This window comes from Agelaius phoeniceus, chromosome Z (genome assembly GCF_051311805.1).
Source record: "Agelaius phoeniceus isolate bAgePho1 chromosome Z, bAgePho1.hap1, whole genome shotgun sequence".
Lineage (NCBI taxonomy): Eukaryota > Metazoa > Chordata > Aves > Passeriformes > Icteridae > Agelaius > Agelaius phoeniceus.
This window is the reverse complement of record NC_135303.1, coordinates 31,508,919-31,725,712: the sequence shown is the minus strand read 5'-3', so window position 1 is coordinate 31,725,712 and position 216,794 is coordinate 31,508,919. Positions and strand designations below refer to the sequence as shown.

The following is a 216,794-nucleotide window of genomic DNA, read 5'->3' as shown; positions in this document are numbered from 1 at the left end:
TCCCTCCCCCCGGCCTGTGGGATGGAGATGGGGGGACGTGAGCTGGGTGGTGGGGGGCAGCGCAGGGAGGCACCCATTAACAACTCGGCTGCTGTGAGAAGAGCTTTGCTTTCCCCGTGGTTTAGCCCACACAGAGTGATTTGATGCAGAGAGCTGTGCCTCACCTACCTCATGCTTTATTAGGCTCTTTTCCAGCTTGGCTGTGCATGGTTAAACAGACTTTGAACCCCATTACATGACCTTTCAGGTCCTTGCCTGTCAATTGAGTTGCTTCCCACACGCTGCTCTCCCCATTTACAGCTAGGGCCAGACCTTGCCCTCTCTGTAAAGTATCATGTGAGTGTGACCTCCTGCCATTGTAAGTGGAGCTTGGCTGTTCCAGCTATCCCTACTCATATTCCTCCTTTACTGAGAAAGCAGGCAAAACCAGATGTGTTTGCAATTTGTTTTTTGTGTTCCTTCCCCAAAACGGCCTAAAACCCAAACCTTGGATTTTTCTCCTCAACTATAGATATACTGATAAAGAGAGGTTATTGTTTGCAAATTGGTCCTACTGTGCTTAATTTGCCTTGCATCAGTGTATAGCACTCTGTCTACATTCGAGGCTGTCTGTGTGGGCTGGCTGGGGCCAGAAAGCTGTAGTGCCTTATATCCCTCATATCTGTCCCTGGATTAATCAGGTTATAGATATTTGCTCCCATTGTGAAAAGGCATGGAAAGAAAAAAGGAACCAGCTAGAAGACTGCTAGGGTCCCATCCTCCTCTGCCTGGGTAGCCTTTTCTTCTCTGTGGCATTCCCTAGTGTTCATGTGCTATGAATCATCCATGGTTTGTATGCTTTGCATTTCTTAAGGGCTGAAGTTTGTGTTATTAGGTCCTTCATGCCTTGCTGCAATGTGAAGTAATAATAGGATAATTATTTGGTGATGCTTATTCTTCCTATTACAAGTGTTGAGGTTTAACCCCAGTCAGCAGCCAAGCACCACACAGCTGCTCATTCACGCCCCCACCAGCAGGATCAGGAAGAGAATCAGAAGGCTAAAAGCTTAGAAAACTCATGGGTTTGGAAAAACAGTTTGATAGGGAAAGCAAATGCTGTGCACAAAAACAAAGCAAAGCAAGGAATTAATTGACTACTTCCCAAAGGGCAGGGAAGTGTTCAGCCAGCTGCAGGAGAGCAGTGCTCCATCACAGTATCAGTGACATGGGAATACAAACACCATCACTTCAAATGTCCTCCCCCTTCCTCCTCATTCCCCCCACTTTATGTGCTGACCATGATGTCAGATGCTCTGGAATATCCTTTTGGTCAGCTGGGCCACCTGTCCTGGCTGTGTCTCGCCCCAGCCTCCCTGGCACCCCCAGCTCCCTCACCAGGGTGGAAGTGCAAAAGCAGGAAAGGCCTTGGCTCTGTGTAAGCCCTGCTGAGCAATAACAAAACATCTCTGTGTTATCAACCCTGTGTTCAGCACAAATCCAAAACACAGGCCTGCACCAGCCACTTGTGAAGAAAATTACCTCTACCCCAACCACAACCAGTGCAGCATGAACACAATCATTCAAAAAAGACCTAAGCAAACAAAGTCCTTTAATGTGAGAAAATTATATCAAAATTGGCATAAATTGTACTGTTTTCAGCGAGTCTGGAAAAGGAATCAAAGTATATTTTAGATATTTATGGGTTTTACCTCTGAAAAGTGAAAGAAACAAGCCCACAATCAAAAATATATTTTTTTTTCTGCACATCTACAAGATGTTAATTGTAAGTGAAAATACTGTTGATTTGAGAACAAGTAGGAATGTTTTCTCTGTTCTGATAACTAGTTTATTTGAGATGCACAACAAATGCCAAAAGAAAGCAATTTTTCATAAGGAGAAGTCCTGTTTAGAGATCTGCAGTATTTATTCTTTTGATCATGATCACTCTTTATACTCATGCACGTTACAAGATAAAGTCAAGAACACTTGCTAACTGCTCTGACATATATCGATGCTTATCCACCCCACAAAATGTTTGAATGTTTGGTGTGTCAGAAGGGCACATCTGTCCCACTCTGGGATCCTCTTGGCATGGTTTACTGTGGCATAAACAATTTTTCTATGTGATGAAAGCAGAGAAAACTGGTGTTTGCATTAGTGGGCCATTAATGCCTTGGTGGTTTTTTTTTTTTTTTGGTTTTTTTTTTTTTTTTTTTGGTTTTTTTTTTTTTTTTTCCTTCAGCTGCATTGCTTCAGCTGTTATGGGAAGGGGGAACATGAATAACATGATTCCTTTGGGTCTGACATTACCTGGTACACTCCTGACCCTTTTGGCAGGCACTGCTGCCAGAGCTGAGGACTGGAGCTGCAGCTTTCTGGTTTTTTGAGGAGCCCTCCTACCCAAAGAAGAAGGCCGAGTCTCTGCCTTGTTTTACATAAGCTGACAAAATTAGCCTGTGTGGTTGAAGAAGCTTCAAGTTCTCCATAAATAAATCACAAGAAAAAAATAAAATATCAACAACAACCCTTTTAATGGCAAAGTTAATTCTGACTTGTAAATGAAGAATTGTTTTATAAGTTGCTGAAAGTTATATTTAAAAAAACAACTTGATTGCGTAAACTTCTTTAAAAGCTGGTTTTCTGTTTGGTGCCTGAGGCTGCAAAGACTGAGCTTGGGGGCAAGGCTGAGGGCAGAGAAAGCAGGTGCTGCTATTGACTTGGCTGCTAACAGAATAGCATTAAACTAGATCACTAATAGCATTGAACTAAATCACTTATCTCTGTTTTGCCTTCCACCTCCTTGGATTTCTGACCTTGGTGGGTGAAGCTTTGATATATGTTACAGCATCTCAGCAGAGCCCTGCACATTTTAATTCTTGATCATTGGGTGATCTCAGCATGGCCCCTGGTAAATCACAGACTATTAAGTTGTCTGATGGCCTCCTTTCTCATCCTTCAGATGAAGGAAGGTGCTAGGGAGGCTGAGCCACCTCACACCCCTAAGGCCACATCCCAGCAGCCAAATAAAAAGCATGCAGCCCAGGCTTTGCTTGGTGCAGAGCTGTTGGGACACTGCTGATAGCTGGACTGTGTCCTTCAACAAGGTCACAAGCCACCCCACTTCCTCTTCTGCATGCACTGACCATGACCACCAGCTCTGTGTTTTTCCACAGAGACATAGGTCTCTCTATCTCCCTTCAAGGTGAGGTGCAACTGAGCCCATATGGCTCGTGGGAGCCAACCTATCCTTAATCCCACCTGAATTACCCAGTTAAGGTGGTAGGTCCCTGCAAACCCAAAAAACCACTGAGATGTGGCATTCAGCTCAGTTCATTTGGCAGCCACAAGCGTGTCCTGCTCACTGCTGTGCGACCAGTACAGCATTTTCAGGCATCTTGTTGAAGATTTTATGTAATTTGGAATATTGATTGAAAACATATTAAATAAGGTTGGCCCAAGACACAGTCCTGTGAAAACCCTACTGGATCTGGCCTCATTATTAAGCGTGCTCTAGGATCTACCAGAGTTCCAGTTTGTAATTCGTCTTCATGCACAATTAATGCAATATTGTTTTGGAATCAAACCATCCATGCCTAGAATTTACTGGTGTTTGAAAATCATTGAATGGCAGAATGGCATGGGTCGGAAGGACCTTAAAGGTGGGAACCTTAGCATAAACCACAACTTGGTCTCAAGGCAAGACTTCTTTCCATGCTCTTAAGGCTCTCAGAAAGACATGTGAAGAGAAATATGGCAAGTGGTTGTACTAGGTCTGCTAAAAGTCACAATGGTCTGCACTGGGAGCCTGCAGATGGTGTGAGAGCAGTGCAGGAAGAGCAGTGTGAGCCCTCCTTGTCTGTCTTATACTTACAGCATAATTAGGATCACATAAATGCCACTGCTGTTAACAACCATGGTGATGACTGTAGTATCAGAAAAGTCCCCCTGCCGTCTGCCTCCCAGGTGTTTGCGCTTACATTTCACTTCCCATTAAAATGGTCTGCAGCAAGTGCCGGGGGTGTCAGAGCTGGGTGATGAAATTGAATTAGTTTGAATAACTGAATAAGTTTTAGATCTTGAACTGACAGCTTGTTCATATAGATCTTAAATGCCCAGCAGCAGCAGCATAATTTGCATTACCCAGGCAGGGCTGTTCAGAGCGGGAGGGCAGGGCTGCACATGGCTGGTGCTTGCTCTTAACCTCACTGCCTTCAGGAACCCTGCCTTGCAGGGAGAGACACAGACTCAAATGGAGTAATTGCAAATAATCCTCTCCCTCTCCCGGAAATGTGCAATTCCTTGCAGAAAACAGCATATATTCTGATTCTGCCTGATCCTGCACAGCACAGGCAGTGCTGAGGAGGGCAAAGTTTCATCAAGGCCTTTTGTATAGCTCATTCTGAAATCTGGCATCACCCAATGAAATGCAGACTGAGCAAGAAGATTTTGAAGAAATATTTAAAAATTTATGTTGTACTTGGCACTTGCATAGCACCTTTCATCCGTGGCTCTTAAAAGACTTCAGAGATGTCAATAGATGATACAAACAGAATAATGTTTTATTATAATAAAGCCATTTTGCATGTTCATAAAGAGGCAGAAATTGCATTCCTAAAAGAATGAATTGTTTTATCTATAATCAATAAAAAGAGAGTATGTAAGAAAGTGGGACATAAAAGTAGAAATCTTAGTTTCCAACTCTTCCTCGTGAAGTTTTTGAGGAAATAGAAAGCTTTAGGCAGAATAATAATTTTATACTTTTAAAAAAGTACCTACTTGACTAGCATTTTTTATCCACAGTGCTTTTAAGGTCTCCCACGCATGGTGGATATTTGCCCTCCTGCTCAGTATCCTGCTAGCTGAAGGGGTGTTACTTCTGTATAAAGCAGCAATTTGTAGCCTCTGTGATTAAGTTCACCTGCAAATATTTTTCTTTTATATGTTACCAATAAATAAGAAGTTGTCTGTAAAGCCTTTTCCCCCAAATGCAAAACAAGTAATGGATGTCCACAAAAATCAGAGACATCATAACCTCAAGTCACCCTTGGAGTTTCATTTTTTTTAATAGATTACATTATTTCTCCCTATCATCCAAAGTATACTTTTAGATTAGATTAGATTAGATTAGGAAATGTATGAGGTTTTACAGCTAAAATTTCCAAAAACCCTTTCAATTTATGACAGTTTAGGCTTTAATAAGGTGTAAAGAACAACTGAGAGAAGTCTGAGACTCAGAGCATGGTACTGTACAGCAGTCCCCACTACCCAGAAGGGCTGGTCACACTTTGTGTTGCTATATCCTATAGAAATGCTCTTTAGCTGATGGTAAATACACCAGAGGTTGATCAAGTGGTAATGTGGTGGATGTAGCTCTGAAGATGGGTTCAAAGAAGGTCCAAAAAATTCCAAATGGCATTCAGTGAGATTTTGTGATTATTTTACTGTACTCCTTTACCCAGAGGATAAAAAAAACACCTTATTCTGGCTTGTGCATGCTACTACTTCACACTGAATTAAAAGAAAACTAAGAAATTAAATGGAGTTATTTAGAAGGAAAATACCTTAATGTACAAAGCCCTTCAAAATAGAATGCTACATGAGGTACTTAACCATTAAAAACATTATTATTCCCCAGTACTTACCACACAGATATTGTTCTGATATGCTATTCTAAACAGTGGGGTTACCACACTGTGGTTTCTTGGAAAATGCATGGGTTTTAATTGCAGTAACATTACCTGCCTTAATGGCGTGGTAGGATGTGGGTAAATGTGCCCTTGTGCTCAGGGCTGTCCAGTATTTTCCTGTGCAAGAGGAAAGTTTGCTGCTGTCTGTGTGCCAGCAGGCTTTGTCCTGCAGGATGGCAGTGGCCTTAGCCAGGTGGGTGTTGTGAGGTGATGCTGCTGGGGCAGTGCCACGAGTAGGGGGCTGTGCAGCTCCTCCCTGCCCCACCTGACAGCCTCTCACACCTTCTCACTGAAACTTCAGATGTGCTTTGCAGCAGCACAAGATTTGGGAATGTAGTGGGAGACAAAGGTGGTGTTGGGCCAGTGAAAGGCCTTTTCACACTGACTGAAACACACACTTTAGGACATATGCAAATACATAATCTGAGTAAGTATGGTGCATCTGACAACAAAACTTGATGCTCTTATATGCAGACAGATAAGCTTATTACTATGTATTTTACCGTGTAGCTTTTCATTCCACTTTTACTTTCCTGGCAGTTTGCCTCTCTTTCTTTAGGTGTTATTTGGCTCAATTCTTGTTTCAGTTACATAAGTCTGCTTTCATTTTTCCCTTTAAACACATAGGGTATTGAAAAAACCACATAAAAATATACAAATACTTGATGGTAGGGAGCCAGGCTCTTTTCAATGGTGTGCAGTGACAGGACAAGCACACACTGAAATATGGGAAATTCAGCTTAAACATAAGAAAAACCATTTTTTGCTGTAGAGGCAATCTAATGCTGGAATAGGTTGCTGAAACAATCTGTGGTGTCTCCACCCATGGAAATACTAAAAACACAAGTGCATGTGGTCCTGGGCAGCCGGCTCTAGCTGAGACTGCTTGAGCAGGGGAGCTGGATGGGATGGCATCTGCAGGTGCCTCCCATCCTCAGCTGTCCTGAGAGCATGTGGGTACATCTGGTTTCTGTAACATACACAAATATATATTAAAAATGAAGGCTGCAATATGTGAGTTTATCTCTGTCAGTCCACGCTGCTGCTCAGAAGAGTTTGGCTAACCTGTGTTGGGGGGTGTTTCAGCTCTCCAGTGCTTCCTCTCTGGCACAGCCACAGTCGCAGAAGGGACTGAAAACATCCTGAGACAAGAGGAAGGAGGAAAAGGATGTGGTTCAACTCCAAGTTGCTTGGATTGAAGACCTTCCAGGCCCTCTTGGCAGAGCTGCTGCTCAGGGATGGCAAGTACCCTCATGCTCAGTGCTGAGGGGCACACACAACAGGAAAGAAGAGCAGGAAAAGAAAGGCATCGCCACGTGCATCATGCCAGTGATGCTGTCGACTTCAGGGTCCCATTCTGCCAGACCTCCCCTGTGCTCTGTAGCCAGGAGCACAGAACAGACCTGGGAAAGGGACAGCAGCTGAAAAAGCTGTAGGTGGTAGCCCGCACTACCTTCCACCTAAAATAAAAATAAACACATACAAACCCTCCACAAATAAATGAAGAGGAAGGCTAAGTGAAGGAGATCAAGCTGCTTCGACAGCCTCAGTACAGCTGATGACTGATTAGAGATGTATCTTCACTGAGGCCCAATTACAACTGAGTGTTTAATTGCTTCTGGCCAGCATCAGCCCCCTGGGCAGGAGGCAGCTGGTTGCCTGCAGCCCTCATTCCCCAGAGAAGTAGGGGAAAAAACTTTTCTGGCTCTGTGGATTGTTTGTCTTTGGCACAATTTGGAAGCAAATCAGTTATCATTTTTATTGCTCTAAAAATTACACTATTATTTTTCCTTTAAGTGAGGTAACCTTTAATTAGCTGCATGAGTGAAACCACGCAATCTCTCTTAAATTACTTAAATTTAGTCTCATAAGGTTTCTGGGTTTTTTGTGGGAAGGTAGCAGATTTTTTAACACCATCTATTCCTACCCTCCTCATTTAAGAGTCTGCTGCTGCAAGTCCTCCAACCCCTGATGTTGTTTCCTCCCATGACTGTGCGTTTCATACTTCATTTCTGAAGGACAGGTGAGGTCTCAGACTCCTGGATGCCTTGCTGTGCCTCATCCCAGCAGCAGTGCTTCTGGAGAAGGGAGATCCCTCCTCACATCCACCACAGCCAGGATGCAGTGTACTGGGGTAGCTTTGCAAGCCTCCACTGCTGTGAACAAGATAAAAGTTACTCTACCAAAACCTGAAAATTAGCAGTTAATTTGGCACATAATCCCAAGAGGAGTCTTTTTAATAGACTGCGGTGGTTTGACAGGAAATGTGTTTTTTGGGATGCTGTGTTTTTGGCCAATGGATATTCAGGCTTTAATATTGGCATTTAACCTGGCCATTTAGGATATGGACACGCCTCTGAGAACACGGGGTTAAAAGCAGAGCTCTCCCCTGGGAGGGTCCTTTTGGGTTTCCGGCGGGAAGGAGTTCGGGTCTCTCCCCCGGCCCAGCTGCTGGCTGGGCAGGGGGAGGGGAAAAGCCATGTGGCCGGGAGAGGTAGGCCTGAGCCCCGGGGTGGAAGGGTGGAAGAGAGAGAGAGGGAGACACCGGGAGCCATCGGGCAGCCCCCCCTGAGAGACAGACAGAGAGAGAGAGAAAGAGCCGCTGCCTGGGACTGTAACCTTGAAGCTTGATAAACATGGGCCTGTGCCGGCAGCACGGCTGGGAAGGAGAAGAAGGGGGGGTTCAGCCGGCCGCTTGCAGGAGCTTTTAACCCCTTTTTGGAAAATGAGAACTTTACAGAACATTGACCTTTCCTAGAAGACAGAGTGGAAGATGAGGAAGGAAATGTGCAAGTGTGAGAGAGGTTTGGGCGAGCGAGAGATAGTGGAAGAATAGAGAAGAATCCTAGTGGGAAGAGATGATGGAGTGGCTTTTGCTGGACTCTTTTTGTACAGCCATGGACAGAACCATGTTCCTTGTGATACCAAGACTGCATCTAGGGGGAGGCAATGGCCACAGAACCAAGAGGGTTCAGTGTTGGTGCCCCTCGGCCCCAGGGGGTGAAAAAATGGGGGGGACAGGTGTCCCAAAGGAGAGATTGTGGGGACAGGTGTCCCAAAGGAGAGACTGTGCCTTTTTTGGAATGGGACAGAGCATCCTTAAAAGACAACCCTAGAAGCAGCTCTGGTCCATGTTCAGTGGTGAGAGCACTGGACATGGAAGGAAGAGGTCACAACGGCAGATGTACTCCGGGCGGTGCCACGAGTGACACGGAAACACACGAGGCTTCAGCTGTGTTTCCAGGGGAAGCCCATGGTGCAAGAAGGACTCCTCTCCTCTTGATGAACTGGGGATTGATTGTCTAAAAGGTGGTGCTGGACCGAGAGTTGGTGATTTGGGGAACAAATGTATTGTGTTGGAAATTTGGTGGGGGGAGGAGGAAATGCATTTGTGAGGTTTTCATTTTCCCTGTGTGTTCCTTTTTATTTGTAGTTGTAGAGTAGTTAATAAAGTTCTGTTTTCTTTTCTTTCCTAAGTAGGAGCCTGCTTTGCTTATTCCTGGTCACATCTCACAGCTGCTACCAGGGAGAGGGTATCTTCATGGGGGCACTGGCATTGTGCCAGTGTCAAACCATGACATAGACATAAAATATATTTAATATAACTTTAAGATCTTATATATATCATATGTGCAAACCACATTTATGTCTATATTTTCTAGATATAATATATGGCTCAAAAATTTGTATATATGATATGCAAAAATATAGATATAAATATTGTGGTTTGCACGTATGATATATTTTCTATTTGTCATGTATGCAAACCACATTATTTATATCTATATTTTTGCCTATCATATATGCAAACCACATTTATATCCATATTTTCTAGATATAAAATTAGTATAGTTAGTGTTTTATGATCAATTTGCCACAGGAGGGTTTCTGAAAGCAGAAGTTCCTTGATGCTGGAGACATACCACCTTGGCAGCAGGATGTCCTGTGAGCACCCAGGCAGTGCCAAGGGGCAGGGCAGGGGCAAGTGGGGCTGGTGTAAAGTGGTGGCACAGCTCGTGCCCAGCCTGTAGCTGCAGGTGGAAACACACCTCACCAGAGACAGCATTGGGGAACTCTGTGAACCCCTCCCTGGAAAGAGATGACCCATGGCCCTTGCTCCCTGGGGCAGCAGCCTGCTTTCCTTCCTCCTCTCACACCAGCAGCTCCTCTTCTTATTCTTCTTCCATGCTCTGGGAAAGCTCAGCCTTGTTCCTGGCTCTTTGTATTGAACCAGGAATATCCGTGTGCCTGCCGTGTTTGTAAGTTCTTCACAAAAGAGAATTCTTTTCCATTCAACCCCCTTTCCTTTGATTCTCTGTTTCTGCCACCACTCTCCAGGCTTATGAAGTTGTGCCTTTCCTCAAACCTGCCAGTTATGCTGGGCAATGCAGAGGAGAGCATATGAGATGGTGACCTGGGACCTTGTGACTGCCTTTGTCCCTGCTGCTGGTTTGCAGGTAGCCTGGGACAAAATGGCTTCAGTCCTCGCTTTTCCTGCTCATAAAATGTGTTATCCAGCCTATTCTCCTGCATCAAAGTAGTCCCTGTAGGGCAGGCAGCATGATAAGACGGAAAGGAGAGAGAAAAGAGGATTTAAAAAGGAGCAGCCTGAATCACACCCTTGTTGAAATACATGAAGATTCCCTTGTGCTCTCCAAATCAGGTTGAATGACCTGTGGAAGCAGGCAGACTTCTGGGCTGGAGGGAAGCAAAGACCACTTTTGTGCAACCACCACAGATGACTGGGAACACCCTTTGCAGAGGCTGATGCTTGTAAGCTGTGCCCCTTCCTGCAACTCTCACAGCACCTGTGTTTTGCAGTGCCAGCCACAGGAATGGCAGTAACTCTGAAGTGTTCCCCTTCTCATGTGGTGAAAGTCCCACAGACATGCCAAATCCACATAAAGAACTGCCTCGATGATCTGAGCTAATAGGGCAGCTCTTAATTTACATAATTAAAGCAATGGGGAAAGACCACATACATCTTTATATAGGTCAGGGGAGTTTGTCCTTTCTCTTATATAACATAGTCATAGAATCCAAAGACAGAAAATTAGTTTTTATTGCTTTTAGACCAATTCTAAGTAATGTCCTTTCCAGTGTTAGAGCTAGTAGTTCAAAGTTCAGGTAGATTTTTTCATTCAAAAATTAATATGAACAAAAGAACTACTATTGAGTTGCATTTGTTATACTGAATGGCATATGCATTTAAAAGCAAATACTCTGGACACTATTTAGTTTTCTGTCAGTCAGCCTAATGCACTCCATATTCTGTGTATCAAGTGAGATCTTGTATCAGCTCTAATTGTGGATGAGACTAGACCATCTAAACAATCTCTGTGGTGAGCTGGTTACACTGGGAGATTGAACCTGCGGCCTGTGCAGCTCAAGAGTCCTGCATTTCAGAAAGTCCCTTCCTGAAAATCAGATTTCCCTTCACTGACTAATATTTGGTATGACTTATATAATTAAGTGTGTTTGTCTGCACAGGATTTTAAACTCTAAATGCAGGTGTACTACAGTTAGGAGGTATTTAAACACACCAATTAGACTAAAGAGGAGCTATTTGAATGTAGATGTGAATTATTTAAATCTTTAATAACTGGGCACTCTGAGTAAAGTGTTTAGGACAGTAAGTGGGATGTATTTCTACTCAGAAAGTGTTTATATAACTGTAGTGCATCAATGTGGGCTTAATTACCTGCTGATCTCAAACATGAAATCTCAGTTAAATGCGTTTTAATCCTATTAGTACAACAGAGCCAGTACAGCAGAGGATGAACAAAACAGTGTTACAGGCTGCATCAGCCAAGCCCTTTTCCTTTGTCCTCTGTGTTTCCAACACATCCATGAGTACAGCTTCTGGGTGCCACACAGAATAACCAATTATGTCCACACAATTAATGGGACATGAACAAGGAGAGTGGAAGCAGGTCCTGAGTCTGCAATTTGCCTTCACAGACACGGCATGGCCTTATGCCTGTTCACCTCTGTCAGGTAACTCCTTTAGATTTACTGGCTTGGAGGGCAGTGGTTCTCATGGAGTATCAATGGCTGTCTGGCCTCGGTTAGTTTGGAAGAAACTCAGCACCATTCTTAATGTGGTTGGCAATGTGGTCTCTTCAGGAGGGGCCCTGTGGCCCTGCCCAGAAAATCTGTCATTCTGTCCCAGTTTTAAAACAGGGAGCTCACTGGGTGAAATTGTGTTTCAGGTCAAGACTTTCCCTGGGTCAGTAACTGTGTTGCCAGCAGTAATGCATTCCAATTCTTCCAGAGTGCACATCTGGATCCAAATGCTGCTCTCTGCACAACCTGACAAATTCCGTAGTTCACCAAAGTTCACATTTCTGCACCAACAGTAAATGTCAGTTCTTAGCTCACCTGCTGTTTGGATTATCCTGGGCTTATAAACATGAGCTAAACTCTCTGGATTCTGTTCTGAGAGTTTTCCTCCATTTGTCAATTACCTGCAGAACAGAAATTCTCCAGGGACCAGAGACAAATACATCATCATGTACACTGCAGCTTGCCACTGTCCCAGACTCTGCTTGAGGAACAAAGGACGAAGGAACAAGGTAGTAAAATTGAGTAACTGGAGTGGGGAGGCAGTAGTAAGGATCAGTGCACTGGGTGTGTGCTTTCCAAAGAGGAAGTCTGGTTAACTCAGGGACGTTTGCTGGCTGAGGTTGACAGGGACAACCAGTGCTGCTCCTGTCACCTATGAATGACACTTTGCTTAAATTCAGTGCAACTATTTCTGAAATACTTGCTTGCACTTTCTCCAAACTAGGCAAAAGGAGTCCTAGGACCTAAATCATATCCCCAGCTCTGTTCAGAAATTTTATTTAGTCTGTTGCAAAACAACTGCTTGTAAAATATCCTGCAAGAAATGGGGTGTTTTTGCTTTGAGCCATGTTGGAGCTTTGGCCCTGTCTGTCTGGCTCTGCTGCCTTGTATACAGTGCTGTAGTGCTTCTGCACTCGGGCCAGTATGCTTTTGTAACTGGACATAGTTCTGGGCAGAACTGCATGGGTCTGAGTGCCCAGACTGCAGCTGGGAGGATGACAGACACAGTAGCAGCACTGCATGGGCTCATGTATTGTCTAGCTAAGGACTTCAGCATATCGAGGTCTTGAGAATAGCTATGGATGGGGCAAAGTGTTTCATACATCAACATTTCTGCAGTCTTTAACATGTACAGGAAATGCATCTAATGCTACATCCCTATTAGCATCTATGAAAGCAGGACAGCTAATGAAAGGGCTTGCAGCCAGGTCAGCTCAGTTATCTCCTGTTTGGATAAACAGCTGAGCTGTCCTGGTTAGGAACTTTACACTTCTGGGGACACACTGCTTGCACATAGGGAAGAGAAAATGCTTGTCTCAGATGGGTGGAGTATTTGCCTTTAATTAAGGAAGATCAGGTATATGTCCAGATCTCTGAATAGTTTTGGATAGCTTCGCAAGCAGTTGATATCTGCTTTAATCCTGTAAGTTTATGTCGTGTACTATAGGCTCCACAGAGATAAGAAAATACACTGGGTCAGCCATGAGGACTATCTGAAACCTGAAACTTGGCTCTGGGCATTTTCAGTCATTGTTTTTTCCTTATTGTGAAACCACAGTGCTACAGATTAAAAGACTTGGTTTGTATCAACATTTTTCTTTTCTGTTTAGAGAAGAGATTTGATTATCAAAGAGGAAAATGTCCTTCAGATTGTGGGTTGATGTGGTACAGGCCTATCCTATTCTTCTGCTACCATCAAAAGGTAAAATTGGCCAGCAATACCATACACCACACCAAGAAAAGGAAAAAAAAAGAGGGTCAGGAGAAACACACACGAGCACACACAAGTCCTTGAACTTCCACAAAGAGATATCATGTTACATTTTGCAGTGTTTCCTAGGAAACCATTATAGTGTAAAAGGAACTCTTTGTCTCCTGCTCTTTGTAAAATTGTTTGAACCACCACATCTCGTAAAAGATTTCTTCACAGACAATTTATGCAGCATTTAATAAAAGCTCAATCTGCAGTTTGCTGCACCATCAGAAGCAATATTTCTATCAGCAGTCTGAATATTTTAGATTGTATTTATTGAAAATTGATAAGATTATGTAATAATTTCCAGAAGTCAGAGAAACAAAATATTCTAGTTGGCTTTTTCTTTTTCTTTTTTTGTTGTTGTTTTTTTTTTTTCCTGACATGGAATGTCTTTCTCTAGCAGCAAGGCTGTATAGATATATAGAAAAAAAATGCAAAAAAAAATCCCCCAAAAGGCAGAAATTGCTTTACGAAGCTCTTATCAGCACCTTTTTACTGGTTCCCTGAAGCAAAAGTGTGGTTTGGTTTTTTTCCTGTGAACATGGAAGAGGCTTGAACAGGGTTTCCACAGTCTCTTACTTGCTGTGGAGGCTGTGGTGTGGCGGTGCCCAGTGCTGGTGTGGGCCCCCTGGTAGCCCAGATCCAGCAGGTGGAACAAAGGCTCATCTGTCCTGAGCTACCTGTGCCTGTGACTGCCCCAGGCTGTGCAAGGTGCTTCCCCAAAACAGGGCAGTGCCCAGCTGGTGCTGGGGGCCTTGCTCTGCAGGAGGGCAGCCCACATGCTCTGGAGGGTGCAACCATCCCAGTCCCGCTCTGCAGAGAGGGTGAGAGCCTTGAATGCTAGGGCAGGGCATGCAGGCCAGAGAAAGGGAGGAGTTTCCACTGAGGTCTTTGCCAGTCATCTTCCATTATTTATCATCTTCCTTTAAATCCAGCGCTCGACGTCTGCTATTTCATTTTAAGGAGGATAAATGTGAGGGCTCACAGGGCCTCCATGGCTGCCAGCAGGCTGTCCTGTGCTTCCCAAGCACTTTGCTTAAAGAGCTGACCTAATGAGTTTTTTTCCCCTCCTGTAGTCCCTGTCATTTACAGTTTCTATAATTTCCTGTCATAGTTACTTTCTTCCTCCCCCACCTCCTTGTGATATTGCAGGATTCATCTCTAAGCCTGATGTGCTCTGACTGCAGCATGCTAGATTTGTCTTCGTATTAATATATTATTTATGATGCTATTATTCCTTGCAGCAGACTGCCTGCCATGCTCTGCATACAGTTGCTGGTCTTCCAAATGCATCATGGCCAGCAAAGGAAAACACTGATCTAATTGAATTAACAGTGGTTCTGTTAGCCTTAATAGAGTTTGTCATGAAACACTAAGCAGATATGACAATGATCTTGGTTAGTCATATTTTTGTCCCTACTTCTAGACATGGTTACTGTTAGCCAGATCAATGGGGAGGGTAATTCTCCTTTGCTGATCAGTAATTGTGCTTACCCAGACATGTAGCAATCACTTTGGACTGATGGCTGAAATAAGCCAGGGACTTGAATAGCAGAAAGTTTTATATTCTGACAATAAACTTGGCTAATTAAAACAAGATGCAGATGGTACTGCCACCTAGCAATTTTCACCTCACTTACTCTGACTCCAATTATAGCTTTTCCCTACTGACTTGCACTGTTTAAATTACAGGCAGGGGATATATGACTATTTACCTGTTTCTATTCATATAAATATGTCTAACACATCATTGTTCTGCACAAGGCATGTGAAGATGGACTTAGTACTTATTCTGAAAACTATCTCCACTTTTTAAAAGAGAGGGAAAAGAGTAATAAAAAGACTACTTAGAGACTCATTAGCAGACACATGCATCAGCGGGAAGCATATGAATATTACACACACAATGTGTCTCTCTAACACTTGTTCATTGGAGCAGGTGCCATACTTCTGGGAAATTAACTTTAATTGGATAAATAGAAAACTGGCCTTAACTAAGGCAGTCCACCTCCCTTTCTTAGCTTATTATTTTCTTTAGACACTCTGAAATGCTTGATATTGATCCCTTGGGTGACTTTCACTGCTCAGAGTAAAATATGTTTACAATGAAAGGGTAAGACAGTCATCAAGAATGGGTTAGGTTTGCTTGATCCTGCCTCAGTGCAGTGGGGTGGATAAGACTATCACTTAAGGTCCTCCACATTGCTTTAAACAAGCTATAGAAACAAGCTTTAGAGAGCAATAATCCATGCCTATTCCAGGGAGAGAACAGCCTGCTAATTCTGTGGTGGAAGAATTATTGGAATTGCATCCCTGAAATTTGTCTGGCCATCATGTGGATCATGTGTTACTGCTAGTGCTGATGCATTATTGTCATGGCACTTTATTCTGGCAACCCTTTCCATGCAAACCAGCTGTGTGTATGGCCATCCTGCTGGCAGCAAAGTGCCCTGAGCTGCACATGCTTGACCCGATTGCCTCATCTTCTTTTCACATGGAGAACTTTCAGGTAAAAAATATTCCCTGATGGGTTTCCCTGATTCCCTGTTACAATGAGGCAGGACTTGAAGTTGTCTTTGAAACTACAGTCTGGTATAGTTTGAAATGTCTGTTGGAGGCAGAGGGGAAGAACTGGGCAGTGGACCAGGATTTATTTGCAGAGACCTTTTGTTTTGAGTCATTCAGCTGAGTACCATTTTGTGTAAAAATATGCATGCAAATTAATGCTGATTGGAAGGGAATTTCCATGCATCCTCGATGACACGCTAAATGAGGTCAACGTGAGTACCATTAATACAATGAATAAGATGACACTAACTTGAGTGAAGCGCTCAAAGCATCCTCGCTTTCTCTTGGCTTTCTTGTTTGTCCTGTTCAGCCCCAGGGAGCCTCTGCAGTGTAGCACCAGCAGCCCCTGTAGGGGACAGATCTCATGATTCAAATAGACAGTGAGTAGCTCAGTGGTCTCCTCACTTGTCAGAAGTCGCCACAGTGTTACTGCCTCTTCTGGGTGGCAAGCTGTGCGCTCTCAGTGGAGGAGCCATTCCTTGGCAGGGTGCTGCTGTGGGTACCTGCCCTCTGCTTGGCTGGCCAAGACCCCACTGGGGCAGAGTGTTTCCTTCAGTTCCTCTCTGATGCTTCCTGCCCAGCAGAAGGTAAGGCTGGTCTCTGTCAGAGGACCTGTATTTGCCATCTGGAAGTGCACCTTTGGGGGAGTGTTTCAAGGGAACAGTTCTTTAAGGGGCTAAGTACAAACCTTCCCTTTGGCAGCAGGTTTTGGATGCATGAACAGAGCAGTTACTGACCCCAAATATCTTGCTCATCAGGGCACTTTCTTGCCCTTCCTCCTTCATGCCTATGTTTTAAATGGACTTTCCTTTCACTGGCAAGAGATGGAGAAGCTGTGCAAAATGAGACATCCAGCACCGCACTGGGCACTGTTGGGCCTTTTTCTCCAGGCTTGTCACTGCTTATGGAGGAGCATTCATATTAATTTAAAAAAAGAGGTATATTAATCTTTGAATAGCTTCTGTAGGTGCTGCTTATACAAAGCATTTCAAACAGAAGAATAGACAAAGGAATTTCACAAAGGATTGTCTGCAGGACTGAAAGAAACATAGGTCCCTAAGCACCTGGAGAGCTTTTGCTTTCCCATCTGCTGCAGCTCTGGCAGCATGCAGGTCAAATGCAGCAGAGAGTGGAGCACTGTGTTAACTGTGCACTGCCCTCAGTCCCCAGGCTGGAGAGTCCCTCAGCATTACTTGGGGCATGTCCCAGGTCTGGCAGACGTTCTCCCTGTGTGCACACCACACATCTGCATGCCAGTGTGCCCAGCTTGAAGGGAGCCCACACTGAGAAAAAACCAGGCAAGTGTGTGGGCAAGGCACTGAAAAATGGTGTGTGCAATGCTCTGCATTTGTGTGTCACATATGTGACACGTATCACAAAGGCAATAGGTCCTAAACAGAGTCTACTGGCAGGGCAGAAAATCCCCAATATGATCTGAGCAAGGATAAATTACTGGATTAGATCCCTTTTATCTATGGGGTCACACTTCACAATGCCTACTCCTCTCACAAAATGAGTCCATTAAGCCTAGTAATGGACATAACCAATGTTTATTTGTACTGTAGTTAATGGCTGTGCATAAGTGATCCCATTTACACAAAATCAAGGCAAAGAATCCAGGTATGTTCCAGTGACTCTCAGGACTAGGGAGTCATTACTTTTACACTCTCTGTTATTATCTGTTCACTAGTATTTTCTTGCAGAGTAAGTCTCAGACAACATCCTCTAAATCAGGCCTGTGAAGCACAACAGATTTATGCCTGCTGAAAGAAAATAGTACAGGGTACTCTGCTATTAATATGTAAAATCTGGAGATGAAGTCACATCTGTATGATGATTTATTTTGGTGGACCACATGTTCTTAAATCCCGGCCTTGCTCTTTTAAACTATCAAGTCTGTCATAAATATTTGATGATGAACAAGCTTATAAAAGCTAAATGCAAAACATGAATAGAGGGAGAGCAAATGTGTTATTTAACTTTTAATTAATTACCAGCACCTTACACTAAAGCCCATCTTCTGTAAGAGGCAAAATTAGTAACAAATTTCTTCCTCACTGTAACCTGATCTAAATGATCAGTATTGCATTTATTTGTATTTTTTAAAGGAAAAGGATAAATTGTCTAGAAACAAGAGAACCAGGAAACAAGAAACAAGGTAGAACAGTCTGGTTTTATTACCATATGTAATCAAAAGCTTTTATTTCCTATTCTCTCCTCCTTTTTCTTTTCCTTTCCTGCCTTTTTTTTCTTTTACAACCGACATTAAGTTGTGAATCACATGTTAGGGGGATGTGGAAATGAAGGGAAACTGGTGACATCACAATACTTTACAACTTTACAACAAATGAGAATCTGAGTTTGTTGCATCTACGAGTGTATAGCAAGGGTGGAAAGCAAAGGCACACATAGGTTCATGAATCCCTCAAAGCAGAGAGGGTGGAAGAGAACTGGGGTTGGGAAAGGATGAAAACAGAAGACCCACTGAATACAAAATAAACATTTCAAGGTCAACCCAGTAACTGTGTGTACTTTGTGAAGGCAGATCGCTGCACAAGCTGTTGCCATGATTATCCATCTCTGTGTTTTGGGAGAATGTTTTGAGGGATAATATCAAGGGAACCCTGCTTCGGGGGTTGGAGCTTGGTAAAAAGGTAAAAAGGTGTTGAGTTGGCTATTTTTTTTTTAAATTACCTTGCTACCTACTGTTTTCAAAGGGTTTTCAGTTTGTTTTTATTAAAACAACAACATTGCTTTGGATACAGATCTATCTACTCCAGTCTGCATAGTTCACTACGGGTGAACAAAACTGTTTCATAAAAGAAGCCATGATGAAATGAAAGAACATGCAAGCACCCTTGTTACACACTTTGGTGTAGACCATCCAGACCTTGTTTATACCATCGATAAGCTAGTGGACTTAAAATCTGTCTTTTCAATCATTCTGAAACAAAACCAAAACCCTGAAAAACAAATGGAAGTATAAAATTTTAAAAAACAAATTGAAACAGAAACAACCACCTTACTCAAACATACTGTTCAGTAGATATATATATATATATATATAAAAAGCTTAGAAGCGATCCCCATCATTTTTCTACAGTATGTTGACACAGTTATTGTAACAGATTAAAAACACAGCTACGTTTTGCATAAACTGAAAGACTGGAAAGGAACTTACACACCTGCGCGCGCACACACACGCACACACCTGTGCGCACGCACACTCCCACACTAGCTACATGCACAGTCACACAAAAGAAACAAAGGAAAAAAAAAAACCCACGTTTTTCCCCAAAGAAGTATATGCAGCATCCTTCTGGAGCAGCAGGTAGCTACAGCAGGAGCCTGCCTGCCTGTCCTAGCTCCGTGTGCCCTGCCTGCTGCAGGGTGTGCGGCTGGGCTTTCTGCAGGGCTTGGCCCCTCTCACCCGTGCTGTCCCCAGGCAGGGGATGTACCAGCTCCATGGACAAGGGTGTTAGTCATTTTCCTGCTGCCAGTGAGAACGATCTCCACGCTGACATGCTGTAAAGGGGGAGCGGGAGGTGGGGGAAAGCAGAACCCCCAGCATGGTGCCTTGGGAGCATCACCACCAGTGGGTGGTTATGAGAGAGGACTTGGCACAGCTAGAAAGTCAAATTTGGAGGGTATGGTGCTAGCCTAATTTCTTTAGGGATGTGGGGTTATGAAAATAACCACCACATTCTTCTTTCAATGTCTTTACTCCAGTTTTTGAAGGGGCTTGGAGGAGGAAGGATCAATAAATATTTGCATTACTCAAAGGGGAAAAAGAAAAAGGTTTTACATACTACAGCTCACAAATATACACAACTGAGGGTGTAAGGCACAAATTTACATGTGGAAGATAACAGGCTATTCACAGATATATTCCCACGAAAAACCCGTGTGATAAGACCATAATTTATGCATGGTAACAGCCGGCATATTAGCTAGTTCACACTGTTTGAGGATTTTGTTTGCCGTCTCACATGCAAGGTGAAATGAGATGGCACATCACAAGCTGGTGCCTTCACAGAAAGTATTAGCTACTGACAAAGCCATGTTGATAGCAATGGTGCACAGATGTGCAGCTTTTAATTTTCTCTTGCAGCTGCTTTAGAAGTTATGAACTTGCGGTATTTGTTGCTGTCTTAGGTCAGAGGCCCAGCCAGCTAATTAGCTGAGAGACTTAAATAGATATCCCCTTTTTAGTTCAGCTAACCAGGCAGTCCAGGCGCAAAGTTCAGAAATCCAGCTCCAACTTATCTAACTCAGTGAATTTCTTGGAAAAATAAAAGAGTTCTAGTTACTCCAGTTAATGGGTTTCACGTTAAATAGGTATAACTTTCAAGGTACTTCTCTGAAAAGCTGCTCACAGGATGATAATGTAGGTCAGCTCCTTAAGAAAAACGAAAGTTGAACAATAAATAAGAGGAGTTACTTGTGTTAACAGTCACGTGTTATTCGTTAAAAGAGAAGGGTAGCAGAAATCTATGACATAGTTTGCCCAAGCTGGCATTTAACTGCTATGACCAAATGACTGTAACACTGAAGGGCATCATTTCACAGTACCTGCTAGTGGTAAACCTCTGCCATTGTTAAGTCAGAGTTAGCTTTATCAATTGATTTTTTTTTTCTTCCTTTTTTAAAAGTTTTTTCCTTTTTTTTTTTTTTTTTTTTTTTACATTTGTATGTTTTTTTACATGTGTTTTGCTTTTCAGAGCGCTCTTTACCAGTTCAGGAATGCGCTGTGCAGTTAGGGGCAGGGGGTGAAATGTCACAGTCATTTTCACCTGTGTGCTTTTGGCTCAATGTTTTTGATGGAGGGTTAGTCTTTTGAGCAAAGAACTGGCAGGCTGTGAGGGTGAATCCTGCAGTTGCAAACCTTCAACCATGGGTCATATGGCTCGGGTTTAAAAAAATATTCCACTTTTCCCAGAGAGCAGAAATCCAACACATCTTCAGCTTGCAACAACCGTCTTCTCAGAGGAGCGAGTGATAACAGTTGCAGAACACTGGCTTTCAAGGGCAACTTCTGCTTAATTGCCATCCTCCTCCCACTCCCCCTTCCCCTCTGATTATGTACACGCATCATTGGGCTTCATGGATGTGGAGAGCGGAGCAAAGGAAGGTTTGGGAGGTACGTCTGGCTTTAGCGAGGGCGTGCGTTTCAAGCCTGACCTCGTCAGGGAGTTGTAGGCAGTGAGGCTCGGCTGCCGGGACACAGTCACAGCCTGTGCCTGGGCAGCATGGACCTGTATGGAGTCCACTCGCTGCGGGGCTGGTGGCGGGTTGTCACCCCGGCCGAAGCTCTGATTGCGGGACAGGTGCGATGAGTTGGAGGAGTTAGTGTTGTTTCTTTTGAGGGTTGATGCCTGATGACTTCTCGTGAGTGAGTTTGTGGGGTAGCTTCTCTTGTAGTCCACGTTGTAAGCAGAGGAGTGCATCTCCAGCCGCTTGCTCAGCCCGCTCTGTGACAGCGAGGTGCCCGGGGGCCCCAGGGAAGCCTCCCGCTGGGGGACTTTTGGTGGCATGCTGTCGAGATTTTCCACCAGGTTAACTCCATGGCTGGGGCTTTTGCTACTGAGGTGGTCCTTGATAGTTTTGTACTCAAGGGTGGCATTCTGGTCCTCCACAGACATCTGAGCTCCATCGCTCATTTTTGGCTGGTCAACATACTCGTGCTGGTAGCCTTGCTGGGCTATGGGCAGGACAACAACACTGGGGATGTGGCTGGGAGAAGCCCTGAGCGGCAGGTCAGTTGGTATCACTGGTGAGGCCATCGAAGGGATGTCTTTTGTGCAGGCATTGATGAGGTTCTGGTTTCTCTCCCATTCCCTACTGCCTCGTCTGGGCTTTCTCTTCTGCTGCAGGGTTGGGGTGGACTCCGGGGTTGGCAGGGCAGCCAGGTCCAGATGGTGCTGGTCAGCTTTGATCAGCATCTTGGCAGTGCTGCCTGGGGTAGCCAGCTTGCCATTGTGCATCAGAGGCGTGAGGATAGCTTCAGGCTTTGGCTCCTTGGACTGAGCATCCCCAAAGAGGCCACTGAGCTTGGAAACACTGCTCATGGAGCCGCGGCGGGAGTGGGTGAGCTCCTTCTCCTTCCTCTGAACGGCAGCCATGTCTCTGCGGCGGTGGTCGCAGATGCAGTACACTACGATTCCCGAAAACACAGCCCCCATGACAAAAGCAAGAATAACAGCAATGGCCAACAGGGTGACTGGCACCAGCTGATCATGACCTTTCAGGTAACTCTCCCGAATCACTCCTGCAATAGACAGCATACAGAGATTAAACAAACTGAAGACAAAGGAGGAGCAGGGAGGGGGGGGGGGGGGGGAGGCTACTTATCATTAACTACTTTATTCAAAGATGTGCCCCTGGGAGGTTGCTTTGTGTTTTGCAGGGGGATTTTGTTTATCAGCTTGTTCAAATTTGGAGACATACTCTACCTGCCAGCTACATCATCCATGTATAGACTTCGGCTTTCAGTACAGCTTTCAGATCTGGAGCTGAAGACTACAAAGTTCAGGAGTCGAAAGGGAATTTACTAGCAGGACAAGTACAATTGTTTTGAAATCCTGGCCCTGGCCAATTCACACTGACTTCAGCAGACCTTTTAGCTCTCCTCTGACATACTACTCATTCCTCAGCTTCCTCTTTCTGATCTCTCCTAGGCTAATACCATCTTATTTTTACTATGGTAAGTCATTGATATTCAAAAGCTTTTAAATGGAGGAGAGGAGATAGAATCTTGGTGAATACCAGAGAAGTGTATCCCATATTGTTTGAGGCTTCTTTCTCTGCTCTTCATTCTGTTATCTTTGTCATGTGTTTTATAAGTCAGTGTCACATGCCTGGGCTTCAGGAGGAGGCTTGAGTAACTAAAGATAGAGCACAATGTTGAAATTTATTGAGCCTGCTAGGTGACTGTCCTTGCTATTTGAATTTTAAAAGCTCTCTCTTTTCTGAACACATGAATAGGTTGATGTCTGTGCTGAAGCCTATGCTTTCTGTTCTAAAAGACCTGACCTTGTGCCTCATCCTGTGGTCAGAGTCACTGTCAAATCCTACTTGGCCATCCAAGCACCCACTGTCTGAGGAGGCACCTTTGGCAGAGCGCACCTCCTCCACTTGAAGTCCCTAATGCAGCATTAATGAATACCTTAAATTTCCAAAGTAAGCTTTTTTCCTGATATGGGCACCAAGCCAGCAGCACTAATGAAACACAAGCAAAAAGCCTGTAATTTTTTGTTGTTGTTGTTGCTTGTTTGACTTTTTTTTCTAATTTCTGGTTTTGTTCTCACTGTTTACAAAGAGCAGCCACAGTTTGACAAGGAACTGAAGGAATATCTCTCCCACCTCTTCTTCTAGAAAGGGCCCAAGTGCCAGGGGATTAAAAGCTCCACATGCTCAAAGAAAATGTAATAGTTGTCCTTATTTCGGGAGAGATAGAAAGGCAGAAAATACAACTCCAAGGCTCTCCTGAGACTTTGTGAAGGTACAAAACTTTCACCTTGCTAAGCAACTCCTAAAATAAGGTTTTTTCATGTTTTTGGCACAGAAGGTAATTACAATCCAGAATCAGAACCAAACTATGTTAAAAGAATATTAAAAAGTTGCCACTGTCTCACAGAAGCCTTTGATAATTATTCTGGCCAAATTGTTCCCATTTTTCTGTCCCAAGTTGATTGCAGCATTTAGGCAGACAAGAGATATTTGCATACAAGAGATGAACTTTATATTTAAAAGCAAAACAGCTCTTGAAATCATAAGCACCTGCATGTGACATCACAGCTGGGTGCCACAGAAATTATTGTGCTGTGACAATACAAAGGATTATGATTTCACAAGGAGAATAAATAGCAAGAGCAGATGATCACTTAAGAAAATATGATCCAGCATTCACATAAATGTCCTAATAGTAAAATGTAAGGGCAGGAAAGTAAAACTCAGAAAACAATATATAATTAGAAACAATCTTCAAATTAACTGTTTCAAAGAGAACTCTCTTTTAAAGCGCAGAAGCTTCTTCAGAGGCATCAGCACTTAACAAGAAGCAGTAAAACCTTATTCTGTAATTTAAATGCATGTACAAAATTGCTGTATGTAGAAGAATAGTCTAGTGGTTACAGCACAGTCAGCAGGAACTATATTTCACTGCAAAGGTGTTGGTCTCCTGTGATCCTTCACCTGCTGATATTTGCATCCTAGACTCTGCAGCATTTTGTGGCCAAATTTATTTACGCTTGTAAAACTTTTTGCAGAGATTAACCAGAGAATCAGATAAAGAGTCTTAAATGGATGGGAAGAATGAAGTTAGGAAAACCTTCACCTTAAAAAGTCTCATTTAATGGCTTTCTGTGCACAAACTTCTCAGGCATGTCCCTTTGAGCACTTATCCAATGTGTTTTGCATGGAAAAAACTCAAAATCTCTGCTCAGTGCCTACCTAAGGGTGTAAGTACCTACAGTCAAAGCCCAAAAGCATGGGTTCATGACAGGAAAGTCATATCTTACTAACTTAATATTCTTCACTGAAAGGATGGTCAGTAATTGAAACAAGCTGTCTATGGAAGTGGTAGGATCATCATCCCTGAAAATGTCCAAAAAGCATGTCAATGTGCTACCTGGGGACATGGTTTAGAAGAGATCACGGTGGTGCTAGGTTAAAGGTAGAACTTGATGATCCCAGAGGTCTTTTCCAACCTAAATTGTTCTGTGATACTATAATTCTAATATTTTTTTATATATAGACTGGGAGCAAGAGGCTGGAGTGCAGCTGTGCTAAGGGAAATGGCATTTTTGGTTAATGGCAAGCTAAATATGACTCAGCCATAATGGTGGGAAAAAGGGCCATGGGAAAAGGGCCCTTTTCCATGGTGGGAAAATGGCCAACCATATAAAAATATTGGAATGTGTCAACATTCCAACACGCAAAAATGATGGAAAGACTACAGGGCATCAGTGATGAAGTGTGGCTTAAAATAATTGGTTTGTTCAGCTTAGAGTAGACTTCATTGCTACCTAAAACTTCCTCATGACTGGGAGTTCAGGGGGAAAGTGCTGTCACCTCTCTCAGGTATCTGGTGACAGGATGCAAGGGGAATACCTTAAAACTCACGTCCACGCCTGAAATTTCTGCTGGCTGAGGGAAATTTCAAGCTCTGCACTCTCAGTCCTCTGCTTTAGGCTAAGTCCTACTCTATGAGTGCTAGCCTTAAGCACAAACCTGCATCACTGCATGAAAAAGCAACGTAAAATCTTCAGCTTTAGGTTACCAGGAGATATCAAAACATTAGCACTCACATGACAAAATTACTGCACAGTCCAGACTGCATGACCCTTTGTGTTCATGAAAGGGGTAGCTGAAATGATGTTGTGCACACTGCTGTTGTTTTACATGCAGAAATTTATGAGTCTCTTAAAATATCCTAATTCCAGCTCTTTCCTCTTGAACTCAAACCTTCCTGATGTTTATTATGTTTCCTACACTAAAGGATATTTCACATTAGTGCCTTTTCTCTAGGCGGGCACATCTTCTCTGGAAACAAAGTCAGTTTAATGATATCATTTATTTCTTATCAGGGATCTCTTCCATGTGTCATTAGTCATACAAACAATCCCACTAACTACAATGTGAATTAAAAAAAAACAAACGGGCAAGGTTTGACCCTTCATCAGTGTACATGGAATAGATAAAAAACTAAGTAATAAAAAAGTAGGAGAAATGCTCAGCATCCTACTGTCATGACCACAGTATGGGTGGGGGTGGTCCGGAATTTAACATGATATATCAGCCTATAGGCTGATAATTGCAGTTGAGGTCCATCAACATGTCAAACCTTAACATCAGCAGTAACTGCACAGAGGGATGACTAAGGAAGTGTGTGATCCCAACCATGTCAAGTGTGAGGCAAACTCTTCATGTCGCTTTACAGACTGTATTCTGTGTGCTTTTACCTAGGCCTGCAATTCTTAAAGAACATCACAGCCCACATGGCAAGTCCAGCATCCTTCATTTGCACTCGTTGTTCAAGGAATTAAAATGAAGAAGAAAATAATCAGAAAAATGTAGGGCATACATTTTTGAAAGGCAAGTAAAATATTTGGACTCCCAGGCTTGAGGAAATACCTGTTATTGAAAAATTTTACATTTATTTATTATCTGACATACTTTTAAGACATCATGTACTGGAAAACTGAATGGGCTGGCTTCATAGAACCAGTAAAATATGTCTGATATAAGTGTCCCCATATTAAAACATCTTAATTAATAATAAAATTATTATTCTATATTAAATACATTTAAAATATTATGTCCAGCACTTTACTGTTTGTAATATATCATTTGCAAAAGTGAAAAGACATTACTTATTTTATTTTATGTGGTCTGAATCTACATCCCAGACTATTTTCTCTAGTGCATTGAGACCTATCACCTTGGATAACAACAAACTGTTATTTTGAAAGGGATAGTTTTGACAGAACTATCTGTATTAACATTGTACTCCAAAGTTGGGTGGTGGTAAAAAGAAAAGTAAACCTGAAAATGTTACAAAGAAATAGATGACATCAAATATTTGCATTTTAAGGATGAGATCTTACATGTTGTGTCACTAATGCCCCAAACATTCTGACATTTACTGACCTCCCTGGACACTTCTTTTTAAGCTCTCTCCTTTAGAAATCCCAGTTGGGCTTACAAGTTTCAAGGTCCTCCTACATGTGATGTAATATTATTTCTGGCTACTAAAAGTGACAGTCTAGTCACCTGATATTCTCCTTTTCCATGGCTATTTTGATTCCCATAGACAACCTGATCCTTCCTCCTCCATTAACTTTCTGTAATTTCATCCCATGTCCTTTTGTCTGCATCTCCTAACATTGCCATTCATTTTCTCAGTCAGTATACCCTGCACTGTAACAGTCTGGAACATGCAAAATCACCTCTTCTCACTCATCTAATGAGAGAGAAGACCTGATATGGTATTGTGTTGTACTGCTATGCATAATTGATTCCTTCTTCCAGCAAAACCTCTAGCTAAGGTACACAGTTTGGGCTGGCTGGTTGGTTAAGAGGACTGAAAAATGTTTCCAGACCTTCAAGTGATTCAACTCTGAAATGAGCTAGGACATGTATAAATTCCATGATACAGCATTGATCTAGTTAAAGGTAGTTGTTACTAATGAGCAAGGAGATATTACATTTTATATCAATAATACATATACTATAGTTAAAGTTATGGGAGATGGGAAAGGCAGACTTGTGATATGTCTCTGGGTAAGAATAATACAGAAAAGACCAGAGGTTATGCAAAGATATAGATCTCCTGTATGCTAGACTATCATAAGCAGGAAAGTGAGGCTCCCTCTTTTCACCAATTAACAAATCATTCAGGATTTTGGACAGTACCTATGCTAAAAAAACAAGTTAAAAAGCAAGATGTGTATGAAAATACTGATGAAGCTGTTCTGGAGATGCTCTGCTCTTTCTAATTGTAATAGAAAAGAAATTCCAAGGGCAGCAATGTAATTAAAATGAAAAAATCACAAAGGGATTAGGTTCATTCTAAGGAATATATTGCATGAGCATAACTGAATAAGAATAATGAATATCAACACAAAAAACTTCATCAAAGGAGGACAGATAAAGGATGACATGGAGACTGAACTAGTTACTCCTTTTCCTGCTGCTATTAAAAAAAAAAACAAATCCCCACTCTGATCTGTAATCAGAAATGTAAGAAAGTTAGGGATTAAGTATGAACCATGATAGAAAAAAGAGGTAAATCTACTTAGATACCAGACATTTTAAAATTGTCTTAAGGAATTTGTCCCCCATGGCTCAAGGAGCTAGCCAAAGCAATTTTTAGACATTGTATGCTATCTTGGACAACGGTGGGGGAAGTACAAGCATAAAGAGCTCTGGAAAAGGACAAGTGTATTACATGCCTTTGAGAATAGCCAAATGGAGGACAAAACACAGACCTACCAGTAAAATCTTTCAAAGGGGGGTGGCTCTAGAACAAGTAATAAAGCAATCAATTTAATGAGCACCCAAAGAATAAAGTAATTAAAAAGGGAAAAAAAAAAAAAAAAAACAAAGCAAATTTTCCAGAAGTAAATTACGTTAAACAAGACAAGCTTCCTCTCTTGGCAGGGTAAACAGCTTACTTTTTGTAGGGAAGGAGTAAGTATGACAGCCATTGACTTCTCTAAAGCCTTTGACTTATCTTCTCAGAAGTAAATGAAAGCAAGCTAAAACCTGCTAAAAAGCTGTTGAAAAGTGCTGATCAAAGGTCTCCCTGGAAAGAGATCTGAAGTAAGGTGTTGGTCTCAGGAGAACAGCAATTAAAACAGGCATCTGCAGAAAGGAGACCTCGACTCCAGAGGCCCAGAAAAAGCTCTGTATCCTTTTAGCATGTACAGCATAAAAAGAAACATCTCATGATGAAGCCTAAATTTCCTTGTCTCACCTGTGATCCCTGTGTGACATGAATGGCAGGACATCAAGAAAAGCCCCACAGTCACATTCCTTTCAGTCTAAGTTCTGGTGTATGCTTTGCAGTGAGTACAAACTGAAATTGCAGCTTATAACCCCCACAACTCATTAATAATGAAAACAAGCAGCAAATCATTCCCCATTTGAATAGCTTGATGACTTTTAGTGATACAAGAGTTTGGATGCTGCCCTCTTCCACAAGCAAGCTGAAGCTGGTAAGAATAACTCTCGGGACAGACAGTGATACCTGGCCTGCCACTGCAAGCTCCTGTGTGTGAATAACAGCTACCTGTCCTGAAAAGTGACACCTTCCAGTCTGAGCACTGCAGTTTGTTGCAGTGTGGAGACAAAGAAATGATTTATGGCAGGCAGAGGTGTGTCCTGGGAAATGGGAAGACTACATGCCAACAAGCACCACAATCGCTCTGTGATCAGATCCACAGGGAACTGTCATTGTCTGTCTTTCCAAAGTTGACTGCAACAGTTGGTAAAGTAACAACCCAAAATGGTGACACACATGAAACTTGAAACACCAAAGTGGGAAATGAAGAATGATGTTTTGGAAGGGAAATGAGGGAATAACTATCAGGAAATATGGTAATATTTATCTCCAGACCACACACTAAGAGCAGTTAAGGCATGAGTGTCATCGCGGTGTTAAGTGTCACCTCTCTAGCTAAATGGGAATAAGCCCACATCCATCTCCAATAGCTACAAAATCATTTGAGACTTTCCACTGAACAAGCCATTGTTCCAGAAAAGCACAATGATTTCTTTACCATTGTTATCTAAGGGGAAAACTCAGCAGTTAATTTCATTCTTCAGTGCAAGCTTCTCTGTAGGATGTACATCTCCCTCACCTTAGGCTTGCAAGAAACATTGGTGGAAAACCTCATTATGAATAGAGGTTTTTATGGGCTTCAGAATATCTTTTTAAAGTACCACTGAAAAGGTTTTCAACATGTGTCTCCAGGTGTTAGAAATGTATTTACAGGTAGTCTCATGCTGCTAAAAGACTATTTCAGACTGGAAAATCCCTGCAGGTATTAACAAGCTTTCTTCCTCTTTTTTAACTAGCAATCATAATTAAAAAGAAAAAAAAACAAACCTCCAGAAAACAACCAAACAAAAAAATCTCCAGACAAATTTAGACTGAACTCTGAGATTTCAGTGTCAGAAAAACAGAAGAATGATCAAAGTCTACCATGCATTTCTGAGATGTTATCTCATGTTTTCCTGAAGGAATAATTTGAAGATTTTATATAAACCAATCATACTATTATCCCAAGGACTTGGTGTTTGCCACTTTAATGGAATTGCTGTGTTGAAAACAGTGAGAACACCTTTTCTTCATCTTTTTTCTGGCTGCCAGGACTCATAGTGCTGGCTCAGTGCAACACTAACCAGTACCCATTCTTCTGGACTCCTGGTGTCACCAGCTAGGAAAAAGCCCAGCACAAACATTCATAGTTAAAGCTGCTGGAAAATGCTTTCCCCTGCCTTCCCTCTCAGTAAAACTGTATAGTTGACTTGTAAAGGTCTACAACTCTAAAGCTTTGCATGACTGTGTTGAGAAAAGCAATCCATCTTTCATACTCTATCCTAGGGCTCTCAAAGCCAGCTGCCTGAGCTAGTAGTCTGGGGTATCCAGCAAGGAAAATGTGGGTGCATGAAGTTGGAAAGAGAATGAATTTATTTAAGAAAAAACCTTCAGTTACAAAAAGCCTGGGGATCATTGGAGGTATGAGAAGAAATCATACTTCAGAACTATGAAAAAAAAATCAATAAATAATGTGACTGAAGTAACCTGCAACAAAGCTTTGAAAACTACCTAAGCAATCTGATCAGCTCTAGTGGCCTCTGTTAGGGTTTTCTGTTCCCTTATCAGATCTATTTCAGAAACAATCCCTCCAGAACAAGTTTATCAACTGATCTTTAACAGTGGCTTAATTTCTTCTTTCAGCTGGTTCATCATTTTATCATTTCTCTCCACTTTCCATTAATGATTGCCAACATGACTATAGAAAAAAGATGGTTGTAATTTACAAAAGGAAGGGAGATCAACATGTCCATATGATATAACTTGTGACTCTTGAAGCAACATTTTAAGAATGGATTTTGATTATCTGGTTTTAGTTTGATTATGAGCCCCCAATCCAATTTTTCTGCATGCTACAGTGGCCATACAAAATTCATACCATGGCCTTGTGAATTGGCACTTGAGAATTTTGAAACAAGGAATTATTATAGATGGAAATCACAAAAGCTGAACCAGAAAATTCATGCTCAGGCAATTTTCACCCCCAGTGGAGTGAAGGAGAGACAAGACTGAAAAAGACTGGAATAGGAAGGTCATAAAGCTTTTTAATTGTGTTACTTTTGAGCAGTATTTCTGTAAATGAACCAGTTTGTTAAGTTTGCAGGTATGGGAGAAAGCTTGCCTGACACAACCTCCTGCATGTATAATATAATGAAAGTCATTACAGTCCTGAAGCCAGCCCCATTTTGTTTGTCCCAGTGGCTAAGTTCAGGGCCAGCCCTTGCACTAGAAAGCATTTGACAACCTTTCTCCCACTGGCAGGTGGAGATAATTTTGAACTTCCCTGGTTTCAGTACTTTCCTTCACCTCTCACCCTTTCCTGGTGAGCAGTGATAATTTTAGATGCCTCTGCGTGATGGAGAATAAGCAGATATATCAGGTCGCTTCAAAAAAAATCCCAAAACCATAAAACACAGGCATTCACAGTAGTTAAAAACAAGATGTATAAAATCCAAATGTCAAGGAAAATTAATTCTTTTGTAGCTTGTCTCGGCAGACACAAACTTTATGCTGCTTTGCATCTTAAAACAAAAATTTCCTTTAAAGTCTGCAGCATTTCCTCTAATGACGTACAAGAAGCTCAGTGCACATTCTGGGACCTTTCTAGTATGCCTGGGATAAGCTTAAACATATACAGCTGCTCTTTATTAGCTTACTTCAGGGGATCTTTCACAGCTGGGTTAAAATAGATTTACATATGTTTGGCTGAATATGCATGATTTCTGGGCTCCAGAGAAGTTGTTGTAGCCTGCAAAGTGAATCTCTCATCTTCACAGTTCCCATTTCACTGCAAGGAGCTCCTCTGATGGCACAGAACAAGTGTTGGGTGTTTCTTTTTTTTTCAGTTTTTTTTTTCTTTTCCTGATGTGGGCATTATGTATTCTGAGCAGCCCAGTGTCTTTCTGGAAGAAGTTTTATGAATAGTGTCACAGAAAAAGAAGCTGTCACTGAGAAGTTCTGTGGCTTTTCCTCTCCTTTTATACAGCCTGTTTTGAACTATGGCCTTTCTGCACAACAGGGAAAAGTGAAGTTTGCAGAATGTCAACATAAGCAGCTCTGCTTAGCAGGCTGAAGCTCAAAGCAGCCTTATGGTAGAATTTGGGTTAAATTTCAAACACTGCACATAATCTAAAAGTAAAAATTGTTTCCTCATCAACTCTGATCTTGCTTAAAGACACAAAAATGCAAATGCGAATTTTGAGCTAATAGGGCAACTGAATGCATCACAGCTGAACTAACAAAGGAGTCATCTATTAAACATTCAAAGACAAATAGTAAGACAATACCCTATATCTCCTGTTCTCCAAGGCTCCTGGAAATTATAACTAAATTGTTGAACAACTATGTGACCAAGCCAACAGCGTTTATTCATGCACACAGACTGTATTTCTTAGAAACAGTCCTTTTCCCCACAACTGGGCTGGGCTGGTGAATGCTAGGAACATGGCTGGACGCCTTGTTAGCTCTGCCTTTACACAGAGGAACGATGAAACCTGTTCTGTGATTAAAATGCCATCACTGTATATTGCATGACAGGAAACAAACACTGCAGATTAGCTCTTCATTTCTCCTACAGTCATGAGCACAGCAGGTGTAGTCAAAAGGCCTGGACTTAAGAATTAAAACATGCCCCTACCAGGGATACTGAGGAAGACTCCTTCTTCCAGAAAGATTTGCAGAGCTGATAAAAAATAGATTATACATGTCTGATATTAGGTTTACCATTTCCCTTTGTATTGCAGTACCATTGCCTTACCTACCTTTGAATACTTTAAGTGGGATTGTGATGAGTTTGAAACACAGATTGTAACAGTCAGCAAGACTAATTTTACTGCTAGTTCTTCGATATCTCACAACTCTTCAAGTATAACTAAAAGAACCTTTCTTTCCTCTGTTACATTACTTCACATCCATAGTATGTCCAGTAAAGCAAACGTAGTTACTCTAGCCATGTCCTGAGGTAAAAGACAGCATTTCCCTTATGGACTTGGTGTCCAGATGTTGCTATGGTCTCACTTAATTTTCTCTCTCCAGTGGTACCTTCTTTCATCCATTTTTGTCTTATTTATAGTTCTCTGCTTTTTTTAAACCTAATTCTTTTTGTTTTAGTACCTCCCTACCTTGCAGACGCTAGTATAATGTGTGCACATTTATACTTTATTGCCGTAACTCCATTGAATGTTTCCGGTGTACATTTTTTAACATGCTCTGTAATTATTATGGCCAGTCTCTTCCCTGGATGAGGTGAACCTGTAGGTTCATCTCAGAGGACAAACGTTGGCAAGTTGGTTCCTGCCCCAGCTCCAGTAAAGCTGCGCTGAGTCCAGCAGTAATATACCCAGAGCAGTGTGGGCAAACAAGTGTCCTCTCCAACATACAATCAAATCCCATGCAGATATCCTCTCAATTGTCCAGCAGCAGGCCAGGCAGACACACCCGTCTGTTTTACCAAACATCTCACAAACAGCAGTGTTACTGCTGCAAATAACAATTACCCCAGGCTTGCAATCAGTTCTGCTACTGGGTCAAATTTTACTTTTCTAGATTTACTTCAGTCATTTGTCCAGTTCCTGCTCATGCTCTTTAACCCAGCATTTTCCAGTGCTGCAGGAAAAACAGGGAGCTTGCACAGCTAGTTAGTCAACACGAAGGTAGCTCCTGCAACAAGGAACGTGACTGGGTTTTTCACATTTGTAGATTAGCTCTCAAGACATGTTTACTGATCTACAGATATACAAACTCCCATGTAAGAGGTTAAAGCCTAATTTATTTTCCTAGCATAGGAACCCTATGAATTTTTATCATGATCTCTTTTCACTTGGGGACATTTAACACGGTGTAGGTGAGATCAAACCTTTCGAGGGAAGCACTGCTGATGGTATCAAGTTGTCTTGCCATGAGCAAGTAGAGATAAACTGTATTGTTTTTCCAGGTCTTGATGGTGGGTATATGAAAGTAGCTACTGATTTGATATTAGTTTAGTTCAATGAGTGTGAACTGCACACTGAGATATGAAAAAACCCCTGTGTACACAAAATTAATTGGTCTTACTGGATGACTGCCTCAGGACATTGCCTGTTGCTGGTCATATTTAGACAAAAAACATATAAAGAGCTGCAAAACTGTAAGACTTCTTTAAGACACTGAACAGAGACTCCTGTTTTGTAGAGATAAAGCTGAATGGTGTCTGCAAAAAAAGAGCAGTGCTCTTTATGTTCCTTGTTATGAGCCATGATTGCACAAACCTCTGCACAGGCTGTGGTGAATGCAGGAGGTTCAGTGTGGACAGCAGGCAGAAGAAAGGACAGAGGGAACTCCTGCACTGTGCCCTCCTTTGAGAGGCTCTGACTGGGATTCATTCAGCAATGAATGCACATGGAGAATTGCTGAACTCTTTGATGGGAGCCATGAGCTGGTAGCAGAAATAAATTTCTCCAGTGCTGGCCATGGCCTCAAAGTCACATTGATGGCCTTTTCTGCACCACTTGGTAAGACCACTTCTGTGAGGATCCTCAAAAACCAGTGGTACCCAGCGTCCACCCAGCACCGTGGCACCGTTGCACTCACCCTGCTTGCTTGCAAACAGAAACTTGGTGTTTATTTAAGAACAAGAATTTACTGCTTTAAAGAATAAGAAAACACCAAAAACATATGTGCTTCTCAAAAGACTTTTCGAATTATTTTAGTGAAGGCTTTGGTCAGGTGTTTCTGCACATGCTTAAATTCTCTGTATGTGTGGTACTGTTTGTGTTCAGCAACTGCAGATCTTTCAGGCTCTCCAAAAATACCCCTCTGTTTCTCTCTACAAGGACATGATAGCGGATAGCAGTAGCTTTGTAGGGCTTCGAAAATGTGCCTACTTTCCCCCAACTGCCTTTTCTTTTTATATAACAGCTGCTCTTTTATTTTCTATCACAATTGTGGGTAAGATGGGATGGAACATGAACAAGATGGCATATTATTGACAGCATGCAGCTGGCGTTATTTTCCAATTAAAAAATCCTTGATGGGCATATGAAAGAACTGTCTAGTTTATGCCCAGTTGTGACAATGCTATCAAGCTGCCCCCTCAGCTGAGATTTTATTTCACAGAGATAAGCAATCTTTGGTTGCTAGTAGAAGAACAACAGTTTAATATCCTGGCCAACACAAAATTGGTGATTAATATGCTGTTAGCCATTTCCAAATGTTTGTGGTATTGTATAGCTGTGCCAGAAGTTCTTCTTAATGCTTCCTGAGCAACTACTCTATAAACTGCTCTAAGCCCTTCTAATGCCAATGGAGCTGTTAAAATCCCCTTGAGCAGGGACCCTGACTTATTCTGCTCTGCTGGGGCAGGGAGAGTTATCAGACTATCAGCTGGTGGTTTAAAAACACCAATGCTCAGTGTGCACAGAGTTGTTTGTGCATTTAGTTGCCTAACTGTGACAAGTCTTTTCTGAGGACATGAGTGACTGAGATTTTAAAAAAAACAACTTACAGCTTTGCCAGCAAACCTCCTTTTCTTTTCCCTCACAGGGGTGTTAGGATGTGCATTTTTGATACACTATCTGCTTCTAAACTTCTCAATAAAGAGCCCTTAAGACACATTTTTGTAACATGAGAATAAGGACATGTCTTTTCCCTATCCTCTCTCTCTCAGCCACCGGCACAATCTTGGAGCACATGATTAAAGTCCAGCAAAAGTTGCAATGATAACCAGATAGCAGAGAGTACAGTGCCTCACTAAATGGCTATCAAAGAGTTCAAAGGAACACCTCCCTAAACACCCGACTAAATTAAAGAAATTCAGAGGAACAACTGCTTCCCAAACACAATGAAATTTTTTATCTGTATTTAATGTTCAATAAAACTGAGATTGCAAAACCTAAATTATGCCCTCTCCAGGTTTGTAATTTTTTAATTAACTACATGCTGCTGATCAGTAAGCACCAGCCCATGCTGACACAAGGAATTAAGTGTGCCTATTTTACAGTCAAAGAAAACTAAGAAAAACATAAAAGTTATTTGGGATCCTTCCTATATAATTAAAGAGATATTGATAACTATTAACTAAAAGTTAATGAATATGAGAAAAATGTAGGCGGTGTTTTTTACAGGGCAGGTAATTAGACAGTTGACAGTTTACAGACCATATTAACAGTGCTCTGAACCAGAACTGTCAATGTTTAGGTCATTGCAAAATTACCACATCACATCTGAACTATTAATTAATATGGTAATTGAAACTCGGCACATCCTATATGAGAAAAATGAATTATTCAAATATCTTTAACAGCATATTGACTTTTTAATTGTACACTGGCATTAAGAAAACTAAAAGGTGCTTTAAATATCTTTCAGCTATTAGATTTTCTGCTATTAAATCCCTTTGAATGTTAAACCAGTGTCAGAAATCTCTTGTTTAAAGTGCCAGACTCTCCTCCCAATTCAGCATCTTGATTTAGCACGACATCTCCTTATAATCAATATAACATCACAAAAATGAAACTGGGTAACCTGTCCACCAGTTATGCCTTGCTATTTCTAGATAGAGTAGTGTCTCTGTGGAGCAAGCACACCCTACAGCGAATTCCCAGCTCTTGATAAATATGTCAGTGCTACAAAGGTCAAACAAGAGCACGAGGCAGTCTGTGCTCCTCCACTGAGCCATCCTCACCGGGTGACAGTGGATGAGTGCAGCTGGGGATCTGCTCCACCACACAATAGCTCTAGTGCCCTGAACTCTGAGCAGCTGCCTTGACAAATTAGATGTGGCCTCTTTTATTAAAAAAGCACATCAGGGTCCTGGGGCAATGACAGTTTTTTCCCTCTTTTAGTAAGACAAGCCTCTGCAGCTCATTGCAGCCTGGAAATGGATAGCCTGACTTGAAATCTATGCAGGTGGACAATTACAGGTCAAGGATACCTGCTGTTTCCAGAAGCCACATTTGATAACACCAATTTTAAACTTCATAATTTTTTTATTTGTAGGATCTAATGTGGGCGCACAGAAGCTCTGTTTTCATAACCAGATCAATACAACCTCTTCTGTTACCAATGATGTAATTTTTTTCTCTACTAAACAGAAAATGGCTCTTGGTTCTAATCTTGCCACTCAATGTTTCCACTTCTGCTAGTTAAATCTTAAATTTGTACTGTTAGTGAGATGCAGAAATGTTTTGAATTCTGAAAATGTTAAGTGAGTGTCAGTGCTAAAGTATAGGCATTTCTTTAAGTGTGGCACAGGCAGTTGGTGTGTGCTGGAATACACCCCACCATTATCTTGATTTCCTCATCCTTGCCTGTCTTTTGCAGTTAAATCTGTTCCTTTCCTTACACTTTCAGATGGCCACTTTAGAAAATCTGTGACTAAATGAGCTGGAGCTTTCTTTACACAAAGTTTGAAATGCAGACTTAGTCACAGAGAAGGCACAGTAAATCGCTGCCCAATCCTCTATTATAACCCTGTGTTTGACTAAAATTGGCTTAAAGATGTGGCCCTGCTCAGAGATTTAGCTCCTGACATCTTTTCTGAATGCTATGTCTCTGCTCTGTCTCTTCACTGTTGTTCTCAGAGAAACTTACTAAAATATCATTAAAAAAAGTCTGAAGAAAGTCTGTCAGAAACATCCTTCCAGCATTCTTTTTTCATGAATTTCATATACAATTTCCATTTTATTAATTAGCATCTACTTTACTACTGTCACTGATTGAACTTGAGGATGTAATCTGAGATGATTAGCTGTCTCTAGCCGTGGGAGCAGACAGCTCATACATGCAAGATAGAACAGAAGAAGGATCAGTGTCATTTCTCTGGACAAGTCTGTTGTGTTCCCTTAATCCTGACTGCAGAGCCCTCCTGGTGCATGTCACAGGACACCAGCCATTCCAGTGTGGTGAGATCATAAATCTACTGGCAGGTTTGCGAGTTATTAGCCTGGTCTAGTGAGTCAGGTATCTGGCCACTAAAAACTGTACTGGGAAATTTGGTCCTATTCAAATGCTAACAATGGCTTTCAGATGTTTATCTGATATGGTGCTGGAACAGTGCTCCACAGTAGATATGCTGGGATTAGTTTTTGGGACATCCAGTTCCTGGACAAGTTGCTCATTAGAGGCATTTTAGGCAAATATAGGATTGGTTGTTTGTTCTTAAAAAAATATTTTTTTAAAAATTTCAACCAAGCAACCAATATATAAATAAGGCCTCCCTCTGGAAACAGGGATGTTTACAGTAAGCTGATGCTAATTTACTTAAGAATACTTCAGAACAAAATCTACAGAGCTTTGTTTAGTACAGACTCATTCAACCAACCTCTGTTTTCATCCTAATGTTTTCATCCTATTTTAATCTAGATGTAGCTCTATATAAGTTTAAATGAACTAAATCCTATGTCATGCTGTCTAGGTAAAATAACTTTGTGAACTACTACAGCTCTGACTAGCCATACTTCTCACCCCAAATCTCAGCCACATGCTACAGAACCACAGACAGAATCAGAGCAAATTCTCTACTCCCTTTCTCACAACTTACTAGACTCTGGGCAGAAAATGTAAAAGTATAAGGAAGGATAATGTAATAGTAAAGAAAGGATCTGGTCTGATTCAATTTTCATTGTTTCCTCAGCACTTGAAACGTACCGATCTGCAAAGTGCTTGTAACTGTTTTATATTTGTGCACACAATGGTTTGAGATATAGGAAAGAGTAGCAGTGTTTGCATAGTTTCCCCCAGATGCACGTGCTTTGAGTGAATACATCTCTTCCCAATCCCATCCAGGTGGAACTGCCTATGCTGCAACTCCTCCCACTGGACTTACACTTGTTTTAGGATCAGTCAGTTCCTTCTGACAAAGTCAGGATGATGGCACTGATGAAATACTGAGTATTTGCTCCACCTCCACATATCAAAAGTCCAAGCCCTTCCCCTCAGACCAGCAAACACTGATTCAAAACCTAAGTTTTGACATTTTTTGTGCCACTTCAATTCCTCATTTCCTCATCTGATTTATTACATAATGCCAACAACATAATAATATTCCTCTGTTTTCTCTGATATAGAAACTGCTTTGAATCTTCTAGATCCTTGTACATATTAGTATATAACAATGTTTTTGTGTAAAAACACACTCTGCAAATGTAATTCTTGGTGGAAAACTCAGATCTCCTGTGATGAATATTAATTGTTTAATTTATGCAAAGAAAAAAAAGTCTGAAGCTTTGTTTTGCCACAGATTTTTTTCCCCATACATTTCATGTCTGCTTGTAAAGTATCTTGTTATATCAGCACTTTACATTCTTTATCATAACTGTACCTGAAGTTTCTCATAATTTTGTCTCACTGCAGCAGAATCTGCCTGAACATTTGCAGACTCTCCAGAGACAAGCAATGTCAGCACTTGGCAAATCTTTCAAGTAGTGATAATCACAGTAAAATTTAGTAACACTGCCACTTGTGTACAATATGAAATATCTTCTGGAGGCAGGTTTTTAAAGGAGTGGCTCTTGGGCTCCCCAAGGGCACAGCCCTCTCCAAATAAAGGAGTTGACTATTAATGATATACCAGAGGAAAAGCGGCTGTTATTGATAATAATAATATAGATTATACAATCTATAAAATAATAGGTGCTACCAGATTCTGTATCTAAAGGAGCCCTCTTGATATCCAAATAAACCAGCAACTCTTAACTCTGTAAATTGTGTTCATCACATCTCACTTCTAATCAGCTTTTTACCTTAGTTACATGGATATCAACAAAAGGCTTGCTAAGGAAAGGTGATACCACTTACAATCTGCAGCTAAGGAGTGCTGAGCCAAGTAAGAATAGAAACATTAAAGACTGCTAACCACTACTCTTTTGTTGTTCAGTGCCCAGCTCAGTCACTTCCACCTGAATGCTGTGAAGAAGAAGCTTTTTGTAGCAGAGCCACAAAATCATAACCTGAATTTTCAACCGATTTATCAAAACAGTGATTAACAGGCACAGATTTCAGGCAGATAGGGAATGTGTGAGAAAACAGAGCTGTTCGCTACATGTGCACTAAGGAACCCAGTACTAGAAAAGCATGAATTCAGCGTTTCTGAATGGAGGCAGGAAGGACAGGAGGCAGCAGAGAAGGGCAGCAGGGTAGTGAGGGACAGAACCAGCTACTCTTGAAGAAAATCAGTTTGCTTTTCTTCACGGAGGCCCTGTCAAAGAGCTGTACATCTCTACTCCCCCTCGTTAGTTGGGCCACTACAGAGGGACACAGCACTACTGGGGTGTGGAGGGTAAAGCCTTGGAGTGCTCCACAGGAGGAGCTGCATGACTCCGACTGTGGAGGAGGAACACCAAGTACAATGGCAGCAGGGGGGAAGGTTAGGCAGCAAGGTTAGGGAAACTGTTTCAACAAAGGTGAGAAACACAATTCAAATTAACACTAAAACACAGCAAGAAAGAAAACAAAACATAAACATATTCTAGAACACGTGCTGTTCTTTTGGGTTTTATTTTTCAGTTTTGTTTAATTTAGTTTTCTGGGGAGATGGGAAGAGAATAGGAAAGAGGGTTGCAATTTAATTTGTCCAGTCACAGGTTTTTTTCTTTGGTTTTTTTTTTTTTTTCCCCTGCAATATAAGGGGCATATTCCTTAATGGCCAAAATGAAAATGCCAATGCAATGGCAATGCACAATTCCCACTCTACGGGTTTGACTACACATTTTCATCTTGGCAAGAAATGTGATGTAGCTCAGAAACAACAGTTCCAGAGTATATTTAGCTACTAAAGCTGTGGCACACAAATGTCACATTCCCATGAGTCGACCCTTTTAAAGAACCCCGTCTTCACACCCCCACGGATATTCCCCAAGATGCCTGCACTGAATTAGGAGTGAAGCATATGGATGGATGTGACATCATCAAAGCAACCGTGTTACAGTAAAGAAAACAGCAAGTGGATTCTTATACAATTAGTACAATCACTAAGGAGCCATTTGTGAGCACAGAAAAAGAAAGAAAACACTGCTCAAAGGAATAGACACAACCAATGAAGAAAAACACAAAGTACCTTGCAAAACAAGGAAAAATTATTTAAAAAAATAAAATTTTCTTTGTGAATGCGTGAAAGCAAAAGAAATCACAGCAAAAGTGGAAACAAAATCTTGATAAAAGGATTGTAAGTGTAACATTTACTGATTTGATTTTGTGTGAGAACTCTTTCCTTTGCCCTTTTGAAACAACAACTCAATAGAATTTTGGAGCCAACTGGTTGTGGCTGGGCAAGGCAAAGAGTAACAGCACACAGGTGGATGGTCATGGTGGAAAACCATGTGGGCACCTCTGCCGCCATTGTTCTGAGGGGTGTAGACTGCTTCCAGCCTTGCCAAAAGTCAGAGTTAGGCATCAAAGAATGCATCATATTTAAATGACCCTGTCAAGTACTTATAAGGCTCTTTGGTAACCATCACTCCCTGGGGAGGGAAATATTGAATGTAAGCCACTTCATCAGTCAGTGAATTGAAGTGAAAATTATTAGAATTCAACAGTTATACACTTATTAATATTTTCACTGCATGCTCTTCCTAAAGCTGCTAGTGGCATACAAGATGCTTTTAAGAGCTAGTTTTCCATCTATTAAGCATTGCTTTTCAGAAGACTTGTGAAGCAGGGACCCACACACAACAAACAGTGCTATTAAAATGCTGCCTTATCTAGCAGCAGCAGAGGAGTTGTATTCAAGACTCCATCCCTCTATCCTTTTCCTTCCTTCCTTCCTTCCTTCCTTCCTTCCTTCCTTCCTTCCTTCCTTCCTTCCTTCCTTCCTTCCTTCCTTCCTTCCTTCCTTCCTTCCTTCCTTCCTTCCCTCCCTCCTTCCCTCCTTCCCTCCTTTCCTTCCCTTCCTTCCTTTCCTTCCCTTCCCTTCCATCCCCCCCTTTCAGAGAATGATACTGCTTATATACAAGAGAATGATACTGCTTATTTTCAGAAGTGGAAACTGGATTTTCTAAGAAATGTCCTCTTGCTTGAGGTATTTTGTATAACAGATGTTACCAACAGATTGGACAAAGAAAGAAAAGATCCTCATTTTTTGGCTGTCAGCATTATTATCATTGATATTGCTGCGAGGAAAGTGGAATGCTAGGTAAATCACAAGCCATCTTAAGGAAGGCATGCAGGTTTATCTGCCTTCCCTCCACTACATAAGTGATAACCCTTTTTCTTAATTGCATTTCTACAATTCAAGAGCAAGGGAAAAGGAATTAAAAGAAGAAGATATCTCAAACTGAGCTTAAACTGGAATTCGAGTGAGAGGTTTAATCTTCAGTACTGTCACTCCCTTGCATCTGAAGTTAAGGTTTTGAGTTTGAGTATTGCAGCCACCTGAAATTATTCCTCTGCCAAGGCTCAGCAGCCCCCAGGCCTGCAGGGTGCAAAGAGGCTCTGTGCTTAACATACAGGGAAGGCTGATCAGGTTCTAGAAATTCACTTTTCTGGTATTGATTTTGCAGTTATTCTCCCAGAATGTCCCAGAATCTACAGGATGAAGCTCTTCAAAGATATTGTTCAAACAGGGGTAGTTTTTCCTTTTTTTTTCCGTAGGAAGAGCTAATTAGCTGGGAGATGGGGGACAAGTTTACATCCTCTGCCTGTGGGAGTTTAAATCTTCATCTTCAATTTCCTGCCAATAAGCCTAAAAGCCAAGGCTACTCGATTAATATTTTCCATGTTATCTCCTGCCTAATTTGACCAACCTCCTCAACTGGAAAAGTGCTTCAGGCTTTGTCTCTGCTGGGACAGCCAGGTGATGCCCATTGCCTCTATGGTAAGGGACTGTGAAGGCTCTTAGAGGTCAGTCCTGGGGAGTTCAGTGAGATACCCTGGATGTCCCTGGACTATGGGAGGCATCGTGTATCTGGGGCTGTTATGAATGACAGGCACTGAGGTCACAGTCAGAGCCCAGACCACCAGCAGCTGTTCATGTAATTCTGCTGAAGACTGTTCTGTGATGTTAATATGCTCATCACTCCTTGCTGAAAGCCTCCACAAGAAATGCAAAGAATTCAAGATTCAGTAGGTCAGATGGAGGGGGAAGAATAGGGGAAACTAGTAACTTACTAGTTTGGGCAGACAATGCAAAGCATCAGGTCTGACATGCCAGTAGCTTCTCTAGGAACAGCTGATGCTTTTGTCTAATGAGTTTTTCATATAAAATGCATGAACAATAGAGACTGGAATCCACATTTCAATTAATATTTTAAGTGTTTTATATCAAGTATTCATAGCAGAAAGAACTGAACTTGTGTGTTCCTGCCCCTGGTGAGGGCCCTAACCACTCAGCAAGTGAGCTTTGCTCATACTCATCTTCCTTCTGACACTCTGACTACTTGATTAGTCCACACATAGAAAAACATCTTCAACAGAGATTGAAAGAAGAGATCTAAGAACACCTCAGAGAAGAATAATAAGAATTCAGATATCTCTAGGCAGTGGAGCTATTTGAACCTAACTCCCCTGTTTAAAAGGAACCATATTAAAGTTATACAGATTAAAAGGAGCTGAAAGAATGATGAGGGCCAAGATGCAATGAGGGGCACCACCACCTCTACTTATGAGAAAAGGTTCTTCTCTATGTTCAAGCAGAAAATTTTGGCAATTCTTTGCCTAATTCTCTGTATGTATGGCAGAGGAGGAATGGAGGGCAAAGGACAGGATTTCTATTAGATCCCTGCGCTTCAGCAGTGGTCTGAACACTGCGAAATGACACCTAAATCCCAACCTTTTAATATGTGAAAAACAAAACATAGAACCTCTCCATGAGTAGTCATTTATGCAGCATTTAATGTACACTAATGCGCACACTAAAAGGAATTTTTTGCTCAGGTCTCACTGAAGACAGTGGGACTGAGGACCAGTGACTAGGACTACTCCCAGTTTACTCAATGGTTAAACTAGAGCAGGCTTTCCTTGTCTGCACTGGAATACTGGACCTGATGGTGACCAGCTCAGTGACTTGATTGGTGATGTCACAAGTGGCAGCAGCCTGGGCTGCAGTGATCATGCACTGGTGGAGTTCACAGTCCTCAGGCATATGGGTCAGGCAAAGAGTAAAGCCAGGACACAGCATTTCAGAAGAGCAAACTTCAGCTCTTCAAGGAGGTCAGTAGGATGCCCTGGGAAACTGCCCTCAAGAACAAGGGAGCAGAACAGAGCTGACAAATCTTTAAGGATATCTCCCAAGGGGGAAGAGCTAGTGAAACCCAGGTGAAAGAAATTGGATGAGAAAGACAAGAGACTGAATGGCTGCATTGGGACCTGCTAGCTGAACTAAAGGGCAAAAATGAAATGCACAGGCGATGGAAGAAGGGACAGGTATCATGGAAGGAGTATAGAAACACAGTCTGGTTGTGTATGGATAGAGCCAGGAAGGTCAAGGTGTAGCTGGAGCTGAACTAGGCAAAGGATGCCAAGAATAACAAGAAGGGCTTCTACAGGTACGTCAGCCAGAAAAGGAAGGTTGAAGAAGATGTACTCCACCTGGCAATTAAGGCTGGCGTGAGGAGAAGGCTGAGGCACTTCAACAATTCTCCCTCAGTCTTCTCCTGCAACCTCTCTTTCCATGCCTCTTGAGTGTTTGGTCCACAAGACAGGGCCTGGGGGAGCAAAGTCCCTCTCACTATAAGAGAAAATCAGGCTTGGGACTACTTGAAGAACCTGAACATACCCAAGTTTATAGAACATTGTGATATCTATCCCAGAGTCCCAGGAATTGGCTGATTTAATTACCAAGCCACTGTCTATGATATTAGAAAAGTGTAGGCAGGTAACTGGAAAAAGGAAAATTTTGTACTCATCTTAAAAAAGGGTAGAAAGAAGGGCCCTGGGAACTATCAACTTGTCTGTCCCATTATCTCTGTGCCTGGATCATGGAACATATCTTCCTAGAAAATCTGTTAAGGCACATGGAGGGCAGGGAGGTGCTCAAGGCAGCCAGCGTGGCTTCACCAAGGGCAAGTATTGCCTGACCAACTTGGTGAAGAGAGTCCATCAATGGACATGGAAAGAGCTATATATGTCATTTATCTGGACTTTTGTAAGGCCTTTGACACGGTCCCCCACAACACCCTTCTCTCTAAATTGGAGAGAGATGGACTGGATGGGTGGACAATTTAATGGATAAGGAATTCACTGGACATCCCTATTCAGAGAATAGTGGTCAATGGCTTGAGGTCTGAATGGAGATCAGTGACAAGTGGTGTCTTTCAGGGGTCAATTTTGGGGCCAATGTCTTCATCAATGACATAGTGAGTGACATCAATGACAGAGTGAGCCTTCAGGAAGTTTGCAGATGACATCAAGCTGTGTGGTGTGACTGATGCACCTGAAGGACAGGATGCCATCCAGAGGGACTCAGACAAGATTGAGAAGTAGACTCATGGGAACCCTGAGGTTTAACAAGGCCAAGTGCAAAGCACCTGAGCAGGGCAACTCACAGCCCAGAAAGCCAAATGTGTATAGGGCTGCATCCAGAGCAGTGTGGCCAGCAGGGCGAGGAAGAGGATTTTGCCCCTCTGCTCTGCTCATGTGACACCCCACCTGGAGTGCTGTGTCCAGCTCTGGGGTCCCCAGCACAGGAAAGACATGGGCCACAGAGATGATCAGAGGGCTGAAAGAGCTGGGGTTGCTCAGGGTGAGGAAGAGAAGGTTCTGGCAAGATGTTATAACAGCCTTCCAGTACCTAGAGGGGGATATATAAGAGCTGAAGAGGGACTTTTTACAAGGGCATGTAGTGATAGGACAAGGGAAATGGCTTCAAACTGAAAGGGGGCAGGTTTAAATTAGATATGAGGAAGAAATTCTTTACTCTGAGGGTGGGTGGTGAAGCATTGCAACAGGTTGCCCAGAGAAATTGTTGATGGCCCATTCCCAAAACTGTTTAAGGCCAGTTATGAATGAGGGTTTGGAACAGCTTGGTCAAGTGGAAAGTCCTTCTGGTTATGGCAGGGGGGGTTAGAATAAGAAGATCTTTATGGTCCCTTCCAAATCAAAGCACTTCATGATTCTATGATTCTATGGTTATTGAGAGATGGAAATAATGTGAAATTAGCTGAGAACTGTTATGCTGCCTTGGGAATTCAGAGAAAGGCAATATAAAAATGCATCCTAAAGAACAATAGGAAGCCATGGATCTTGCTTTGTCAGACAACAGGGGAGATCAAATTTAAAGAGAGCTAAATCCCCTGCTACCCCCTTCCCATACACATGCACAAAACTCTCTATAAAGGCCTACACTTCTGTTTGTTTTGTGTGGTTTCCTCAGGCAGTGAATTATCTAGGACTGACTCTAAGATTGGCTGTTTAGTTTCAGACTTTACGATAAGCTTTTAATTATAGTGCGGGAGTTTCATTACATGTTACTCTCAGCCAGCTGGAAGCAGTTACACTTTAGTCCTCCTCCCCCTCCCTCCTCACCACAGGATGTCATTTCCAAGGCCTTACCCTTCTTGTCTTGATGATTATGGGATGAAACTGCCACATATGGATCTGTATTTTCAGATGAACCAAGCGGATCCTTCCAATCCAGCATGCGTCCCCTAGCATCATAACCCTGTCGAGCGCGAGAGTCAGAAGTGGTGGTGCTTGGGACTAGGGAACTGGAGTGTCCTGTTCACATTATAAATACAGGTAGGGAAGACAAGTCTCATTAGTCACTTACCACGCTACTTCCCCATGCTTCTGTGACAGGTGAACATCTTGTCTTAGGCTGAGTAATACTTCAAAAGTCCTTCAAAATATGACTCCGAAGGAAGAGGGGATTTGAACCTTCCAGATCAGGGTGCTAAAAGGTGCTGCCACTGAGCTGGCAGTTCTGTGCTTCTCAACAGAGTTAAATGCATATGAAAGAGGGTAAGCACACTTCATCTGAGTCAAGCATCCTTTGGCTGGATTCAGCACACATGCCTGACTGAAACTGAAGTGTCAGCCCATGCTGTCTGATACTGGCTCAGTCAAAAAGCAAATAAAAAAATCATTGTACAACAGAAAAAAGTCCAAAATGGCTGGAACTGATTGGGAATGCCAGAAGAACTACAAAATGGTGACATCATGAGGCACTCTACCTCATGTCCCCAGGGGAGTGAGGGACTGCCTAACACCAGTGTGCTCATGCTGCAGCACTCCTCTCCAGATGGGAAATATCCTGGGCCAGCTGCTCGCACCCGCTTGCACTATCGCTATTGGTCCTGTCCGAGCTGGTGGCCCAAAATGGCTCTGAAATAAGCAGAAGACTGAGCACCATTTCTACTCAGAGCCACAGTAAAGACAGTGCCTCACCACGTGGATCTGCCCAAGAACCTGTGACTCCAGCAGCAGCTGAGGCTGAGGTCTCACATGCCTTTTTTCCATTACAAATGCTCTAGACATTGTTACTGTTGCCCTGAACAAGACTGAGCTTCTTCTTGCATATCATATACACCCCAACAAACAGCAGAACTTGCCCCACTGGAAACAGAACTTGCCCCACTGGAAACACAGCACAATTTGAAATGTGGTTTGGATGGGACAACAGCATGTTTGCAAACTCATACACTCTTCACAACTGGACCTGAAAAGCACATCAGCACCTAAAATGCTTGAGGTGCTTGGAGTCTACTGTCTCTGGAAGACAGCTCCCACATGGACTTTCCAGTGGCTCAGCTGCTTTGGGGAGAGGGCACCAAAAGCCATCCACACCACAACAATTTGACCTCAAAACCATTCTGAAATTTTCCTTTTGTACATGTGAAAAAGTGAGTTATTTTCATCAGGATTCAAGGAGTTCTGGGCCTCCCTAATTTGTAGAGTAACTATATCCCCTTACCTACTTTTCTTAAGGAGCCCATTAAAAACAGGATTTTTGACACATGCTCAAACTAACAGAATTGGATTATTCACAGACAGGATGGCATATAACATTTTTCATCAGATAACTCTAGACAGAGTGACAGCAGCCCTCCTTTCTCCTGTCTCCTTTTGAACAGCCCAGCAAATTAATTTTCCTTCCTCAGATGAATCTCACTTGGAGAGGAGTCCAATCACCAGGCTACAGGCTGCCCTAGCAGGGACCCTGTATCTGCTCCTTTCCTTGATCTTGCTTCACTGCTCAGAAAAATAATTTGAGACTCACTGGGGCAGTGACAGATCAACACAAGGAGCTGAAATTTAAGCCTCACACAGAAGGCACAGAGCTGGGCAGGTAGAGCCTGTGCTTCTGTAATTTATTTTAAACAGCTCCTGGATAACCACAAAGCTTTTGAAAGCTGCATCTCAAAAATGCTGTTTTAAATGGCTTCTAAAGCCATACAGCCCCAGCTTTCAGAAGTCTAGAGAGAGATGATGAACCTAGATCCTCAATTCTACTCCAACTATCAAAAATCTAAATGTTGGCCACCAATGTCCCCAAGCTTTTAGATGCACCCACATGATTCTTTTTATCCAGCCCTTTCACCAGCTTCATGGTGTTGAACTACTGACGAAGTCAGCAAAATACTGCAACTATTACTAAGATGATGTGATTTAAAGAAACCCTGTTGAATATGAATGACTTTAGAGTAAAAAAATGTCTGTGCTCCTCTATAAGTTTTTGAGGAGCCATTTTGATTTACTGAATTGAATTATATATGGGAGCACTTTGGACTATGTTTTGTACAGGACATGGCCACAATGAACTCCTTTAACTTGTATGCTTAGAAAGGAACACTGGTTAAATTTACAGTGCTCTCACCATGAAGCCACCCTTCAACTACAACTAATTGTTAACACAATTTAGCTCTGGATGTCATTCTGAAGGTTTTATACTGACAAGGGCAATGGATTATATTTTACCCTCTCATGGTAGAATGTGTGTTTTCTCCCAGCCATCTTTCTTTAAAGCAGCAAATTAAATGTGTTTTGTTAAGACAGAGTTTTAAATGCTGTGTTTTGTTACGACAGAATGTCACCCAAATAGAAAAGAGAAGCCAAATATGATCCTCTTTTAAAAGGTTTCCATAAGTCCTGTCATGGCTGAGGACATTGGTAGCACACAGATAGAGGACTCCATTTGAACTCTAATCCAAATGTTCTGCCTGCTTCACAGCATTCCTGCAGCAGGACTGTTTGTGTCCAAAGGGACTGGTAGAGGTCCAGCAACTGAAAACACACCCCCTTCTTGAAGCAAGAATATGCTGGATCCTGAAAGCATTCACTCCAACACTATTTTATGCTTGTCAACTCATGTGCTCACTCTCAAGGAACAAGACAAATAACAAGGCAGAGAACAGACGAGAAAATAGAAATTATGGAATTTTCATGTTTTCTTTTCCCTAAGGATTAAACCACAGTGCAAACAGTCATGGGGTTCCAGTCTTCAAGATTATACCCCATTCAGCAACAACAATAATGTGTACAGTATTTGGTAAGCTTACACAAAGTGGTGCACTCACCATAAGACAGCAATTAGTCATTGCTTGATAAGGAGGTAAAAGAGAAGAAAATCTTGCCAAGTAGCAATCATATTTTATGCCTGTGTTTGATATGCATTTTTACACCTGTATCTCTTTCCAGACACTTGTACTTTTAAATGTGCCTAAAGGAAGAGTTCTAGGGAAAAGCTATAAGCATTGTTAAAGAAAAACATTTCATAATACAGAAATCTAGAAGAACTATATGCTTAAGGGACACATTTTTCAGGGGGAAAAAAAAATCTTGAACCATATGCTGCCAATACACAGAGAACTTCCTGGTAATGGAAAGCTAAGGCTTTGTGAAGCTATTAATGTGTACCAGATGGTCACTAGGTAGAGAGGGGTTCCGCACAAATACAAGGAATCAGTATATTTATTCTCTCTGTTACTAATGTATTAGACTAGTACACACTGAGAAGCAAGCTTACACAGTTAATTGAGACAAACTTCCTTCCACTGGATTTTGAGGAAGCAGATTAAACCTTAATAGCCCATCCCAGTTGTGTTAGAGCTGTATTTGCAAACACTTACTACTAGGCGGTGATACTGCTCCTGTAAGCAGTATCACAGTGTCCTGTAAGTGCCTGAATAGCCAGTCCCACTGGGTGAATTTCACCTCTGAGCAGAGTAGCACCACAAATGTATGACCTATTTAAGTTTCCCTCATAAACAGAGAAAAGACTGAAGTGGCAGGCAAGCCACTCCTGGCCCTCTCACACACAGCCATTATCAAGCCTTTACAACGCACTATATAGTTATCAACATATAGTGGGCCTTTTTTTCCCATTACACCATTTTTCACCACTCTAACTTGCAAATAAGATTTGTTGAAATTTAATGAGGCATTAGCACATCTGAGATGTGGCCAGTACCTCTGTGTTAATAATGGTTAATACAAAAACATCTGAAAAACCAATTCTGCCTTTGTTTTAAAACAAAGCATCCGAATAACTACACATAGTGCTTTTCAAATGTCTTTGTTTAAAGAAAACATGTAAAAATCAAATAGACACACTCTAAAAAAATCTGGATTAGGTGCTTCCATTATTTGGAAAAACTTTTCATTTGGAGTGCTGTAATCAAGTAACAGAGGCAGAGTAAAAGCACTTAGTGCCTACAAGCACAGATAATGATTCAGAAAGGCTGCACTTCTGAAACTATAGCTTGTTCTGAAGTGCACTTGTAAAATGCAAAGAGGTTTTTTTCAGGTTTAAAACAAAGACAGAGATTCAATACTATCAGTATTTGATAGCTGGTCTAATATGCACAAGTCATTAGAATCTCAGAGGTTAAGATATCTGCACGCTATCCTATTAACAGCTAAAGCCATCTAATTAGACAATTAGAGGAAAAGTTAAATCAATACTATAGAGAGAGAAAGGACTATGGCTAGGGGGTAATATAAGGGCCCAATTCACTAAGAATTGATATTTCCAAAGGCAATTGAAGCTGCTTAGACTTTTGCAGAGTGATCTAGCTTAATCTCCTTGTTTCAATATGTGTCTCCTGCATAATTTCTCCCTGACTTTCTGCATCCAGACCTTCAGTCTGCTATCCTCTCCTTGGGTGTCAATTGAGTCACCTGCATGAACTTTGGACGTTACTTTTTTACAACTGATCATGGGAGACTGCCCTAGGAAGAGAGCCCATGTGCCAAAATCAGGAGGAGGTTGGTGCCAGGAATGCAAAGATTAAGGGCTTGGTTCTCCTCTCATTCACACTGCTACAGATTGGCAGTAAGTCTGTTGAAGGAGGATGATTTATAGTGTCATAAGTGAAGAGAATCAGGCCTTATGACTTCTTTTGGAGCTTCAGATGACTTTGGGTATATTTAGCATTCACTCAGTTGGCATTCTGGTACTGGAGTTCTGAGGCTTAATCTATTGTGACATACCATTTACCTTTGCATTAAACTGTACTCAATAACATCAAAATAGATAATTCATAAATTTTTTGCTTTTTTCAAGATGCCAAATTACTCAGACCAGTCTCTACAGTTGGCAAACATGAACATGTTTACCAAGACTGGTTTACTACCTCATCCTAGTGGAAGATCAATAGAAGGTCACTAGTGGTAGGTGAAAAGAAAGCCCAACTGCAAAAATATCAGACTAGGTATTTTTACTAAACCAATAAAAGGCGAGCTGACTTGCATAGAGAGCATGTTATCAGGATGTACCTGAGAGGGGTCAATGAAATAAACCGTAAAAGGCAGGACATGAACAGGAACCCACACTAATGCTGGGTCAGCGTTTCTCCACTGCACCTGTCTGTAAGGTCCTACTCTAAAAGCTGGGTTCATTTATGGAGTCTCTTTTTGGCCTTGACATGCTTGGACAAATGTACTCTCTTTTGTTAACTGTACTCTCTTGGACTACAGCTTTTTTCCTTCTGCTGCTCACTTAAAGCACTTTTCTGCTATCTTAGTCAGATTAAAATATCAATTTTACCAAAGTACCTACTAATACTCTAGCTGGCAGGATCCAGAACCACAGTTCCACAGCTATAACTCTGCAGACTATGGAATTCACATACAAGCAGGAAATCTAGAACATTTCTGGCACTTCAGCACTGTACCCAAAGCCACTCTCTTTATCTTCACATTCAGCAGTACAAATTTTATTATTCCTCTTCTTTAATTACTGCTCTGTGCATTAGAAATACAGCGATTTCACAATGAAAGAAGATATAAACTGTCTATGCGGATGAAACTGTGAGTCTTCCATATATCAGAAAGTCTCAGCTTGCCTTTAATTTTGCACATTCCCTTCACTGGCTTTCATTGCCATACTTTCAAATAAGTTTCACCTGCACATTTTTCATTTCCTGGTAATAAACAGTAGGGGGAATTTGATTTTATTTTTACAAATGTTGAACAGCATTACTGTGCCTCCGGTTATTTATATTCTGCTGTACTGAGCTGTCATTGGTTCAGTTTCATACCTACATACTCTGCAGGCACAAGATGAAAGGATCATTTAAAAGTTCATCACAACTTCACATTAACCAAATGCATGGTGAATTTGATCTAGCCCTAATGAACTGCTAGTCTTGTACAGCCTGAAAGGAACTTCACAAGGAAGCTCCCACCTCTCATGGAATTTTGCCATTGACTTCACTGGCAGCTCTTAGCTTGTGAGTACTTGTCTTTGTTCAGGATGTCTGTAAGAAAAGCTATTGCAATATATGTCTAGGTTTGAATTTAAAGTGATTATTTATTCTGCAGTGACTCCTCATGAAAACATTTACTCTTCACTCCAAGAAACAGCATAATCTAATTCAAAATATGCAGAACAAAGTGGTAGAAAGCACTATAAGCACAGATTAACAGCTGCCTTATGGGAACCTGCTATGCTAGGCTTGCAGAAAAGATCCTCTTTAGTTCAGGTCATTTAATTTGATATGTAAATTTGAATGGACAACATAGATGACTCACCCTAGAAATAACAAGAACCTTCAGGAACTGAGGCATAATCCAGTCTCAAACCACATGGGTAAAAGGTTAATTTTCCTTGTGAGAGAGAGATCCTTCTGTAACCCAGGGATAGTTCTACTTTCCCTAAGGTATCTCTGACTGGCTGATGTAGCAGTAATGACACCAGCCTGGACAGCTTGTAAGTGGGATGTGAGCTGCTCTCTTGTTTGTCCTGGTGAACAGATAAGATGCATCACTGTACCCAAGTGTTTCTTTGAGTGTCAGATGAAGCATGCTCTTAATCATGTCTGCTGGCATGCCATTAAAATAGGCCTTATCTGACTTTAGTTCAATCGAGACAGTTTTCAGGAAAGACAAGAAAAGAGGGATTGAAAACCAAGAGATATGACTTCATCCTAGTTGTGATTAGTGAATCGGGCCCTCAAAACCAAGACAAAAGAAGTAAAATGAGGTAACAACTATTTGAGTACAGATACTACTAGCTAACACAAGGATTTGGGGAGAATTTTTAAAAACACTCATAAACTGACCATACACTGTGTAGTAAGACATTTTTTGATCAGGTGGAGCAGTTGAAATGTCTATGAACAAAATAAATTGGGAAGAAACATTAAATATAACAAAAATATAAGAATATTTTTAAGTTTAGTAAAAAGTGATTCCTCCAAAATGGATTTGCTGTCAATAAATATTGAAACTAAGAACTTCCTTACCATTCAGGGCTACGAAGGAATCTGAAAGACAAATAACAGGGGAAAAATCATTATTTGTATCTTGTTCTTTCTTTTAAGTTTGCTGCTAATAAGCTTTAATGTTTCAGCTGATATTTATAAGCATGTGATTTGCACCCTAAGGACCCAGGCAAAACTAATATTCAGACATACCCGAAAACAATGTCTGGCTTTGAAAGTGCTCACAACCAGCTCTGTACAGGACCTACTGTACAGGAGAGAGGGCCAGTGTCCCCCCGCTTTCCTTGTAAATCCTAGTCTAAGGCAAGGCACTGCAGGGGATGCAGCCAGCAATGTGAGTCAATGAGGACAAAACTCAGGTGACCCAAGATCACATGAAGTAATAAAATCTGCTGTGTTAGCAGGGAATGAAATCTACCCCTGTGCAGTGTCAAGGTTCAATGCACCATTCAGGGCTAAAGAGGGATTTAAGCAGGGCATGGGCTTTGTTGCTCTCTGCACAGAAGCAGATCTCTCTCCATGAGCACAATGCGCTCTTCCTGAATAATTTCCTACCCTCCTTTTATATGTAACTGATATCAGGTACATTCCACTCCTGCCTAACCTATTTGCCCAAGGAGAGCAGAACTGGCTGAAAAGGGCAAAGATACACCAGCTGGGAGCTGGCCTGATTTTGGTGCTAACCCATTTTACAGGGGAACAGAGGGGAGGCCTATCTGTACACCTCCTTCAAAAATCTTTGCAATGGTCTATATTACCCTATCTTAGGACAGAGGCTGAAAGTGATGAGAGTAATTAATGCCTCTTGAATAAGGATGCACAAGGCATGAGAAGGCTCTGGCTTTCTACAGAACGTCTGGCTCACACCACGTCCCATGGCACAGTCTAGCCCTCTGTTATTTTTCTCTGTGTTGCAGAAGTAATGACTCTCTCACTGTACATTGATTCCTCAGCTTCATCAGTTTTATTGCAACAGTGCAAATTAAACTGAAAGGGATGAGAGTCTTGATTTCATGAGGTTTATAAATAATATTTGGAGCTCAGAAGCAAACCAACCTTGGTGAGAACATTTGGAACAAGAGCTGTCCTGAACACAGATGTTGGTATTCCTGAAGGCTCAGAAATCAGCAAGGTTTCCTTGCATGCAGTGCAAGCTATGCACTTTTAAGCATTTCAGTACAAAGCCATAAATGTTTAAAGACCGTGTTTAAGCTTCCAGCTCATGCTGTCACGCTGTTTTAAGGTTTACCATTAAAATTTCTTAGGCAATGCAATAGTAGCTGACCCTTAATACCATGAGGTTGTCCAGACTGTATGTAAAATTCCCTAAAATTCACAAACTAAGCAGTTGTCATTTCTTGATCTGGATCCAAACTGAAGATATATTTTTCTGCCTCACTGTGCTGCATGGAAATGTAGTCCAAGTCACAGACTACACCAAGAAACCAAGCCACTTCTGTACATTTACATAAACAACGCAACCACCAGGGCTAATAAAGACAATGACCCCAATTCATTATGCCATTGCTGTAATCAATATCCTCTAGAGCTGAGCTTTTCTTGTTATGCAACCACTTTGAAGTCCAGTGTTTGTATAAATCACAGGAACTGGCTATTTTCCTCAAATACATTTAAATAACAGTTCTTCTTGTGAACCTGCACTATTAGCTACATTGCTGTTCCTGTCATGGCTTATGTTGCTACAAAAGAATGCCTGACAGGTAATGGTGATTTGAGGCATTCAGAAGGATACTGTGACACATGGTAAATAGAAATAAAAGCTTTGCTTACTTTGGCAGTCACCCAGGCCATCTGTATTGCCACGTTCTATGTCCTGTTCAAATGACAGTCTAAATAAGAGAAGGAAACAAAACAGTATGAATAACAACAGTCATAGGCCTAACCAGAAAGAAATTATCACATGTTCAATTGAAATAAATCCCTGCTGTGAAACTGGCTATTTCTTTGGAAATTCCACACAAAGGCTGAAAAACCGCAACATACACATTTGAGCTATTCATCATTGCTTAATGATTTCTTAGCTTCTGATGACACTTTTCCTTTATATTATTACATTTTAAAAATCCACAGCATGCTTCATTACCAAGGGAAGAAAAGACTTGCATTTTTTAAACTGTTAAATACAGGATGTTATCAGAAGCACCTGTAACCCTACCTTAACCTGTGCACAGAGTAGATCAGGTGCACTGGCACTTTGGAGAGGGAAGGGAGCCAACCCATTGGGCAGGTACTGTGCTTGAGGAAGAAGCCTGAATTTCAGCAGTCACTTAGGTACGGCACCAGATGAGGCTCAAGGCATAATGTGCATCCCACAAGAGGTATTCCTTTTAACTCAAGGGCTCTACTGACAAACACTCACGTGATTTTCTAGCTGATGTGCTCAGCTTATGCTCCCAAGCTCACTCTGTGATTTTGGATAACTATGGAAGCTGTTCTTCCAACTTCCTGAGTGGTCAAAGGTGAATGACAAGAACCTTGGAAAACTTCCAAATACAAGCCCTTGCCTATATTAGAATCCTGCCCTTGAGGCATAATTACCCTTGCAGACAACTCATTCTACCTCTGTGTTCTTAAAGCACCTGCTCTACTGTCATCTACTCCTGGAGGATGACTAACATCTCTGCCTCCTGTTGGCCAGCTTAGAACTTCACCAGATATCTTCACAGCCAATCTGGACCCCCTTCCTAAGCACTGGACAGAACATGGGCGGCCTTGATCTCTTTTGGACTTCATCACTGCAAACTGCACAGCCTCTGTCTCGATGGATCTACTGAGGAAAGTGGGAGCTGCTCTAAAAAGTGAAATATGGAAGTCCCCTACAACTTGCCATGGAAGTTGAAGAAGCCTCGAGCACTTTTTGGAGTTATGAAAAACCTGATATGGACACAGGTACATTTTAATATTTCCCTACCAAAAGTCAAATCAGAAACAGCCCACACTTTTGTAGTCAAGCATATACAGACACATACAGCTACAGCATCCCCAGCAGATGGTGGAAATCAGCAAATTAAGAACAAGACAGAAGCACAGTATGCTTGTCTATTATATAGTGAGGACCTGTAGAGAAGCAAGGTTAAATGGCATCAGATGTAGGGCTCTCAAGGCTCTGTGATGTCTATGCTACACTTCCACTACTACCATGAGGGAGTACAGCTGATAGCTCAGAGTGGGCAGTCATGTGGTGTGTCAGAAGTGGCCATGAAATGTGAGCTCTGAAGTGGGTTTGCTCCCTCTAACCTTCCCAGACTTTCATTATCATAAAATAATTAAATTCTACTGTTAAGCAAGGGGAGATCCAGCACTTCTCTAAATCTGTTTTAAGCCCTTATTGTGCTCTGTTATTCCTCTTAGTAATGCACAGTAAATTAGAAGGACTGGTTTTGTTTTCAGTGGACAAATTACTTGAGTAATTTAATTTGGATTCTATTGCCTCTTTAATCAGCTGTGATGGCTCCAGTGTAGGCTGGTCCAGACATATCCATCCAGTTCACTCCTTTCAATAATACACGGACCTTAACACAGCCCTTTCATTTTCTTCTTCCTCCTCTTTCAGCAGTTACCAATCAGCTGACTGTTCACATCAAAAAAATTTGTGAGACATTTCGGAGGTGAATGCAAATAAGATAGAAACAAACACTTCCCACATTTTTCCCCTCTCTAAAAGCCACAAGTTTCAAATAGCTTTGCCCAAGACTGCCTGGCACCACCGCCAGAGCTTCACAGCCCTTCCAGCGAGAGCCCTTACTCACTTGGAGCCAAGGACCAGCTGCGTGCACACCCCGCTCTCCTTCACCCATCCGCAGTATGGGTCCCTGGATGCTATGCAGGCCCTTGGGAGAGAAGAGCACAAGGTGGCATTCAGGAGTGCTGCAGCTTGCCCAATGCCCAGGCCTCTGACAGCCACCACCAAACACGTACTTTTTGCACTTGCCGTGACGCTCGCAGCGTCCCAGGGGCACCTTGATGACACAGGTGGAGAAGGCGACGTACAGGGCGCTGCTGGGCTTGTCAAGCTGCATGCCCATGATCCGCTTGTCCTCCATGCCGTCGTAGCTGCACCTGATTTGGATAAAAAAGGGATGTGGTTGCAACTGGGCTCTGCTGGGGGAAACCCTAATTGTCCCCCAGGCTGAAAAAATAAGATCAAAAAAGCTTCCGCCAAAAAAATCCATAAGAAAGGTAGAATTAAACAAGTCAAGGAGAAAAGAACACACAATAGCCACTAAAAATACTGACAGACATATAAGAAAGTATTAAAAATGCATGGGATGGTTAAGAATTTGGGAGCAACAGCACACCAGAAAAGCTTCTGACGCCCCTTTGTTTTTGTGTTTATTCTTCTCCAGCACTCAAAGCAGCTGAAATTTCTGCCTGATTATGGCTCACTTCAAAGCCCCCTTAGGCATATTTGAGGAAGACTGAAATGTGGAAAATTTCCCTTGGAGAGTTGCTTGCTGCTTGCTGAGTTATTTGGAGAGGAATCAGGGTTTTTTATAGGATTAGAAAATTAATCTTCCTTTCCAGAACTTCACTTTTAATTATCCATCAGCTGCTGCATAGGATGGGCTATTTTCTACACAGATTGAATAAAAAATCTTATTGCAATGTAGAGACTGATAAGCAGACATCCCCTCCCTAAACAATTTAAAATTACCCAAAAAACTTGGCTTCTCTAACCACTTCCATTTCCATGGGACAAGTTATTCTCTGGGAAATCAGAAGTTCAAAGTCACCTATACATGAGTACAAAGAATCAGATACACACTTTTCAGGGTTGTAAACATTGATTTCCTCCAGGAAAAGGCTGTCATTTAGGAAACCAGTGTTTCCTGTCCGTGCCAAGAACTTCAGGATGATTCCCTTCTCTGACCCCAAGAAAACCACGGTATAGTTCTGATATGGCCCAGCAGCAGAGTCAACAGCAATTTTGGTCAGGCGATATCTAAAACAATAGAGCATTTTCAGAGATAAATCACAGAGATAATCACAAAATTGTCATTTATTTAATCACTTTCTTCTCGTCAGATAAGTGTATGGTACATTTCTAGCAACCATAAAACACATTTAAGCACTTTTCTTACCTCTCTATAAATCAACACAGACTGTACCAATTTGGCTCCCCAGATGTTGGGGAATTTTCACGTGTTTGCATACCCACACATCCAACAGCCACCAGAAGTGTACAGAATTTCAGAAGTGTCTAGACGTTCAGAAAGCTGAAGGGCTGCTAGGAGCCTGAGGGCATTTAGGAATTATCCTTCCAAAAGCCTGGTGATTTCTTCAGACAGGGATAGAGATTCAGTACAGTGAATTGTTTTAAAAATTTCAAGCTCTGTCACATTAAAAGCAGCTGAACTAGGTTCAACTTGTTTTGTCAGGAAAAGCTGTGTCACTGCAAGAGTAAGATGCTAAACACCATTTTACCTCACTAAAAATCACACGACTGCCACCGAGCAAGTTCAGCACTGAAGTGAAATCAAATCTTGGGGTGACACAATTTATTGAAAACAAGTATACTGGTGGTTTGGTACTAGTTGGATGGTACTGCCTATCAAAGGGAAGCACTCTGTGGAGCTTGCTACTCTCATCTTTGGTTGGAGGCACAGAACCTGACAGAAAAACCTGACATAAGATACATTACTGAAATAAAATCAGACCCTTCCACAGAACTAAGTGCCCAACACAATATTCTACCTTTGCTCAGTGGAAGAGCAGAAAATATGGCAAAAGTTACTCACATTATTCTGTTCACTGCTGCAGGGTAGATAAGTAGTATAATGACCACAGCAGAGAGTGGGAATGTATTTTGATAGGAAGGGGATAGTGTATTTAACACTTGGTGATTTAGGAGTCTTTGTTCAATCTGTTACTATTTTTTTCTTGTTGCTATAGAAAGGATGCAGATTAGGCAATTACTTCTGCTCTATACACTTGTGCAAACATTAAAGCTTACCAGTACATAACCTGACAGACATCTACATATCCTGTGAACATATCCTGGCAGACATGTTTGTATCCTGTGTACATATTCCTGAATTGTCTGCTGATCCTTGCCTGAAGTTTTTACTGAGCCATCTCAAACATTGACCCGTAAGCCAAAAGATGATTAAGCCTTCCCCGCACAGCAGTTCCCACAACATCCGGCTTCAGCACAGCACGGTTGGAAAAGACTGAGGTCTTTCCTATCTTGAAAGCTCCTCAGGGAGTTCCGCAGCATCTGCTCAGCTCTGCCACCATTCCTAGCTGGATTCATGCCCAGGACACCAGGACATGTACAGAGTTGGAGGGTATTGGAAGCAAGGCTGTTGGCACAACTTGACAGCTACAATGCAGATAGAGCTCACTCAGTGCACGTACCTGACCATTGTTCTCAGGAACCAGGGTCGGTTGACAATGGAAGGTACAGCCTCGTCCATCAGTGGATGTGTTTTGATGAAGTTCAGGGTATCATCTGGGAACTCATTAGATGTTACATATTTTTCTAATGATGTAGAGCCAGCACAGCAACCAGGCCTACATAAAACGAGACAGTAAAGCCAGAAAACTTATTTCACCGAGGGCAAGCTTCCTTTTGTGATGAAGCTCTAACTGCAATATGATGTGCTTTGCAGGAGTTTAACTTGACAGAGGATCGATAAGTGTGGTGGACTTGTTCAGCACCTCAGGGGAAGCCTAAAATCCTGCTCTGTCCTCCATTCAGAAGGACTTCATGTGTCACTTATGAGCACAAAATAATTTTTTCATCAGGAGCACTACACACACAGTTCTGTAATTTATCCATTCATATGGAATGTAATCACAGCATGTGTGCATTTGGCTTGATGCTTCCCAATTGCACAGGTGTTTTCTGATTCTGTAACTTGCCTGACTGACTGCTTTCTCCTGGAATAAAAGAAGTCCCTATAATACAGGAAGAAGTTAATTTTTTTAACAGGTATGAAAAAACGCTACTTTTAGTCACATCTGATAGAAAACTGACTATTGAAGAAGAAAAACTGAATAGCATCCATGAACACATTGTTTTTACCCTTTGTTCAGTTTGGATGAGATGATTTAAGAATGGTAGCTCATTGAGAATTTTCACTAAAAAGTTATCTGCCATTCTTTAACAACTTAAATGCAAATCTGCTTATGCTATTTCTAAAATCTACCTGCTCCTAAGATGTAGGCCAATCTTCTTGCCTGGACAGGCCATCTCTCAAAGAATCAGCAAAGTGTTTTGTTTGTTAATATTGTGTAGGTCATTTTCTTTAATAAAAGGCTCATTTGATTCCATTTTCCAGAGCACTGTGATTCTTCAAACCTATGGGCCAGTGTGAGGTGGGAAGATGAAAGATGGACCACTCACTCCGAAACACATTGCATCATCCAATTTTCATCTACTCTGTTGTGGGTAAAGGCATTGACACCAAGAGTAACGTCAACTTGAACAAAATACAGGACTGATCCTATCATCTGTGTTGCTCAGATTTAGATAAATAGTCAAATATTAGGTAAATAAATCTTGTGTGGGAAGGGAACATAGGACTGGAAGGACCTAGCTGTGTCAACAAGTCTGGTCCCACAAGAGCTAAGCAAGGAACATTACATGCAGACAGTGTGTACTCTTGCCTCCTCATATCCAAAATACTTTAGCTGTCTTGTAATTGCATGTAGAACTAGCAACAGATGGAGAGAAGGAAAAATCAAGGGCATAATTGGTTTCCTAGGTCCTTGCAAGGGCATTGACCCATGAGACAACATTCCCAGAGGACTTGAGGAAACAGCCTGGCACCCTCTGGCACCATGGTGTCTACGGTTTCTGTGTATCTAATCTGGAGGCCTATTTACTCCTAAATCCTAATAGCATGATTGGATTAATCCTGTTTTAATCCCAAAACTGGTTTAGTTGAGTCAACATAAATCCCAGCAAACCTGCTGTCTGGCCAAACAGGGAAGTGACACCTCAGAAGGGCTCTGGTAGTTTTCTGAGTAATGTTAGGATCATTAGGGGCAGTAATGTTTCTGCATCATACTGAGAAACCCAGATAAAAATGACCTTATATCAAAGGTGCCTGTCATATACTTCTGCATGAGCTAGAAGTAACGATTATTTCTATTAAGCAGATTGATCGCTAAATATTACATGAAACACTGTTCACAATTCACTTCAGATTATGTTCTTCAGGCTTAGAAAGAGCAATATTATCCCATCTCCATCATAAAAGTTAGCCTGCTATTGGCTCATCCAAAACTTGTAATGCAACTTTCTGTTCTTCTTTCACACTTTCTTCTTCTTCTTTTCCCCTTCCCTGCCAATATATCTCAGCAAGGTCCAAACAAATAACCTTGGAGTCATCATGCAGCCTTGCACCCCCAAGGCAGACCATTGTAGTCAGCAACTTGTTTGAAACACTGCAAAATGAAGAAGAAAAATTCTGCAACACTGCTAGAAGCTGCATTACTAAGGCTCAGACTGAAAACAGACACAGGATTTACCAATTTTCCAGTCACCTTCAAGCTCTTCTCTTGAATGACAACTTCAGAATACAGACAGCACAGTAATACTACACTTGGCAAATCCAAAACATGATGGACTAGGCAGAAGCTCAGTGTCCACCATGGAGCTTCATAAACTCATAGAACATTGTGAACTGGAAGCAATCCAGAAAGATCACTGCAGTCCAGCTCCTGGCCCCACAGAGGACACCCCAAGAATCACATCATGTGCCATGAGAGTGCCATGAGAGTGCCATGAGTGTATTTCCTGAGCTCTGTCAAACTGGTGCTGTGACCACTTCCCTGGAGCCCAAGTTCCAGTGCCAAACCACTTCCCTGGGTGAAGAACCTTTTCCTAAGGTCCAACCTAAACCTCCCCTGACACAACTTCAGGTCATTCCCATGTGTCCTGTCACTGGTAAGCACAGAGAAGATATCAGCGTCCACCCCTCCTCTTTCCCTCATGAGGAAATTGTAGATTGTGATGAGGTCTTCCTCAGTCTCCTTTTTTTTCAAGGAAGCCAAGCGGCCTCAGCCACTCCTCACATGGTTTTCCCTCTAAGCCCTTCAACATCTTTGTAGCCCTCCTTTGGATACTTCCAACAGCTTTACATTCTTCTTATATTGAGGTGTTCAACACTGCACTGAATACTTTGGATGCTTTTTCCTTTTGAAATTATTTAAGCTATCACAAGCAATGTAAAACATGCAATAGAGGTGCAAAGCTTAAGTGAGATAAATGAATTTGATTTATCTATATGCATCTCAATATCTCACAACAAAATGCCATTGGTGTCAATGAGTTAACAAGTGTCTGTCAACAGCAACTTGTTTGAAATAGTACTTGTAAGAAATATGAAGAATGTAGTAGAGGAGATGCATGCAAACATGTGAAAGTGGGGAAAACAACTCATAGGAGGAATGAAGTAAACTGAATCTCTAGTTTGGTGGAATGCTCTTTTTTGCTCTCCATAAATCATCCACTGTGGCACTTAAACTGCATGTTAATCATAGAATAGCAAACTGTTCTAGTTCTGACTGGTGCAGGCTTTGTAATGAGATATATCTGTTACTGAACCAATTTACAATAACTGTGTAACTCACACCATTCTTAAGTGATTATTCTGACCAAGTGGATCTGATGCTGGCCTGATATATGTTACACAAATGTCATTTAAGTGGAAAAATCTCTATTGCATAGTTTAGATCCAAATTCAACTCAACTTTTACTTTATTGTTTCAACATGTATAATTGTATCTGCACCTTACAAGGCTGTTCAAAATATTAAAAAGCCTCTGTAGCCTGTATGAAGGAACTGAACAATATCACTACACATGAAACATACCTGGGCTTGGGCACTCGTTCATCAGGAACTGGTGTCCATGTGGAGTCTGGAGACTTTTGTTCTTTGAATCTCCCAGTAAATACATTGGCAATGTCAAGCATGTCATAGGCACAGACTGCAGAGCCAGGAATGCTGCAAAGTGACATTTCCCAGAAATTGTTACTCATTCTGCAGTTATACATAAAACCTTGAGAAAAATATGCTCTATAGAAGCCTTCCTTTACTCAATACTTAACTCTAAATCTGGTATTAACAGGAAAACCCAGCCCCATGGAAAAGCCTGAATACCAGTCAGCAGGCAGCTCCTGCCAAGAGAATTTTATTCAAAGCTTCACAGAAATAAGTAATTGTCATAATCTTGAAAAAGGGAAAGAATTGGTCAAACTTTGTCTGTCACTGGCAACACATGAGGAGAAATTGCCAGTCTCATTCAGAACCCATTACTTGGACATTTAAGGTCTTCTAAGTCTTAACATCTCTCAGTACCAACTCTTGTAGTCCCTGCCATGCCTCAAAAAGCACATTGCATATAATTCAGAAGTTGGTTCTAATCAAACTGGAAGCATGCTGCAATGTGCCATTTACCTGGCTTTTACATGTAATTCATTCATGCTCCCACAGCCTGATATCCACAAAGTGTTCCCAATGAAAAGGAGTTAACTATACTCAGGAGTTTGGTCTACTCAATGAAATGAAAAAGCTTATAGAAACAAATTTGATATTATTTTAAGATCATAACATTGCAAATTTCAGTTTTTTGGATACTTGAATGCAACTGCACAACAGCATTGTCCACACATAGTTAATTTCTTACATACATACTTTTTGAAAGGCGTGTGGGTTTAGCATGATCAGTTGCTTGGAAGCATGAAATACTAATTTTTCACCTATTTTTTATTTATTTTGTACATGAGCTACTGTATTTGTGTCTGACTCCCACCACTTGATTTTATTGGGTAAATAGCATGAACCCAGCTGGCTCAGGCTTTCAATCCTGCTCTTAGCTAGTAGGTTATTATACATCAAAGAAAAAACTGTAGGAACTATAATACTGTTACAGATGATTAAGCTAAACTCCTAAAGGTATATAAATTGATAGAAAAACAATCATTTGAATAGTAAACAATTTCAAAATGCTTTTTACTGAAGAAAAACAAGTTGAGAGACAGTACAGTAGTTTTATTTTGATCTCCACAGATTTATCTTTTTATATAGAAGGAAACTTAAAAGCTCAATATTAATGTGATTCTGCACAGCAGGAGTTTTAAATGGAGGCAGCCATATATACGTGGATGTAAGAGACGGTCAAGGGTATTTGGCCACACAGAGGACCTCATCCTAAAAGACAGCTCAAAACCCACTCCAGCTAGAATATTTTGCACATTGCTGAATTAAGTCCTTAAGACAAAAAACCAACCATAAAATCTAGTAGTGTCACACACTACTAAAAGTGCTCAACACAAAACTACACACGGATGGAAGCCTTGCTGTGCTCAAAGGACTGAAATGTCTTTTACTCGTGAGGGTGACAGATTACAGGTCTGTAGTATGATGCAGTGGGAAGGATGGAGCACTGTGAGTCACAGCCAAGGAGGTCCAAGCCACCTATGAACTACTGGATGACAACTCAACACTAGTTTCTACTTGAGTGACCTCTGATTAGACTGAAAAATCTCTTCCATTTCAGTCTAGAAGGAAACTTTGTTCTAGAGACCAAAGGTATTTGTTTCAACATTTCTTTAGTGAAGGAGGAATGAGAGATGCATTTATGTCAGAAGTAGGTTTCATAGAACTACAGAATCACAGAATATCCTGAACTGGAAGTGACTCACAAGGATCATTGAAGTCCAATCCTCCTGCAGAGGACATCCCAAGAATCACACCATGTGCCTGAGAGCATTGTCCAGATGGTCCTTGATGTCTGTCAGGCTTGGTAACTTCCCCAGGGAGCCTGCTCCAGCGCCCAACCACACTCAGGGTGAAAAACCTATTTTTTCTGATATCCAACCTAAACCTCTATGACTCAGCTTTCTTGAGTCCTCTTATAAGACACCAGAGAGCAGAGACTGGTGCTTGGCCCTCCTCTTCAACTCATGAGGAAGCTCTGAACTGCTGTGAGGTCTTCCCTCGGTCTCCTCTCCTCCAGGCTAAACAAGCCAAGGGCATCGTTCACTCCTCATATAGCTTCCCCTAAAGTCCTTCACCGCCTTCATTGCTCTCCTTTGGATGGTCTCTGATATCTTTAGATCCTTCTAATATTGTGGTACCCAAAACTTCCCCCAGCACTCAAGGTGAAGCTGCCCCAGAGGAGAGCAGAGTGGGACAATCCCCTCCCTTGCTTGACTGGAGATGCTGTGCCTGATGCTCTCCAGAACATGCTTGGCCCTCCGGGTTGCCAGGTCTGCTAAAAAGCTGTGTCCAAGAATAAATATATGCTTTTCTGTCATCTTCCATGTCTGGCAAAACCTGCAGCCTATAAAACAGTATTTTGCTTTTTACACCAAGTACTTCGATTCTAAAATGCAATACTTAAGGAAAAGAATTATTCATGAAACACCACAGGAAATACTAGCAGGGTGGGAGTACAATCTCAATTTTGAGATAATTGCAAGATACAATCTATTTTCTGATGTTGAATCTCTATTTGTTCGCCTGTTTTTATTAAGCCAGATTGCACGAAAAGAGATCAACTTAATTTAAGCTTGTATTCCCTATTGGTGGCATAATTACTCCATTGCAGTTTCTATTGTTTTGATGTCAAAAGTGGTGATTTTACATTACAGATCCAGGCTTACTCTCATTTGAAATAAGTTCTGTGAATGACCTTACTGAGGTCAGGCTTTGACAAGGAGTGGCAAGGGTACAGCAAAACTAAATGAATTTCAACAATAAAATTCCTCTTTTAGATCAAATGTTACTGTGTGAAACTGCGATATACTTTTTAATTAGAAAGCGACTATTTTTTTAACTTTGGGAGTTCTCAGTAATTAGATACAGTTACTCCTCTAATTACTTCCAGAAAAACACGCTAAAATGTGTAAACAGTGATAAAATCTCTACAGATGAATTGATGCTTTTGGATAACCACGCAAACAATGAAATATAGGTGTTCTGGAGACCCTCCTTTCCAGCCAGCAAGACCTTGGTTCTCCCAGGAGAGTCAGGGGGCAGCAGGGTCAATGCATGGTCAAAGATCAATGCAAGAGTCACCAGGGATGCATAAAACAAAAAGAAGGAGATAATATGGTTCTTGGAGGTTTAGCTACAGACAGGACAGACACAGTCCTTTCTTTGTGAGAAAAAAATACTGTATTTTCTCTTTGGAATAATATTCTGCAGGTTACGCACTGGAGCACTTCTTGGTGGCTGGTGTAAACTATTCCTTTGTAAAGAAAATATGTCTGAGGAATGTGTCCAGATAGTAAATGGCTGAAAGCCACCCTAAGTTACCAGGTATGAAGTAAGCAATAGCAGGGTGCCTTAAAATTGAACACAAGCTATTGTTAAGTGCAGGGTACAAAATAATTATGTTGTACGAGCGATCTCTTCTTGTGCTTGCATAAAGTTAAAAGGAACTGCAGTGAAAAGCAAAACATAGAGGAAATAGAAGTTAAAATGTTATTGTGGCTATTACCTATTATATGGAGTGGAGAATGTAGCTAAAACAACATCCCGGCCATTGAAATGGATAACATCTGTAACCGACTGCAGTATGTTAAAGTAGAAGTGTGAGTCGCCAGGAACTGAGCAGTTCAGCCGAGCCTTGAGAAAGGAAGTCCACTGTTTTTCCAGCACTCTCTGAGATCCTCCCATGTCATTTTTGCAAACCTGGGCCACCCTTGGGAAAACTACCTGGAAGGAATAGAACAAAAATAATGGAGAAAATTAAATGTTTGCTTGACCTAAAGTCTTCGTTGGAATACTGCTTTTAAAACATTTGGAATAACACAGCAAGGTGCTTAATTTAATACCACTTTTATATAATCTGTGACAAATAAGAAACAGAGAAAAATTAAGCTCTGGAACAGTGTGCTATGAAAGATAAGACTGTGGCATTTACTACACAGCCATAAATCCTTCAGGAGATCTGTTCTCAACCCATATAAAATTCATTTCCATACAGACTGCTTAGCTTTCTATTTCCCCAAACAAAAGCACATTTCATATTCACATCCTTGCAACCCACACTGCTGCTCCGATTCTTGTGTTTTCAGCACTTAAAAACTATGCAAATCTTGCTGGGCTTTTATTCCTGCTCTCCACCTTTGTGACCTTGGTCAGCTTTTCTGACTGCTTAGTCAGAAAGCTATTGTGAAATTAGCAAAAATGCAGAAAGTGTTTAATTATTCTTTGCAGAATGGCAGAGCACAAAATTCCTACCCTTGTTTACTCAGCACCCTAATTCATATTTCTTACAGAAAAAATTCTTCCTGCTTTGGAATCTGTTTTTAACAATTATCTACTGTGTTGAACTAACTAGATTAGCCTTGTGCTTTCAATAATTTCAGAAAAGAAACTCTAGCATACACCATCACTGTAAGAAACTACACATTTTCCTTTCAAGACAGTGCAATGTTTTACTCCAGCCAACCTTTTGGCTTGAGCAATAGGAATCTTCTCAAAATGCTGACCTTGTCATAATGATTTATGGTTCTCATTTCAAGGTCACTCGTAACAGCATTGGTCCAAGAATAGCATAAATTTTCCTCCTCCTCAATCTGACAAAGTCATTCAAGGCAGTGTTTTTGCCCTTACCTTTCCCATGCTGTTGTACTCCACTGCTATTTCCCGGAAGAAGAAGTATATGTAATTGCCATAGTCAACTGCCTGAACAAAGTACGGCTCTAGGAAAAAAAACAGCAACGCAAGACACCTGATTTAGGCACCACGTACAGGATACAGAATGCAAAGAGAAGCCAAACACATTCACACATAACATCCAGAGGTGAAATGTCTGTGCTCGACAAACTTGATCAGTTTTCAGAACAAACAAATCGCTGCTGCAGAAGAATCACTGTCTGGGGACAGGAGAGCTGGGAACAAGTCTGTACAACATCACTGCAGGGTAGTTAAGTCTCTGCCACTAATATGTCTGCCCTGCATGGAGTAAGAGGAAAGGTAAACAGGCATTTATAACGGTATGCCTGAGGGGTCCAAGTAGCGCTCTTTATGGCATGCAGTCTGTGAGTTGAGGGAATAACAAACCACGTAACTGTTTCTGCCCACATGTGTCTGTGGCAGCAAGCAAAGTGGGACAGCTAAAGTTGACACCTGGCAAAACATTTCTGCCTGCAGAAAAAGACTTGAAACTATGGCTTTGCTCTCTATTAAAATCACTCCAAATGCTAACAATTCTCAACACCTACATGAAGTTAAACAGCACAATCCTTAACAATGAGGGCATTTACAGCACAAAAATTGGCTAATTCAATGGCAGCAGTACAATCCTTAAGAACTGTAACAGAAAGGCTTTGTGCAATATTTGCACAATTTTAGTTTCATTAATGAATCTTAGCATTACAGGACAAACCTTCTATACTTCATAAAGCCTTGATTGTTACCAACAGTGCTGTGGCAGGAATATTTGCAAACACAGCACAAGCACACAGAGCCCTGCAAGCTCCAGCTTTTCCATCCAACAGATGTAAACTGGATTTCATCTTGGAAAGCTCACTGGAATATATATTCTGATCTACCCAGCTCACAGCTTCTGTCAAATCCAGTAACTTTGGGTCAGGACAGGAGTGAAAGAAATAAACAGATCAGAGAAAGCAAGAGATGTAATCTGCTTCCTTCTTTCTGCCAGAAAGCATTGGTGAAATGAAATGCCAAAGAGGTCTGTCAGAAATCCAAGACTCTCATCAGAGATGCTGCTTTTTTTGCCTTGTTTGTTTATCTACCTTTCAACCACTTGGAGTCATGTTTAACTGTCCGCAGGGTTGGGCTGTCTCCCAGGCTCCGGTATATGACCGCATCTATTGCGAGGAAGTCGGTCACTGTGGCAGAATACAGCTTTCCCTCTGGGGAGGAAGGAAAGAAGAAACCAGGGGGGAGGAACATTAGAAATAGTACAATTGCTTCTTCTTTCACCAGTCAGATGAGAAGGGGAAACAAAACCATCACAGTCTCCTTAGGAACACTGAAGGAAGGAAAAAAATCCAGCCAGGTAAATGGAACTGAGTACCGAACAGGCAACTCACTGCTCTGCAGAATGGTAATTTCAGAGGGATGCTGTGGAAGAAAATAACCTTATGGAATAATTCTTCTTCAGTTTAGATATGTCATACTGAACTACCCCATCCAGTCACATGTCACTAGTTCAACGCTCAGAAATTCTGCTTAGGTATGTCAGCAAAACAAAAACTGCTAGTTCCAACTGGGAGTGCAAACCAGACAAGGCTTGGAGACTGTCAGCTAATTGACGCTTATGAAAATTTCTCCCCTTGAGAGCACTTCTGCTCTGCCAAAGATCACTAAGAAAAAATTAACTTACATGTTGGGAGCCCTGCTGAAACAGGGAGGAAAAGAGATGGAAGAGGATTACCCATCAATATTTCTCTTCTACCATGCATTTTAGGCATTTCCCATATGAATTATGCATTCCTCTCTCTTAAAGAATGGAGGACAAGTGATAAGAAAGGGCCTACAAAATGGCACCCCAAGGACAACCAAAACATACAAAACTATAAGGATATAAAAGCACAAGTTTCAGCAATATTTTAAAATTTTATTTGTTGTCTACTTTGTTTGCAGGTCATGGTAACTGTACAGGACTGTTTTCATGTGTGAAATAGAACTTGGAACATGCTGTCTGCTGGAAGCACAGCATGCTGTGGTGCAGCATGAGCACACAAAATTATTTCTCTGTTGCATCTGCATAAAAACCAGAATTGTCTACATCTTGTTTGACAAAGATTATGTTAGTGCCTTGAAGGCACCAGCACTGAGGACATTCCCAGGACAAAGCAGAGAGGTCTCTATTGGTCAAGCTCTCCTCATTATGCTCTCAGACTTAGTGTAAGACTGAGAGCTGTCTCAAAGGCGGATGCCAAGAGAAGGTTGCTAGACTCTTTTCAGTGGTGTCCTGTGACAGGATGAGGAGCAATGGCCATAAAGTAAAGCTCAAGAGCTTTCCTCAACATGAAAAGAATTTCTTTACATTGAGGGTGGCAGAGCACTATAACAGCCTTCCCCTGGAGGTTGTTGAGTCTCCCTCTCTGGAGGCATTCAAGCCCCACTTGGACACATTCCTGTGTCACTTGCTGTAGATGACCCTGCCTTGGCAGGGTGGGTTGGGCTGGATGATTTCCAGAGCTCCCTTCCAACCCTAGAAACTCTGTGAGTCCATGAATTTCAGCTCCAGATTTAAAATTCAGACTGTTTTTTATTAGCAGTACTGTATGCTTTGTTCTGACTCATGCAATTCTTGTCCTTATTTGGCTATTTAAGAATGATCATTTTTTCTTAGCAAAACAGAAAAAAATAATTACTACATGTGTCCCCCTCCCCAGTTTAAAATAGAATAAAAAGCTCAATTTTTTAGATATGGATGTCTGAACTCATGTTTATACAACCACACTCTTATTTTCTTTCCTGCCAAGTTCCTGTGACCAACTACAATTCACACATATCAGCTGCAATAGCTACAGGCTGCAAGAAGAGCCATACTCAAGTAAGTGCATCCAACAAACTCAGATAACTTGGATTTGTGCCCTAAACTGTTCTGAAACTGCTTTTCATTGCACTCTGAAAAGTTAGCATGGGTATCAATATGTAAGACACATATAGCAGTGATTTTCTGAAGCTAGCAGATTTATGAGGCGTATTCTACAAATATTTATTTGAACTGTATCAAATTTATTCTGAATCACCATGAAGGAGTATGATAATTTCTATAAATATTCTCTTTATTTTCAATTAATTCAAGGATTTCTTCAGAGACGAATTTGGAGTCATCTTTCTGAACTTCAGCTGCATTCAAAGTGAATGTTTCCAACAGGCTGGTCATAAACTCTTTCTTGGCCAATACACTGAGAAAGACCCTTCTGAAAGGTCATTCAGGCTGCATGAAGGATAGGGAGTCTGAGATACATGGGAAAAATATTTCTTTGAAGGAGTTTCTCTATTTCCATGTTTTATTAATTACTTGCTACAGTTAGAGAATTTCTACTGTATATTCCTGCCTCTGACTGTAATTAAGAAATCATTCTACCACTATCATCACCACTATTATTGAAACAAAAGGACCATTTATTTGCACTATAAAAAGTAAAAAAAAAAAAAAAAAAATTTGAAACAGGTTACAAAATCTCTCCTTTGTGAGGCAGATGATGATACCTCAAACATGGTAGTGCTTAATAGAGCCCTTTGGCTATAGATTTGTTTGAGAATGGCTTAAATCTTAAATCTTCAGAGGAACAGCTTAGTTATTTCCATGTGAGCACCCAGACTCTGTTTTATAGCATTATACTTGTTGAAGAAGACTCACATTATCATGGAGGATGTTTTTATTATTTTCACCACCTATCTATCAGCCAGATCTGAGAAGAGATCAGCAGGGTTCACACTAGGAGAAGTTCAATAAAGAGATAATTTAATCAGGAATTTCTGACGACATATCAAAAAATACCATACAATCAACAGCCAAAATTAACCCCATTTATAAGATTTCCCTTTTTCTAACTATCGTAGTAGAAATCAGAATTAACACTATTATGCTGCATGCAGCATAAATCACCACTAGCCAATACACTTCTCTCCTTTTGTCTACAGCAGCTGATAAGATCGTAGACAGATGTTTTCAGCTTAAAAAAAAAAAAAAAAATCACCTCCCCTTTCCTTCTAGATCTAGAAAAGGGCATGCCACAGCATTTTCCATAGCTTCCTTTTATTATGAATGTTAGCTTGGGCTTAGAGTTGTTAATGAGCATATCCTGCTTAATCCTAATTAAAGCTTACACAAGCCTTGACTTCCTTTGACGTTCACAGAAGCTGAATGCAGCCAAAAATGGTGCCACACACAGGCCATATTATCAAGAATACAGGAAACACTGAAATATTGATCCAGGAAACTGAGGCTTTATGCAATGTTGATGACAGTGAAGTTAATTTCAAAGACGGGAAGGCTTTTTTTGCTAGGGATTTCCTTATGCCCCCTCTTTTTAGCCAGTGTTTACTCTGTTTGACACCATTTAGATTTAGGCATTCTGGGCTCAAGCAAGAGGCACAGTGTTACACCAAGCCTGGGCTGCAGGACAGAAAGTAAAAAGTTTATCGCTGTCATTTTACCTGCAAACAACGCAACGTTGGCATGCTTTGCGTCATAGGGGCACCTGGCCATTCCACTGAATTCCTCTTCCAGATAGTCCAAGGTATCCATCTGAAAAATCAAAGGGAGCTCCTCAGATAGAGAAAAAAAGAAACAAAACTTCTGACCCAGGATGATGCTTTATGACAGTGTTTCATCTTTTCTGGGCACAGGAGAAGGCCCTTACTCTAACTCTACTCTTGACTATGAAGTAAAAACTTGACAAAAAAAAATCATGGCATTAAATAAAATAAGCCTGAAAAAAGTATGTCCAGTAAGTCAGGCATTCTTTTGGAGCTAATAATTCTCACCTTGACACATTTTACTGAAGTCTTCAGTCTATATTTTATCTGCACACAAGTTTTGTTTTGAACTGTTGCAGGCTATGTGGTCTGTGGTTCTGGCAAGGCTCCAAAATTTATCCTCACCAATGACCCAACAGAAGCACTCTTATACACAGAAAAGACTGCAAACTGCATTCAGAAGAAACAATACTAGGACAATTATCTCTGTGTGCATTTTTCTCCCCCAAGTCCAGAGGTCCTTCTCCTCTAGTCTCAACAGTGGTGCTCTCTTCCTTGATTTGCATATTCAGAAAGACGCTCTTCAAGTTTTACTATAGCAGTTGAGTCCGTGTCACAGAGAATCCTCTTACCATCAGGCAAGAATTAATCTGTGCAGGAATGGTAAATTCTGAGGCTTATGTGTAACTCCTGGGAAATAAATTCACCCTGGGCACTGATAATGACACAAATATACAGATTGAGTTTACATGAAGTTCAAGAAGGTTTGGTGAGTTAAGGGAGAATTGTACACCTGTTACCCCTTTCAGATGCTTATACTACAGTATTTTGAGAATAAGAACCTCTGTAGCATATTCAGGCAACTTGTCCATCTCATACTCTATAGATCACACACAGTAAAGATTCACAGAGCATGACAAATAACCCACACAGCACCATTCACTTAAATAAACTTTTAATTTCTATGTTACAGCTTTCAAGTCCTTCAATGGATGATTTGTGATCATTTGTTTTCTGTCATGTATCCTTTCTGTCAAAGTCCACTCTGAGGGGAGTCAGTTGTGTTTACTCAAAGGCTGAAAAGCCTTTCACATGATAGTGAGAGGAAATGAGTTAGAGTCCTGAGTAACTTTTCCTGCATCAAGCTCCACAGGCTGGGCTCACCCTCACTGGCACACTTGAGGGACAGCCCTGCTTTCTCTTTGGCACACATTTAGTTCTCTCTCTGGATAATGAAGGAATATATGGAGGAAAAGCCAGGGCAGGTGTTGCAGAAGCCTTCTGAAGACTGCCAGGGGGATCACTATCCAGCCCTGCATCACAGGGGATAAAAACTCTGGAGTAAGGGGGAGGAGGCCATTTATATGCCTCACACCAAGATGTCAAAGAAATCTAAAATTGTATCTAAAAGACAACTTCCACACAAGGAGACTGGCTGAGATTTGTTAGCCTCATTATTGGAATTCAGAGATTAAAAATTAAAAATTGCAAACTGTAGTAGAAGAATAAATACAGCCCAGTGATCAAGAAGCTTCATTGCATACTAGGAGCAGGCAAGGAAAGAAAGAATAAAAGGAACAGCTGTTAGAGTAGCTAACTGTACCTCAGAGTTACCATGACACAGGCTTGTATTCTTACTCAAATTTGGTTATTCCTCCACAGACTGGTAGAAAAAACTACCCTGCACTTCTCTCCTGTGTTTTCTAAACTGCAGCCATTATAGTGGCTAAATGAGGCAAACATGATTGCACAAAAATCAAGGAAGACCACCAGTCACAGTGAATACCATTAGGGAAGTAGTTTTCCTGGCTCTTAACATCTTTATTCTGCTTTTTTCCAATAACTCTGAACACAAAACCTAAATGGCAGTTGTAATGTTGTCAGGAGCAGCATTAGTAAAACTGAATTTTATTTTTCCAGAAAAAAAGATGAGAAATTACCTGTGGATATAACAGTGCCTAGAAAAGCAGAGTCTGGATGTCAAATGCCTAAATAAATTAATTTCAAAGCTACTTCAGAGATATCCACTGTTGGGAGTTATATCAGAATATAATGGTGAAAGCCTAAGAAAATGGGAAATACTTCAATAAGTGGGTCCTACTGGAATGAAGACTCCTGACATACACTATGCCAAAGGAATAAATTGGCTTCAGGGCATTAATGTCAAGTATGCAGGAACCAGCAGAGTTTCTACACTGCTCCAGATAATGTTTTGGCTTTGCAGATCCCCAGCAAGTGAGGAATACTCTGTCCTGCTGTACTGCTCCTGCGGAGATTAGCCGTTTCATCACTCTCACAGCACAAAATGCCATAGGATCTTCACAGCATCCCTATCTGGGGGGCTCACAAGAAACTCAGGTTTTTCTTGCTATGTCCCCAGGCTTCCTCAGAACTGGTTTTGTGATTGAGAGCAGAAGAACAGAAATTTTAGAACATGATCCTCAGCAGTAACCCCCAATATTAGTCTATGACTTGATGTGAGTGTCAGTGACAAGCTGAGGAACTTTCTGAGGTGAGACTACAGCCCCAAACAGGGATCTGAAGGACTCTGTACCTATGGGGGGGCAATGCAAAGTGGCAATACTCTTGATGTGCAGGAGTTGCAAAGAGCTAGGTACTCAGTCTGAGATTTTCTCAGAAATCTAATTAACATTGAACTCAGTAGCACTGAAACAAGGCAGGACAAACGTTTCAGAATTGAATGGTGAACAGGTGAAGGATAATCTCACACAGCTGCCAACATAGTCACAATAAATCCAACCAAAAGACAAGGCATAAGTGAAATTCTGCAAACAGATTACATACCTTGTAGTTCCTGCAAGAAGGGTTGAATGCATTTGTTCCACAGATAAACAGTGTATCCTCGTTTCTTTTTAGGAGAACTTTAATAAAGTTATGACATTCATCCTGAAGAAAAATAATAAAAACTATTTCAACTACTGCATTTTGAGTATCTGTTTTCATTTTTAAGCAGTGATATTTCACAGGTTTAAAATTAAATTGGCTGGTACCCACTGTGATACTCTGGCCTTGTTTTGACTATGTTTAACTAACAATGAGCAATTTGTAATTAATTTATATTCTAGTGGCTTAAAAATTACAAAGAGCTGAAGACAAAGCATTCATATTGTAGCTCCTAGTTTGCTGATGTTGACAAAGGTAAATTTTGTTTGAAAACTGTTGCTTTCCTGAAGAGTGAAAAATCTGATTTTGTCACCTGTGCCACAGTCAACTAGTGACATCACTACTACAATATACTGGCATAAAGCTTCTTTAACTAGAAGGGGAAGTAGATGTAAAGAATTAAAGAATCTGCATCTAATTATGATACTAATGCCAATCATAGGTTCCAGGATGAAACTGGTGTGAGAAACAGTCCTTCTACAGCCCCACATTCCTCTTTTCTGATACTTTACCTGAACTTCTCAGCAAATTCCCACAGGGGGATGGACAGCAGCACTTGGCTTTTGAAACAATGGTAAATAAAACTGGTACACTAAGCATTGTGACCTGTTCCATGCCTTAAATATTTCGGGATATTGCTGTGGCTTCTGTCCTAATATTTTATCACTTTCGAAGTGAACTGGTTTTGCAAATTAAAGCCTTCAGTAAGTTGATGGAAAAAGCAATTACTGGTAAGAAGTGAATGGCACGATCCATTCCACATCACAGACAGCAGCCTGAGATAATAGTGATGCAACTAAACTGAAGTGGCAGTTGCAGAAGAAATGAAAATTGCGTACCTTATGTTTTCCCTTCATTCTGCATGTGTCTACATCAGCTTGTCTAGATTTCCATGTCAATTTCTGCAAGAATGACGAAAGAAATCAATTAGAACTCAGAGGTTTTTCACATTTGATTTCAGAAGTAGAAGTCCCATAGGGGAGACTAGCTTTTGAACATACATTTATTGAAAGTTTTCTGCACTCTTTCTCCATTATTAATTCACCACAATGAAACAATGGAAATTCAGTGATGCGGATCATTCATTTAACTTTGTTTTGCCTCCAATTTATGAGGCTAGAAATCCATCCCTCTTTCTTAAAAGCCTAAACGAACAGAATTCAACAATAGGTGAACTTCAGAAAATGTGTACTTTTCTAAGAAGTAGTAGATGTTCTCTTCTTTTAACTAATATTGCTCTACAAGTCAGAATTATAATTTATGGACTATGAACCTTCACTGGATTCTAAATGAAATATACATTCCCAAAGACAACATTTTAGATCTGGAAAAAAATAAAATTCAGGTACTTACAACTTCAATTCAGCTAACAAGCTCCAAGAGTTTTTCACCTGCCAAGAAACTGCTGACTTTATCTGCTAACTCTGTTTCTCCAGAAGATTTACAGCTAAATCCCAGCCAGTTTTTTTGTTTTTTGAGATGACTTTCAAAAATGGTCAAATGTGGAAGACTTATTAATTATAATGAAGCTTTGTTTAAAATCACATGGCCTAAGACGGCACCACCTTAGACATTATTGCCTTGATAGTTCTGACAGTGTTCCTGATCAGTACACTGAGGCACTGTGCATTCATGGAGGGGCCCAAGCTGAAAGAGTAACCATGAATGTTCATTTCCATTGTAAGCTTGTGCCCTCACTCTTTGATGAGTTAAAAAGCTCACTTTCACCATCATTCACAGTTATAATGAAACACTGTCGCTTCCTCCAGTGGAATTCATCCAGTGCCCAAATTTTTATGATCTTCTGTCAGACCAAGGCTGTGTTCAACATATATTACAAAACACGAATGAAATGCAAAGGAGCTGAAGGGAGATTATTTTCAGTATGTTCGTGTTAATGTACAATGCAGTAATGCAGACAAAGCTTTTCTTTGTTTGAATGTAACTTCCCATAGAGATAATGTGAATACATCTACAAAGTGATGTTATAGTAAGATTTTATTTAGTCAGTTCTAGCACAAGTGAAAAAAAATTTGTGCAAATGAAAATATGTAACTTGCTTCTTATTACAGAAGTTTCAGTAGACTTAATTGGGATAGTATAACTGTTATAGAAAACTGCTGCATATAAATGAATAGATGTTTGACAGATGTTCCATCGGGGACCTCACCATATTTCAGTACAGGTTGCTTATCAGCCCAGCTAAACCACTTATCAGAAATTCGCAGAGGACATGATTGCTATTCTAGCTCTCCACAAATATGATTAGCAATGCCATCTTACTTGCTTATTACAGTTTTACAGCAGTGCTGGCAAGTTCTTTAAAACAATGTTATCATCCTATTTATTTGAAGCTTGTTCTAGTGTCCTTGGTTTCTGGGCAATGATAAAGGTTACTTACCTTGCTAAAATAAATTTCTTCTGTATGTGATGTGTCCATATCAACAGTATAAATATGATCCCTGTGAACAAAAGCAAAGAATACAACGTCAAATGGAATAGTTGGACAGTTCATTTTCTATAAAAGAGCTATCTATCACAAGATAATCCATAATCCATTTTTAAAAAATCAGAGATCTTACCAGAAGACATTACTGGCACCATCTCCTGCTTCTCCCAGAAAAGCATTTTCACATATAAACTGTTTGTCTTCCCATTAAGAGGAAAAAAAGGAAAGTGCTACAAAACTTCAAAGTAAGATTCTTTCCCAAAAGCAATTATTTGAACAAATGAGATTTGGGAAAGTAGATAAGACTTGAGAGATTTCTGCTCTTTCAGTCCTACACCAGGATGCCACAATGTAGCATGCAGATGTGTTTCTGTTTCCTGAAATCAGCCACAATAGCTTTTAGGCACCATTTGCCAGATTCCTGGGCTAGATGTCACTGTGGCATATAGAGACATTTAAGGTTAAAAAGTCCTTCCCTTCCCTTCCCTTCCCTTCCCTTCCCTTCCCTTCCCTTCCCTTCCCTTCCCTTCCCTTCCCTTCCCTTCCCTTCCCTTCCCTTCCCTTCCCTTCCCTTCCCTTCCCTTCCCTTCCCTTCCCTTCCCTTCCCTTCCCTTCCCTTCCCTTCCCTTCCCTTCCCTTCCCTTCCCTTCCCTTCCCTTCCCTTCCCTTCCCTTCCCTGTTACAATTTGATTGACAATATGGTAGAAAAAAGGCACAAAACTATTCCCAGAAATTATTCTTTTCTTCACAAGCTGCAGGCCAAACTAAACTGTAAAATATTTCTCTGAAAAAAAGTTCACTCTTCTTTCCTTACAATTACTTTCCTATTTTCCCCGAGAACCCGTCCCCCTCGACAATTAGCTGCCAATCTGTTCTTAGGAGGAGGAAATAGAAACAGCTAATAGGTAAGGAGATATATTTAGACATTCTCTTCTGTGTAAACAGAGAAAAAGGACAGGTCTGTATAGAACCCAGAAGTTGAAAAAAACCACCAATCCACAAAGTTGTAGTAACCAGCACATTAAATTGGGACTGAGATCTCATTTTTCCTTGAAATAAAATTGAATATTTTCAAGATGCAGAAAGCTGTGCAGCTGAAGTTTGACCCACAGCATTGGAGGGTCTGCTGAATGCAGAACACAGGCTCTTTCCATTTTAGAAATCGCTGTTCTCAAGGTTAGCTTCATATTTATTGAGTTTTGGGAAACAGTGCTAGTCTTGCCTTTAACTAAGGAAAACACAGAATACTGCTACATGAGAAATAAACAACACTTCTCTCAGGTGAAGAAAAGACGCAGTGTTGTGGTAGGGAACCAGCTTTGAAAATTTTTCTCCTATGGAGCTTGAGGCTGTTTTCTTTGTAAGATGCCAAATTGAGGAGCTGATGGGTTTCTTCTCCTCCAGACTCTAAAACCAGAGCTGTCATTTACTTACAAGATTGGTTTAATACTTCGATTTATTATTTGCCTGACTTCAGTGACAGAGCAGTGGTCAGGGTTGGTTGTGGAATAAAATGACCTATTAGCACAGTATCAGCTAAATAGATTACGTCATGGTTCCCTTTTTATGTGCATTACTCTTTATTGCTGTCGCTCCTGCTATATAAAAGTGGGGGATAAAAATCTCTTGAATTGCAAATGAGGTGCGGGTGGACCTCTAAAACCCTTCTTCCAGCACAGCTCTTGATTTTATTCATCAGCCTCATTTTCCAGAGGTTACAATTTTTTCATTTTCAACAAGACAATTAGAAAATACAGCAGTGGTACTCAGAAAGAGCTGAGTTGTTTAGTTCCACCTCAATAAAACAGTCTTTAGAGGACTTACTATCTGATTCAAGGAACAGTTCAAATGAAACTCCAATGCTAAGTTATGAAATTGTTGGAAAGAAGGTTAGCATCAGGAAAATTACATATCTTTTTCTCAAGCCACAAATGAAGCACAGTTGCTGACAGTGTCAGTAGACAGCAAAAGAGCTGTCAAATTTGGGGGAGGGCTCCCTAATCACAGAAAACGTGGGATTTTCCTCATTCTCCTTTTCCCACTGCTGCCCAACTCCTACTTTCTACTAGCTGTGGTATGTGTACAGTTTACTGCTAATTAAGTTATTCTAACACAAATTTACTTAATCCTAGAGCTTCCGTTTTTCCCACCTCCAGTCAGCAGAACTGAGTTCTGTTGCCATGGCATAATCTTGTTGAGGAAGGGAATTTAAATAATGCCACTGGCTGTGCACGACCCTTGGCACTCGGAGCATGGTTTGGAAACACGTAACTGCAAAGGAGGAGGGAGCCATCCCATACCCTGCTCCATGCCTGTTTGGTTCACACACACACACAGGAGGAGTGGCAGATAATGTGAACAAAAGCTGCCACTGCATGAGACAATGGGAGGAGGAGACACAGCAAACTTAGAAAAGGATGTGTGTGCCTGGGTGTGGGCCAGTGAGAGAGAGATGAGGAGGGACTACCCTTCCCACGAGAAAAAAGATGACAGAGCCAGTCCTTAGCAAGCCTGTTCAGAGAGTAAAGCTTAATGGCCTTTGACTGAGTTATTCTAATTTATGTTGGCTGTGTATTTCTGTCTGATAACATGAAATAATGCCTTTGTGAAGTGACACAAAACTTTATTTGGTAATAGCTAATACAGGAGTTGTGTATCCCATACGACAAAATAAGCAGTGGGACTGACAGAAATTTTGTTCTATGCCAGTTGATCATTAATAAAATGTAAGCAGTTCTCAAATCTGAGTTAGCCTTTCTGGTGGGCTGCAACTGTCCGCAAAAGTCAACACAGGATTTTTCCAAAGCAAGCAAACAAAAAAACTCCCCAACCTAAACAAAACAGTGCTAAAATAAAAATGCTCACTATTTAACCATTTGTTTTGATTGTTTTTCAGATAATTGGATAAAATATAAACTTAGGATTGCTGTATTTCAATGCATAAAAAAAGCATGAAAGCAATATCTCATATAATAGTTCAAAGATTTATTTAGCTACAGTTTTCAATGAATCTTGTTACAAAACTCTTTGGCAAACACATTTGCTTGTGTACAAATTTGCTTCCAATCTCTAGATTTACTACTGCCTTTGAAGGAAATGCAGTATTTGAATTACAAACTTTCATCCACACTAGATACTGAAGGATGACTCATTTTCTGAAGTTTGTTACTTGAAGATAAAAATTATCTCTGAATTTCAACTTGTATCACATAGTCTTGTCAGCCCAGGAAGGACTTTATTCGGTAACATGGAGGGGGGGAAGAATATTCAAAGAGCTTTTGAGTTACCAAAGGAAAAAAAGTGTAAGAAGATTTTTTTCATGCCTGTGCAAGTACAAAGCAGATCAGGTCTTTATTCTTTTTATAGGTCACAAGATCCTAGGACTATATAAGCACTCTCATTGTAGCAAGTTGTTTAATACAAATGAGGAAGAATGCCTATTCACATACTAGTACATGTTATCTCCCAAATATTAGCATTCTTCATATAATTTGTGCACACATCTCAAAACTGTTTCATATCCCAAAAGTTTTCTCCAGGTTTTCCTGCTCTAAAGCCAGTTACTTGGGCACTGAAACAGTCTAACTGCGTCAATCTCAGTCTGGGAACAAACTATGAAAACAGCAAAGCAAAATCTGCAAAGAGGATTTACCACCACCTCACTGCAAATAATTTCCTAATTTAAAGGAAAACAAATGAGGAAAGCAAAGGGAGCTCAGTCATGAAAAGGAGGAAATCCTGCCACCACCTTTCAAACCTATTCAACCCTCAGTCCTGCCCCACTCTATATCCCACTAAAAACAGCAAAAATACCAATCTCAGAACTCAGACAAAGCACAGGGCTTTGCCACTTGCCACGGGGCTGATCTCTCCTTGTGCCCTGTGACCACCATCACAGCAGCTCCTGTGGAAGGATACGTGCTCTCTGCCTGGACTTGATGCAAGGTCTTGCTGTGAGAGCCCTGAGTTCTGCCACCTGGACCCCATGCAGCAAGGGGTATGCAAGGAGCCTGGGAAGCTGCAATTAGCCAGAGCAGCTGCTATGGCTGGGTAATGGAACAAGTGTGTTCTTCCAGCAGCCAGGGACATGACTCTGAAAGTGTCACTCAGTGACCGTGCTGGTGTAATGCAATTACCAATTTTGTGGTGCTGCACAGAGATGGACAGGCAGCTTTCCCCACAGGACACATCCGACCACCCAGGAGATGGGGAGTGGCTGTTTGAGAAGAAAGGCAGGCAGCTCCCAGAGGCTGCCAAGGGCTTTGCAGACAGGGCTGGTGGTGAGAGGCTGCCTGTTCAGCAGCTGTTCCCCTTCACTCTTGGCCATCCCACCCACCACTTCTCCCATCTGCAACAACAGCCTGGTTTTATGTGACACATGCAGAAAGGTGTGTGTTTTTGCAATGGAGGACCAGAAAACAGGAAGGAAACAAGTACTACTTGAGAGGCAACTTGCAGGGAGGTCCCAAACAGCATCTGGCTCCAAGAGCTCCTAAACTGGACTACCCACCCTTGCAAATCTGGACCACCCAGCCTTGCTAATCTGGACCCATCTTGCACTCATTGTGCATCTCTCGTGTAATTCCCACTCTAAGATCGTCAATCTTCTTTGCTAACAACAGGTAGGGATGTGAAGTATTAATATTGTATCTCTGTAAGGTTGGCAACTGTCTGATGAGTGTAGGCCCACTGAGGCTGACAGTGCAAGCTGAGCTAGGCAAACTAAATAGGCAGCTCATGTGCAACTTTTATAAAAAACGTGCTCATGTCTGCACGGTATAGCTCTCCAAAAAAAAGTCAAGACACTTAATTCAATTAAGTGCTTGAGGGAGCATGTTCAGTTCTTTTTCTTTGTCTTAAGATACCAAAAACATGCCTAAATCAGCAAAATTTCATTCTAATAATTCTTATCAAAAAATACACCTGTGCACAGAAGAAATATTCTCTAAAATTTGTCATTATTGGTGAGCACAACTGGAATAAAATAATGAGGGTGGAATTGCTTCTCCATGGAACTAAATTATATTTCTGGCAACTTCCCTCTTGCAGGTCTCAGAGGAAGGCAGAGGCATGTAGCCCTAAAACACAGGTGTAACACATTGCAAAACTTTAGTTGATCATCTAGCAACGATTCTAATATGTCTTACTAACAGGCTGCAAAGCTCTCTCTGAGTGCAAGACAATCCTAAAAATAATGTGTCTGTCAGAGAAGAGCTCAGAATATTCCTTGTGTTCTCCTTGCTCCTCTTAAAGCAGAGAGGAGTGCTGAAGCAGGAGGCTACTGACCTAGCAGCAACGTAGAGTGTCCTGTTCATGACCATGACAAGCTGGATGTCCAGCCGGTGCCTCTGCGTGGTGTTCCGCCCTGGTTTGTGACCCACAAACACCGGATACTGTCTTGTGTCTGTGGAAAGGAGAAAAATCAACAAGATCAGAAGAGAATAACAAACTGAAATGGTGCTAACATGAATCATCATGGGGCCCAGCTATAGCCAAAACCCATGGTTTCTGTTCTGCCCTGGAAGCACAGACAGGGGCTGGAAGGCATGAGCACAGAGAGCTGGAGAGTTCTTCAAGGTTACAGTGTCTGCAACTGCAAAGGAGAAAGTCACCACCTTTGTAGAAGACAAAAACTGTGAATTGTTTTAAGCATAAAGCTGTTCTGGAGCTCTTGGCACACAGGTACATGGCACTTTCTTGCAGTTTTTCTTTCATTGTTTGCAGAGCTTAAATGCTTGCTCCTGGCTGCTAAAGCATGTCTATCAGGATGAAGCTGTTCCACAGTGGCCAATCAATCAACTCAATGACTGGACTGGTAGTGGCTAAAGCAAAAGGCTTGGCTCTTGTTGGTTCAAACTGCCAGTTCCCTGGGTTTTCTACAGGACTTGACTGCTGTCACAGAACAGCTGCAGGGTTTTCTGAGAAATGGTGAGAAATCACCACTTGAACTTTATGAAGTGAAAGTCACTGCACATTATTTTGGCAACCAATCTGATATTCCAATCCTTCTGGCAACTGGGCAGCAATACTAATTGGAATCCCCATGCTGAGCTTCTGCTATCAACAGGTCAGCTTCCCCCCCTCCAGTTCTATGAGTCAGCAAGAGTATTTATTGTCCATTCCCATTTTTTTTTGGGTGAGAACTCAGCACACACAGGGTGTTCCACTGCTCCTCGGATGGGTGTACAAGCTAACAACAGCGAACACTTCTGATCAAGGGCCACTTCACATTCATGTGTATCATATAATCATGACATCTAGGTACAGAAACAAGGAGCTAATTAAGTAAATAAAATGACAGAAGACAGGAGAAGGATAATCCTCTGATGAGCACTATTACGGCAGACCTGCTGCAAGTGAATGTTATACTGAGCTGACTAGCATCTAGCTATGGTTTTTCCCCATTAAATGCCTTCCCAGAAACTGCAGCTCTTTGGGGGAGTCTATTTCTTCAGAAACTCATCTGCTGCTTTAGCATTTTCAGCTATTGTCTTCTAAAAGCGTTGTGCCTGTTAAGCTTGGTCAAAGTATTGGCTCACAGCACGGCTTCAGCAAAGGACCTCAAAGTGTCATGTGACACAAAGTCTGGTGATAAAACTGGATAGAAAAAGGAACTTCTCACCAAACCAGGTGCTGAGAACTCTTTAAGAAATAAATTAAGACACCAGGCAGGATTTACATTCAGAAGGTTAATCCTTCTGATCATGTCCTACATGCAAAATGCCCAGTTTTATTGTCAGGCTGTTTTCTACACAGTAGTGTTTCCTCTGTAACTCATGGATCTAGAACAAACTAAGGACATTCATGTCCACTTCAGCATGCCATGCTGCAGCGTAAAAATCCTCCCATGTTCTATTTCTCTAAAAACATCAAGTATGGCAAATATTTCTAGGAATGATTAGCACTGCCCTTCTGGAGGATGAAAATGTTGGTGCTGAAATGGCCACACTAGCTATGTTTCACCTGTGGTTGCTTCAGAGCAGTTCTTCCCTGTTGTTGTACCTCAGAAATCTATCAGCACTTGCAGCACATCAGGTGTGCCCTGGAGTCTTGTCTTTCAGAATAATGTTACACAGGACAGACAAGTTTTTGGGTACCAAGACCTTGCAAACCACAGTGAACATGGACAATTTAAAAACCAAATTCCTGAACAAAAAAAGAATTCAACACAAGCCTGCTCTTGGCTGACTTGCTACTCCCTGGCGTACTTTTAGGGGCCCAGATGCTAAAGGCTTCCTTATAAACATCTGAAACTTTGGGACTTTGAAGAATTTTCATTGCCATTATCACAATTGAGATGAGGCAAATGTGAAAGAATCAGATAATTCAAGCCTGATGTCCACTGTAAGATACACAGAAAGCTCTCCACCTGTTTAGCCAGCAGATCTCAGTTTGCAGCTGCTGGTGTTACACTAGATTTTGGAGAGTTTGCCAATCTCTACTGGTAAGAAAGGACCTTCTGTCATACAAGATTCTTTGTCTTGATTTAGTTTTTAGTTTCTTCAGTTCCGTCTTAGGAAAAAAATGCCTAATGCTCAAACAGAATCCATTTGAGCGTTAAGAAGTCCAATTATTTGTATTAGATTAACAAATAATAAGACCATGTGAAAAAGTCATATTCCTACGTTAGTACCTGAGGATGTAAATTGGCTGATATGGGAGAAATCAAGAAAAAACAACTTTATCCACTGCAACTGTATTTAAGTAGTGTTGATTTGAATTCCCCTGATCAGTACTGCATGTGGTCCTCTGGCCCCTTATACTTACAGTTGCCATGCGAAATACTGATAGGCTCAGAATCTTCTGGGAAACCAGCCCCAGCAAAGTGTAGCAGTGTGAAATATAGCAGCAAGGCTTCTGACCTCATAGTAGTTCAGCTGTGAGGCTTCACTTCTTCACTTCACCCTGTGGAAGACAAACAAGAGTTTAAGTACCTTCAGGTGGATCAGAGCTTTGAAGAGTCTGGGAAAGTAGAGGAAGCTTTTCTCCTCAGGCCTCTCACTCCACCTGAGGAGGCATGCCGTGTTTCTAAGCAGAAACTACCCTGCAAAGCCAATTATTCTTCAGCTCTTGCCCTAGCAGAGCCACATCTTGCTTGAGGATAGACTTATGGACCTGTGTGTTACAAAAAATTTTCTGCCTCTGAAGCTTATATGTAATAAAGATGCTTCATCTCCTGCACTGATGGACGGCTGACAAGAGTTTTCCAAGAAATATTTTATTTTCCCCTTCTCTGGTTTACATAATTAGATGTCGACATGATGACACACACCATAAATAAAAAAAAAACCCTCACACTACATTATTCTGGTTAAAAAGAGATTAAGAGTTATACTACAGGACTGATTCATACCCTGTAGAGTTGTGAATCAAGTGAAGAAACTGAAAGAGCTTGATGGAGCATTCAGAACATGTCATTGGGCTTTACCATAAAAATATGTACCCATAAATTTATGTGTCGTAAAACCAATACTCCAACTTGTGATAAAATAGGGAAGAAAAAAACTGTCTAAATCCAGCAAATTTTTTTCCCTGTGTTCCACTGATGCATTCATTCATTCGTTCAGATTTCATGTACAAAAATATCCCTAAATCTTTAAGATAAAAGGAACCACTGGGGCTTTTGGATACAGTGAAAAAAACCAGCACATAATACAGTAAATACTTCATAATTCCCAGGCAAATTTCACAGAGACATTGATCTGTACGGGAAATCAGTGCAAAAGTGGGGTTTTCTTTTCATCCCTTCCAGAGTTTCAAACCTTTGATGCTGCCTGCCAAAGATTCCTTTTGAACAAAGCTATTTTACAGTGGTCTGTCAGTCATTCAAGATTTATGGGCAGAAAGTCAAATTTCATAACCTACATAGTCTTTGAAACTTAATTTGGCAAACAAAGTGCTAACTTGCTCTTCTGCAGCACTATTTAATAGTAGATACCTGTGTCTCCTTTCTTGATGCCAAAAAAAGCATTAGCAAGTCTTAAACGTTGGATTCCTCATTTTTTAACCAATAGAAAAGTGTCATAATAATTAATTTGCCTCATCAGATATTTGCTTTCAAATAAAATTTCAGTTGCTATAAATGGTTTGGAGTGGGGGATCTGTTGCAGGGTAATACAGTCCATAAGGAGTGCTGATTTATTACACTCTCTGTGTTAGTCTATTTTTATTTCAACACAAAAATTGGAATTTTGGCTGATTCTCTATTTCTATTAACAAAATAACTGAGAGACCAAGTTAGGCCAGGAATAGGAAAAAAAAATAGTGTAAGGCTGTGACTGACAACTGAACAAAGTTTCAGATAGATGGTGAAGGATAAAAATAGGAAGAATAAATGCAATACAATGCAGACACTGTAGGTCTATTATAACTTATAAGAGAATATATACTAAAAGATGGTACATACAAGCCCCAATAGAAGTATTTCCATCTAGCACTGGTTAAGCCAATAGCTCTGTATGATTCCTGACGCAGATATATCTGCCTGCAGACACTTTGTTTATGCATTTCCTCCATTTGTCTTTCTAGTCACCTCTTACATTTTCTCTTGACTGTTAGCTCTCTGGGGTAGAACCTGTTTCTTTCTATTTGTTGTCATTTGGGGCCCTTTGGAATGCAGAAAGAGGAAAAAGCAGCAGAAGTAAATAGCAGGCTTGGAAAAACAGCTTCCCTCTAAAGGTTATAATTAAAAGCAATACATACACATTAAAGGGGCTAATTCCTTTATCTCTATGCAATTTTTCAACATGTCAGTTTGCTGAGTTAAGAATTTTGCCCTTGTAAGTACACAGCAAAATAGCAAAATGAAATTTCTTACTGCACAAATTGATTGAAATTATTTTCTCTTTGAAATTGTTACAATCCAATGTACAAATCTTTTCTGAAATGTACATGGGGAAAAACAGTTTAATGGGAAGAATTCTTCCACTTACACTGTATTAATCTACAGTATCAGGCTGCAGGCTAACAATCCAAACCACTTGGTTTACAGTGAGACTCTGGAGCATAAGAATAGCTGCATTCTGTTACTCCCTATCATCACAAAATCCTCTATCTAACAACGTGTGTGCTGTGAGGAAAGCACCACAGTACTGCAGACACAGCTCTGCCACTCCCCTTTAGAGCCTGAAAAACTTGTCCCATCGGTGATTCTGCACCATCAGCCTCTAATTCTCATTCAGGCTTGTGTACTGCTCCATGTACATCTGTGTGGGAGACAGCTTCCAGGAAAATGAACAAGGCCCAGCATGCATACTTTGTGATTTCATGCACATGCTATTGGGCCAGATCTGCTTTCTTTTACCTGGGAAAAAAACCAAACTGACAAATGAACTGACATAAATTGATAGGTTTATATGAAATTCTCCCTCCTTCTTAAGAGTATTTTCTGGGGAAGAAAAGAGGGAGAAGAGAGGAAAAAAGCTTAATTCTCTCTATGTTGCTCTGATGCCAACATAGTCGTTCAAATTCACAAAATGTGCATGCAAAATATCTGCTTTGACATGTCAATAATTCAAGTGTACTACACATGTATCAGTGTCTGTGCCAATAAATTAGCACTAAGGAGGACTAAATTGCATCCAAAGGCAGCTTTTTTCCAGAGGTAATTATTAAAACATATTGTCACTTTAGCAGTTCTTACAATGGCAGAAAAGCCATACTGTTTTAGTGGAATTTCAGAAAAGTGCTGATTCAAGAAGGTCACACCTATTTTTAGGACAATTTTCACTGTAGTTGGGCCCCTGGGATTGATGCAAATGTTCTCACTTGCAACTGTGCTGAAACTACTTTTGTTCAAAAGTGCTTGTGAACACAGTGTCTGATGAAGATGAGTAGCTAGACAGTGATGCCAAGTGAGTCCAGCACTGTTTCAAAATAAAAGTTTATTTAATTTATCAAAATAAATATCAATGAAGAGCTCTCCACATTTCATGCAGAGATCTGAACTGCAATTCAATCTGGCCTGCATTAAGCCATAGTGGTTGAGAGAGAACTGGGTCTGAGAACTCCAGTTCTCCTGGTTCAAAACACTGTAACTTGTTGAAGGGAGCTACTGATGACAAGAGTGAACCTTGGAGGTCTTTTCTTATCAAGTATGCTATTAAAATACAGCCCTACAAATATTTAAGGGAATGTTTTATCGCCTATGTCCAATCCAGTGACTTGCAGCCATTGAATTGGCAAGTAGATTAGGTTTCTTCCAAGCTTCTAAAAAACCCACAAATAATTTGCTTTGTGCTTTCCTAAACCAAAGAATATATGAATGTTTTGGAAGATACATTGGTGCTCTGATTATTCTTTCTGAAGCTGATGTTTCAAATACCTGTGTAAGACATCTTGTTGTGGCCACTTATGTGTTCCCTTCTTTTTATTGTAGTATATTATGTATAAACAAACCACATGATCTCTTAATATATATAGAAATCAAAGTTTTGCCTTCTGAAAGGGAATAGGTTTCGCTGTTTGTACATTTCAGCCAGGAGATGAATCACTTCTAAGTAGGATGTTTGAATACTAGTACAAGATAGTTGCTATTACTATTATTTTTACTTAGTCAAAGCCTATGTATACACATACATGTAAATATACATATACGTGTACATATACACAATCACCCACATATACAAGTTTGACAGAGAATCATTTACTTTTGTAAAATTCATGCTGTTGGCATGAAGGAGTTTCTGAAGCCAAGAAACTTTTTGCTGTCTGATATTTTTAGCATTTACAACAGTTTGCATGGAAATGCATGCAGAATATCTACTTGGCTAAGGAAAGAATTACGTGGCTCCTGCCACAATATCCTAGTAGGCAGTTATTTTATCTACAGCTTGCTTGTTCCAGAAGGGTTACACAATCCAATGAAAAATCTGAATGGAAAAGAGAACTTCCTGGTAAGCTCCATAAAAGTGTGAGAGCAGATTTGACCCTGAGAACGTATTCAACAGCAACAGCACTGACTGCAAAGGCACATCTCTAATGAAAGGGGTGCTCCTCCATGTTAGAAAACCTCCCATCTTGTTGCTTCAACCTCACTATTCATTCAGCTAATCCCAGCATAACTTCAAGAAAAATCGAAGTATGCAACCATGTCAGAATTTTCCCATGGCACAGTAAGACTGCTCTATAATGAATAGATCTTGTTATATTCATTTATTACAAAACTTCTTTCTACCATGATGGGTTGTGTTCATACACAACAGCTGCACTTCGATCCACAAATTGTTAAGATTAATGTGAGAATCACCGGACAAAATTCTTTGGTCTGTGTCATGCATGAAGCAAGGCCAGAAAACCTACTGGCCCTAAAAACCCGTGACTGTCTTCAACAAACTCTTTCATTTCTACAAATATGTAGAAATAATTTATTCTTCAAAAAGATAGCAAGAAGAAACAACATTTAACCAAACACTGAGGAAACTAAAAAGTAAAGCCAGATGAATTTGAATTACTGCATAAGGAAAAATGCACAACAGGGAAAGCAGCAGCCTACATGAACTGGTCCTGGAAGTACTCAGCAAATAGCCCTTAGAATCATAACCAGCAAAAGCAAAAGAACCATTAAAAAGCAGGGAAGAAACTGATTTGAGTTTCATAACAGAGGTTAAAAGATTGGAGATTCTTCTGTGGTAAGAACTTTAAAGGCACACAGGTGATTTAGGAGCCCAAGTCCTACTCCAGTATCTCATCAAAAGAGACTCACAGAGCGAGCTCTGCCTTCACATATAGGGCATGTATCAATCTACACAGCCATGCCTTGCCATGCTGAAGGCAGAGCACAGAAACCAGCTGACCAACCTGCCTGCTGCTGTCTGCTATGGTACAGATTTGCCATGAGATATTGGCAAACATCCTTCAAGACCCTTGGCTAAATTTAAATTCGGCTAATTTTCCTTTAGAAATCTCTGAGTGGAAAACACTGTCACTGCTATTTACCCTTTTAAATTCACAGTTTCTAGAAAGTGAGAGACAAGAGTTACGTGCAAGTCAGAGGAAGGAATTAGGAATAATGCAACAATAAAAACAAAAGAGAGGAATACAACCTGAAGGCTGCAGCTCCCAGAGAATGAGGAAAGTTAGGCTGGCACCAGCAGAGCCGTTCAGGAGAGCATCTTTTGTCTATGCCTGCCTGTGTGGTGTGTTAGCTGCTGCTCAGGCACCTCGCATGGCTGCACCAGGCAGCAGAAGGGCTCATGCAAAATGCCTGGTCTGAGTGGTGCCAAGGGGATCAGACAGATGTGAGTGAACAGAAGCTCAGCGGGTGCTTGGGAAGCCCAGGAGAGATGAGACACAAGTGGCTATCAGCAAGACACAGCATGGAGTGCCAGACACTGCAACTGAATTGGCAATGGCAGGGCAGTGCCTGGGATGGACAGTTTTTGCAGCATGCTGTCCTTTCTCTACCAATTGCTGCTCAGTCACCTGAATGTGGTGCAGGTGGCTACAGAGACTCAATGCCAGCTCCATGCCCATCATCACTACCAACTTCCAACATCTTTTTGTGACTGATGATGCAGCCACCATTCATCTTTCCTCTCCTGTTCTGCTCCTGTTGTCTCTACAGCTGGCCATACATTTCACGTGGCCAAAAAAGCACTCTTGCACTCCAGGTAGCTGGCACTTTTGCCAGAGAGACTGGAGCATGAAGACATTGGGGTAATCCCCTGTACTCCTTCAGATCTCATGGTAACAAGGGGTTGCTCCTGAACACTGGTGAGGGGAGAGAGGTAGTGCCCAAGGGACGCCTGCGCCTGTCTGGTAACACTGTGGAACCCTAAATTACATGTATGAAGCACCACTCTCTCTCATTTGTGTGTATCAAAAAGTTCTCCCTGACTATAAGAGGACTGCATGGGTGCCCTCTGTTATACATGCTTTACTAGCATTTTAATTGGATTCAGAACTGCTTACTCACTGCCCAGCTGCTGTGGGCCTCATGCCAGGCATGACAATCAGGCCCAAGGGAAAGACACCAATAAGAGCAATTTTGCCTCATATAGTAAGCAACAGTACCTACCTTCATTAAAAAGAATAATACGAACTTCATTACTAGTTTAATGAAACAAAGATACACGAGCCATGCAGATTTTCTCACAAAGACTTGCAAAAATGCATCTAAAATAAAATTTATGCCCAAACACTAAGTTTTCATGCAAGTTTCAGGGGTAATTGCTTTTTTTTGTTCAGGTTTATGCAAACCTGAGTCTATACCAACTTTTCTCTTCCCTCATATGCACCTTTACAAGGCCATACCTTGCACAATAATGTCACCAATGATACGTGGCATCACTGCCTCCTGCCTCAGTAAGCGATAAACTGAAAAGATCTGGACAACCCCCGGGCAGCAGTGATGAGCCTCAGCCTGTCAAATGGGAGTAGCAGGTGTCAAGTCAGTAGGCAAAACTCAGCATGCTTAATGCTGGCAACCTGTCCTGTCCAGATCCACATTGCTTCTCCCCCCATTGCAGCCCAAAAAGAAAACACAAAGAACAAATGGAGGCCTCACCAGAAGAAACCCTCTTCTGACCTGAGTGAGACATCTCTGATGACTGCAGTGTTAATGGGATGCTGCTGTTCAGAGGGGAAACAGTCAGAAGGAAGATGAACTTCTCCCAGATGGAATTAGAAGCATCTCAGGCCTATTGATTTTGGTTGTAACCTTTACTGTAAACAGTCCACAGGGGCCTCATCAGCCACCTGTTCAGTGATATTTGCATTGAAATATAGAGCCAACGCAAATGAGAAAATGTCCACAGCTCCTTGCTAAAGCATCTGCTCTAGCAAGATGCATCTATCTGTGCATCACAGGTACAGGTTTTAGAGGAAGGGGCAATGCAGTGGCATTAGCTCTCTCACATGGCTCTGAAATAACAAATGCTCCATTTGTCATGATGTTGATGGTGGTGGTAGTGATATTATATCATGCAATATTTCACTTTCTAATAATTGCTCAGTTTTATACCAAATTCAGGCTTGCCAAAACTGGGAGGAAAGCCATCTGTGCCTGGAGGATGACTGCCAGAAACATTTGCAATTTTATTTTGGGGCTATAAACCTGCAGAATGGAACAAAGGTAATGCCTAAATAACTTCTTTCACTCAACACCCCCAATCATATAGAGCAATAGTCCTAACTCTGCAACAGCTTGGTCAGTCATTACAAAGATGTCTTTCTTATTTTTAAAAGTCTCACTCATTTAAGAGATAAAAATAGTTCTATTGATTATTTGCGGGACTTCAGCAAAACTCTGTCAAATTCTGAATTGATTTGAGAGCTAAATGTAGCAATCACTGCCTTTTGAAAGGAGAGAACACCATCTCTAATATATACTTTGCTGTTTCATCTCGGCATGCTTAATAGAAAACAGCTACACTACCAGCAACACCATTACTCTCTCCAACATTCATTTTGCCTGGGAAATATCAGTGCCAGTCAACTGACCTTCTCTTCCCTCATCTGATAAATGGAATAAAAATTTTCTGGCTGCAGGTGACCTGAAGACGTAATGGGAGAAAAATGTGTCCTTCCTTTGTTTTCTTCTCATTTTGGACAGCAAAGGTAAAACACCAAGTTTGGTACATTTTCGCAACAACATTTACAAATGTCACTGATTAGAAGTTAGACATGGCCCAGCAGGCATTGTCTCAACTGCCACATGAACATTGCAAGGGCATGCAGAGATAGGACAAGGGGAAACAGCTTCAGACTAGGAGGGTGCTGGAATAAGTTGCCCAAAGAAATTGTGGAGGTTTCATTGCTGGAACTGCTCAGTGTCAGGCTGGATGTTCCTTTCAGCAACCTGGTCTAGCAGAAGGTGTCCTTGCAAGGGTGTTGAAAGTAGACAATCCTTAAGGCTCCTTCCAACTTAAACTTTCATGATATCCCCACGTTTAAAGCTTGGTGTAATCACAAATAAACTCTCCTTTGTTTTTTGTTAATGCAAGAAGCATCAAGCACTTAAATATGAGCCCCAGCCGTATTCTTCAGGACATTTGTCCAATTCACTTGAAATTGAAGTGTCCATGTTTTTATGTGATGAAACAGTAGAAAATGCAAATCATCCCATTTAAGTCAGCTGTTAACCAGAGCACATTGCTTAGCTGTTGTGCAATTTGGCCAGTTCTGCCCCTAAATCCATTTACACAAAAATCAACTCATTAACCTGCCTTGGAGAGAAATAGCAAATCTTGTCAGCTTGTTTTTTCAAATGGCAATCAATCAGCTTTGTCATGAAGTGGTTTTACACCACATTAAACTAAATACCTACCAAAAACATGAATGAAATCTATTGTAGCACTTCAAATGCTTCAAAAACATTACCATTTATAATAACTCCAGCAGTGGACAACACACTGCCTGAAAGTGACAGCCACCACTGCAGAGTGCACCAATTGCTCCACACTGCAACAGTTTAGTCATGGCAGGAGAACTCAGGCCAAACCTCAGCATCATATTCTGGGAAGGGATGTTCAGCACAAGGACACAGTGTGGACAAGCAATTTGAGTTATGACAGGCAGAAAAAAGGGAAAGGTTTTTCCTCTGGAAACCTGGTAACGTCTTCGAGAAAAATTATTTTTGAGCCTCATAGATAAAAAAAAAAAAATTCAGATAAGAAAAGAATTTTCTATACGTATTTCTAATTTTAGCCCCTAATTTGTTTATGAATTAGTTATGTCAAGTTTTTCTATACCTTACAGAAAAGTATGAGAGAAAAGCATGAAATAGACTAGTACAAAAATGCAAAATGTTCAAAAATGAAGGATGTCCACAAAACAAATGTAGTCCCTAAGGGAAAATATTAAAAGAGCTGTGGATAGACACAGGTAGAAGGAAAAAACAGAAGACTCTGAGTACTAGAGAAAACAAAAAAATTAACTGAGAACATTGCCTCTCAGCACCACCTCTGAAATGTCTCTCCTTCAGACAAGCATCCACTTCTGTGTGTCCATACAGTGACAGATATTCACCCAAAGTTCAAAAGTTCACATCACAGAAAAGGTTTTCCTGTTAAAACTTTAGACCTATTTCATAGATCTCTATATTTCATGATTAGTTTTCATTGCCAATGTTTTTCGCTGGTACTTTCAGAAGCTTTAAAAGAATAAAATAAATCTGAGACAGAAAATCTATGTAGTTTGCTTTTCCTCTGAGATGAGCACAATGCTTACAACAATTGTTCACTGTAGCACCTGCAGCTTGCTAATAATTGCTAGTTGCAAGTGGAGGACTCTGAGCTTTGTTCTGTCTAGATTCATGTCCAGTAAATTCCCAAATTTTATATCACATAAAATCCAGGCATCTTTATGGAAAAGTTAATACTAGAAAGTACCCTATCTTCAAAAATGCCCTTTGAGTAAAGAGATCACCTCAATATGCCAACATGATATGTTTTCCACTTTCGTCTTCATTCTACCACTTCACAGTTATGAAGAAGATAGAAGACATAGCAAGAAGTCAACAGATCCTAAGAAATATACTATTTCCAGGATAGTGCTGAGACAAATGTACTGTATGTTAACCTGGGCATAAGGTTAATTACTGTAATTCACTGTATTTTAAGGGAAAATTCTAAATGCAGATATAATCAATAAACCTCTGAATATAAAAATCACAATTCCTGTAACTAATAGAATAGTTTGAGATAATTTTAATTACTGAGGGTCTATTATTCAGAGGAAACCTCAAATATCTGATGTGATTGCATGGGCAAACTTGAAATTGAGGTGGCATGCGTCAGGAAAAGCAAGAAAAGAGATTATAGTTAGAGTAAGCTGAGTCCCTGCACCACAGAAATACACTACTGACACATATTCACCCACATACTGAAGAATACAAGCATCCTTACACATTTGTTCACACCTGCTTCTTAGCGCAGCGTGAGGGAATTAGAGCAGCATAGAAAAGGAAGTCAAAGCAGCATTGACAAATGCCTGTAGTACAAGTTACAAAAGCAGTAGCTCTGTTATTATTTGCTTTGCTTCTTTGGACAAGCTATGGAGAAAAAGGTTCAGTGTAGCAAGAGAGAACAAGCCCACTGAGTATGACTGCCTGAATGGGGCATGATGGATGAGCTTCCTTGCAGATAGGAGAAGCCTCTAATCCATTCTTCGGCTCACTGCTAGAGCGAGGCAAAGTCATTCTCTTCTTCTCCGGGAAATAACCTCTGCCTTTTCGGTACCACGTGCAGGGTTTTGCAAAGGACAATCCAGACTGTCAGACACAGATGAGACTGCAGGCTGTTTCCAGGTCCCACACTAGGGCAGGCTCAGCTATGCAGCCCAAAGCCCTGAAGCAAGACAAAGATGTTTCTATATTGCTTGTGCTTCCTATGGCTATTTTAGGAATGATTGCATGCATTCAGGTTCCAACAACGAATAATGAGAGATACAGGAAGAGAAGTCATTTTCACTGCACCAGCGCTCGGCTAATGACTGAAACTGAAACTGCAACACTTCTAATAATCCAGATAATTTTCTGGAGCTGAAAAAACCTACTGTCTGTGTAACAGACAGATTTCTAGGATCACCCCAGCAATGAAATAACATCCATCAGTATCAGGATGGGAGGACCCTTGCTCTGGCATTGACTGATGAAAGTTTGACTCTAACCAAAATACCAAGGCTTTCTCAGACAACCAAGGACCTGTTCCCAAACCTCCTCCTCCCCCACACCCTGCACCTTCAGCCTGTAATGGTGGGTGACACAGGAAAAGCAATGATTCATTAGCTGACTGCATCTAAGTGAATTTAGAAAAACTGCTTCATGAGTAGTAACACACAGTTAAGGTTTTTAACAAGTCTGCCAGGTGGTTTTTTAACCCAAAGGAATCCTTCCTGGCTTGATCAACAGAACCGAAATTCCTGTGCAGAAACAAGGAGGATGACTGCATAGCTGATGAACCATTGCTGTTATTTCTTACTCTGCAGTTCTGCTGCTTATGTGATTTATATCAAATACTGCAGAGAGGGTTTCCACTGACTGTAGGCTGGCCTCCATAATGTGGACATTGAACTGATCAGCTGCCAGGAGCTGATCTACAGCCAAGACCCAAGTTCCTGCCAGCATTTAGAAGGAAAAAATGCACAAAAAACATTAGCCCACAGAATCAAATTACCTTTGAATGAGACTTAAGGCTGTATGCACGGGCTGTGCTGAAGTCACTAGAAAAAGTCTAAGGAGATCCTGGTAGGCATTGAGGTGCAATGTTCTCAGCTGGACTCAAAATTGTCTTCCCCCCCATGCCCACAAGCATGACCTATGCCTTTCAGGCTGTGCTCCCCTGCACAGTCACAGAGCAGTGGCTCTCCAGCTCGCAGCACAGTCACACAGCACTTACAACTAAAGGGCATTGCCTTGTTTTTGTTTATGCCAGTGAAAGTGCTGACACTGACATCTGCTAGATTGTGGAGCACTGACTCCCACTGGACTTCAGAATGACCTGTAGCTGCTTTACAGCTTGTACCATCTGCATCAGTTCACGCATGTGGTTGCTTTACCTATTTATAAGCCTTCCAGTTATAGAGAATTACATATATTTAACACTTTTGCTTTCACATAAAGGTACACATACTTGCATGAGGACTCAGTTAAATTCTGCTAACTTTACATGGGTTTTGGGCAAAGTCTCCCATCTAATGTTAGGAAATGGAAATAATGACATCCAAATTCCCTGTGGAACTTGAGGTTATATTTAATCTTTTAAAATAAGAAATTTTTCTTTTGGTTTGCATTCTTGCTCTCTTAAAGAAAGCAAAGGAGATAGTCTTGATCATGTTCTACTGTATTTCTTTTTGTTAACATTTTCCTGTGAGTAATCCAAAATATAATTATTTTTCTGTGGTGAACATCACTACACCAGCTTGAAGTATAAGAGATTCTTTGCACAAGTGCCCCTCTATTCAACATACACTTATGAAAAAGTCAATTTTGCAGTGTCTATGACCATACATATTCATAACTTCTTGTATCCTGAACATCATCAATAATGCCAAAAAGTTGTACTATGATAGCTCAATAATAATAGATTTTTGGGAAGTCTTCTCTCAACGACTTGCTGCAACAAAGAGATCTGAAGAATACATTTTCAGGCACTTCCCCTCTTCTGATGGAAAAATGTATCTTTGAAAAAAAGCACTTAACCTACAAAATCTTTTCTGGAAGCTCTGAAGGACCCTGTTAGCTTACACCTCAGATTTGTAAGCATCAGCTTTTCCAAGGCATCAGCCATAGAGGTACCTTGATGTGTCAGACCAGAGCTTCTAAATGCTTTGACAAAACTTTGAGAAAGGAGAAAGACCTTTACTTAGTTCACTTACCAGCAAGCTATACTTTCTGCATGGGAAGTCAGAAAAAGTCCTGCCACAGAACAAACTCTGAGAACATGCCAAAGAAAAGATATTTTAAAGACCCCAACACATGAATATTGAGTGTGTTCTCACATGTTCAATGCACAGAGGAAAAAAGATGTGAGTTTATTGACAATTTACTTCATTATATAGCAATGCCTACCATAACATCACGCCCCCTGTAGAGCAAGAAAACAATTTTTTTCTGTCAGAAAACTACCATGCCTTTTTTCCCCTGGGATCCTAAAAGTATTACTTACAGTCCCAGGCAGGCAGAAACAAGCTGCACAGATCTGCTTGGAGGAGCACATAGACAGGAGGGGCAACACAAACCTCTTGACTAGCAAGATGAAGTCACAAACTGCCAATGCTCCACAATAAAGTACTTTTACAATGAATGGGACTGGTTTGTGAGACTGAAAACTATGATGCCTCCACGATAAAGTCTGTGAAGAATGCTTGTATGCTTCCTTTCTGAATCTCAAGGAGCTCCCCACAATCTCTTCCCTTCTCAGCACTGACATGTGGGGTGTCTCTCTTTCTCGTAGAAGGACTTGGCTTTCCTCACACAGGAGCAGATTTGGCTTTCCTAATACAGGAACAGATTACTCTCCTTCTTCACACACACCCTTACATTCCCCAAAAGCTGAGAGCATTATTTCTGTTGCAGGCTCATGGGGACAGATTGTATCTTCCCTCCTTTTTTGGACAGCTTAAAGTAGATTGCTTGTGCTTCCCATAAATAAAAAACTAGCACTTTATGTTCAAAGGATGACTAAATTTGGAATATATCTTTTAATGTACATTTTAATTAAGCTGACTTGTGACTTAGTTTCTCTTAGCTGAATATTGGTAAGCACTGAAGGCAGGTATTATATTAAAAAAAAAACAAACAAAAAAAACCCCAACAGGATAGAGAGATGTGGTTGCTTTCTCACAGGTGCTGGACAATGAAGAAGATGGAGAGCAAACTCCTTCTTCCTGGAGTCTATCAGGCATATTCTTTCTTTTTCTTTCATGAAGGCAGATAAACTCCCATGCTCTTTCTCAGTCAGCAGAGCTGGGCACCCTCCTTTCCCTCCTGCCAAAGATAACTGTTCTACTCAACCTGGAACAAAGTGCCTTGCCCTGCTGTGTGTTCCCCAGGGGCAGGACACTGTCATCCAGAAGAATTTTGCCTGACTGGAAATGAAAATGAGGACAGAAATCTTTTCAGCACAACTTATACTTCAATCTCTTCTCTTGCTCTGCAGGCACAGAAATACACAAGGTCAAACATATTAGGACAAAAATTCTAAGCCATGCACCCCTTGTAGGGTCCTCCTGCCCAGTTCTCAAGTAGGATTAGACTGTGTGAACCCCCACATGCAAACTGAAAAAAACCTGTCATTTCCAATATGCTGCTTTCAAGGTATTTATAATGCAAACACAGACAAAAGGTATGCTGTCTTTTATGACAAGCCTGAAATAAAGCAGCTCTAATTAGCAAAACCAGATATGGCATCTGAGGTAGCACAGTTTGCAATGCAAGGATTAGAAAACTCTCCTTTGGGCTGTTTCACCAGCAAGCCAACTTATGCCTTTCCTTCTTAGATTTTTTTCTTTTTGACTCTGCAAATAGATCTGTCTATACAATTGATGGAGTAATTGATAATTTCCTACAATACCAATTTGATTATTGATTGCTACTTTGTCATTAACCCATCACACATCTACAGCCAAGCAATGTCCTGCATCAGCTGAACAAAACTGTGCACTAGATAGCCCGGTCAGTGTTGTAATTTCTATTGCTGGCTGGACCCTCCTATAAACTATAGGACTTTGAATTACTTTCTATCTGACCTTGTTGAAAAACTAAAGTTTTGGCTACAACCCATACAGCAAAATACGGCTTGGGACTAAAACAGTGCTACCAACAGAGAGAAAAAAGGAACACCATCAGCAGATATTACTGTACTGGAGCTCCTTTGTTATTCTTTCCTCAATTTGTGTTTTATTTAAGGAATGCTAGGTGCTGTGCAATTTTTATTAAAAAAGGCCTTGTCCTGAGAAGTTGTCCACATAGACAACACACATGTGTGTGGATAAAGGAGATTAAAAAAAAATTACAGAAAAGCTGTTCACAATTGCAATTCTCCTGATTCAAATTTCTTTGGCCCCATTTCTTCTCTAAGCAGTTACTAAACTGCAAAAATACTGACAGTGTTTCTACAGCATTACAGCATCCATAACTATCTTCCAACACCCCAAACTTCTCATATCAACAATTTGGGCTCAAATGAACGCATGCAAGTGCTGACCTCCAGCCCAGTACCAAGTCCTTAAAAACCAAATCATGCACACATGCACACAGATGGGATGCATTCCCCAAGATAGAGGAGCTGTTGCTTGCAGTTTTGGCGAGGACACAGCTCTGGAGCACAGTAGTGCACTTCAAGGGGCACAAACATGGTGATTCATCTCACTGAAAATATTCAATTCAAAATCATGAATATTTTTTTTTTAGTTTTTCCATCATTACCAACTGGTCTGTAAAAGAGACATTTTTTCTAGTTATATCTACAAAAGTCACACAAATAACAAAAGAGTTGTTGCTGAATCTTTTTCCTAATCAGCAAATTTTAGAAATACTGTTGGGAAACCTTGTGCAGGATCTGGGAACAGACTACAGAATTAACCCTTCAGTCCTGCTTCAATACCAAGAAGAATGATGCCCCACATATTTAAATTCTCTTATGAAATACTTCCATCATTCTGTCTAATCAATCAAGTTAAATTATGTTTGATTTCTAGACTCAAACATCTGGGTTTAAACAGAATAATCTAATCATCACAACAAATTCACATTTAAAAGGAAACTTCAATCACAACCTCTTGGACAAATGGAAGGTTTATTGTCCAGTTACCAGATTATACAACTAAAAGAATACAGTTTCACTCAACAGCAATTAAGTTTAAATTCCAGTGTAATGAGAAGGATGATAGCAAACATTACTTCTCAGAAAGAAAGGGAGAAAGAGAGAGAAAGAGAGTGAGAAAGAAGAAAGAAAGAGAAGGAAGGAAGGAAGGAAGGAAGGAAGGAAGGAAGGAAGGAAGGAAGGAAGGAAGGAAGGAAGGAAGGAAGGAAGGAAGGAAGGAAGGAAGGAAGGAAGGAAGGAAGGAAGGAAGGAAGGAAGGAAGGAAGGAAGGAAGGAAGGAAGGAAGGAAGGAAGGAAGGAAGGAAGGAAGGAAGGAAGGAAGGAAGGAAGGAAGGAAGGAAGGAAGGAAGGAAGGAAGGAAGGAAGGAAGGAAGGAAGGAAGGAAGGAAGGAAGGAAGGAAGGAAGGAAGGAAGGAAGGAAGGAAGGAAACGAAAAAGAAAGAGAGAAAGAGAGAGAGGAAAGAAAGAAAGAAAGAAAGAAAGAAAGAAAGAAAGAAAGAAAGAAAGAAAGAAAGAAAGAAAGAAAGAAAGAAAGAAAGAAAGAAAGAAAGAAAGAAAGAAAGAAAGAAAGAAAGAAAGAAAGAAAGAAAGAAAGAAAGAAAGAAAGAAAGAAAGAAAGAAAGAAAGAAAGAAAGAAAGAAAGAAAGAAAGAAAGAAAGAAAGAAAGAAAGAAAGAGAAAGAAAGAAAGAAAGAAAGAAAGAAAGAAAGAAAGAAAGAAAGAAAGAAAGAAAGAAAGAAAGAAAGAAAGAAAGAAAGAAAGAAAGAAAGAAAGAAAGAAAGAAAGAAAGAAAGAAAGAAAGAAAGAAAGAAAGAGAAAGAAAGACAAAAAATCAGTACTGAAGGAAGAGAGTGTAATAAACACCAGGGACAAAACAGAAGAACAAGAACAGCCATCTCAGCACATTACAGCTTTCTACTAAAGCCACAGCCAGATCCGGCACAATATAAATGGCAGCAGCAAATCCCTGGGGACTGCAGTGTTGTGTGAAGCTTCACGCAAAACACTTCACTGATGTCTCTTGGGGACCAGAGAAGGCTAAAGGTCCTTTTTTAGCTAACTACTCTCATCACCTCCTCCCAAACCAACACTTACCTTACTTCTTCTTCAAAAACAGCAGCAAATAAAAGCCTAACTATGCACTGCTTCAAGGATCTCGCACTTGGTAAAGCTCTGGAAGTTTCATTTCTAGGTAGGAGTTACTAAAATTAAACTTTATAAAGCCTACTAGTCTGTATTTTTGGTATCTGAAAGCAATGAAGGCTCCTGAGAGACTAGCAGGTATCTGAAAAAAGGAAGAAACACCACCAGACCTCAGGCTTGCATTGCTTGTTGCTTACTCCTCCCCCTCCCCTTATTTTGCTGACAGCAAGATGGACAATACATGAAAATTTGATTCTCGGTAAGGCGAGTAATGCAAATTAGCTTAATGAAATAGATGACTTTGTGTATGTCCCTTTGATACTGATTAAGCTCAAGTATCCACTCAGCTAATGACTAAAGCAATACCATGAGAGCTCTTGTGGAGGTGTCATAGCTATACTTCTTTTTTTTCAGTAGCTCTTTACTCAGCATTTATTTCCACCCTAGATCCCCTTGTCCAGACCAGCCCCCAAAGTGCAGGCAGAAGCAGTAACAGCTTAAGACATGAGTGATGCAACATAAAAATCTGCAGTTACTTTACACAGCTTGGGCCTCAACATAAAAAGGAGATATGCCTTTGTGACTCCAGTTTTCAAGGCAGATTACCAGAGTGCTGCAAGGGGCTGCTTTGACTCTGTAATTATAGGCGTCTTAATAATGATCTGTTCAATGGCTTCCTACTGCTGGTGCCCAGACAGTTTAATCACTACGCATTCAGCTGTAGAGAACTAGCTATCCTTCCTGTCATTTGAAACATGGGACATGTTGTGTGAAGGAGGTGTAAATGAGCTCCCCCTGAACTAGCTGGCTAATATACTTTCACCATTTAAAGCCCAAATTATAAAATGCACCAGTAAAAGGGAGCATTTTGTAGCATTGCCTCTTGGTACAAAAAGATGCTTTACCTCTGCTGCACTAGATGAACAGTCACTCCTATCAAGCCCATACATATATTATTCATTGAGCACCAGCTGTGTGCTTGGCACTGTACAGACACAGAGAGATGTGCTCCTTACTCCTGGGAAGCTTTTACAGTCCAAAGTAGTGGAGTTTGGCATTCATTCTGCCTGTAGAAATCCCATTGACTTCACTATGGGGAGCAGTTGCAGAAGCAGGTATTACGGCATTTGTAAGAGCCAGTGTAGTATCAACTGATAGGTACGGTGAGAGATAACATTCAAGCTGTGCTCCTACAGGAGCTGTGTTTTAGGCCCTGAGGAAACTGACTGTGAAGACTGACACAGAGGGCTTGGAATGTACTCGAACACATTATGTAAATGCAAAAAGATGATGCAGTGTCCCAAAACTCCTTTGTACTGATGCTGGCTGTGTCTCCTCACACCCTGCTGCTGTGTGGTTGCTGCCTTAGTATTTTCTCATATTATAATGCCTTCAAGGCAATCCTGATCCAGTAACATCCAAGGGTGGAAGAAACAATACCCTATATCTCCAGTGCCAGGGATTTGTAAGGACTCCTAGCCAAACATTAGAAGCAGGCCCAGTGTGAGTGAGAATGAGGCATGAATCACTACAACAACATCCAAAACATATTTTACACTTGAGATGAAATCCTACTCTCAGTTTTGTACAAAGATTCCCCACACTGAAGAATAGAAGTGGCTGAAAGTACAGTTCTGTTTACATGTGGTGGATAAAAGAACACAAAAAAGGAAAGGAGGAGAGCAAGAGCAAAGTGGGGGGAAAAAGGAAGCAGATCTGAGTACAGGCACTGAGAAGAAGAGAACAAAGACTGAGAGAATTAGAATCAGGAAGTTCAGGCAGGTGGAGCAGGTTAAGGAGGAAGAGCTGTTATGGAATCTGGGCATGGAGGGAGATAAATGATTAGCAAGTGGAAGAAAGCAAAAAAATATGAAGATGAGAAGCATCTTTCAAAATTAATATAGCTATAAAAAGATTGTGAGGTAAAAGGACCTCATTCATGTCCCTGTAAAGGGATCTCTGGAAATGAAAGCATGCAATTATTGGCAAAGGGAGAAAAAAAGAAGATTCAGAGGATTCCTAAGCAAATGGAAATAAAAGGACAACAGCTGGATGGAAGGAATAAAAGAAGTAAGAAAACACATTGTTAAGGCTGTTGCTGCATTTCACACTCCTTTTCATTTGCAGTCTGTGCTTGGAAATTTAGTCTCTAAGGTGTGTAATATTTTTGTTTCTTTATTAACACAACCTTTAAACTCATTAAAGTATTCAGAAAGAGAAAAGGACAGAAGGAAGTCTCTTCTGTATCAACTGATGCCATGTGGCATAGGAGGGGATGATATTGCCCTCCCAGTAGTTGGCCCAGAGGAAGGAGGCAGATATGGATACGGTGGCTACATCAAAACACAGGTTCATGGTTTGCATTTTGTATCTCACTACAGGAAAAAAGACAACTCCTCAATGCTTCTGTCGGCATCTCACTGAACACAAGCCATCTAAATACATTAAAACACATTAAAAACTTTCTTAAATGCACTCTTGAGTCCAGCTTATCTGACATTCAGGGTCAGTAATCACTGTATTTGTCTCAGAGATGCAATTTAATTGCAAAGGAAAGGGAAAGTAGTATTTAGTTCGTGGGTGAGAAGACATCATCCACCAAACAACAATATCAGTCTTGTGAGATCTGCACTGGAAAACCTGGAAACTTACTGAGCCAAGGGAATTTTGCTTATGCATAAGAACTGTCCTTATGCTTCAGAGATGAAGGATTTGGTGTCTGGGCCCAGCTCCCTGTGCATATCCATGTGTGCCTTGATTTATATAGTAATCCTGTCTGTTGCCTGTAGCACTGGCACTTGTTATAAAAACACAGGAAAACATCCTCTTCTAGAGCACTATCATATTCCTCAGTCAGCAGCTTCCTTGGAGTGGACTGACAAATGGCCCACAAGGAGAAGAAAAGAATTCTCAAGGTACAATAAGCCTCAAGGTCCAATAGAAGAACAAAATGTGAAGAACAGAAGTAGGGGAGAAGGACAGGCAGAGTGAAGGGAACTCACAAGAAATAAGAGAGACTGGATATATATAGAGAGCCCAACACAATATGTACCTAACCTGCCTCATGAGAATGGGATAGATGGATCTAACTGGAAGTGAGCTCTATTTTCATACAGCTGCAAAGAAGCATGCTTCCCATGAAACCATTATAAACCCCTCATCTTCAGGGTTGATTTAAAAATTGTAACTCAGCTGTTGCAATTTGTATCGGATTTGAATTTGGCAATCTCAGACATTAAATCAGTTCCAACTGAGAAGGGGACTTACAATGCTCCATTTTACAGCCTGAAATTGTACTTTCAAGGGTTTAAAATATTTTCTACACTGCTACAGACTGATAAAAAATATGAAGGTTATTTTTAAAATGAGAGTTCAGTTTAGTTGTCAATAGAGTCCCTAGAAAGATTAAAAATATCCATATGGAAATACAGAAAATTCAAAATTTTTATTCTCAAAAACAAAATAACTCCTTGACCCCCCTGGTCAGGCTGTTAAGAATTTGAGTCCTGATCCTTATGTCTTTAAAAGGCCAGTTAGCCACATGCCCTTTGACTCACTGAAACCACTCTTTCACCTGCTTGCCTGATTTCAGGAGAGGCCTTAGAAAATTACTATCTTGCAGACTGAGCTAAGTCAATCCAAAATTCACAAGTTACTGGGAGATGATAACCACCTATACACAGACAATGTGATCACACAAGCTTTGTTTCTTTAGGATGTCAGGCTAAAAATACAGCCTTTTGCATTAATTACTAAGAATTTTAGCTCTGCACTACAGTGGGAATTGTACCCTTAGCTACACAGTTAGCTACACAGAGACAAATTTAGGGATGAAGGACGAATGAGGCTGAGCTTATCTCTGACCCCATCTCTTGTGGATTTCAGTTCCTTGACCCTGTCTTGACACAGTTGTTTGTGCTTAATTTGAAACAGTTGAATTTCCTGTAACTCATAAGTAAACAGAGCACCCTCTCCACTAGCATGTCGATCCCAGCTTGGCTGCCTTTAAATAGATGAGGCTGACCAGATACTGGCCATCAGCTCAGCAAAGAAAGAGCCTTTGTGTGAGAGAGCCACACACCCTGCCAGTGAGAACATCTTGCTGTTCTGCCAGTGAGCCAGACAGTACATTGCCCATTTCTGCCTCACTGCCAGCTTTGAAGAGGTGGTTTTGGAAGGCAAGAAATATGGACCTTCATCATGTTGGGAAAAGAATCATAATGCAAGAATCACAGAAGAGATGCTGGTGAGTAGACAAAAATTTGTTATGTATTTATGTGTATTGTAATGGGAAAGGTACAGGCAGAGAAAATATCTCAGCACTCCACACAGGGATCTGGCAGATCCCCAAGCCCAGTTTCTCCTGAAAAGCTCAATGTGTCAGTGTTTCCTGCAGGTACTACTTCAGTGTCGACAGCAAGATGTTCTCAGCAGCAGAATAACAGCTGCACAATAGGAGCAGCAACTGAATGGTTGAACAGCTCTTTTTACAGGCATGGTGTGATAAAAACCTGGTGTTCTTTTGTGCTTCACAAAGCCCCTACTTTGCTGACTCCAAGTTCAAATCTCACGGGCTATTAGGAGAAGGAAGAAGGACAATGCATTAACATGCATGGTAGAAAAGAATGTGCTCTATTCTGGAAGACAAGCCTGCACTAGAAGCTGTGTTGTGTCCTAAATACCGAGGCAGAAGCTGCTTTCATGTCAATTAAAAGGTATATATTTTGGCATGCAAGATTTAGTCGCAGTGTAACTCAAGCCTGATTTTCATAATGGGGTGCTAAGTGGCATGTTTTACCAGTGCTCCCCAATAGGACATGCAAAGCTGTCACCAACTGATGGTCTTGCAGCTTATTTATTAAAGGCTGGGAAATGTGTGATTTATATCTGTTCCAAATTTTTTCTCCCCAAAGAATAAATCATAGCCAAATAACTGATAGGTGAAATTCTCTTAAAATTGCTGAATTGAACCCTGTGTTAGCAGACAGATAAGCCACTGCTGACTAATTAGAACTGCCCTTGAGGAACAAGAAGCAGAACAAAATAAAGTATCAGAAGAAAAAAGCAGAACAGGAACTGGAGAGGCTCTTCTAAGTGGAGAGTTAGTACCAAAAAGAGATACCAAATCTCCAAAGTTTCAAAGTTTTTGTGGGGTTTATTTTGTTGTTTGTTTTTTGACTGTTTTGTTGTTGTTTGGTTGGTTTTTGTTTTTCTTTTGTTTTATTTGTTTTGTTTTGTTTTGTGGGGTATTTTTTTGGCTGGTGGGAAGGGAGTTTTTTAACATTCTCCTCTTAACATTCAAAGCCAACTTTTACCAGGAGAGAGATGCCAGACAGACGTGCCGAGTTAAGGCTGAGCAATACATGGGAGATTCACTGGTAGCCGCCAGACCACCAGTATATTAGCTCATCTTTGGCTCCCCCTTCCCAATCTCACTTAAGAATATTTACAACTTCACTGAGAATTCCAGGATTGCACAAGACCTCTGTTTATATATTTGCAAATCAGTGTTGCAATGTAGTACCTGCTTCACAAGGAAGTTATGAGCTCCATTAATTCCTGTAATGTACTTCAAGATAATCAAATAAAGGATGCTAGGCAAGAGTATGATAATGTTATTGCGCCTTGGGAATCCTCTCTTTTCCTAGTTGGCACAATTCTACATTTTGCCTGCTTAATTTTAATCTCTCTTAGCCCTTGGGCCACAGTTTAGTACTCTGCCTCTAAATTGAGGCCAAAAACCACTTTGCAAATATATTTCTACTCGCAAAGTTGAGTCAGTGTCAAAGTTTTGAGTGTAAACTACAGGAATTGAAATATGCCATACTGACAGTAACATAAAAATTCAGTTCCCTCATCTCTGCTGCAAAAACTCTTTACAGCACTCTCTAAAAGATGACAAAGTGCTTGAAGGTCAAGAATTGCTTTTGTGCCATATGGACTGAAGGCTGAACATCCCTGTGAACACTTGCAGAGATCTGGGGGTGGGGGCAGCTGCAGGTGGAGGCTGTAGTGAGAAAAATCCCAGCAGTAAAGGAAAGCTTGAATTACATGCCAGCCCTGGTGAAGCAAACTACTAATAACTGAAATTACCTGAGTTTAACAATCATGAAGCTGTTGGAAGTGAAACCAAACGATGCAGTCCTTTTGTCTATCAGTCTTACAAAAGGAGGTGTCCATTTTGAGAAGAAAAAAAACGATTGTAGAGAGATTTAATTTGAATGCTAAATGATCTGAGTAGTCATTTGTATGATCATATATAGTATGTTCACTTAAATCATGCAACACATATACTATACAAATACATATACTAAAAATATAGTTTAAGTAACTGCCAGAAAGGAGATTGTCATGGACACAGGAAAGGGTTAATTATTATAGACTGAAAATGATAATCCACTCACATAACTTTAGTCTTCCACTTAACAAATTATTGTTGTTACAAGTTCAAACACTAGTAATTCTAACACACTTGCTACCATCTTACACGTGGCTGGATATCTAGGACAGGAAAAGCTCTAAATTCTGTAAGCCTAAAGAAGATTGAATTATTGACAGGGGAATTCTCCTGTGTAGCTGTGTCACACCCTTGTTTACATGGTGGGTTTTTTGGTTTTGGGGGGGGTTGTTGGGTTTTTCTTTGTTTGTTTGGCATTCTTTTTGTTTGTTTGTTTGTTTTTCTTTTTGTGACCCCTTTTACAAAATTACTGGTCTCTTATTTCAGGAGTTATTTCACTTTTCCAGGTTTCATAAAATCCCTGCACTCTCAAAGAGAGCATTCAAAAATATGTAACAAACCCTACTCTGGTAGAATGCAGGAAAATGCCACCTGCTTTTGGTGGCCCAGAGACTCAAAGGACAATCTCAGTCCTCACTGACATTTATTCACTGACACGGTGCTCCTTTCTGAAACAAAGGACTTTAAGCTTCAGTTTACCAAAAACAGAGCAGCCTACAAGTCCCAGCAAAGGATACCATGCCAGCAATAGTGAAAACTGTGTAGGAATTCTCTCTGTTTAATTTTGCTCCTCTGCAGCAAAATTCTGCATTAGGTTCTTCCCACTGAAGCAAAAGATTCTTTCCCGACTGCCACCAGATTGATTCGTACTAAACAATGGTATTGGCTTCAGTGGTATAATTCCTGACTTCCTCTGCTGTGAGAATGAAACAAGTAACATGCCTTTTACTAGAATTCAATGGATAGCTCAGCTCCATGGTTCCCATTAGAAACCATATATTTTTAGCCTTTTCAGTGCTTAACAACATGGTGTTTTGCTAAGCCAGCTGTGGCCTTTACCCCTGAAATAATAAATAATATATTTAATGCATATTGTCTATTAGCCTGCACATTCCAATTTATTTATGTTTTTTCTCTTTGCCTAATGAATTGAAATGCCTGATTTTAAAATGGCTAAGGAGAACATGTAAGCTCAAGAACGAGGAATTCTTTTTTTCAAGAGTCACATTCATGAAGGTTTTGACATTTCCCATATCAAAAAACTTTCAGAATACCTTAATTTCACTGTGTTTTTTTTCCTGACAGGATTTGTGCTTCATTCTTTGTTTCTTAAAAAGCTCAGTTGTCCAGTTAGAAGGCTCCCTTCTCAAGACTTTCTGCACTCACATTTGTTGACTCAACTTGTGATGAATAATCAACATGTTAAAACAAGCTGATAAATCTGAGTTTCCATAGATCCCAGCACTGTGACTAGAGACTTGTTCAAGCCAATGTGACACTTTTATTTATTTGAAGATTATAAAACGTTGTGCAGTTGAAATAAGGGGAAAAACATATGCCTTCACCTTTTAGCAAAAAGTTCTTTTGAAGGCAATGAAGGTGATGACAGGTTTGAAAGAGTGCCAGCTGTGACTGGCGCAACTTTAGAGTATGAGAGGGTCTGCTTGTTATTTTTTTCTGGCCAGACCTGAGCAACTGTATCTTGGAAACACTCCTTGTTAATGTACTGAAACAACCCCTGTCACTAGGGATTCCAGCTGGACTGTTTCTGGGATCCACCTGCAAGCTGAACCTGAGACATCAAAGGTCATCAGATTCTTCCAGTTTTTCTCGTCCTCCTTTTCTCCTCTCTTTTGAGAATTTGATTTCAATCAAAGGGTTACCTTCATCTCTGGTTTCACCTTTGTCCATCATTAAAATCAACAGAAGAAACTGCAGGCTATGTACATACCAGAGTTAATAGAGAAATGTTTAAACTACTGCCGGCTTTCCAAACCAGGAAATAGTACGTACTGCTCTTAGCTACACACAACTGATGTGAGCACTGGCACTTCTGAATTCCAGCTTTCAGAGCAGGGGAGAAGGCAGCCTTGATCCAGATGTGAGCAAGAAGAGATGGATCTGCATCAGAGGCAGTTCTGTCTGCTGCCAGTTGAGAGGTCTGAGAGCACAGACAGGGCACCCCTGCTGTTTCACCCCCAGATAAATCTACACATTCAGAACAGTCTGCCAAGAACCTGGAACAAAATCACAGTTAGTGAGAGTTTTTCCACTGACCTCACAAGAACAAGTGTTGGTGTCTTGCTGTGAGGCTCACACTCACACTGACGCCAACAGGAAAGCACCCATTTTTCGTTAAGATGGAGAACAGTAAAGCACCCATTCTTTTAAGATGAGGATATGCTGGTGGATATTTCTGCCTATTTTGTACATTGAGTTCATAACCTAAACAAAAGCTGAGAAAGATGCAAGTTTTGCAGCTAATCATGTAGTCAGATCTACAGATGACTTGTTCCTCTGACACTCATTTCCAAGCACACACCATAGCTAACATTTCTGTTGCTGCGAGAATAGGCATTATTAAAAACCGTTCAACTACCAAAACAGCTCTGCTAGTGATGATTATTTTCATATTAGCAGGTTAATTATAAAATTATTTTCAGTGATACAGAAAAATGAACACAAGTCTTTTCCTTCAATGTGACAGTAATTTCTTGGTTTAGTGGTAGTTGCTGGTGTCGGGAAAAACTAAGAACAAGCTGCAACAGGAACTTCAGCTGAAATCCTGAACCCCATTTACATCTTATTCATATTTACATAAATAACGCTTCATTTCTATGCTGAGCTTATTACTTTCAAAGAAAGTATTTTTATTAATGTAATGTAGGGATCAGCAAATATATTCTCTTCTTCTCAGGTATCTCCTAAACTCAGGGTCTCAGGTTTTCCTCAAAGATTCATTCTTCAGGCTCTCAAAGGGCCTTAAGATCAGACCTGCAAAGATATTATCACATACTAGAAGACAAGGGCAAATAATCAAGAGGTAAAATGTCAGAAAGGCACCACTGCAATCAAGATGTAGAGAGAAAGGCAGTTGAAAATACAGAGGGGAAAGGAGAAGGCTTGAAATATGAAACTTTTAGAGGAAGAAAGGATTTAGTTGAACAGCAGTAAATATTAGGACCTTGTACTGAGATACTGAGAAAAGTCAAGGCAATTGAAGCAGGATGCAAATTTAAAGATAATTCTTAAAGCATACTAATCTTCCAAAGCATGCAGAGTTAAGATGTGGTAAGACTCCTTCAGAATAAGATCATTCATGCAGGGGTCAAGGCATTTGACAAAACCTAGTTGTACATAATGAATCTTACTTATCTATGTCCTGGAGGAAAAGCACATGGTGACACACAGACGTGGAGATATAAGAAAATAAGATACAGGGAAAATAAGAGATATGAAAAAGCCTGTTTGGCAAAATAATGGTGAGACTCCATCCTAACCAATGAAATCCTCATCCCCTTACAACCCGTACTCAGTTTCTCCAAAACCTGCATATGTGTTGATGGTAAACTGTAAAGGTTTGTTCTGCAGATTCAGGAAGAGATTACATCCTAGAAGGTTCCTGTGGATGTGAAGATCACATAGCCTGCTGTGACTAATCAGCTGGATATCCTGCGCATTACTACAGGAAATAATGAAAGCAGCAAAGGCATTTCAAGTAAGAGCACAGGATATTTCACCTCCCCTGTTCCTGTTATTTTTAAAATTTAGCTGAGGAGGTAAGAGCACAGAACTCTGACACAGAGTGAACTGTTCCTTCACACACAAACCCACTTCCCACCTCAATCCTGACAGCAGAAGTTTGCAAGTACTATTAATTCCATTCCAGCTACCCGTGTGACACCTGGACACACAAGTTGTTTGTTTCTCTTGCTCCTTTGAGACAAAATTTTTATTATTTTTCTACTGTATACTATAAGACCTCACTGAATAAATAAAACAAAAGTTCCTTCTCTCAAGTAACTTGTGGAATTCTCTGATAAGGATACAGCCAGTACAAACAACTGCCTGATGTGGGATAACTCTTTCCACTATTTCCAGCCAGTCATGTCTGGATCTCTATTTACCCTGATAGAAGACGGCTCCAGACCTACCAGTAGAGAATTCAGTCTTATGGAGTGCAAGTGTTGTACTCCATAGGGCATACAAAAATGCTGAAGTCTACTGTAATTAGTTTCCAAATTCAATCTCATAGTTTAGTATGACTTATGTGCAATGAGTAACAAAAATAAAAAATGTGTTCTAAAATTAAAGGGAGTTGAAAAAGAGAACAAAGCTAAGAAATATTTCCTTATCCCTTCTTGTTTCACCATGAAGAACTATTTCTTATTTTGAACTACAAATCATCAACAGCACTTTTTTGTCCAGCTCACAGTGGTTTTTTGGCTCAGGCGCTTTCAGTGTTGTCATCTGGGCTCTGAGGGTAAACTGGACTCAGATCTCTGCAGCTGTGCTGCAACGAGATTTTCAGAAAGAGAACTGTCTGATGTTGGCACAGAGCTGCCAGGTTGTGTCCTTAACTATTGCTTCCCAAAACACCACTGTATGGAAAATAAACACAGGAGGGAGGCTGTGACAATGCCTCTTTGTGTCCTACCGATTTGCAGGAACAGTACGGCCGGCCCCAGGCTGTGACACTGTTTTCACACACGTCTCCCCAGCACTCCCCCGAGCCAGGCTTTCATAACCAAGGGCTGCTCTAAGGGGTCCTCATGCCATGTGCCAGGCTTCTGCAGGATTCTGCCACTCTTGGGAATCTTACAATCCATTATGGGCAATGGGAACTTTCTTCTGTAGAGGTCTGCAGTCAAGCTCTATATCTTCCCCTGCTCCTTTCAAACCTTGAAAATTACAGCATTGTTACATCTCTAAGGAAGAAGTTTCAGAGCACTGAAAATTTGCTGTGTGAGACTAAGTTGAATAGTACTTTCTAACCATGGTGAATTCCAGTAGGAAATTAATTCCCACTAACTGGCTTTATTTCAAAAGAGTTCATACACTACAATGGTAGGCTGCAAAAATGGTTTCTACATGAACTGAAAAGATAAGCTTTTTTCAATGACAAGTAATTATCAAATTTTTGGTCTTCTTGTAAGAAACAAATATTAAGCATCATATTAATGTATCTACTTTACCTGGAGACTATATCTTGTTGTTGAAAACATGAGCAAAATCTTAATGTCCCTAACATTCATAAATCTATCTGTTTCATTTCTGAACATTACCAGGAAATACCTATGTTTGGAGTTTTTGTACTCCTTTTTCAACTTCTCTACAGAAATACTCAAGTCAATGAGTTCATTTCCTGAGATATTCCATAGGACCAACAAGCATGGCTTTGTGTAAGCTTCATATTTAAGGTAAAACAACTGTGCCTACTTTAAACAAGGAAGTGTATTACAAGACTCTGAAAAGCAGTTTTTGGACTCTGGCAGAGCATTGTGCTGACAGAGCCATAAAGGTTCTGCACAAAATCACCAAGAAACTACTGGTAAAACCCCATGCACACTAGGCTGTGATGATGTTCCTCCTACATCCACACCTAGTGGGGCAAAAAAACTGTTCCTGGTCAGCTTGCACTACAGGAGCACTTTGCTGCTGGGCATGGGGCTGCTGCAAATTCATTCATCAGACAAATTTACTATACCAATGTCCAGCTCTTTAGCAGTTTGTTTTAGTGTACAGCTGTGCTGGTGACTGTGGAATACCCTCAGTCTAATCCCTAGCTCTATTTTTTTCCTTAGTCAGCCCTAATTCAGTACCTTTGGTTACTACAGTTCAAACACAATAGGACTGATTATAAGATAGAGAAGTCCTGAAAACGACTTTTTTTTAAAGTGTAACCTGCAGATTATACTTCTTTTCCAAGTGGCAGTATGACTCTGACGACAAATTTCTTGTAAAAATTTCAAGAATCTAACTGCAATGTTGCTGGTCTCATATTCTATATGAGCGCCAAAAAAACAATTTCATGAGAACTCAGTGTTCCCAGTTTCCCTCTAGAGCTGCCCTAGCACTCCTGAATTTTTAAAGTTATCTAAGAGTTTCTTCTCAGAAGTACAGACTCAACTACAAGACCCCCAGAACTTAAGCTGCTTTTTTTCTTGTTTTATTTTTCATTTAAATATGCAAAGCAGATGCAAATATCTACTTGCATTTTTCAGCAGTCTGCTTTAATAACTAGCTACAGGATGGACTCTACACTGACCTTGTTTTCCAGTCTCTGAGTACATGGATAAAGCTGTTTAAAACATTTCTTAAATTCAAGGATTGACTTGCAAAAAACCAGTCATTGAGTCTGAAGGCACACTAATATTTTCACACACTGTCTGCTCAGAGGGATTGTCTCCTTTTTTACTGACATACCTGATGATGAGTGAACAGTAACATCAAAGTTTATAAAGTCTTTGTTTCTTTATTCACCAAGGCAGCTTTGAGTGTAAGAGGCAGTCGACAAAGACATACAGTTTTTTGAAGATAACCTAAGAATCACTAGATTACTTGCCAGCTGATGCAATGTGTATTTTTATCTTTAAAGAAAAATTTTCCTGTGTGCCAGTGTTTCTAAACCCCGTAATTTTTCATTACAAGGCTATATAACATTGGGTATTTTCTTCGATGCTCTGGCTTCTGAAACTAAGATATCAAATGAATTTTTCAAGAATAAGAGAACTCTTTGGTCCCTCAGGAACACGTTGCAAGCTCATCTATTTCATCATCTGAATATCTGCTCAGGAAAGCTTGGTAGCACTATGTCTCTTCACATTTCCAGAAAAACAACACTCCTATGAATATTAGGAAAGACTTTGTGACATATTTTATCACCACTCATCAGAGACCCAGGTCAAGGAATTCAAACCACGGATAGATATAAGCCTTCCAAGCACCACTTCTTGCAGACAGAAGTGAGCTTGTTCTGGCCTAGGGTAGAGCCCAGTGCAACCCAGCAGAGCCCAGCAAGGGTGGAGCTGGTCGGGACGGCAGCACCAGGTGGGCTGAATCCATCTGATGACAGCGGTTCGTGGGGATTCTGCATCCACACGGAAGCTGCAGAATCCATTTAAAGAAAAGACTTTTGCTGCCTATTCTCGTGAGCAAAAAGTACAGGTCTGTCCGCGCCCTGCCCTGCCCTTCAAAAGTATCCTACACCTTACAGTACCATCAGGACTCCTTGAATATTCAGCAGTTCTGAAAGTCATGACACCTCCCTTAAGCCTCCACAAATGCAAATGAAGCTAAACCATAAGAGCAGACCCCTGGAGAAAATAAAACTCTTTATTTGTAAGAGAGGAAAAACTATCAAATACATCCCAGGAAGACATTCCCTTCAGCATTTACCTTTACGATTAAGCAAAATAATAAAACCTACAGCTCCCTAGTATTTCCATTAAGAATATAGAACAAGTAAATAATTGTGCTCATGTTCTATGTAGAAAAAAATATTTTTGTGTGTTTTGAAAAAACTGGACTGTATTTTTAGTGGTCAGCAACAAACCATGGTCACTGAATGGATCAGAATGAAAATAACTGTAGGCACAGTGCCTTCCCTGTGCTTCCAGTTTTCCAATGTACAGGTAGAAAATAGTTCTGAGATAATTAACTCCTCTTCTGCATAGTTGTACAAAGAAAAATTATTTAGCCACATTTCCACTTTACTTTACAAAGTCTAGATCAGTCCTAATGCACACTGAATATTAATGAGTTATCAAGTAGAAAGCTCATCTTATGGAACATACACATACCCTTCAACACCTTTTACAAATTCTAATGTCTTCAGATTTTCATAATCTCAATGCAATTTATTCCTAATGCCAATTTCCAAATTTGAAACTTTCTCACAGGGAAGACATAAAGGTAAGCAGCACCTGCTTCCATTTGATCTCTGGAAATGCACCATTGAGCCAGATGGCTGCCACACACTCCGCAGCACTTACCAGGACTGACAAAAGGTTACAAATGGATCTACTCTCTCGGGTGTTATTGGACACTGCTAACCAGCAGTCCAATTCTAAGTCTTGAAATTAGCATCATGAAGTTAACTGTGGGAAGCCAGAATCATAAAGCTATATGGAATGTCCATGGAAATTACTGTCTTACAAATTTGGCTGATGGTAACCTCAAATTTCCCTTTATTATTTTGTTGCTTGTTTCCAGCAAAGAGCCAGAGTGGTAACACTGTATTTTTTTTCATTCAGTCTGCATACAGAACTCCACCAGTAAATCTTTCGCTGAACAGCAGACAAACACACCCGTCCAACTTTCTGTATAACATCAGAACACTGGAATGGGGGCACTGGCCATTATGACCAGTTCACCTACCCTGCTATCCCATCTTTAGCAACAGCCAAGAACAGACCTCCAGAAAAGAGCCAAGAACAGAAGCATTACTGAATACTTCTAGCATTTCACAAGTTAAAATGTCTTATGGCTTTGTGCCATTTTCTACATATTTGTGAACATACAAATTTAGTGCTTTAGCTACCTTGCCTCTGTTTACAAAGGTAGATGAAGAGGGGAAAAAAGGAAAAATCTGTTACTAATTAAATGTTCTAAGCCTCAAAATGACCCTGTCTGGGGGTTCTTTTAGGCACATTAATGCTATACTTCTGGTACTTCTGTAAGTCACATGGCTAGGAGGCAAACAGCACGTTTCTCCTTGGAGAAATGGAAATCTCTGTCGCTGCATACTGCAGAGCACTGATGCTTGATAGGGAGCAGTGAGTGAGCAGATACAAATCACCTGGGGGTCCAGCCATCTGCCTCTCACCCTACCAGATCAGAGGATCTCAGCTTTAAACCTATTTCCTGTCTCAGCAAAAAAATGTGTTTTACCCTTGGCAAATGTACATCCGGATGGGACACTCTTCATTTGCTGGGTTTTCATTTGTAAAAAGCCAACCTTCCTATCCCAGACTGGGCTGTTTGTTTGTTTGATGCTTTTTCTCCTTGTAAGAAAATGCCATCTGCCTAAAGCTGTTCAAAAAGGCTGAAATCGTCAAAAGTAATCTAGAAGAAGAATTAGCAAGTATGTGTAAGGTGGTCAAAAGTGTGTAATAAATGCTATTTAACTTCTGACTGTCATTAATCATGGACATCGCTGAGCACATATGGCATACAAAAAACATTTAAAAAGGCCCTTCCCACATGATTTTTTAAAAAATTCTTCTGAATTCTAAGTGTGGTCTGGGTTAAGCTTTACTTTTTACTTTTTTCCTCCCTTCCTAATTTTTTAAAAAATGATATTGCATTATCTGGCTTAGAAGGAACAAAACAGTATTTCACAAACTTTATTTCAATGTTGATAAAACATAGTACAAACTCAGCAATTGAGTTTGCTTACCACATCTTTTCCCTCAAGACCACCCTGAAATCCTAAACAAGTCAAAAGGGCCATACTAAGAATAAATATCAAAGACACCGCCAAATACACCTTTCTATTTAATTAGCAGACCAGCTCATTAGCAGAAGAGCTGTATAGGAGAGTTTGCCTGCAGCCCTTGCTGACATCAAGGACTGCAGAGAAGTAGGTTGCAGTCACATATGCAGAAAGCCAGCCAGTGCTGGCAGCAGTACATGGCAGAGCTGGGTACAGGGATGCCTGTCCTCTAATGCAGGTGTAACTCTGCAGCACACTATGATGAGAAGTGAGATTTGGCTTCTTTGGGGGGCACTCAAGCAATGGATTCAGCAGCACAGAGCACAGGCGGCAGAGCACATCCCTGCTCCACCAGCTGGGAATATTTTCTGCATGCAGGAGGAATGGGTGGGAAAGACAGCCCTTGTCTACAGCGTGCGGACGCTGCCTTGTCCCACAGAGCCCCACACGGTGCCTAAACCAACACAGTCACGAGTGGTAAACAAACCATCAGAAAACATATGCAATACCCATGTGTGTAGGAGGGGATGACTGTCTGCACCTAGTCTGCGTGGTGAAAGGGAATAGCTCACAACGCAGCCTCAGCAGCCTGCTTCTGGGTCAAACAGCCTGTCACTGAGCAGCACCATTTATTACTTGGTTAGATTTTAGTACTTGCTCAGCACAAAGCAGCTAATACTCACAGAGTGCTCCAGGAACTGAAAAGACTATTTGTCTGAACCAAAGGCAGTTAATTGCAATCTCTCCAAGGAGCATGTTCACGTTATTATTGATGGGTTGTTGTTGAGGATATCTTACCTTAAAATACCAACAAAATCTTAATTTACAATAATTTGATGATTTCTTCAACCCTTTTCTATTGAGAAAATAAAATTTGGGGTACTTATGTAGTCACAGCTGTTACTAATCAAATTTATTTAAGAGAGTAATGTGAAACAGCATGTTTGTGCAAGTTCATAATCACAGCAGAATTAAATCATTTTTACAGAGCATTTATTTGAACGTTCTGCACACAAACTTTGAATATGGCAAAGAATATTTCCCTTGCATTTAGGTTTGATTTCATTCCTGGAAACCACTATAAAAATCCTGCTCACTTGCGGTAGGGTTCTTTATTTATGCTCAGTTTTAGTTTTAAGACCTGTGACAAACACCAGATTGCTCACGTTCGTCACGACACAGGCAGAGTCACTACACATCCTGCCCTGCCTCCTGGTATACTACCCAGCCAGTATAACACACTCCTGGCTTGCTCTAAAGTGGCCTGCTCAGCAGGCTTCCCCCTGTAGGCATCCAGGTCTGGAGCTCGAAAAGGGGCTTTGAACTTCACATGGCTCCTGGCACATCTGCAGTTACAGCCACAGTGTCACAGTCACTTCTTAAAATGATGGTCCTTGCATCCACGTTACTCTTCCCGCACTGCAAAGATCAGCCCTGTGCTGGTTGTCTGTACAAAGACAAGCCCTGCTCATCTTGGCTAGAATTTTGGATCCAGCAGAGACCTGGAAGCTGCCTGCTTCCAGAGTCACCAGCTTCTCCCCTTCCCTTCCCCATCCACAAATCCTCTCTTTTAAAAAACACATGCTGCTATTTTTTTTAAAAAGGTACAACATACCAAAATCTAACTTTTAGGGCTTTTAATGCCTGTGTTCACCAGCCTTCTTCTTCTCCAATAAGTCTACCAACTATTTTCCTCAAAAGTGCCAGGTGCAGAGATTTTTTTAAAGGAGGCTTTACTAGTTCAGTGGAAACTGGCCAAAAGCCATGAACTTGTTCCAGGCAGCTGACCAGCCAGCTGCAACGGGTGATGCCAATGCCCTTTCCTCATGGCTGAAACATGTCAGCTCACCACAGGCCTGGCAAGAAGATCACATAGCCCATTAACAACTTCCCTTGAAACACAAATTCTGAAGCCTCCTTCCATCTCTTTGCCCAAGTCTTAGTACAACTAAATTGCTTACTGTCCTTGTTTTTAATGTCAACCTCTTTTCCCCACAGAAAAAAACACTTCTCCGAGCCAATCTCTCAATATCTTTGGCAGTGATGGAAACCTTCTTTACCAATACTTTGTGAGAGAAGTTGGGAGTCTCGTGAGATTTCTGAGAGCAAGGAGAAACAAGTGGGGATGGAGAAGATTCACATCCAGACATTTTTTCTCCCCCACCTACCAAATTCTATGTGAGGCGTAGAGAAATAAGGCAGAGAGACAAATGATTCCACTTCATCTCCCGTATGCCATCTGTTTTTTTCACTCCAAGCTTCCTATACACTTTAGATGATGACAGCTCATCAGAAAGGAGTCATCCCACAGCATACTGCTGTTTTGTAAGGCAGAGAGCATTTTCACCCTGCCCTCCTCTCCTCTGGCACTTCAGCTGTCCCTCTGTACCAGTCTAACTATATACCTACACCTATTCCCTTAGAATCTCCTTTGAGAAATCTTCCACTTCTCACCTTTGACCTTACAGCTACTTTCCTTGCCTCCTATAACAATTTTTTCCTTAAAAATTACTCAAACATCTGTGTTTGTCCCATCACTCATGGGGGAAGCTGGGAGCTAGCAAGAGTAGTATGGTAGCACAGCTGCATCCACTCATAGTTTCAATGTTTTTGGTTTTCTTGTTGACTTAGTCTTTATGTAATTTTTTCAAAGATAATGTTTTTGAGAGGTTACACGTAACAATAGCACTAATATGACTCCATAAATTTAACTTCAATTTAATTCACTGGAAGCATCTGTCAGAAACAACTTTCTCATTATTAAAATACTTTGACTGAATATTCAGTCAAAAAAAAAAAAAGTCATCAAGTTAAAGTGACACCTCAACTGAGACCATCTTAGTGGTTTTACTATGGAGGAAAAAAAAATCTGCAAATTATTCATTGCTTGTAATCTCTTGCAAGCTCACAGAGCAGGCGTTAACCTGACATATAAACTTTTACAAATATTATTAGCACTTCAAAGACACCACAAATATTGAAGTAGATAAATTCTCTATTACTTATTCTCCTCCAATATATCCTTAAGCAGGACAACACAGATTGTCATCTTTTGCCTGCTGAGTTAAGGCTGAGAATATGCATTAGGCATAATGCATTCAGTTCTAGGAAAGGGCTTCATTTGAACTGATAAAAAGTGAGAATTTTTCCTGCAGTTAAGGGAGACATTTTGTCCTTAGTTTTCCATTTAGACCGGTAGGTTCCAGAAATAAGTTTCATACTTTTGTATCTCGCAGTATAAGATAAAGTTGAAATGGAGTTTTAAGCAGGATGATGTGAGTGACTCTAAGATGTCCCAGTGTTTTTTAAGTCTACAACATGGCCAAAGACGCTGACTCTGTTTCACTCAGTTTCACCTGTTGATGTTGATTGGAAATACTCTGTATACTCTTGGGAGATCACAGTTTCCATCATGAGTGTATTATAAAATTTCACTAACCATCCCATTTATTTCTTAAAGGAGAATCAGTCTAACTAGTTAGTATGAGCCACCTTGTCACTCAGTGGCACTTGTGTTTCATTCTAGCGGTTTCACCACATTGCTGCAGAAAGCACTTTTCCATGTCGGAATCAGTGAGACCTAAGCTGGAACTGGCAGTGTGCTGCTGACAGAGCCAGGGCTGCTGATGCACCACTCTCAGAAGGATGACTGGTGCTACAACACATTCTTTATCAGTTGTGTTTGCTGTCCCCAAAATCCAACACACTCTCCAACCTCCCTACTTTCCAGGCTATTCAGTGAATATTTAGATCGTCTTGGGGCAGATGGCTTGAGTTTGTGGTTTGTATTGAAAAGAACTGGCTCCTGGACTTGCCTTCTTCAGACCTGAAGTTATGAGCCTGCACAAAGTAGACATCTAAATAAACAAATGCAAAGTTTGGTTTATCATCAGGTAACAAGTGTGAGTAAAGATATCAGGAAATATCTTAAGTTGCAGGTAAATTTCCATGCATCACCAATGGATTTCCCATGCAACATCTTCATGACATACTCAGGAAGGGAAAGCTAGAGTATTTTATGATTCATTTGGCAAATCTGATTTATTTGTGTATGCATTTGAGCTGTATCTGTAAAATGTCTCTAGACATTTTAGTCATGACATATTGAAACATGAAAAACTAGCTATATTTTTTTAAAGTGAGACCTGATCAGATGAGGCTGAAGAACTAAGAGCTTTCTTTGTGAACACATTGCCTTCCTTCTACACACAATGCCAGCTGCTTGACAACAGCTGTCCTCTCCAGGCTCTGTCTAAAAACACCTGCAGGTGTGCAAATCTAGGACTTGAGGTGTGAGTTGAGCACCTGAAGTTGACAAGTGGACAAAGTTGTGAACTCAGGTCAGAAGCAAGCAGCTGTCCATAGAGCAATTGCAGGGTGCAAGTACAAACACACCACGTTTCCGAAAGGTCTTCTCCAGATACAAATCCATGGTACCCTGGCAAAATGGATTTGGGGAAGGACACAACACACACAGGTTTAAAGCCAGAAGAGTCCTAAAATCAATGTATGTGACCATAGGCATCTTGATCAGCCAGCTGTGTCCTTCTGCTGATTTCTCAGCCGGTGGGGACCTGAAGAGATCAGCAGGCCTGGGGGCCCAATTAGTCCAAACATAAAACCTTTTCCATGTGTATTTTGCTTTGAAGTAAAAAACAACCAACCAACCAAATAAAGAAACAAACCCAGAACATGCTAACCTCCTTTTTTGTTAAGACTTGAACACCTGGGCTTGAGTCCTTAACGCGTAAGTAACTCTTGGATGTCTAAATAAAAAACCTTCCAAAATCCACATTTTTATCCTCCCTGGATCCATAATGACTATTGTTAAGAAAATGAAGACTTAAAGATGTTATGTGTCAAGGAAGACACCAATGAAATTATTTGAAATAACCCCTGAGTTCACATGGGACTGACATGAGGTAAAATTTCTTATATAAATGCACAATATTTCTCAAGAAAATAATAATAATTTAAAAAATTAATCCGATGATTGAAAGTTAAAGGTACCCTTGTTTTATGGATCAAGCCCATTTTTAACTGTTTTTAAAACTGCTTTTAAAATAATTACTTGAATTACGACGTCTTTTTTTTTTTTCCTAAATACTGTAACAACATACAGCTGCTGCAATCTATTTTTCTGCATCTTGCAAAGACTTCAGATAATTCTGGAAGCTCTTTAAACATGAGAGAGTATTTAAATACTCTTTTGAGCTAGAGAAAATATACTTCATATGAACAAGAGGATGTGGTAGAATTACTGCCAGAAACTACTAAATGGCTTGCAGCAATATCTATGCTTCTGTTTCAAGAGGAGACAAAAATATATGTTTAAATGACATGAAATCTCTTCCTCTCCTCTCCTCTCCCAACTAATTTGCCTTAACTTAATCTGTGCTTTTAGCCTCCCTTCCCTATGAGTATTGAACAATAAAGCACTAAGAGAAAAGACACTTGAGATAAACCAAGCAAATGTTAATCTGGGACACTGTTTTGCTTATAAGCACAGCCCTTGTTCTACTCAGTGCAAATTGTATTATTTTGTGTTCAATTGGTTGCATTTGTTTGAGTGTCTTATCTATCCTGTAGGGCTGAGCAAAACGGCACACCCACTGAAACAAACATGAATTTATTTTCTGTAAAAGCGGGGCTGAGACATGAAAGCTGTGAAAGAATCTTGTTAGCGATTCTCTGTGTAGGCAGCATGTTTCACTTTAATCATATGCATTACAGCCTCTACCCATCAGAGGCTTCAGATTCACTCCTAGAGCTTTTTTGCACATCAGTTTGGCTAACCCACTTTCTGATGTTCCTGCCTCTGTATACAGAAAGAAAGCAGAAGACGATTCTGCTTTTTATGCTGCAAACGAAGCAGCAAGACTGCGCACACGCACACGGGCAGAGGCAAAAGGAGCGCCTCTGGAGAGCGCGGCTCGCTGAGTCTATCGCTGGCTCCCGCCGCCGCCGCGCCTTTTCCGCCGCTCGCTCCCGGTTTTTTTCCGCCGCTCGCTCCCGGTGTACCCCGGCCGCCTGCGGCGCCTGCACGGAGCTGTTCAGACACAAGAGGGCAGGCGGCATGCGGAGGAAAGCTCCCGCAGACAGCGCCGAGCAGGCTCCCGGCGAACTTCGGGAATTAGACAAGCGCCTCTCACACTCAGCGTAACAATGTATGTGACCAAGCTCTCCGCCGGTTCCTCCAGCCTCCACTATTAGTTACAGCTGTACTCCTGCATTAAAAACTATGTCAAAAAGGGAATGTTCTTATTCTCTTGAAACCTGTAGCAATTTACAAGGCCACTCTGTAACAGGAAGAAAAGTTACTGCGCCTTCTTTCCAAGATTTGACGCACAGTCTAATGAAAATGCGGCACATTCTCTCTCAGTGTATTCCACCCGCTGGAATATTTAAGGCTCTCCCCACCATAAATGTATTTCGGTAAATGTGTTGTGTTCATTCTTACACAACCCTGCTATTTAAATGTGGGTAGTTGTTAGAGCAGGCTGTCATACGACGACTATCTAGAAGCAGGCAGTGCAGCAGCAAAGTAGCACACCAGCCCCCCTACTAACACATTCTCTGGTTTGCTGCTGAAAAATTTCCAGTACTTGAATCTTTGAAGATAAAATGCTAATTCACTGTACAGATACATTGCAGTCCCGTGCCTTCTTGATTGTTTTGATATTTTTATTAATTGTTATTGGTATTTTGAGCTTGTGACTTAGGTTCTTAAAAAAAAAAAATCAGCAATTTATAACTCCTAATGAAGTCAGGAAGATTTATGCCACCAATACTAACAAGTCAGAGGTTAGCTCTTCTAGACAAACTCCATGCCTAATAAAATAAGCATGGAGATGCAACCTGAAGCAAAACTGTGCTCTCAATTTTCTGTTTGGTGCCAACAGACCAAAAGTTAGATCCTGCTAACCTGTATTTTCTTGTCTCCACCCAACTCTATTTCATTTATACACAGAAGCAATGCAATTGGTTCTGATGACATGTCCATCTAAACTAGGGGCACTCGTTTGAGTAGATAGTTGGATATTTGGAGCCTGGCACAAAGGAGGAGGTGAGGAGTAGTCCTTCTAAAAATGAGGTGGTTAAGCATCTGTGTAAATGTTCCAGGTTTTGAAAAGTTCTTGAAGTTCTTTGGCTGTGACAACAATGAATTCTTTTATTTGCTTCAATCTAAAAAAATTACTGACCATTTATAGAAAAAAATTTAAAAGTATGATGAATTGATTTGCTATTGAATGTAATTCAATGAAAGTGTTCTTACAGACCACTTCAGACATCAGCAGGCATGATATAGTCTACATTTTCCATCCCTTTGCAGAACATCAACAGCATTTAATCATATCAACATGCTATCAGGAAGGACCTGGCTGAATTGCCTCTCTCACATAAACGACACTTGAGTTGTGTGTTATTTCTTTAGGGTTTTTTTGTTTTTTTCTTTTTTTTTTTTTTGGCAAATGATGCTATCGCCAGGATTTCAGCTATACAAGAGAGATTATGACAAAGATGAACGCAAACAAAAACAAACAGTTAAAATGGTAAAAGGCATTGAAAAGGAAATAAAATTAATGTGTCAGAGAACTTCCTCCATTGCACAAGTTGCCTTATATTTTCAAAGTTTTTTTCTGATAGTCACTTTAACACATGTAAGTAGTACTCTTAATAATGTTTTGACAAATCAAAACTGCATTTTTCTCACAATCATCCAGTCACCAGCCTTCATTCCACACCTTCAGGCCATTAGCTCAGTGTTGGCTAAATTTGCCTTTTGGACTACATGTGTTGTTGAACGAGAACAGGATCTCTCTTCTTTTTTTTTATCTTGGGAAAGGAAGTGTTCTGGCAGCATGTCTAGGTCTTACGCATAGAACAGGATAAAGCAAAAAAGATGACACCACCCTGAAATACACGCATCTGATATAATTAATCAGTTTCTGAACATGATGAACTTCCCTACAACAGAATTAAAAGGAAACACCTTGCAGATAATAATGAAAAAGTGTAGTCGCTCATGCAAAAATCTTTCCTTTTCCCAGAGCAGATCTTTAAGGATTTAGTTCTTAATTTCTTTTTAAAGAAAAACAGATTCCTATTCCAAATCAAGAATAATTTCACTGGATGGAAAAAAAAAAAAGGCATCCTAAAGCACCACTACTTTAAAGTTTGTCTTCTCACTTCTCCATAAAACCTCATATAACTCTCCACTTGAATTTGTTCCCAAAAACAAACAAAAAAATCCAACCAAACCAAACTCCAAAACAAAAAATTCTGAACAATGTATTTCTAGAAAACAAAGTTCTACTACAGGGACACAGTTCTTACAAGATATGTTACATAATCATCCTCATATAACAGAGTACAGGAAATTTTTAAAAATCAATTTAACTGCGATCATTTCTGATTTAATATGGTTTGGATCAGTAAGTTGGAATTGCAAAAGCTGTGCATTTGTAATTAATGAGTACAAATTATTCAGAAGTGGAATGGGTTGAATGCCATTAGAAGTTTATACACATAGTACCAAGTTCTGTTCATACAGAAAATTAAATTCAAAAGTTGATTTTAATGCACGATGCCCCTCTTTCATTAGAGAGCTCTGATGAAAAGCCAGTAATATAAAGACTATGACCCGAAGTTCAAGATTGGAGTTGAACAGCCTCTAATCCTCCCTATATAATAAAAAAGGTATTTTTGACTCAAATACGAGGCTGCATTTAGCCGTGCTCATGGCGTGAAGTACCACTCAAGAAAGATAATCCTGTGGGACTCTTGCCCACAGGCAAGAGACACCAGGCTGTGCCCCACGTGTGGAGCATCTGTCGGAAAAGGCATGTCATCCCTTCCTTTTCCTTGCCGTGGTGTATTGAGGCAGAATTCCCACACCAACTCAGGCATGCGGGCCAGAGCTCCAGCTGCCCTCCAATCATTCCTCCCCATCCACCCTCTCCAAAGGACCGCTGGGATGGGTGCACTCCGCCTGCACCTGCTACCAGCTGCAGGCACTGGGGAACTTTGAGGCTGAACAGGGACAGTCCCCCTCTCCTCCGTTTGCTCATGAGCACTCAGCCCAAGACAAGCTTCAACCTCCCAGGAACATTCAGGTAGTAAGATGCTATTGAGCAAATATGAGATTTGCAAAGCAAATGCTGTGACATCGCTTAAAAGACAAAAACACAACAATTATTTTCACAGGAATTATTGTTTTCTTTTCTTGATAAGTTTAGTATATTTGATGCTAAAATGAATCTTTTTGGGGATGCAGAAGAATATTTATTATCAACCATAAACAAACTGAAAGGAAAATATTCCCAGTGAAGTGTCTGAGTCACCAACTCAGGTATTTAAAAGATACACAGAGGTATATAAAAGATGTGTAGATGTAGGCTTTAGGTACATGGTTTAGTAGTGGACTCAGCAGTGTTAGATTAAGGGTTGGACTCCATGATCTTCAAAGACCTTTCCAACCTAAATAATTCTATAGTTTTGTACTGAAGTCTAAACGGTGTAAGGGCTTGTTGATAGGTGCTGAGTAGAAAGGCATTTTTACCCTCCAACAGACAGGCTCTTTATACTGAGTATTGACTTATCACTCACTTCTCTGTTTCTTGAAGGCAAAAAAAAAAAAAATAGCAAGGAAAATAACGAACAAACAACCACCAGTGTTAAAGAAGGTACAAATGTTCCTTACAGAACTGCTTAATTAAATCTCTATGCAGGGGGATCCTATACCTAACCTGAAACTAAATGGAATACAATAAAGTCTGAGGAAAGAAAGCACAAGAGAATTTGTACATCTACAGTTTTGACCCAAGATATTTCCTCGCTGTTACAATTGCTACCTCCCTTTCAAAGGGAAATAAAAAATGATGGAGGCATATCATTCTGTCAGTCTAATAGACACATGCGCATTCTGAGTTTATCAGGAAAAATACTGGGATTAATTTTACACAAAATATGTGTTTTCAACACAGATCTGGAAGATTATAAACCAGAAGATTCCATATTATGTGAAAGTATAAAATTCCAAATACAGATTTTGTGTGCATCTACCAACAAATGAAATTTAAAATTAATGTCAAATTTTTGGACTTCATTAGTTCAATTCATAGGGCTCCTGAGGATTACATGTAACAGGCTCATGTTCTCAACCTGCTTGTTGATCTCACTTGAAAAATTGACAAGACTGGGTTGTAAAGTCCCAAGCTGAAGATTTAGAACTAATCTTTTAGTGCAAACATATGAAAGCAAAAAAGATGCTGTTTTTCTGATTAATTCAAATTATACAGAATTCTTTAATCTCAACTGTACACAGTTTTGATATAGTACTTTGCTTTGATTAGTCAAGACTGGTTTTTTGTTGTTGTAAACAGAAGATAGTCAGTCTTTCAGCTACTTTCCTGTTAGACGTATTTCCTACTTTACCATTTCTCTCACTCATCAAAAAAGCTATTTCTAACATCTCACAGCTCTATATTTCTGAAAGCATGTATGTTTTAATGCTGAGTTTATGAACAAATATTGAAACATCATTGAAAAAATACTACCAATGCCAACACAGCACTGAAAGAGCTTTAGTTCTGTCTGAAAAAAGTTAATTTCCTCTTTTCTACTTGGTAATGCAAGCTGCTCCGCAGCTAACAAAAAGGTTCTTATTGTCTTATTAAATTTAAAGTAGCAATAAACATTAACTCAGTCTCAAACATGATATGATACTGTATGTAGCTAGGTTAAAAGGGAATGTAAAAGAAATTACCCGGATTGCTTAGGGAATCCTAAATGCCTTAATTTACCCAACCATTTATCAGAAAAACTAAGAAAAGCCTTTTTTGTTCTAGCTATTAGTCTCTGAAGTGTGTGATTTTACCAGCAAGACAAAACAAAAAGCAAATCTTGGGAGCAAGTATCAGTTGGACATTCACATAACAAGGTCCAGAGAGACATATCCAGAAGTTTCTGCTTTTAATCCAACTCTGAATAATGTTGGATGCTGTTCTCTTGATCCTTCCGAGCTCTTCTACTGCCAAAATAACTGCAAGGCTTGCAAGTCCGAATGTATCGTAAGCCTTTCCCAAGGCACCCCAACACTATCTGAGGCACTGAAACTATGGCAACCGAATAAGAAAGCAGCCTCCATGATTAATAGATGAAGATCCCAGCGACAGTGCCTTGCAAGGCCATAATTCAGGCATGCAGTAGGAATTAGCATAGAATCCATCTCAATCTACCAATAAAAAGTAGATTTTGAAAGGCATCAACAAAAACACAGTTTTTTTCTGCAGAAAAATGAGAAAAACCCACAAAACAACCCAAACAAAAAACCCCTATGGAACTATAAACTGTTCAAAATCTCATTAACATTTCAATGAATGGCTGCCTCAAGAGCAAGTAATGGATAAATGTTCATGAACAATGGTGAAGGAAGCAACATATGAAATTTTCTATTCAAGTATAAAAGCCATATGAAGAATACTCAATACATAGAACATCTAAGTGAAACTGAGCAGACATAGATAGGAAAGTAGAAATAATGTTTGCTGCAGTAAAGAATATAGTTGGATGCAGTTTTTCCCATTGTGTTGGGAATTCCTACGGGAGAGTATTTTTTCCATCTGCTGAACTGGAATGCCTCACTATAGCTATTATATAGTCCACACATTTTCACAGTTAGAAGGTCCCTGGGTCTATCAGGGTCATTACAAAATCAATGACAGTTAGGAATACCTTTTCTTTTTAAGCACATAATGAAACTTCTGCTATTATCACCAGTAAAAGTACTATTAGAGAAGTCTTCATACAACTAGGTATTCTCAGACTGATATGAAAGGGCATTACAAAACTATTGGGGCTTTTTTTCCACTTTTATAAGCTCTAAGTTTTCACTAAAGACAAGGGTTACAGAAATCACAAAAACATAGGAATGGGGGTTTTTTTGCCTGCTTCTTGGAAAGGGTGTAATTCTGCTGTCAAGGCATGGCTCTACCTGGGAAGGATGAGGGAGATGATCCAAAGGCTTCCCATCCTGAAGACAGGACCCATGCTGTCCTGTTAGAGTGGTGCAGCAATGTTGTGCACCTGCCCCTGAAAAGACTTTCACTTCAGAACTGGAGGCATTTTGACCAAGTGTACTGCTGTGGAAAGTTCCTCAGTGGCAATTTTGTCAGTAGCTAAAAAAAACCCCAAAACAAACCGAAAACCTGCCACTAGCAAAAATGGCACAGAGTAGTCCATGATACATGAATTTCAAGTATGTTATATAAATACTTTACATAGAAGTGCCTATTATTAACAATATTTTTAAAGGAAAGGTCATCACTGAATGTAGTGAATTTACCATATGTCTTCACTCTCGAGATACAGCAACTGGCAGTTCTGTTAATAGCTTGTTTATCTGCTTTATTTTACATCTCTATTTCAGCCACTAAAGAAACACTCTGGGGCTTGGGGAAAAATTTCTTTCATACAAAAATGACTTTGAATTCACATCAAGCATTATTACGGCCCTCCTTTGGGCTGATAAATAACAACAGTTCTATACTAGAAAAGACTTCATGAGATTTTTCAGCAAATTACGGGAGAATTCATCCAGGGTTTTTCTCGTCTTCTTCCTTTTCTGAAATCTGTTTTTTATTGTTGTTGTTGTGGGTTTTTTTTTGTTTTGTCTTTTTAAGTTTTTAAAAATTAAACTATAGCCAGAGTTAAACTTTATATTTCAAAGGTCATAAACCTGGTAGTCTCATTTATGTTCATCTGGTGCATGAAAGTTGAGAACATTATTATTTTATGGAGGGGAAGCATAGATCTCTCTTATCCCCTTCCCTGTTTCCAGCAATAGCAGTGTTTATAAGAAATGCCAAAAACTGCAAATGTTTCTATGTAAGCCTGTCCTTCAAAGAGCCCCTCCTAAGACTTCCAGAACACCCTAATTTTTTTGCCTATTTTCTATTTTTTTTCTCTCCCTCCATTCCCATGCTACATTTAATTTTGAATCCTTTCACATCTTCCAGAGGCTAGAACAAAATAGGCAAATGAGAAGCTTGGGAACTCCACAAGACACACAGGAGCTGCAATACCTAAAATTATAACACAGTAGGTGGCACTCTTCCCTTTAAAACCTAAAGCTATGTCTTGGGCATGTGCTGCCATATTGACATGTTGCAATCAAGATCCAAAAACCAAAGCAAACCTCACCATGGAAAATTAGAGATCTCTTAACACTGCAGAAACATAAATTATAAACACTCAATTATTATAAACACTCAATTATTTCCATGGCCATGGGTAACGTAGTACATAAAGAAAACAGAGGCATACAAACTCTGCTCTGCCAGGTTTGCGCTTGAACTGGAGTAGTCCACTTTTACCTCCACAGACCCTATGCACATTTAAGCTGTTCCTTACTCAGAGAACTGGTGCAACAGGCCAAAACTGAAAATATTCCTATAGAGATCTGTCAGGCTCAGGTCCAGGCTCTCCCTCAGCTGATTACTTCTGTGTTAGACCACTGTTCATGGTTACTGCATGCTGTTGATCATCAGTTGGACTCTGTACTACTGACTTTATCTTGCTGTCAAAGTGTCTTGCCCACCTAAGAATAATCCTGATACACAGAATTTATGAATATGAAATTCTCAAATGGTCTCCAGTAAAAAGCATTGCTTATCACTCTTATTTTTCTGTTACCCTGTCAAACAAAGCTTGTCACAATTTGTTGGATGTGACTTGCTCCATGACACACAGATCTAGGTCTGACTTATAACATTAAGGATCAGTCCAGACCAAATGTACTCAGAGGATAGCTTCAGGTTCTTAACAAGTATTGATTCCCAGCAGAGAACAGTATTTCAGTTTGCGGCTTAAATACAAAAAAAGTCCACATTTAAGTAATATTTCAGCAACTGCGTTTACTCTTAGAAAATTACTCTGGCAGGCAAGGCGTTCCTGGGTCAGCAAAGCTTACTTAGATGAATGAGACTGCAAAAGGTGAGGGCTAAAGATTTACTTCATCAATAAATGAATAGTAGCAGGCCAAATACTGCAGCATCTGTATCGAATAGCGATAGCAAAAACTTCTGGTTTAGTACAGTTCAACTGCTCTAGCATATGCTGCATCTAATATAATTTCAATGTTGTTTTCCAGAATTTCAGGATTTACTGGCTTGTTTGTTTTCAGCATTCTGCTACAGCATATGGGAATCAGGTACTATACACAAAACATTTGTTTCAGTAGTATAACAATGTGTTCTTGCAAAGAAGCTGGATGTAAGACATGTATTAGCTCAGGTCAATTTAATCCTAAAACATTTTATGTCTCCCCTGCTGTAAACCATGTGAGCTCCTTTCATGTGTATTTATGTATGGCTCTTCAAAACAAGATGACAAATTTCCCCTTCCCTTCACAAAACATGCACAAGCAAGTTCACAATCACCTACTTCCTTTCTAATGCAAACAATTCTAGTCTGGATTTTTCACAGGTCATTAGCTTGATCTCTGTCTTTCCCTTTTTCTTTTTCTTTTTTTTAATTCCTTTCAAAAATGTAATGAAGGCAACTCTTCATTCTCAGCCCAATCCACCTCCTTCTTCAGTCTTAAACACCAGTAACTGCAATCTTCTATTTGCAAACATAAAGGGACTATGTCTGATACTCACTTTCATCTTCAAGCAGCTAGAAATGTTAACTAGCCATCTTCCTCATAGATGTCAGTGCCCAATTATTTTTTGGCTCAAGTAGTATGAGTTCAGCTGATAAGGCTGGTTTGCCATTAAGCAAGAATATACAGTTTTCAAGTAGACTAATTGAGAACACACAGAACATCTGTGACTGCCTTGTTTGTAGTCTCTGAAAGCATTCACCTGTGCTTCAAGCCTTTGGTGCCTAGTAAATGTTGCAAATACACATTACTAGTAAATGACTAGCAAATGTTGCAAATACACATTACAATATTACTTAGTATTTTAAATTTTCTTTAGCATTTAGGCAGAAATCTCATCTGGGCATGCTACTCCTAAGCTAAGCTTCCTTGAATGCTAGAGATTTTCTTCAGTGAAGAGTGGTGGAGAATGGAAATCAACTTTTTTATGCATATGAAATTATTCGGCTTTAGAGCGAGTCAGTTCTCTCTGTCTTATAACTTACGAGAAGCTACCATATTAAAACCAGGCTCCTATTAGATAAAAGGATGTCCTAGACAGTGAAACACCTTGGGAACTCTACTTCTTTAATAGTGACAAACCTTCCCAATCCTACTGTAGCACTTGCTTTCAACCACGTTCAAAGCGATTCCATGAAGAAAGAGATTTGCTGGAGCAGACCTGAATTTCCTCACAATACACTAGAACAGTCTCATTAAAAAAAAATTAAAGAAAAAAAAAGAAAAAAAAGAGAAGCTAACAACAGCAAGATCATTTTGTGTTTCTAATCTGAAAAAAATGGCAGAGGAAACCCTGAGCATGATAACAGCTGCATAAATCTTACCATGAGAGAAAGCTACAAAATCTCAATGAATTTTGAGAATTGAATTTTAAATCAAAAGAGCCTGACTGCACTGGACTTTGTCATCCTGATGTCAAAGGATTTAATCACCAAGTAAAGATAACTTGGATGAGAATGGTTTACTGGATGACGCTTAAATTTAATGAATGCACACCAAAAGCATGAATTAATTGTTGCAAAGACAGTGGGGCAAATCACACCTTTAGCTGCTATCTTTGAGGTCAACTTAGTAATTATATCTAGTTGCTGGATGACACAAAACAAGTCAGAAGAATCTATATCAAATAATAAGCAACTTCGCGCAGCCCTGTGACAGAAAATGGTTGTGGACACTTAGCACTTCGTTATTTACAACACCTGCATGCTGTGTGTGCGCCTTTAGAAAATGAAGCATTCACCTTGCTTGCGGCGCCAGGAATAAGTATGTTTTACAGTTTATCACAGACCTAACTAAAGCCTTTATCTTCCGCTGTTCCATCAGTGAAATAATTCTCTGCAGCAGCTAAACCTCCGTGCTGCACAGACGCTGGCACAAACGTGCATGTTTACAAACTTCAAAAGCAGCAATTATCTCGGGAGAGGAACAGGAGAACAAATTATCTCCTCAACAAGCGGCCAAGGCTAGAAAAAGACAGAGCCGTTTGTCTAAGGGAAACCCAGCAGTTACTGCCTTGAGACTCACCCTCGGATGAGCCAGGCAGGACAGAGGCTGTGGCGACAAGCAGAAGGGCATCTCCACTGCAACTGACCGGGCTGCAGCCTCAGCCCCGCTTCCCCCTCCAGCCCTCTACGCGCACGCCGTCCGGTCCACCCCCGGGAACGCCTCCCTTGGACGGCCAGGCAGTCAGGCACGAAGGAAGGGGCGGTGGGACGGCCGAGCCCTCGCAAGAAGCAGGTACTTTCCTCACGCGTGATGGAAACCCAAACTTTCCACCGCCTTCCCTGGTGGCGGAGCGAGGGGCGGTGCTGACCCTCGGCCGCCCCAGGGGCTGCCCGAGCCCCCGCCGCCGCCCCGGTGCCTCGCCGCCGTGTCGCCAGCGCACCGCAAGACGGAGGCACGGGAGCCTTCCCTGCCCGCGCAGAGAAGGGGACAGGGTGTGTGAGTGCAGGGTGAAATCCCTTCCCTGCTCAGCATCATCCTGTTCCATGCTCAGCATCCTTTCCTCACCTCAGCATCATGCTGTCCCCTCCTCGGCATTCCTCCCAACCTCGGCATCCACAGCACGAAGGAGCCCCGCTCCCGGTCCCCGCCCGGCGTCCCCGGCCCCAGCGCTCCGCCACGGCGTGCGGCGTTTGCGGGGCGCCGCGTCGCCAGCCTGAGCCCCTCCTGGAGGGCCAGCCCTGTTACTTGCCATTAAGAAAACTTTCTCTTTTCCGCCGTTTCTCCCATTTGGCCCGGAGCCCGAGGGCGGAGAGGGGCTGAAGCAGCTACAGGGCGAGTGCTGGGCGGAGGGAGAAGAGTTGCGCTGCCTTGCACGGCTTCCCGCCCGCCGGGCGGCCACGGAGGGGTCTGGCCTTGGCCAGCCCGTCTGCCTGCGCTCCCCGGCCAAGGAGAAGCGGCTCGGCAGTGCCGCCGGCCCGCGGGGGAAGAGCCTTGAGGCGCCCGGCAGAAAGGGGCGGGGAGCATCCCTACCCCAGAGCCACCCTTCGCGGGGCTGAGGGAGGCCAGCCGGCAGCCCACCTTCACCGGGGCCGGGGCGGAGGGGAGGGCGGCCACTGCCCGTGGGGAGCGGGCGGGGAGGTGAGCCCGCGGCCCCAGCCCACGATCGCGAACAAAGCCCGCGGCTGCGCCTAGGGCTGCTCCGCAGAAGTTGCCTCGATTCCCAGCCACTTCCCCCAAAAAGCAGCGCCAGCCTCGGAAAAAAACAATAAAAAAATACATCGGCCGCGACCCAGCTACACCGCGGGAACGGCAGAGACGGCGGGGTTACGCCTCTACACGGAGCGCACACATAGTTCTTGTAACAAAGACCCCAGCACCCAGCCCCACACGATGCCCGGAGGCCCCGGGGTACGCGCCCGGCGGCCCCGGCGGCGGCGTCCCGCGGCCGCCCAGCTCCCCACGGTGCCCGGGCGGGCGCGACCCCCTGCCAGTAAGGGTTCGGGGATGGGAGGCGAGGAGCCCCAGCCCAGCGCATGCAAGCTGCGCCAAGGGTTAGGGGAGGGAGGATAACATGTTAGGCAATTGGAGTCGGGGGGGGGGGGGGGAAGGGAAGAAAAATATGGGGGTCAAATAAAAAAGGGAAAAAAAGATGAAGCCACGAGATGCCGGTAAAGTGACAACACCAAGCGCAGCGTGTACACTTGCGGGAGGCTCTCCTCCTCCCTAGGCGCTGCAAACGATGTCGAGACAGAAGGCAGAAGCAACCCGCCTCAAACCACACACCACCCTCGCTCCTTCCGAGCCGGCCGGGCGATCCGTGAGCTTCCCCTTCCGAGCAATCCCAAAACATAAGGTAGGGGTACGGACAGGGGGGTACTGTACCTTTTCGGTGCATGTATCTGGGCAGCTAGAGAACAACTAGCTGATGTAGTGTCCCATTTAGTAATCCATTTTAGGGGATCTCTCTGGGAAACTGGAGCCACTCTCTCCTTTGCAATCCTTTGTCATTACTACATGTGTGCTTCCCGGGGGATGGTATATTTAATATTTCTACTTTCTGAATTGCAAACGCAATTTGTTCATTTCCAATGATGGACGAAGAAGGGAGTGATCGGAGAGAAGAATAAAAAACAAAAAAATAAGCAAAAAAAAAGCGTTAGCAACTCCTCTCCAAACCCAAATTCCACTACGGTTCCACTCCAGTAAGTCCCCTTCAGTCGAGCCTCGGGAGGTAAGTCATTTCGGGGTCTCCTGGTCCCTTTCTACCAGAAGTGCTCCCGGTGTGACGGCTGCTTCAGGAAAACTCCGAGGCTGGAGGTACACGCTGTGCCACGGCAGGAAAGCGTAGTCGCTGCTCGCCTCGAGCTGCCGGGCATCGGACTGAGCGCGGCGAGGACGTGGGAGCCGCTGTCTCTCTCTCCCTGTCCCTGTCTCCCGCCGCTGCCGCTCCGTCTCCCGCCGCCCTCCCGCTGTCCCCTCCGTCCGGAGGCGGAGACAAAGCCCGGACTGGAGCGCGACGGGCGGGCGCGCCCCCCGCCCCGCCCACCGCCGCGGGCGGGGCAAGAGGGCGGCTGCCCCGCCCCTGAGGGGGCGGGGCTGAGGGCGGGGCCGGGCGAGGCGTGAGAGAATCCGGGCGAGGCGTGAGGGAGCGCGGGCAGTGCGGAGCGGGGCGGCTGCGTGTCGGTCTGGGGCTCGCTGTGGGCGGCGCTGCTCTGCTGCTGCCACGGTACCTTGGGGTGGTGCCGGCCGTCACCGGGGCTTACGTCGAGCAGGTGTCTGCGGAAGGGACTCGCCGCCCCCTGCCATCGCCCGTTTTCTCGGAGCTGTCGCCGCCTCCAACAATCACGGTCGTTCCGCGCCGGCAGGGCGCGGAGAGGCGGCGAGGGGCGGGGAGACGCCCGCGGTCGCGGCGAGAGCACGGGGCGGGACGGGGGCAGCCGGCTGCAGCTCCCCGAAGGACTCGCCGCTTCTCCGCGGGATCTGGGGCTGCTGCGGAGCCCGGGGCGGAAGCGAAGCCCCACGCACGGGGCCGGGGCGGGCCGTTCCCCCTTGGGCGCATCCCCGCGTCCCCCGGGGAAAGTGGGGACGGGGGCTGCAGCTGGCGGCTGGCCGTCCGCTTGTTGCCTTTTTCCCCTTCCCACCGTCTCAGTCCCGCCTCGGTGGTCGCTGGCTGCGCTAATCCCTGTCTCGGAGCCGATCCAGCCGGGAGCAGAAGCAAGTGGCGCTAATACGCTAATCCCCCTCTCCCGTCCCTGCGCCGAGGCCCCCCGCCGCTGCCGCCGGCGGTAATCCTCCCGGCCCGGCCCGGCCGCGGGGCGGTGCGGGGGCTGCGCTGGGCACCGCTCCCCGCCCGCCGCCAAGGGGTCCCGCGCCGCCCCCGGCACGCGGTGTCCCCGCGGCGGGAGGCGCGGAGGCTCCGCCGCGCCCCCAGACCCCGCCGGGGCGCTCGGCCCCTGCCTGCGGGCGTCCCGCCGGGGGCCCGAGCCACTGGCCCCTGATTCCGGCCCTCCGCGCCCTCGTGCGTTCCGCTCTTCCCGGCCCCTTCTCCTCCCGCGCCCCGCGGGATCCCCCCGCGGGATCCCAGCCCTGATGCTCTGACCTCTCAGAGCATCAGGCCTGGGACGAACAGACTGCGGGAGCGGGCTACGCTGTAAATCCAGCAAAATAGCTCAAAGTCAGTGAGGTGAAAATCCGCGTGTTTCTTTCTTCGACGGCGGCATGTGATTCCTCATGAGTTTTAACAGTGATTTTCACCCTCTAGATCTCCCCGGAGTTAAGGCTGCGAGGAGAGCCTCTAGTTGTTTCAGCGTGAAGGTATCTTGTTTCCAGGGGATTCATTTACATGTGCAATTACTTTAACATGATTTATACTTTTTTCCCCCCCCTAACCAGATAAGTGAAAGGACAGAGTTCCACTAGGAGAATTGCTGTCAGGTCACGAAGTATGGCATTAAAATTAAAATAATTACATATTTATGACAGCTGGTTTTTTCTGCCTTTTATTTTCAGATAATGAAAGGACTGTAAGACATTGGTTTGGGATCTGTATTTGATTTGGGTCTGAAATTAACTACACATCCATTCAGTTTCTAGGTGTTAGATTATAAGGGAAAACATTCATCTGTATCAAGAAACAGTTTCTTCTTTCCTTTCTGACAGTTTAAACTGAATGTATACTTAGGGTAATTTTATGACCAAATGAACCAAGACCTAATATATATTTTCGTTCTTTCTTTCCCCGAAAATCTAAAATAGAAGTGATTTCTGCACCAAACAGGGTTACTGCTGGAGACAGATAAATTTTAGTGAAACAAACTTCTTCTAGATCTGAAAGCAATTAGAGAAACTCAACTGGTACAAATGATCTCCAAGTGTGTGTCAGAGGGGTAAACCAGATGAATGTACCTTGATTTGCCAAGACCCCTAACCCTATTTCCACAAAGAGGTCCTTGATCATATCATGGTTCTTCTTCCTCTGTCAGGAAATGAGAACAGAGACTGAACATAGTCAGGACTTGTGGGGAATACCCATTTCACAATAGCTAAGGCTGACATTTGATCATTATATTATGTTCAATCACTGCACACATTTTGAGGTGTTCAAAACTGCCACCAACTTTGTTGTGGGTTTGAACTGGAAGCAGATATAGGTTTGGTCTTTACTATGTGCTTCAGCTATTTCACAAGTATTTCCACAATACTGAATGGTTTATTTTACCATTGCATTTCTTTACTAATCAAAAAAGGCTCTCTGACAGAGAATATTTTCCCCTCCTATATTTAGGCTTTTGAAAAATACAGACCAGATTTTTATACAATGAAATTTCTGGAAGAAGCAACACTAAAAAATCCAGTTTTCCAGTGGTACTAGCTAAGGCATCAGTTACTAGAAGTTTTATATTCTGGGGTTTTTTACAAAATTGTTTTTCATTCATCCATTTTCCCCCTGTCTTTACTTTCCAAGCCTTTGCTGCCTAACTTCAGTTAAATCATGCACTGCAACCATTTTTCATTTAGCCCTCTGCCAAAATGACACCCAGCTCTTCTGTCCTTCATTATCTCTTGGTTTGCTCTACAAACTCTTAAGTGTCTTCATGGCTTGAAAACCCACCCCCATTTTTTACCTGACTCCCTGTTTCCTTTCTCACTCAGTACTCAATTCAATGAACTATTCTCGTATTTTCTCTCTCACCAAGCTTTTTAGTCTATTTTTGTGGAACTTTAATGTCAATCTCAATTCTTCATGCTGTCAGATTTTCTGAAAACAGAGACACAACCTTACTTGTTTTGCCTAGACTAGTTAACAATTGTGGGCTACTCACATGGGTTTAGGGAAGGGAATTATTACTCTTATTTATGGGAAAAGACATATTTTTTTTTCACTGTCTGCTTTTTGGCAGCCACAGCAATAGAGTGCGGTGGGTTTTCCAGTCAGGAATTCTTGGTGAGGTCTCCATGGAGCTGTGCATTTTAAAATCCTGATCTGAACAATTCACCCAGGCTATAGAGAACTTCTCAAACTCCTTCCAGCCCCTCTTCAAAGTAGGTCTTTATCAAAAATTTTATCTTGGTTTGTGTGAAAATGTTACCTCTACTCCTCCTTAATCACATGTGAAATATGTTTGTGAGACAGCTGGCCTGTATGGAAGAAGGACATTTGTATCTCCTTCGCTGGCAGCACCTGCCTCTTTCAGTCGGGATGTGCAGAGTTCAATGCTAATTTGTGTGCTAAGTCCCACATTGTATAACACATATTTTCTACTGTACTATCTTCCCAGATCCATGTGATTGTTAGATGCAGCTCTCAGGAGCTGGGATACTGCAGAGGTGCAATGGCACCTTGTTGATCTCATCCCCATTCATTGCCTTCCTACACCAGAACATTCAACACATATGCAAAATATGCAATATTCCCCGATTCCAGTTATTACTGTTAGATTCAGTTCAGCTTCTTCTTGCCACTATTTCAAAAGCTCAAAATGCAGCAGGGTTTTACATTGTTGAGAAACAACAGGAATGGCAGAGCTGCAGACTTCGACAGCTGTCTGGGAGATACAAGGGGGTTTTGCCCCAAGGAAGGTATGAGGTAGTTTTGATGTCCACGAGGGACTTAAATTAACGCTGTAATCTTAGGAAGGCTTGTACTCCCTTTTCCTCTTTCCTACTTGGGCATCAGCATCAGAGGAAATGCTTTTACCCATGGAGATATGTTTCACCACAAATAAAAACAAAATGTTGAATGCAGCACATCTTAATATAAAATAAGTGTTGACTTCTTTAATCTTATAGCAATACTGAAATCTCATCAAACTGCAAATATGATTTGTGTCAAGACAAGATTATTGAATGCCTGGCAAAGTAATTACTCCTACACAGAGAAAAATAAGATCATTCTTTTAACCACTTCAGGGAAATTCATTCAAACTCAGCTGTTCTCTGAAAATGTGGTTGAAAGTGGGGAGATTTTTTATCAGCTTGTAGCTGTGCTTTGTGCAACTGAAGGAAACAAGACTTTTAAAAATCAACAGAGACCCAATTCTCAGCCTCTTAGTGTAAAGTGGCAATAGGTCTTTTGCCCAATTAACTTGTGCAGAGTGAGGGTCATAGTTTAAAGGTATGAATGCTAGACATTTTACAGCTCTTTCTGAACATGTAGAATGAGATGAGATTAAGAATAATGGGTTTCCTCCATGGACATGATTTTTAATGGTTGGTGAATCCTTGCAAAATTCTTTCTGTAAATAAGGATCTTACCAGAAATGCCACATTTTTAGGTTGCTGGATGGCATATATGGATTTGCTTCTCTTAAACACTTTCTTCAGACATCTTCCGAGTGGATACTCAGATGACTACAAGTTGACATGGGATGTGCTTAACAAGAAGCACCCAGAGTATTCAAAGTTCAGCAAAGTAGTTTGTAATACTCATTGGAAACACCAGTGAAGGTTTTGCCTCTGCTGGGAACCCAGAGTGTCTCTGTGCCAATTCTGTGCAGGTTGGTCTTTACAACTATTGAGGATTTTGGAAGGCAAACAAGGCTGCAGAGCAGATGTTTTATGCTGGAGGCTGCCCTGGTCAGCTCCCACTGTACTGTGCCAGAAATCAGCAGAAATTTGTGTTGCACTGTGAGCAACATTCGCATGTCACTGTGTCATCTAGTTCCCAGAAGAGGAGAGTGTTACATGATGGTGAAATAAGCAGAGAAAACTGTGGATAGCGGCTGGACCATATGGTGAAGGGAGCGGCTCCCTGTTAAAAAACAGAGAAAACAACAGAGCATGTAAGATCAATATGGGAAAGTGATGTAGAATTTAACAGTTGTTAAAACCAACAGAAATTTGCAGTGATTCATTATCAAATTACTCTAAACATACATGGGCCAAATCTTCCTGTTTAACATAATCTTATTAATGGTAGTGCATCCATAACAATTTCACCTGCTAATGATTTGCGTTGTAAAATTTCACTAGGAAGGGATTTTATGGTAATTTTTAACTAGCCTGAAGAGCTCCGCAGCAGGAATATAACTGATCTGTTGTATTCCATAGGCACTTAAGTTCAAGTCACTAGAAAAATTATTTGCTATTGAACTCTATTGGATTTTCCATAAAAGGAAACTTAATTTCTTCACACATTGGCTGTTGATGATCTTACATTAGTCTCTTCTAGTTAGAGTCTCTGAGAGGAAAATTAATGAGAAACTATAGAGAGAGCATCTGAAGAGAGTTTTCAAGGTTTCTTTCTCCTCAGTTTTGCAATGGGAGAAGATGGCACACTCCTCTGTTATTTCATGGTGATTTTATTTCAAGTATTGTGCCCTATGTTTTTAGTTTACTCTTTCAGAAGATCCACACCCCCAGCTATTCCAGCATTGTTTTTAGGTATATTGGACCTTTTTTGAGTACAGTGAAGAACTGAACAGAATAAAATGTTTCTCTCAGCTGCTGTTTCTCTCTGTATGATTAAATTTTGATGCTAACTACTGAGTTGTCTGGGGAGTAAGTGAAGATGTCTCTCTGAAAGACTCTCTGAAAACTTGTAGAATGCATTTTGATTGCAAAGTTATGTTAAATTCATAATTTTCTTTAGGTAAATCCTCAGTTCTCATCAGGACTCATTAAAATAGGGCTTGATCAAGAACTTAAGGGAAACAGTGGAGAGATTTATTTTTGGCTTTGCCTATGTTCTTGCAGTAAGTAAATGGGTTCAAAGTGAAACATTGCAGTGGCTCCCCAAAAAAACACTGAACATTTCACATCTGCATGGTGTAACTAAGTGTAAAATCATAATTGAAAAGACAGCACTGAAACAAGTAAATACAATAATAAAAATGTTTTAAGTACAATTACAGGAGCAAACTGAGAGCAAACCGAATTTCAAGTAAAAAGAAGTAGTTAGTTTAGTAAATCAGAATAATTACTTTCAGTGTCCCTTTGGTGGAACTGAGCCCTTAGGAACATTCAGTAAATGGAATTGCCAGGCAATACAATATTATCAAATAGAAACCGTTAATGGTTTCAGTATCGGAAATAAAGAGCCTTTATTCCATCCTCCTACCCAACACACATACACACACACAGACACACAATTAATAACAATAATGGTTATCCAGCTGACTTTTTTGTTTTCTTTTTTTTAACTCTTGAATTGATGGCAGTGGGTAGAAGAAGGGATTTGTAACTGACAAACTAAAAACAGGAGAAGGACAGAGGGGAAAAGAGGAGCCAGGACAAAATTAAAGAGTCTGGATGATGGCTCCAGCTGAGAGGATTTGTAAGTGTGCAGTAGGCAAGAAGGAGGGAAACCAGAGAGGAGTGATGGGGGAAGGAAATATGTAGAAAGAGGACCAAAGAGAATGAGAGGCAAATAATCTCTATGTGCAGCAAAAGATTAGTGAGATAAGATAAAATAAAGCAAGGAAAAAAGAATGGGATTGGTTAGACCTTGACCATTGAGCAGCTGATCAAAAATTATCTCTTTACTCAGGTTTTATTTTTCAATCCTGAAAGATTACTGACTTAAAACAACAAGAAATGAGAGACTGAGTAGCTCTAGGTTTACACTTGCTTTTAAACAATATGAATATTTTTACATACTAAAGGAGGAATTGATGTCAAGAACATTATGGCCTGCTAAGATACAGAAGAGTGACTGAAAATGTGTTGAAAGACAGAGACTTTGGAAAAAGCTGTGTCCTGCTTTATGCAGAGCAGTTTTCATCAGTGTCAGTCACCTCCTAACACAGCCTGATTAGTTATTTGGACCCAATTCTGTGTGGAAAAAGTGACACAGGATAACCAGGAAATAACAGTGCTCCAGAACATGGGATCAGTCTAGAAAGGCAGCAGCTTGACACTCATCATCTCTGTTGGGTGGGCTGGATGGAGTTTGGCTCCTCTTGGCTCACAGCTGTGAGCAAGGTGAAATTAGCAGGTGAAAGGCAGCAAGTCTCTCACATCCTCCTTGTGCACCTTCCCTCACCAACTTAATGGCTGACTTAATGTCCCTGCTCTCTCACACAGAAGAGCAGAAATTTATTTGTCTGAAATGGAAAACGTGGTGTTATAAATGAGTAATGTGATGGTCAGCTCTCACAATTAAGAGATGTATATTAGGTGTATGTACAGTGATGTCATTATAATATGTCCTCCCATAGTCCTCTTTCCCCTCCCCCTTATAATAATCAGGGCATTTGGGAAGGGCTGGCTTATTACTAGGAGGCATGGCAAAGCAACACCTGACCTCCAATCAAGATGTAAGAAAGCAATCTCCCCCAATAGATGGCAAAGAAGGAGTTGACTGATAAAACTTTAGGAGGGAGTTAAGGATATAAAAGGCAGAGCATCCATTTTGTAGCTGAGTATGTGGGTAGTGTTTCAAGGATGCTCGGTGCTGTAATTTTTCCTTATTCATTCCTTTGTTGTATTTTTGTTAAGATTTAATAAACCTTTGAAATTTTCAAAGTGAGCTTCGTTTCTCACAATGGGATGAGCCATAAGTTTGTAGCACAGTGTCGTTTTTATGGGTTACAGTGGGGAGTTGATGGGGTCTCTTGAGTGATTTCTTGAATGCTGTCTAGCAAAGGTATTATCACTCAGAAATGTATATTTTCCTTTGTTTGCTTAATCCCTTTTCCTAAGAGGTGTTTCTAGCTCTAGTTTCATTAACTGGTGTAGAAGGGGCTCTCGTCTGAATATTATTCTCTTCATAAAGAATTCTGGAGACACCTATTTGGTAGTCTGGATTTTTCCAGATAATTATCTGAACTCTGCCAATGGTACTTGTGTTCAGAAGAGTTTGACTCAGTAAGAAGTTGAACTGAAGCTCATGCAGGTAGGTGAGGATTAGGTGTTACTGTGTGCAGATGTGATAGCCTCTGGCCCATCTGATGAGGATGATGAGAGGTTCAACCCCTCCCTTCCTCCCTCCTTCTAGGCTCCTAGTAGTCTGGAGTTTCCTGGTGATTGTTAGAGCTGAAAAGCATTTGCTAATGAAGCCTGCACTATTAACAGGGAACAAGGGAAGGAGAGCAGAGACTTCCTGTGTTTGCTCATTCCTGGCAATCATTACCTAGCTGCTGCTCCCAACTGTGACTCTCTCAGGTAAATCACAGCCTAGACATTCCAGTCCTGCCTAACAGAGTTTCAGTCACTCTGCTGCCCTGATATTAGTGCAGCAAAATTGAGAGGAAGTGAGTGAAAACCATTTGGAAGATTAGTCACTGTTTCAACATAAAGGACAAGAGACCACACAGAAACCGACTGCTGGGAGAAATCTGATTAACTCACCGTGAAAAGAGTGTTTCCACTGTTTGAAGATGCATATTTGATTTCTGACTCAAACCGTTGTCCTTTCTGTAAGCCATCATACTAAACTTTTTACCTGTCTTTTAGAGTGTACTTACCAGTGCATGTGTGGAAGTTTAGTAGGTGAAGAGGAATGCCTCAGAGTTGGAGAAGTGCAAGACTATGCAGAAAAAGAAGAAATGTGGAGGAAAACATCAACTTGCATGCAATAAGCCACAGGCATCCTCATTTATGTGCCATGAGTAATGAAACTCCCACTAGTTGGAAAACAAATTAACATGTTATTGCCCAGGGTATCATTTATAGCAATATTCTTGGTGACTTTTTATTTGGTCTGTCCCAAAGACAACATTGTTCCTCACTTTTGGCAAGAACTTCCTGTGGATGTTTCTTGGATTGTACTTTCAGCTCTGTGTGGAATATGCATTACAGTTCACAGAAAATCAGCAGAAAACATATGTGCATTTTAATATCTACTTATACACTATGTCAAAGACAGAAATAAAGATTGATGTTAGAGTATTAAATTTTTGTTTGGGCCTGTGTTCAACTGACGTATTAAATTTGGGTGTTCAGTTAAATAAAAATCAAAGTTTATTTATAAACATGCTGTGTTTGACGTGAGTTAAAGTGTTAGGGGAAAAGAAGTGGACTTAGAGGAGTCTATGGGAGTTTTGTCACTGACTTTCACGGGACCTGAACATCACTCAAAAGGCAAAATGGGTAACACTAACCAGTTAATAACCATGCCTCCTAACTGTGAAAACAGGAAACTAGGAAAACCATAAATGTAAAAGAGAATTAAAGAGACCCCTAGGCATTAAACTGTAAAGTCTGGTTCAAGTCTTGGTCTTGCTTGAATCAGTGGCCAAACTGTAGCTGGCTTCAGCATAGCGAGACAGCAATTTTCAAGCTCAAATCCTGATTTTGGTGTTCTCTTTGTGTATGTCAGATTAGACATAAACCCCACCTTTCCCACAATCTACTTCATGCTAATTAAATGAATTTATCATTCGTGCCTCTTAGAAACTGTTTTCACATTGACTTTGCCTGTACTAATTGCTGTCAGGCAAGTGTCTGACACCAACAGGTATTATAGATTTTGTTTGTTTGGGTTTTTGTTTGGTTGGTTGGTTTGGTTTGGTTTTGTTTGGCATTTATGTCGTTCTTCTTTTGTTGGGCCTGTCCAGAATTTAAGAGGGCAAGACTACAGCAAAAAGTACTGCTTGGTTATCCTTAAATTTTCCATCAGAGTTATAAAACCTTCTAACCAGAGGGCTTGTAATGAGAACTCTACAGTGACCTTAGTGATGGTGGCAGATTATAATATGCATGTTGCTAAGAGGTCTGGTTAATGAGTGCCAGTAGGATTAGAAAATGATGAGTGTACTTTTTAAGGCTGCCATGCTGTGATAGATTTTTATCACTAAGAACAATGAAAGGTGAACAGTAATCTATGGACACTGCCTCTTTCTTTCCTCCAGAAATCTGCACCGTCTCTTATTAATTAAATTGAATACAGAACAATATAAATCTCTCAGTGCTTATTCCGCTCATTTCATACATACTAATGAGGATGAGTTTCTGAAGCTGGTGGTTGGGATCATTTATTCAGTGGTGGGAAAAATAACATCAGGATTCAGACCCCCTGCTGACTTTGCACACTGTTGTGCTAGATTTATATTGGCCTACTAATAAGTAACTGAATACATTAAATGAGACGCTCATCACTGCAAGAGTTACAAGGGACTCCTTGTTTTTCTTCCTTGTGTATTCTTTGGTGAGGAGATTAGGGGAGATGGGCCCATTATGTAAGTCCCTCCTCTTGGTATTTTATCCACCAGTTCAAAGCCCTCTTTTCCAAACAGAAACTATGCCAAAGCTCTCATCAATCATTAAAAGTCCCAGCAGTTACAAACTCACTGATTTTGATGTGAAGCGCAACAGTCCTGCTTTTTTTTCACATAAGAAAGTGAATCACACTATGCTTAGCAGTTCAAACTCTACATTGCACAGTATGCATGATTAGTGAAGAGAGAAAATACAGGGCATTCAGCAGCCAAAAAATGCCTCTTTAGAGCTCCTCTTTGGGAGGAACTATAATGAAACAAGCATGCTGGGTATTCCAGTACTGCATATGTAGCTGAAAAACAAAGAAAGAGAAAAAAAAAAAAAAATTCAAAATCTGGGTGAGTCCTGGATATCTGCATCTAGTTTCTAACCAATAGACCCAAATTCTCAGTCTTCAAAAGTAGGATGGGAAATCAGTATGTACTGTGCTGCCAAACAAGAGTTTCTGTTACAAACCTAAATTACAACAATATGACCATGCTCTATAGGAAATGCCCTGTGTTCATGTCATGAAGTTTGGTAGGGAAGCATTGAGAAAAATAGTGTATGGCAGTATTTTGAGGATATGAGGACTTAAAAAAATCTGTGACTGCTGTATTTATTATGTCCATCCGTTGCTAGAAGACAGGCAAAACTTACCAGATATTTAGATAAGTAGACTGATCCCTTCTTAGAAAACTCAATTAGCCTTATTAGCTTAGCTTTTGTAACTTCACAGGTAATTAAGTAAGGGTGAGCACTTCTTTGAAAAGCCCCATCTGCACTTTGTGGCTATATACAAGAATGGGAGGCACTTTTAATGTTTTGCGAGGAAGTTAACAGGAGGAGACAACAATTTCTGAATAAGAGGTAATATATTGGATGCAGATTGGTGCAAGTGGGGCTTCTATGTAACCATTATCCCCAAACTGGCAAAACAATTAACTTTTTTTGTATGAATGGAAGAGAGGGTTCCAGTACATAACTAGTGGCATTTAAGATATGTGACTGGAATACCATGACAGAATTAGTGTAGGGGTGAATGAGGGAATAAAAAAAAATATAGTGGAGACTAAATACAGTCTTTTCCTTGTTTGTATTTTGTGTGGCAATATATAGGTGAAACTCTGGAAAAAATTCTAATATATGTTCCAATTGACTTTGCAGTGTACATATCACCTTCTGAAAAAAAATATTTTCCATTTTGCCATACTTCTTGGTTGCTATGTTTTCTTCCATCTGACCGGTCTTGTAGGTGACCTGTTTGGTGAATGGGGCTACTCTTGCCTTTGAAATTGTAATTTGTTTTGGAAGAATTACATGGGAAGTGTACTTTTATTGTTAGATCTTGGATCAGGGCGAGACTTGTTAGTGACCTCTGAATATGTTGCTAATAGTATCAAATAGTATCTTCTATCTCAGGAACTCAAGTTTTATATTATAACTTTTTTTTTTTTTTGTAGAGGGATGATGTTCTTGCACACACTTCATTGTTTATAGAACTGAACATATCAACAACAGCACTAAGTGTGATTTATTTAGAACATATAGCCTGCTTAATGCTAGGGTCTGTAAACAGGAACTATGAAGTAAACCAGCATTTGGAAGAATTTGATGAAATATAGACAGCAGTCAAAATAATTTTGCTATAGTAATAGGAGAAAGTGTACAGATTTTATACAGTATGCCTTAGCTCATTGAATTTACCTCCCTTATCTCACAGAATTAAAAAAAATCTTGATTTTTTTTCCCATTTTTATTACTATGTCTTAGAATCACAAGTTTTATGTATGTTTAACTATATAGAGGAGGCACTTGGTAAGAAATGACTCGTCAAACTCAGGACCTCATTGTTTTGGCTTCAGTAACTGCAGGACAGTCTCTGTAACACATCAGTTTAGGCCCACAAGAAAAGAAATAAAAATTCAATAAAACTCTGTCACTTACAGTCTGATTACTAAATACGGATATAGAGCCCTAAGATCTTTTAGTTTACCAATTCTTTGCAGGGGTCAGGTGCCCTATGTATTTAGTGGAAATATCTGCCCAAAGTCCATCCCCAAAGTTTGGGCAGAAGGAAAGAGTCAGCTTTATCGATGAGGTAGAGATGGAAGTTGCTATGGTAAGACTCTAAGAAGTTGTTGGAGCCTGACGATCTTCTCTGGATGATATCCAACACTGGGATGCAAATTTGCCTTGCTGCAGTTTACAGCATTCAGAGTCTAAAATTATGGTAGATACGTAGTGCTTTAAGCTACTTCCTACTCAAATGTCTGATTCCTGGACTTCTAGACCATATCTAAAATTACACCATTGCTTGCTGAAGATTATCATCCATTCTCTGTTAGAAGAGTGTTCATTAAAACTACGTGTGTTATTATTAATCACTTATCTTGCAGATCTTCTACATCTATGCACTGTTTACCTTTTGCATTGCAATACCTCAAAAGATAATGAGGAAAAATAATGTGTAGGAATTTGTTCAGCAAGATATCTTGTGTGAATGGCAGAGAGTACACAGAGGAAAGTTAGGTGGAGTCAGATCCTGAAAGGGGTGCTGGTATCTAGCATGTAATTAAGATATCATATCCACATTGTAGCCTCTATTTGTGACTCTTCTTCTAAAGCAGGGAACTTAAGTAGCCACAGTGAAATGGGCATTTAAATAACAATGTTTTGTTGAACAAAGAGATCACACTCGAGAGGGGTCACACATAAAGAGACAAACTTAAAAATTCAGGAATTCTGTCCTTTAGATCAGGAGCACTGTAAAAGAAGGACTGAATAGCAAAGCTGGGCCCAGACCCAATGCAAGTTTCCATAAAAGAATAAATCTGTTCAAATAAACAGCTTTGATCAATTTCTGAAACTCAAATATGTTGTAATCATTATGAGGCCAATCTTTATATGGATTTGAATCCATTAAATACTTTGGCATTATTCCTTTTTTCCACTTCTAGTGATACACATTGTATTATTAGAGTCTCTCAGTGGAGAAATGCTCAATTCTGTCTGCCTCTTTCTATTTTATGTATGTACAAATACTATATGATATCCAGGAGATGTGTTCTTTTTTGCATCTGATAGAAATTCTTAATGCATTACAGTGTGATTGAATTCACCTGTTTATTCAAGCAGTGCACAAATGCCACTTGGTTGGTTTATGTCTCCCCCTTGGCAGCTGATTTCTGCCCTCATACAACTCCTAGAAGGATGAGAGGCAGCTCTTCACACGGCCCTCATTCATTTGTCCTTTCATCAGGGAGCAGTAGGAACACACCTGTGTGAATGGTCAATAGGCCTCACAGAGGGTGAGGCGTTTAACCTGCCTGAGGTGGGTTCTTCCAAGCAGCCCTAGGAGCTAGCATGCTGGGGCTGTTCCTAACTGTGGTCATTTGGCTATGACCACAGAGTAAGCACACTGGACTGATCTCCAGAAAATAATTTTTAGCTGCAGATAGTAGCAAAACACTGTCAAAGTTTCAAAGGATTTAGCAATGTTTCTGAAGGAAACATTTAAAGGGCCTTGTTAAATCAAACATTCCCATCTAGCTCTAGAGGCATTCCTGTCCCAGGTCTGCAATGTTTGGTTACTCTTCTATTGTTTGATGTAGAGCCTTAGATCTTCAATTAATATGCAATTCAGTGTTCACTGAGACAATGGCAGGATCTACTCAGCATTCTGGCAGCCTGTGAAACAGATAAACTCTAACCTTTGCCAAATACAAAGGATGATAAAAGCAGAAGTCACTTTTTTTCAGCTGAATTAAAATACACTCCCAATGCCTTTGTAGTCATCTTTTTTCCTGCTTTATTGTGGTAACCTTCAGTTGGCATTGTATGGCACCTATAAAATACATACTGCAGGACTTAAATTAAATAGAGTTGCAGCAGCAAGCAGAAAAATGGAGACATTGAGTTTGCTCTTAAACAGTTTTCATCCATTAGATTCAAAGTGTAACATATGTTGATAGATTAATCTAGGCTGTCCCTGGAAATAGGTAAGGACTCCAATGCCATAGCAATGTACCTCAAAATACCATTAAGTTCAATGGGGCAGGATTTCACTGAGGTTGTTAAATGGAAGTAGTTTGAGATAGCATCATGGGGATCTTTTCATGTGCCTGTATCAGGGCTGAGATGTTGAAAAATCAATTATAAAAGCTGTATGAAAATGTATATTCCTCTTAAATTATTTGAAAATTAAGAGATAGCTGTTTCCTGCAAAGAATAAAAATTGTAAGGTTATTTTTATATGGGAATCAGTAGACAGAGGCAGAAAAAAACCCCCACACCCAAAAGCAAAACCAAAGACCTAAAATACATTTGAGAGTTGAGGTTTGCATCTTATGAAAGCCTCTGTGATTTGACAGTTCATGACCATATCTCAGGGTTGAGATATAGTCCTGTGTAAAACAGAGCAGCACATTTATGATTACTTTTCTCTCTTTTCACCAGACTTGGGGAAAAAAAGAAGTTCTCATGACATGCTATTTTTAGTCACTCACAAAGTCACTGCAGTTCTACATTTCTCCTGCTTTGTGCAAGTGTTTTGTCTCCGAAATATTTTCAGAAAGAATAGGTGTGAAAGATCCCCATGTGCGTGTTCAAACAGTGCTTATCTGCTTTAGACAAATCAAGTTTTAGGGCTTTGCGAGCCTGACATGTCTATATTGGAACGTATTAGAGTGAGAATCACAGAAACAGCTCCCCTGGAAGATCGAAGAGGGTGATAATCCCAGTGAACTGCAGAAAGCTGACTTTGGAGGCCTGGGGTTGGCACTGGGTGATGGATGGAGTACTTAAAAAGTCAAGTGATTAACCACAGCTATTTGAGACTGCATCCAAAGGATAACACAGTGTGTGATACAGCCTGGGTAGGGAGGTCTGTAGGCTCAGGGGTGAAGAGAGGAAAACTTCACATGCTCTGTTTCAAATTGAGTGGAGTCTAGTTTTGTTGGGAGGAATTTTAACATTGATGTAATTGCAGTGGCAGCTCATTTATCCAGTAGTCTGGGGACTGGTCTGCTCGATGTCTGAGATGAGGTGTGGGTTCAATCCTTTCTTGTCTCTGAGAAGAATCAGAGCTTGGAGTGGCCAGGGGAGTGCTGCTGCCTCAGACACATGGCCAGACCTGTGAGGCAGAGCTGCTCCCAGCCTTGTTTGTGACACTGCTCTGCTGTACCCGACCAAACTGAAGCCACTGTGCTGGGACAGCAGTAAGGCTGACAAGACACGAACAGGGAGGTGGATCACATTGGAATGCTCACAGAAGCAGTGTGCTGTGAGAGATGCCATGTGACGTGCTCATCAGGGGGACGGGAGAGGTGATCTCAGGTGGACACCTGTATCACCAACGCATGAAATGAAAAAGAGCATAGGTACCACCAGTATTTCTTCCTTGAGTTTTTGAAGCCTGCTTTGAAGATTGCATGTTTGGCTTTAGGTTTGAGGACTTTTTAAAGTCAAAAATGATTTATCAAGTTTTTAATTAGTTTCAGGACTATGAAACCAGGGCTATGGCTTAAATACATGGGCTCTTAACTGCTTTCAAGGAAAAAAAAATATACCTGGACATAGTTCTGTTATTATCTACTTGTTGTTAGGTGATCACATCAGAAATAATGTTACATGGAAATTTCTTTAAAGATATAGCTTATATTCAGTTACTTCACTACAGTGATATGAAGACATATTAAAAAATGTTAAGTTTATTTTTAGTTCTAATATGTGTATTTAAGTGCTATTATATCTCTAGTGGTCTTATAGAAGTACCTCCAGTAAGGGGAGTGAAGTTCGCATCAAGTATCCATGATCACAGATGCTATCACTTACATCACTGACCATTTAATTTTGTTCACCTTTCCTCTGCTGATTTGCTTCTCTAATTTCCTAAATTTGATTTCTCCAGTGATTTTAAAGTAGCTCCTCTACAACTTAAAAAAAGGGCTAGATTGTCAAGTTTTCGAGAGAGTTTTCTGACCAGAAGAATCTCTTAAGAGGTTCACAGTAAATCCAGTGGCACAGTACGTTTTGTTTAAGTGCTTGTCATTAAAGGTTGGAGTGCATAGTAGAACTTGAAAAGAGTTTGAAAGACTGATTCAAGCAGTAGCATTATTTTACACATGAGTGCATCAAGAAAGAGCATAGAAGTGATAAGAGAAAATTGCAACCATGGAAAAACTATCAATTCACATTTTTGTCTCTTTTTAATTAACTTGACTTCTTTTAGTCTCTGTCATTTACACATAGTTAGTAAGTCATACCTTGGGTCCCACTGCTTTGATTAATAGAATGAGCAATTAATTTATAATGGCTGATTTTACTTATTATTTAATTATTTTACTTACATCACTGCAGCTGGAAAAAAACCCCCAAAACCTGGTTGACTGATATGAACATATTTGACATTCACTGAGTATCTTTTCCCCTTCTCTTGGTTTGCGGTTTCTGAAATTAGTTACTGAGCACTATATTTTTACCTTCTCCCTTAAGAAATGTTTATGATAAAGCTGTGAAATTTCCTGTATAAAGCTTTACTCACAGAACTAACACAAATCCTCCAATCCAACATCACGCATTTTCACTGATGCTGACAATTTCTGGCACAGGCCTGTGTACTCAAGACACTCTAAATCCCTGCACAGCACACCACAGCACACCACATTATTGCTTGGAGGAGCTTAAGCTGTTGTTCTGGTGATTTAAACAATGAATTGCTAGTGGGACAGGCTTGACATATCCTCACAGGCAAAAATTTCCTTTCCCTCTCAGCTCAGTCCATTGGCTCTGTTTACTGTTTTTTTTACACCTACCCAGTGCTACTGCAAAGCTTGCCTTCTCCTCCAGGCTTGTGGGAGTGATGTGAGCAGCACAAGCAGCCACAGCAGCAGACACAGACAGAACCACATCAAAACTGACACCACAGCCAATGGTTTTCACAGTAATGCCTTGAAGCTGCACTTTCTGTTCCCCCAGTGGAGTGTCTCAGAGCTGTCTGCTGCTAATAAGTTGCTCTTTTCTCCCCTCAACCACTGTTTCTCCTGCCCTTTGAATGACCATTGTATTCTTTTTTCCTCTACTCTCTCACTTATTCTCTCTGGTTTGGTCTCTCTTTCTCCTGGTACATTTCCACATGTGTGAATACAAAATTTTCCATTACAACACCTCTTACCCACCTTTCTCTGATGGTGTGTTACTGCTGCTGCTCTCCTTTAGCCTGGCAGCAACCATAGGGGTTAAATGAAAGACATTCTATTTAATAAGAAATGCATTAAATATTTCCTCATTAGTCCAACACTTCTCCCAGAGGAGCCCTACACTTGATAGGAAACACCTAAGAAATTGATGACTGATGCCATATATTTATGTATGTGTTTTATATAGTGGCAATTATGGAATTAAAAGAGCTTTGCTGTGTATCTAGACATATATGCAGATTGATGCTTCGGAGTATGAACTTTTACTACATGAAAAAAATGTGAAGAGCTTAAAGACTGCAAAATGGGTGGAATTATACACCAGAAAGAAATAAAAATAAATTTCCCTCAACAGGTTCACTATCCTGTTTTTTGAATAAAGCAGTACAGGGTAATACACTTGTCTGTATTGCATTTATAACTGAATTATTGTTCATCATTTCCGTGTGACACAATTCCCTGCTTTGCAGCATTTGTTTCATCCAGTGAGTCAGTAAGTAACCAAATTATTCAGTTGGACAGACCCTCACCAAAAAAAAAAAAACCCGCTTTTGCCATGATGCCCCATTCTTTCGTGCTATCCAATGTGGATATACAACATACTTTATGTGTCTGTCTAATGGATACTTTGCACAACCTGAAACAATTTTCAAAAGGCTCTTTCTTTGTGTGTTCTAGAGGGGTGATGTTACATCAGGGGTTATAGTGATAACTAGGAGTCCTTATCAGAGATTTTGTCATCCTAAAAGAGCCTTAAAAAGAGAGTTACACTGTTATGGGATACTAAAAATGGCTAGGTGCTTGGGAAGGGTTTATGGAGGGTAAGCTAGAGCTGGGAAATCACTGAATAGATGCAGACTTTCAAAAGCCTCTATCACGAACTGGTTTCATAGACAATGGTACACCTATTATAAATCTTTTGAAAGAGCCCCTATCCAGATAAGGCAAGTGTAGAAGGTGTTGAATAAGAGTAAACCTTGCACAAATAGCTCCAGTAATGAATAAGAATATCTGCTGAAGCTTAATCTTTGGTTTATGGAAATTAGCTATGAAAGTTAAGTACAGAATCTTCTATTGTGATCTTCTGTTCTTAGATCTAAAGAGTAACTTTGTTGTGTTTTAGTTATTGACAAGGGCAATTGCCTGAAAGAGACAAACAGAATGGAGATAGTCTGCTACAGAATGGATTACGAAGAGAGAAGGTGTGTTTCTACATTTGAAATTATATGTTTCTACATTTTGATTTAAAAAGTTCATAATAATGAGAAAACCTAATAGTTCAAGATCCAAAAATTAGTCATCTATATTGTCTTCAAGGATCTAAATATGTCTTAAGAAATATCTGAAGTTTTAGCTTCAGACATTATCTTAAAAAGATATGTATTTATATATATGTATATATATATATATATATATATATATAAATATAACTTTAAATGTTATATATTTAGAAATATATATTTATATATTTATCTATGCTTTTTCATAGAAATGGATATTTGGATATTTTGAGAACTAGAAAAGCATACCATAAAATAACTTGCTTTTATGTCTGAGGTGTCCTGAATTTTAATAATCACTATCACAACTTCAGTTCACTGAATACCAATCATATGCATTTCCCATTCTTTATTCAGTTTTACTTAAAACATCATCAGTCAGAATTAAAATAATTGGGGTTTTTTAGCTCCTTGAGCTAAGATGACAAAAATGGCATAGCTGTCAACTATGAAAGGAAAAAAATGAGGGGCAGGTGCTTGGGGGACAGGTGTGAAGACAGGAGTGAGATGAAACAGCTCACCCAGAACTCACAAAGTGTCCTGAAATGCTTTAAACTTACGCTGTGGCTTTCATGGTACGAGCACCTACAATTAGCTAAGGCATTTGGTTGTAGTTCTGACTCCTTTATTTCAATTTCCTCTATTGAAAGTGCAGGAGATTCACAAATTTTTGTGTAGAAATGAGGGACAGTACTGCATTTGTGGCATGAAACCTGTCTCTCCCAGTCAAGTGGCACAAAGAGGCTGCTGCTGCTGTGCTGCACGTCCCAGTGCGAGCTGGGCTGACAGAAGTTTTGGGTTGCACTGATGCAGTAATGCCAGCATAACTCGGTAAGGCTGTCCCCCAGAACCTGCCCAGGCTCCACACAGATATGGCATTGCTTTTTTTATGAGTCTGTGCTGGCTGATGACTTGGGAGGACAACACAGACACAGTCTTTGAAACAGAGACCTTTACAGAGCACAGCTTGTTGAAGGATCCTCCCTAATTCTGGGCACAGCTCTGTCAGCAAGCCCTGGCTGCATTCTCAGAGCATGCATGCCTATACAATAAAAAACCCCATGTTGTAACAGTTGTTTTAGATGATTACTGGAGAAACTGGGCAGAAAGACAATTTAGAAGGAATATAGATCTTAGAAACCATTCTAAAGGATGGTCTTTAAGATGGTCTTGTATTTGCTGTTCTGCAGACCCCAGGTGTGGTATCAGCAAATTTAATAAGACAGGTGGTTTTTACAGTTAGAGAATCTCCCGATAAGAAAGGTCAAAATTACAGGGTTCATAATCTTTGAGTTTTAGAAGATTAGAGATCTAGTTCTCCTGACAGTTCCAGAAAGCATTCTCACTCTCTGCCTAACACCACAGATGGTCTTATTTCCATGTAAGCCTTCCACTGATTCAGACAGAGAGCTGAACAATGCCATGGGATTAGGAAGATTGCTTCAACAATGAAGAAGAAAGGTATTCCCTCAAGAATTTTGGCAGGAGGCAGTTGCAAGAGGTCCAGGTATTTTGCAAGGAACTTTGTGCTTCACACAAAAGATCTGAAAGCGTTGGTACTTCCATTTCTGTAAATCAGCTAGTCAGACATTTTGAAGTTATCCATCTCCATAACAGCTATTTTCTTTTTCTGGGAGGGTGCTGTGGTGGGGAAGAGGAGGGTCTAAAATAGTGTTTCCTTTTAAATTTGAGGAATGAGATAGTTTGCATGATATTCTGTGAAATGTATGGGCAAAGTGATTGATATTCCTTCAGGAAAATAAATAGATTAGGTGCAACTGCCCAACACAATATATATTACCAATTAACAGCAGCGTTAGACCATGCCAAACAAAGTCATTAATCTCTCTTTAATTTGCAGCATTAGTTTGGTGTCCTTATTGTTTAGAGACTGTGAGGCCCATAAATTTCTGGACATACAACGTTTTGCTATCCAATCCGATGCACATAAGGTAAAATATAAATACAAGGCACTGAGATCAATAGGCAAAGAAATTTCACCAAGAGGAAGCAAAACAGTGGCAATTTTTTTTGGCAGAGTTTGTACAAAGCTAGCTGGCAAACCCAGTGTGGTTTGACATCTGCAGCAGTAGCGGAGCTGGTGACAGGAAATGACCAGGTGCTTGACAGTTTCTGTTGGCTGCATCAGGTTGTTTTCCTGTAGGATGCAGCTGTTCACGTATTCTTTAGTGAAAGCAGATGGAAAATTCATGTAGCTAATTGGTACTACTGACATGGGAGTCAAAGAAATGTTATTACTTTTTTTTTTTCACTTTGACTTCCTTTTCTTCATGCCGAGTATTAACATTCCAGATGGGGAATATTCAATTAAGATAGCATTTCAAACAGAAAGTGTTTGTAAGTTGACGAAAAATGTCCATAAAATAAATAAAGGCTGCTGAAGCAAAGACACATGTTATCTATTTATTCAATTAGTAATAAAGCACTTGTGGTATTCTTAAACAACCGTGGGAGCTCTGACCAATACACTCATTATTTTTGAGGATACTGCTGTTGGATGAAGGGAAAATAAAATTCCCAAACTGAGTTGTGAAGCAATGCTCCTTTGTAGATGCAGAGGTGCTGCTAGCAAAGCTTTGTGTAAATATGCATGATGAAGTATTTGTACAATTCTTTCTTGGTAGGACCCTAAGAGATTATTTTAATCTGCTGAGTTGAAAGTAAGGCAGATTTCTTGATTATACTTTCTGAGAAAATATGAATTTATAAAAAATTGAACTTAGTAAGTATATTGTGTCTAGGACTAATTTATAATGCCTTCCTCAGCTTCAATAAACAGGATTATTTAGAATAGTTCTAGAGCTTAAATGATGTTTACCTTTCCATATAATTTAATTATGAAAAAATGTTAATACTTTTTGTTTTCTCAAAATATTTTGAGTTTTGATTTCCTATAAATTCCTACAAGCAGAAAGAGAAATATGTGGAAAGCTTGGGACCCAAGAAAGGCTGCTAATAACAATAAAAATAACAGATTTTAGTGTAAATGCCACCTTAGCTAAAAATGCTGGCATTTGACAGACATATGAGACTTCCTTTCTTTAACAAACACTTTTAGAGATTACTTTTTAGTCATTATTCAAAAAAGCACTTGATTAAAATATTAACTTTACTTACATGATGTGTATTTCTTCTAATTACTGGGAATCATCATTGCTTTATCTTAGAAAACATAATTCATTTACAGTGGGGGGTTTTGCATTGTTCCCCTGAGAAGCTGGCAGTCAAGCAACCTGAGTTTTTTTGATGTTAGTGAAAGTGTACCTCAGTGACCTCTTCCTGCTTTCCCCCACCAAATATGTTGGCTGTCTCTGCAAGAGAGGTGTGTAATAACAAAACAGGACATGAGTAGCAATTGCAGCCTTTTTTCCTAGAGTTTTCTTGGACTGCAGCTGTTCCTCCAACACCTCTGCACAGCATACATTACTTACATTACTTTGATGTGCTCCTGGGTATAAAGGAGAAATTCCAACGTTATACTTCCCAGGAATGAGGGAATGGGTGCAATAAATGACTAGACAAATGTATATCTTATTGGAGACCTCTGCAGATGTTACAGAGAGATTTAGTGATCATTTTCTGCAGATGAGAAAACCCTGGTGAGATGTGGAAACCCTGGTGAGCCAGCAGAACCACAGGGACAATTAGCTGGTGTAAAGTCAGAGTGAAGTCCTCTGACAGGTTAGGACAATACTGATATTATTGAAAGTGCCGGTGGCTTGGCACAGAGTTTAGCAGGTTTTCATGCTACATTTCAAAGATTATTCATACTTGCCTTCTCATCTTTGGATGTGAAACGGACCTGTAAATTTCTGGAAATGTAATTCCACTTAAGACTTTTATTTATCTTTTGCAATATGTTTTAGTTTACTTTGGATAAAATTATAAAAAATATCTCAAACAAAGTAGGACAGATACAGAAAGGGAAAAAAGAAAGGTAACTAAAGCAGGGAATGCTGTAACAAACATACTTTGTAGAAACAGAAAGAGTGATCTGATTTCAGCAAAACCAAACACACCCCACCCTCTCACAATGGATGGACTTCTAATCAGAGACAGGAATCATCAGTTGTCAAAGAAGGACTAGTTTTTGACTAAACATACATTAAACTGCATTAAAAACTGAAAGCTGTCTGGGAGGGCAGACAGCCCAAGAACACAATATCTTCCTGTGCTACAAGAGCAGTAGTAAGTCTGCTAGCCTGTGCAGGACCACAGTAATTCTGTGATGATGTAACGGGAATCTAACTGAGACTTTCACAAACTGGGGATGAAAAGCAAAAAAAAAAAACATGTGAAAAGCAGCCTTCCTTCCTTCCTTCCTTCCTTCCTTCCTTCCTTCCTTCCTTCCTTCCTTCCTTCCTTCCTTCCTTCCTTCCTTCCTTCCTTCCTTCCTTCCTTCCTTCCTTCCTTCCTTCCTTCCTTCCTTCCTTCCTTCCTTCCTTCCTTCCTTCCTTCCTTCCTTCCTTCCTTCCTTCCTTCCTTCCTTCCTTCCTTCCTTCCTTCCTTCCTTCCTTCCTTCCTTCCTTCCTTCCTTCCTTCCTTCCTTCCTTCCTTCCTTCCTTCCTTCCTTCCTTCCTTCCTTCCTTCCTTCCTTCCTTCCTTCCTTCCTTCCTTCCTTCCTTCCTTCCTTCCTTCCTTCCTTCCTTCCTTCCTTCCTTCCTTCCTTCCTTCCTTCCTTCCTTCCTTCCTTCCTTCCTTCCTTCCTTCCTTCCTTCCTTCCTTCCTTCCTTCCTCCCTCCCTCCCTCCCTCCCTCCCTCCCTCCCTCCCTCCCTCCCCTCCCCTCCCCTCCCCTCCCCTCCCCTCCCCTCCCCTCCCCTCCCCTCTTCCCACCTTCTTTCCTTCTTTTTTCCCAGGAGAAGCACTTTGGAAGTGCAGTACCTTACCAACTGCCTCATTGACTGGCATGCTGGAAAGCAACATATGGCACCAGACATCCTGCAGTGCAGTTTTGGACTGATGTAATTGAATGAACAGTCTGAATATAGGTCACTGTAATCAAATTCCTTTAAGTTATTCATACCTTGGAAACCTGCAATTGGAATTTGGAGCAGACAGTCTGCCTTGTTCTTCCCACAAGGTGTATTTTATATTAAATAGTCATTTGATAAAATGTCTGATGTCAATACACAGGGAGTAGTTTTAGTATGACAGATGGACACATTCACACTCACTATCTGTCCCTACTTTGCTTTGATCTATCCAATAGCAAGTGGATCCACAGCAGAAAAACCCAAGAATAAAGAAATCCCTCTCTTACCAGGGCAGGGGACAGAAGAGGAGGGAGGGATCTGGGATCAGATGTACAGTTTAGGACCTTCTCAAGTAGGGATGAAAACTGAAAGAGATTTTCCATAAGCAGCAGGAGCAGTGGTGCATCCTCTCCATCATCTGGCACATCTAGGGCCAATGCAATGGCCATGGCTTCCGCAGCAACCCATCTGGAAGATGTGTTCTCAACTTGGATTGTATTAAGACCCTGGGTTAAGATCTGGACACTTGAAATCAGTGGGGCTTGCACATGAGACTGACAATGCTGTGTTGTACTGTCAGGGCTTCCCAGTTGTTTTAGGAATGACCAAAGGTTAGCCGTAAGGCCAGGGCAATGCCGTAAACTTAAGTTCTTTCCAGATTTAAGCAAGTGCTGACTGACGTTTTTGAGGACTGCAATTTATGTTTACACAGCTAAAGATTATCTTATATCTCTAAAGGCTATCCTGGATCCCAGCATGTGGTCTGTGAGACAGGAAGTATTTTTTACAGTAGGATTTTACACAGCAGAACACCAATCTGACCACGATACTAGGAGGTACTTAGGCAACTTGACAGAATTTCCTCAGTGCATGCAGTCAACAGCATGACTTGCAGACTATTCTTTTAATCTATTTTTTCAAAGATGAGTAGATCATTTTGTATTGTTATTAGATCTCAAGGAGAAGTAAGACTACATCTGAAAAGCATTGCTTTGGAAAATCACATCTGTTTTCAGGGCAGTAATGGCTCGACTGTTTGAGATCTTCTGTGGACTAGTTATAAATGAAGCTCAGTCATAAAACTTAATATGCTCCATCGCAAAGGAAGGTATGCTTACACAGAAATCTGAAATGATTTTCATCCAGCTTTTAGTGCTAGGGGAAGGTATTACAGAGTGGATTACTGCTGTAATAAGGTTTTCTTATGGAGATTTAGAAATGAATGTACTTTATTAAAATATTTGTTAATGGTTTTCTCACATAGAATGTTGTGTATGACATTAATAATTTTAATTTTTATGCTACACATATATTTTGAAATCTTAAATTTTAATTAACACTCAATCTCAAAGGTCAGTTTAATCTGAAACTGAACTTTCAGGACCAGCTTCTATGCCATTACTATTGAATAATATGAGATTAGTGTGAAAAAATGCACACCTTTCTTCATGTTCAAGTGTAATGTTTCCAGGACTCACCTCACAACAACCATTAACAATCTAGAAAGCACGAGCCCACTGTGTGAAAAGAGAACTTCCAAGCAGTTGAGGGATAAATAATTTCACCCAGACCTTGCACTACGTCTGCACTTCCTGAAATGAAGAAACTTCAAGATTGTTTGAAGAGAGTCTTACAAGGGCGTCAGTTTGAAGTATGTGGGTGAACTTGAAGTAATTTCTGTTTCATAGATCTTCATGGTATCTAATGCATGTACACAGTAATACAGTGAGAAAAGCCATTGCACAATGCTGGTAATTCCAAAGGTGATGTAATCAATTGCCCCATAGCTATGACATTTCTAGCACATTCCTCTCACACTCTGCGTAGATACATGAATACCTCCACATTTGATGGATTACTAGGGGCTTTACTTTGAAAAATATTGTTAATGCCTCCCATCTCTTAATTAAGGAATTATCATCATGAAACATGACAGAGTTTCCTGTCTTGTAGTTTTCTATAGCTAAGAATACTTCAGCATTTATTTTGGAGTTAGGGACAGATGCTGTCTTTGCTAAGATAACTGTTCTTGAATCTTCCTAAACACATGTTGCTGAGCAAATGGAGTTTATGGATTCTAGAGCAGCATATAGTAGTAGTAATGGTAATTTCACATATTCCCACCCTATGGTCAACCCCATTTTTCATCTGCTGTACTGAATGTTCTCCATTTTAAAGAGGAAAGAGTTTTTTCTTTGGTGCGTGCTGTGCAGTACTAGGTGAAGCAGAGATCCTGTGGATCTATGTGATTTAAAAATCTCTTGCACTCTTATCTATACTTGACAATGAAAATGGACCTTTCTAGGTTTTCAAATGTGATCCTCTTTGATACCCTAAGGAGGGAAATCCTAAGTTCCTCCCTGCTCATGTAATGAGGCCTGTATCTGCTGTTTGACATGCTTATCATGAAATCATCATCTTGCGGGGCAAGGGAGAGCTGCATGAAAGCTTAAATCAAACTAGAACAGTCTGGATCCTCTTCTGTGTGGCAGCTTTCTCTCTTAACTTCAAACCTTTGTCTGACTTCAGTCTGAACTCCTGAACAGAATATTTCTCCTAAACTTCTGAAGATGTTCATGCTCCTTCCCCATTCCCATCTTTGGCCTAATTCATGAAGACTTTGTTTTTTCCTCACGTCACAGCAGGCCTAATCTATTTGGAAAGATGAAACAAAAATATTGCACACCATCACCTCTTTTCTTTTGTTTTTCAGGATTTGCCCATTTAATATTTGAATTTTACAAAGGAAAAGACAAAAGTATACACCAAGTAACATGAACTGACATTAAGACCTGTGACAATGCATTGCAGCTGTATTCAGCCACACAACCAAACTTGCAAATGTTTGCCCGAGGAGAAATCTTCATTGTGAGGTCCTCATTCAATATTTTATTCCTTTGCTCATCTGCAGAGAGGGTGCCCAGAACTAACTGTAGACCTGTTGGTCTACAGACCAGAAGACCCTACAGAAGACACTGTGGCATCTTCTCAACAAGCCACGGACCTACTTAAAAATTAAACCATTTCCGAGAGAAAATTATAGTCCATATCATTTTACTAACATTTTACTAGCAAGTTACTAACACAGAAACCCTCATGAAAAAAATCTGAACTCTGTATTCACTTTTAGAATTAAAGCCTATATTTAAAACTAGAAAGTGATTAGTCATCAGAAACAGTATGCCAATACATAGTCTGATTTGCTTTCTTATAGTGTTTGACAGCTTTTCTTAAAAGTCTTTCAGATTAGTTATCCTTTTCATTCTGGAAAAACACAGCTGCTTTCCCACCTTTGAACACACCAGTATTTGACAGGCAGTAGGAATCTACATTTTTGAAAAGGCTTTTACAGTCCTTGTCTGATGCAAAGGTAAATGTCAATTCCTCTGCAGACTTGTTCTTTATGCTAGTCAGATTGTCCCTTTTTCCCCAAGAGTGTCTTGCAGTTGCCTGCTGTGCCTACCTTTACTTCAAGACCTTTAAGATCACCTAAAGAGAGGGCATTTACAGGCCTGTCGCTGGGAAGGGCCAGCATTACTGAGGTATTAGTAAATGCTGATGTGCCAGCTGCCTTCTTGGTCATCCCTAGCAGACTGGTGCTTGACTGGCTACAAACTAGCAATTTTCCTTCTGGTTCAGGCTTCACAAACACTGGTTCTTTTAAAGACAACCTGTCTTCTGAAGACTGCCATCACATGCTTGACATTGATGTTGGCCAAGCAAAGAATAAGACTCTAAAGTAAGTTCAGTTATTTGTAGGGTCCAGTTACATCTCTATATCAAAAAATAATAAGTTTTTTATGTCTGGAAGTCAAAAGACATTAAAATTAGAATCCATGAACAGGGAGAGATGGATGGTTGCACCTGGACATGTAGCATAACACCTTTTGCATCTCTGTTTTCCTTGGTTTAAACTGGGCAGATTTTACTTGACCATGCAACTGAACCCTAAAAATGCTGTTTGTTTGTTTTCAAGCAGTGGAGAAGGCATCTTCATAGAACTGGCACTCAGTACAGAGCTGCTGTTCCATTTTGGGATAATGCATTCCCTATTAATTCTTATTGTTCTGCATTTTTTCTATTGCCTGGTACTGTAATACACTGCTCTCAGTATGCTAATGGGATTTCATGGGGCTGCCATCACCAGCTTGATTTGTTACAGGAAGCCAGAACAATAAAGGCTTTGAGAAGAATAATGTGAGAAATGCATGCCTCTGCAGAGGAGCATCAATGCAAAATGAAAAACAGCACTGTCTTCCACTGCTTGTTACTGCCATCTCATTTTCACCAGTAAATAACTAGTGCATTTCTCTCCACAATGAACACCAACAAAAGGAAGACAGCCATTATCAACAATGGGCATACTATAGGAGGGGACAGAGAGGGCAGCATTCCACTCAAGCATTCAGTATAGTCACCTGTGATTCCTCACTGCTCCCAAGACCACTGTGTTTAAAGAGGGTCCCTCAAATTTTACTTCATCGACAACCCACAACTTTCCATCACAAAATTCACAATGGGTTAACAAGATTCTGGCAGTTTAGAAATAGGTTCTGATTAATGAACTCATGAACAGCTTTTAGTGAAGATGTTTTGTCTGCTGACATAGTTCAAATGATAATCTGCATTTGGTAGCAGAGTGCACAACTGTGCTGTTAACTTCAGAACATACAGCCAGCAGCAAAGTAAGGTGGCCTTAGGAAATGGTTTCTTAACTTTCAGTGGGAATGCATTACCATGATATGAGTTGGTCCAAAGTACTAGCTGTTTTCTAAGTCGGATGGTGTTTTTGCATTTATTTGGAAATTCAAAGAACTAAAAGAAGATAGGTATTTTTACTAATTTCTGTCTCATCTATTTGCATTTCAATTATGTTGTTATTTCAGTGCTAAAAACTACGGCAGGGGATGGAGAGAAAAAACTGGGAGAATGATTAATATGAGGTTATTTCCCTTGTCAAAGCTGAGCTTAACGTTTAGGAGCATTTGGCAGGCCACACATCAAGTGCCACCTGAAATACCAAAACAGAACCAGCTGGTATGGCATGCATGCAGAGGCAGTGCTGGATGTATCATATAGCCCACAGGCTGCCAGGAAAGGGTTGCATTAATATGCAGAAACCAAGAGTATCCCAGGACAGTTCTTCAAAAATTTAAACAGCTTTGGATTCTTTTACTCTCCCTTCCTCTTTGGAGTGGCACAGCTTTGGGGTGATGCAAAAAATGGCCGTGGTACAAACCAATTGTTTTGAATCACAACTACTCTTGCTTATGTCCCTCCCCAGCAATTCTCATGCTCTGTTATCTGCAGGTTGTGTGCTAGGCACTGCTCCAAAAAGCACTTTTGCAGCACTATTTTTGTGATAGTACTTTTATATAGCTTGGAAATTTCTTAGCTCATGTACCTTCTATGCCATCCTTCTATGTGCTGACTTTTGGAAGCTCAAGGAGCCAGGCATTAGCAAGAGGCAGCAGCTGTATCTGGTACAATCCTCCTCATGTCCATATGTCCAGCAGCATCAGAATTTATTGACCCAAGACACAAAGCTCCCAGGCTAGCTCTGGTTTGCTAGAAGGAGGGTCTGACTGTGGTAAGTACAACAGCATTTCTGAGCAGTGCCTGTGTGTTAGCATATTAGCATGTAAATAAATAAAAAGTAATGAATAATTGTGAGAACATTTCTGCCTCCTGTCACAATGAAGCATACTGAAAGACTGCTGTGGGTCTACATGCTCTTTCTGGTGACAGTGCAGTATGTTGAGGTGTCTCATTCCTTATGTACTCTAGACAAGTGTGCATGGTAGCAATAAATACCTGTAATCTGCTGTAGTATTTCTGCTGTGAAAGTAACAACAAAGTAGCTACTTTGTGATGTATTTCATCACTTAAGTCTGCTAGAGGGGTCCTAAATTGATTTAAGTGTGACTTGGTTAAACTGTATTAAAATCTAAACCAATTAAAATATGATCAACTGATATGCCTTGCAGGAATTTTACTTCATGAACAAAATCATGGCTTAGAGATGACTTTTTCCAAAAGAGTGACTCTATCACATCTTCCCCTTGTCAGTCTCCTAGAATCTAGACTCCAATGAATGCATGAACAAATAATTCAAATCTGTGACTGTTTCATTGTTCTCCTCCATAGCTCTGCTATCTCTGTGCTTTTTCTCCCTTTTCTGCATGACTGCACAGTTGTTCTTGACAGCTGACTGCCCCAGACTTAGGAAACTTCTCTGATTTGGCAAGGGTGTATAGAGAGGTGACAAATTTTGATGGCAAAACCAAGGGCCATGGGATAGTAATGATGGAGTTACTTTGCAGAACTGCAGAAGAACTCTGTGGGACTATGTACTTGGGGATTAAAATTACAGATGAAATTTAACAAGGTAAATACAGACTGATGCATAAAGGACACGACCTTGCTCTCCTTGCCCCCATGAGTTCATAGGGAAAATATAAAATAAATGGTCTGAGCTGACAGTAATGAGTCAGGATTTGGATTCCAGTTTATAACAGAAATTTTCATGACAAAACTTACTTAGTGATCAAAAAAACACTAACTTTTGGAAAGTATTAGGAAAGGATACAGAGAAAAGATATATAATGTATATACATTATAAATACATTACAAATATACAGATTTATAATGTAAATCTCTAGTGGATCTATTTTATTTTGCTTTCAGAAAGTTTATCATAGATTTAGAAAATACCCAGAAAAGGACAAGTCAGGACAGAGGAGGTGGATCTTGCATACACTATAGGTAATTACATGGTGGAAATTCTTCACCACAGGTTCCTGTGAAACCTGACATTTCCCACCTAATGTTTACTTTCATTTCTTAATGAAAACTAAACTAGCTAATGGAAGGTAAATAACTGAAGCCTTCTAAATCGTGAAAAATCAATTCTGACTCAGGAACCCTACAAGCTGCAAATTCTGAGAACCTGGAAAAGATTTAGGGGAAGACTGACTGTATCCTTGCTTTGCTCTGAAGGCACCTCTCTAGGAGATAACTTTTGGCTCATTTAAGCAAAAACAAGCATTCTGACTGACTCAGGCATTTTTTATAACCATATGATATAGAATATATAAATAAACTATCTAAAGCACCTCCAGAGAAGGGGGACACAAAGTTGACAGAAAGGCTTATCTTTCTGCTTCTCTGGTTGCAGTAAAGTTTTGAAAGCTTATAGAAACACACATAAGACCAAGATTCAAGCTGGACATAAACCACTGATAGTGTTTGAGGTTCTTTAAACAATAATTGCTCTAAGTGACAAAAGTTGATTGAATATTGCAGTTCTAGATTGGAATTATGAATCTTGTGTGTAATCTAAGTGTTTCTCTTTGAAAAATATGAATTAGTTCCAAACTATTTAGCTGATAAAGTGTTTTCAAATGCTTGTCTTTAAGTGGGGGGGGGGGAAAGTACACAATGAAGAAAGAATAAACATATTGAAAGAAGGAGTTTTGTGTTGGATTTTCTTTCTTTTTTTTTTTTTCTAACTATTCACAGCTAAAATGAACTCAAGGTTGTGTTAATTTTGTTGTCTCTTACTTGCACTTGCAGGGAGTTTTGGTTTTCTGCCAATTTGTTTCCAAGTGTTTTTTGGCCAGAAAATATTAATAAATAGAGCTCTAATAATTGCATGTCCTTTTTTTTTTTTACCCATGCATTCATGGGTAACTTATTTTTAATCTACTAATAATTAGTTATGTATCTTCTATTTTCCACTGTATATAACATTTGGCTTCTAGCCTGCAAAAATTTTAATACTGAGATCCTGAAAATAACAATAATTTGCATAAAACTGAAGAGGCAGTTTAAGAATTCTGTCAATGAAGAACACTTTTTTGCTCCCTTCTATTCCTTTTTAAGGAACAAAGAATGTTTCCATGTATAAGCCTATTTTGACATAGACTCTTTCTTCAGAGAGTATCTGTTAATGGGCATCCTGCATTTTGGAAGGACAGTGGCTACAACATCACCAGCACATCAGAGATTAGTTTTGTTCCAGAGTTCCTGATATGTTTGAGTATGCATATAAAACATATGCATGATCAAAATGTGTCATATTCTTTTTTAAAAATCTTACTTTTACAAGATCAAATATCAGAAAAAATTAGTGGTTCTATATATTAATTCATCCTAACTGAAAGATCCAATTATCTGTGTCAATATGAAAGCACAAACTGTGGCAAATAAAGGCCTTTCATAGCTAAAGTAGAACTAGAGAGGAGCTACACCATGAAAATGTAAGACTGAGGTCCATAGATACTGTCTTTCAGTTTTATCTCTGGGCATGTACTTCTTTGACTGAAAAGTCTTAAAAGAGCTACAATTCCTTTTGCAGCTCTCCGTACTGAGCTCTGAGTCTCTGACTGATATGATGCATGACTCCACCTATGTGCTACCCTCCAAATATTGTTGTCAGGATCAGATTCTCATCTAAATGCTGATGTGGTCAATTTGTTTGTCTCAAAAGAGAAAGAAGCAGCCACCACTCACTGGATAACAAAAGCATTCAGTCAACTTGTGGGAGACTAGGGTTCAGTCCTTCTCACAGCCTGAGAAAGTTCGCATGTAATTTCCCACTCCTGTTTATCCAAAGCAAGAAAGAATGATGATTGTCCTCATTGTCCTCCAGACTTTTAGTTAAGAGAAAGGAGGCTGCAAGTTGCAACAGCAGTCTCCTTTCTGCTTGGAAAAAACACAGGGTTTTTTCTGTGCTTGGTGAAAGCACAGGGTCCCTGTCTCTGCACAGCACCACGTCACCTTTTTGATAGCCAAGGCATTCAGCACTGGAATGACACTGTTGTGCTGTGGTCAGAAAGATTCTGTGCTGTTACAAGGAGTAGGAAACAAGAAGTACAGGGAGGGACAGGACGTCTTCATCCCTCATTGCTTCCCAACAAAACACAAGTGCAGTTTCACCTGCTCACTAAAGCCAGGCTCAGAGCTGGAGAACGGGAAGGGCCCTGCCTGCAGCCCTGACATGGGGGGTCATGGTGACTCCCTATCAATGCTGGACAGCCCCCAGCCAGGGAATAATGTGCTCTGACTCTATGATTCAGAAGGCTGAACAAATGCTTTTTTAAGTTATATTATATTATATTATATTATATTATATTATATTATATTATATTATATTATATTATATTATATTATATTATATTATATTATATTATATTATATTATATTATATTATATTATATTATATTATATTATATTATATTATATTATATTATATTATATTATATTATATTATATTATATTATATAACACTAAGCTATACTACTAAAGAGAAACTTGTGACCCTTTCAGACAGTCACCACACAGCTTTGACCTAATTGGTGAATCAATCCAAACAACCATTACCAGTGGCCAATTAACAAATCACTTTTGTTAAACAACCTCCATGACACATTCCACATGTGCCAAACAACAAGAACAGCAAATAGAGATAGGAATTGTTTTCTCTTCTTTCTCTGAGCTTTCTCACTGTCTTCCCCAGGAGAAATCCTGGGAAGGTTGTGCCTGCTGCTCTCTGTGAAGAGAGCTATGGTCACAACTCCCTAATCACTTGCCCAATTTACAAGATGTCCAGATTATACATCCAATGGATTTTGATTCCCTTGGCAACATGTGTGGGGCAGAAAGCACCTAATTCAAAACTGTGGATCCCACCCCAGATGCCTGCATGTTTCATACCATTGGTCTCATACTTATTACTGCCCCATATGTTACTCTACATGTTGGATAAACTTGTGTTTTCTGAAAGCTCTCATAAGAAAAGCAGTTTTATAGCTGAAGTGCCCTGCTCTGCTGTGTGGTCAGTGTGTTATCATTGTTGGATATGCATCACCAATGCATTATTTTTTTTTAATTATTATTATCAAAACTGCTTTACATGGAAATTTTAATGAAAATTAACTAAAAATAGAAAGATACACCTAGTGGGCTGTGTGCCATAATCAACCAAACAGTTAATTTACACCACAGGTGTTTGGTGAAATTGTTCTACCTCACTAAATCTGAAACTTATTGTGTTACTGCATTTTACTGCAAGGTTGAGCCAGTGTATGAGTTTGTATGTGATCAGTTTTCCCCATATGAATTTTACGTGGTTCAGTGTGTTAAGTGAGGGTGACGTGGGCTGCAGCCATCTAGGAGGTGCTTCACACGAGTGCTAGGATAGTTTGCAGGGAAGCTGGGTGCACTTTGCACAAACTTCAGAGCATGTTCTCTTCAGTGCCACTTGCATCATGCAAGAATGATGCCCAATATAATTATTACCTACACCTCCTTCTGTGCAGCTCTCCTTACAGAGGAATATACTGAAGGCATATTAAAGGCTGGGAGAGGTAAGTACAAGGGATGACTGGAAAGCCATTTTCTCTTCATATCTTGAGTATCAGAAAGTGTCACAGGTTACAGACAAAAGGAAACTCCAGGCTACCTCTTTGTGCTAGGTTGGAGTTGAAGGGCTATACTTGGTAAATAGACAGTCTTTGATCCACCTAAAGTAAGCTGGAATTAAAGCTTTAAACTCTGCAGATATGTCATTGTCAATATGTCCCTCTTAATTTCAGGGACATGGGAAGTACCACTATAAGCGATAATGCCCAGTAATTTAGCACTCTTCCCAATATTTCTCTCTTTAAATAATAAAAGGCCTGAAGAGGAACTGTATGTTCCACACTGGTGTAACAATCAGATATTGGTTTTGGCTGTAAATGCTTTCATCCTTATGAAATGCCCAGCAAATAACTATTTCTGGATGTAATATGTCTGGAAAATGTCCACTCCATTGATTCAGTGCATGTGTGTATCTGCACAATCAGCACAAAGCACTGGTGCATCACTGTTCTGGGAACAGTCTCCCACAGCGTGTCCTGATACTGCTGTGCTGTACTTCAGCTTTTTTTTTGTTTTGTTTTTTTTGGTATGAATCTGTATTCTTTCTTCTAATAATGCTAAATATATTGATACAGAAGATTAGAGAGAATCTTGTGATTTGGATATATGATGACAAAACTATATATCTTATAACAGAATGAAGTCATCACTTTGATGCTTGTGCTTTGAAAAAGTTGGCTCTGAAAAGCTGGTGACTCTGGCAGAGGAAGGTTCTTCTTTACAGAGGTAACTGTGTAGGGTCTTTTGCTTATGTCACACTTGAGTGGCATTTTACTATTTGAGATAGCTGTTAATGCAAGAGAAGGTAAAATCATGTGAGAATGTCCTTTGACACTGCTCTCTCTGTGCTGAGTTCATCTTGACTGGCTTGTCAGCTGTCCAACAGTGTTCTAGTCTGCTCTATCATTCTCTCTCCATCAAGGAGAGAGAATGGGGGAGAAAATATGGTGAAAGGCTCATGAGTCAAGCTCCTTCTTTGCTGACCTTGATGTCTGCAGGACTTAACTCTCACATTTTCTTACTCTTCTCTCTCAGATGCTGTTGTGCAGCTTTTTTTACCACTCCCTAAATATATTATTACAGAGGTGAGACCAACATCATGGACAGGCTTAGCTGCCCACCCTGGAGTCATCTGGAAGTCCTTCTGTCCAACATGGGGACATCTTCTGGTGTCTTCTCATAGAACATAACCTGTTACAACCCATCCCTGAAGGCAAGAGTACCTGCGGTTCTTGTTAATAGATCCCCTGGGTAGATAATATTTTCATGTGTGTATATATATATATATATATATATATATATATATATATATATACATGAAAATATTGTCCATATACATTTGTGTATATATATATATATATATATACACACAATATGATGTGTGTATATATAGTATGTATTTATATATATACACATACATGTACATACACACACACACATATATATTTATACTGATGCTAGAACAATTTTGTTAGCAATGGAAAGGAGGTATGTAGCCATTTTGGTTATTATATCTAGAAATCTAGCAATAGGAAAGTATGAAAGTAACACTTAAGAAAATAAATAAGGAAAAGAAACAGAAAGAAAGGATTAGAGTTGAAAGATGCACAGTCACCACCCATGAATCCAGTCACAAGACTTTGTTGTTTCAGTTTTGATATCCATTGGGTGATGTGATGGTCTTAGTCCTGATCTATCTGGGGTGGGGGAAGTGCCTGAAACACAGAATTCAATGTGTTAATTAGTATGTTCAGGTGGGAATGCCCAGGCACCTCCCTTAGGGGAGTTTAACACTGTTGCAACATTGTCTATCTGTTGCAACACTGTGGATCACAGTCCTCTGGTGGAAGGCCTGAGAAATGTATCTGGGGGTGCCTGGGGGCTCTTTGATGGTTTAGGACAGCTCCTAAGACACAGCAGCTGCCTCTCAGGACAGTGTGGCTGAGCCAGTTGTGCCCCATCAGAAGAGATGAAGGCCCTCAGGCCTGTGTGTGAATGTTAACATCCTGATAAATCTCCCAGGACGTAGATTTGCATCTGAGCCTGTTTGTGTAAAGGAGGACACTGGCATGGTAAAAGGGCTATTCTATCTCCACAGGTTCTATTTATTTTCGCTCCTCTGGCTCACAACCCTTGTTGCTAAGCAAAGATTGGTTTGTCATGGCCATCCACTGCTGGTGGGTGCCCACCCTTGCACCTGGACTGTCCTTGTGCACATCAGAGGCTTCTCTGCACCTCCAAAACCTCTCCTCCTCCCTTTTGGCTGGGGGTTGGAAACCTGGCTTCAGCAAAGCACCCACTGTGTGAGTCACTGACCCTTAACATTCCAGTCTCTCACATCCCTGTGGTCCACTTGCTGCCAACACCTCTCTGGGTAACCCCAATAGACTCTAATAGATAAATACATCATGGAACTGAAAAGGAAGTACATCAGCATAGTCATGCATTACCACTGAAGGATGGCCATTTTTTCTGTAACAGTGGCTGTCATTTGTTATTTGACTGTGATGATCCAACCTCAACAGAAAGCTTTTTCTACACTGAAATTCAGATTTCACATTTTCTTCAGAGGAGAGAAGATTATGCCCAACATATTTTGCCACTTTGTGTCACACAGCTGATTATGTTATGGCATATATTTGCAATCAATATTCTAAATCATGCCAAAAGAAATGGTCTGTAATTTATTATCCATTCCAAGAGCAATGCTGTCCCTCCATCATGAAGAATTTCCTCATAGGCCACATTCTATGCTTATATTCAGCATATAATGTATATTTCATATTAGATTTTAGGTCTATCTACCAATGTATGTGCAAGGCTCATGTTTTCTCTTGCTCCGTTTTAAAACAGTGAATACATTATATATGTGTTCCAAGTCTCAAATCAAGCCCCTACAAGAACTACAGAAAAACTTGTTTGCCAACTATCACACTTTAGTGTCATACTTTCCACCTTCCTAAAGTCATCTAATTGTCATGAATTACCAAATGAGCACATAATGAAGAAATCCTAGCAATTGACTGTTTGCTCAATTAATCTGAATTTTTGATTCAGATTCCTTCCTGCTCTCCAGTTCCTGAATTTTTAATGCACCATTTTTTGTGTGAACAGAAAGGTTTAATACCTCTTACACAAGACTCTGTGTGGCCTTTTACCATTCGTGTGTTTCCCTCCTACCCCACACACTTTTCCTGTGTGCAGTTTGGGTAATTTTTTTACCCAGTCTGGGTAATTTTTTTCCCAAGTGGAGTGATTTGAAACATGTGTTCAGTTATACTTCTAACAGCAGTAATGGTACTCTATTACTTCAAGCCTGGTTTCTGCACAGTATTTTCCCTGACTTCATTGCATCAAGTGGTGCTACACTGGTGTTTTCTCCTACAGGTAATGTCATACTAAGGTATAAAGATACTTTATATACCTTTGGCTTACTGCTGTTCTCTTGCAGGGCCAAATTCTGTGGGTTTGCATACTTTTATATCAAACTGACTGCATCTGTGCTTGAGGGCTTTGTGGCACTCTAATGGTATGGTTAAATACAACAACTTTTGTTTGTAGACAAACCCTCAGGGCTCAGACAGATGCTAAGTTTACTGCAGCTCAACGAGTTAGTGCACATCAGCAGAGCCGCAGTAACCAATCATATACATGCACTTTGTCTGTCCCAAATGTGAGGTAAAATATAAGTGCTTACAACTCTCTTGCTGAGTCTCTCTTTTTTCTTACTTTAGCCAATACTTAACATGTGATAAACTTCTGTACAAGTGAAAAACCAAGTCAGACTTGAATCTAAAATATATAGGACATCACTTCAAAAAAATCTGAGAAGGACAGGAGTTCCATGGTACAGAACCGATCCTTTTAAAAACCAATGCTGGAGAAAAATAACTGAAAGTTTCCTTTAAAATTAATTTACTGACATTTTCCCTCCTGCAATTGACTTAAAGTGCTGGGTATGGGATGCACAACAGTTGAAGCATGAGAATGCTGTGACTCTGACCTATACTTTTGGTGAGGGTGAGGACATCTCATTTGGTGCTTGGGCATAAATGGAGAGACAAATACTTTTCCCTCAGTTTGTCGGTGCCCCCGCCACCTCCCCCCCCCACCCCCCACCCCTTCCCAAAATGTGGGTCATCAAAGCAATTTTAAAATCAATGAAAACTCTGAAAATGAGCCAACACCCAGTCTGTCAAGATTACTCTGATGTTCTGAGACTGCTCACTCTGAGTTAAGACTGACAGCACCAGCACTGTGCACACTCTAGAGTTTAGTCATCTTAATGCAGGAGCCATAAAGTAAAGCAGTACAATTGTCTTGCGGATCTCCGCTAGTGTACAGCAGCCATCTGTGATGATAGATTTGGCTAAACCCCGTCTGGGTGCAGGGGGTAACACACCAGACAGACAGGTCAGGTGTAACCTTGCAGACAGAAGAGGTAATCTGCCCTAATCTGCCCTCACACAGCACATTGGCGATGGACCTCCTTTTGTAGCATGGAGCAGGATAAGTGAGCAGCAGTTGTAGCACTGATGGCCTCTGAAACTTAGAATGGTCCTAATGGACCTATGATTTGGATGAATAAACTCCCGTGCTGCTGGAAACCTGCCCTTAGGCTGGTGTCAGGCCAATTCTACCATTGCAGAACCTGAACACACCTTCTCTACTTGGCCGAGTGTTGTATCAGCCTTTCTTAAAATTAACCAGAAATGTGCTAAGAACAAAAGACACCCCCACAAAAGTATTGTTTTTACATTGTTGCACTCTGTCTCATATTCAGGTTTCTGCTTAAAGCCTTCTTCCCCAGCTCTCATTGTCCTGCCCTGTGACTGAGCTTAAAGCAAACAGTGAAGATAATTACTATCACTTGCAGTGAAGCCAGAACTGTGAGCTACAGGTTTTTCTTGGGTTTTTTGTGTCTCTGCTCACCAAGCCTGTTCTACATATTCTAGGAGGATCCTTTGATAGTGCATATTAAGAGCTGCTGACAGTTTCAAACTGAGATTACATGGCTAAAAAGTAATGGCACATCTTCAATGTCCTGGGCTAGCTGCTACTGTGCATTCCCAGTTTATAATGCAGAAATTTCTAGCCAGAGTTTTCAATCAGCTAAGTCTATTTTTAGAGCATTTTAATTTTTCTCCTGTGTTCTTCTTCATACTTATACATTCAGACATTCTGAGGTACTAAAGCTTTATGACACATATTCATACAACAACTCCAAACATTATGATATCTTGTTTAGAAATTGAAAAATGCCATTTTGAGGCTGAATTATCAGTATTACTCAGAAAATTACTTGATGATGTTATCTGAGGCTGACACATCATAGTTGTTATTTTTGCAGAGATGTAAGTTTGCTTAATAGTGACATTCAGTACTTCCTTTTTTCTTAAATATCAAGGAGCAGTTTCTTGCAATGTAACAGTGGAAATAAAGACAGTATGTAAACATGAAAGAGATATCTATTTGTTGTGTGTACAAGCCTGCACAGTTGGAACCAAATATCAAAATAATTTCTAGCCTATCAGACATATTTTGTGATGGAGAACTTAGTCTCACATGAAATTAGGCCCTTACACAGACCACTTGATGTCTTGACAATTATTTTGTGTCAGCCTCAGTGTTGCAGCTGAAATGCATTGGTATCAAAAGCATAGAAGACTCTACAGTTTGTACAAGAATAAAATCTGATCATTCTCATATGAGCCTAAATGACTTCAGGCAGGATTGTCACAGATATGGGAATAGGAATGAATTAATATTCAGAATTACATAGGGGCATGTGGAGATTATTTTGCAATAAAAATCATTTCAATTTATTTAAAAATTATAAGCATGAGAAACATTCCAGGCTAATGATGATCATTACCGGGAAAAAAATGTCACTGTTGATTTAGAATGAAATAATTTATGTGAAGTATATATTTACTCAGTCTTAATCAACATCACAGTAATATAAATCATTATTAAATATTTAGGTGAAAGCTTGAGGTCATGGAGGGCTCTGTTCTATTCCCTTTCAAGAACTCAAGGGACAAACAGGGCAAATTATGGCAGATATAGTCATGTGCTACTTCTCTTCTCCCCTCCCCTTCCCACATGTCAATATGTCCCCTGGGGACTCTTCCCACAGAAAAACAGCATAGCAGGTGCTCTCTGCATCCCTCCTGCGATGGCTGCTGCAGCTCCGAGGCAGCAAGCACCAGGCAGGCCAGGTGGCAGCGCTGAATCGAGCAGCCCCTGCCCCACTTCAGGGGCCTTTTGCTTCTGGGGCTGCTGGGGAAGGAAGGGAGAGTTCACCTGAGGTTTAAGAAAAGAAGAAAAAACCGGTATTTGTGAAAGGAAAACTGGAAAGGTTTTCCCTGATATCAAAGGCAGGGAAAGTCTTTTTTTGCTAGTTTGGTCCTTCAGTGATAATAGAAAGCACAAGCCTGAGGGTGGTAGGAGGAAGAAAACATCCCGCTGTGGAATTACATAGGATAAAAATAAGGACTTGAATCTGAAACCGCGGCTCCTTTTGCCTCTTCCCATACCTCCCACAGAGAAATGGCCAAGTGCAGTAAGCAGAGTGAGTGTATCAGCTATTGCCACCAGAGAGCTGCCAGATGTCTGCTTCACTATTGGAAAACAAGGGGAAAAAAAAACAACCCAGCCCAGAGACGGGGGTGGGGTGGTGGAATCTGATAGTTAGTATCAGAACCCAGGGAAAATTAGCTAATGTGTATGTCGGAACAAGAAATCCTCCCTTCCTTGCAATTACTCAAAATCTTGGCTTGCCATTGAGAATGCATTTTAGAGCCTGGCATAATTAAATGGAAAGCAGGAGCCAAAATGGAAAAAGCAAACCGTTGAAAATAGCTAAAAGACTAAAACCATTCCTCATTTACATACTTTGCTGTAATTTCAGCAAGATTAGCCAAACTACATCAGACCAAATTGATACTGATATTAAGCAGCAGCAACTCTTTTGACTTAAGAAGTAATTCTGGACATGTCCTATAAAACTGAGCTCAGAATTTGGCCTGGTCTATGAGGAGTACTTTGATTATGCCTAAGTTTCCTGGTATTACAGAAGTGGGATTTGCTGAATTGCTTGTGACTGACCACCTTTTGGACTGCTGTCCTGTAGGGAGGAGCTATTCAGCAAGCACAGCTGGACTCCACCCCAGTTTTCCTCTTGTCTGGTGGCTGTCAGACCAGCACCAGAAGTACAGAAACAGATCACTCACGTCGACATTGTGCTGACTTTTAATTTTATCTCGCTGACTCCCAAGTTAGTGCAGGAACTTGGAAGGCGGTGCAGTGCATCTGCATCCAATCCTGACACTTTGGCTGAAGAGAGAGGAAGAAGGCTGGGCTCCCTCCTCTATCTACCAGCCAAGAACTCCCCAGGGCTGCAAGAAGCCTCCAGTCTGTTTTGAGTTCTGCATTTAGCAAAGGGAGCTTGGCAGAGAGGAAACTCAGAGAAACTGCAGGTTTTCAGTGGGTCTGACCCCAGTTTTGGTTTCATAAATCTGATGCCAAAGCCAGTCAGAGAGCAGCACTTTTATCAGTGCTGGGCCATGAGATTTAGAGGTTCCTATGAAACTCCAACAAATATTAAAAAAAAAAAAAAGAATAAAAAGCCTACCACCTCCTGCAAGATAGAAGCCTAATATTTCACATGGATATATTTAAAAGTCTCACTGGACTGAATTAAAGAGCTACTACGAAGAACAGTACTCTTTAGATCCCAGTGCCAAAAAGGTTAAAAAAAATCTTAACCAAGTTCTTTGCAAAGTGAAAGATTTGCTCTTCACCCACTGATGGTTATAGCAGCTGAGAGTTAAAATTGAAGTTTACTACTGACATTTTTTCAGCACTAGAATGTGATTTCTTTCTGGTTTAGCAGCCTTTCATATTTGTTTAGAGAAATCAGAAGGGAAGTAACTTTTGAAATATTATAAATGGTTGACTTGTTGCATAACATATATTTTCCAGGCCCTCTGCTTGTTGTTGAGAGTTGAAGAGATATTACAACTGACAGAATTGTCTCTCCTTCCAGAACTGAAATGAATTAGTAAATGTGAAGTAAAAATGGTCCATTTTGTGGAAATTTCAGAAGGAGAGGGGAAGAGATAGACAAATGGTTTCACCAAGAACTGAGTATAAGCAGAAAGAATAAGATGTATTTTCACATCATACAATGAAAGCTCTTCAGTCCCACAGAGTATTTATTATTTGTGTTACTACTGGTTAAATGGACTTCTATTTTTTTCTTCTTTTGGTCTGTATCCACTGAATTGTTATTTTTGTTCAGCTGCAGCTTCAGAACATTTAGCAATTAAATGTCCCCTAAGGATTTGTTTTTGCAAAGCATAGAAGTCTAAGTCATTTTTCTTTATATCTTTGGTATAATTTGGCTGTTGCTAGGCTAATGGGAGGGTTGCTTTCATATTATTATTGTGCACATTAAAGAACAGGTATAGGATCTCTAGTATGGGCAATTAGTAGGTGAACTATTTTAGTCAAGATTCAGCTATTATCGGAACAAGCTCTGCAGATGATCATCTGTGTCTAAAGGAGCTGCAGTGAGGGAAAGCTAGGAAAATAGAGAGGTTGGAATGTGCTCCAGCACACTTCAGAGATAGCACCCATGTATGGAGGGCCTCCATCCAAACACACATAAAGCATCATCAGGCCTTTGCCCTTATGGCTGGAGGAGAGGGAGACCATGCCTCAAGTCTGAAGGTCCCAAAATTATTCCCTCACTGCAGGGCCCTCCAGCTAATTACAGAGAGAGCTGGAGAGTAAATGGGCAAAGGCGAAGATGTGGTAAAATGCTGTCTGCATTGTCATTCGTGAAAGTAATTTATAAATATTCAGAGGGCACAATTGTTTGCTATTTGTTGTGTATTCAAGCACCCCAGAGTCCCTCTGGCTTGCAGGACTGTCACAGCTGAGAAGTCTTGATAGTTTCTCCTTATGCAGTCACAAATATCACCTGATGCTGGTCAAGGAGAAAAAAGAAGTTCTGGGAAGTAGATCCCTACACCTTCCTGTCCCATTATTGCCCTTACCTCTGAGAAATGAAGGGAGCTCCAGCATCATTCAGATTCTTTCAAGGACCTTCTTTATTATTCCATTATACTGCATTGTGCAAACATGTAAATCAAATGAAACTATTTCATTTTAATGTGTAAAATTTGTCAAGTAATAGTTGGGATGAAGCAGAATCACTTTTAGGGTAATAACTGAAAACAGCATTAGCTATGGGACTTTTCTTGGCTCCTTTAACTGATGTCTGTAGTACCAGTACTGTTCATGAGATGGGATACCTGGGTATAGAGAAGTATTCCTGTGCAGCCTTCTCTACCATCCTACTTCTCAGGATGGTTGTGCAACATGCTTTTTACAATCAGATTTTCCACAGAGGTTGTAACTGCACCATGTAGGAAGACCCTCTTCATTCAGATTACATGGAAATAAAGTGTCACCACACAGAACCAGGCCTTTATGAATCATTAAATAAATCTCTTTCAGGATCTGTTCCAAACTGTTGGATTATCATTAGTTTAGGTAACCCAGAGAAGATAATCTTGGTTTTTATACCAAATTTTTAAACTGACTGTGAGGTACTTCTCATCTTTGAGTTTATTGATCCATTGAGCTTTCTATGGCTCCCATCTGAGATTTAGAACTAGTTTCCTTTCCTATAGAAGCACAGCTAGAAGTTTTGGGGTCGAAGACAACATATACCTGAAATAATATTATGGGTGTTGTAGTTTTTAAGTTCTACTGGAGCCCACATTTAGACCCAGACTTGCCTTCTCTCAAGTAAGAGGCAGATCCTTCCAAGGAGTGCTCTACAAGTGTTCTGAACTGCCCTTCTGAAGAGCTGTCTCATTACAAACAAACTAAAGACTTTTTTGCTGAATGTGTAAAATCATGTGCTGATTTCCACCTTCAGAGCTGCCAAGTACACAGATATGTAGAATCAGCTAAGTGAAATTGCAAAGAGAAGAGTAGCTCAGGTCCTCTGCCACACTCAGCAGACAACCATTCACACCTGCCAAAAGTTTTGGTATGCTTCTGAGTGGAATGTGGCTGAACAGGATGGTCAGAAACACTATGGGTGTGTGCTGGGCCAAGCTGGAAGCTGTTTTATTACCCCAGCAATGAGGGAAAGGCGTATCTGCATCAGAAGAAGACATCATTCCACACCAACTTCTTTTAATTGCTGCCCCAGCTCTCTGGTCAAGAGCAGCTGAGCCTGGCTCCAGTGAAACATACTCAGCCTAGTGCTGGCCATGGGCAGACTGTGCACATAGTGCAGTTGGGACACCCCCTGGGGGACAGCTCTGGGGACAGAGACTGCCATTCTGAGCACAGGCAATGGCTTTGGCGCAAGGGTTGCTCCCTACAGCTGAACACGCTTCCTTCTCCAGCAGCCATTCTTTTCCCCTTTTAGGGGAGCATTTAGCAGTGGCAGGACTGGAGGGAGCCAAGCACCAGGCTGCCAAGCCTTCAAAGATGGGGCCCCATGGAGGAGGAAAGAGGTAGTGATAACTTTCCCATCTGCCATTCCTGCTGAATCCTTCTCAAGTTCACAGCTCAGGGATAGGTAAAGTTAATCTACTCTGGTAGAGGACTTCTCTCAGTTCCCTCAGAGGAATAAGGGCTCCATTAAATCTGGACAAATTGAGGATCTGTCCAAGAAAGTTATTTGCTTTCCAACTTCATGTCAGCAAAATTTTCTAAGCCCACACTGTTGAGGAGACTTGACAAACTAACAATTCCATGCCTCATGGTGGGCTGGGAGAAGTTCAGGTTCTGTGGACCAAGCCCCCAGCCATTCCTATTGAGTTCTGTAGCCTTCTGGAGAGATGAAGCACCACAGGTGACATCTCCTTGAACTTGTACATGGAAGGTGCTTCTTCCCTTTACCTATCTGCCTTCAGGCCAACAGGCACAAAGCTGGAAGGTCAGGCATTACTGGGAAGGCATTACTGGGAAGCTGCAACCCAACACTGCTTTTGTACCCTGGACTTTGCTTCACTGGAGTTTGATATGAGCTATCTGGCTGTGGTGGCTGCTGGTGTGACATCCCAGTGGCTTTAAGTGTGGGGAAAGGGCTAGTGGACCAGCAAGGCTGGGCAGAACAATGCCTCCTCAGAAGTGACAGTACTGAGATCACTTCAAGTGTGATGGGGAGCTATAATCAGAACCATTTGTGGTGATTAAAATCCTCTTGCAATACATGTGTATTCTATTTAGGGTATACTTATGGAATCATTGTGAGTTTTGCATTCAGCTAGGACTGGTCTCAAGGGCAGCATGCACTAGTCCATGGAGGGTATGTTCTAAACCCTGTTCCTTCCAGTGCTTTTAGATGAGGCTATAAGAAATTTTCAACCTCTGTAGGCAAGAAGGCAAGAAAACCATATTGCATTAATTTCACAGAAATTTCTCAATATGGAATTTGTCTACAGTAGGACAAAAGTCCTTCCTTTTGTGGAAAAATCTACAGGACCACCAATGAACTCTATTTTACTACTCATGAAAAAATTTAGCACTGCTGTGCCAACCACAGTACTACAGCTGCCCTAGGCAAACAAGCACATCCATGTTTACAACTGGACAATCTTCTCTCACAAGCTTGTACACTGCTCTGGAAATTCTGAGAATCAACATCTATCTCCCATACAAGGAGGAAGAATCATCGTTCAGTTTATGTCTATATGATTCATCTCTATGGATACCTACAAAAGCTGCTGGGATGTGAAAAAAAAAATCAAGCATTTATAATAGAAGAAAAGGACAAAAATATTTAGTTTGCTACCTAAGAAGAAAAACAAAAAACACACGCATCCCTTGCAATGCTAAGCACACCATAAAATATAACACTAAGAGACTGATAAGACTGCAAGGTTATTGTTAATGGGGTTAGATACCAGAAATTTGTGCAATATCAAGGAAGAAGATGATGGAAGTTTTTACTGCATGAGGTACCTGTTTTCTAGGATGTTAACAGTATTAGAGAAGACCATGCACAGTCACTGTAACAAAAAAGTGCTTGCCCAAAGCCAGTGGCTTGTCCAAAGGAAATGGAGGCTTGTTTGATCTCTACATGGGTAGAGACCACGTAGACCATGGGCCCATGGGTGATGTCTGCATGCAGCTGCACTGAGGTGTAACTGAGATACTGAATGGGCAAGCAGGTCTTCTAATATGGGTGAAGTTGTGGAACTGGGATCCAAGTGGACAGAAAAGGTCATGAGAACAAAAATAAAATGAACATCTGCCTACATGTTTTATTAGCCTGACTTCCAAAGGAAATAGGACTTGCATAGTAGTATTACTTGCCCATTTTCTTTTTCTGTCCTGCCCTCCTATAACTTCTGATTCTGTTGGCTTATTTCAACTCAATTTATCAGAGAGGTATCAGCCTTAGATATATTCTGTTCCCCCAGGTTTCATGAAAACTGGCAGCTAGACAGGGAAAAGAGCTAAATAAGTACTCCAAATGAGGGGAGAGTTTCAGCATGATTTAAATAATTACCTGCTGTGTTTTGTCTGCCAGCTGGCCAGCAAACATGGTCAAATAACTTCAAGCCCATCAGCAAATCAGTGAATCAGATTTTTTTTCACTTTGTGTAGAAAAGAACTGGAAAGGAGATAAGAGGTAAGTGTATAGTGCCTCAGGGGAGGTGTAGAAGAAAGAAATTTTAAGGAGGGAATGGGGCAGGGGATACCTGGAGGAAGAGGTGGAAGCGTGGGCTGAGGCAGCTCTAGGAACAGAGCAGGGGAAACTGAGGTTACAGAGGTGAGAGAAGGCCATGGTGGAAGGACTGGGAGTTTTTGCAGGGCAGGCAGGGCAAGTGTGAACAGAGTCTTCCTGAAATGAGGCCTAATTAGTGCTGCCGCTCACAGGCTGGCTTGTATCTACAAAGTTTGTCATGAATACATTACAAGCCTACTTTCAGAAATGATGAGTGGCCTGACCTTGTATGGATTTCAGAGAGAGCCGTGGGTGCTCAAAATCAATAACTCTCAGGTGCTGTCCATATAATTTTAGTTAAATTTGCAATAGCTATACCTAACTGCCTTGCAGCATGAGAATTATTAGATCATTACACCTTCTTACATCCATCACAGTAAAAGCAAATCTGCAGAGGGTATTAATTTACATACACTGGTAAAAACAGAGAAAGAAATGGACCACATAAACTGTCATCCCAATTACCAGAGGTCTACAGACTGTATTGTTCTGCTAGATACTCAATTCTTATTTCCTCAATTGCTGTAAAACATATCTATAGCTCAAATCAATTAAAAAGAAATGTTTGGGCAAAATCAATAGTGCGTCAGCCACAGCAAGATTTACCAGCCACAACTGAGTTGAAAACATTGCAGAATCTTAAGAGCTGATTCACACCTTACTCAAGTTTTATGTTGGAATAACTTTAGTGAAGCATAAACTAGAGCAAGATAGAGCTCTGGTTTATATATAGTTTTATATAGTTTTTTTAAATAAGGCCAACAGAATGAATGAGCCTGGCAATAAACCTCCAGAAAGGACTATATCCTGTGTGCTGTTGTTGAAATCTATTATCCCTCTAGGCAGCTGATCAGGCATACACATCAAGGCTTACACACTTAATTTTTGTATCTTCTTTAGGAGATCTGCAATACCTGTAACTAACTTCAAAATTCTAAAATGTAATTCTGCTGGAAAAAAATTGCTCAGAACTTGGAGGCACTCACTACAATTTTGCCATCAACTAAGTTTGGACTATCCCTGAGTTGTATATCTCCATCTCTTGCAGAGTTCATCTTTCTTACATCTAGAAGTTTCTTGACAGAGAGGATTTCTCCCAGGCACTTAGATTCTTGCTGTCATGTCACACACATTATCACTTATTTCACAGGTATAATATTTCTGTCTTAGAATATTGACACTCAAACCTGCCTTTACCTTATGTGTAGAATGCTAGGCAGTATAGTTTAGTATATTTTAAGGAACAATATGTCATCATTTTCAGAAAATCCTGCTAGGGCTATATTTTTCAAAGGGCTGTGAGGGATGAAAAATTGAGTTATGAACAGCTCTCTGTACACCTATTTCTCTAATTATTTTAATTGGGCCTTCAATTACACACGCAGAAGAGCAATTTTTCTGATTTACCCTAGTATTTTAATCGTGGTTGCAAATTCCTCCCGTGAATTTAGGTCTTTCCATATTGCTTGATATGCTTGCATTACTCTCACAAGTAAGAAGCTTCTGCCTTCAGAAATGTTACTCATTTAACAAGCTGTGGTGTCTGCTTTTTAGTAGAGAAAAAGTGTTTTGGGTTTGGTTTTTTTTTTCCATTGAGTAAATTTCTCAGTGATATAGTTAAACACACAGTATATACAGCCAGCTAAGTATGGGAGTGCATGGGAGCTTTCTTTGGAAGTATTCATCAACACATCATTGTTTAAAAGTTTCTTCTGCTAAGACACGTATGTTACCAGATACCAAATACAGTACAGTAATTTATGCTGTAGATTGTTTTGCAGATAACATAGGGATGCATAGTTTTGTCAACATTTTAAGCAGCCTAATTGAACCACTCTGTGCCACAATGTTTATCAGCAAGCATGCCCCTCTGGTAAATTTTCTTACTATATAATCTAACATGCTGAGGCAACAGTGGTCATACTGGATTGTTTGTTGGTTCTCATGTGTCTCAGAGAGTTGTAAGTATGCAGGACTTCTCAAGGGAGATAAATATTAATGCATACCCTTAATGTATGAGTAAGCTCTAAAAGGTGAAGTATCATCCCTCAAATGGCAGACCTGTTGATGGACAAGTACGGTAAGAGAACCAGTGACTCAGTCCACACTATCTTGTGTGATCTGCCTTGGTGTGCTGACTCCATTAAGGGAAAAAAAAGCAGACCGCAAGAGTGCAGCTCACTAAAGCTGCACTATCATCGTTTTCAAAGTGACTAATGCCCTGGCAGAGCACAGGCCAATCTGGACGCCTATTAAGTTTTCTCAAAAGAGATTATGATCTTTATCTATACCCAGTTTACACTTCTGAAATTCGGAGGCATTCTTAGCAGTTCCTGCTTGAGAGCAAGCAAAGTCAGAATCAGGTGAGGAGAGTGCAGCTGCCCCAACCTCTTTGACGCAATTAGGGGCTTGAGCAAGAGGTGTATCTTGGTGTGGATGCCCCACAAAGTGCCCTTAAAAAATTTAAATCAATTGTGTCTACCCTGAAGCAGTGTTCCAAGCTGGCTACAGCTGGGCTAAGAGCTAGAACTAAGATACCTGGGAGTAGCTTTAATTATTAATTTATTATGTTAGTGGGAAGACTGTCACAGAGATGCATGTGGATCTGCTTTCTGTGCAGCCCACCATCCATTTAAACATGCAGTGCACTCCTTATAGCACTTTGAGGAAGATGCAAATACAAGCTGACTCAATTTACATAGCTCTGAAAATTGAAGTTAAAGATATGGGCCAGAATTTCAGCTCTCACAGAAGTTCTCAGACTTGCAACAGCCAAGGAGGTGGACATAAAGACATGTTCATATGGGTACATGAGCCCCTTACTGCACACATAACTCTCAGCAAGTTCCTAATGGCATTTGTATTTACAAATGTGTGATTTTACACTCAGAATGCATTCTGAGAATCTTCCTGTTGCAGTTTAGTCATCTGAATCAGCTATTCAGGTAAAAATAAATAGTATCATGTAATTTATTTAACTAAATGATAGATCTTCATTTCTGAATATTTGCAGTGAACTGTTTCTGAATGAGCCATAGATTAAGAGATGATTCCTGGAACACATCAGCAAATGTATTTGCCTGCTTTTGAGAACATAACTCCTGGTAGACAACATCTGAGCAGACAATAAGGAATATTATTAAAATAACTAGAAGTTTTTTATCATTCATCCTTGTCTGCTGAATACATGCTTGCAGAAGACTTTGAAGAATGTACCCACTATAGGTCAAAAGAGCTTTAGAGCCACATTTTAAAATAGTTTTAAACTTCTAAGTAACCTGCAGATAAGAGGTTTCTTCCTGTTTTCAAAAATATCTACTTTCCTGTTTTCTGCAGAAGTTGAAGGCTTCTGAGTGTTGAAGATGTCCTGTGATTTTTATATGCTGTTTTTACCAGTCAGTGAACTGGTTACTGAGGCCCTTGTGTTCTCCCAAATGCTCTTGCAGGCATTTTATTATGCTGGTAAATCCTGATTTGTTTGTTCATGGGAACCTGTTTGTGTATTTGAGATCATATTTTAATTTCTGAAACAATGTATTTGACATTTCTGAAAATATTACCTCATGGCCAGGATTTTCAAAATAGACCAACATTCACAAAATAATTTCCTCATCACATTAAATGCTGAAATCTTGTGAAAACACAGACAGAGGTATCATGGAGGAACTCTACTAAGCACTGAATACTCCTGAAAAATTCATCTTTCATTTTGATGTCTGGCTTTTCTGAGAATGTTTGCCTTACTAGGGAAGCTGAGTTCCTGCAAATTTAATCATGTAAAGGCTTGTGACTTAAAATTAGTGGGAGACATAATGGCAGTCTTCCTTCTGGCTAACAAAAATGTAATTTTTCTAGTGTCATGAAGTCATAATGTTCATGATACAATGAACTATGTGTGGCTATACTAGTCTAAGAGTGGTGGAAGTTGGTCTTACCACTTTCTTATTGTTTAATTATTTGTGTAATTGAACCAAAGAGCATCTTCAGTTTAATCTGAAGGCCTATTGTAGTGGAGTTACTCAGTAGTTTTTACATGGATCTCAATGGGATGACTCACATAGTAAGTTACTCCCAGCTGTTGTGGCATGAGACATAAGAAGAATTGTACCTAGAGGGATTATCTTGTTAATTGTGGTCTGTATCAGATATAAACCCCACCTTCTGCAAACTACAGATTGCATGGAATTTACATAGAATTAAACTGATCCCAAGAAAATTCACAATTAATTTCAAAGGACTTGCATATATGACAGCTCCTGTTTGGTTAAAGAGTAAGGGCAACTGCCTATCACGCTGTACTGCATCTCACAGTTTCATTCAAGTTCACTGATATGCTGTTGGACTTGTTTTCCATGCTATCTTCTTCTCCTTTTTGAATCTTTTCAGAAAGTTTTACAATAAATTTTTACAGTCAGCAGATTTCCAGCACATGAGGGAAGGAAGAAGAAGGGCTCAGGTGTGGTGAGAGAGATTCCCACGCACATACCTAAACATTAATCTGAATTTTCAGCCAGTTTAGAATGAAATGAAAATAATTTCCCAATAAATTAAAATTCCAATTTATGTGGTTACAAAAGGAAATTAGGCAGAGTGCAAAAAGTCGCATCTAATCAGGTCTTAAATAGATAATAGCTGCTGGACATATTTTGTGCTACTCTTTTCAGCCCCAGGGAGCTAATAATTGTGGGGTGTTTCAGACACCAAAAAGTGAATGACTCGTAGGTGTGAAACCAGGGTGCCTAATCAATGTCTCAATCTTCACCCTGCTCGCTGGGCCTCCAGTGATGTCCCTGACTCTCCCTGCAGCTGGGTGTGTCTGTGCAGCTTCTGCCCTGCGCCCTGGCTGCAGCAGGGACTCAGCAGTTCACAATCTGTGAGTGGTGGAACACATCTCCCTTGCCAAGAAGGCTGTTTTTGTCTGAGGCTGCCAAAGGATACTACTGGCTGGAGAGTCACTGTCTCTGAGCCAGAGGCAAATATTCACTTGAACAATGAAATAAACAAATGACTATAAAATGTGTGTCTGTTATATTGGAGTATGTTTTAACATTTCACAGTCAAATTTTCTTTTGCATACCAGTAATGTATGGGATATTAACTCATACTCATGTAGTCATGAGGTACAGGACTACAGTGCTACAGAAGCAGAAGCACAAGAAAAAAAGGCATGTTTTAAGCTCATGAAATGATGAAATGCCTGTGTTGTTTATGCCCTAAACAATGCCCTCATTTTTTCCCCCATTACATTATATGTCCTAGTATATATAAGTACATTTTATGTCTTAGTACATAGTCTGTCTTTAATTTGTTTTTTTTTTTTTTCAAATGGAAGTAAGTATTGTTAATATTGGAATTCCATAAAATAAACTATAGATTAAATAACACACAATTACCAGCTCTAGAACAAGCCGGTGGCAATCAAGCCAGTCAGCCCACCCCACAGCAAAATACTCTGGTGTTTGCTAGAGTATGCCTGAAGAAGGCCACTGACATCTAAGTACTGAGCTTTTTGATTCAAGGTAAAAAAATTATAGCAAAACACATTTTTACATTGTCAAACAGATGTCATGCTAACACTATCCTCTGAATACTTTCAAAATCTAGTACTACAATTTTAAGGTGAAATACTAAAATAAGAGAGGAATGCAGAAATACAAACAGAGCGAGATGAAAAGATTTTTTCATCTAAGTTTTGAATTTAGGCCTCTTAAGAATGCAAGCATATAAAGGGCATGTTGTCTCATGCATGCCTGCTGCAGGTTCCAGTGAGAAACACACGAACTTCAAGCTGTATTAAATTACTCCTAAACTCCAGTAAAGGTGGTGCTCCTCATAAGCACTACCTAAATTGTACAGTGCAGTTCCTCCTAACAAGAACTGTCTTTTTAGTAGTATTTGTGCAGAGGGCAGCACACAATTTATGAGTGGGTCCTCAGGCTCAATAATTTGCAGGGCAACATCAGTAACAGTCAGAAGTTCTTTCTAGGCCAAAGGAGATATAGAAGAGAAATTTCTCTTTGACTGCTGGAAACTGCTGAACACATTGTAGATTAACAAAAGGAAAAGGCAATAACAAATACGTTTGAAATCAGGAAAGATGCATGAAAAACTTGTGTAGGGTTAGCAGTGCTGGCTAACTAGCTTGAAAATTTCACTAGCAGAGATTCTGGTATTTTGGAGCTGAATGAGTAGAAACAGTAGAGGAACACAAGGTAAAATATTTTCAGCAACTAAGGTTTTATACTAGATGTAATATAGTAAAGTCTTAGTTTCTTGCCTCAATATCTTAAAGTGTAAATAATGGGACTTGCCCTCACCTCATGTGCAGTGCTTGGAAGTTATTTTCAAGATGAAAAAATGGTTATGTTAGAACTGAGGATGAAGATTATGTACTCCTACTACTACTACTACTGCTACTAGTAGTTTCAGAAGGTATTATAATCTAGCTTAATAAACATTAAAAAGGGAGTCTTTCCATGAGCTGTGACTTTCAAAAGCCTGAAATCTTTACATTAAAGAAGCAAAGTTAATGGAATCAGTTTGAATGCATAGTACTTAGATATGCAAAATTCTACCTGCATAAAAATGCTTGGTTCCATAATTAAATCATTACACAAAAATAAGGCTTCAGATAGTCATACTATGAGAAGCAGAGGTTAGCTAGAAAGCCAAATTCTCTTGCCTTCATGTGTTGAAACCTGCTTCCCACCTGAGCCACACTGCAGTTAAAACAAAAAACATATGTTGGCTTTTACTTAGGAGCAGCTCTTTAGAAACTCTTATCCAGCTCTGCAACCTATGGTGTCCAGAAGCCTTTAAAGTTCTCCTGATTGCAGGGAAGCCTGGTTTGCTGTGTGCTGAGTGTTTTGCAAGCCTGAAAGAACTCTGATGCAAAATAATTCGACAAGAGCAACTGGAGCAAGTAGTTTCAACAGCTCAGGTGGGAATAGAATTTTTCCCCTCCCCCTGCCTCATCTCCTGAAGTTTTGCCTCTGGGTCTTTTATTATGCTATGACATCTCACACAGAGATATGAAACTGATGTGAAAGCTTCTAGGTTTGAGCACAAAAGCTTAAGCAGAAGTAGTAACAGAAGTTAAGTAACTAATTACGTGAGAAAACCTGCAGATTTGTTTGGTTTTCTGAGGTCAGGGCTCATTGTTTTTAGTTTGTTTCTGTTGTGTTTTGTTGGTTTTTTCTTTCCACAGTGAAGGAGAGAAAATCAGGATTGAATTTAATTATTCAATGACCCCAGGTGGCCTACACTTCTCCATGCCTGTTAGCCATTGAATGCTATCAGAACTGCTTAGCTGAAAGCTGCCTTTTGCATGTTGATGGGCATTGCAAATCCTCCTGCAGAGTTGTCTTTCATGTCAAGACAATATCAAGCACAGCAAAACATCACCATATGTCCTTCTCCCCACTTCTCCCTGTGTTTTGCAGGTTGTATTCTCTTTCTCTGCCACTCGACAAATTTGCTTCCCTGGTGATGAGTGTGTGTGTGTGTTTGTGTGTGTGTTCACAATGTCATATTCTGAGGGGGTGGGGGGTGGGGTGGAGGAGAAGCACAGTGCCTTTGCTCAAGATCCTCTTTTTTTAGCTAAAAAGAATAGCCACATCTGCTACTTTGTCCACAGACTGTCTACTCTAATTGTCAATTCCAGTTTTGATTTATTAATATTCACATCCTTAGCTACAGAAATCCTTCTTTCAGAGCAGATGAGTGACTATTTCCCACCTTTTTCCCTTCTGATTAGCAAGTGTCATAGCATTCTTGTTTCTTGCCAGCAAGAATTAATCATGCCACAGAGCCTGATTCTTTGGGGAAGTAAGTTTTTAAAAGCTCCAAGGAAAAAATGGAGAGAAACAACCTTGGATTTCTTTAGAATCCTATTATTAACCTGATCTAATTTTGGACTTGAAAATCTCCTACAAATTCTAATTTAGTATTACTACCAAAATTACAGATTAGAAGGAGGTGAAAAGCAACCCCACTAGGGAGCCTTTAAATGCTTCTATTGAAGTTGCGGTAAATTTTTTTATTTCTCTCTGTTTGACTGAAAATTTAAGTAATTTTACCTTTTCTAATTTTGGTTGCCACATAAGATATAGAATTTGTGCAGTTTATGGCCACAATGCATGCTGTCTTTAACAGAAAGGTAGTAAAAATGAAATTAAGGGAAAAAGATAAATGTCAAAAATCCTACGATGGCACATCTTGTAATTATCACATCTGCTGCAAAGCTCCTGGAAAATAGCTTTGGAAGCTTGCCATGCTGCAAACAACTCACACAATGAAGGGGAGCAGCACAGTAAAGGACAATTGATAATAAGATTTTTAAGTGGACTTTTAATGTTGTAGTAGGAGGTCTTACCATTTTATCTTTTGTTGTGACTCCTTTTTGATTTTTATCTAAAAGAATATTTTCCCGTTTCCTGATGCACTCTTGAATGAGTGGACACTTCATAATGTCCTACTTGGAAATATGGCATGGCAACAAATTCATCAGTGACAAGAAGAATGTTAGAAAGGAGTGAGGGCTAAAGAGGGAATTTATTCTTGAAGTTGCTGCCTTGGGAAAGCATCAGCTTTTACTACTGATGGCCTTTGTCTTTTCATTCCTCTTTGTCCCAGGGTTTATAAACACATTTTCAAGGTTTATTAATGTAGGGGAGTGTGACTCTAGAAGCAATTTTGCCTTTTCTTATATGCTGTTAACAGTGTGTCTTGCTGCTAGTAGCACTATTTTGTGCTTAGTAATATGTGGTGTAGTTATGTGCTGAAAAGCATAGTTGAAACAAATTAAATGCAACCTTGAAGAAAATTTGTGATCACAGCCCTTGATCCTCAGATTAATTGTCTGTGGGGAAGTATGTATATTTGCACATAATTGCATGTTCAGAGAATCACTGCAAAGCATCTTTGTTCACAAATGACTCATCAGTGCTTTGGCCTTATGCTTATAATTTCTTTCAAAGGCAAAAGATTGACAAGATAGTAAAAATAATAATTCACTCCAATAAAAATAGTAATTCACTCCCCCAAAATAATCACTTGTTGTCAGTAAATTTTTCTACACAGGAACTTTACTTCGCCTTTTCTACTGCCACCATTTTGACACCATGAAGCAGAGAATCATAGAGTAGTTTGTTTTGAAGGGGACTCCAAAATCATCTAATTCCAGCTCTCAGCCTTGAATGGGGATGCCTTCTGCAAGGCCAGATTACTCAAAGCCCATCCAACCTGGCCTTAACACTTCCAGAGATGGGGCATTCACAATTTATCAGGAAAATCTTTTCCACTACTTCACCACCTTCACAGTAAGGAATTTCTTGCTTATATCTATCTAAACCTACCCTCTTTCAGTCTGAAGCCACCACCCTTTTTTTCTGTCACTACATGGCAGTCCCTCTCCAGCTTTCCTGTAGCCCCTCTGGATGCTGGAAGGCTGCTGTATGTTCTCCCTGGAGTCTTCTCTTCTTGTGCTGCACAACCATCCCTCTTAGCTGCTCTTCAGAGGAGAAGTGCTCTACAAGCACGTCCTGTGGCCTTCCTCCTGCATGCCCATGTCCTTCTTATGCTCTGCGCCCCAGAGCTGGACACAGTATTCCAGATGGGATCTCACAAGAATGGAGTAGAGGGGAAGAATCACCCTCCTTGCCTGGCTGTTCCTGTTTTGATGCAACCCAGGATGCAGCTGGCTTTCTCTGCTGTAAGCACACAACTGCCAAGACATGTTGAGCTTCTCATCACCCGGGCTGTCATGCAGGACAGTGTGAAATGCTTTGCACAGGTCTGGGTAAACGATGCTGCTTGCTCTTCCCTTATCTACCAATGCTGTAACCCTGTAGTGAAAGGGTTACTAAATTTGTCAGGCATAGTTTGTCATTAGTGAAGCCATGTTGGCTGTTACCAATAACCTGCTTATGCTTTCATCTGCCTTAGCATAATTTCTGCTCCATTATCTTGTTGGGCACTGAGGTTGGACTGACTGGCCTGAAGTTCCCCATATCTTAAAAATCATGGTTACATTTCCCCTTTTCCAGTCATAGGACTGCCAAACCATCTCAAATTCATACTGGCTTAACCTGAGCTTGTCTTATCAGATCCCACAGACCTGTGCACCTTGTTCAGGTTCCTTAGATGTTGTTGTATCTGATCATCTCCTACAGTGGGCTCAGGGTGTTCATTCTTCCAATCCCTGCCTTTACCTTCTGCAACTTAAGTGGTGCGACTGGAGAACTTACTCGTGAATCTTGAGGCAAAAAAGTCACTGAGTACAAATAAAGCCTCTTATCTGGCCTTATTCTCAAGCAGTGCAAGATAGCTCAAGGAGCCCAGTCCTCAGGGGGACAGGGTGCCCGGAACCAAGCTAGCTCAATTGCCATGGGCCAACCCCCATAGCAAGCTTGGTGATTGCCAGCTCTATAGTGACCACAAGCTCTCTTAGGATTTCAGCTCTTGCTTGCTAGGTAGGTTGCCCTTAGCTGAGGCTGCAGCAGATGGAGAGAGAGGGGAGGGAGAGGTGCTGGCGGTTCCACAGAGATGGCTTTATTGGGGAAGTCTGTGAACTTCCCAGCGACAGCTCTTCTTCTGTCGAATGGGCTAAAGTATGCCTCTTTTATAGGGTTCGGGGGGATCCAGATTTGACCAATACTAAGGGTTAAGTAACATAGTCTATAGGGTAACAGAGATAAGCTTTGGGGCAGGGGTCAGGGAGATAGGAACTTCTGTTGCTGTCTCAGCATTCCTATTGTTCAGATTCTCCATGGAGCTTTACCTAAGTTCATGGGGTTTACTACAGCGTACCTCAGGCATGGTCTGGCTAACCAGATCTCCTCTTTCCTTCTGGAGAAGGCCCACATTTTTCCTAGTCTTCCTTTATCACCAATGTACCTATGGAAGGTTTTCCTCCTGGCCTTGATGTCCCTGGTCAGGTTTAATTGTATCAGTGATTTAGTTTTCCTAATCTAATCCCTGGGTATCTCTCCATATTCCTCCCAGGCTACTTGTCCTTGCTCCAAGCTTCTGTAGGCTTGAATGTGTCCAGCAGCTCCATATTCATCTGCGCACACCTCCTAAGGCTTCCTGTTCATTGGGAGGCTCCTGAGCCTGAAGGAGGTGATCCTTGAACATTACCCTGCTCTCCTGGGGTCTTCTTGCCTCCAGGGCTTTATCCCATGGCACTCTACCAAGCAGATCTCTCTAGGCCGAGACAGCTGCTCTGAAGTCCAGGGCTTGCTTTGCCCCTCCTCACTGCCCTAAGGATCTCAAACACCACCATTTCATGGTCACAGCAGCCCAGGCTGTCCTTGAGCTTCACACCCCGCACCAGCCCCTCCTTCTTGGTGAGAACAAGGTCCAGCACAGCACCTCTCCTTGTTGGCTTCTCTATCACTTGGAGAAGGAAGTTACCATTGAGGCATTCCAGGAAACTCCATGCTTAATGCCCTGCTGTATTGTCCTCCCAACAGATAATTGGGTGGTTGAAGTCCCCCAGGAGGACCAGGCTTGTGAACATGAGGTAGTTCCTATATGGCCTGTAGATGACTCATGTCCCCTGTCCCTGCCATTCCTTTAATTCTGGCCCATCATCCATCCCCAGGCAGAACTCCATGCACTCTAGCCAGTCATGGACATAGAGGGTGACACCCTCTCCTCATGTCCCCTGCTTGTTCTTCCCAGAGAGCCTGTACCTTTCCATCCCACACTCCAGGCACAGGAGGCACTGTGCCACATCTCTGTGGATACATGAGGAACTAAAGTACTTCTTTTTCACCAAGACTAGAAAAATTAAGCTGCTGCAAGTGGAAGGGCTGGGAAGGAGGAAGGTTGTGGAATGTGTCAGCAGAAGGGGAGCCAAGGTTTATTAATGATATTTTCAAACTCCAATTGTGAACATTTGTCTTTAGACACTTTTTGTCACATATTTTTAATTAATTCGCCATGAACTGGGAAAAGAATGTCTTTCCCAACTCAGAAAAAACTAGTAAACCTTCTGGGACAATTCTTTTTACTCCTGGAGGAGGACAAGAAATGGACCATGCATGTTTTCCTTCTACTCCTACTGCTTCCAGTAAAAAGTTGGGAGCATCACCTCCTTCTCTTCTATTAGTGATTACATTCTGAAAGAAAGGAGTGAACCCTGCTCCTTTATCCACAGCAAGAAGAATGGTCCACAAGTCCTGGAAGGTGTAGAGTCTCTCTATAGTGAAAATATCACCGCCCCTTATTCACTAGGGCATTCTATTCCCCACAGAGAAGCAGGACTTCCTTTTTCTACCATTGGTTCAGCTTAGATACCTCTTGTTCGTGGGGTGGATTCTGCATGTTTCTGTGCTTGTCCTTGTGGATTGCCTCTTGAAATGCCTGCCTCAACACATGCTATTCAGGAGACCTGGCCAACTAGCTCAGCATTTGGCAGGGCAGGCACACAGTTGTTTGAGATCAAAACACAAAATCCGTTTCTCTTTGCTTCTGGTGTGAAATTTTGATTTGTGCCTCAGAAAAGTCCAGGAAGAAGTAAACAACCCTAAGAACAGAGCAAGGCTTTTACACTGAAAGCACTGAATAGGGCCTGGGGCAAGGCATGAAGTAAAGGGAAGATAATGCAAAAGCAGCAGTAAAGGAAAGACAATGTGGAAAAGCTGGTACAGCTGAGTATTAGTCTATCTACAAGGAATACAGGGACCAAATGGAAAGTTCTGTATGAGTATACACCTAACAGATTTATTATAATGACCACACAGGTGGGAGACTGGTCATTCTGAATTTTGGGCCCTTGACCGTCCAACACAGAGTTCTCCTTCAACCTGGTCTTGGTGTGATATTGCATACACAGCAGTTGCATACATGATCACCCCTTTGCCTTTGAAAATGGGACAGGAAAAGGTAGCACTCAGTGAAACAAAGAAAACCAAGTTCCAGTGTACAACATGGGCAATAATTCTTCATGTGCTTCTCTTGGCCATCCCAATACACCATTGAGCCCAGGAATATCACTGCAAGAACAGTTCCTGTGATTCCTTCTTTGGGATCACAACAAATATAAAGGTTTCATACAAATTCACACAGGCACTGCCATTTTTCTTCAGAAACCCCTGTACAGACTTGTTACATTTCTGACCCAAATCTTTTAATATAGATTTGTTTTGTGGATTTCATCTGAGGCATCTGAAGCTATTACTATTTCATATGTTGCAGTAATCTGCAGTCAGTCTGTAGTAGAATTCTGTGAGGGAGATTTGGAAAACAACTTGCTTCTGTATTGCGTCGGTCTCTTTCTATTAATATCTTGGATAATTTTGACAATATTCTAAATATGAATAAAATATTAATCTGCAGATTTAATACTAAGACCTACTTTGAGCTCAGTTGTGCTACAATAAATCAGGTAGACCAAAGAACTGTTCATATCTATGCCATATAATTTAGATGAGAATCTGTCCAGTTCTTATACTCTTCTGTTGGAATTAAAGTTACTCTATTTTCTCTGACAGGATAACAATGCTGTTCATGATAAGCTGTCATACACAAGTTCAAAGACTTTTTTTTTCAAACCTTTGCTCTTCCTGCAAATAAAATAAAAATAGACTTCACTGCTTTTACAACTTACATACCTTAGGAATTCCTGCTTCTCAACACAATGAGCAGAATTTGAAGTCAACATGGAAGCAAACCGAGAACTATAGGAGAGCTCAAACACCTTCAAATGCAAGGCTTGTGTTCTTTTCTTGTCCATCATAGAAAGGTAGTAAGGGGGCTCATGGAATCCTCTCTTCTTACAGGCTTGTATGAAAGTGCATGTCAGGGTACCATGGCTTCAAATCTGTGAGTGCAGAAGAAATTTAACTATGAATTAACTGGGTTGATGCTGAGTTAAAGGAGACACACTAAAGCTTCTGTAGTTTCCCCTTATTTAATTATTAGTTACTATTTAGCTATTAGATGGAGCACAGATGTGACAACATAAGGAGAAAGCCTCAAGAGAAGTGGGAAAAGGTGTATTTGACCAAACTCTGAACTGTTAGACTTTTGAGGTCAGATTAGGGGCTGTCTTTATACTCCAGACTTATGCAGGGTTTAGCAAAAGAACTTTAGTCACTGACTGGGGCCTCCAGGCAGAACAGCAACATGAATAATAAATGGTAACAGCAGTCAAGAAACGTAGGGGTTAATTCATAGCTCCATCTAATAGAGCCAGAGTTGCAAAATAAAATCAGAAAGTTCCATAGCTGTTGGTGCAGGAGGATTATTTTCTGCTGTATTTGTTGTGGCGATCTTTATTTTTCCTCTTCTTCAGCTTTTTAATGGAAAATCCTAAAAGCTAATTTTTGAAGCCAGAGACTTAGCAGAAAGACAGTAGAAAATGTTGTCCCATTCCCATCGAGTGGTTTTTTAGGACACAGCTGTAGGAATGCTTTGAGCTCAATAAATGACTGAACTTACAACATTAGATTGGAAAGCAAAACTCCTGGAATAAAGTAGAGACAACTCTCTTGTTGCTTGTCTGCTGGAAACACTGAAGTCCTACATGCTAATAATGATGAATTGATGCTGCCAGACTACAGAGGAGAGGTGAAAACAAGGTCAGATCATTGATAGGATAGGAGATCCATCCTTCTGCTTGTCAAACAGATATCTTGTCTTAATTCTGAGGATGAAACTGTAGAAAATTTTCAGAAAATGCTCTTTTTTCTTCTTTTTTTTTCCCCACAAGAGAGTGTTGTTATCACATGGTGACATAACTGCTCCTAGGTAAACAGACAATGGTGGAGTACTAAAAACATGCTTGAAGTTATTTGCTAATAGGAGCGCTCAGGTGACTAAATCTCATCTCTTGTTCATTAATTACTGAAATGTTCTTTTTAATGGGCCCAATATAATGAGGAAGAGATGAGGAATAAAAGGCTGAGGCTGTGTTTGCTTTAAGAAAGCAATCACCATCCTCATCATCATCATCATCAAGAAAAACTGTTCACTCTAGTCAGGTGAGCCAAAAATTCAAATTAAGTCAGAAATATTCCTAAACCCAAGAAACAGAGAAGCTGACAAGTTCTGTAGAGCTCATGTTTTACACTGAAGTTATCTTTCCAGTGTGGTTAGCCCCTTTTGCACTCTGAGGATGCAAATCACAGATGCTGGCACCTAAGTATTTCTGAAAATGGTGTAATCTGCTAGAGATGTGTCAGTAAAAACTCCAGCTGTGGCTGCATCTGTGACACGGCTGGGCACTTTGTAATTCCTTCCAAGTATGCCCCAAACAATTCAGTTCTGCTGACCACCCTCTTCTCTCTGCCTTTCCCTTGGTCTCAAAGAGCAGGAAACAGCACAGGCCGTGCTGTACAGCAGCTGTGCAAGTACAATCTCACCTTCCCCTCTGTTACCACACCTACACTTTCTGCTGAGTATTTCTAGAAAGTTAGGGACAGCTAACAGCAACATAGTCAGTTAAGACAAGTTACCCTGGGCATATGTCACTGAGCATGAATGGGCTTGCTGCTCTTGCCATCCACTGCAAGGAAAAAGGGCCAGAGATAACACTCTCTGTCTCTGTGTTGCAGCTCCTGATGAAAGTTGTTGCTCAGTGATTAAAGTATCTCTCTGTATTTTTGCACACCAGCCAGGGCTGGCATTTCCCCCAGCCTCCTGCCCAGCCGTGGCAGGTGGGGAGACCTGGCTGGGAAGGGGAGCAGATGGGCAGGAGCACCGTGTCTGCCAGGAGAGCCCACAGGGTAGCATCAGCTCAGATCAGTCAACAGCAACCAAGTAGTCCTGCTCCCTAACCTTTATGAAAATGTGGCTGCCAGGCTGCATGCAATATCCTAAAGACTAACAGTGGTCTCTGCTCATTGCACCTTTGGGAAGTTCATGGGCATTTCAGGACCCCATTAGCCTAAGTTCGTGCTGTGTTCCCTAATGTGATGGTCAAAGCTTTACTAACAGGATAAAGAATTCATGCATTTTTCAGGAATTTAGGAGGTTGGATCTCTTCTGGGGCCCAAAGGACAGGTTAACCACTGAAGACATAAGCAAACAAACCCTTTTTCTGTTTTCTCAACCATAAAGCCATTAGATTTTAATGAAACAGTTTTTAGAAAAATTGCATTACTTTCTTACTCAGGGGAAAGCAAGAAAACTAAATTTTATTGTCCAGCTAGCAGACAGGGTTTTTTCTGTAATGATTTTCATCAAACACAGTAAATGTGTATTTATCTGTGTTTTCTGTGCACCCATCCACAATTTCACAGCTCTGTTTTAAAGATGTTCTAGATGACTGTCCAAGCTGAAATGTTGCTTCAGTACCAGACCTTTTGGCCTCTTCCTAGGGGGCAAAGCTGGCATTAAACTTCTCTGTACTTTAGACCAGGGTATTAGCCTTGCCAGATGAGGAACCTGAATGACTGATCTGCACTTCCTGTGACCTGTGACCTCATCAATCACATCTATGGTCATGAAATTCTACTTGTTTAGTCTGAGTTGTAGATGATTTTATGAGAGAATTCAGTAGTTTAATTTTAAATTTTTTAAGGATTATCAAAATATTTGCCTGACTTCAGCAAAACACCTAAGAGGTGGCAGGAAAATAAATCTAACAGTTATTTACATATTAAAAAATCCTCACTATTCCATAGCACTTTCTCCTCATCTAGGATTATTAAACTACCTTGCCTGTTACTATCAGTTATGGACATTCTGATCAACACCAATATTTAAGTGTCAAATGCTATTGAAAGATAGGTAGGAGATAGAAGCCCAATCTTATTTTCTGTGCCTCTGAATAAAAAAAAAAAACCAAATATTTTCCCTACTCTCATGTCTTTGCTAAAGAGTTTGTTACAAGCCTCTAAATATTTCTTTTTACAGCTTTTACTGAAACCTTCTGGTCATGTGATGGCAGAGCAGAGGAACCATTGATCTATGTTGCAAAAGTGTTGTATTTTTAACACCCAAGAGTCTCTACACAGAAGCTAAAATCCAAAGCTGTTTTCTCTTTCACTGAGGGTCCCCTCCCAGCACAGACATGAGTCACGTTAGCAGAAGGTCATGCAAAGTTTCCCTGAGTGGTTCCTGACTCAATTTGTACAAATGACTTTCGCAGCTTTAAACCACACCTGAAGTTACATGACCAGGAAGGGTTATAAAATTTGTGATATGAATGTGGTATCATGAGTGGTTACTCTTGTTGGAGAAGAGACAAACCCCAAAATCTCGGCTGCTTTGAGACGTAGCCTGGAAATGAGACCTCTTTGCAAATAGGAGCATTGTGCTGTACAGTTAGGAGAGATAGTCACCAAAATCCCTGCTGTCCTTGGACTGTTTAGTCCCTTCTAAACTTCTACAGCTGCCTCAGTAGATGAGGGCATGAGAGTCCTCACAAAGCACCTGACTTTGAGAGCAGCCAGGACACCTTCACACGGCATCAAGCACCTTAAGGACTGGGTGGCTGCAGGAACACCAAACGGCCACTTGTGCAGTGCTGAAAGGGTCCATGGAATCAGCCAAGGCAGCAAAAGTCACAGCCAAACCTTTCACTGGTCAGCACAGTGTCATTCAGCCTCAGAAAATACAGGTAAAGGGGAGAGTCAGAGAGGAATGAAATAAATCAGCAAATGAATAACTCCTTCTATTCTGAGGACAATAAGGACCTTCCCCTTCACCTGACCTAACAGGATTGGTTTGGGCCAAATCTTTTTTATGAAACCGAATAAATTTTTCATGATCATTTTATTACATCTCAGCAAAACAGAAATGTTTCCTTGCCCATTTTTATTTATAGAATGTCTTCTCCAAATTATTTATGTCAAAAGATGCATTTCATCTGTACACAACCAGAAATATTTTATGCCTTTCAAGGTACATATTTTGATATAAAAATTGTTTACATAGCAAGGTAAGCCTGCGATGTGAAATTGCTTGAGCCTGCAGATCCTAATTTTAAAAGTAATTCATTAAAAATCCCTTATTTTATGCAACACCCCATTTTCTGAAAAAACTTCCCTAGTATTGTCCCTCACTTTAGGGCTGTCAAGCTTGGTTTATTTTTAGACATTGAATAGCTTTTCATTAAAGCAAATTATTCACTAATATAAGGCAGAAAAAACCAGATTAAATGGATGTATGAATAATCTAAAGTAGATGTGGAGAAAGGCTTGAAAAATTACCCTATTCCTTATGCCAGCTTGGTCTGTGTGTGGTCTCTGTGATCTATTTCTTTCCTCCTGTTGGTGAGAGGCTCTGACAACCCTTTTAGTGATAAACACCCACATAAACCAGTGTGTCACCATCATGCATAGGCTCCAAACCCTTTCCCATATTGCTGCACTATGCACCCTGCACAGCAATTTAATTTCATGATTCTGTGCTGTATCTGACACATAATCCCTTTCTGAGAAAGTTTATCAGCATTTGCAGGCTGATTCCAGGACGTTTAGCAAGTTTTGGCCCTATGCTAGCTCTGATGACATGGTGACACTGTACAAAGCGCTTTTCTGGTATCTTCTGACCAGCCATAGCTAATTAACTACAAGCTGGAAAAGCATTACAGTGTTGAAATGTCTAATCCAAATGGCACAAAAACAAAACAAAGGAAAACTCTTTCTCACACAGTCTATCACTGCCACATTTCTTCAAGCAACTTGTTCAACGATTTGTATTTTATATGTATTTGTTCTCTTTATTTTACCCTAAATACAGAAATTTTTGCTTGGATTTTTCAACTGACCATGTTCATTCCCAAGTATATTTCTATATATACACAAGAAAAGATCAGTAGATGTTCTACTGGTTATACTCTCATTTTCATGTAAATGTAGCTCCTAACTGCCTAAATACATTAATTAAGCTGGAAGCAAACTCAAAAGCCAAAAGCTAGTTAATGAACGTCAGCTTCATTCAATACATGAGAATATCAGAAAAGCACTTATAGACATCACAGACTGTCAAAGCAGTGACAAAACAAAGCTTGGAATCTAGATAAAAAGTCTTTTTCATTAGCAAAAGATCTATTAGTGGATTCTATCCCCTCAATTTACACCATGAGGAAAAGGCTCTTTTTAAAGCATTTCCTGGTGTCAAATTAATACTTTTTCTTTCTCAAGCCTCACATAATTGTCTCAGGCAGTATTTTCTGCAGACTTTCATCTTGCCATGTCTAGCAGCTACGGAAGCTAGAAAGTCTTAACTTTTCTGACTCTGCTCCTATGCCTCCTTCTGCAAAGCTTTGGATAAAAGAAAGATTGAGCCCTCTCCTTACAGGGAATTGATTGACCACAGCTTTAATGAACAGCAGCATGCTGATGGCTCTAGAGAGGATTTGGTGGAACAGGCTAGCACAATGAACAAGGAAAGCTCAATAATGAACTGCATACATACCTGAAGATAATGCCTTTAGGATGATCTACTGTGACCATTCAGCGTCTCTTCCCACAGTCAAAACCATTTTAGTAACAGTGAGAAAATATTAAAAAAAACAGTTGTATTTTTTTGCAAGTTTACACAGTGGGTAGGTGTTTTGTAACAGTCCTCAGCAGTCATTTTCTTTCTCCACTTCTGTTTAGTACTGACATACAAAGAGTCTTTCCTGAAAAATAGAAAAAGATTCAGATTGCTAGAATAATTCAGTGATGATAAATTATATATTTAAGAATTTGCAGAGCCATGTAGCAAGGAATCAATGTCAGACTGCTTGTGGGTTTGTAGATTCTTGTGCTATTATAAAATGTTTGGTCCATGGGCTCACTGTACAGCTACCTTAAGTCCTAGAAGACCAATGAATTTCCTGTTAAAACAAGACTGAATTTCAATGAAAGAATGATCTGTGCTTTTGTAACCATCTAAAATAGTGAAAGGATCAAGAATAGGCCTGGAAGCTAGGAATTCCTCTATTCTATACTTGCCACCAGTTTAACAGAGAAGCCACAAAAGAGCATATTTTTAAAAAAAGACCCTCACTGGTCTGCATATTTTGGAAACCAGCCTGTGTAGCTCTTGATTTGTGGAAACAAGATACACGATGAAGTTGATGATAATTATGGGTTCTCAACAACTTTGATGATGAGGTATTTGTTTAGGTACCATAAATCTGATTACAGAAGTCTAAATATAGGTCTTCAGGTCCAGAAACTCTGGACTTTGTTTTCTTCTAAAGAATTGCTTTATAAAAGTAAAAGAGAAATGTGGGGGAAAAAAGCTACACAAAAAATCTAGCAGAAATAAAGAAGAAAGGAGAAAAAAGATTGTTGAATAGGAGTTAGAGATCACAGTTAAACACACCCTGTACATGAGATTTGTCAGGTAATGATTATACACATAATTGGAATAATATTAACATCAGTCCAATTCAAAATTCCCTGACCCAGCAATTTAGTGTCAGACACATTCCAGACATCTCTCAGTGCTGATCACAGCTCTGCATATTTGCATATGCAATTACTGAATTTACATTTATATATTACTAAGTACATATATAATTATATGCAAAATGATGTTTTATACTTGAATGTGTATTTTAAAGCGGCTCTTGTTTTTGTAACTCTTAGATGAAAATAAAATGCTAGATTTCAAATATTCAGACTGTTTTGGCCTTTGCAGTCCATAAGATAACAACAAAAAAGAGATGAAGACATTGTCACAAATGACTTGAAGAGGATTGTGAATCCCTGACCAAAGTCCCCACCAAACCAGAGGGTTCATTTTAGGAGCTGCATTCATCTGGTGACAGTAACTGGTCCACACTCTGCCCTACAGTGTAAATTAATTACATACATGGCATTGGAAAGACACACTGTCCCCTAAGTGCTTTCTGACTGATGATGATGATGTACCTTCACATCCCCGTGGATCAACTAGACAGAAAATTGGGTGCACACTCCATGATCCTGTCTGTTTTGCTGTTACAGCTGCTCAGGTACTGAGGAACGAACCTATTGCTCTTCCTAAATGGACTGGTGACGGCACCACGGTGTTGGCCAGGGCCCATTTTCTCAATAAAGGCAGTTTTTGCAGCCTGTGTGTGGTGGAGATGCAATGACACTGTGCCCAGTGAGCACACACAGTTCCCTGGCTCTGCTGCATGGCACATGCATGACACATGGCATTTGCACACCCAGGCCTGGCCTCCTGTCCATGCCACACACCCACACAATGCCATGTGTGCTGGAGGTGTGTCTGGGTCGTGTGTCTGCTCTTTGATGCCAAACAAAGCAACAACAGACTCAGGTCTCTGCTGCCTGATGTGAAAAGCACTGCAGTACATAATATCAAGCCTCTCATAGCTCTTTTAGCCCTTCTACCATACCACTAAATGTACTTGATAGCTTAAACAAAAGCAAACACTTAGCAGACAAAAAAAATGCAGATGGGACTTGGTTGATACTAATGGATTAAAGGTTTTACATATCCATATAACAGCCTGACTAAATAATTAAACAGAAACTGATACATATTTACCAGGAAACCTTTAAAGTTGGCTTGTGAAGATTTTCCTAATCTAGTCCATAGTCAGCTCAACAATATTTTATGAGAATGTGAACATCCTGATAAGGCTGAAACTTGTTCACTTCCCATTTTTCTTGAGAAACCTGATTCTCTTGGAGAGCACAAAAAGATTATCAAGCCAGTGTCTGAGCAAAGTCCAAGCTTCTCATGATGCCTACACAAAATCAGGATAGCAATCCTTAGCAAATGCACATCCCATGATAAACTTGCTTCTCAGGCCAGTCACGTGGAGGGGAGTTTTAAAAGACACCACAAAATAATTAAGAATGGTCATCATACAACAAAGTGATTGTAGATTAACAACTCAAGTTTTTGCAACCCTTATGGGAGCTTGTGTAGATCAGGCTTAGTCTCTCTCCTGGCTGAATTGAACTCAGTATCCTTGTGGAGACACAAATTGTGCTCAAACTCAAAGGTTTGGGCTGAATCAACAGAAAACAAAGAACTGGGATCACAGATCACAGAATATTCTGAGTTGGAAGGGACTCACAAGAATCACGAAGTGAAACTCCTAGGTTACTGACCCATACTGGGATCAAACTCACAACCTGGTTTTTATTAGCTCAATGCTCTGACCCACTGAGAAAATCTCAGGGTTATGAAAAATAACAATAAAACAGCATTATCAGTTTTGAGAACAATTTGACTGGAGGTATTGTGGTGTCAAGACTGGATGCCTGAGCTGAAAAAGGAGCTACAGGCTTGTTGAAAAATGAATGGACAGTTTATGTCATGGACACAGTGATGTCAGGAGAAGCCTGACTAGGTAATAATTTTGCTTCACATCAGCTTGAATTTGATTAATCTCTGAATTTCAATTGAAGTTAAGTAAATCAGAAAGGAATTGGAACCTCTTTAAATATCAGAGAAGTCAGGCTAACCCGGTTTCCAGGGCTCCAGTTGTGATTCTTAGAGTTTTCTTTTAAGTTTTTTGTGAACTCTCCACAAATGTCTCATGAAAAAATCCATTATGATCTATAGTTCCCTAAATACATCCAGAATCATATTCTGCTGTTCACAAAATTGTGCCAAATATTCCTCTCCTTTTTCCTCCTAAATATAACCAAAAAGAGGGTATAAACAGGCAGGAAGAATGGCAAGCAGCAATCCCTTGAACTAAAGATGCTGGAACCCACCCTACCCTTTTCCTTCCCTCTGCTAAATTATGCTTTCTGGCTTCTGAGGTTCAGTGCCAGAGCACACATCAGCAGCATATTTGTTCCTCTATACCCTTCTTGGATATATAAGCTGGACCAACCACAGAGAAAATGCTTGGATGTTGGAATTTTTGGAGCAACCCTGGCAGGCATCCTGCTTAAAAGGTGATTTGTATTTCAGTAATTAATTCATCAGTAGTAAATGTGATTTAATGTCAGAATTTTTGGATGAGGTTCAGAGTCTCATTAGCTTAATCATATTAACCTAATATAGTTATTTATATCAGGCAGAACAAAGTGCAACACTTCACCATGGGATGTTCTTCTTTAAAGATAATACCAGTGTCAGAATTAAAGGAACTTGTAATACTTCTTGCTGGTTGAGCCATATGGAATGATAATGTCAGACTAAGACAAATTCACTATCTCCATTCTATCTCCATTCCTTAAGGACTTCCCTGAAGAAAATTAACCATGCTGGTTAAATGATTTGTCCTTCCAATTTCTTAAAGTCAGAGAACATGGACATTGCATACTTACATAACAACTTGTACAAAACCTTACACATGATTGAAGACACCAAGCAGACAATGCATTTCATAATGTTACATTTCTTTGAGCTTGGATCACCTGATCTCCCAGATGTTTAAGTGATACTGTGATTTTGATTTCCTTGATACAAAAAGAAGGCTGGAGGGTGGATAAAATGAATAAGAGGAATGTAATTCCAGATGATAAAGAAGCAAAACTGAGAAACTGGGTTAAGGCTTAAGTTTTGTAAAAGATCATCTATAACTAGTAAATTGCAATTTACTCATTGATACATATCACAGACATAAACATATCATTTGTTCTGTATCTATACTTTGTCCAGAAGTTGTTTCTCAGTTAACCAAGGCTTATTTAATTGTTAACCCTTAATTATCAGAGATAGAGTACAAATAAGCACTTCAATTAGGATTACCTTTAAGAAGTAAATTGAAGCTTCAGGTAACCAACTTTGCAGTAATCCAGCACTTATCTACCATGCGGTATTTACTACCAAACTCATGAAATCCATGAAGTCCAAATGATCTGTAGTACAAGTGTCTTTTTATTGTCCATCATAATGGTCTCATTTTGTTGAGTGCTACCAGTAAGCCAGCAAGCTCCTAGTGATGGCTGCACTCCCTGGGATGTTTGCAGCTCCCACATTTGGCGTGCTGGAGGAGTGAGAACTATCTGTGTGACCTGCCTTTTATGTAGCAGCTGCCATGACACCAAAGAACACGTGTGTGTGTGGGGGTGAAAGTATGATGTACTCTTGAGAATCTCAGTTACAAATCCATCATTAACCTTCTAAATAAACACCTTGATTATGAAAAGAAAAATAGAAGTCAATAAGCTTACCATTATAATGGAATTTAACATAGTATGAGTGTCTAGCTTTATTAGGATAAGTCTTTTAATATTAGTAGGTCTTGAAGTAACCAAACTAGGTATTCAAATTCTTCCTGCCACTTTGAAAATCTCATCTCTAAGTTTGTAAGTCCCAGACTAACAGTTATGAAACACCCAGATGCCCAGAGGACAAACGTTGTTTGAAACCTTTGGAGTTCTAAAAATTAACTAACCAATTAGGAGTAGCACAAAGGTGAACCTTCATGTAATACAGTCTTCCTGGTTCCTCTTTCCTTGTTACACATGAATAAATTTTTCATTTTTCCAGTTGGAAAAAAACCCAAGTCTCTTAATTTTTTCTCAACCATAATCTATAATGTTCTGTCTATTTTGGAAGAAGGAAGAAGAGGCTGATTTTTCATGAGGAACACTAACTTCTAGTACAGAAAGTGTTTGATATACTTTTGAACGTGTTGAGTGACATTTTATGAAAGTTTTCCCTGTTGAATTTCCAGCAATGCCTAATGATTCACCATTTCATATTTTACATTTGTTAAACTTTTTTACATGTGTTCTGTATTTCATTTTAGCAGGTCAAGAAACAGAAAGATAAGTGACAAGGTAGAACTGACATAAAGCTTTGGGCAACATGATAAAACAGCAGAGCAAAATAATGGGCTAGTCAAACTGCATTCAAGTTTGCTACAACAGGTCTGTTCTTTGACCCACCACAAGAGTCAGATGTCTCATTATCATCAGAGTCTTTGCTCTTGAGCTAGATCTTCAAATAAATTTGCAGGGAGAATGTTTCTGAGCCTTGAACAAGAGAAGATTTTGAATATGTTAGTTCATCACTGACTCTTTAAATAATTTTCCACTCATCTTGTCCAAAGCTGCACTTATTCTAATGATGACATGCCATGGGAACAAAGTAATGGTGCCTACTGTGCCAGTTTTTAAACTGAAACAATGAAAGGTGTATTCATGAGGTATTCTAGAGACTGTGGTCTCTTGCTGCTTCTGTCTTCACCTTCAGAGTTCCCCTCACTCTTAAGGACCATGTTCAGCCTCTCCACATCTCTGTTTTTCCACATTTGGAAGGCCGGGGTGAAATGGGAGCAAATAATGGGAACCATATGTCAGGGTGAAAAGAGGGGAAGGGAGATTCCTACCCTGTGGTCAGACTTTGTAAATGGCCCAGAGCTTTAGTGAGGCCAGTGTCCTCATTGAAGGCTGGGAGAGAGCTGAAAGCTGAAAGTTCAGTGGCAAGGCTTCAGCAGCCAGGGCACACGGAGTAACAGCTTGTTGTCCTGCTCCCAGTTCCTGCAGGGGTCCTCAGCACATATAAATTACCTGTTTACTCCCTGTTCCACTCCTACAGTCCTTGCTGAGTTACAGTACCTCCTGCCCGACTGCTCCTGATTAGGGAGGGTGGCTAAGTGCAGTGCCATCTCTCTCCTGCAGTGCTCTGTGTGCTGCAGCTCACTGCAGCCTGCACACAGCATGGCCAGGCAGCCCTGGTTGTGCAGCCCTGGCTTTGCAGAGAGAACTGTTCAGTGGTTCAAGCAGCAGGCCCCAAAAGTGGGTTTATTTTTTTAGAAGTAATAATGCACAGGAAAAGTGTAAGTTGCACCTGAACATTAATCTACAGAATAATACCCTCAGAGAGTTACCTTTTGTACCCAGCCCTTCATTCCCTTGAGTACAAGACTGGATTTGTGTTTTGTATATTTGTTGTGCAAGAATTAGAAACTAAACAAATGCACTGTTGACCTTCACTGAGGTTTAAAAAAACAGCAGGAAGCTTAGAGACAATGGCAAGCAGCAGCTAAACTAAATTGCTCCAAGAGCCAAGATGTTCTGCAACAGCATTTAGAGCAATATCTGTCCAAGTGCTCAGAAAGGATAGTTAGGAGAAGGAAAAGTTATTCCACAGAAATATCTGTTCAAAATGCTGACGCTTACCTCTCACAAGCTTTTGCTTGACTATTATTTTTAATTGTTTTGGTCATAAAGTGAGGGAAAAGCTGTTGCTCAATTTTATGTAACAGTTTCTTAAAATTCTGGTTTATGGGACAGCACAGCAAGGAATATACAAGACAGCTCAGATACAGGCATTCAAGCGTGATTTACTTCCTTTCTATATGAAACTGTGATGTACCTTGCTATGCTGTGAATGTGGTTTCAATCATCAGGCTGCTGGTAGAGTGAAGTGTAATGGGAATTGGTCCAAGGAGGGAAGTTGTGTTGCTGCCTGCTTGGTGAGCTTGTATCCACCTGGTGAGTTCCAGCATCTCCAAGCTAAAAGGCAGACAGCTGTGACAAGCCTGAGTCCCAGATGATCTGAGTGTGTTTCATCATTCTTTGAATCCAGGCTTTGGTGGACAGTCATCAGCCAGATGATAACAGGGTTTCTAAAAGCACTCCTGCTTTATTCCCTCTCCCTCTGAGCTGGGTGGGTTGGTGACAGGGACAGCGGTTGTAGCAGCCTCCTGTGCATCACTCCACAATGTCCAAGTGCACAAAGCACTCTGAGCCAGCTCTGCACCTTCTGCTCCAGGCAAACCAGAACTGCCTCAAATGGATCTGGCAACAGGGACTTCCAAAAGGCAGTGATGCCAGGTTTTAGCTGCCTGTGAATTCCCCAGTGAGCCCCTGCAGGAACCCTGTTGTCCATCAGAGTAGCTGCTATGTCCTTCTTGTAGAGACATCTGTGCAATGTGGCATCAGTCAAGCAGAGTTTGCAGCCATTCTTTGTTCTTTTAGTTAAGTTTCTTTTTAATTTTACAAACATCCACTCACCTGTGTTTTATCTCTGCACCTTTCTGTTTTGCCATTGCACCTTTCCCAACAGAAGGTGGTCAAGGTGCCTCTGATCAAGCAATCCAGGGACATTTCTGCCCTTTACTCCTACTCATTTAGAAGGGAAAACCAAGAGCATGTCCTTTCTCAACCACAAAACCCTGACAATGGCAGACCTTTCAAAAACAAAGCTTGACAGTGACTGCTATATACAGAGATTGTGTTAGATAAGGATCTATGGTTAAAATACCCAGAAGGATTATGAAGCCAGACCTTTATCCTCTCTGGTAATAAAAGCTGAAATTCCCTGCTGGCTGGCTAACAGAGTTATATGGTGCTGGCTGTCAATCCCTGTCCTCTGGAATGTGCCCTACTGATATCTAATTGCAAGTTGTAACCTTTGTGAATCATTGCCACCAATCTCACCGAGGCTAGAGGCTTAGTAGTATTCAGAGAGTAATTAAACATTTATGTAGATAATTAGGCAATCCACAGCTACATTAGATAGGTCAAGATTGTAATTAGGGATAACTCTTCGTGCTTCAAGGTCTTCCAGCCTCAATCCATCTGATGGCATGTGTTTATGCAAGCAAACAGGTAAGATGTTTGAGTCCCTAGTTTGAAAAACAGTCCTCAGTGATTGTTTCACTCAGGCGCTCTCAGCTTAGTTTTCATGATGCGTTTCACAGCTTCTGGCTCCAAGATTGCTATCAATAGCCCAGATGCTGCCTTGAAGCTTAGAGGGAGCAGTAATGAGTCTTTCAGACAGATCATCCACAATAGACCAGGTTCAGATCTCAGGCTCACTGAAGCAAGTTGAAACAACTCATCAGGCTTTAAAATTCAGAATTATTTGGCTTTGAAGTGAGGTAGCTGAGACCTGACTCTGGCTGAATGGGTAGAGTCCTTGGGAGCGCTGAGAATGCAGAGGCTGAGGCTGAGGGGATCCTGTGCTGCCATGGGACTGCTGAATCTCTCTCCCACAGATGCCAGAAAAAGTTTTTTTTAGACCCACACTCCTTTGCCATCCTAATGGGCACATTCAGGCTGAATGATAAAGAGTTTTTCTTCATGGGAAAACAGCATTCAGTTTGTGAACTTAGAGGGAATTGTTTGCTACATTTTCTTGGAGGTGAACAGTTCACTGGAGCTTTCATGCTCACCCAAATTCACCCACATGGTATTACACGGATTACTAACAGCAAGTCTTATTTTTTTAATTGTGTATGCACAAACCAGACATTAGAAGTTCTGCTATAAATCCAAGACTGAGAAGAGAGGAGACATTTTTTAAATTCATGGTGGGAAAGGTCAGAAAAAGTTTAGGACTTTACACAGAGAGAATTCAGACTGACTGTAAAACAGAAAAGAAATAAAACTGTTTCCTTTTTCCCTCCCTCATCTCTGTGTGCTATAAAGCTAAGGAAATAGTATGATGGCTTTGGTTTTTCTTTTAATGGCTTTACAGATCAAGATGTAAGAATCCATTTGACTCTCAAATATGGGGGAAAAATAATTTCTAAACTTGTCATCATTGTTTCCTGTCTTTATTTTTTTGTTTGCAACTAAGGTACACTGCCTGTTTTGTGCCCACGGTTTTTGGCACTTTAAGAAAGATAAATATGCTAGATTTCTAGCATAGATTTCTATAAAAAGGAAGCATGACTTTTGCTCACACCTGTGTAAATCCAGTTATAATTTTGGAGAGATCAATAGGGGAACTCCAGCTTTTCATCTCTGTAAATGACACCAGAAACTATGTTGTGTGAACCTACTTGAGAGAGGTGATTTGTATAGAAGATCTTTTGATATCACCTTTCTTTTCCTCCTGCAACTTACATGTGTGCCTGTGGATTTATAAAGCCCTGATAGGAGGAGCAGAAACTGCAGGACAGCTTGTGAGGAGAGACCCTCTGCAGAGATGCATCCAGCTTGGCCAGTGAAATCTATCTGTGTGGCACCCGTTAGACACGCACAGCAGGACTGTCCATCATCCCTTGTAGCAGCTCTGCATTTCCATAGCACACTGCAGTGCAGGCAGAGGAGAAATTACTCTCTAACTATGAGACAGTGAATGAGAAATTTCTGTCCCTGTTTATGCTGTCAGACCACCACTTGGGATGCTGTACATCAGCCGGAGAGGGGGAAGGGAAGTCCATTTCACAGTCAGCTGACGAAGCTCTCAAGCATTTATCTTTGCTTTCTACCTTGTAAAATCCTGTAAAAATATTGCTACTGAATGTGAAATGTTGAAAGAGAAATGTGGAGTACCTCATGCCATTTAAAAGGGAAAATCTCCACATGGTGTAAAGAGAGCTTGTGGTAAAACAAAGAGTGTTTTACCATGTTTTACCAGTGTCTATCCATTTTGTGATCTGATGCCCGGATCACAAATGGATAGACAGCAATTGCCACTGCTGAACTGTAGCAAAATGTCCTTGGGAATGCTTGCATTGACTGCTCTTATGTGAAGAACAGAAGGAAAAAAAGTACATTGAACACATGGAAATATGACTGAAAAAAGCTGTCAGGTTGCTGTGGCATAGAGAATTATTCCTTAGTACCATAATTATCAAAAGGAAATTTGGAAGTAAGACTACATTTTTGTGTCTTTTTGCTTTTATTGAGTTTTTCAGAAAGAGATGGCAAGTCTTCTCCCAAAAACCTTCATCATGCCTCACCCTCAAGACCATCTGAACAACCCCAAAATTTTGCCCATCCTGCTGAACCATTCTCTCTTCTGTCTTAGATGGATCATCACAGACCCCTATAGCTCAGCCCCTCTGTACCATCTCACACCTTCCCTTGATGTGACAGTCACATCAGCTCCTGGCTTGACCAGAAACTCACTGTGCTATTGTGTCATCTCAGTATGAAGAACAGATGACTTGTTTGGTTTTCTGTGACAAGGGAATCATGGTTCCAGAGTCATTTACTTCCCTCTAATTGAGTGACAACTCCATAAAAATCTGAACCACTAATCCAGCACTTATTACTGGCAATATATGCTGCGATTCAAGTGAACAGTGCACTGTAAAGCTGGACCTCTGGCTGCTTGTCATGAAGGAAGAAACAGGTACAATGGGCAGCTGTGGCACTGTTTAGGGTAGAAGAATGAATCTGTCCCACATGCAGGACAAAGCACCTGTCATTTGAGGCACTGCCTTGTTATGTCTCTTTCATTTGCTCTCATGACTTTGTGAGGTAGCTGTGCACTGCTATTCTAGTAAATAATAAACTTCTCAGGGAAGTGCAATATTTCGATTTACCACTGCGAACTGAAGGTCAGAAAAAATTATAAAGCTAAGCAACATATATGCCCTTCTCTAGTCTTTACTTTTGACGCAAAATGAGAATCTGAAGGGGGTCTAGAATAGAAATCATGGAAGCTGTGGAGAATACTAGTGAGAAGGAAAATGTAACTTCAAAGCAGTCTTTCTATGTTTAGCTCTTAGCTAACCCATATGTCATGAGTCAATGCAAACACACTTTGCTCTGTTATTTGAAGGAAACTACATCTGTGTCACTGGGAATATTATCTGCCTTGAAATCTCTGATTTTCTGACAGATAATCAAATAAACAAAATGACTGAAAAGAAAGGGATTACAAAAGTGATCTTGCTACTGCTAACTGGTGATTGTTGATTGAAGTGTAGCAATTCTATTAATATCACACATAAAAGATAGCAAAAAGTAATACAATTTTTGAAATACAAAAAGCTCTTTTGGCAAAATTAAATGCTATGATCTTCTAAGCTATTTATTCTGTGACTGCTGAATAAGATGATGTGAAACTTTCAAGTATGAAAGGAAGCATGCAGCAGGAGTGAAAATGCTATAAATATCTACTCAGTGTGATCCTGATAGGAACTATCAAGTTTTAACCAAAATGTTCAGAAAAGCTACTCAAATTTGCAACTACCTTACATGTTCAAAGCATTGCTGGAGGAGTTTCAGCAACAAGATACCAAAAATGAAGGAGGCATGTGATATTACTTGCACAATGTTTATCCAAATGTAAATGTTTGTATCAGCTGATTTTGTTTTTTTCTTGATGTATTCTCATATAAATAGACTACACCTAGAATGTATCATTAGAAGGTCTGTGTGTCTTTTTGTATTTAGCTGTAAACTTGAGTCAAAACTATACCAGCTTTGTTCTTGTGGCTTATATTGTCACTAAAGTCCCTTGATCAAAATCCAAATTCCCATAATGCTGTTGTGCATGGTTTTTTTTGAGGAAGTCAACAACTAAACGAGTGACACGCTCATGAAAGTGCTTGTATGCTGTGGGTTAAAAAGCCTGATTTATCCATTGAAAAGGAATGATTGTTCTGATTGACCTTGTCCAAAGCTCTTAGTTTTATGGTATATACAGGCTTGGAGGACAGGTTAGAAAACAAAACAATAAACTTGCTTGAATGTTAGGAAAAGCTATATGCAAAATTAATTTGAAAAAATACTCTGAGTACTTCAAAAGCTTTTAGTTCTGCAAATAGTCCTTGGACCTTTATTTTTTGATTACTGATCCTTTTCATATGTATACCAGGTACAGAACAAAGACATGAATTCTCTCTCAATGGAATGCAATCTAAAATCCAAAAAGTATCAGATGATCACTGAGGGTGGAGGGCAGGTATTGGGCATTTGGCTGAAGTTGCAGAGTTGGGACTAATTTGGACCCTGCCAGATGCAACAGAGGGTAAAAGAAAAGAACAAAAATCCTTTCCTCTTCCCTTGTCTCTTCTATACAGGCATAGTAGGAAGAAGCCTAGGAGCAGCAGAGCATGAATGAAAACAAAAAACCAGATTACTTGGTCACTAAGGAGAGACTAGTGTCACGCAACAAAAAGAGCGTTGGCAAAAAGACAGCTTATAAACATTGCAACAAACAAGCAGCAATACAGAAGATATTTTGAACACAGAAAAAGAATCAGTGAGAGAATATTTAGTCAAATTGATAGGTAACATTTTTCACTTGCACTGGACCATGAATGAAGAACCATAATCCACTTACCAGGGAATTTTTTAAAAGCAATTACTCTTTAAAAATTGTTAAGACTTAGCAGGATTTTCACATGATGAAAACATTTGCCTAGTGAAAATGATCTGTTCTATTTGTGCTTAATGTGCACGAGGGACATATTTTTCTTTACAGTATATTTTCAATAATGAAATTAATGCCTAATTGCATATGATTGATTTTATCCTCCCAAGTTACACAAGGCACTAAGGACAGGCATGGTAGGTTGATCTCTATCAGCCTTCTCTGTGTCTATGGGCAGTCCTGTAATGATGCATGGATAACCAGCTGTAGTCAGTTACAGCTCAATTAGATGTCACCATTAATCTAAACTCAGAAAACAGGTTATCAGCTGTAGCAATTTTTAATGGCAAGCGTTAGTATAAAATCCTTTAATTATATTTTGTTCTGTCATATATACTAATTAGCAACCACATACAGGTATACAAGCACTTAGCATACAAAAATACAAAACACCAAGATGTTTCACAGTATGTCATTCATGCATATGAAAATACTAGGTTTCTGTCTTTGGTTCAAGTGTCACTGTGACTTCTTCTGGAAACAGTAAAATATACCCTCACCAAATGATATAAAAAACAAATGCCCCAATACCCCCTCCTTTCTCTTAGCTTTTACATCTGAGCAGATGTCATATGGTGTGGAATAGTCCTTTGATGAATTTGGGTCAGCTATCCTGGTTGTGCCTCCTTCCAAGGTTATGCCTATTCCCAGCCTACACCTGGCAGGCCAGAATGTTGAAGGGACAGGCTGGTGCTGCAGGAGCACTGCTCAACAGTAGCCAAAACACTGCTGTGTTATCAGGCACATCTTCCTGGGGCTGCTTGTGGGGAAAGCTATCTTCATCCCAGACCCAATTTTTATCTTGGATATCAAATCTGCCTTCTTCAAGATGGGCATTTTTGTACCCATTTTGCCTTAGCTCTTCTGTTTGCCCCAAATGCTGTTTCTCAGAGCTGACAGAAGCAATGCACCAGGCCAATGCCTGTATCCACACTCTTTGCAGCTACTGTGATACAGACCCAGAGAGCAAATATTTAACATCTGAACATCATCTAATAACACCTGTATTTTGGAACAGATGCTGACTTGGTGGTGTGGGGGCCCCTCTCTGTGTTACTTTTCACACATCATTGTTCTGTGGAACCTACCAGATTCTTCAATTGCACTCATAGACACATTACTGAATTTTTAAAATTCTGTTCACACCAGCCACTTAGAGTGTGTTTCTGTGGTACTGCCAAGGAGAGCAGTCTGGAGAAAACTCTGTGTGTCACTGAGGTTTGAGAGAGTTTGGCCAGAATTACCAGGAAACAATAAGGCTCTGTTAAAAAAGAGTTGGAGATGTGAATTTCACTCAGTTACACTTGTATACTCCATCTGAAAATAAGATGAAAAGTCTCTTCCTGAGCCTAATTAAATAAGCATAACATTAAACAACT

General features: G+C 40.7%; 1 protein-coding gene and 1 long non-coding RNA gene across 7 annotated transcripts; both read right to left on the bottom strand.

Moving 5' to 3' along the window:
- Positions 1-18,210: 18,210 nt before the first annotated feature.
- Positions 18,211-136,703, bottom strand: SEMA6A (semaphorin 6A). 6 transcript variants are annotated; one of them, XM_054652605.2, is made up of 20 exons: positions 136,052-136,703; positions 85,747-85,884; positions 83,266-83,383; positions 77,932-77,992; positions 76,370-76,432; positions 75,432-75,533; positions 72,585-72,675; positions 69,197-69,316; positions 68,052-68,140; positions 66,931-67,148; positions 63,297-63,428; positions 59,830-59,985; positions 58,238-58,414; positions 57,391-57,531; positions 57,222-57,302; positions 55,243-55,301; positions 53,473-53,493; positions 53,290-53,340; positions 46,340-46,504; positions 18,211-22,324 (listed from the first exon to the last, which is right to left on the bottom strand). In XM_054652605.2, exons 2-20 carry the CDS (start codon positions 85,844-85,846, stop codon positions 21,135-21,137), a joined length of 3,135 nt encoding a protein of 1,044 aa, XP_054508580.2. In that variant the 5' UTR covers positions 85,847-85,884; positions 136,052-136,703; the 3' UTR covers positions 18,211-21,134. The 6 variants fall into 6 exon arrangements, with proteins under 6 accessions (XP_054508580.2, XP_077027282.1, XP_077027283.1 ...); XM_077171167.1 differs by lacking the exon at positions 136,052-136,703 and adding an exon at positions 134,249-134,318; XM_077171168.1 differs by lacking the exon at positions 53,290-53,340.
- A 3,532-nt stretch (positions 136,704-140,235) lies between these two features.
- On the bottom strand, positions 140,236-203,376 carry LOC143691958 (uncharacterized). Its single transcript, XR_013179767.1, has 4 exons — positions 202,846-203,376; positions 197,091-197,299; positions 145,075-145,136; positions 140,236-141,419 (listed from the first exon to the last, which is right to left on the bottom strand). It is a non-coding gene; the product is annotated as an uncharacterized LOC143691958 (long non-coding RNA).
- Positions 203,377-216,794: the final 13,418 nt, after the last annotated feature.

What these genes read in the sequence shown, in the direction of transcription:
- SEMA6A (XM_054652605.2), bottom strand. Translation starts at nt 85,846, where the DNA reads ATGAGGTCAGAAGCCTTGCTGCTATATTTCACACTGCTACACTTTGCT. An exon ending in AAGAAATTTATTTTAGCAAG is followed by an intron (nt 76,433 to 77,931) that starts GTAAGTAACCTT and finishes TCATTCTTGCAG; the next exon opens with AAATTGACATGGAAATCTAG. An exon ending in GAACGAGTGCCCAAGCCCAG is followed by an intron (nt 59,986 to 63,296) that starts GTATGTTTCATG and finishes CGTTTTATGTAG; the next exon opens with GCCTGGTTGCTGTGCTGGCT.